General features: G+C 37.1%; 1 protein-coding gene and 2 long non-coding RNA genes across 11 annotated transcripts; 1 reads left to right on the top strand and 2 right to left on the bottom strand.

The window, feature by feature from the left end:
- Nucleotides 1-39894: 39894 nt before the first annotated feature.
- On the bottom strand, nt 39895-84029 carry LOC105465746 (uncharacterized). Its single transcript, XR_977771.3, has 6 exons — nt 83804-84029; nt 79730-79827; nt 78742-78859; nt 69850-70038; nt 49517-49710; nt 39895-43171 (listed from the first exon to the last, which is right to left on the bottom strand). It is a non-coding gene; the product is annotated as an uncharacterized lncRNA (long non-coding RNA).
- Nucleotides 84019-219555, top strand: LOC105465745 (adhesion G protein-coupled receptor G6). 9 transcript variants are annotated; one of them, XM_011714320.3, is made up of 26 exons: nt 84020-84505; nt 91912-92012; nt 144026-144370; nt 146971-147594; nt 156818-156886; nt 158614-158697; nt 165096-165181; nt 167755-167807; nt 168695-168757; nt 172749-172891; nt 175680-175791; nt 177182-177246; nt 177799-178006; nt 178970-179141; nt 180854-180994; nt 183621-183740; nt 185299-185344; nt 186730-186836; nt 190414-190541; nt 191238-191506; nt 192706-192802; nt 195254-195537; nt 210627-210728; nt 211393-211545; nt 214231-214276; nt 216648-216812. In XM_011714320.3, coding segments are annotated over exons 1-26 (3666 nt in total). In that variant the 5' UTR covers nt 84020-84503; the 3' UTR covers nt 216694-216812. The 9 variants fall into 9 exon arrangements, with proteins under 9 accessions (XP_011712615.2, XP_011712622.2, XP_011712616.2 ...); XM_011714322.3 differs by having other exon boundaries at nt 84023-84505; nt 144029-144370; XM_011714313.3 differs by lacking the exon at nt 214231-214276 and having other exon boundaries at nt 84019-84505; nt 216648-219555.
- LOC105465744 (uncharacterized) lies at nt 191278-193188 on the bottom strand. Its single transcript, XR_977768.2, has 3 exons — nt 193103-193188; nt 191950-192096; nt 191278-191415 (listed from the first exon to the last, which is right to left on the bottom strand). It is a non-coding gene; the product is annotated as an uncharacterized lncRNA (long non-coding RNA).
- Nucleotides 219556-288358: the final 68803 nt, after the last annotated feature.

The raw sequence follows: 288358 nt of genomic DNA on the forward strand, positions 1-288358 counted from the left end.
CGGAGCTGGCTCATTCTGTACGTGTACAGAGAAGAGGCCATGTGAGGACATGGAGAGGCTCGAATATGCTCTTAATCCTATCAGTTTCCTGCTTTAATTCATCCCGTGGAATTGTTTTGTCTTTTCGACCCCTCAGCTATATTATTTATATTGTGATATAGGGGATAATCAGAGTCCCCTGAGAAGGAACGAGGACATTGGCTTGTCTATTGTGCTATGCTTATATACTTTCTGTATATAACGCTTTCTGTAGAAAACCAGTAATACCCCAGAAACAACAGTAACTTGGCAAAATTACTATTTACCACTTCACTTTTTATATCACGTAAGTTAAACTTTATTTATTTACATGTGTCTCCCTCATTAGATGCCAAGTTCCTTGATATTTTATACATTTGTGAATTCCTGGTAATTCACATGTAGCCTGATGCATTATAAGTATTCTAAACTGGTGAAATAAATATATGAATGGGCAAAAAATACATATGCTAAAATGATCAAATAAAGGTTATGTTCAGAAACCTCTGTTCTGTTATATGGTAGTGTGATTTAAGATTATAATAATTGCATCAAAATGTTCTGAAATCACTTGTTAATCTTACTTATTCAAAACATCCAGTCCGAGCCACCCAGCAAGTCTCGATTCTTAATTCAAATGCGTGGTTCTTTTTCTTTTGACCCCATGAAGCATGACGTCAGGTATGCTCAGGACATTCTTAGAATCTACACTAATAACATCCTAGTCACAGACATACATGATATTTGTTAGCAGCTTATATGTTCTTGGTCTGTCTATACTCTGACAGAGATTAATATATTCAAGCTCAATGGAATGAAGAAGTAGCAAGGTGTATCTTAAAAACAAGGAAAAAATATTTAGACCACAGTGAAAATGGAAAATATTTACAATGTCTGAGGAAATTGTAAGTGGAAGGTTATTTCTCCAGATGAAGGGTAAGTGGAATTTTAAAATGAAAGCCACCGTTGACATATGAACATTTTGGGAAAGTCAGAACTCATTTGATTTTTTTTTCCTCAATATTTAATCTTTTCTTCTGTCTACTGGTTCAAAGATAAAAAACTGAAACAAAGGTGTGAAGATGATAAAACCATAGGCACAGGACGCTGCCATTCAGAGGGGTCTGTTCTGAATCAGGAAGCTGGTGTTCTGGTATACTCATTGTGGCAATCTGTTATTTCTACCAGAAAATCGGCCCTTCTGAACCTCCTGTGAGCTTTAGTTTTCCCACAAAAACCATGAGCAGGCAAAACTAGATTTCTATCTTGTTTTGAAGATCTGAAATTCAAGTCTCTGAATAATACTTAGACTTCTGCAAGCAAAATTTGGGATTAGGTCTGTGGCCCTTGAAACGCCCTCATTTTAACTAGACATAACATGTTTTTAAAACTTAAATCTTGACATTCATCCTATTCTGTGAGTAAATATCCCCTGAACATCTTCTGTTAATATACCAAGAATTCAGTAAACAAATCCCTTTGAACTAAGTTAAATGAAAGACCATAGTAGCAAAAGAACTGCTGTTCCTTTGGGCAGGGAATATTCTTCTGCCAGTGTAAAGACTGTCAATGAGCACAAACCTGAAGAAGGTTTAAGAGCAAAGAGCATTACCAAAGATAAACAGTCATTTCATAATGATAAAGTGGCTCAGTCAAGAGGATATAACAATCTTAAAGGTTTATGTGCCTACCCACAGAGGTTTATAATAGGTGAAGCAAAAGCTAATACAACTTCAAGGAGAAAAATAGATTTTGACACCCTCTCAATAATTGCTGGAACCATTAAAAAATATGACTAGTGCCTTGGATCCAAAATAAATTGGCCCTTATGACCCTGAATGACACGGTGTTTTTTTTTTCTCTTCAGTGAACTCTTTTTGGGGGTGACTCCTATATAGAATGGTATGAAAATGATTCACTGATGTTTTTCTCCTGAATGGAGATTTTATTTCTACGCTGATGAAGATTGCAAACAACATGTTTGCCTTTTTTGGTCCTGAATTTAAAAGGAAACACAAGATGTGTTTAGTTATTTACAAACGAGTATATATTCTTGTTGATCCGTTTTTCAATACTGTGTTGAGATACTGTTTGTAAGTATCCCCCTATAAGTATTTCCAAATGTATGCCAACCAAGCAGCTTAGAAGAATTTATTCCAAGTTCCTATAGCAAAAACTCTGAGATGAATTTATTATTTTCTGGTACCGTTTATGAGAAAAGTCTCAACTTTGAAGGTACAATAGCATACAGAATCCTGTTAAATAGTACATTCGTATATGTCTCTGTATGATATATATCAGATATACACATATGCATCACTAACCCCTCTGAAAATATTGTTTTAATTGTGTGGAACAAAAAGCAAAGTAAATCAGAAAATAACTTATTTTCTAATCTCATCTGCCAATGTTGGAGATGGCTTTTTGTTCCTGTCATACGAGGTAGTTATGTCTCCACAAAATCACTGCAAATGATTGAACCATTTCTGATGAATGATCTTTGACCTACTGCATAGACACAGTAGATATTCAATTAATATCAATTCAACACACTTTGGTTAAGTGCAAAGCACTGAGAACATAAAGTTTTCATTGGAGCTGTCTGCCACTCAGGAGCTTAATGTCTATTTAGGGACACAGATGTGCACAAACATAATTGAAGGCATAGTTTAAATGCCAAAAAGAAGACACATTAATGCATTGCTATTGAAACTTAATTTTTTTTTTCAGACTGTGGTAACTGCATCACTACATTTCACTGGGATGACAGCATTTGAGTTGCACGTTACAGAATGAGTAGAATTTCAATAGGTAAAGTGAGATAAGTAATTAAGGTAAGACGAGGCATAAGAGGAAAAATGTGATTGTGGGAAAGTAAGTAACTTGTGTCAATAGCAGCGAAATGGCCATGTTAGTCCTAAGGAGAGGCTGTTTAGTTTATATATCTATTCAATATATCAATGAATATATTTTTGAAACAAATTACTCCTTGTTTGCATGTTTTACTAATTTGAATTTTAAAGTTTAGCCTACTGCCTTGTCTTAGTCCATTCAGGCTACAACAAAATACCTTAGACTGGGTAATTTATAAACAATACAAATGTACTGCTTACAGTTCTGGAGACTGGGAAGTACAAAATCAAGGCACCAGCAGATTCGGTATCTGGTGAGCGCTCTCTGCTTTATAGACGGTGCCTTCTTGCTGTGTCCCCACATGGCAGAAGGAGTAAACAAGCTCACTCCGGCCTCTTTTATAAGGGCACTAATCCATTCACAAAGGCTCTGCCCTCATGACTTAAGCACTTCCCAGAAGTCCCTGCCTCTTTTTTTTCTTCTTCAACTGTTACTTTAAGTTCAGGGGTACATGAACAAGATGTTCAGATTTGTTACATAGGTGAAAATGTGCCATGGTGGTTTGCTGCCCAGATCATCCCATCACGTAGATATTAAGCCCAGCATCCGTTAGCTATTCTTCCTGATGCTCTCTCTATCCCCAGCCTTCCACCATCAGCAGGCCCTAGTGTGTGTTGTCCCCTGCCCCCAATATGTCCATGTGTTCTCATCATTTGGTTCCCACTTATAAGTGAGAACATGTGGTGTTTGGTTTTCTGTTCCTGCATTAGTTTGCTCAGGATAACAGCTTCCAGCTCCATCCTTGTCCCTACAAAGGACATGATAGTGTTCTTTTTATGGCTGCATAGTATTCCATGGTGTATATGTACTATGCTTTCTTTATCCAGTCTATCATTGATGGGCATTTGAGTTGATTCCATGTATTTGCTGTTGTGAATAGTGCTGCAGTGAACATATGCATCCATGTATCTTTATAATAGAATGATTTATATTACTTTTGATATAGACCCAGTAATGGCATTCCTGGGTCAAATGGTATTTCTGGTTCTAGGTCTTTGAGGAATCAACATACTGTCTTCCACAATGGTTGAACTAATTTACACTCCCACTAACAGTGTAAAAGTGTTCCTTTTTCTCCACAGCCTTGTCAGAATCTGTTATTTGTTGACTTTATAATAATTGCCATTCTGACTGGCATTAGATGGTATCTCATTGTGGCTTTGCTTTGCATTTCTCTAATGATCAGTGGTGGTGACCTTTTTTTCATATGTTTGTTGGCCACATGTATGTCTTATTTTGAGAAGTATCCTGTTCATGTCCTTTGCCCACTTTTAAAGGAGGTTGTCTGGTTTTTCTTGGAAATCTGTTTAAGTTCCTTGTAAACTCTGGATATTAGACCTTTGTCCAATAGGTAGAGTGCAAAAATTTTCTCCTATTCTGTAGGTTGTCTGTTCACTCTTTTACTGTGCAGAAACTCTTTAGTTTAATTAGATACCCTTTGTCAATTTTTCCTTTTGTTGTAATTGCTTTTGGTGTTTTTGTCATGAAATCTTTGCCTGCACTTATGTCCTGAATGGTATTTCCTGGGTTTTCTTCTAGGGTTTTTATAGTTTTGGGTTTTACCTTTAAGTCTTTAATCCAACTTGAGTTGATTTTTGTATGGTGTTACAAAGGAGTCCAGTTTCAATTTTCTGCATGTGACTAGCCAGCACTTCCAGCATCATTTAGTAAAAAGGGAATCCTCTCTCCATTGCTTGTTTTTGTCAACTTTATTGAAGATCAGATGGTTGTAGGAGTGCGGTCTTATTTCTCAGTTCTCTATCCCATTCCATTGGTCTCTGTGTCTGTTCTTGTACCAGTACCATGCTGTTTTGGTCACTGTAGCCTTGTAGTAGAGTTTGAAGTCATGTACTATGATGCCTCCAGCTTTGTTCTTTTCGCTTAGGATTGTCTTGGCTATTCAGACTCTTTTTTTGCTTCCATATAATTTTAAAATAGTTTTTTCTAATTCTGCGAAGAATGTCAATGGCAGCTTAATGTGAATAGCATTGAATCTATAAATTACTTTGGGCAGTATGGCCATTTTCACCATATTGATTCTTCCTATGCATGAGCAAAAAACATTTCTCCATTTGTTTTTGTCCTTGCTGATTTCTTTGAGCAGCGGTTTGTAGTTCACTCTAAAGAGGTCCTTTATGTCCCTTGTTGGCTGTACTCCTAGGTATTTTATTCTTTTTGTAGCAATTGTGAATGGGAGTTCATTCATGATTTGGTCTCTGCTTGCCTGTTTTTGGTGTATAGGAATGCTACTAATTTTTGCACATTGATTTTTTTTTTATAATACTTTAAGTTCTAAGGTACATGTGCACAACGTGCAGGTTTGTTACATAGGTATACACCTGCCATGTAGATTTGCTGCACGCATCAACTCATCACTTACATTAGGTATTTCTCCCAATGCTATCCTGCCCCCTACTCCTGCCCTCTGATAGGCCCCAGTGTGTGATGTTCCCTGCCCTGTGTCCATATGTTCTTGTTGTTCAACTCCCACCTATGAGTGAGAACATATGGTGTTTGGTTTTCTGTCCTTGTGATACTTTGCTTAGAATGATGGTTTCCAGCTTCATCCATGTCCCTGCAAAGGACATGAACTCATAGTTTTTTAAGGTTGCATAGTATTCCACAGTGTATATGTACCACATTTTCTTAATCCAGTCTATCATTGATGTACATTTGGTTGGTTCCAAGTCTTTTGCTATTGTGAATAGTGCTGCAATAAACATACGTGTGCATGTGTCTTTATAGTAGCATGATTTATAATTCTTTGGGTAAATACCCAGTAATGGGATTGCTGGGTCAAATGGTATTTCTAGTTCTAGATCCCTGAGGAATCATCACGCTGTCTTCCACAACGGTTGAATTAATTTACAATCCCACCAACAGTGTAAAAGCATTCCTATTTCTCCACTTTCTTTCCAGCATCTGATATTTCCTGACTTTTTAAATAATCGCCATTGTAAATGGCATGAGATGGTATCTCATTGTGGTTTTTATTGGCATTTCTCTGATGACAAGTGATGATGAGCATTTTTTCATGTGTCTGTTGGCTGGATAAATGTCTTCTTTTGCAAAGTGTCTGTTTATATCCTTTGCCCACTTTTTGATGGGGTTATATGTTTTTTTCTTGTGAATTTAAGTTATTTGTAGATTCTGGATATTAGCCCTTTGTCAGATGGGTAGATTGCAAAGATTTTCTCCCATTCTGTAGGTTGCCTGTTCACTCTGATGATAGTTTCTTTTGCTGTGCAGAAGCTCTTTAGTTTAGTTAGATCCCATTTGTCTATTTGGGTTTTTGTTGCCATTGCTTTTGGTGTTTTAGTCATGAAGTCTTTGCCCATGCCTATGTCCTGAATGGTATTGCCTAGGTTTTCTTCTAGGGTTTTTCTGGTGTTAGGTCTTACGTTTAAGTCTTTAATCCATCTTGAGTTAATTTTTGTATATGGTGTAAGGAAGGGATCCAGTTTCAGCTTTCTCCATATGGCTAGCCAGTTTTCCTAGCACCATTTATTAAACAGGGAATCCTTTCCCCATTGTTTGTTTTTATCAGGATGGTCAAAGATCAGGTGGTTATAGATTTGTGGTGTTATTTCTGAGGCCTCTGTTCTGTTCCATTGGTCTATATACCTGTTTTGGTATCAGTATCATCCTGTTTTGGCTATTGTAGGCTTGTAGTATAGTTTGAAGTCAGGTAGTGTGATGCCTCCAGCTTTGTTCTTTTTGCTTATAATTGTCTTGGCTATGCGGGCTCTTTTTTGGTTCCCTATGAACTTTAAAGTCGTTTTTTCCAATTTTGTGAAGGAAGTCAGTGATAGCTTGATGGGGATAGCATTGAATGTATAAATTACCTTGGGCAGTATGGCCATTTTCATGATGTTGATTCTTCCTATCCATGAGCATGAAATGTTCTTCCATTTGTCTGTGTCCTCATTTATTTCATTGAGCAGTGGTTTGTAGTTCTCTTTGATGAGGTCCTTCACATCCCTTATAAGTTGGATTCCTAGGTATTTTATTCTCTTTGTAGTAATTGTGAATGGGAGCTCACTCATGATTTGGCTCTCTGTTTGTCTATTATTGGTGTATAGGAATGCTTGTAATTTTTGCACATTGATTTTGTATCCTGAGACTTTGCTGAAGTTTCTTATCAGCTTAAGGAGATTTTGGGCTGAGACGATGTGGTTTTCTAAATATACAATCGTGTCATCTGCCAACAGAGACAATTTGACTTATTTTCCTAATTGAATACCTTTAATCTCGTGCCTGATTGCCCTAGCCAGAACTTCCAACACTATGTTGAATAGGAGTGGTGAGAGAGGGCATCCTTGTCTTGTGCTGGTTTTCGTAGAGATGGTTTTTTTTTTTTTTTTTTTTTTTTTTTGAGACGGAGTCTCGCTCTGTCACCCAGGCTGGAGTGCAGTGGCCGGACCTCAGCTCACTGCAAGCTCTGCCTCCCGGATTTACGCCATTCTCCTGCCTCAGCCTCTCGAGTAGCTGGGACTACAGGTGTCCGCCACCGCACCCGGCTAGTTTTTTTGTATTTTTTTTAGTAGAGACGAGGTTTCACCATGTTAGCCAGGATGGTCTCCATCTCCTGACCTCGTGATCCGCCCATCTCGGCCTCCCAAAGTGCTGGGATTACAGGCCTGACAAAAACAAGCAATGGGGAAAGGATTCCCTATTTAATAAATGGTGCTGGGAAAACTGGCTAGCCATATGTAGAAAGCTGAAACTGTATCCCTTCCTTACACCATATACAAAAATTAACTCAAGATGGATTAAAGACTTAAATGTAAGACCTAACACCAGAAAAACCCTAGAAGAAATCCTAGGCAATACCATTCAGGACATAGGCATGGGCAAAGACTTCATGACTAAAACACCAAAAGCAATGGCAACAAAAGCTGAAATAGACAAATGGGATCTAATTAAACTAAAGAGCTTCTGCACAGCAAAAGAAACTACCATCAGAGTGAACAGGCAACCTATAGAATGGGAGAAAATCTTTGCAATCTACCCATCTGACAAAGGGCTAATATCCAGACTCTACAAAGAACTGAAACAAATTTACAAGAAAAAAAACCAAATAACCCCATCAAAAAGTGGGCAAAGGACATAAACAGACACTTCTCAAAAGAAGACATCTGTACAACCAACAGACATATGAAAAAATACTCATTATCACTGGTCATCAGAGAAATGCCAATAAAAACCACAATGAGATACCATCTCACACCAGTTAGAATGGTGATCATTAAAAAGTCAGGAAACATCATATGCTGGAGAGGATGTGGAGAAATAGGAATGCTTTTACACTGTTGGTGGGAGTATAAGTTAGTTCAACCATTGTGGAAGACAGTGTGGCGATTCCTCAAGGATATAGAACTAGAAATACCATTTGACCCAGCAATCCCATTACTGGGTATATACCCAAAGGATTATAAATCATGCTACTATAGAGACATGTGCACACGTATGTTTATTGCGGCACTATTCACAATAGCAAAAGACTTGGAACTAACCCAAATGTCCATCAATGATAGACTGGATTAAGTGTGTATGTGGCACATATACACCATGGAACACTATGCAGCTATTTAAAGTATGAGTTCATGTCCTTTGTAGGGAGATGAAGCTGGAAACCATCATTCTAAGCAAAGTATCACAAGGACAGAAAAACAACCACCATATGTTCTCACTCATAGGTGGGAGGTGAACGAGAACACACGGACACAGGGTGGGGAACATCACACACTGGGGCCTGTCAGGGGGTTGGGGAGTGGGGGAAGGATATCATTAGGAGCAATACTTAATGTAAGTGATGAGTTGATGGGTGCAGCAAACCAACGTGGCACATGTATACCTATGTAACAAACCTGCACGTTGTGCACATGTACCGTAGAACTTAAAGTAAAAAAAAAAAGAAGAAGAAGAAGCTTTTGGGCTAAGACAGTGGGGTTTTCTAGATATAGGACCATGTCATCTGCAAACAAAGATAATTTGACTTCCTCACTTTCTATTTGAATATGCTTTATTTCTTTCTCTTGCCTAATTGTCCTGACCAGAACTTTCATTACTTTGTTGAATAGGAGTGGTGACAGAGGACATCCTTGTCTTAAGCCAGTTTTCAAGGGGAATAGTTTCAGCTTTTTCCCATTCAGTATGATATTGGCTGTGGGTTTGTCATATATAGCTCTTATTATTTTGATGTGTTTTCCTTCAATACCTACTTTATTGAGAGTTTTAACATGAAGGGATGCTGGATTTTATTGAAGGCTCTTTCTGCATCTATCAAGATCATCATATAGTTTTTGTCTTCACTTCTGTTTATGTGATGAATTACATTTATTGGTTTGTGTACATTGAACCAACCTTGCGTCCCAGGGATAAAGCCAACTTGATTGTGGTGAACAAACTTTTAGATGTGCTGCTAGATTCAGTTTGCCAGTATTTGGATAAGGATTTTTGCATTGATGTTCATCAAAGATATTGGCCTGAAGTTTTCTTTTTTTGTCATATTTCTGCCAGGTTTTGGTACCAGGATGAGGCTGGCATCATAGAATGAGTTATGGAAAAGTCCCTCCTTTTCAATTTTTTGCTCAGAGGATCACTGGTGATTATTGCTGCCATGGTCTGTGCTGTGAATATTTAGGGTAAATCATGAAAATACTACAGTGCTTGTTAGAAAGCTGTGGAAAAGTTCACAATATGCTTTCATTTAAAAAGTTTCCAAGGCCTTCACCACCTAATCCTGCTTTGATCTAGATGTAAAACTGTTTAACTAGGACTGGAGACAGAGTATCACTTCAAATGAGTCTTGACAAGAAGGAGCACATATTATTAGAGGCGTGTTTAATTTAGTCACAATTTACCTTCTCAGGAAAGTCTTAGTGTTTAGGCATTTAAATTCCTATACTACTTTGGGAATGTATTAGTCAGGGTTCTCTAGAGGGACAGAACTAATAGGATAGATAGATAGATATAAAGGGGAGTTCATTAAGTATTAACTCACATGATCACAAGGTTCCACAATAGGCCATCTGCAAGCTTAAGGAGCAAGGAGAGCCAGTCCGAGTCTCAAAAGTGAAGAACTTGGAGTCCCATGTTCAAGGGCAGGAAGCATCCAGCATGGGAGAAAGATGTAGGCTGGGAGGCTAGGCCAGTCTCTCCTTTTCCCTTTTTTCTGCCTACTTTATATTCACTGGCAGCAGATTAGATGGTGCCCACCCAATTAAGGGTGGGTCTGCCTTTCCCAGACCACTGACTCAAATGTTAATCTCCTTTGGCAATGCCCTCACAGACACCCCCAGGACCAATACTTTGTATCCTTCAATCCAATCAAATTGACACTCAGTATTAACCATCACAGGGAAGATGAATAATCCTGGAAACTTGAATTCAGTACTAATGAAGTATAAAAAGCTTCAGTAATACTGATGAAGGTGATCTGAACTCTTTGATTCACAAACTCTTAAAGACGGAAGGGACCTCAAAGATGATATTATCCAGTCCTTCCATTTTACAAAGGATGGACTTGAGACCCAGGAGAGATGCAGTTATTTACTCAGGATCATACAGCTGGTTAGTGAAAGAGAAAAAAACAAAACACCTCTGACTCTTTTCTTATATCATGTTCCGAAGACTATTTCAAAGTGACTCAGCTAGCTAAGCACATTTTGAAATTTGACATTTTCCCCAAAATATACGTGTAAGTTTAGTGGGAATAATTGATTAGTCAATTCCTTCATAAATATTCACTAATTATTACTCTAAAATGCCCTCAAAACTCCACAAAAGTACAAAGACGTATATCACTTCTGCTTACAGAGCTTCCAATCTCCCTAGAGCAGTAAGAAACATACAGTAAAATGATACCTAATGTCCCAAGATAAAATGTCAAATTGAGATGTTGTAAAATAACATGTTAAATTGAGACATTGTGTAATAACATGTCAAATCGTAGGATAAAATGTCAAATTGAGGGAGAAAACAACAAGAGTGTAGGCTATCATTGTGTCCTTAAAAATGTCCAAGAAGGCTTTGTAGAGTAAGCAGAGCTTGAAGATATTTGGATTTTCCTTGCATTATGGAAACTCTCACCCTTGCTGTTCAAGATAATTTGCATGACTTGTAGAACAGGGTCTGTACTCTTTTTGCCATTCCCAGGGCAACATCAGTGTTTTAACTCTTGATGTCTCCTTAGAACAAGAAGTTCTTAACTTGGAAAAGGGTCGATGATCTTGGATAGGATAGGAGAAAAAACCGTATCTTTACTTTTTTATATCTAGCTGAAATTTAGCATTATCTTTCTCTTTTTTTCTCTCCCTTCCCTTCCCTCCCTTCCCCTCCCTTCCCCTTCCTTCCCCTCCCCTCCCCTTCCCTTCCCCCCCTTCCCTTCTTTTGAGTTTCACTCTTGTCGCCCAGGCTGGAGTGCAATGGCACGATCTCCGATCTCCGCTCACCACAACTTCCGTCTACCAGGTTCAAGCGATTCTCCCACTTCAGCCTCCGGAGTGACTGGGATTACAGGCATGCATCACCACGCCCACCTAATTTTGTATTTTTAGTAGAGACGGGGTTGCTCCATGTTAGTCAGGCTGGTCTCGAACTCAAACTCCTGATCTCAGGTGATCCGCCCGCCTAGGCCTCCCAAAGTGCTGGGATTATAGGCATGAGCCACCGCGCCTGGCCAAAATTTAGCATTTTCTACAATTATGAATATAAACAACAAACCACAGTAGTATTAGCAATTTCTGTGACCATCACCAATAGAAATTAATTACAGATATTTTCAAACCTCATTACAGTCATTGCAGAAAAATAATTTATGTTCATCACTGTTTTGAACATATGGACATTGTTAGATCTGTTCTAGATCTTGTTATTTAACGTGATAATAAAGACGAACATTTATTATTATATCAAAAATTTGGCTTTTAATATAGTTTTATTACTGATTTCCACATAATTATTTTATCTATAGTTCTACTAGGTAAAACAATGGCCACCAAAGAAATCTAAACCCTAATCCCCAGTACCTGTGAATATGATCTTATAAATGGCAAAAAGAGACTGTACAAATATAATTAAGGTTAAGGAAACCGCTGGGGAGATTCCACCAGGTGGGGAGATTATACTGAATCGCCCAGATGGGCTCATCTAATGTGTTTATAGAAGCAAAGAACCTTTCCCAGCTGTGATCAAAGACGGCTATGGAAATGACTTGATCGCCTTTGCAGCCTTTGAAGATGAAAAAGGGAACCATGAACCAAGGAATGTTGGTGGCCTCGAGAAGCTTGGACAGGCAAGGAAACACAGCCTCCCTTAGATCTTCCAAAAAGGAATGCAGCCTTCTCAACACCTTAATTTTAGTCCAGTGCGACCACTATCAGACTTCTGACCTCTAGAACTGTAAAATAAATTTGTATTCATTCCCCAAATTCGTGGTATTTTGGTACAGCAGCAGTAGAAAATGAATACTCATTTTTACTTTATTTTACTTTATCCATTTCAAAATATTATTCTGAGAAACTTCACCAGACAAAGCTGCTCAGGCACAAAATATATATATATAGTTAAAAAAAAAAAAAAAAAGAAAAGAAAACCCTGCCTAAGTAATGTATGCAGCTGCCCTTACAAGGAAAACCTTATGTAATTCGACACTGACACCAGTCAATGTCTAGTGGGACCTAAAAGGAAAAACTCTATTTGTTTTCACAATTATCCAGATGCTCCAGTAAAAATTTTTGTAGCAAAATCACAAGTTAAGTTCTCACTCAAGCTTGGCTTTTCCCTTGACTTTCTTTTTCAGTGGTTCTTATTTTTTCTGGCTTCCACCATTTCCAAATTTGGATTACATTCATACAGGCAATTCATTCATGCAGGAATGACAGCCAAGGGAAGAGTGTTTTTAATCCTTTTGATTGACATTATTACTTTATGAGCCTTCGAATGAACCCAGCAGTTACTAAAATACCATGCTAGGGAATTGTAGGAAAATGATAACCCAATAAAGAGGGCAAATGGGAAAGGAACCGTGTTTCTCCTTCCCAAGGGTGATTGGGTCTCTGGAGATTTCTTGATTGGAATTCTCAGGATAAATTACTAATCCTGTTATAAAATGTTAATGCCAAAACAATTTTTACAATAGTTTTAATTTTCTATCTGTTAAATGTAAATAACACTTTTTGAAGTATCTGACTGACTAAAATTGCTAGTGATATTTAAGTTTTGTCAAGTTCTGGGGAAAGGCCTTATATAATTTAAAAGTACATTCTTAACTATTATTTTAGAGTCTGTCAGTCAGCTAAAAAAAAACAAAACAAATTATTTGTAATCCAAAAGAATTGTTTCTTTCCTTGTGAACAACCACAACCATGAAATAACCAAACCTGAGTCTGTCTAAGAATTGTTTCTTTCCTTATGAACAACCACAACCATGAAATAACCAAACCCAAGTCTGTCTTTGTCAACAGCAGCCCAGTCTGTTTGCTATTAGGCATAATTTGCAGTGTACTTCCCAGCAAAACATCCACATCTTCCGGTAGCAAGCAGTTTTGTTTAAAGCACGCACTCAGATCTTAAGAGAATAAAAAATTAAAACTGTCGATGCAAACAATGTAAAATTCCAAATTTTTGATCAATTTGCTTTTGAAAATATGCATGAAGGAATATATTCATTCTTTCCCAGGACTAGCTCCTTTGAGTAATGAAAGACAGATGTGCTAAAGATGTCTGTCTCTAGTCTAGGTAGAGAGTTACATATAGTGTATAATAAAGTATGATATCTGGATCTTAGACAAAACACAATGCCAAAACTAGAATGTTGCCAGCTTTCCACTGTGCAAGGTCTAATTTAGTTGATAAATCTGCTTTCTATCCTTCATGGATCTCAATGTGTTTTCAGGAATTCAAAAGTAATATTTCTCAGTATTTAGGATATGTCATCATTGTGGCCTCAAGTACATGAAGTTGTATTAAATGACAACTATTTTAACCTTGGAGATTTTAGAATATCTTACAGAGAGTTTTCTCATATGTGAAAAAAAAGTTGTGACGTTAAAATTCAGTTGAAAAATTCTAAAAATTTAAATTGTGCATCGTAGAGTTTTCAATTACTTTTTCATTGAAGCAATTGCATTTCCCCACACATGAAAAACATACCTCTAACAGTAACCCTCAGCTAAGACCAGCATTTTTTTTAAGACCAGCATTTTATTGGTGTTTTCATATACTAAACAAATCATAAATGCCTGTGCATTGTAGTGACAATTTTTTTTTTTTTTGAAACAGGGTCTTGCTCTGTCACCGAGACTGGAGTGCAGTGGTGCAATCTCTGCTCACTGCAACCTCCATCTCCCGGGTTCAAGCAATTCTCCTGCCTCAGCCTCCCAAGTAGCTGAGATTACAGCCACCCACCACCATGCCTGGATAATTTTTGTATTTATAGTAGAGACGGGGTTTCACCATGTTGGCCAATCTGTTCTCAAACTCCTGACCTCAGATGATCCTCCCACCTCGGCTTCCCAAAGTGTTGGGATTACAGGTGTGACCCATTGCGCCTGGCTGACAAATAGTTTTTTAAAAAGGCAGAAAATATTTGCTGGTGATGCAAATGGTTTGCAGTTAGTAGATCTGATTTTTTAAAATTAATTTTAATCTAATAGAGAATGTCTACTATTTCATGCTACTAAAGAAAACCTGTAGGGGTTCACAATACCCAAAGTGGATTATACTACTATAACATATGTACTCCAAAATGCATAATAGCAAAAACACAATATAAGTTTGTTTTTCACTATTATGAAAGTCCAAGGAAGGTATATCTGGTCAGAGGGTGGCTCTCTTGCAGGTGGTGATCAATGAAGCCGGGTTCCTTCTCTCTTGTGGCTCCATCATCACCCAAAGTTGTTTCATCATCCACATCCAGTGGGAGGAATGGGAAAGAGCCCTTGGAGGTGGTATGCCATCTCCTTAAGACCTTTCCCCAGAGATTGTACTCATCACTTCTACTTCAATTTCATTGGAAAGACAGTCATATGGCTACATCTGGCAGCAGAGGAGGTTGAGAAATAGAGCACAGCCATCTGCCCAGAAATAAAGGGGAGCGGATTTTGTGAGAAGATTTGCTTGGGGTAATTTCTAATATTCAAATCATTCTAGGTTAATTTTCATGGATATGAATGAGATACATAGCTTCTTAGAAAAACAATTCATTCTCAGGGGAAAAAATCCAAAAACCATAGGAAAAAAAGCAAAAAAGTAAAAAATCCCCTCAAGCCCAGAGACAATCACTGTAAACACTTTGTATTGTGTATAGAAAACATGGGTATATTTGGATCTATGCAAAACAGTCAAACTATGCATACCCATTAACCTATGTTTACATTCTCAGGAAGATAATCTTCCCTCTTTTAATTATGAGATGCAATTAAAATCAAACAGAAAACAAGTAAATTTTGATGGGACATATCTCAAAATAATAAGAGCTATTTATGACAAACCCACAGCCAATATCATACTGAATGGGCAGAAACCGGAAGCATTCCCTTTGAAAACTGGCACAAGACAGGGATGCCCTCTCTCACCACTCCTATTCAACATAGTGTTGGAAGTTCTGGCTAGGGCAATCAGGCAGGAGAAAGAAATAAAGGGTATTCAATCAGGAAAAGAGGAAGTCAAATTGGCCCTGTTTGCAGATGACATGATTGTATATTTAGAAAACCCCATCGTCTCAGCCCAAAATCTCTTAAGCTGATAAGCAACGTCAGCAAAGTCTCAGGATACAAAATCAATGTGCAAAAATCACAAGCATTCTTATACACCAATAACAGACAAACAGAGCCAAATCATGAGTGAACTCCCATTCACAATTGCTTCAAAGAGAATAAAACACCTAGGAATCCAGCTTATAACAGATGTGCAGGACCTCTTCAAGGAGAACTACAAACCACTGTTCAATGAAATAAAAGAGGACACAAACAAATGGAAGAACATTCCATGCTCATGGATAGGAAAAATCAATATCGTGAAAATGGCCATACTGTCCAAGGTAATTTATAGTTTCAATGAAATCCGCATCAAGCTACCAATGACTTTCTTCACAGAACTGGAAAAAACTACTTTAAAGTTCACATGGAACGAAAAAAGAGCCCGCATTGCCAAGACAGTCCTAAGCCAAAAGAACAAAACTGGAGGCATCACGCTACCTGACTTCAAACTATACTACAAGGCTACAGTAACCAAAATACCATGGTACTGGTACCAAAACAGATATATAGACCAGTGGAACGGAACAGAGCCCTCAGAAATAATGCCATACATCTACAACCATCTGATCTTTGACAAACCTGACAAAAACAAGAAATGGGGAAAGGATTCCCTATTTAATAAATGGTGCTAGGAAAACTGGCTAGCCATATGGAGAAAGCTGAAACTGGATCCCTTCCTTACACCTTATACGAAAACTAATTCAAGATGGACTAAAGACTTAAATGTTAGACCTAAAACCATAAAAACCCTAGAAGAAAACCTAGGCAATACCACTCTGGACATGGGCATGGGCAAGGACTTCATGTCTAAAACATCAAAAGTCATGACAACAAAAACCAAAATTGACAAATGGGATCTAATTAAACTAAAGATCTTCTGCACAGCAAAAGAAACTACCATCAGAGTGAACAGGAAACCTACAGAATGGGAGAAAATTTTTGCAAGCTACTTATCTGACAAAGGGCTAATATCTAGAATCTACAAAGAACTGAATCAAATTTACAAGAAAAAAACAACCCCATCAAAAAGTGTGCAAAAGATATGAACAGACACTTCTCAAAAGGAGACATTTATGCAGCCAACAGACACATGAAAAAATGCTCATCATCACTCACCATCAAAGAAATGCAAATCAAAACCACAATGAGATACCATCTCATACCAGTTAGAATGGTGATCATTAAAAAGTCAGGAAACAACAGATGCTGGAAAGGATATGGAGAAATAGAAACACTTTTACAGCGTTGGTGGGACTGTAAACTAGTTCAACCATTGTGGAAGACAGTGTGGCGATTCCTCAGGGATCTAGAACTAGAAATACCATTTGACCCAGCAATCCCATTACTGGGTATATACCCAAAGGATTATAAATCATGCTGCTATAAAGACACGTGCACACGTATGTTTATTGCGGCACCATTCACAATAACAAGGACTTGGAACCAACCCAAATGTCCATCAATGATAGACTGGATTAAGAAAATGTGGCACATATACACCAAGGAATACTATGCAGCCATTAAAAAGGATGAGTTCGTGTCATTTGTAGGGACATGGATGAAGCTGGAAACCATCATTCTTAGCAAACTATCAAAGGAACAGAAAACCAAACACCGCATGTTCTCACTCATAGGTGGGAATTGAACAATTAGAACACTTAGACACCAGAAGGGGAACATCACGCACTGGGGCCTGTTGTGGGGTGGGGGGCTGCGGGAGGTATAGCATTAGGAGATGTACCTAATGTAAATGACAAGTTAATGGGTACAGCACACCAACACGGCACATGTATACATATGTAACAAACCTGCACGTTGTGCACAGGTACCCTAGGACTTAAAGTGTAGTAATTAAAAAAAAAAAAAAAAAAAAAAACACATATTTTAAAAAGGACATCTTTGTTAAAATAGTATCCATGATGGTATTATTTGGCTAATTCTAACTGACTATTCTGGACTTTAATGGCTAAAATAATTCAAAGAGTTGTAGGAATCTTGCTCTCTGAATATACTAAATAAAAATAAGGTGTCACCTTGCCACCAAAGGCGTTGGCCTAAAGGGCACTGGGCTTCATGATCAAGGCTCTGTCATCATGAGTCACATGACATTAGCCTCCTGTCTTTCGGTTTTCTTGAGGCCCACAACATCCAGTTAGATCTGTTGTTTTTCTAAAACATTACAACATATTTGTGAAATAAGTCTTCCTCTCTCCCTCTTTTCAGCTTTCAGTACTAAGTATCCCAGAACAAAGAACTACAGGATGATAACGTTGCTTTCAGCCGTATCTATTACATGTGACGGCCTGATTCTGGGACAGGCCCTCTACAAAATGCATGATGTGTTCTTTCATAATCTTGCAATAACTCTGGAAGGTAACTGGTTTCTGTTTCCATCAAAGGACATAAAGCCAAAGAAAGTGGTTAACTTACCAAGCCCATACACCTAACAAGGATGTGATGTAGGATTTAAATCATATCGCTGTGACTGCAAAGCCTGATCTTCACTGTTAGGCATCCCCATGTTCTTGTCACTTGGTGCCATCGATATTTCCTGGGCAGTAAGAGTGTGTCATAGTCGCAGGAACAACTCTGGTTTTTCTAAGATGTAAGATTAAAATTTCTCTAAAAGGTTGCTGTAGCTTAACTATTTAGTTGTTTTGATATGTATGTGTGATGTGCCTTGGGTGAATTTTTTCGAAAAGTTTTTTTTCTGATTATAAAAATACATTTTTTCATTTTAGAAAGTTAAGAAAGGAGTCGGGTGCAGTGGCTTATGCCTGTAATCCCAGCACTTTGGGAGGCCGAGGTAGGTGGATCCCCTGAGGTCAGGAGTTCGAGACCAGCCTGGCCAACATGGCAAAACCTTGTCTCTACTAAAAATACAAAAATTAGCCAGACCTGGTGGCAGGTGCCTGTAATCCCAGCTACTTGGGAAGCTGAGACAGGAGAGTCGCTTGAATCCGGGAGGCGGAGGTTGTGGTGAAGCAAGATTATGTCATTGCATGCCAGCTTGGGTGACTAGAGCAAAACTCCGTCTCAAAAAAAAAAAAAAAAAAAAAAGTGAAGAAAGTTAACGAAGGGTAGAAAAAGCTATATAATAAACAGTAAGGATCACCCATAATCTCACTACTCAGAGAGATTCCTTGATGACATCAATGTCCACTCCTCAGACCTAGGGAGGAAGGGCAGGTTAGCCTAACTAATACAGTTCCTGCCTGGTCCTCTACAGAAAATGATTTGTGACATGTATCATAAAACATTACGGCAAATATTTTAGCCCAGAGAGTTCAATACTGGGTAGTACTAGTAATCTGAGAGATGTTCAATATCTCTCACTCATATATTCACAATTCTTTAGAATATCTGGTTTAAACTGCACTCTAGTCTGATGGACCTGCGAAGAGTTAGCTGCAAAATTTACCAAACTAGCAGAATCAATTGATTTATCTGAAGAGTGACTTGGAATTGTACTTTCGAACATTAGAAAATATCTACCAAATTTGTGTGTGTGTGTGTGTTTATAGAAGTTAATGTTATGACGTTGAGCTGTTCTTTCAGCAAGTAATTAGTAATCAGGCCCTATTCTTAAGAACATCATGGTTTATGATAGAAAAATTGCATCGCCATTGAAGAACATAATGCTTTTTTATTGCATTGACAAGTTGGCATGTGTCCGACTTATCTAAAAATGGAATCATTTAGATATGTTAGAGGAGAGGTACGCAGGGCTTGTCCAACCTCTTTTCTATGCTTAACATTGAATTTTGATCTGCCAAAGGACTATTTCTTTAATTTCCAGGGACAGCAGTAGCATTTTGATACTTTCTGTGAAACATGGTTGTTAAAAGTATGTCTTCTTCCTCTCTCCCAGTGTTAAGTATAACCAGTAATTGCATGCTTGTGTGCATAAACCAACTTCTAATTATGTATTTTAGAGGTTTGGCAAATGTTAGTAATGATTCTTTGTGGGGAAAAATAAACAAATAATAAAAATATAGTTCCTGATATTCCATCACTATAATAAAATCGGGCTCTACAACTTGCTAACCATGTTGCCATTGACAAGTTACTTGGAACCCACACAACTTCCTTGTCCTTATCCACAAAATGGGGGAAATAAGATTACTTGAATAACAAACTGAATACTTGTGAAGCACTTATATGATGTCTAGTGTGGAGTAAAACATAAATGGAAGTGTTTCCGCCTACACTTACGATGATTGATGCAGGTGTCCTTATAAGCCTTTTCCATCTCTGGACATTAAAGTTGGTGATAGATCAATAAATGGTGCAAAGTGTCTTAATCAATGATTGGGGAAAAAAGTACTGCATCTTCTGAATTTCCTCCACGAGAAGAAAAAGCACAGCAATAATCACTTGTGGAAAAGTGACACCTAAAGTCTGCTTCCTCCTTATTCAAGGTCCCCAGAACTGTAGCATCTTAAGAAAAGGAAGTTAAAATATGAACGAATGTCTAAAGTGGAAGCATAATTTGTAAAACACAGAAGATTACTTTTTTTGAAAATAGGGAAGGCAAATGCTTCAAACATGTTCCTCTCAAGAAGTCAAAAGAGAATGAATGGATGCCTGCCAAGTGTTCTGAAATAAAGGAGATACACAGGCCACGTCTCTGAAATCATGAGATGTATCTTATGATTCATGCTAATGTTATATTCTCTATCTTATTTTTATGTTTGTTACCTTCAAATGTTCTTAAAAATCTCAATGACAAGATGCACTGTGTGTGTTTGAAGGCTTTTTGCCACACTACTGTTTATCAGATGGGAAGTACAAGGGCACAGGAGTTTGTTTACAGTCTACAGACATTATCGCTAAGGAATACATTAACATAGGAGAGAAAAGAACCTGTCACCTTGAACAGCAATCAAACAGTCATAATGATAATTTATGGAGTTAATGTGATATTGACAAGTCACTATTAAAATAATCCTTTGGGAAAATTGTTAGATATCTGCTGTAAGGTTTTATTTCAAGGGAACCAGTGACAACCTTCATCTTAGGAAACTAGTTATGTAATGAAAAGAATGAGGATTTTGCAGTTAATGTATTCTAAACCTAGGTCTGCCATTTACTAGTTGAAGGAAAGTTATATAACTTCTCTGAGTCTCTTCATCTACAAATGGGAGTACCAATAAAGAGTTATTTAAAGGATCAGAAATAATGAGTATAAAATGCTTAGCTTGAAGTGGGGTGTGGTGACTCACACCTATAATCCAAGCACTTTGGGAGACTGAGGCGGGTGTATCACTTGAGGTCAAGAGTTCCAGACCAGCCTGGCCAACATGGTGAAACCCCGTCTCTACTAAGAACACAAAAGTTAGCTGGGCGTGGTGGCACACACCTGTAGTCCTGGCTACTCGGGAGGCCAAGGCAACAGCATTGCTTGAACCTAGGAGGTGGAGGTTGCAGTGAGCTGAGATCGTGCCACTGCACTCCAGTCTGGGCAACAGAGCTAGACTCCGTATCCAAAAAAAAAAAAAAAAAAAATGTAAAAGAAATGCCTAGCTTGGTTACTGTGTATACTGGATGCTCAATATAATATAATTATACTTTATAAGGTTTTAATCATTCATTCATATATTCACTTACTCATTTTGGCAGAATTGTGTGTTCCTGAGACAACGTGAAAAATATAGTCTGAATTCCATTCTTGACACATATTTTATTGATATCTACACACAGAAGTTTCTTCAGATGATCAGTATAGATCATAGTGTTCACTGACCACTAAATAACCCAGAGCAGTTTGAGGAATTTATTTTCTATAAAGCAATGAGGTTAGAATTCCAGTAGGTTGTGTGTGCATATAGGTCTATCTCAAACTGGTTATTGAGCTTTCAGTATGCAAAAAAAAAAAAAAAAAAAAAAAAAAAGCATCATACTAGCTTACAGAATGAACAGGGCTGGCATAAAATGGAATAAAATTGCTGCTTCTAGTGTATAAGGGGCTCACCTCTAAAGGGGATAAAACAGTAAGTATGCAGGAATGCTAGTGTATTTGTTTTTGAAAAATAGAATGAATGTAGGCTCTAGGAATAGATATTCTCAAAGCTTATGAATAAAAAGTCAACATAAATGGAACACTTGCTAGAAACATGAAGCCTCCAAATAAAACTCTGCAGTGTCAGCTCCAAAATTGCCATGTGGGAGGAGTCTAAGACCATCTGGGAGGAAGGAGGGCCAAACAGACTTCCCTTGAAGCTTTGTTTACCTGTACACAGATTTTACTTGCGGTGGTTGTGGTGGTGAAGGAGATTTGGAGAATGTTTAACCACAAACACTATCCACCACTCCCACCCAATGTCTCCTTAAAATGTGGATTTTAGAATTGGTTTTATCCTTATATTTGGAAGCTGAAGTTTATTATTTTAATATATGTTGAGCACCTTATAAGTAAGGTGCCAGCTGAAGACACAATATCTTTTCCCGGGACGCACGAGTTCCAGTCTATGGGATAGAGACCTGAAAACAAGTAAGTACAGCATGTCATAAGCGTCTGTCTGGACTTGTTTCTTTCTAACACCCGATAAACTGGGTAGAAATCAAGTTTCTATCCAGAACAGGCAAGGTAGTTTTCACAGAATTGGGGTTGTTGAAATCAACTTTGAAGGAAATCTTTCTCCACAGTACAATATCTGTAAAAGAAAGCTAAATTTCAAAGCACATGTTCCCTATAAATATTATCTTCACTAGTAAATTTAAAAAATCACCCCAAATTACAAAAACTTGTACATAGCTCTCCTGAAAACCCACAGATTGAAAAAAAATCACTGGTGCCTTAACATTCCACTGAAAGAAAAAGAAAAATACTTTGGCTGATCATAGCTAATTTAATTAATAAGGGCCCAATGAAAGCTAAACCTTATTTTGTTAAATGCTGAGAATACTGAGTGATTACCATAAGCCAAGATAGCAGTGGGTGATTTACACACATTACATTTATCAGAATTCTACAGAATGCTTCTTATACAAATGTATATGTTAAAGGCCTAAATTATTCTTCCCAATGACAGTTTTCATTTCCAGGATTGCCCTTCCCTTCAGCTACCAACTGTCAATCCAAGAGCAGGCCTTAGAAAACAAGGCCCTAAAACATTTAATTTCCTTTTGGTTTTGGTTTTATGTGTGATCACAAATATTTGGCTTAGAATTCATAGCTTCTACTGTGCCTTAAAAGAGTCAAATTCTAATGTGAGTCTCTGTGAAATGTTTTCCAAAGACTTGAGCCTCTCAGTATAATATTGACTAGATAAAGAAAGAAACTTTACAGAAGTATAAATGTGCTTTTCTCCTTTTGCTAAAAAGTAGTTAGTTCAATGGTATTGGGCTGCTAGTAAATAAAAATCAAATAAAAGGAAAATAAGGAAGAAGTATTTAGTTCAAGAAGAAAATGCTTAATGATATATTGAATAGAACATTTACATCTCAGGTTTAACCAATACCAAATCAAATACATTTCAGATTTCAAGAGATCAAGATCATCCTGGCCAACATGGTGAAAACCCCACTCTACTAAAAATATAAAAATTAGCTGGGTGCGGTGGTGGGCGCCAGTAGTCCCAGCTACTGGGGAGGCTGAGGCAGGAGAATCGCTTGAACCCGGGAGGTGGAGCTTGCAGTGAGCCAAGATTGCGCCACTGCACTCCGGCCTGGCGACAGAGCGAGACTCTGTCTCAAAAACAAACAAACAAAACAACAACAACAACAGCAGCAAAATAAACACCTCAGATCATGTACTGTAATGAACAGAACTATAGGGACAGGGTATCCCAGTCTGCTCACTTTATGGATGAGGCAGCAAATCCAAAGAAGGGAAGAGTCTCCACAGACTGTGCAGCGTGAAGACAAATGCGGGTAGGGCTAGAGTACATTCCACACTCCATTCCATTGCCTTTTCCACTGCACTTGTTTTTCTTTCTGCTGGTGTATGTGGTATTTGTATGCAGAGTTCCCAAGGACCACTCTCAAAATGTATGATGCTGGCTATACCTCTGCATTTTCCTCATTCTATTGTTTTTCTCAAGTATCTCTAAACTTCAATAAAGGTCACTCAAGATTGCAAAAACATGCTGTCATTTCTCTACAGCAGGAATGCCCTTATTCCATTGGATACCAGAAAGTTCCGATTTGTAATGACAATAACAAATAATTCATTGTAAAGCCAGGATAAAACATGACCAGAGTTTAGTGGGGGGATGGGCATGCCAACCTTGGGAATAGCTAAGAGTTGATAATGGCATAAGCTCAAAAGAGTATGCTCCCGTTTTTATTAATTGATAGGGGCACACAACTAATAAATAATAAAAGACAATGATTAACCTATTAGTTACCAAATGCATAAATTTATTTAGTTTTCTGGGTTTTATTTTTTTATTTATAACATTTTGTATAACTAGCTGTCCTCCCCTTTTGAGTTTGTTTTCCCTTGGCTTCCTGGATACTTCATTACCAGTTGTCCCATTTTCCCCACAGATTTCTCCCTTCACCTCTCTCCTTCAGGTGCCTCATCTAGGTACTGCTGAATATTATATTTCTCGGATGCTCTTGTTTTCTACTCTCTCTCTCTCCTTCCCTGTCCTGATTTCTCTGTGGAACAATAATTTTGCATATTAAACACCCACAGAGAGCTTCCACTATGTATTTCCAAGACTTCTCAAACTTTGTGTGTCAAAAATGAACTCATTTTATGTACAAACGTCACCCCCAAGGAAGTGGTGCATAATTCCCCATTTCTTAAGTGCAGGCTGTGCATAGAGACTTCCTTCCAAAGAGCACAGTAGAATAAAGTTGGGGGGAGTGTAACTTTATGTGGAGAATCCTGACAAACCCTGCCACAGCCTGGTGACCAAGATCAACACCAACAGTGATAAGTCATGATAAGTCATATTGACACATATACCCTTACTATTCTGTGATGAACATGGTACCCTTACTGCCCTGTGATCTCCAGAAACCCTTACCCAGACTAATCATGAGAAAAATGTGAGACAAATTCCAGTTGAAGGATTTTCTACAAAATACCTGACCAGTACTCCTCAACACTGACAAGGTCTTTGAAAACAAGGAGAGTCTGAAAAACTGTCACAGCTGAGAGGAAACTAAGAAGACATGACAATTAAACATAACCCACTATCTTAGGTGGGATTCTGGAGCAGAAAAAAGGGATGCTAAATGAAAATTAAGACAATATGAGTAAAGTATGAACTTCAGCTAATTACAATGTATTAATATTGGTTCATTAATTTTGTAAGAAATGTACCACACTAATATAAGACTTTAATAACAAAGGAACTGGGTGTAGGGTATAAGAAAGCTTTCTGTACTACCATTACTATTTTTCTGTAACTCAAAAACTATTCTAAAATAAAAATTTTATTTTTAAAAAATTTATCAGGTTGCCTTCCCAGCCTTTTTTCTCATTTTATATTCCCTATTTCTGCCCATGTAATTATGATGGAGCAAGTGGAGCTTTGCCCCAAGGATCCACATTTATAAAGCACACAGGTGTTAGTGAATGAAGTTTTATTAATTTTGGAACTTAACATCTAAGTTAAATTCCACATCAATTAAAAAAACAGTTAAAATAGGAAACTTCCAGATAGTCCCTATTGTTAACAACAAAAATCTGGGTACCACACCATGAAATACAGAGTTGATTTGAGGCAATCTAGAGTGGAGAGGTCAAAGTGGACCACTGTGATTCTGATTCAGAAAACTGTAAATTTATTTCTCTGTAACTTAACTGGACTGACTCATTAGGACCACCTCACAGGGCCTTCTGCCTCTTTTGCTTGCCATTTTACATTTATTAGTTTTTCCAATTAAATTCTATACTCATTTCCCTGGTTAAATAAGTGCCTATTGAATACATACAGTCTTCACCTTTTTCTTCTTTCTACTTGTCTTCTCAGATTTAATGTCTCAAGCAGGCTCAGTGACCAGTTGCATGAAGTAGCACCTGGTCTGCCACCCTCCCCTGTCCTGGTGGCCCCTGCTGTGGTCTGGTTGCACCCATTTGGTCACAAACATGCTGAGCCTGTGTTCATACCACAAGGCACTGCTGAGTTCATCTATTCTCTCAGGTTCTATACTTCTCCCCTGCTGAGCTCTCAGCTGTGGCCTCTAGTGCTGGTGTTCTGCTCACTCTTCAGCCTCTGCTTCCTGATCTCTGGTCTCTTCCAGTTCTCTTACCACATCCACATTACTTCCAGGGCATGCAGAAACTTCAAGAACTCTTGCACTCCAAATATAGGCCCTGGAAATCAAGAATAGTATCTCAGGCCCATATACTTAAACCCCTTCTTTAACATTGGCTTAATGTTTAATCATCCACTGCTATATTTCCAGGTTGCCGTGTTGCTCTAGAATGATGCTAAATGCAAGTATTCCTGAAGGGGCCATGCCATAGGAAAGAAGGAGCAAATCCTCTGGCTTTGGGGTTATTCCAAAGCGATTGGGGTTCTTCTACCACTGTGACTATCATCAATAAGTCCCTCTTCACCTTTGTAAGACAGCAGTAGAGCATGGACTAGACTCCCCAAATTGGTCAGCTTTTGTTCTTGTCTTCACGCTTCATCATGCTCACATGCTCTCTCTGTCCTTCTTCTCATTCTCCTCTCCCACCAGACTCAACTCCTCCCCTTAGATATAGAAAGGACTTTTATTTCCTTTACCTCCCTCATAGGAATTGCTCTCACTTATGTCATAGCCGTATCCTTCCCTAATGTGTAGTTATATTAAATCTTCATGCCTTTGGGGAGGCCTAGGAGGGAGAACCAAGGAATTCGAGACCAGCCTGGGCATCATGGTGAAACCCCACCTTTACAAGAAATACAAAACTTAGCCAGTTGTGGTGACAGGCACCTATAAGTGCCAGCTACTTGGGAGGCTAAGGTGGGAAGACTGCTTGAGCAATCTCCACAACTGCAACCTCTGTTGTGGAGGTTGTGCTTTAGTCCTCTGTATATGACTTAATATTCAAAGCCTAGATTTGGAAATTCTGGAAAAACCACATTAAGCCAGGATCTTACAAATAATAATAATAAAAAAGACTTCTTTTGAGATTATCATCTCACCATAGACTTCAAAAATACCTATGTTGAAATTCAAAGCCGACCATTGCTTTCTTTGGTCTCGGCAGTGTCTGCCCTCTGCTCCCTTAGAAATAAGATCAGGCTTAGATCTGAATATTCATGGCAGAAGGGCTGCCAGGGACAAACCTCCATTACTCAGAGGAATAATGCCATAGGTTATACTTAAGCTATTATTTCAAAATAAATGTCTGTATTCTCCTTGGCTCAGATTCCAGCAATGAAGGTGATGGCTTTGGACAGAACTCCCATTGTCCTAGTTACCAAGGCAACTAACAATGGCGTTTCGTTTAACTGCTTTCTCTGATTTCATATTCAACTAAATATCAAGTATTGTCAATTCCATCACTATACTTTTTCTACCACTTTTCCCTCCTCCCAATTTCCATTAATTCTCCCCTTACTTCTCACCTAGAAGTCTTTACACCTTCAGTTTATTTCAGAGATTCTTTCTTTAGGTTTGGAACATGCAACTTGGGGTTCTGTAAACCTTAGATCCAATTCTACTTCTACATTTGCTAGTTTGTGAATTTGAGCAAGTTTTTAAACCTATATTTCCTCGCCCTTATAAGGCTATCAGGAGGACAAAATAAGATAATGCATCGTGGTGTCTAGTGCAGAGCAAGGCAAATGGTTGCCATTGTTATTGTTAACTATTATTCTGCTCAAATGTCAAAATGTTTCATACAATCCAAGAAAGAGATCGATGTTAAAGGCAAGGTAGGCTTCAGAAGAGTGTAGCAGTGGGGAAAGATCATGCACATGGGTGTCACCGGAAGTACAGAGTGGTAAAAAAACAATTAAATGGAAGCAGACAGGGTCAGGGAGGAAGGGAGAGAAATGTTGAAGAGGTGGACTCAGAATTGGTATTTTATTTCACAGGCATTGAAGAGATGTTTCCTTTATACAACAAAGTTGTGCATGTGTAGTGTAAGTGTGTGTGTGTGTGACTCTAAAATTAAAAATAAAAGCCAGAGGTTCGAAAGATAGCAAAAATGAATGGTTCTAACAATTAAACATGCTTATATTTTCTAAATCTGAAGCAAACTTCAGATTTTCTAAAAAGAGATAAATCTTTACAGGTGAAAGTTAACTATCAAAATCTCCCCACCCCATTCTATCAACAAAATATTTCATTTAGTTTGTACTTAATGTCTGTTAAATATTTTAATTTTTTAACCTTAATTTTAGCTTTGCAATTAGGCCCTCCTGCCTTCAAATATGTTTACTGTTAACAACAAAAAGGGAGAAAGAGAGACATATGTCAAAACCCAAGAGAAAGGGAGAAAGAAATTACCAGCAGAATGAGATTTGGAAAAAGCCAAGGATAAAATCTTAAGGATGAGAGGCATGAAAAGAAAGTATGCTTACGTAGAATGGCAATAAATGAATGCACATACTTAGAATAAACATTCGATAACTGCCCCACCCCCAGACAACAAATAACCCAAAAAGAGGAATAAGACATACAATTAGTCAAGTAAGAAACTGCATCTATTTCACATTCAGAAGCGAAAGGCTCCAAGTGAACATGGTTCATTGACAGTCACGTTGGGAAGAATTCAAGACTCAGCTCATCAGGTGATCAACTGCCAAGCTCTTAGCAGAAAGGAACTGTATCTTATTTACTGTATCAGCTCTGGTTATCAACACATAATTGGCCTTCAGTAAATTTATTGAACTAAACGAAACACCTGAGGGTTATAGAATATGAACTCTAACCATGGGACTGAGCTGGCTTTTCACCAACCTTTGAAAACAGGTCTATATTATCCTCCCTCAGCTAAATGATACCGTAGAACTGGTTGAGGCGAGTCTTGCATCACTTTACATTCTGTCTGAGGAAAGTTTATGGGCTTGTTTTTTCTTTTGTTGACCCTCCATTGTAAAGAGAATTTATCACAACTTTATTTATTTATTTATTTTTTATTATACTTTAAGTTCTAGGGTACATGTGCACAACGTGCAGGTTTGTGACACGTGTATACATGTGCCATGTTGGTGTGCTGCACCCATTAACTCATGGGTTCCAGTTGTTTCCTTCTGCTCAGGTTATCAGGAGTTGCACAAAATGGGCTGGTACCTGGGACACTTTGCTGTCCCAAAAGGGTGCTATTCAAAGTCTGGTTCTACTAACTCCACTCTCCTTCCTGTAAGACCCTTCCTAAGAGACTGTCAGCTGTTCCGCAAGGAGTTCAGAATTACTAATTATGAGTGACTGAAGAAAATGAGAAAGGTTGAGAATGCTAGGATGGGCAGAGTAATAAAAATTAAAAATTTCAAATAATGTTTTGTATCTTTTACCTCATGTCCTCCAGGCTATTAATTAATTACCTGTTTCAGTGTATAAGAAAAATAGGACCTAACTCCCAGTGGATGAGCATCCTTGAAACCTTTGTGATGCACTTGAATTATAGCTATTAATAGCAAGCTCATGGAACAATGAGTAAGACATTCCTACTCATTAAAGTTCTCCCAAGTGATATATTCAAAATTTTAAGTTCCTTAAGTGGCTGTAACTTTCCATTAATAGTGAAGAAAGTTTCCTTTTTAAAAAATTTATAGGAAATGGGGTCATCTTCTCTAAAAAAAATGGTCAATTCCTTTGTGACTAATTGTCTAAGGTATTTTTTTCTTTTCTTTTCTTCTCTCCCATTATTGGAGTGGAAGAAGGAGTGTGAGTAGCGTCCTATCCTTTATTTCTAGGCTTCTTCAGGAGTTTATGTGGATCGGTGAAGACTAGTAAGGATTCAAAAAATGTGAAGACATAACAAGTGTTGAAACCATTCTTATTTATATCTTTTTTGCTACTGCTGTTACCTTGCTAATTTCCATTTCACATGTTAACTTTCCATTTTCAGTCAGTGATTTTCACCTGCTCAAAAGTCTTTCTATCAATGCTCACTGTTAAATATCAGATAAATAACAAAAGTTCTTACATTTGCATGGAGGTAAAAATAAAATAGTAAAGAAGGGCCAGGTGCCGTGGCTCACGCCTGTTATCTCAGCACTTTGGGAGGCCAAGGCAGGCAGATTGCTTGAGGCCAGGAGTTTGAGACCAGCCTGGCCAACATGGTGAAACCTCGTCTCTACTAAAATTATAAAAATTAGCTGGTCATGGTGGTGCATGCCTGTAGTCCCAGCTACGTCAGGAGGCTGAGGCACAAGAATTGTTTGAACCCAGGAGGCAGAGGTTGCAATGAGCCAGGATCGCAGCACTGTACTCCAGCCTGGGCAACAGAGTAATGCTCTGTCTCAAAAAATATAATGTAATGTAATATAATATAGTATAATATAATATAATATAGAAGGAGGGGGAGAGATAAGCTCCTTGAAGAACTATCAAACACATTTTGGGGATGTCTTCATCCAAGGACAACTCTGATTACCTGAATCTTTCACCAGAAAGATCTAAAGAGAAAACCAAAAATTTATTATTTATTTTTTGCAAATTCTATTTTGGATTCAGGTTTGTGCAGGTTTGTTACATGAGTGTATTGCATGATGCAGAGATTTGGGGTGCAAATGATCCTGTGATTCAGGTAGTGAGCATAATGCCCAATAGTTCTTCAGCCCATGTCCTCCCCCGAGTAATCCTTAGTATCTGTTGTTCCCATCTTTATGTCCATGTGTAATCAATGTTTAGCTCCCACTCATAGTATTTGCCTTTCTGTTTTTGCATTAATTTGCTTAGGATAATGGGCTCCAGCTGCATCTATGTCAATGCAAAGGACATAATTTCTTTCTTTTTATGGCTGTTTAGTATTCCATGGTGTATATATACCACGTTTTCTTTACCCAGTCCACTGTTATTGGGCACCTAGGTTGATTCCATGTCTTTCCTATTGTGAATAGTGCTGTGATGAACATGTGAGTGCATGTGTCTTTTGATAGAACTGTTTATTTTACTTTGGGTATATACTCAATAATGGGATTGCTGGGGCAAACAGTAGCTCAATTTTAGGGTCTGCAAACCTAGTTTTCTTAGTTTGAAAAGCAGTCATATAATTTTATTATTATTCAGTTTGTAAATCTGGAATCATTTCTCAATAGGCTGATAGTGTGTTAAAAAAAAAAAAGACAAAGAAAATCAGAACATTTAAATTCTAATCTTCTGGGCTCTTAAAAGAGCCCAGTTCAATTTGTTTTGTTTTGCTTTCTCACACAACTGAGATACCACAGCTTTGTAGCATCTACAAAAGATTATTAAGGTAAACTGTGGAAGTTGTTGATTGGAAAGGAGGACTTTCCAGTTTTATTTTTATTCAGATTCCTGATTGATTAGGCTGCAGCACAACCTGGTTGGTCACTGTGTAGGTTGAAGGAATCCTGCAGAGAAAATGAGTAAAAATCAGAGCCCAAACCAAATCCACATGTTTTCTATACACTAATCCCCAGGAGCTTTAAATACATAAAACATGTGGAAAAACATAATCAAGTAGCTACAAATTCCATCATAAAAGTTTTCCAGTGGAACTGGGCAATAAGTCCATTCAAAATAAACCACAACAGGGATTCTTGATGGTGGAAAACATTACGAGTAACTTGCAAACTGGCAAGAAATTACAGCCAATAAGTGTGCTCTAAGAATAGTAGATACCTATAATAAATGATTTCCAAAGGAAATTCCAGCTATTAGAAGAAGGCCAGCAAAAGATGTGGAGATGACTTTAGTTCCAGCATGCTCTGTTTCTCTCCACTGGCTTGTGTTAAAGGGAAGAACTGTTTTTTAATTCCCCATTTCAAGTAGTTGCCATGCTTTAATATAGTCAGAAACTGGACATGTTTTCCCCATAATGTAAAAGACAGCCTCATTCTTTAAGAAAAGAATGGGAATTGCAAACAATTATTACCATTAGCATGTCTAGAGAGGATCATATTGATATATCTTGAAAGACGCATCCACAGAGTTTATAGATGAAGCCAGGTGGTAGAAATAAGGACTAGTCCTTTAAGAAATATAGGCATTTGGCCGGGTGTGTTGGCTCATGCCTGTAATCCCAGTACTTTGGGAGGCTGAGCAGATGGATCAGCTGGGGTCAGGAGTTTGAGAGCAGCGTGACTAACATGGCAAAACCTCATCTCTACTAAAAATACAAAAAATTAGCCAGGTGTGGTGGCGGGCACCTGTAATTCCAGCTACTTGTGAGGCTGAGGCAGGAAAATCGCTTGAACCCGGGAGGTGGGGGTTGTAGGGAGCTAAGATCTCACCACTGCACTCCAGCCTGGGCAACAAGAGTGAAATTCCATCTCAAAAAAAAAAAATAAATAAAAAAAAAAAAAAAAAAAAGAAAGAAAAGAAAAGAAAAAAAGAAATATAGGCATATAAGGCATAAACTTGCTTTGATTGCCCACTAACAGGCCCTAGGGATTTGAAGTCAGACAAGACCCTGGCCTTTCCATCAGTGATTATGCCTGAGTGGAGGATGGGGATAAATACATACATTATCATGTTACCATATCATTTGTACAATAAAAGAGGTAAGCAAAAAAGCTCCAAGGAGAGAAATCTAAAACATACTGGGAGGCAAATTGCTTAAAATCCTGTGACCTGGATTTTCTCATCTGAAAAACAGAAACAAGGATAACCAAACTGTGGAAATATTGAAAGGATCAGATGAATCACATTATAATGAAGAATGCGATACAAATGTGATCTATTGTTAATATACTTCTAAAACAGGGGTGTCCAATCTTTTGGCTTCTCTGGTCCACATTGGAAGAAGAATTGTCTTGAACCACACATGAAATACACCAACACTAACAACAGCTGATGAGCTATTAAAAAAAAATTCACAAAAAAACTCATAATTTAAGAATGTTTACAAATTTGGCCAGGCATGGTGGCTCACGCCTGGTGGCTTGAGCTCACGCTAATCCCAGCATTTTGGAAGGCTGACATGGGAGGATCACGAGGTCAGGAGATCGAGACCATCCTGGCTAACACGGTGAAACCCCTTCTCTACTAAAAATACAAAAAATTAGCCAGGCGTGGTGGCAGGCATCTGTAGTCCCAGCTACTAGGCAGGCTGAGGCAGGAGAATGGTGTGAACCCGGGAGGCGGAGCTTGCAGTGAGCCTAGATAGCGCCACTGCACTCCAGCCTAGGTGACAGAGTGAGACTCAGTCTCAAAAAAATAAAAAAAGGTTTACAAATTTATGTTGGGCCGCATTCAAATCCATCCTGGACTGCATGCAGCCTTTGAGATGTGAGTTGGAGAAGCTTGTTCTAAAATAAAAAGCCTTTAATATGTGCTAAGCACTGTTATTGCTATTTGCATATATAAATCAATCCTCTCAACCACCCTATGAGGTAGATACTATTGTTAGTACTTCACAAATGAGGAAACTGAGGCCCAGAAAGATTAGGTAACTTCTGTACAGTTACACAGCTAAGTTTCAAACCCAGGCATCTGGCTCCAAGCAGAGGATTTACATCGAAGCTATTGATGCTTAAGCTTTGGGACTTCTCCTTTACATGTGTCACATCAAGACTCTAGGTGGGGTCCCAGTAGTGTCTTCATGTGGCCATATGTACTTGTAAAATTTGCAAAAGTAAGACATTTTATCCAATTAGTTCAGAATATTCTCCTTTTTGATTCCAACTTCAGATGCCTCATGTTTCCCCCCTTGCCAGGTAGAGTTAGAGTAAACATGTCATTTTTGAAATACAGCTAAGGGCTAGTTGAGTTGATGTTGATGACACATTCACTTGCGTTTAGTGAGGTCTCTTTAGGCGGCTTGCAGTCACTCCCATTACTGGTTGTTGGGGAGGCCTCACATGCCAGTCAGGGTAGAGACGGAATCCAGAGGTTTGTCTGACTCTATTGAAAATTCTCCTGATCCTACACTCCTTTCATGTGTTCAGTAATCCATAAACAGTTTTCTTAATTCTTTAACTGAGACATGATAGTCTATCCTCAGCCACCAACAGCATTTGGTACTACAACTCATGTCCAACCTGGCTTTAACACACCTTTTTAGTTTATGTCCCCTCTAGATCTCCCTTTACACCATGCTCCAGCCAAAGGGCACTTCTTCCTTTGCTGGGCCATACTCTTCGCTCTTGCTTAGGCTTTTATTAATTTCTTGCTGACATGGCATGAAATCTGATATCAGCGAAGATAATATACACTCCTAATTCACCATAAAAAAACATCAGTGTCACATTGGTTAGTGGGCATTAACATTTAAAATAAGTCACTACACAAGAAAACTTGAAATGGCAGAAAAATTACAGCTTATATATAAAAAAGGAACTACAGTGTTTTTAGATTTGATGAGAATTCTAAAAATATATATGTCATTACCAATAATGGAGTTTGAAGCTGAAAGTTTTCTAAACTATCAGTAACTATAAATATTGGCTAATAATATTTCCCTTACAATGGTGGAAAGACTGAATTTGCACACTATTCTTGCCAAAATAGTGATATGAAAGTTGTTAAAGGTCAGGCACAGTAACTCACACCTGTAATTCCTTTGAGAGGCTGAGGTAAGAAGATTGCTTGAGGTCAGGAGTTCAAGACCAGCCTGGGCAACATAGTGAGACCCCCATCTCTACAAAAAAAGAATGTTGTCATGTGCAGCAAAAATTACAGTAGAAGTAGTATAAGGTGTATCAGAGGTTAATAAATGAAATATTTTTTCTGGATTTTCTGATTTGCAGAAAGTCTTTGAAAACTGTTCTTTTGTAACCTTTAATAAATATTTGTTTCATACCTAATTTTTTTCTATCCTTAAAGAGAGTTCCACAAAATGTGTAAGATTTAGGCCTGACCAGGCATGGTGGCTCACACCTGTAATCCCAGCACCTTGGGAAGCTAAGTCATGAGGATTGCTTGAACCCAGCATTCAAGTCCAACCTGGACAGCATAGCAAGACCCCATCTCTACAAAAAATAATTTTAAAAACGAGCTGGGTGTGGTGAACATGTGCCTGTAGTCCCGGTTATTCAGGAGGCTGAGGTTGAGGATCACTTGAGCCCAGGAAGTCAAAGCTGCAGTGAACCATGACTGCACCACTGCAACACAGCAAGACCCTGTCTCAAAAAAAAAAAAAAAAAATTAGGGCCCAAAAACTTGGGTTTGTCTCTCATGTTTTTTTCCCTAACCCGTTTCCCCAATCCATTTTCTGTAACCCATTTTTTTCTAACCCAATAGCTTTTGGTTTAAGCTGTTCTGTTAGTTACATACTGCTTTGAATGAACATATTGCTTTGTTATATGAATTTTGAGTGGTTACATTAATGCTTTAAATGAACCAGAGGGTGACAGGAGCACAGACTGGATAGAGTTCTGCTGGGAGTGACCAGGTTTGTATTCCTACCTCTAGCTGTGTGTGTCTTGAATCCTAGTGCCTCTTTCCACTAGGTAAGTAAAGTAGTGCCTTCCACTACATGGTGTGCAGTGATTGTTCTGTGGCTCTGGGTTCTGTGGGCCTCTGATAACTATATGAAAAATATTCTTTCTCTTTACTCTGTTATTTTTAGTTTGGCTAATAGGAAATGAATGTGGTTATTGGAACAGCAGAAAGCAAATAACCAATGACTTCTTGCCTTACTGCTTAAATTTGCTTATCACTCTATTACCTGCATCATTGAGGCTTCCTTATCAGTATTGTTAAGTATTAAATATATTAATAGAAACTCTAACAAATCAATTGCTGTGAGTTAAAGAAAAGCAAAGGAAGTTTCTGGGGCCAAAGGAGCCCAAGCAAAAATCAGAATGCAATAGTAAATGTGGCTCTGGGAAGTAACAAGCCAGGTTGATGGATTACATTACACCTAAAGCAAAATTATCATCGTCAGAGACCTAGCCATCCCAAGTAACAGCTTAGGTCTGTGGTTCTCAATGCCAACTGAATATTAGAATCACCTGGACTTTAAAAATTAAGTGTCCTGCCCTGCTCCCTTCTGAGAGTCTGATTGCGTTTCCCAGGTGATCCTATGTGCAATTAGATCTGAGCACCTCTGATCTAGGTGTTATGCTTTCAGGGGCAGTGGAGAGGCTGGATGCTTATAAAGCTTCTCTTAAACAAAGGCTAATATCAGAGCTGGATCCATTTAGTAAAAGAATTCAGTTAAATATAGCTCTCCCAGAAGGAAAAGTATTTTAAGCTATTATTAGTCATTTATACTTCAGTGCAACTCTGTTCAATAAATAGAAGTTTCTGTGATGATGGAAATGTTCTATATTTGTGCTGTCTACTTTCTTAGTCCACTAGCCTCACGTGTCCATTGAACACTTGAAATGGGGCTAGAACAACCGAGTGACTGAATTTTAAAATTTGTTTTAATTCATTTAAATTTAAATTGTTGCATGTGGCTAGTGGCTACCATGTTGGTCAGTGCAGTTCCCGTGTGAATGGGTAATGAGTAAAGCGATAAAGTAGGGGTTACTGCATGCCTGGGGAGAGGAGTCAGAAGGACACCAGAGGATGGAAAAAAAAAAAGGGAGTAAATGAGGTCAGGTTCACTGTGAAAACTCCATAGGGAGAGCAGAGGAGAAGCTATAGCAAAATGTGGCTTCGAGAATGCCTATCACTCTTGGTGCCACCCCAAAATAATGTTGAAGAGGAATTTCTGAGCTGGGGACTTTGGCTCTGATCTGCCCCACCTCTCTTCTACAGACCAGTGACTGACCAAATAGTAAAGCTCACAGAAGCCTTTGCTGCTGGGAACTGTTACTAGGAAAGCAGCAAAGAGAAGTGGAAAGAGTAAGGCACTGGTGCTTACAAGCCAATAAAAAGTCACCTAGTATCTCGGAATCACTGTTGTTTCATAGCACAAGTGGTAAGATATAAGTGTCTACTCAGTGCCATTCAACACATATTATGTTGCCAGATCGTATCAGGCTATAGATGGAAGCCCCTTGGACCCTAAGAGAACCACTGAAATTATTGATTATTCCTGTGGAAAGAGCTGATCCCACTTAAATACTACCCCTTCCAGAGGTATTGTGAAATAACTTCCATAGGTGCATGGTGGTTCAGTGGTAGCATTTTTACCTGCCATGCGGGAGGTCCAGGTTTGTTTCCTGGCCCATCCAACATGTCATCCCATTTTGGCTGGGTGCGGTGGCTCACGCCTGTAATCCCAGCACTTTGGGAGGTCAAGGCAGGCAGATCACTTGAGGCCAGGTGTCCGAGATCAGCCTGGCCAACATGGTGAAACCCTCTGTCTACTAAAAATTAGGCAGGCCTGGTGGTGCACTCATGTAGTCCCAGCTACTCAGGAGGCTGAGGCATGAGAATTGCTTGAACCTGGGAGGCAGAGGTTGCAGTGAGCCGAGATTGCACCACTGCACTCCAGCCTGGAGGACAGAGTAAGGCTCTGTCTCCAAAAAACAGAGGAAAAAAAGGAACTTCCAGGCCGGGCGTAGTGGCTCACGCCTGTAATCCCAGCACTTTGGGAGGTCAAGGCAGGCAGATCACTTGAGGCCAGGTGTCCGAGATCAGCCTGGCCAACATGGTGAAACCCTCTACTAAAAATTAGGCAGGCCTGGTGGTGCACTCATGTAGTCCCAGCTACTCAGGAGGCTGAGGCATGAGAATTGCTTGAACCTGGGAGGCAGAGGTTGCAGTGAGCCGAGATTGCACCACTGCACTCCAGCCTGGAGGACAGAGTAAGGCTCTGTCTCCAAAAAACAGAGGAAAAAAAGGAACTTCCAGGCCGGGCGTAGTGGCTCACGCCTGTAATCCTAGCACTTTGGGAGGCCAAGGCGGGTGGATCACGAGGTCAGGAGATCTAGACCATCCTGGCTAACACGGTGAAACCCATTTCTACTAAAAATACAAAAAATTAGCCAGGCGTGGGGGCGGGCCCCTGTAGTCCCAGCTATTCGGGAGGCTGAGGCAGGAGAATGGCGTGAACCCGGAAGGTGGAGCTTGCAGTGAGCAGAGATAGCACCACTGCACTCCAGCCTGGGTGACAGCAGGAGAGTCTGTCTCAAAAAAACAAAACAAAACAAAACAAAAACCAAAGAATTTCCAGAGATATGAAGAACATGATGTCTGTAGATGTCAAGACTGGAAGGAATTTTCTAAGCATAAATCTTGGTCCTATGATGTTACAGGCCAAAAGAATGAGGCTCATGATCAACTCAGTATACCACTGGAGGCTATATGAGTAAGCAACAAAACTGTTTGTCATAAATGCAGAATGTTGGCAAACTGACAAAACTGCGTCTGCCACCCAGAAGGAATGCTGAGGGCAGTCACGCCCCAAGTGCAGTGTTTCTTGTGATTAGGTATATCTGAAGCCTGTTAGTAACAATACGAACCTGTGATCAATTAAGCAGCTGACCAGTCCTTACCTCCTCCTCCTTGCTCTTGTTACCCAATAAATAGGAGCGGCTGTGGAAGCTCAGGGACTGCCTTTGCTCACTAGAAGTGGGGAGCTCTCTTTTTCTTCCCTGGCTCCCCTTCCTTCAAAAGTTTCTTTTGTTTTTTGTTATAATTTCTACGTTTGTCCCTTGGTTCAGTTTGTAATGACAATCTCAGGCAGTAACAACAGTAACTGCTATAATCACGGTCTCAAGTAGTAACCATGGCAGTCGGCTACACTATGACAGAGCCTATGGCAGGCCAGTCGGTAACACTTTGTAGATGGCTACCTACGCTATTAATTCTCATGAACTGTTCTTTGACTCTAGTCTTTACCCTATTCCATAACTAGGGAGTTGATTGCATCAGTCTCTGCAAAACATTTTTTAAAACTTGACAATATGCATTGACAATGAGTTTATCTAGTTAAATCATTCCTATTTAAATACCTGGTTAATGATATTTGGGTCTTATATCTACCCTCAAATCAATTTTATATTTTTAATGACACTACAGGTCAATTCCTTTTAAGAAAAATTGGCAAAGAAAATATTTTCATGTTTTATTTGGATAATGGTCCCAGAGCGCCCTGGCACACATTTTGACAGAGTGAAAAAAGTTCAGGAAAAAACCCACAAGCATAATTAAAACAGAGGGAAAGGTAAAATAAACAATAAGTCTTGGATAGAAGCGAAAGTGTGACCATTTGCAATAGCAAAGAGTATACCTGGCCGTCTTTCACAATTCACCTAAGGAGTTGCTAACAGATCTTGCACGGTGGCTTGAACTCTAGCATATTCCTTCTGATCTTGACCATGAAGCAGTCCTCATCAGTCTCAACAGCCTCACATTACATGTGTGAGGCCCAGTCCCAAACCAACGATCTAAAGTCCTTAGGTGCAGCACCCTTCCTACTTACTCTTTCTGATTCCAGAACTCTGACCTCTTCTTCCTCAGCTGAGTAGGGCCACAGTTTTCTTTCTGGTTTCATTCTACCTCTTTGTGCTCTGCTCAGAAAATTTTCTCCAGGCACAGAGCTAGCATGAAGTGGGAGTCATCTCATGAGATTCTCTTCTGTTAGGGATTGAAGGCTTGCACTGTCAATGTCCAAAGTCCACTGTTTGGAAATCATTGCTTCACATATTTTGTCCAGTCTTTTAGCTTTATGTTTCGTATGGGTAAAAGTGAAAGTCATTACTGTTTGATAAGATTTTTAACAAACCATTGCAATGTTTATAAGAGACATCAAAATACAGTGAATACAATAAAGAGATAGAAAATGATAGATTAAAAAAAAGACTACCAAGCAAAGCTATTGAAGCCTTATTAATAAAATATACATTCCAGCAGCATAATGATAAGCAAAAGGATTACTTATATATTGCTAACGGGAAAAGTTTATAGGAAAATATAACAAAGATGAACTTGTATGAGCTTAAAAACATAGCCCCGCACAAAAAACAAAATATTTAAACACATAGAGAAATTCCATCAGAGTTGGACATTTTAGCCCACCTCTTCCCATAATTAATTGATAAAGTAGATGAATAATTAATTGATATGAACATATATTTGAAAAATATGATTTATAAACTTTATCTAATGAACAGATGCACAACTCTGCACCCAGAAATTGAAGGTACACATTCTTTAAAAACACACATGGAATATATATAAATGTTGAACACTTAATAATTAATAGTAAGTTTTATCAAACAATATAATCATTTATATTTATTAATATATATCAGAATGAAAACCCTCTTCTAGATTATTTTGACTCTAAGAAAAAATTATAATGTACATTAGAAACTAGAGCAAAACAATGATGACCATATTATATTAAAAAATGTAACCTGCAGCTATAAAAGTGTCCATAGAAAAATGTATAATGTTAAATACTAGCATGAAAAGAAAGGCTGAAAACCATGGGTAATCAACAACTCATAGTTTAGAAACAAAACAACCCCAAATGTAGGAGAAAGAAAATATTGACAAGAGAAAAAGAAAGTAAATAAAACAAAATAGATAGGACCAATCAACAAATACAAACCCCAAACATTGTCTACGAAGATGAACAAACCTCTGTTCATTCACATCAAAAGTGATTGATGAAAAGGGCACATTATATTTAAAATAGAGATTTTTTTAAACACAGAAGACTACATGAATAATTTTATCTTTGATAAATTTTAATACTTAGATAACACTTAGATAAACAATTTCTTGGAAAAATATTAATTTAACTTTAAAAAACTAAACTTGTATTTTTAAATCCACTTATCATTAACAAAAGAGAAAGAAAAAGTCCTGAAAAACACCACACAACAATGTTTTTCTTGGCAAATTATATGTAATCTTCAGGTAACATATAATACCTGTCTGAAAAAACTGTTACAGAGGATAAAAATAAGGCATAACTCCCTAATTTATATCAAGAAGTTAGGGTGGAGTGGACAAAGAGAATATGAAGTAAAACATTCTAAAGTTCTCATAGGGGTAGGAAGAAAAGTTATAGGAAAAAGATGGTGAAAGTTTTCTAACATTGTTATGATATTGGGATGGCAGAAAAATAAGGAAAAATGAGCATATTAAATGGTAAACTGAAATTTAGGGGGACATGTTTGGGTTATTTTTGATTGATAATGTGAGCAAAGAAAGGTCAGCCATTGATGAAATGTAAAATTACATCAGAAATTCTAAAACAAGGTAATTAAAAAATATTTAAAAAATACAAATACAAATTTGATCAACCCACAGCAATAATAAGCAATAAAGATATGAGAAAATAATACAAGTAATAAACCTGAAGAAAGAAGGAATACATTAAGAATAATCCAAATCTCATGTTGAAATGTAATCCCCAGTGTTGGAGATGGGGCCCGGTGGGAGGTGTTTGGGTCAAGAGAGTGGATTCTTCATGAATGGCTTGGTGCCATCCGCACAGTAATGAGTTCACCCAAGAGCCAGTTGTTGCTCTTGCTCCCTCTCTCACTCCCACTCTTGCCATGTGAATGTGTCTGCTCCTCCTTTGCCTTCTGTCATGAGTAAAAGCTCCCTGAGGCCCTTACCAGAAGCAGATGCTGGTGCCACACTTCTTGTACAGCCTGCAGACCTGAGAGCCAATTCAACCTTTTTTCTTTATAAATTACCCCATCTTGAGTATTCTTTTATAGCAATGCTAGAATGGCCTAACACAACCATGTATAAAACATGCATGTCATGTATAAAATGTAATTATAAACAAAAGGATTACTTATATACTGCTAACAAAAAATTCATAGGAAAATATAACAAAGCTGAACTTGTGTGTGTTTAAAAACACAGCCCCCAAATGCAAAAAACAAAATATTTAATTAAACACATAGAGAAATTTATAAATAGTGCATTCCATCAGAGTTTATCACATGAACAGACATTTCTCAAGAGAAGACATACAAGTGGACAAAAAACATAAAATCAACATCACTAATCATCAGAGAAGTGCAAATTAAAACCACAATGAGATATCATCTCACACTGGTCAGAATGGCTATTACTAAAAAGTCAAAAAATAATAGATACTGGTAAGGCTGTGTAGAAAAGGTAATACTCATACACTGCTGGTGGGAAAGCAAACCAGTTCAGCCACTGAGGAAAGCAGTTCAGAGATTTCTCAAAAAACTGTAACTATTAGGTTGGTGCAAAAGTAATTGAGGCTTTTGCTATGATTTGCAATGGTAAAACATGCAATTACTTTTGCACCAATTTATACTATTCAACCCAGCAATCCCATTACTGAGCGTATATCCAAAATAAAAGGAATTGTTCTACTAAAAAGACACATGCACTCACATTTTCATCACAGCACTATTCACAATAGCAAAGACATGGAATCAACCTACATGCCCATCAGAGGTGGACTGGGTAAAGAAAATGTGCTGTATCTACATCACAGAATACTACACAGCAATAAAAAAGAATAAAATCATATTCTTTGCAACAACATTGATGCAGCTGGAGACCAACATCCTAAGCAAATTAACTCAGGAACAGAAAACTAAATACCATATGTTCTTACTTACAAGTGGGTGTTAAACATTGGGTACTCATGGACAAAGAAGGCAACAATAGATTCTGGGGAATATTGGAGGTGGGAGAAGGAGGCAGACAAGGGTTGAAAAACTTCTGGGTACTCTAGTCACTTCCTGGGTGATGAGATCAATTGTACTCCAAACCTCAGCATCACACACTATCCATGTAGCAAACCGGCATATATATCCCCTGAATCTAAAATAAAGGTTGAAATTACAAAAACCAACAAACAAAAAACCAACACACAAAAAACAGGAATACCTGTCATCACACTAAAATTAAATGGACCATATTCAATTCTTCTGTTAGAGAGAGTATTTCAGGTTACATCTTACAAGAAGTCCGCAGAGTTAGGAAACACAGAATCAGCTTATTTTTAAGCAGTATATTAGTTGTATTGTTTTAAGCAGTATATTAGTAAGTTTTTTTTTTAACTTAAAAAAAAACCCTTCCAGCACATTTTCAAGTGATGCATGTCTGGATTAAAAGCGCTGGCTTTAATTTTGAATATGACCTGTTCAGAAGTTTAGAAACACAACAAAAGTAATGTATTTATTTTACCTTTTTCAGATTAACAATTAAAATTTGGATGTAAAATTTTAATGAGAAAACTTTTGTAAGAAAATCTAGGAGCAGAGAAAATTTTCTTAACCAACACTGAAAATTCAGAATTATATAACAATTTCAAAATTAAAAGCTTCTGCTAGGCACAGTGGCTCAGTGCCTGTAATGCGACTCTTTGAGAGACCAAAGCAGGTGCATCACTTGAGCCCTGAAGTTTCAGACCAGGTTGGGCAATATGGCAAAACCCTGTTTTTACAAAAAATTAGCTGGGCATGGTGGCACACACCTGTGGTCACAGCTACTCAGGAGGCTGAGATGGGGGGATCAGTTGAACCTGGGAGGTTGAGGCGGCAGTGAACCGAGATCATGCCACTGTACTCTTGCCTGGGTGACATAGCCAGATCCTGTCTCAAAAAAAAAATAAAATAAAATAAAAAATAAAAGCTTTTATATAACAAAACTGTTACAAATAAAATCAAGAGGTGATTATAATGATGGAGAATGTAATGTGGATGTTAAAGCATTAATGTATACTCATACAAAGAGCTATTAAAATTGACAAGAAAATGACAGCTCAATAGAATATCCAATAGCATAACCTAGGAGTGCATCATAAACCACAGAGGAGTTAACCTAAATAGGCAAGAAACACTTAAAAGAAATGCTTATTTGAAAAAACAAAACAAAACAAAAACCTAAAAAAAACCAAAAAAACAGAAAGAACACTTTGTACCCATCAGGCTAGTAAAATTTAACAATGAGCTACAACATCCCATTGTTGTCAAAATGAATCTAAAGATTACTTTCATACTTTCAATGTTAATATGATGTGTTACAACTTCTTGGAAAGCAATCTGGCAAGATACACTAAAATTAAAAATAAGTATATTCTTGACCTAGCCATCTCTCTTGTGGGACTCTCTCCTAATGAAATATAAGCACTAACATGTAGGAACAGATGTATAAAACTATTTATTGCAACCGTGTTTTAGTGGCAAGAAAACAAGCAAAATGTTAATATCCCCTAACAGGGGAGTGAATGAAGAAATTATAGAACACTTACTCTTGTAAACCCTTGTTTATAAAATATTATTCAACCATTAAAAATTATTGCTATACTAGTTTACTTGGAAGTATTTTCATGACCTACTATTGAGTAGAAAAAACGTTGCAGAAAATATGTATAACAATATGATCTCATTTTTGTAAAACAATGATGTTTTTAAAAAAATCTTTCTGCACATGTGTTTATACTATATATAGAGAGAAAAAGAAAGGTTAGTGTCTCAGCTCATGCTTCTAGTCCAAGAGTCTAGTATAGTGACAGCTTGATGTATTACAGATCAGAAGGGCATTACAGCAAAGCATTACAGATCAGTAGAGAAACGATGAATGTTTAAGAAATTGTTCTGAACTTACACACACAGACACACAGAGGAGAGAGAAATAGAGAGAGAGAGAGAAAGTTTGAGACCAACTTGTCACTGGAGTGATAGTTTTTGTTACATTGCTTCTTCTGAAAGCCTGGAGCTGGAGCAAAGAAGAAGGAAGCCTGAATGATGTCACCGCGTGTGTAAGTTTAGAATTTCTGATTTTTGTTATGGGATAGAGGTTATGAGCACATTTATTTATTGAGTTTTAGTATTCAGTAGCTACCTGAGTTCATGACAGGCACTGTTGGTCTTTTATCCAATATCTATTCTCCTCTTATTAACAGAATTTAAGTTTTGTTTGGGGCAACAGTGTACTAGGTTTAAAATATTCTAATCTTCATACTTTTTTGTAGCTGGAGTCACTTATTAACCTGTTCTAGTCAACTGGATGTAAACAGAACTCTACTGGAAAAGCTATCATTTTCCTGATTAAAAGAAATGAATTAAAAAAAAAAGAAATTGTTCTGGAATAATTAACTGCGGGAGGTGGAAAAATGAAACTAGATGTGTAGTGCACATCAAATAGACATAAAAATTCTGGAAAAAAAATCAAGACCAAAACTTTAAAACTAAAAGGTGTGGTTTTTTTGCATGAACATGGAAAAATTGTTATGCTATTAGGCAAAATATTTGCTTTTAAAAAACAATGACAAAAAGCACAATCCATAAAGGAAAATATTAATTAAAATGGCAGTTTTAATTAAAAACTATGCTTCACAGTGGGGGAAAGGTGCTCCAGATTTGGAGAAGGTATTTGAAACTTTATACATCCACATTTTTTTTTAAAAAAGCTACTAAACATTAATACAAAAATAATTCAACAGAATAATAGGTAAAGGATTTGTATTAGCTAAGGCAATGCTGCCAGCTTCTGTAATAAACAAATCTCCAAATTTGATAATTTAAAATACAGGAACATGAATAAAAATTAATGAAATAACTATTGCCATATATTAATAAAATGATTCATATGTATACTTATATTTTCCTCTCTAAATGTATTTGACAAAACCTATAGTTTTAGCCTTAGTGCGAGGTAGCAGTTCTTATTCTGTCAATGAAATATTTACATCATTAACTAAAGGACTTAAGTAACAACTAAGAAATGGTAAATTTGATATCTGAATCCCAGTTTATCTTGTTTCCATTTCTTATTATTAAACACTAAGTAATACTCTCTTAATTTCCTTATCTTTAACACACAAAGGATTAAATGAGAAAGTCACTGACCGATACATTGCAGTTTCTCAAAGTGGTTGATTGTCTTTGTTCTCAGTGGCCAATTTATAGCGATTGTTCTTGCCCAAGGTCTTGATAAAAATGTATAGTGATGGGCTCACTTCTATCTAATATTGTGCTGCTAAACAGGAATGACAAGTATGTATATTCAAAGACACCAATGTATTATCAAAAATTGTGCTGAAGCTATTTTGTGTGTGTGTCGAGTTCTCAAGTTAATTTTCCTTCCTGAATACTAATAAAAACGTAATATGTGTTTAGAAAGAATTATCATAACATACTAGATGAAAACACTTTCTCATGTGACTTTAAATGATGGCTGTAAACGCTCCTGTTTAATTGACTGAGAAGACCCATCCCCCATCTTGGTATTCTTCTAACACAAATTTAATCTTGCAAATAATACCCTGTTCTTTTACAAAACACATCTGTAAGTGAGAATAGTTAATAGGGACAAATTAAGATTTTTTAAAAACTATGATCAATAAAATATGACAGAGCAGTCAGAGTCTGATCATTATGAGAAATTTGAAGATTAATAGCGCTATTGTCTGTATAAAAGCCATTTTATTCCTGAAAATTACCATATCATAAAAGAGACCACCACTCACTACCTCCTTATAAATTCATAGTTCCATGTAAATAGGAATACAGTAAACTTTGCAAAATTTCAGACTAAGTGAATTTAAATTTTTTAATACAGGACTTCTCAGAGCCTTTATTTTGTTATTCTGATTTATGATCCTTCAAGAGAGGGGTTTACTGTACATGACTATGTGACTCCCCCATTTTATTCAGATTCTCTTACTAGATAAATGTTTCTAGGAATATTGAGGACTTCTGCCCCTGAAAGCTATGTATTTTAATGTCCTGTATTGCCTTCAATTTAGTATATATTTGTTTCTTTATTGAGTTTCTGCTGTGTACCTTGTACTATGTTGAAGGCTGGAGAGGTAGTGAAGTTCAAAGTCTGGTTGGAAAAGCAGATATGCAAACAAAGTGTTATAAGATAGGCTTAGTTCAAGGTTGGCTCTGGGTTAGGACAGTGGAAGATGAGAAGGAAGAACAAACTATTGTCTCTATAGTGGAGAGTAAAGTTCTTCAATTGCAGGTAGTCAGAGGAGAAGTAATATTCAGAACTGGTTCCACACCAGACTGAGAAGTAGCGAGTTTACTTTTAGTGTCTACAATGAGACTGAAACTCTACCTGAGACAACTTTGATTTCTTTTTCTTTTCTGCAACATCTCTCAAGTGCCTCCCACCTTAGGCTCAAATCCCTACCAGGAACTCATCTAGAACACTCTTCTTTGGAACTCATAAGTCTAACTCTTTGTTTTCAAACTCACTCCTTCAGGGCTGGACATCTCCTGAAACTCTATTCTTACTCATAGTTGAAGATCTCTTTCCTGAACCCATTAAAAGACGACTTCCTTTAGCTTCTCCAGCAATTTGTTTTCTTATCCTATCTCTCAAAGTCAGAATTTTTCTATCGCCTAAGAAAACTGTTACTATATCTGATATTCTGATTCTTACTAATGTGTTGATGGGGGTGTGTCAGTTTTAGACCTCAGAGAAACAGATGCCAAAACAGGATTAGAAGTGCAAGAGAGATATTGGGGGAAATGCTTACGAAGGGTTAAGGGAAGAGAATAGAAGAGGAGGGGAGTTGGGTCTGCAGCGCAGTTCTGATGCCTGTGGAGGAAAAGGACTGTGTAGGAAGATGTGCAGTCAGCAGCACAGCTCTAAGAAGACATCCTCTCATGACAAGTATTAGGTGGTGGTTGTTATTTTCAAAATTACTAGAACTCATGAATATGAGCATAAATGATATGCTTTCATCTATTGTATTTTTTTTTTTTTATAGATGTCGCATCTTTGGTTGGTAGGACCATGTTAGATTGGATCCTGATTCATTCTGATGCAATTATAGTCTTTGATAAATTCATTGCCATCTGATATCATAACAGATTCCAAACTCATTTCATACAATTCCTACTCCAGACCTCAGAATTATACATATCTAAGATATGTTTCTTTTAGTGGGAAATATGATTTAGGAACTGGAATCCATTCCTTAAGGATATTGTGGTTATTCCTGATCATTTCTAGGCCTTTTCCGTGGACAGAGCTATAAAATATACATTAATTTTGATACATTCAATGCAAATTCAGAACTGTGTTGTTTCTGCTTACCCTAAACTGTCTTACGATTACAGAATTTTTTCTTTTATCCAATGCCAAGTGTCCTGGTTTTCAAAGACAATGGTGACACTAAAATTTGAGTATTACATAACTGTTCATTTGATTTAGTACACTTGAGTCACAGAACACTCTAGAATAACATTAGTACCACTAATAACATAATTGCTGAAATAACTAAATATTTAGTAGCTCTTTTGTTCTCTGTATACCCCACTGAAACTATACAAATTTCTGTGTTTTAAAATCATAGGAAATAATTCTACTTAGTGTGGTTGTGCCACCAATTGGTACAAAATTGGTTCACTAAAAAATTTATTTTTAATATTTAGAAATTTTTAAAATTTTAAACTTTTTAAATAATTATGTTAAATAACATGTATGTTTCAAAAAACAAATCTACAAGTAGAAGATATACTCAAAGAACTGTAGCTCCCGTCCCTGTCCCTTCTACCTGAGTTCCCCTCTTCACGTATTGCTAACTAAAATAAGTAAGATTTATCCTTCGTTTGTTCTTTTAGTAATATAATATATTACAAAATATAATAAGATATTATATTACAAAATATACATATTTTATATTACCAAAAGAACAAAGGAAGGATAAACCTTACTTGGTTTACATGCATTTTCTTTTTGATAAATAATAGCATTCTAAACACATTTTATCTTGCTTTTTGGACTTAAATCTTGGAGACCATCCCGTAGTAGTATATATAGATATTCCCCATTCCTTTTTTACATCTCCATAATATTCTATTGTGGTTTATATTTTATTCAACCAGTCTCTTGATGACAATTTGAGGTGTTTTCAGTCTTTTGCTGTAACAATGGCCCAACCATCTAGATTGTTATACCTGTATAATTTTTCCCAGGGTAATAGGTGAGAAATTGTATTCAGTAGAGTTTTAATGTGCATGTCTCTTGTGAGAGAGTTCGTGTGTCTTTTTTATATAAGTAAGAACCATATCCCTTTCTTTTTGTGTGAGCTGTTCATTTTGCTAGCCTATTTTCCTATAGTATCAGTCTTCTCTGTTGCATAAATGAAGCAGGAAAGGGATTGAGAGATACGGACAAATAAAAAATAAATTGTAATTTGGCTGCTGATGATGAATGAATCCCAGAACAGCTTTCTTACTGTGGCTGTAGACATCTATTAGACCACAATTCAAACTTTCAACCACCACAAAAACACTGAATTGTTAGCATGGGTAATTCTCTGAGTCCTAGTGAGGCCTCCAATGCTTCACTTAAGTGATCTAAGACACAGAGTACCTAAGATTTTGTTCTTACACATATTCCTCTTATTATCTGCTGGCTAAAAGTAGTACTCTATAAGGAATTACTTCCCATCCTTTTTCAAATAATGGCAAAATAGACAATTAATAGTGTTTACATAGTACACCAAGATAAGCTACTAGTAGTTTGGGGATGTTTATATGAGACTTTCTGAAATTATCTTTACATTACTTAACTATCATAAAAACCCAAATTATTACAGATGATATTAAAAGTTGAATTTGTATATAACCTCAAAATTACATTTTTTGAATTGGTTAATGAGAAACTTAAGCTTGATTTTGTGAATACATCTTTTTAAAGTTAGTCTGAAATAGCCACATGAAATTCTTAATTTTCCACGAAGAGATACTTTGTTAACAAAATGAAGTGACGAAAATATTGCAATCTCATGTTTTAATCATTCCCAAATTTATAACTTTTGAAATTTTATTCATAAAACGAATGCTTCTCACTCTTCTTTCAATAGTAAATGTCATATGAAAATTTCCTAAGATCTGTGAAAACTTACGTTTGGAGCTACCCCCTGGTGCTGCTACTGCCAGTGCACCTGGCCAAGCTTCCTTAGACCAGCTCACCTCGGTCTATGGGCATTTTCCTCGGCCACGAACTCTTCCTGTGGCTCCCCTAGTGTAGAAACATGATGGGTAAAGTGGCATTCTCTGAGACGAGTTGCTCAAGAAGTTGTCCAGTTGGTGGATCATCAATTTGGCTTCCCCAGTCATTTCACTGAGGAGAGGTGGTGTTAGATGTGGCTCACCATGCTTGTCACCTGCAGCGGTAGCAAGACACACCATTAGACCTTGTGCCACCAGTTACTACCGAGGAGCTCCAAACATGCCTTCTTTGGTAAGAAATGACCATCCCTAGGGCTCCATCTACCTGACAACTGAAGGGTCAGTATCTCCTGGCACACAGGTGACCCACACAAATTGAGAAGAGCTGCTACCATGCAGTATGAATAAAACGCATTGGTTAGAAATAACCATTTCTAAATTCTTTCCTTACCACTCCTTAGTGGGTGATATAAGGGAAATAAAAGTTTCAAAGGGTTGTTTTTAAATGGAATGTTTGCTAAATTAAAAACAAATCGAGAAGCGACTCTGCTGAAGATTTTATCTTACTCGTTTGTGTGGAAATGAGAGTTTTAGGTAGAAAAAAATTATATATGTGTAAGAACTGTGTTTCCTGGCTTACTTCTCACATTGTCAGAAAACTGTACTTAAGTGACAGGCTATCCCAAGGCACCCTCAGATTCCAAAACTCACCATGGCTTTGCCTAACATTCAATTCAGTTAGACAAGTGTACAAGTTAGAGGAAGAACAAGAAACATCATTGATATGGGTTGGCTGTGTCCTCACCTAAATCTCATCTTGAATTCTAGCTCCATAATTCCCATGTGTTGTGGGAGGGACCCGGTGGGAGATAAATGAATCATGGGGGTGGTTTCCCCCATACTGTTCTCATGGTAGTGAATAAGACTCACAAGATCTGATGGTTTTATAAAGTTTTTGCTTGGCTCTCATTCTCTCTTGTCTGCTGCCATGCAAGACTTGTCTTTCGCCTTCCACCATGATTGTGAGACCTCCCCAGCCATGGGGAACTGTGAGTCCACTAAACTTTTTTTCTTTATAAATTACCCAGTCTCAGGCATGTCTTTATCGGCAGCATGAAAATGAACTAATATAATCATCTTACCAAACTTGACTTTCTCTGGCTTATAATAGATATGTTTGCCCATAATGTTATACTCTTTGAAGAAGATATTCTAAATCAACTGGCCTATAGACATCCAAATTCTGTGGTTAAGGACAGCATGACTTACATTTCTTATGTGTTCAGCAGATGTAAAGAATATTGTCAAGATCTCTCTCTCTCTCTCTCTTTATGTGTGTGTGTGTGTGTGTGTGTGTGTGTGATGAGGAGTCCAGTAACATGAGAGAATGATGGGAAGAGAGAAAAAGTAAAGACAGGGAAGAAGCACGGAGAGGGAAAGGATTGGATGACCAGGATAGAGGAATAAATAGAGATAGGTGGTTAAAGATAGAGATTGTTATAGCACAGAAGCACCCAAGTTATAAATTATTACCTACTTAATTCCACGAAAATTTAAGTGCCTACTGTATCAGGAGCTGGGATACAACAGTGGACAAAACCAGATAAAACTCCTACCATTCATAGTTTACATTCTGGCTGATTCTGTGCAGCTGCCAAGACTTAGTAAATAACTTTCTTAAAATACATTCAGTAAACATCTCTATTCATAGATAGTACATCTTGAGGGTTTGAAAAGGAACATTCAATCTTTTTTTTTTGTCTTTTTAAAATCTTATTTTCAATTGACAGATCATAATTGCATATATTTGTGGAGTACAATGTAATATTTTGATATAGGTGTATATTGTAGATAATAACATCTAGCTAATTAACAAATGCGTTACCTCACCTAGTTTATCATTTTTTGAGATGCAAACATGTAAAATCTACTCTCTTAGCAATTTTCAATATAATACATTATTATTAACTATATCCATTATGCTGTGCAATAGGCCTCGAAAACGTGTTCCTTTTATCTAACTGCAGCCGTCCCCTGTGACCAACATCTTCCCCTTCCCCCCTCCAGCACCACATCACTTCAGTCTCTGCCATTCTACTCCACTTCTCTGAGCTGAACATTTCTAGATTCTATATATAAATAAGATAAGGTAGTATTTGTCTTTCCGTATCTGGCTTATTTCACTTAGCATAATGTCAGCCAGGTTTATTCCTGTTGTTGGAAATGACAGAATTTCCTTTTTAAGGTTGAATAGTGTTACATTGTGCACATATAACACATTTATCCATTGATGGACATCTACACTGATTCCATACCTCAGCTACTGTGAAAAACACTTCAATAAACATGGGAGTGCTGATACCTCTTCAACATACTGATTTTAATTCCGTTGGATATATATCTAGGAGTAGGACTGCTGGATTATATGGCAGTTCTATTTTTAGTTTTCTGAGGAACTTCCATACTGTTTTCCATAATGGCTGTACTAATTTACATTCCCACCAACAATGTACTAGGGTTCCCTTCACTCCACATCCTCACCAACATTTATCTTTGTTTTTAACAACAGTCATTCAAACTGGTGTGTGGCAATACTCACTGTGGTTTTAACTTGCATTTATCTGATGATTAGTCAAAGATATATACAATTTTTATTTTCAATTTTGAGAAATGTAGCAGATAACCAAGTAGTATACAACTGTCTTAATTTCATGATATATAATGATTTTTTTTAAAATGCATAAAACAGCACAAGTGGTTTAAGGAAAAGTTATAAAAACAAAGCTGTACATTTTATTACCACTATCTATTTCCATTTCTCTATTTTCAATAGGAATTGTGTGAGGTCTGTGTTTTCAGGGAATTCATTTTCAGATTGTAAAATTCCTTCATAGACTATAAAATTATACACAAATGAGTGGTGACAAATTGTATTTTCTATTCCTCATATTTCAGAGAGTTTCTCTACCCTCTTCCTGAGGTCCTGACCCACATCAAGCCAGGTCAAACAAAGATGACCATCTTGTCACTCTTTAATAAGTGGCATAATAGACCTGGGGGTCTTGTTGACATAATGAAGTATCAGGGATGTTATGATGGGCAAACTGTGTCTTGAAGCTGTTTAATGCAGAAGATTCCAGGAAGAACCGGTTTCTGCCACTACTGGATACACATAGGACCTGAAGCATCTGTGACCATCCACTTCATCATCAAAAGAAAAACCACATGGAACAATTCAATTGTTAGCTAAAACCTAGAAGAAGCAGCACACCACTGGGAAGCAGAAAGAAAAGGGAGTAGGGCCAGGTACGGTGGTTCATGCCTATAATCCCAACACTTTGGAAGGCCGAGGCAGGTGGATCACGAGGCTGGGAGATCAAGACCATCCTGGCCAACATGGTGAAATCCTGTCTCTACTAAAAATACAAAACTTAGCTGGGTATGGTGGCACGTGCCTGTAGTCCCAACTACTCAGGAGGCTTAGGCACAATAATTGCTTGAACCCAGGAGGCGAAGGTTGCAGTGAGTCAAGATTGCACCACTGCACTCCAGCCTGGCAACAGAGCGAGACTCCATCTTAAATTAAAAAAAAAAAAAAAAGAAAAGAAAAGAAAAGGGAGTGGAGTCAGAAAAAGATGAGGAGGACACTGTGATGCCTACACAAATGTACTGATTTGCCCCATGCTCTAAACTACAAAAATAAGATTTCTTTCCTGTCCTGGAAGCCATTAAGCACATGCGTGAGGGGCTTCACAAAGATTTATTATTAACTATTATTATTATTATTATTGCTGCTGCTGTTGTTGTCGATATGGTGACAGACTATAAACATGCCTGTCTTTCACACACCTCCAATGCTATTAATGCCTGCCATTAGGATTGAGAGCTACTGATTTCATGTTTCATTATAAAATCACAGTGGGGCCAGCATGGATATCGTATGCAAGTCCACTTTCCCATGCTCATGGCAAGCAGGAGGCAGCAAACCTGTGCCTGTCCAAGGACCATATCCTGGTCTTTTTCTTTCTCCATGGATTCCCAGCAGGTCCCTCGGCTTCCCACTTTCCGATTAGAATAAAACTGTAAGCTGCTGTCTGTTTTAAAATAAGAACTACTCAAGGGCAGTGAACAAAACCACTGAGTAAGTGCTATATCCAGAAGTTTTACTACTCTCATTTAATCCTACCCACAAAACTGCATGTTGTTGTTGTTATTATTGAGACAGGGTCTCTCTCGGTCTCCTAGACTGCAGCAATCACGGCCCACTGCAATCTCCGCCTCCCAGGCTCAGGCAAGCCTCCCACCTCAGCCTCCCAAGTAGCTGGGACTATAGGCACGAGCCACCACTCCTGGGTAACTTTTTGTATTTTTAGTAGAGACAGGGTTTCGCCATATTACCCAGGCTGTTCTCAAACTCCAGGATTCTGGCAATCTGCCCCCTAGGCCTCCCAAAGTGCTGGGATTATAGGCATGAGCCACTGTGCCCAGCTCGTTATTTTTAAATTATCATTAGTTTACAGATGTGCAAACAGAGGCTTGGGAAAGTTAAGTAGATTGTACCATATCACATTTGCTAACAAGTAGTAAAAACAGAATCCAGATCTAAATCTATCTAATGTCAGACTATATATTTTGCACTGTATATCATTTCTAGAGCCTGCTGTTATTTCTGTTGGGTGTGGTAGCAAGGCATATGGATTAAAATGCTCCCTTATGAGTCAGACAAGATTTAGGTTTAAAAGCTAGTTTCATCACTTTCCATTAGCATGATTTTAGCCTACTCATCTGTACAATGGGGATAAGAGCAATATCTACTCGTGGAGTAACTCTGAGGATTAAATAATGTCCCTAAAAACATGGCTCAGTGTGTTATGTAGTAAGCACGATAGCTGAATGAGTCTACTTGGAACAGCATATAACAGCATTTAACTTTCACTGCCAACAGCACTCATTCTGACTTATTTTAAAAAAGCTCTTTTTTGCTCCTCTCTCTGTTTATAATGTCATAATTTCCCTTGGATGACTCTTTCTCTTCTGGAAAAGATAATTTCCTCATGAATAATAGTCCTGCAAGAACTTGGTGTCTTTCTAATTTTAGCTATAGGGAAAGGGCATATTTATAGACAGTGATGATAACTCTCCATCTTAATTTTCCATGGTGAAATCGTACAATCCTTTTCTTCAGCCAGACCACCAAAAACATAAAGGCTGTTAGCTATAGGTGTTAATCAAATATGTGTCAGACATCTTTAAAATGTCTATTTCTCTAAAAAACATGGCTCCATCCTGAAAGCAAGGCATGGAAAGAACTCAATTTTTAAATTAGGAACATGCTTTGGGTGATACCTTTAATTGGCCAAATTCTTCTTTTCTAAATAATTTGGTAATCTTGAATGGATTTGTATGTAATTTCACCTAATCCAGAGATTTTCAATTAGAAATTTCAAAGTTCAGCCCCAAAAATGCCTTGTGGGGGAACTGATACCCAGACATCATTATTCCCAGTGATACGTGGAGATCTGGGGAAGGGAGAAGGTGGCTGCTGATGTTCAGATGATGGGAGGCAAATAGGTCAAAAGGCTGCCTGCAATTCTTTTACTCTAAAGAGCCGGGACATCTCATTTAAGAAGCTTCTGAGACTTGTATGTTATATTCTAAAGAGCATGTCCTTCCTCCCCCCTGTAAGTGGCAGATCTAAGTCCATAATGTGTATGCTGAACAGATGTTTTATTTGTGTCCCACGTGTTCCTGGTAGGCTGCTGGGTGAGCCAGAGGCGAGGAAGAAAGATAAGTGAAAGGCATAAACTCTGCCTTTGGAATTTATACTCCCGTTGAATTGAATTAGAATGACCTATCCTTATGCTGAGCTTGTAAGAATTATCCCTCAAGAACAAAAAGTTGGTAGCACTTACTATAAAGTCAAATGCATTTAGACTCTTGGATGATGATGTGTGGCCATGAGAAATGAATGGGAAATTCTCATATGGATTTGAAGTCAGTTACCCGGACTTTTAGTGCCAGTTTGTCTCTAATTTTGTAGGTCTTATATTCAATCACTATTAAATCTAACTTTTAATTTCTTTGTTGATAAAGCCTAGATTAAATCACCTTTAAGTCTCTTTCAGAAATATGTTTCTACAATTTTAAGCGGAGGTTATAAGAATCAAGGCAACAAAACTGTCTTCAGGAACCACTAAGTGCTCTGCACTATGTCCGCTGGTGTGGAGGAGTGAATGAGGAGTGAGTCATGGATCCTAAGGACAAGGGATTATTTTCTATGGAGGAAACTAGATATGCATCCAGCATGGATATGTGACTATGCAACAAATGAGTTAATGCTCAAACAGGTCCAAGAAAGGTAAGATAAACGTGCCTGGGTATATTTATTAATTTTACTCTCTAAGGCACTGGAAAAAAGGCAAAAGACCTGCCAGACCAGACTGACAACTTCTTCTCCCTGATCTGAACCCCTATTTGTTATTATTTTAATCTGTATATAGGTATCTCACATACACACACATTGTGTTGTGTGTAATGCGCTTAGTTTGTTACATTAATTTACATTCTAGATGCACTAGGAGAACTAATGCATTCATCAAGGTTCTTCAGTTTCAAGCAATGTAAACAGACTCTAGATAATGTAAGTGAAAAGGGAGTTTGCTGCGAGTTGCTGAGTGAGATCACAGAGTGAAGGGAAAGCACTAGAACCAGCATAAGAAAGTTCAGGAAGCAGCTAGCTCCAAGGGTTTCAGTGGCAACAGAACTCTGTTGCTTTTATCAGTCAGTGAGCCATCAGAAGTAGAAGACATTCATTCCAACCATCTTTTCTAACTTTGGGCTCAAGATTCAAAATCCTGGGAGAGAAAATATCTGATTCGCTTAGCTTTGGCTTTATGCTTACCTTTAAACCAGTTGAGGGAAGATTCCCTCTAAGACTGCACACAACCGGAGGCAGTAGGAAACTGGGAGATGTAAATTAGATGCTCAAAAGGAAAGACAGCATGGATGCTGAATAGTCAACACTAAAAACACCCATTATAGCTAGCTATTGTCAAAAAGCCTGAATTTCTCTTAAAGAGCAATTAATTATCATTGAAATCTTCTTAAAGGCTGGGTTTGGGTTAATTTCTAATTTATTTTTAAAATTAATATTTTAAAAATATATCTGTGATTTTTAAAAGATTATTTTGGGGGATAAAATAGATGTTCTAGGAATATATAGCATGTTTATCTTTGGCTATAAGTAACCTCTGACACATCCTTTGAAACTCCAGGAAACAATTATAGCTGTCTAGAGGAAGGCAAAGTTGGAAAGAGCTGTTGATAGTGTCAGGGAGACCAGATTTGTATCTTCATTACGTACTATATGCACAATTTTAGACAAACCCTTTGACTTCTCAGTATCTCAAATTCCTAAAGCATAAAGTGGAAATAATCTGTGACGAGTGCACAGTGAGTGGAAAACAACTTAGAACAGTGCCTGGAACACAGAGAATGTTAATTGTGGTGTTGCTGTGATTGAATAGATATGCTATGCAGGTCACAGGACATCTGTAAAATAGAATGTTTTACTTTCTAAGGGACTCAAAAAGACTTCTGAGACCAGATGAATAACTTACCTGTTTTAAAATGCTCCATAAAAATCAGGTATTATCATTATTTCCTATTCTTCTTAGGTTGATTTTGCCACTTGAGCCAGGAAATTGTCTCATGATTCCTAATTATTTCTGCTAAAAATAAAACTTTCATAATGATAGTACCTTTGCCTGTAAATTTATATTTCCTTCCCCCTTTTTTATATGTATTCAATTCCTGTCTTCAATTAATGCCCATCTCATTCCCCTTCTTCTCCATGATGCTTTTCTCAGCCCTAAATAAGGGTTTCTCTTTTCTCAGAATTCCTGCATTATCTTTGCACAGGTCACTCATTTTGTCACCTACTTATCCATAATTTTGAAATGTTATTGTTACTTGTTGCTTTATGCATCTGGTACTTGGCTGTAAAATTCAACCAATATTTGGTACCTAACATGTGCCCGGCCCAGTGCCAGATCCTTCAGAGATTTCAAGGATGAGTAACATGGGTCCAGACCTCAAGACATTTGTAGTCAGGTAGGAAAATGAAGATGAGCACTGTAGAAAGAAGAGAAGGCTTTTGAATGTCTGAATCAGTTTGGGTTGCTCTGACAAAGTGCAATAGACGGTGGCTTATAAAAAACAGAATTCGTTTCTCAGAGTTCTGGAGACTGGAATCCAAAATGAGGGTGCCTGCACGGTTGGGTTCTGGTGAGGATCCTCTTCCAAGCTGCAGATGGCTGTCTTCTGGTTGTATCCTCACATGGCAGAAAGAGGGTGACAGAGCTCTCTGGGTTCTGTTTTATAAGGGCACTAATCTCATTCACCAGCTCTGCACGCTTATGAACTAATTATCTCCCAAAGGCCCAACCTCATAATACCATCACGTTGAGGGTTAAGATTTCAACTTATGAATTTGGGGACAGGACACAAACATTCATTCATCCAGTGGAGAAATTAGGATTTAAGAATTATTTTCCTCATCAAGAATTAATGGTGAAGGCTAGGTAAGGACCAGGTAGCAGGAAGGACTTTCCAGTCAGAAGGAAGAAAGCACACGAGAATCACATCATTCATCTCTTTCTAGCCTTCTACAGAACGTGGCCTGTGCTAAGTACATTGGTGGAACTTTAGTAACTAGCAGTTACATTTCACAGAAAAAAAGAAAGAAATTGAGAAAGAACTATGCTTAAGGAGTCTGAAAACTCAATATTGTTCTGAGCCTTTTTTTTTGGGAAAGCAAATCAAGCTTGAATTTGTCTCCAACTGTTTTAGCCAGAGTGTTCATGGAACAGAGATGAGAGTGACCATGGAGATGGTCATTACTTATAATTTATGTCCTGCTTCAGAAACCTGGGGGCCTCCCTGAGCTAGTCGTGTAACTTACCAATATGCTATCAACAGCTCTGATGAAAGGCTGTGTTAGTCTCTTCTCATGCTGTTAATGAAGACATACCTGAGACTGGTAATTTATAAAGGCAAGAGGTTTAATGGATTCACTCACAGTTCCACATGACTGGGGAGGCCTCAGAATCATGGCAGAAGATGAAGGAAGGGTAAAGGGATATCTCACATGGTGGCAGGCAAGACAGCACATGCAGAGAAACTCCCCTTTATAGAACCATCAGATCTGATGAGACTTATTCACTATCAAGAGAACAGAATGGGACCCCCCACCCACCATGATTCAACTACCTGCCATGCGGTCTCTCCCACGACACGTGGGAATTATGGGAGCTACAATTCAAGATGACATGTGGGTGGGGATCCAGCCAAAGCGTATCAGAGGTTGTATCTTCAGTAGCTCTGGAGTAATTCACAACTTTGATTTCTCTCAGGAACTTCAGAGGTAAGGGGAATCAGAGCTGAGATTTCTTTAACTCAGCAGTGAACACAAGAGACTCAATCCCAGAGAAACAACCACGTCAACAGGGGGCTGTGGATTTCATGTCTTTGAATTTGGGTAGAATTATGCTTGGATGATTATCTTTACCCACGTCATCATTCTTGTTTTTAAAAACAAGTACATTATTCTACTTCCTCTCCTGATTTACAAATTTAGCTCAATGACAATTTATGCTTTCTTCTTCCAATTTTTGTTGCTGTTGCTTACATTTCAAGCCAAAGCACTAAAAACTTGTTCTGAGCTTACCTTAAGTTTACTTATTTTCGACATAGAAGCTCACTGCCCCAAAGGAGTCTTTACATATTTTTTCCTCTACACATACACAAAGTGTTTTCCACAAGGATCTTTTCAAGTTGTTCTGGTTTCCATTGTGACTACTACATTGTACTGTCCACCCAAGAGTTCCTTGTTTTTCATGCATAATAATATTTAAAACCACATATTTCAGCCAATATTTCTGGTAGAAACTCCTACCTCAACAGGAGGAAATTAGGTATTCTTTTTGATTTATTAATTGACCATTAGGCATAGGCATTTACATGCATGCAGAGAAACAAGGGCTGCAATGAAGTCCAAGTGTTCAAAGAATAAAGTTTCCTGTAAACAAAACGAAGTGAAATAAAATGCTATTCCAAGAGAAACCCTATTCAGGGAGATTCCAGAGGGCATATCTTTTCAGCCTCAGGCAGAGAAACAGTACAAACATTTCTAGAGAAATTCTGGGCACTTATCAAAATATTCCCCTCACTAAAGCAAGAGGGCATTTCAAGGAAAAATTGAGTAATGATTTGGCAATGGCATGTGTACTGCAGGGCTTCCAATTTAATATTCAGGTTTCTCAACAGTCCAAATATCAAGTATTCCTGACTCAAATTTCTATATACCTCTAAGGTATGTAAGTGATATTTTTCTTTGACCAGCATTCACTCAAGACACAATAAGGAAAGCTCTTTCTAGTCATTTTTTTCACATCCTCTTAAAAATTCTTTGGATTCTGTCCTGACATTGGCATGTTGCACAATAATAAAGTGCTACTCTCTTCTGCTCTTTTTAAAGATGAACAAAAAAGGGGTCATGTTTCAGTTGCCATTCTGTTACTTTTCTGATTCATACTTTTGGAATGTAGTCATAGATTATGGGTCATTTAAAATCGATAGGCAGGGCTGATTTCCCAGCTGCTGACACGGGCCTTATCCTGAAAATTACCTTTACTACTATTGTAAATTTCTAAAATTCTACCCCTGGGTATGTATTAATGTGTTCCCTACATGTTAAACTACAAATATCCAGGAAAGAAGGTAACTATAATAGCTCTAGTTCTAATGTTTATTTACAACTTTCTCAACTTTTTAGTTGGCAGCCCATTTTGATGAGGGTTAGAGAGAGAACAGAAAGCCCATAAGGGAGCCTGTACCTGAGGGAACAGAAAGCCCATGAGATGCCGTAAACGAAAGGAGAGAAAAAAAGGAGGGTACTTTCAAGGGAGGTTAAGCATGAAGGGTCACATGTTTAAGAGCCAACTTAATGTCACTTTCACCCTAAAGTCTTCCCTGTGTGCTCCAGTAGAAAGCAAGAATGTTTCCTCGTTCCTATTAACCGTGGTAGGATTCAGCACTAATATCAGGATATCCTCACATACTACCTTGCATTGTGGTAGTTTTTACAAATGCTTAATCTCCTGTTTTGTGTAAAAATATATTTTATAAACTTCTCTAATTTTTTCCCCTACTTACTCTTAAGCTGGTTTGCCTAAACCTGAAGCAAGTTATTTTATACGGCAGCTAAATCTGGAGTGAAAGGTGAGAGAGGAAAACAAGGACTGACTAGGACTGACTTCCTTCCTGGGACAAATGATGCTCTCCTGAACTATGACCTCAGAGCACCTTTAGACACACAGAGCCTGCCTTTGGTTACAGGAAAAACATGCTCTAAAAAAAGATAGCAGTATAGCTTAAGCAAATATTCTATGTGGATAGAGTATGTGTTATTTGAATAATAACAGAGCTATTTATATTTGCATAGGTGAGGTCTTTATCCTTACTGCAATATAGCAACATTGTGATAATGTTATGATGTCAGGCTTTTGGTTAATTTCACACACACACACACACACACACACACACACACACACACACACACACACACTCTTTTTCTTTCTCAAATATAAATGTCATCTAAAGCTAATAGAAGTTAAATGATTTCCCTAAAGAACAGAAAGTCCCCTGTGAGAGGCCAAGGTGAGTGGATCACGAGGTCAGGCGTTCAAGACCAGTCTGGCCAACGTAGTGAAACCTCGTCTCTACTGAAAATACAAAAAATTAGCCAGGTGTGGTGGTGGGCACCTGTAATCCCAGCTACTCAGGAGGCTGAGGCAGGAGAATCTCTTGAACCCAGAAGGCGGATGTTGCCGTGAGCCAAGATCATGCCCTGCACTTCAGCTTGGGTGACAGTAAGACTCAGTCTCAAAAACAAAACAACAACAACAACAACAACAAAAGAACAGAAAGTCTCAGTGGGTGCTGAGAATACTGTATCAAGAAAGGAAGAGTTCGGTCACTACACTTTAGTATCATAAATGCCTTACTGATCCTCTTCTAGAAAAGAATGCCTACACTTTGTTCCCAATCTCATTTTGGATTATTATCCTTCTGTTCATTCAGATACAAACCCCAGAACCACTTAATAGCCTCCTTTATCCCCAGAATCCAAATACCCTCAATTCTACTTTGGTAATGTTAAAAACATTCATTTTCACTGAAAATACCTTACTTTCAGTTTTCTATTCTACACACAAATATTTTAAACATCCAACCATTTCTACAATGTCAGAATTATTTCTCCTTTCAGTTTTGTCAGTTTTGGGAGGTTTTCTATTAGGTGCATATACATTTACAACTGCTGTATCTTCTTGTTGTATTGACCCTTTTAATTTTATGATATGTTTGATGTCTCCTGTAGAAATATTCCTTTGCTGGATGCCCTCTCTCACCACTCCTATTCAAAATAGTGTTGGAAGTTCTGGCTAGCGCAATCAGGAAAGAGAAAGAAATAAAGGGTATTCAATTAGGAAAAGAGGAACTCAAATTGTCTCTGTTTGCAGATGATGATTGTATATTTAGAAAACCCCATCGTCTCAGCCCAAAATCTCCTTAAGCTGATAAGCAATTTCAGAAAAGTCTCAGGATACAAAATCAATGTGCAAAAATCAGAAGCATTCCTATACACCAATAATAGAGAGTCAAATCATGAGTGAACTCCCATTCACAATTACTACAAAGAGAATAAAACACCTAGGAATCCAACTTACAAGGGATGTAAAGGACCTCTTCGAGGAGAACTACAAACCACTGCTCAACAAAATAAAAGAGGACACAAACAAATGGAAGGACATTCTATGCTCATGGATAGGAAGAATCAATATCATGAAAATGGCCACAGTGCCCAAGGTAACTTATACATTCAAGGCCTCCCCATCAAGCTACCATGGACTTTCTTCACAGAATTGGAAAAAACGACTTTAAAGTTCATATGGAACCAAAAAAGAGCGTGCATAACCAATACAATTCTAAGCAAAAAGAACAAAGCTAGAGGCATCATGCTACCTGACTTCAAACTATACTACAAGTCTACAGTACCAACCAAATCTGTTTTGGTACTGATACCAAAACAGATATATACACCAATGGAACAGAATATTGGCATCAGAAATAACACCACACATCTACAACCATCTGATCTTTGACCATCCTGACAAAAACAAGCAATGGGGAAAGGATTCCCTATTTAATAAATGGTGCTGGGAAAACTGGCTAGCCATATGGAGAAAGCTGAAACTGGATCCCTTCCTTACACCATATACAAAAATTAACTCAAAATGGATTAAAGACTTAAATGTAAGACCTAACACCATAAAAATCCTAGAAGAAAACCTAGGCAATACCATTCAGGACACAGGCATTGGCAAAGACTTCATGACTAAAACACCAAAAGCAATGGCAACAAAAACCCAAATACACAAATGGGATCTAACTTAACTAAAGAGCTTCTGCACAGCCAAAGAAACCACCATCAGAGTGAACAGGCAACCTACAGAATGGGAGAAGATCTTTGTAATCTACCCATCTGACAAAGGGCTAATATCCAGAATCTACAAAGAACTTAAATTTACAAGTAAAAAACTAACAATTCCATCAACAAGTGGGCAAAAGATATGAACAGACACTTCTCAAGAGAAGACATTTATGCAGCCAACAGTCATATGAAAGAATGCTCATCATCACTCATCATCAGAGAAATGCAAGTCAAAACCACAATGAGATAGCATTTCATGCCAGTTAGAATGGCAATCATTAAAAAGTCAGGAAACAACAGATGGCTGGCGAGGATGTGGAGAAATAGGAACGCTTTTACGATGTTGGTGGGTGTGTAAATTAGTTCAACCATTGTGGAAGACAATGTGGCGATTTCTCAAGGATCTAGAACTAGAAATACCATTTGATCCAGCAATCTCATTACTGGAATATACCCAAAGGATTAGAAATCATGCTACTATAAAGACACATGCACACGTATGTTTATTGTGGCACTATTCACAATAGCAAAGACTTGGAACTAACCCAAATGTCCATCAATGATAGACTGGATTAAGAAAATATGGCACATATACACCATGGAATACTATGTAGCCATAAAAAAGGGTGAGTTGATGTGTTTATGTCCTTTGCAGGGGCATGGATGAAACTGGAAACCATCATTCTAAGCAAACTGTCACAAGGTCAGAAAACCAAACACCACTTGTTCTCACTTATAGGTGGGAGTTGAACAATGAGAACACATGGACACAGGTCAGGGAACATCACACACCAGGGCCTGTCGGGGGTGGGGGGTTGGGGGAGGGATAGCATTAGGAGAAATACCTAATGTAAATGACAAGTTGATGGGCACAGCAAACCAACATGGCACATGTATACCTATGTAACAAACCTGCACGTTGTGCACATGTACCCTAGAACTTAAAGTATAATAAAAAAAGAGAAATATTCCTTTGCTAAAAATTCGGTCATATGTTAACATAACAACTCTAGCTTTCTTACGCTTACTTCTAAATTTACACTGTTTTCTATCCTTTTTCTTTCAACTTGTTAGTGTTTCTGTATTTCATTTGTGTCTCTTTTAGACAGCAGTAGAGTTCTGCTTTTAAATCCAGTTTGGCATTTTTTTGACTTTTATTTTGTGTGTTTAGTCAATTCACATTTAATAAAATTATTTATAGTGTGGGTTTCAAGTCTGTCATTTTGCTGTGTTTTTAAATTTGTTTCATTTCTGTTTTGTTCTTCTTCCCTTTCTTTTGTGCTTTCTTTTGTGCTAACCAAATATTCTGCATTATACCATTACAAATCTTGTATTGACATTCTAACATGTTTTTTTGTTTCACTAGTGGTTGCTCTGGGTATTAAACATGCAACTTTAACTTACCAAAATCTACATAATTACTATTTAACTGCTTCCAGTTCAATATGGAAAATTTTCAGCAGTCTAGTTCTGTTTCTCCCTCCTTTCTTTGGAATGTTTTCATCTATATACAATATAATCCCAAGAGTATAGTAGTATAAATTTCACTTTAAATATGCATATATTTTGTAAGAAGTCAATAAAAAAAGTATGTGTCTGTACATGTAAAATAACTCATATATCACACATATCCTTTCTGTTGTTCTTATTTCCTGTATGTCTGAATTACCATATGATGCAGTTTTCCTTAGTTGGAAGAACTTTCTATAGCATTTTACATAGTGCAATTCTACACTATTTAATAGCAATTATTTTAATCAAAAATAATTTTAGCTTTAGCTAAGTATTTTAGCTTTAGTTTAGAATAATTTCTCTGACTATAGGTATCTTGAATTATAGGCTTTTTTCTTTCAGCATTTTAAATATATCATTCCAATATCTTCTATCCTGATGCTAATCATATTGTTATTTGTCATATGTCATATATGCCATATGTAATATGTCATTTTCTTTTGCTGCTTTCTAATTTTCTGATTATTTCTGGTTTTCATTAGTTTGAATTTGATGTGCCTGAGTATGATTTTCTCTGTTTTCCTTCTACCTGAGTTTCACAAAGATTCTTGCATTTGTAAGTTTATGTTTGTCAACAAATTTAGAAACTTCTATTCAATTATTTATTTAAATTTTTTTTCTCTCATTTATTTCAGTCCTCTCCTTCTTGGACTCTAAGTACATGTGTGCCGTACCAGTTGATATTGTTGCAAAACATTTTTATTTTCTTCTATATTTGCTTCCTTTCTATGTATCAGAGGGAATAATTTTTATAGAAAATTATTGGCAATTTGCAAGCACACTAATTATTTATATGCCACTTAAAATCTGCAGTTGAATTTATCATCAGGTTTTTCTTTTAGTTATAATTTCTAGATATAGAATTTTCAGTTTTTTATTTTCATTTTTTGATATCACTATATATTTACTCATTAATATGATGTTTATTGTTTAATTATTTGAACAAGGTTTAATTTTTTGAAAATATTTGTAGTACTATGTTGAATTTTATAACTGTTATATTTAACTCCCAGTCCCACTTCAAATGAATTTCTCTTGACAGCTTTAATCTTTTTGTAAATTTTTTTGTATGACTTACAAACTTTAGTTGAATATTAGACACTGTAACCACGCTGCAATGTGTTTTCCTCTTCTGAGAATTGTTGAATTTTTGCTAATAGTCTCTAACTTGCCTGAACTCAAACTGTGACACCTATCTCCATGTAGTACATGGCACATATATCTCTGCTCAGTGTTTTGGGTTTTAGTAGCTGGGATTTTATTTCAACTGGCATCTTGGAAGTCTCCATAGCTCACGCGAAAAAAAAATCAATATGACAAAAGGTGTGTGTGTGTGTGTGTGCTCGCACATGTACATGCACATATATCTTTATTTTGCTGGATGAAAATGGACAATTTTAGAACCATCATACACTGAGAGTTCCTCCACCACACTGACAGGCCAAAGGATTATTTCTGGAAAAGATGCCACGTTGTTACATTTCCTCATTCAGTCTTGCCTCCCCTTCTAAAACACGATGAAATGGAAGCTCAGGAGCTTCAGATATCACCCAGCCTATCCATTCTATTTGATTTAAGCAGTAGGTTATTGATTTTGACTTTGGAAGTTTATATTTACTTTCAAGAACTCTGTGTCCTGCCAACTCTGCCTGAGATTTTCTCTTTGTCTTCTCTCTTATAGTCATCAGGATTTTACCATACTTGGGGGTCCTTTTAAAATTATAGCTTAACACTTCAACGTTGTATTTCGTGCTGTCATCAAAGATAGATGACTTAAAAAAAAAAAACCCAGAAATCTGAAAACAATTTAAATTACATGGAAGAGGTTCAAATAATGACCAACATTCGCCCAACATTTTGCAATTTTTAAGGCATTGCCCATCTATTATCTAATGTGATCCACACAATAAGTAGAATAGGTGTCACTATAATTGTAATTTTACCAAAATTAAGCTAAATGTTCAAAGTCTCTTAGCAGTTATAACGTTTCTTTACAGGATGCGTAAAACAATTCTGCTTTTATGTCCCCAGGGCCCATGTCATACTCCACTCAGCTTAGATTCTTTGGAAATATGGCAAGGGTCCATACTCACTTTGACTTCAAAACCAATGTTTCTTTCATTTATGCTATGCTTCCACAGCTGTACTACTGTAGGACTAATAGGGATTATGTCAAAAATGTTAGTTTTAGAAATATATTTAACAATTCCATCTGAAAGTCCAATCATGAAAATAATGTTTATACTTTAATTTTAGATTAAATTCAAATCAGATACAGTTACATATAATTAAATGCCCATAACTCACATTTATATTTATATAGTGTATAGTTCACCAATTTAAGCAAAAATATTAATTTTAGCATATCAGTATTTGGCATATGAACAACAAGGAAAATATATAGTGTTAATATTTGAACTTCATAATATAGGGCCAAACAAGAAAAAATGCTGTGACTATATTAATACATTGTCTATAAGGTTAGGCAGAAATTCAGGGTTAAGTCTGTTTTGTAGGAAACAAGCTTACCTTATTAGGAACAAATGTAGACACATAAAAGAAAAAGAAATTTGTGGAAACATCATAGTCAAATCTTTATTTTAGTTATAGGCACTAATAACTGTTTTGAAGACAAAAGAATATGACAAAATTAGCTGTAATACTTTTGTTAATATTAATAATTACTATAATTTATTTTATTCCTATTTTTGTCAGGTTGCATAATGCTGGGTGTTTTATGTATAGTGCCCTTTACTGCTAAATCTAAAAAGGAGACTTTATTACACTGTTAAAAAACTGCTTAATACATTGAATATTGTCTTTAAATATGAGCACACACAACAAAAACTGGATTTTCATTTAGGGATTACCATTTTACTTTCTACGAAATATTAGATAATACCTCTAATTGAGCTCTCTATGTATTAGAACTCAATAAATGTTGAATTGCTAATAATTAAAGAAATTCTAAATTTCTTTATTAATCTAGCTCTGAGTATTTAAAACAAAGAAGTACAGCAAATAATTTTCTATTTTCTTCCAATTTTTACAATGATTTGCTGAAAGGGAAATGTCTCTTTTAAGAGGCAGTAGCCATTTCAAGTATGTTTCATGAATAAATCTACTGTTTATAGAACACAACTTTGTATTATGTTAACTGTGTCAGCATGATGAAGAACCCTGAAGACCAGTGTCCAGAAAGAATAGAATAATAGTTCTCTTAAACTGCGCTGAAATCAGTTCTCACCCAAAGCGATGGCCTAGGCCTTGAAAACAAGAGGAAAAGTTTATTGTGACTAGCTAATCTGGAAAAGTAAGATATTGATTCTGGGGAAACCATAAAAATGATCACGTGCCCACGGACAGGAGTCTTGTTAAATTCGGCAGAGATTTTCATTTAAATCAATGATCATATATAAAAATAGAAATATGTAAACTAAGAGTGCAACTCCATAGTGGCATTTGGCTTTTAAACATTAAGCAATATTAAACTTAACATACTCATGTAGATTGTGATAAAGTAAAACAAAAATCAATTTGTGACATGACAGATGATTTCTTTGATATTGACCATTATTTCTATAATGGGTAATGAGAAACTGATTATAAAATGTATTAATATAGTACAGAAATAATTAAGCAAAAATATTACAGATAACTTTAAAATACTGATTTAAAAATCTTTTAAATGATATTGTTTTAAAAAATATTTCACTGGTTGAATCAGTTTGGATTCTAGGCATAGTTGCCCATGCCGAAAGCACTGCCATTTTCCATGTCAAAATATTTTTTTTCCTGAAACTACCTAACTATTAGCAGCTGTCTGTGTGAGAATAGAGGGAGGATTGTTTTACTTCACTCAAAGATTAATGATATTTTATAACTTCAAAAGAAGTTTTCAATTCTGGCTTTCATGGCAGGCACCTCCTTCTTGTCTCTTTTTATTTTATTGCCACGTTTTAAACATAATTATTCACGCTGTGGCACATTAAAATCATCTACAAAGGATTTTTTGTTTGTTTGTTTGTTAAAAACAAGATTTTGCTTGCTATTAACTCTGCAGAATTTCACTATTTTCTCATTCATTTACCAGGTAAGCATTATAATCATTCCAATCATTTTTTTGCTCAAATATTTAATGCTGGCTAATGGAGATAAGAAAAAGGGTGGGATGGGGAGGTTTAATTTGTTCTTATTTTTCTTCAGCTTGTATTTTTTAGGTTCTCAAAAGAAGATGTAGCAACATTTCAATGATATAAATTAAGTCAGGAAGTAGTAAAATTATTATCCACATCCACAATTCCCTGACTTGCTACCAGAGTTGTAACTAGGCAACAGAACAGTCATAAGCCTACACTGGAAATAAGCAAGGCTTCCACCAGCCTGTCCTCTTCCTGATCGCCCCCTTTCACTTCATGTCAAAAGCCTTAGGCTTACTGGTCGCTTTTTAATCTTGTGTGTGATTCTTCCAGCAGGACACCCTCCAAATTATGAGAATTAAACTTTTTTTTTTTGAGACGGAGTTGCCCAGGCTGGAATGCAATCGCGCGATCTTGGCTCTCTGCAACCTCCACCCCCGGGGTTCAAGCAATTCTCCGGCCTCAGTCTCCTGAGTAGTTGGGATTACAGGTACCCGCCATCATGCCTGACTACTTTTTGTATTTCTGTAAAGACGAGGTTTCACCATGTTGACCAGGCTGGTCTTGAACTCCTGACCTCAGGTAATCCACCCCACTTGGCCTCCCAAAGTGCTGGTATTACAGGCATGAGCCAACGCGCCCAGCCGAATTAAACTTATCAAGGATTTCCAACGAACTGTGTAACCACCCATCCATCCTGCCATGAGGTCACTTTCTTGCTTTATGATTGTATTAGTCCATTTTCACACTGCTATAAAGATACTACCTGAGACTGGGTAATTAATAAAGAAAAAAGGTTTAATTGACTCAAAGTTCCACATGGCTGGGGAGGCATCAGGAAACTTACAGTCATGGCAGAAGGCGAAGGAGAAACAAGCATCATCTTCACAAAGTGGCAGGAGAGAAAAAGCATGCAGGAGAAACTGCCACTTTTAAACCATCAAGGTCTCATGAGAACTGCCCCACCATCACAAGAACAGCATGGGGGAGACCACCCTATGATATAATCACCTCACACCAGCTTCCTCCCTCCAAATGTGGGGATTACGATTCAAGATTGGATTTGGGCAGGGACACAGAGCCAAACCATATCAATGATAGATAATCACCATCTTGCAAAGGCCATTCTAGAATAGTATAGTGGGACGCACCTACTCAGGAGATTGAGGCAGCAGAATCACTTGAACCTGGGAAGCAGAGGTCGCCGTGAGCCGAGAGAGTGCCACTGCACTGCACTGCACAGGCTGAGGTAGGAGGATCCCTTGAGCCCTGGAGGTTGAGGCTGCATTGAGCCATGATGACGCCACTGTACTCCAGCCTCTGAGGAGACAGAGTGAGACCTGTCTCAAAATAAATAAAATAAAATAAAATAAAATAAAATAAAATTCCTTAATAGCATATCATATCACTGAAAATAAAATTCTTTTCTGCACCTTGACTTATAAGACTCTGCATTATCTGATTGTTTGTATGTCTGCTTTCCTATTTTCTCCCCTTTACCCATTATATTTTACCCATAGCTACCTTCGTTTCTGCCTCTCAAGCTTATTCTATGTTTTTCTGCCTTAGATTTTTGTAGTAAGTAGATCCCTCTGCCTTGAATGTTTTTTCTCCTAAATTTAGGCATAGCTGGCTCCATTTCATCAACCAGATCTCATCTTAAGATTTTAAGTGTCACCTTCTTGGAGGTACTTTCTATGGGTACTCAACCTAAATTAGCACATTCCATTCTCAGTTATTTTTTCCATTATTTTAAATACTTGCTGCTTAGTTTAGATAATAGCTTCACAAATTGCCATTGTATTTCCTTTACAAGAAAATCAAAATGTGCTCTAATACCTCTAAAATCTAAAGTCTACTATCTCTTCATCTCTATAAATAAATTATTGGCTGCATAGTTCTAAATAAAATAGTGTGCCTATCCTTTTAAATAAATCAATCTTTTCTCCAATTGTAAAAAAAATCTCTGATATTAAATTCTGCATCAAGAGCCCTCATATAAAGGATAATTGATTTGGTTTCACAACATGTTTACTTCTATTCCAGTTTATCATTCTCCCATGGGGAATTTGATTTTGCTTTCTGTCATGCACACATACACACGCACATACAATTTCCATTTACTGCCAAATCCCTGGAAAACTACTTCACTTTGATATTTTAAAAACAGATCACAGAAAACTTGTACGGAATCAACTCAATAAAGCAAAACTATTACTTTCTGTTTGTGCTTGTCTCTTTCTGGCCAGACTTTTCATTGTACATCAACAGTATGTCTGTTGCTCAGTAGTTTTGAAATAATGAAAAGATAAAGTTTCCCACATAAAGTAGATCCTTTTAATTATTTAACTATATTTGACAACTGATTATATATTGCTTTATTTATTCCTTAGATAATAAATATTGTATCAATCAGGATCAGCTAGATTACAGTTAGTAATGACCACATATCTTAGTGGCTTATAGCACTGAAAGCTTATTTGGGGCTCACGCTATATTTCCCCTGTGGTTGGCTGGAGCAGCCACTCCACATCCTCCTCACTCTGGAATCCAGGCTGGTGAAATCTCCACCACTTAGAATATGGCAGGTGGCTGTGTCAGGAGGAAGAAAAGATGACCAATTGTGCACTACCTCCTAACAACTCCTGCCTCAAAATGACACACATCATTTATACTCATATCTCATTTGCCAGACCAACTCATTACCATGCCTAACATTCAAAGGAAAGAGAAGAACAATCCTACATGTCCTGAGAAGAAGAATCACACCAGTGGCAAGCAGTCCCAATAATTCTCACAGTTATATCATGTAGAAATACCAAAAAAAAATCATGTATAATTGTATAAATTAACAAGAATCCAGCCAATCGTACTTTGCACAATGCCAGTCATCAAACAGTCTAGATATCTGTTATGAAAGAATGGACTAGATAGAATTAGGTCTCTTCGACTTCATATTTCCACCTCATCATATTTCCATTCTCCTTGAATTAATATTTTTATTGATGCTGCAGTATTCATTATCTCACCCAGTGCTACTGCAATGACTTCCTAACTTCTCTCCTTGCAGAAGTCTTCTTTATTATAGGTTCATTCTGATTAGTTTTCTATAACATCGTTTTAATTCTGTGGCTTCCTTGCCAACAAGATAAACAAAAACAAAAGACAAACAGCAAAAACTAAGCTTAACTGGTTCTGCATATCCTGTAGGATCAAGACAAGTACTTTAGCCTGACTCTCCAAACCTTCCACAATTTACCATCAATCAGTCATTCTCTCCTCATTGGCCTCTAGAATTCTACCACTGTAGCCAGGCTATTTGTTCACATTACCACATTTAAAAATTTTTTTTCTTGTAGTATAGTTTGAAGTCAGGTAGCGTGATGCCTCCAGCTTTGTTCTTTTGACTTAAGATTGTCTTGGAGATGCAGGCTCTTTTTTGGTTCCATATGAACTTTAAAGCAGTTTTTTCCAATTCTGTGAAGAAACTCATTGGTAGCTTGATGGGGATGGCATTAAATCTATAAATTACCTTAGGCAGTATGGCCATTTTCACGATATTGATTCTTCCTATCCATGAGCATGGTATGTTCTTCCATTTGTTTGTGTCCTCTTTTATTTCACTGAGCAATGGTTTGTAGTTCTCCTTGAAGAGGTCCTTTACATCCCTTGTAAGTTGGATTCCTAGGTATTTTATTCTCTTTGAAGCAATTGTGAATGGAAGTTCATTCCTGATTTGGCTCTCTGTTTGTCTGTTACTGGTGTATAAGAATGCTTGTGATTTTTGCACATTTATTTTGTATCCTGAGACTTTGCTGAAGTTTCTTATCAGTTTAAGGAGATTTTGGGCTGAGACGATGGGGTTTTCTAAGTATACAACCATGTCATCTGCAAAGAGGGACAATTTGACGACTTCTTTTCCTAACTGAATACCCTTGATTTCTTTCTCTTGCCTGATTGCCCTAGCCAGAACTTCCAATAATATGTTGAATAGGAGTGGTGAGAGAGGGCATCCCTGTCTTGTGCCAGTTTTCAAAGGGAATTTTTCCAGTTTTTGGCCATTCAGTATGATATTGGCTGTGGGTTTGTCATAAATAGCTCTTATTATTTTGAGATACGTTCCATGAATACCGAATTTATTGAGAGTTTTTAGCATGAAGGGCTGTTGAATTTTATCAAAGGCCTTTTCTGCATCTATTGAGATAATCATGTGGTTTTTGTCTTTGGTTCTGTTTACATGCTGGATTACGTTTATTGATTTGCGTATGTTGAACCAGCCTTGCATCCCAGGGATGAAGCACACTTGACCATGGTGGATAAGCTTTTTGATGTGCTGCTGGATCCGGTTTGCCAGTATTTTATTGAGGATTTTTGCATCGACGTTTATCAGGGATATTGGTCTAAAATTCTCTTTTTTGTTGTGTCTCTGCCAGGCTTTGGTATCAGGATGATGTTGGCCTCATAAAATGAGTTAGGGAGGATTCCTTCTTTTTCTATTGATTGGAATAGTTTCAGAAGGAATGGTACCAGCTCCTCCTTGCACCTCTGGTAGAATTCAGCTGTGAATCCATCTGGTCCTGGACATTTTTTGGTTGGTAGGCTATTAATTATTGCCTCAATTTGAGAGCCTACTATTGGTCTATTCAGGGATTCAGCTTCTTCCTGGTTTAGTCTTGGGAGAGTGTAAGTGTCCAGGAAATTATCCATTTCTTCTAGATTTTCTAGTTTATTTGCATAGAGGTGTTTATAGTATTCTCTGATGGTAGTTTGTATTTCTGTGGGGTCAGTGGTGATATCCCTTTTATCATTTTTTATTGCATCTATTTGATTCTTCTCTCTTTTCTTCGTTATTAGTCTTGCTAGCAGTCTATCAATTTTGTTGATCTTTTCAAAAAACCAACTCCTGGATTCATTGATTTTTTTGGAGGGTTTTTTGTGTCTCTATCTCCTTCAGTTCTGCTCTGATCTTAGTTATTTCTTGCCTTCTGCTAGCTTTTGAATGTGTTTGCTCTTGCTTCTCTAGTTCTTTTAATTGTAATATTAGAGTGTCAATTTTAGATCTTTCCAGCTTTCTCTTGTGGGCATTTAGTGCTATAAATTTCCCTCTACACACTGCTTTAAATGTGTCCCAGAGATTCTGGTATGTTGTATCTTTGTTCTCATTGGTTTCAAAGAACATCTTTATTTCTGCCTTCATTTCGTTATGTACCCAGTAGTCATTCAGGAGCAGGTTATTCAGTTTCCATGTAGTTGAGTGGTTTTGATTCAGTTTCTTAGTCCTAAGTTCTAGTTTGATTGCACTGTGGTCTGAGAGACAGTTTGTTATAATTTCTGTTCTTGTACATTTGCTGAGAAGTGCTTTACTTCCAATTATGTGGTCAATTTTGGAATAAGTGTGATGTGGTGCTGAGAAGAACGTATATTCTGTTGATTTGGGGTGGAGAGTTCTGTAGATGTCTATTAGGTCTGCTTGCTGCAGAGATGAGTTCAATTCCTGGATATCCTTGTTAACTTTCTGTCTCGTTGATCTGTCTAATGTCGACAGTGGGGTGTTGAAGTCTCCCATTATTATTGTATGGGAGTCTAAGTCTCTTTGTAAGTCTCTAAGGACTTGCTTTATGAATCTGGGTCCTCCTGTATTGGGTGCATATATATTTATGATAGTTAGCTCTTCCTGTTGAATTGATCCCTTTACCATTATGTAATGGCCTTCTTTGTCTCTTTTGATCTTTGATGGTTTAAAGTCTGTTTTATCAGAGACTAGGATTGCAACCCCTGCTTTTTTTTGTTCTCCATTTGCTTGGTAGATCTTCCTGCATCCCTTTATTTTGAGCCTATGTATGTCTCTGCATGTGAGATGGGTCTCCTGAATAGAGCAAACTGATGGGTCTTGACTCTTTATCCAGTTTGCCAGTCTGTGTCTTTTAATTGGAGCATTTAGTCCATTTACATTTAAGGTTAAGATTGTTATGTGTGAACTTGATCCTGCCATTATGATATTAACTGGTTATTTTGCTCATTAGTTGATGCAGTTTCTTCGTAGCCTCGATGGTCTTTACATTTTGGCATGTTTTGCAATATCTGGTACCAGTTGTTCCTTTCCATGTTTAGTGCTTCCTTCAGGGTCTCTTGTAAGGCAGGCCTGGTGACAAAATCTCTAAGCATTTGCTTATCTGTAAAGGATTTTATTTCTCCTTCACTTATGAAACTTGGTTTGGCTGGATATGAAATTCTGCATTGAAAATTCTTTTCTTTAAGAATGTTGAATATTGTCCCCCACTCTCTTCTGGCTTGTAGAGTTTCTGCTGAGAGATCTGCTGTTAGTCTGATGGGCTTCCCCTTGTGGGTAACCTGACCTTTCTCTCTTGCTGCCCTTAAGATTTTTCCTTCATTTCAACTTTGGTGAATCTGGCAATTATGTGTCTTGGGGTTGCTCTTCTCAAGGAGTATCTTTGTGGCGTTCTCTGTATTTCCTGAATTTGAATGTTGGCCTGCCCTACCAGGTTGGGGAAGTTCTCCTGGATGATATCCTGAAGAGTGTTTCCCAACTTGGTTCCATTTCCCCCCTCACTTTCAGGCACCCCAATCAGACGTAGATTTGGTCTTTTTACATAATCCCATACTTCTTGCAGGCTTTGTTCATTTCTTTTTCTTCTTTTTTCTTTAGGTGTCTCTTCTCGCTTCATTTCATTCATTTGATTCTCAATCGCTGATATTCTTTCTTCCAGTTGATCGAGTCGGTTACTGAAGCTTGTGCATTTGTCACGTATTTCTTGTGTCATGGTTTTCATCTCTGTCAGTTCGTTTATGGCCTTCTCTGCATTAATGATTCTAGTTATCAATTCTTCCACTCTTTTTTCAAGATTTTTACTTTCTTTGCGCTGGGTACGTAATTCCTCCTTTAGCTCTGAGAAGTTTGATGGACTGAAGCCTTCTTCTCTCATCTCGTCAAAGTCATTCTCCGTCCAGCTTTGATCCGTTGCTGGCGATGAGCTGCGTTCCTTTGCAGGGGGAGATGCACTCTTATTTTTTGAATTTCCAGCTTTTCTGCACTGCTTTATCCCCATCTTTGTGGTTTTATCTGCCTCTGGTCTTTGATGATGGTGATGTACTGACGGGCTTTTGGTGTGGGTATCCTCCCTGTTTGTTAGTTTTCCTTCTAACAGTCAGGACCCTCAGCTGTAGGTCTGTTGGAGATTGCTTGAGGTCCACTCCAGACCCTGTTTGCCTGGGTATCAGCAGCAGAGGCTACAAGTGTACTTGTCTGATTCTTGCTTTGGAAGCTTCCTCTCAGGGGTATACTCCACCGTGTGAGGTGTGGGGTGTTGGTCTGCCCCTATTGGGGGATGTCTCCCAGTTAGACTACTCAGGGGTCAGGGACCCACTTGAGCAGGCAGTCTGTCCGTTCTCAGATCTCAACCTCCGTGTTGGGAGATCCACTGCTCTCTTCAAAGCTATCAGACAGAGTCCTTTGCGTCTGCGGAGGCTTCTGCTGCTTTTTAATTTGTTTTTGTTGTTGTTGTTGTTGTTTAGTTGTGCCCTGTCCCTAGAGGTGGAGTCTACAGAGACAGACAGGCCTCCTTGAGCTGTTGTGAGCTCCACCCAATTCGAGCTTCCCAGTGGCTTTGTTTACCTACTTAAGCCTCAGCAATGGTGGGCGCCCCTCCCCCAGCCTTGCTGCTGCCTTGCTGTTAGATAGCAGACTGCTGTGCTAGCAATGAGGGAGGCTCCGTGGGCGTGGGACCCTCCCAGCCAGGTGTGGGATACAATCTCCTGGTGTGCCCGTTTGCTAAGACTCTTGGTAAAGCGCAGTACTGGGGTGGGAGTTACCCGATTTTCCAGGTGTTGTGTGTCTCAGTTCCCGTGTCTAGGAAAAGGGATTCCCTTCCCCCTTGTGCTTTCCAGGTGAGGCGATGCCTCGCCCTGCTTCAGCTCTCCCTGATCGGGGGCTGCAGCAGCTGACCAGTGCAGCAGCTGACCAGTCCGGCACTCCCTAGTGGATGAACCCAGTACCTCAGTTGAAAATGCAGAAATCACCTGTCTTCTGTGTTGCTCGCGCTGGGAGCTGGAGACTGGAGCTGTTCCTATTCAGCCATCTTGCTCCGCTGTCCTGCTACAGTAACCAAAACAGCATGGTACTGGTACCAAAACAGAGATATAGACCAATGGAACAGAACAGAGTCCTCAGAAATAATACCACACATCTACAGCCATCTGATCTTTGACAAACCGGAGAGAAACAAGAAATGGGGAAAGGATTCCCTATTTAATAAATGGTGCTGGGAAAATTGGTTAGCCATAAGTAGAAAGCTGAAACTGGATCCTTTCCTTACTCCTTATACGAAAATTAATTCAAGATGGATTAGAGACTTAAATGTTAGACCTAATACTATAAAAACCCTAGAAGAAAACCTAGGTAATACCATTCAGGACATAGGCATGGGCAAGGACTTCATGTCTAAAACACCAAAAGCAATGGCAACAAAAGCCAAAATAGACAAATGGGATCTAAGTAAACTAAAGAGCTTCTGCACAGCAAAAGAAACTACCATCAGAGTGAACAGGCAACCTACAGAATGGGAGAAAATTGTTGCAATCTACTCATCTGACAAAGGGCTAATATCCAGAACCTACAAAGAACTCAAACAAATTTACAAGAAAAAAAACAAACAACCCCATCAAAAAGTGGGCAAAGGATATGAACAGACATTTCTCAAAAGAAGACATTCATACAGCCAACAGACACATGAAAAAATGCTCATCATCACTGGCCATTAGAGAAATGCAAATCAAAACCACAATGAGATACCATCTCACACCAGTTAGAATGGCAATCATTAAAAAGTCAGGAAACAACAGGTGCTGGAGAGGATGTGGAGAAATAGAAACACTTTTACACTGTTGGTGGGACTGTAAATTAGTTGAACCATTGTGGAAGACAGTGTGGCGATTCCTCAAGGATCTAGAACTAGAAATACCATTTGACCCAGCCATCCCATTACTGGGTATATACTCAAAGGATTATAAATCATGCTGCTGTAAAGACACATGCACACGTATGTTTATTGCTGCACTATTCACAATAGCAAAGACTTGGAATCAACCCAAATGACCATCAGTGACAGACTGAATTAAGAAAATGTGGCACATATACACCATGGAATACTATGCAGCCATAAAAAAGGATGAGTTTGTGTCCTTTGTAGGGACATGGATGCAGCTGGAAACCATCATTCTCAGTAAACTATTGCAAGAACAGAAAACCAAACACCGCATGTTCTCACTCTTAGGTGGGAACTGAACAATGAGATCACTTGCACTCGGGAAGGGGACCTTCACACACTGGGGCCTATCATAGGGAGGGGGGAAGGGGGAGGGATTGCAATGGGAGTTATATGTGATGTAAATGACGAGTTGATGGGTGCTGACGAGTTGATGGGTGTAGCACACCAACATGGCACAGGTATACATATGTAACAAACCTGCATGTTATACACATGTACCCTAGAACTTAAAGTATAATAATAATAAAAAAATAAATAAATTAAAAAAAATTTTTTTTCATATTTTCCTACATTGTTGCTAAAATAGTTCCACTGGTTCAAACTGTCAGTGTAAGTCCAACCTATTCTTCAGAATTAATTAGAATTTCATTTTACCACGAAAGTTCATTCTGCAATCACCAGGAAGTTTGACATTGACTTCAGACAAAATCTTAGAATGTAATGCTTAATTAACAATTTGTACTGTTATATTGTGAGTTAGCTGCATGTGTTAGAATATCTCAGACTTACCAAGTCCAAAACTGAACTCTTGAGTTTTCTCCCCGAAACTGTTTCCTTCCCCGTCTTCTCCAACTCTGTGATTAAAAACTCCACTCAGTTGCCTAAGTGAAATATTTCAGGGTATTCTTTGTTTCTGCTTTCTCTTATACTCAATATCTAATTATAAGCAAATCACCTTCAAAATATCCCATATTCAATTACTTCTCATCACTTCCTTTTTCACCACCATAGTTGATATGATACATTATTCTCTCTTACCTGGATTATGCAACAGCCATCTAAATAGTCTCCTTGTTCTTACTGTTAAACTCCCTAGAGTCTATCTTCCATATATGTCAGATCATGGTCTCATCTACTCAGAAACTTCCAGTGACTTCTGTAGGGAGAGAGATTAAAACTTCTTTTTTTTTAACCTTCTTAGGTTCAGTGGCTTGGGCCTGTGAATTACACTTCAAAAAGACAGATCAACAGGAAAAAAGAACCCCAGAATTTGTTTATGCATGCAATGTACATATATATAGAAGAACTTAATGATGGGTAACTCAAAGGTGTGATTAGAATTTGGAACTTATATATCTTAACAAAGAAAGATAAGTTTGTGGAGAACTGACAAAACAAAGGAAAAGGAAACTAGGCTTCCAGGGACAGTCAATTGAGGGAAGGTAAATATATAAAGGGAAACTAATGGAAGATAAGGGTTATTTTAGTAAGGTTTGTTCGTGCAGACCAATGTTGGTGCTGACATTCCAACTCCAGTAACAATGGTTGTTTTCCTCTTCATGGTATGAGAGAAGGAAGGACATTCATGTCCTGCTTTTAGGCAAATCAGGGGAGGACAAAGAGCTCTTTCTGTTTGCTGCTTCATAATTGCCTTCAGCTCAAAATAATCATTATGCCAATGTAGCATATCATGGGGTGGCATATTTTGATCCCCTTCACTAGTTTATCTTACAAAGCCTGTTCTAGTCACAAGGTACATAACTTGGTCTACTACATTCTCTTAGAAAGAGAAATGAGAAGCTATCTCCTATCATGTTAGAAAAGAGGTTGGGTGGGGGAGGGGCAGTTTGTGAGATCAGGGAGTTGAGTGGTTTCCAAGAGAAGCTTTGTACCCTGCCCCTCAGATAGAGGCCCAGGAAGCAGGCAAGGCCACAAAGAGAGAAGGGCTGCTTGGAGGGGGCCAGGCTGATGAAGACTGATAGGCCATTAAGGGAATGAAGAAAGAGCCTGAAAGAGACTTACTTACCAGACTGACATCCTATGTGGACCAATGGCCAGCGACCAGAAAGGTTGATATCTACTGATACAAGTAAGTCAAAGACCACATTTCTTCTACCCTCTCTGCTGAAGAAAGCAAGAAACTTGATGAATCAGAAGGACATGGACTGATTAAGGCAGAATGAAACAAACACAGAAATTTCCAATTGGGTTGAATTATTTACAAATATATATTTATTAATCTACTTGATTTGTGGAATAAAATTTATATACTCCCTGGCACATAGAAGGTCAATTTATTATAGTTACTATTCCTGCTATATTTTATTTTATGTGTATGTCCATCTCTTTTTGGTTAATCTGATGCTTAATTGTATGTGTCAACTTGGCTTGGCCATGGTGTTCAGATATTTGGTCAAACATTATTTTGCATATGTCTGTGAAGGTGTTTCTTGGATGAGATTAACATCTGAATCACTGGACTTTGCATAATGTCCTCTAGGTGCATTCATGTTGTCATAAATGACAGAATTTGTGTTGCTGAAACAATTTTTTGCTGCTCAAAAAGTCAACACCAACTTTTATTTACATAAGAGTAATATCCAGTTCAAGAATGGTAAGGATCTCACTGTCATCAGGGCTGAGGTTTGAAATCCACTTTGAGTACACTGCAAAGAGGGCTGATGTTGACTAATATGCAGATAGGAAAGGGCAAGTCACATGTGTGGTGAGGAGCCAGACACTGAATGGTTAAAATAACTAGGGCTGTCAAAACTGAATGAAGGAAGGCTCAACAGAGAGATGATAGCTGTTTTCAGATATTTGAAAGGCTTATTGTGGATGACAGAATGTGCTTGTTCTGAATGGGAGTTGAAAGCATGAATGTTTGATTCAATCCACAGAAAGAGGAAGCTTCTCACAGTTGAGTGTGCATCAATGTTAAGGGATTCAAACAGATGTTCAATATTCATTTTGTCTGGAATGTTGTCAGAGGATTCCTGTGTGTAGAGGAATGTGGTCTTGGCACTTTTCAGTTTAGGATAATCATAAGAGGGTGGGCAGAGACAACTAATATTAGCAAACTTCAGGAAATATGCTGAATGCTTCATGTCATTAGAATGTCTAATGACATCAGAATGTCTCACTGAATCTGCCTAACAGCTCTATGAGTTAAACATTACAAGCATTATTATTCTTATTTCACAAATCAAGCTTAGTTTACATAGCAAACTGCCAGAGTTCACAATGCTGAGAAATTGTAGGGGCAAGTTGAGAATCCAGGTCTATTGCATTAAAAGACTATATACTTTCCACCATACACTCCATTTCCCTAACATGCTTTTTCAAAAGAAAAGAACAAATTCTTAGTTTGAGGACAAAACTGCCAAAATATACAGATTTTATTAACAAACTGACCGATGACAGGCACCGATTCATTGAAATATTTTAGCTATGATTCTGATCATGTATTAATTTCAATGCTTAAAATTATGAACATTTTAACATATAGTAATAGCACATGTGAAAACTACTGTCTTCTTGATATATGTCCATCTTTTTTTGGTTAATGTGATGGTTAATTTTTTTATGTGTTAACTTGGCTTGGCCATGGTGTCCAGATTTGGCCAAGCGTTATTCTGTATGTGTCTGTGATGGTGTTTCTTGGATGAGATTAACGTTTGAATCAGTGGGCCTTGCATAAAGTCCTCTAGGTCCATCCATGTGTCACAAACGACAGAATTTCTATCTTAAAGGTCGAACGGCATTCTATTGTGTATATATTCCATGTTTTCTTTATTCATTCATCCACTGATGGACAGAGAGAGAAAAAGCAAATGATCCCACTTACATGTGGAATTTGAAACAAACTAATAAGAGTAGAGAGTACAATGGCGGTTACCAGAGGCTAGAGGGTGAGGTGGGGTGGAATGGTGAAATGTTGGTCAAAGGATACAAAGTTTTTCAGTTAGAAGGAATAAGTTTTTGAAATCTATTTCACAGCATTGTGAATATAGATAATAATGCCTTGCATATTTCAAAATTGCTAAATTTCAAATGTTCTTATCACAAAAATGATAGACATGTTAATTAGCTTGATATAATCATTCCACATGGAATGTCAAAATATAAAAATATCACATTGTATCCCACAAATATATACAATTATAATATGTTAAAGACAAAAATAAATGTCAAAAAGAAAATCAGAATAAAAACTATTAAAAAAAATCGAGGGACTATGTACAAAGAAGATTATCCTCCTTTCCGTAGGTAAGCCTCATCCAAGTGGTTGAAGGCCTTAACAGACCAAAGACTGATCTACCCTAAGCAAGAAGGAATTCTGCCAGACTGCATTTGGATTTGGACTATAACTCTTCCCTGAATCTCCAGGCTGCCTGACTGTAAATTTTGCACTTGTACCTCCACAATACCTTAAAACTAAAATATATCAATCTATGTACATACACACATCTAACTGGCTCTGTTCTTCTGGAGAACACCGAATAATGCAGTTATTTATATTTCTTTTCTTTTTTTGAGACAGAGTCTAGCTCTTTTGCCCAGGCTGGAGTTCAGTGGTGCAACCTCAGCTCACTGCAACCTCCACCTTCCAGGCTCAAGTGATTCTCCTGCCTCAGCAAAAGTAACTGGGATTACAGGTGTGTGCCACCATGGCTATTTTTTTTTTTTTTCCCAGTAGAGATGAGGTTGCACCATGTTGGCCAAACTGGTCTTAAACTCCTGACCTCAACTGATCCACCTCAGCTTCCCAAAGTGCTGGGATTACAGGCATGAGTCACCATGCCTGGCAGTTATTTATATTTATTTGCTCTTATATTTCCAGGTTTCTTCTAGCTTTAAAATTCTATGACTGGAATAAATACATATGTGAACTTGGAAGTAGATCTTTCCCCTGTCAAGCCTTCAGATCGGACCACAGCCTTAGTCACCACTCTAATTGTAGCCTCCTGAGAGACATTGAGCTAAGGCACATCCACGTTCTTGACCCACAAAACTGTGAAATACATGTTGCTTTTAAAAAATTCCATGAGTGGCACTTAAATTTCTTTGGGACTATATCATTTAATAGAGACTGACTCAAAAGGGGAGTCTGGGAACCTGATCTTAGCCCCTGGTCACCTCTAGCTGGTGTGCACAGACCTCAGATCTTGTCAGTCTTATTTCCCTATCTGTTAATGTGAGAGAGTTGGGCAGAAGAACTTAACTTCCCTTAAATGCTACAACTCAATGTCTCTATTAATCATACTGTTTATTCATCAAAATGAATACTGATAAAAATGACAAGTAGAACACACCCTAGATGTTCAGGCCTCTGGAATTGGTGGCAGCGTCCCAGCTTCCTTTCTGCCTGTAACTGTGAGTAAGTCCTGCTTTACCTCTTCCCCACCCCCGCACCCACCAACAGTTCTCTATCACAAGCTAATCAGCGTTAAATAATTGTTAGGGCACTTCTGTGCGTGGCCTGTGCATCTGCCAGTGTGTACCCCGTGCAAGCTGGGCTGTTAGGGTTCTGGATGTGCATACAGTCCTGGCACCGGAAGGTTTGCCTCTAGCATTTTGTGGACTAACTCTGGCAGTACACAATGGGAAGAAAACCTTTTTCCAAGTGTAAGCCCTTCTCTCTTCTCATTCCCAAGGAGGTGTGTCCAGATCCTTTGCCAGGCAGCTACTTTACAGGAGCATTGGAGAGCAGGAAGCTAACCTTCCCCAACGAGCAGCTAGATTTACATTGGCAAATCAATCCCTCTCAATAAAATGTTGTGACCATCTTCCCAGCCCCCTGTTAACATCCCTTCATTTTTTCGAGCAAGCGAAACAGTGAGAGAAGACAGAAAAGTAAAGTGGCAGAAAAGTTAAGCAAAGCAACGACCCGGGAGCGTGGCGGGGAGACCCGGCGGGGACTCGGGTGGGCTGCAAACGCTGGGGAGATGCCACAGGAGCGCCTGCCTTCCCAGCTTCTCCTTTCTCTCGTTGAGGGTCGCCCCGGTTCAGCGCTCCCAGCATTCTGGCGACCTCCAGGTCCGCCCTGTCCCCTCCCCGCTCAGCCCGGCTCTGCGCCCATCGCCCACCCCACGCCTACCCGCCGCCACTCTCCCTTCGCCGCTCGCTCCGAGAGCGCCTGTCCCGCCCCGCGGGGCGACTTCTCCCTTTCGGCCCTGAGGTTCAGGATCCTGGGTGGGGCAGCTGCGCCTCCGGGACAGCCCTAGCCGCAGAGCGCCCAGACCTGGGCCGCCGGAGTCCGTTCAGAAGTCCACGCAGCCGGCGCCGCCGCACCTGAGCCCCGGCGCCGGTCACGCCGCTGCGCCGGAAGCGCGGGCGGAGCGCACGGGCCGGGGGAGAGTAGCCTGCGCCCACGAGGGGGACCCAAGTCCCCAGGGTGGTGGCCGAGTCCCGCCTCCCGCCAGCAGGGGCGAGGACCTGCGACGCGCACCCCTCTGCCCACGCACCCTGCCCGGCCGGGTCTCCTCAGCACCAGCGCCACGCACACCCGACTTCCTCAGCTTCTAGCCCTCACCCTGCCAACTTCCCTGCCAGGAGGAACCTGCCGCCAGCCTGCTTTCTCGCCCGCAGGCCCTGCGCTGAACGCGCCGCGCCCAGGGTTCACCTTACGCCGTCGGGAAAGCCCATGAACTCTGCAGAAACAGCGTAAAGGAGGGTCCCGCCGCAACGCACGACTGGGGCCCCTGGGTTCCCCCTGGGTGGAGCAGCTGCAGCAGAGCCTGGAAAGTGGTGGAGGATGATCTTGCGGCCGAAGGGGACCTCGACGCAGTAATGTCAACATGTAAGTCCCACCTTTCAGCTCGGAATTCCTTCACTCTTTTATCTGTGTTCACCCTCTGACGCCCCCTCCCCGACCACCCCACCCGCAAGAGAAATGATTTTGTAAGGACTTCAACTGCACGGAGGGAATAAACTAGTTTGTCTTCAGTTTGTCCCTCGAGGCACTGAGGAGTAGGACTATTGCCAAGTGGAGTTGTGACACGTGTGTGTGGCTTCCCCCTCCCAGCGAGGTAAACCTCACATTTGGGCGGTGTAAAGCCTAATAAAAAAGGGCAGGGCTTCAAGAATGGGGAAAACGTGTTTTCAATTCAAATTAAACAAGGAGTAACAGGCACCGCTCCTCCGGTCCAGGGGCCTGGCCCTGCCAAGAAGGCGCTCTCCGGGATCAACACCTGGGGTCTTGGAAGGTACTGGTATGCCGAGAGAATGTTGACTTTACACATTGTCACCATTGACTGTAGAAGTTATTCTTGGATCTTTGGGGTGTTTGAATTTTTTTTAAGGTGCGCAGAAAATGTTTTCAGTGTGCTTTGGAGATTAAGAAGTAATTAAGGGTTATGCCACGTTACATGATAGGATCTGAGGGGACTTCCATAGACTTATGGGGGCGGGGAGAATTGGGGCATTGAAACAGAAACTTGAAAGATTTTGCTTCCATAGAATTGTCATCCTAATGGTGAGGTGGCTCAGAGCGACCCCATGAAAGGGTCGCCACGCACCGTCTGGCCTTCCAGAATGGGAAAAGGAAGATTGTACTCAAAAGGGCCAAGCTTATATTTGTGTCCAAACAAGAAGTTTCTTTTTCTTGTAATAGGTAATTTTCCTTCTGGTGTTTTACTTAATCTTGGGCGGACACCGTGACAGACGTTTTATCCCCTTCCACTAACTCACGTACAACAATTTCTAGAACTTGGTAGTTAACCCTCCTTCCCCCAACTCCTGGATCCTACATGAATTTACTCTTTCAGTTCAGTACATAGGGAAAGACCTGCCCCCTAGGTCCTGTTTTTCCAGACTTTCCTGCACTTTCCATTCCCTACTTCCCCACTCCCCAAACACACATTTTTAAAATAGGAGAAAGGATAGTGCCCACAAGTGTAGCACTCTGTAACTCTGTTCCTAGTACTGTGAGATGTAATCAGATATGAACCACTTATTTTTACTAAAACAGCATGTGAAATAATTCCACACCTGGGAGTTTTAAAGTTTCCTTTATGCCGGTGGAATCGGCAAGGTATAACTTGAAAAAAATTATTTTGGGATACAGCCAGCATTTTCATATAAGACTTGTTCTCATATACAGGCTACACATTTTGAAGTAATATGAGCTTGTTTTCAGCTTCAGTTTTTCTTGAAAATATACCTGGGATTTTAACATCAGGTATTTGCCCAGGTTTTTTCAGCTTTCCTAAGTATTTAGATCTTATTTGAAAAAAAGCATATTACACATAAAAGTATAAATACCTATTTTTAAAATAAAAGATGTTAAGCTTATCAACAGGTTATGTAAAAATTTCCTGATCATGAAATTAAGTTATATAGTCCACTTGAATTCTTCGTGATTAAAAAATCATGTCATTATTGGCCCCATTTGTTTAATCATTCCCGTTCCTCCTTGCCTGCCTCCCCACCAGCCCCTCCTGTACACACACAAACACACACACAATTTTTTTCTGAACCATTTGAGTACAAGTTGTATACATAAGGGCTTAAGAGTTTAATTTTTCAATTGAAATTTTAAAAGTGTTTCTAACTTCAAATATAGTTGCCAAAAAGTACGGAGATCCAGTATACCTTTGACCCAGTTCCTCCAGGGTCATTATAGGGTAAAAGCGTGAATATGAAATCATGTAGAAAATAGGGCTTGATACCTGGATTTGAGATTCTTTATTGAGCTATTTTGACTGAAAGTTTCCATTTTTTACCAGATGGTAAGTATGTTTTTTTCCATTTTGCTGTTTACGATTCATATGGAGTGGTTTAGGATGGTCTGATTCTTTTTAGGTATTGGTTTGTTAGAATATATGGAAAGAATTACCAATCTTTCCAAGATTAATATTCTTATTATCTTGTTGAAAAATGTTAAAATGGGGAACATAAGCTATATTATGCTTTAAATTTTAATAGATTCAAGTACAGAAACTACTTATGTGTGTTTTATGCCTCCTCCTTGTGGAGAAAGTGTATTTGTATATTGTTATAGTCAAGTTCTGAAATTATAGACTTTACGAATATATTTGGGAGTTGTAGTGACTGCATATTTTTCATACCCTAAGAAATTTAGTAGATGTAGCAAGACTTGCGTTAATTCGTCTCAAGCTGCATGAAGCTACTGTTCCATTTATGGCTTATATAAATTACATGACATTGTGCTTTTTCAATATGAATGGTGAATAAGGCTATTGTCTCTTGATTTATGGGAAATATTAGAAGCCTGTAGTTTTGTAGCCTAACTGGACACATGACTCTGATGTCTGGAAATAATGATTTGAAAGAGAATTAGTTTACATATTAAAAATAAACTAATGACCGCTTTTTAAAATGTGACCATTTTTCTAACGGCCTATATATCTTACAGAGTTTACATTTCTGATGGGATGATTAAAAGTTTCTACAGTCTATTTAGAATTTAGACTAAATAGAAAACACTTTGTTCAATGTTTGTGGTATGCATGGGCAAAAACTGTTATCTTTCAATTTTCATTTCTAATTGGATGAGATTATCTACATTGGAGGATGTTAAGAAGCAATATAGTTGACTGGGGTGGTACTGTATAAAGGATATATTGATAAAAATAAGTGGCTACGTGAGTGTCATCTTACTTTCCTTTATAAGCATTACTTGAAATGGAATTATCTGGAATGCCTTAAAAAAAGGTTCAAGATTAATTTATTTAAAGCAGAGCAAATATGACAAAAGTTTAACGTATTTAAAATAAGAGTGGTCAAAAAATCACAAATCAATGAGGAAAATATTTATATTTGTAATAGAAAACTATACAAATGACTTGAACATGACAATCCAAACAAAGGAAATTCAAATGAGACACAACGTCTTCTATCAAAGTGACAATGATTAAAGCAATAATACTCAATAGTGAAGAGAGAGCCGTGACATGAAAACAGTGATATGTTTCAATGTAAATGTGTATGTATTTAACTGTTGTAGAAATCATTTTAAATCTACAGGAAGTTTTCAAGAATAAAAATAATGCGAAGAAAGAACACACCTCTATACCTTTCACCCACAATTACCTATTTTAATTATTGGCCCCATTTGTTTAATCATTCCTGTTCCTCCTTACCTGCCTCCGCACCAGCCCCTCCTGTACACACACACACACACACACACACACACAATTTTTTTCTGAACCATCTGAGAACAAGTTGTATACATAAGGGCTTAAGAGTTTAATTTTTCAATTGAAATTTTAAAGGTATTTCTAACTTCAAATATAGTTGCCAAAAAGTATGGAGATCCAGTATACCTTTGACCCAGTTCCCCCAGTGGTAGCATTTGGAAAACCTATAGTACAATGTTAAAACCAGTATATTGATACAATTTACTTCTCTTTTTCTTGTGTACCTATGTGTGTAATTCTTAAGGCTGAGTTTTACTCTCACCTCTGGTATAAGCCAGTTATACATGTTACTGTTCAAATAAAGTTTAAGATTTGTGCAGGGTTGAAGAATAAATCAGCCTTTTTGAAGTGGAGGTACACCCAACTTAATAAAGGGACTTAAATCGAGTTAATAGAATAGCACTTAAAAAAAAATACATTGCTTTGGCTCAGGAACATGATCTTTAACCAAAAAAAGAAATACGATTATGAGCAGACTTGAATAAACCAAATTACTGTTCTTTTCACTCTGGAAGAATTAAGGTATTTTCTCTGCCACTCCCCAGTCCCTTTTATGAAAAGATTTGCCATAGAAACAGGGATGGGATGTGACGAAAGCAGTTAATTCTGACAGTTGCTGTTATTGGTTGCATTAGTGTCATATCAATTTCTCCACTAATATCACAATTTCTTCACTAATTTCTCTTTAAATTGTGACTTTTGGGGAAACCAGTAGGAGTAGAGAGATGGAAAATGGTAGGTTTTTAAGATTATTTCGGTGATCCATTTGGATAAAATAATGCGTACAAGGAATCATATCCACATTTAAAGCAATTCTGTAGAAGGGTTACATTCTAAAGCTTCCTGAAACAGGACTCAAGCAAATTGTATTTTGTAGCTTACGTAGATTGAAAAGGGGAACAAGTTTGCAACAGAGGTAGCGTGGTTCTCAAAAAGGACCCTAGGTTGGAAGCCAAGTGACAAAAATGATGTTTTGGCTCTGACACCACTGATCATATAATCTTGGGCAAGTAGTTTAGTATCTTAGTTTTTCACCTGTAAGATGATAGATTTTTTTGCATAATCTTTAGATTCCTTCCAGATATAGGAGTCTATGACTGTCTTTTACTTAAAAAATGTTCCTGCTGTCTTCAATAGAACTTTAAGACCACAATCAAAATAAGAGTGTACGTGTGTGTGTGTGTGTGTGTGTTTTTTTTTTCCTCGTAGTTCCTATTTAGAACCTTAGTAACCCTGTTCAGGATTTTCCATTCTTGGGAGATAGTTATTTAAATCTCAGGGGTGTATCTTTGCTAAGTGATCCCCTGAGAAAACACATAGTACTTTCCTTCCTGTGTTCTATTCTTAATTTGTTTGTTTATCTTCTTCAGTAAACTGTAAAGTGGTTGAAAGTTGGCCTGTCCTATGGTTTGTTTAGTTACAAGTGCTTGCCTTGTTGGGTTTCTTTTCTGTCGAAGTGATAGGATCTGGACACATGGAATGCCTTAAGCCGTGGTCATCATTTGCAACTGATGGGATTGCAGGCAGCTTTGATAAGACAGCCTCAGAATTGAATATGGAATCCCTAAATGCTGAAACCGTTTATAGCGAAGAAGTTGCCTGAGCGCATAAATAGTGTTTTATGGCGAAACTAATGAGCAGGAGTCTATGAGTATTATTTAGAGATTATATGAATCTAAGAGCCATTATTCACATGTTGATAAAAGATAATTGTCATATATCAAAAAGTGTAAGAAGCTGGGAATTCTTTTGAGCTGATACATCCTTCTGTTAATATCGGTAAGGGTGACAGCCAGGTTTGACTGGTCTGTCTCTTTATTTTTCTGGACCCAAGTTTCCTTTTTTTTGTGAAATGAGAAGATTCAATTAGACTTCAGCATTGGTCCTTCTAGCTCTAAATTTCTTTGAATATGTAATTGTGCTTTTGTTTTAAAAGCATACTCATTCATCCAGCATCAGTAGGAAACAGGCCTATTCTTCCAAATAAGTGAACTTTCTATGGGACGGAAGTTTGTCACCTACTGTTTTAAAAGCCCTTACAGATTACCCTGTACTGTTATTTCAAGTTCTTTTTGGTGGGTAATATCCTATTTACAGAAGAAAAGACTAAGGGTTTAAGTACTTGCTCTACAAACCACACAATTTATAGAGGCACCAGGAGGTAAGTTGGTGCTGTTCGAGAGTCCACATCCATTATTATAATTACTAATTTCTTACTTACTAAAATATACGTCTTATTAGCAGTACTTCTTTTAATCTCAGATATTTTGGATGGATGGATTTGAAAACATACTTGCAAACAACAGATACTCTTCAAATCTTAATCTTTTCCTAGTTTCAAATTTTCCTAGTTTAGAATTTCCATCAGGAGAGCTGCATGGTTCTAGAACTTCTAGTTTGGTGAATAATAAAACGTGGCATGAGTTTCAGACACTACTTAACATTTCTGTATTCATTAGCAGACATGAATAACCAATTTCATTTCGGTCCCCAGGTGATCTCAGAAGTGACCATAAAGTCAATTGATTGGTGTTGGCATATGAGATTAATCTTGTTTACTCTTGATTTAGTCTTTTCCTTTGATTTCACTATGGACAGAATGACACCACTTGAATGAGAATGTCTGGAATGATAGTAATAATAATAATAGCTAATATTTATTGAGTACTTGCTGAGTGTCACGAACTGTGCTTGCAAGGCGTCGTCTTATGTAATCATCTCAGCAACACTGTGGACTAGGTTTATTGCTGTTCCTTATTTTACAGGTGAGAAATAGGAGGCACAAGGCATCAAGCAATTTCCCAAGGGTTACAGCATAGTTCATAAGTAGCAAACCAGATCTGTCTCACTCTAAGCTTGTTCTCTTGGCTATGAGATGGAGATGGCCTCTTAAAGATTAAAAATGCAGGCTTGAGGCAAGTGCAGGAGTCCTTCCATGTCTAATTTTGCTCATTTGAGTATTTCTCTTTCTGCTTTTCTGTTTAGTATTACACATTTCACCCAGGTAAGCAAACTTTAGGCTTTAGGGTAGATATTACTGTAACCCTAAAGTATCTTATTAGTTGCTCCTCGATAAAATGAGTCTCAGTTATTACTTATAGGCAAAGTAACTCTCCCTGAGGGGATTTTCAGGTCTCCTGGAGATTTCTAACTACTGCTTGCTTACCTTTCTGCCTCCCAACTCTTCTGCTCGCCAGTCCGCTTATGGTCCCTTTTGATGACTAACATTTTTTTAAATTTCTTCCTTCTTTGCTGGTTTGCCTTTTTTTTGATGGTGCTGATTCAATGAACTGTATTATAACATTTTTTTGAGACAATATAATGTGAATGTTCCTTTCTAAATCATTATTAAATATAATTTTCGGAATTAAATGAGTCTGTCGTGCAGAAGGATTGTTGAGTTTTCAAAGCATCACCTCTCCATCTAATGTCATTTACTACTTTCTATAATACCTGGTGTTTAATAGCCATTTAAAAACATTGATAGCTATTTTATATATAAAGACTTTACCTTTTTTGGAATATTAATGCTTCAATGTATCACTTTAGGGGATAGAACAGAGCTTGGGCAATTTGATTTTATGTTAAATATTTCCATTTGTAAAGCAGCAGACATTAAGGAATACACATCCTTACAGTCTAAATTTCTGGGAGATTATAAGGAAGGTTGATAGAAACATCCTTCTTCTACCCAGATGAACATGAGTCTGCTGAGGCTGAAACTAAAATTGCTTTATTTTTTAATAAGTAATTTTTTTGAATTGTCTGACTACCCATCCTTATGCAGAAATCACCTATTATGTATATTTTGATAAGGAAAGTGCTGCCATGTGGCAAATAAAATGCATGGATTTATTTTCTTTTGCTAATTAGCTTGAAGGAAATCATTAGGTCGTCGTCATCTTTTAAGTTGCTCCACTATTTGGAAGCAAGGCTGAAAAAAGTTTATTTTCCAGTCCCTACTGGAAACCTATACTTTTACTTTATTTGTCATAATGCTTTACTGAATGTTGAATGTCCTAATTGCCATTTTCTTTCTTTGCAGGATGTTTCGCTCAGATCGAATGTGGAGCTGCCATTGGAAATGGAAGCCCAGTCCTCTCCTGTTCTTATTTGCTTTATATATCATGTGTGTTCCTCACTCAGGTAAGACTCTTTCTCTTTCACACCTCGAGTTTAATCATGATGACATTGTCTGCAGCATAAGCATGCTACTTATTTACATTGCCTTACCTTTACTTACTGCCTTTCTTTTTTTTTTTTTTTTTTCCTGTTTCTATCCTTATAGGGCAGTTTTTTTTTCTGTTTATGATTTGTCTATCCTCTTTGAAATTTGTGTGAATACTATTTCTTTGATCATTGTTTTATTTTCTAATGAGTTTATTTCTTTAATCTTTGCTGTCTTTTATTTATTTACTTAGCCCGTATTGAGTGATGAGATAACTACATAAATGGCATTTAAAAAGTGCTAGCTGTTTCTTCTACTGTTGAGTAAATATACTGTACTTCTCTTTTCAAGTTTTCATATAGTTATTTATGGAAAGTACAGACTTTGCTAGTTTCATTCATCCTCATTTTATTAGCATGTTGCAATATGAATTAGGAATTGGAACTTAAGTTTTTAGACTATGCAGTTTAATTTACTTGATATGAAAAAGTTAATTTTAATTACAGCATTTTTGGAATTAAAGTGTCTATTTTTTCTAATTACGTTTTTTTGAACTTTGAAATAAGATCTTGTTGACTGCTGAAAAAACTAAATTTTCTGTAAACAGCACATTTTATGAATAAGCCAATTAGAAGCTGAGGAATGTGAATGATGTTTAAAAGTAAACTGTTTCTTCATTTTCTGGTTTTGTCACTGAACTGAGCAAATTTATTTAAGTCCATTCTATTTTACTCTTTGTATTCTCCTGGTGTATGTATTAGGCTTATTATGTTTTCCTTTAGAATAAAGCTAAAATGTCAATTAAGAAAATCATAATTCTTGAAGTCTTATGTATTTACTTGGAATTTAATCAAGATTTATTAATTTCATATTTATAATGTATCTATATTATCATAAATAATACATTTTAAACATTATGGAAATAGATTATCTGCTAAAATTGCTTATTCATGGATCAACAAATTAAACTTGTATTGAGATGTGAAAACTTTTTTTCCCAAGCCTCCAAGTGTTTTAAGAGTTTCAGTTACTTACTTGGAAAATTCCTGGCACTTACTTAATGGCTTCAAAACAGAACAGATCTTTCAGTGAATTTTGTGTGTATTTGTTAGAATTTTATTGTAAAGCCATCCTTTTCCTTATTACCGTCATTATTAGAGGAAACACACTTGTAAACAGATTGAAAAATTAAAGATATATTAGATGTTATGATGTACAGTGTTGAACTACTTTCAAAAGTGATTAAGAATAAATTACATGATATGAGATAAATTATGAGATTAACATTATTAGTTGAAGTCTGTTTACTTTCATTTTTGTTAGGTCATGTATTTGTATAATTTTAAGGCTTCTTGAGACCATAGCACCTCCAATTTGTACTTTTAGATGTCAACATTTTAATTAATATATACACATTCTTGAATTTTAATCATTTGAATAAATGAAGCATGTCTCTTTAGGGTAAAGAAAGGGAATCAACTTGTCTGGGACCAGGCTGAGGGAGGAGAATCACCTGGGTACAAAATTTAAGGAGACACTCATTCCCAAGGTCACCAGAATCAAAGTACTTACACTTGTTAAGTTACTCTCTCACACAAGCTTTTCTTATTTATTTGTTATTTCCTGCATTATTAAACTTTTTTTGTGTATCAGATAAGGTTTTGTGACAGATAGTTTTCTGTGTTCACTTTTGAGGCCAGAACATTTTGTGTTAATACCTGCATCCTCTAATAATGACTCACTTAAAATGCTGGCACCTCGTAAGTGTCTGAATTCACAAACACTCTTTGGAGGTTATTATTGGCATTTTAATAGAAAATTTTTGCATCATAAGATGACTGAGCATGGTGCCTTATAATGAATTCTCAAGCCATTTAAAATAATGCATATTACAACCTTGGATATATCTGATATTTAAAATCTTTTTTTGCATAAATCAAAGTGTAATACTGCTATGTTTTTGAAGACTAGTGCTCAACTGATGTTATATCCTTGTTTACACCTTCGTTGACTAATTTTTGCTTCTTTGGATAACCCCTAGATGATCTCAAGTGGCTTTAAGTGGCATCTTGACGCCAGCGTCCGTAAATCTGTATTGTCCATCCTGGCCCCTTCCTGGCCCCTAGAGCCATCTCTTGAGGTGCTGATCCTCATCTACCCTTGGATTTATAATAGGCCTTAAACTTCAAATGTGCAAACAGGACCCCTAGTTCCTATCTCCTATCCTCAAATCTACTTCTCTTTTAATCTTTAAAATTCCTCCTTCTATCCTCCTATTCTCTACCACTCTATTTTGTAGACACACTGGCCTTTCTATTCCTTGTCTATGCCTTCCTAGTCTCCTCTTCTCCCTCACCTTGTTCTTTTTGACACTCAAATCTCAGTTTAATTATTACCACCTCACATAATCCTTCCCTATCCCTCAATTCAAAGGAGCTCCACTGGATCATATATTATTCTTAGTGATAATCTGCATAGATTTTGGTTGTTGTCTTGTTTGTTAATTTTTTGTTAATTTGACTGTGATAGCTAGGTTAGGAGATTGGCAGATCTCTTTTGGTTGTTACGATTGACACTTAGATCAGATGATTAAAATTAGAATCTTATGGTTTGATTCCAATAACACCCATAGTTTAATTCTTATAATAGAATTGCAGTATTAAGTTTGCTAGTAGGTAAGTTAACATTTGTATTTCATGGGACACTTAAAAAAGAAATATGTGAATTTTGTGCACTTCTGGATTTTCAAAAGTAGTGTGGAAAAATAGCTCACTGTGTCTTGACAAGTGATGATTATAACCTTTAATAAGAACTACAATAAAATAACAATTTAGAATATTTACACTCGTGCCATAGAAGTATGCCTTAAAACAATAAAATACGATTTATTTTTACCCACTATCTTGACACCATTTAAAAAAGCTGACAACATCCCATATAATCAAAATTGTTGGGAAAAGAGTGTACACTGACACTGTTGACTCTTTTGGGAGAGTAATTAGGTAACACATAAAAAAATTAAGAATGTGTACATTGGTATATCACTCTCACATGTAGGCATATACCCTATAAAATAAAAAACATAAATAGATAGAGAAATCTGTATCACTATGTTAACTAGCATTGTAATAGCAAACCGGAAAAGACATTGTTCACCAAAAGGGGGATGTTTATGTGCATTATTTTACATTTGTTCCGTCAAATACTGTGCAGTGCCTCAAAACAATGTGGTCAAACTGCCTATTGGCTTGGAAGGCTATTCATGATAATAATGTTAAGTTTAAAAGCTGATTATAATCAGGCACTGTGGCTCACACCTGTAATCCTAGTACTTAAGGAGGCAGAAGTGGGAAGATGGCTTGAGCCCAGAAGTTTATGTTATAGAACAATATAAAATTATTTTAGATTTGTAATAGCTTGCATTACAAACCTGGATGTATTATGTATCTATGTTTATATTAGACTTTGTAAACATGTTAACAAAACTTGGAATGATACTCATCAGGCTTCAAAAATGGGTTATCTCAGAGGCACAGTTTGGAGAAACAGGAGAGATGACGATGGAACTTCGTACACCTCTGAATTTTTTTGCATTCTTACAATGATCAGGTATTTAGTAATCTGAAAAAAAATGATGAATTTCTTTTTTTTTTTTTTTAAAGCCACATAAAAATGATCAGAGAGGCGTAGAAGTGTATGAATATTTAAATTTTGTTAGTTACTTAACTGTTTCTCTGGCTCTTTCTTCACGTAATAGGAATCTCTAAAAGGAGTTTCAGATAATAACTTGTTTTTTGTGACCTAACACTCCATGACTCTGAAGATAAATGATGATATTTCAAGCAGACAGAGGGTTATGGATTCAAGTAGAGTGGGAAACAGCCAAGAGCCAATACATTTCGAAGCAACCAGGAACCTGTTTCCACACAGATCGTCTTAGTCATGAGCAGTGTGGGAGGAGCCTCCCTTCTCTCCTGAAAATCAATGATATCAGCAGATTATTTCAGAGCACAGTGTTATTCTGATATCTATGAGACATCAACAGCTGCAAGGGGAAATGTTTCTGAAAGTAAAATCTGGCCTGAATTGTGTATGTTCTAGCCCAGGGCACAACATAGTTCTGGAAGGCAGGTGATTGTGTAAAAAGAATCTTGTGCTTTTTTGTTTGTTTATGTGTTAATTTTTCTTATGATCATAAATGAACAATTATTATTTAGTATCAATTATATTGCAGTCTATATTTAAGAGTTAAACCAAAGTTTGGTCAAAGGACTTTCAAATGTCTAGAAAAATAATCCTTTTATGAATGTGCATGTTTTTTAAAAAAAATTTAGTATTGTCTGTTGAAAATTACTAAGTAATTACTAAGTGTATCTTAAAGGTCAAAAATAAGGCTCTAATTGTACAGACCATTTTGCATATAATGATAAATGTGTGTATGTGTGTTTCACTCAGAATCAAAAATGCTCCAAATTACTGTCTGAAGCTTTCAGCTAAAAGATTGCTTTTCCATTTCAGACCTCAGATTAGAGTCAATGTGAGTGAATAAATAAAGTCTAAAAAGTTTTATACAGATATTTCCTTAAGGCAACTTTCTAGATAATTTTCTTCATACACCTTTGGATGGCCTGAATTCGATGTTGTTAGATAGGAAATCATACATTGAGGGGTCATAAAGCCAATTACATAAACATAGAATGGGAATGACCTGCCTTGTCACCACAGTGACAATTTCAAGTGACCCTGCAGTGTGATGGGACCACTAATGAAACTGATGCCACTTAAATGATATTAGGAAGAGGGAATGTCAAGAGTCCTACTTTTTATTGGTCAGATCATGCTTGTTTCCAGGCATGGTTGTCATAATGTAGAGAGGGTTGATGAACAGAGAATATTTAGACCAGGCATACCAGCGTACTGATGAGTCTCAAGCTATCTGAGGAATTTTTGGAGCAGTCCCTGTCAATACTGAGTGAGTGAAACCTCTTTAGAGGTGGGCTGGGACTGTGGACTCCCTTTGTGTCAGCAACAATATTCTTGCTTTCATGTATCAATTTGTTTGCTTTTTAAGTACAAATTTTGTTGCATTATTGCATTAAAAATGGATGTAGAGAAATGGCACATTTACTTTAATAAAGTCAGTAGGAATAAGATACCAGCCTTTAGATATCTGGAGACTGGTCATCTGGAAGCTATAACAGACTTCTACGTATCTCAAAGAGGAACTAGGACCAGTGTGTTAATGCTGTAAGAACCAAATGACTCTCTTAGTAATTAATTGTCCAAAGATAAACCTAGCTGTCCTTCAGATTCCCCTATCACTAGTAATCAGGACATGAAGGAATCTCAGGATTGAGGAATTTGTACCAGAAACCTTGAAGACCTCATTAGCCTATAGTCCAGTCATGGAGTGTGTGTGTGTGTGTGTGTGTGTGTGTGTGTGTGTATGTGTGTATGTGTGTGGTGTGTGTTATACAGTCTGTTTTGTTCTGTGCACATAGTTGTAATTGTTTTACCTGTAAAGTTTCTTCTGTGTGCTTCCAATTTTAGCAGGTACTTTTAATAATGAACTAGACCTAGAGTTTGGGCGGGTAACTTTCTTGGACAAGATAAACCTGGGGAGCTCTAGACTTTAATAGGGACATACAAACTCTGAGACTTTGGCAGGCACAAAATTGTCTACCACTTTTAAATTCTTTTTAATTCTCTAAGGAGTTTTCTTTTTATTTTCAGCAAGTAGAATATGTGCTTTTTGGCACTGTTCTGACTATTCTTTCTTCTTTGGCATTGTTCGTACTTGCAATATCATAGTATTCAGTAAGTAAAGAAGATGGAAAAAAAAAACCAGAATGGAGGAGAACCACAGACAAACCCCAATATATTCCAAATATAATGAGCAAAAATACTTTATAGGGTGGGGCAGCATGGGGAAGAAGGTTTTGAGGTTAGATGAGAAAAATGTATTAATCCCACAATGAGGATCAAGTCACATAAACATCCTTTCCCCTCCATTGAACTAAGATAATTAAACACCTGAAAAGAAAGCAGGGTTCCTTTGGGAGGCTGAGGCAGTCGGCGGATCACGAGGTCAGAAGTTCAAAACCAGCCTGGCCAACATAGTGAAACCTCGACTCTACTAAAAACATGAAAATTAGCCTGGTGTGGTGGTGTGCGCCTGTAATCCCAGCTACTTGGGAGGCTGAAGCAGGAGAATCACCTGAACCTGGGAGGTGGAGGTTGCAGTGAGCCGAGATCATGCCCTGGGCAACTACGTCAATAAATAAATAAATAAATAAATAAATAAAGCAAGCAAGATTCTTGGGCAGCACATGGATAGTGGCTATCACCAGTTCAGGTTAACCTTCTTAACCATCTCCTACAGAAAAAACTCTCAGAGAGGAATAGAGTATCCCAGTGGGGAATATGTGGCCATCATATTTCTACAGTTAAGACTATTATCTTGATTTCTTAAAATCATTAAATATATTAGTAATCTTTTGAATGAGATTTTTCTCCGGAAAATGGTTTGAATTATTAGGTATTTCGTGTCAGCGTACCTTGGTTTTTAGTCATTCCTAAACTAGTTTCATCTTAAACTTGTGGTTTAGAAATGATATGCTTTTGTAAAACAATTACATAATTTTCTGCAATAAATTATTATGAGTCAAAAAAGATGCCTTCCTCTACTACATTCTCCTCCAAGTTTGGTGCTGCTAGTTTAGATAAAAGAGAAAATGTTTTTGTACTAGAGCTCAGAAGATGGATTGTGTCAACCCATTTAAAAATCAGGATCTTTCTTATAATAACTGCAGAATTATACTAGTCACTATTATTGGTTTGGTCAAAACTACAAGAATGAGAAAATGCCTATAATTTTGCAAAGAGAAGGATCTTTTTAGAAGAATCCTTACCTGGCCAAAACTTTATTAAACAGTATTATTGAAGTAAAATATAGATCTGGAGAAAAGAATACTCTGGCAATATTAATCATTGCTTTTATACACATTCACAGTTCCTTTCTTCTGTCCTTCATTTATTTGTTTTATGCCTTAAATACATGTCCAGAAATATGACATTATATACAATTGATACTGTCCCCTATGAGTATAAGGAATAGTTTAGCTGTATCACTGGCCTTAATAAGAATAGAGTTTTAAGGCAGTTTCTGATCACAGTGATTTCAGTGGCTGCAGTAACAGTGCTATGAGGAGGAAAAGCTAGACTTTTAGAGATAATTTACCTCACTTTGTTTTTAATTTTAGAGAAAATGAGCTCCAAGTATGCACTGAGGTTGTGGAAATGTAGCCTCGCACCTTTTCCAGAATTCTCCTAATCAGATTGTGTACACCAGTTGTCTCCTGGTTGGCTCATCAGAGGTCAATATTAGTATTTTATTTGGACTGCTAATCTCATCTCTCTTTAGAATGGTAACCTCAAAATCTATTACTTGTAGGCAGCTCAAGACCACAAACATTTTTGTTTCAATACTGCTGATAACCTAATGTTTCACCAACAATAGGGTTTGTGGTTTTTCTCAGAGACTTTGCTAAGTTGACACAGGACGTTTTCCTTCCAGTTTGGTAAGCATCCTTGATGCTTTAGTTGGTGTTTGGTTAGGACTGTTATTACTTCTCATCATCTGACTGGCTTCCATGTCCCACACACATGAGTTAGAGAGGTCTGCCTCTTTTATTGACCTTTTGGAAGAAAGTTCTCTTCGAATTTTAAGCCATTTCTGATATTTAAGGTAGTGTCTACTTGCAAACATGATACTACTGATTGTGACACCATGGAAGATGGATTCAGTAAATGTGTAGCAAATAAATTGAATTGCTTTCCAAGCTCTCTTGCCAGAGCTTGGATTTCCCTTAGCAGGTTGTGTCTAACTTATCAGAGAGTTAGGTATTCTTAATCAGAGTCCCCTCATTTCTCCACCGTTATTAAAGTATGTTCAACATTTGTGAGAGCATTATAGTACTTAAAGAAGTTACAGAGAACATAGAGTTAATATTGCTGTTCTTAGACTCATTTAAACACTAAAGGCTATGTCATAGTACTATATATGAGCAGTGTGTGTGTATTTGGGGGTGTGTGTGTATATATATACACACATATATGTACATATGTATATCAGGCTCATTTCAAAGTCCTAGTTATGCAAAGCGAAATCAGTGCCTTTAATGTTAAAGAGTTTTAGTGTTATTGGGGAGACTAACGTGAGAAAAAAATAGGATGCAGTGTGATGTGCGATTTAGTAGAATTATAGGCATAATATCAAGAGATAACAGAAGAGGTCTCAGAAAAGTTCTCATGGATAGATAATGTTAAAACTGTATCTTCTGATAACAACAGAAAGGGAGAAGATGGAGAATGGGTCTGAAAATGGAGAAGGGGGATCTAGGCAGAGAAAGGAACAGGGACAAGGACAAATGCACAGATGCATTATAAATGACTTTGTAGAAGCACACATATTTCTTATTACTAGAATAAAGGGTCTCTGCAGAAGAAGATAGGGAATGAGGCTAGATGGGAAAGTGGGAGACCAGACGAGGATGTCAAGTGAGGGCCGATGCTGACAAAGCTGAATGAGGACTTCCAGCCCAGCAGGGGAGATAGACATGTCCCCACTAGCTACAGTTCTGTAAGTAAAATTTGTGCATTTGCAGATGAAGATGAATGCTGAAGGGCACAGAGGTTGAGAGCTTCCCTAGGGTGGTAGTTAGGGTACTCAATGAAAAAATTGTTTTTTGTTTGTTGAATCTGCAGTTTTATGATTTTTCTCAGTCATACTGTTGTGCCTTAGAAATGGCAGCCTTAGTTTCCTCATTGGTGAACAGCCCTGACACACATGTTGAAAACCTGGAAATGGTAATAGTACACCCTGGATGCCTTCTGCTTCTTGCACAAATGCATATTTAGTTGTGACCGAGGGTTGGTGAATCTAGATCAGAAATACCTTCTTTGTCTTCATAACTATTGCCTTTGAGGCTTTCATCTCCACTGGGTATGTTGTAAGAGCTCCTAAGTAAACTCCCTGGGTCCAAAGTAAATTGGACAAAAATCTCCTTTTTCATAGTAAGTCTGGCTTAGGGTGAAATTGTATGACAGAATGAGATGACTAATGATTTAAAATTTAGTCTAATGACATTCAACTTTTGAGAGCCCATCTTTTTTACATGAAGCTTTTCATATTCTTCAAATTGTTCCTTTAGGTGCCTCTGACTTCTGAGCAACTAATATGACTTTTTTGGTCATTTAAAACAGATTTTCCACCTGATCTGCCTAGTTCATTTCCCATTCCTATTTCTTCCTTTTGAATACGTTTCAATTTTCCCATCATAACTTAAATTTTTCCATAAGATAGTTATTAGGATATTTCTTTAAAGCGGTTGGTTCAAGTGAAACAGAGAGAAAGACTTATCTTTATTCTCTGCCCACTATGTGTGCCTGACATTACTTTACCACAGCCTTTATCTTTATCATAATTATGTTTGAAAGCATCTTGAATTGGGAACTTTGGGCTAATTTAAGTTTAAAACTCCCATCTGTGGGAAGTAGAGATTTTGTATAAAATATAAACATTTAGTGCTGTAAGTAACAACTTATTTTTTTTGGTCAGAAAAAGATATAGTTCGTTAGACTTTGTTAAAATAGGTTAAAAGTATATTTTACCTTTTAGGGCAGAATACATAAACTAAACCAGTTTGTTTATGTGGAAGTAAAAAAAGTAGGTTTGAAATCTAATAATAAAAATGAACATATGTAATTTTGTTTTCCCCATACTTAAAGGAGAGCTTTTCATATTTTAAAAGTAAGACTACAGTCTTACTTTTTAAGACTATGCCTTAGAAGCATCAGTAGTACTTTCCACATGGTACCTTAGAAGTATTTTAATTTTTAGTAATCTTAGAAATAAAATCAGAAAATATATTGTGGGTTATTTCAGGTTAAAAATAAAGTATTATTTGAGAGAAAAATGTGTCTTTGAGAAAATACATTACAAATTTATGTTGGATTTGATTTAAACTTGAGCAGCACACACCAAGCATTAAAGCCCTTTTTGATGCAACTAATGATGGGAGTGAAAATAGTTGCTTTTGCTATCAATAGCACTGCTAACTTGACTCTGAGTAACTTAATCAGTAACATGAATTAAAATGCTGACTCTGAAATGAAATTTTGCAAAAATGTTCCTTTACAGTCAGAGATACCTTTCAATGTGTAGTGAGGCTTTGTTCCTTGTGAGCTGTAGTAGGAAGATACAGTTAGTACACATGGTGAAAACTGCATGCCTGAACTTTTAGCTTGTGTTTCTATTAATAGCAAAATCAGGCAGAGGATGGTTAACAGACATTAAATTGGATGGTTGATTTCCATTTTTCTGGTTTCATAGCCCAGATATAACTTGATCAAAAATTAGCTTCAGTACTTGCATATTCAACGCAAGTGCAGTGTGAGTACACTGTATTCACAGCTGTGTGGTACAGCTTTATTTGAAATATACCGTGAAGTTGAAAAACGATCCTGTGAATTAATTTCTTATTTTGTAGTCATCCCTTTCTATAAATATATATTAGAGCAGTAAGACATTTCCAAAGGCTGATAAATTCTGTATCTATCACACTTTTTAAACCATTTGACCAGTAGGTGCCTATGTGTAACAACACATATAGATTCTCATCACAAAAATAGTTATAATAATTAAATATTAAAGACAAATATCCACCAAGAAAGAATTAGATAATTATGGAATATTTACATTATGAAAGATCTGCATAACCATAACTTAATTTTTTGAAATGTTTAGTGAAATGGGATAAAGATAAAAATGTAATTGAGAAAAGCAGGGCATAAAACTGAGTAGTGTTTTTCAAACAATAGTCTGAACTAAATTAAAAAAATGGCAAGATAGCAATCTCTATGCTTTTAAGATTCACATATTTCCTTTTTCATTATATCCTTATGTTTCCAAAAATAAGCATGCATATATATATATACACACACACACACATATATATACTATGATTTAATAATTGTATTATTGGATATTTATCCAAAAGAAATGAAAATATCCACAGGATATTTTATAACAGGAATTTTATACAGGAATTTTATAACACTATTATTCATAATAGCCATAAAGTGGAAAAGAAAAATCCAAATGTCTATCAACATGTAAATACATAAACAGATTTTGGTATATTCTTAATATAGAATATTACTCAGCAAAAAAAGAATGAACTACTGATGTATGCAAAAATATTAATAGGGATCTCTAAAACATGCTGAACAAAGAGGGACATAGAGTACGTACTCTATGATTTTGTTTATGTGGAATTATGGAATAGGCACAACTAAGCTATAATGATAAAAACCAGAACACTGGTGGCCTCTAGGGAGCAGCAGACTGGAAGGAGATATGGTAAGATTCTCTGTGTTGATGGAAATGTTTCATATTTTGATTTGAATATAATTACACAGTAATTGTAGCAATGTAGTAGTTGTAGCAAATGTAGTAATTGTGTAGCAATGAATTGAATTGCTTTCAATTCAATATATACAAACGTATACAAACGTATACAGGGGTATACGTTTATCAAAACTCATTGAACAGCTTAGTTAAATCTGTGCATTTTTTTTCTACGTAAATTATACCTCTATTAGAACAGTCTCATCCAATTAAAATATACAGGCAATAGTTTTAGGATAGAATTAACATAATTCCACTGTCCCCAAAACTATCAAGATTTTACTATCTGTATCGAGAATTAAGTGCCAGCTTTCTAAAACACAACTTTTAGTGATTTGTCCTCTTTTCACAAATGCCTGCTCTTGGTGAAAACTCCACAAATCTTTATAAATTTCATTTCTCAGCAAATATAAAGCATGAACCAGAAAGTACATTTTAATCAAACACTTGAAAATACTGACCTAGAGTAGCTCAGCACCTGGTGAATGGCCTCTGAGGGGGTTATTTGTTCTGCCCTGGTTACTGACTTGAGAGGTTACATGAGTGAGTAGTGAGTTGAAAGCATCAGTCAAGACAGTCTCATTTCTGAAGAAGCACCTGCTATATCTGTACCCTTGGATAAATGTCATTTTTTTTTCCCTGTGAAGAGTGTAATGAGAATGGGGCTATTGATGGAAGCAAAATAATAGGACCCATAATCATCAACTGTTAATATTAAGATCCCAGATGACTTGTGGGTTATACAAACACATCTCATGAAAGTGAGAATATATCCTTATTAGATGGGATAATTTGAAGAAGTATGATATATAATTCAGTAAATCCAAAGGGTGAAAAGTGGTATAATTTTGAACTTCAGTACGCATTACAGAAAGGTGAGGCTCAATCTTTATGTCTTAAAATCTGTTCTCATTCCTTAGTTTATACGTTTAAATTAGAGCCGATTTAGCAGATATTTTGCTATGCAGGACCTGCGTTAACAGTTACACAGACCTGTGCCACAAAACAATTGAGGTCGATGACAGTCCTCATATATGACAGTGGTCTCATAAGATTAGTTATGCATTGCTTAGCGACAAAGGTATGTTCTGAGAAAGCATCATTAGGTGATTTCATCACTGTGCAAACATCATAGAGTGTACTTACACAGACCTAAATGTTATGGCCTCCTACACAGATGGTATAGCCTGTTGCTTCTAGGCTATAAACCTGTTTAACAGGTACTGAATACTGTAGGGAATTGTAACATAATAGTATTTGTGTATCTGAATGTGCCTGGGAAAGGTGCAATAAAAATGCAGAATTATAATATTATGGGCCCACCATCATATATATGGTCTGTCGTTGACTGAAATGTTGTTATGTGGTACATGGCTGTATAATGGAGCAGCCCTATACAGGTGTACCATATTTTATCTTTTATATTTTTTATTGTTGGCTGATTATGAGAGCTTCTCATGGACCTCTATGTAGCGATCTGAGATCTTCTTCAACCTAACTGCTTTTTCCTGTCTTCAGGGTGTTAATATCACTACTTGTCTTCCTCCAGACTTCTTTGAGATCTAATTCATTGCTAAATATGAGAGCATCTCTTGTCTAACTGTATTTTTTTAATGTCCTTTATTCTAATGCAGACCTTATTGCCTCTTGCCTCAGCTTCTGTAAAACAGAAAAACTGATTTTGTTGCCTTCTGTCTTCCTCTGCAATCTAGCAATAAATCACTTTCCTATAAACATTTCTTTAAGTGTAATTTGCACAGGGACTTAGGAGAGCTTTCAGTTGCTGATGTCAGCATTGCCTTTGTTGATTGGCATTGAAGTTCCTTCACCATGTATCCTCAACCAATATTTTCTAAACTATTTCCACTACTTCCTTACACATAATCTAAGAAATAAACAAGCTGAAAACATTTTTTCCTCTGACATTCCACAAACTTCCCTGCCTCCACACCATTTATTCAACACAAATCTCCATTCTCCTTCATTGCTACCTAATAAAGTGCTTTGCCATCTCATGACTTGTCTCAAATGCCTCTTCATGTAGGCAGCATTTAAAATAAGGATAGAAAGATAGGTAGTTTTGTGGTCTTCATTATCATGTGTGTGTATACCCAGGTGACCACCTGTTGGATAGCATTTTAATGGTGGAAATGGAGCAGCAAAGTATTTTCTAAATCTCCAAGTTTCCTCCATCTCTCATTTGGAATTCTGTAACCATTCATACTTATTCTATGTCTTGTTGCCATATTGTATTTTATGATTATTAATATGTTTCTATTTTTCCGTTATTAGTGCCTACAGGTAGGGAGTATTTCTTCTTTATTTTTGTATTCTGCACAAAACTAAGAGAGTATAGGTACTGCAATAGGAATGAAGTAAAGCCCATTATTTGAAGGAAGACATTTGTAATTAAGGCAGTACGTCCACTCTACAGTTTGATGTGAAGGGCAGAGAAACTCTGTTGTAAACAAACAGAACGAGGCACAACCATGCATTTTAGTTACATTGGGAGCATATTTACTTGGATTATTTACAGTGCTAGAAATACTCGTAGCTCATTCTGCATTCCAGTCATTTTGTCTCTTGCTGTTTACCTAAAAAGTACAGGAATTAAGAAAACCTTCCCAAGCAGTTGGTAACATAAGAACTTTGGACTTACAGACAATATGTCTAAAAGACCATGAAGTTTACTTCTTCCTGTCTTTTCTTGACCCAATAATCCCTGTGGTAGATTTGTGCTCCCGCATAGCCCTCCACTGTAATCACCTTCCTCGTGGTTCCCATAGGAGAGAAGTGCTAGAGCTTCCACCCAGCTCCACCTTCCTATTCTTTACATCTCCCACGAGGCTTGTAGCTTAGCAGAATCTTGGGCTGAGGCGCCACGGTATTAACTGGATTTAGGGTTAATTTTGTTTTAGCTATGTTATAAGTTGGCCTGGGATTTTAACTGAATTTGATAATGTTATTTCCATGGGAAAAAGAATTCTAAAATCCAGACAACCAATTTGGAGTTTATTTTTTGCAACATAATGAATTGTATGTTTTGGATTTTTGACATTTGGAAGACCAAATATTTCTACATTTATTGTATCTGTGCCCTGTTCTTTAAAATCAAAATACCTGTAACCATAGCTGTATTCAATGAATTATTTAGAAACATGATATAGTTTCAGACTTTTACTAATTTATCTGATATGCTTCTCATTTAAGTGAGTATTTGTAGACTTTTTTAAAAAAGGAGTTATCTTATAATTAGTGGATTTATTATACTAAAATTAAATGTAGGTGTTTAATTTTTAAAAATAGTCCCTGCTGTAATCATCCAAGAAGGTAATGTACTTTTGATTAATTACTAAGAAGTTTACCTAAGAATATAATTTAGTAGCAAATGCTTGACACATGAAGATATTCATTTAAAATTAAGGTAGAAAAAAACAAAAACCCTAAAATCTCAATAATACAGAATAATTTTATGAATTATGGCAAAATGACTATAATTATAATGTAAATACACATAAGTTTAGCATAATAAAATATTAATACTAAATACTATGCAAAATATGCATGCATATAAAAAACTAGTAGATAGTATGCAGATATTAACATAGGGATAAGAGAGTTAATAATAGTTTTATTTTTTTCAAAATATGTCTTCAAAATAATTCTACTTGACTTTAAACAGGTTGTTTCTAGAATAATTCATGTACACAGATTTAAAGTGGGATACATCAAAACAAATTCAAAACTTTATTGTTTCTCTGCATGTCCTCCCAGCAAAAAAAAAAAAAAAGAGATTTTTCTTAATAAGTGATTTCCAGTTGTGTTTCCCTTTCCTTTCTGCAAAATTGTGAATTTTCAAAACTCCCATACAAAAAGAAATGGTAACAAAAAATTAACTAGAACTTTAGAAAGATAATTGGCATATCTTGTTGGACCTAATTATTTACAATATACAATGTGATCATGAGTTTTCAGATCCGCTTGACTTTTTTTTTGTTTCTGTTTTTGGTCTTGAATATAGTTCAATATGAGTGTCACACTGAATACCAACTCCCTGTACAGAACAGAGTTTTGTTCTTATCTACCCCTTGACTATTCACTGTTCTTTTAAATTACAAGTGTGAGAACAAACTCATTCTATGAGACTGAGATCATCTGTTATCAAAACTCCGTTATTAGGTGGAGACAGATAAATCATGGCTGAGGAGATCACAGAAGCATCTGTGGAAAGAGTCATGCAGTCATGTTAAGTGAAGGTTAAGGGTGTGTATATGTGTGTGTAGGGGCATGAGTGATTAGTTGGCTATGAACCCTTTGTGTAGACTTGTGGGATTTATATTTGCATACATTTGCTTTTTATTTGAAAATCTTTTCTCTTTAAGAATCCTTTTTAGATTAATTGACGCAGATCATTCTTTCAGAAACTGATGACATCCAGAAAAAGTTTAGTACATTATTTAATGATTTAGTACCAAACCATGGGTATTGTGAAAGTACCCAAGATAATTTATCATCTTGGTCTGATTATAGAAGACTAGTATCCCATCTTACTCCAGTACTTTGTTTGGTATGTATGCTTTATTAATTAAGTTGTTTTTAAACGTAATGCAGTTGTCAATGGGGTAATATGACTTTTCTAAAAATATTTCAATTTTTAAAGCCTCATAAAATAAAGAATGAGGCAAATGAACCATAGATTTAACTTAATGATAGGCAAAAAGATAAAAAGAGGAATTCATTAAAAAAAATAAGTCTTTGGGGACTAGGAGGAACTGGAAGTACCATAGCAGCAACTTTCTGTGTAAAATGGAAAATCCTCTCATTCAAATTTAACACATGGAGTTCACCGTTTATATTAGGAAATGTTTCAGAACACAGTGTGAAAATCAGCTGTAGCAAGAGACAGATCTTAATTAACATAGACACAGAGTAAACCTCTGAGGCTGTTATTCAATTCAGTTGGAGGATAAGCTACTAGATATTTATAGGAAATGTGTATTTTCATTTCCACAATTGTGTAGCACCAGAACTCTTCTGCCTGCACCTGTTGACTTCTTACCCATCATCATTCCATTTCCCTTTCTCTGCAGGAGTATTATGTAACCAATCTTTATTCATCCTATTTGGGAATTCAGTTATTTCTATAAAGGGTAAGCTCTTTATCAGTTTTTTTCACTGAATTTCCTTCCATTTACTCCTCTACATTTTTTCAAATCTTTTGAGTTAGAATATGCCTCCATGACTCATTGTAATGATCAGTAATCATAAACTAGTGTTAACGCTTAATTTTCTTGAAAGAAAACAATCCTACATTTTGAGATTAAATCAAATTTGATCAAAATCTCAATAATGTTACTTTATTTTGCATATTATTTCTTTGTGTATAATTTTTTTTCAGTTACTTCATTAGATTCTTACAATTTCTCAAAAGGCAAAAGAATTATTTTTCCTGTGTTACAGATAAGGAGACAAAAGTTAGGAATGCTTAAGTGCCAGCCCAAAGGAAAACAGAAAACAAAACAAAACAGAATGCAGTTCTTCAGACTCTTAGTCCTTAGTCATAGTTTTTTCCATTATGTTCGAGGTAAACCTCCAAAGGACCCACCAATATCAAGCAAAGGCTATGGAGGTTTACACCTCCTTACGTGCTTATCCTTTTGTTTTGTTTTGTTTTGGTTTTTTGAGACAAGGTCTTGCTATGTTATCCAGGCTGAAATGCAGTGGTATGATTTCAGCTCACTGCAACCTCTGCCCACTGGGCTTAAGCCCTCCTCACACCCTCAGCCTCCTGAGTAGCTGGGACTATAGGCACACATCTCCGTGCCCAGCTAATTTTTGTGTATTTTGTAGAGGTGATGTTTCACCATGTTGCTCAGGCTGGTCTCGATCTCCTGAGCTAAAGTGATCCTCCCACATTGGCCCCCCAAAGTGCTGGAATTACAGGCATGAGCCCCTGGACTGACCTGCTTATCCTTTTCTGATTACATTTTTTTCATCTTGATAGCCAGGAGTGAGGTTGTGCTTTTTAAATCTAATTACAGTTCAGTAATTGTACTCAACAAAATTTCTTCTGTTATGTTTCAATTATAAGTATTGCCAGAGAGTTTTATACCAGTGGTTTTTCAAGTGAAGTCTGGTCTTGGGACCAACAGTAGAGTATCACCGGGAAATGCCATAGAAATGCAAATTCTTGGGCATCATTACAGACCTACTGAATCAGAAAGTCTGGGGTAGCACTCCTTGACTTTTGTTTGCCCAAGCGCTCCAGGTGATTTTGATGTTAGCTAAAATTGGAGAACCACTGTTTTCAACTCTTAATTGATGAAATTGACATTGAGGTTAATTGTAGTTTAATTTTTGTCCTGAGCTACCTAAAAAGCCTGTCCAGCATTTATAATACTTTTCTTACTTATGTCCACATCCCCACATTTGCTCCCTGAGATGGTAGCAGAGTATAATGGTTCAGTGTGTGGGCTCTGAAGATGAACTGTAAGTTGGAATACTGGTGTTATTACTTACACTTCATATGGGCCCTGGAAAAGTTACTTCTTTGTGAAATGCAGTCATGGCACTTCCTACCTCCTAAGGTCTTTGTGATAATTAAATAAGTAAAATGTTAGCTGTAGTTGTTATTATTTAGCACAGTTATTTGCACAGTGAATCATGAATTATTGTTTTGAAAAATAATATTTTAAGTTTCAACCAAGGACTTTAAAAATGAACTTTTGGGGAGACAACCAATTTGGAAGAGTTTCCAGGGTAATATATAATCTTCATGGCTCATTAGCCATATTTTTTCCTTTCTGAGTGTTGTTTGCAATTTCATTTTAATAATTTATTAATAACTAAAAGTAGCTATAAAGAAGACATTTATGCCAAAATATTTGAAGGTTTTTTTTTTCATTTTTTTCTAATATTTTCACTTTTGAAAGGGAAGAAAATAATTGCATAAACATCAGCCATCTTCTGCAGGCTTTTGCATTTACTTTACTTTATGAGATCATCACAGTCTGTACTAAAACAAAAATTGTCACAACGTGAATTTAATATAAACTAACATTTCCTCCTTCCCTTAATGAATAATCATTGATTGTAGAAAAAGCTCCCATCATTGAATCATGTTTGTGATCAACACAAAGGATAAATGAAAGGACCTTAGAGTGGTGAATAGGTGTTCCTGCCCTGAGGGTTTCTTTTTCATTTAAACATTGATGTACAAATACTTCAGTAGCTAATTCATTCTTGGTTACTCCTTAAGATATCTTATTCCTCTCTAAGTTTTTCTAATTGCAGTGCAATGACAACAGTCACATATCTGCCACTTATCATAGGAAGGGATTAGAAAAGGAGGAGCCTGGGAAAAGACAGCTGTGTAAAGGTGAGATACGTGAGCACTGATGAACTTCCCTCTCCACTGCGGCCCATACATAGCCTGCAGCTGTGTACTTCTTTATTTTAGTCTCTACTAGGCTCCGGCAAGGAAAATAACATGTTCTGCTGGAAGAAATTTTTCATTTGCCACTGCAAATTTTTGTAAAGGGGGAAGTTAAGAATTAGGTGGTATTTGGTTTTCTGTTCCTGTGTTAGTTTACTAAGGATAATGTCCTCCAGTTTCATCCATGTCCCTCCAAAGGACATGATCTCATTCTTTTTAATGGCCGCATCAGATCAGGAAAAATAACTAATGGGCTTAATACCTGGGTGATGAAATAATATGTACAACAAACCCCCATGACCCAAATTTACCTGTGTAACAAACCTGCACATGTACTCCTGAACTTAAAATAATAAAATGTGGAAAAAAAATTAGGTGGTGAAAACAGTTTTTTCTTGATGATATTCTCAGCCAAACAGGATTATGCAAGCCGGAAAGATGTGGGAGTAAATATGGCAATGACATTCATTAATCATGAAAACCATATTAAGGAAAGGGCTTCCCCTAACCCTCAATGTAATATACTAGGTCACCAAATCCATTTTTAGATTCAGAGATTTCTGTTCTCTGTTCAGAATCAAGAAACAGATGATGTATTACAGTTCTGATACTTTGCCTTTCCCTTCAGGAAAAGGAATAAAATATGCTTGAAAAGAAGATGGATTTGATTTACTATAACCTTGTAGTATGGAATGCATTTAGTGGGCTGAAAGTTGCAAATACTTTATATACCTTTTCCCCTGCTTGTCATTAATTTGGGGTTTTGAGGAGGAGGAATTTACAACTTACTCTTTCCATTTTCAAAAGCAGAGTATAAAAACATGCTCTTTCTACCTTGAAAAACCAATTTTCAATTTATTATCCATCAGAGGAACTATAGCCAATATTTTTAGCATATATAATTCTTGCCCATGTAAAAAAATTCAGAATTGTTTCTTTAAAAAAAAAGCTTTTTAAGCTTCATTTATATAACTAGACTTGATGAACAGTTTTTCTGTGGGAGCTTAGAAGCAAAACTTGCCTTTGCCTGAAGTCACCGATGGGGCCCAGGGTAGCCAAAACTCCTTTGGAGTTGAGGTCAGACATGGCTGTATGTGACAGGGACAGTCTATAGAATACAGCAGGGTATTTAGTGGAAAAGAGTTAAAAAAAAAAAAAAAACAACTATCAAACTAGTGTTTTTCAGTTGTCCTGGACTTTTTAGTGTTTCCCCACTAAGATCTAACCTTTCCCATCTGTATGCTTTTAGTTCTGAGAAGATATACTGCCTCTTTTTCTTCACTGCCCCTCCCCACTGAATCTTATGGCTCCTTTAAAGTGTGTAGTTCAAAGAAAAGCCACAGTAAAAAGAGCTGTGTCTTTTTAGGCCTAGTGAGACATGTCCTGCAGCCTATGGGCTTTGTGTGAGGCTTTCTGTGATCTCATCTTGCAGAGTCAGAAATGAAAAGAGATTCTTCTGTTCTGTGTCTGTCGGTATAATCATCATGCTGTATGACGAAAATGCAGTGGGAATCCAGCAATGACATGACCCTCTGAAAAAGATGCTTTAGAAAACTTTTTAGAAATGTTGTTAACTTGATCTCATTTTGCTTTCCTTGATGAAAATAGTCCTGAAATGCAGTGTTTTTACAGAATGTAGATCTAGATTGTTACATTTTTTTAAAGCAAAAATATTGATTACTATTGGCAGGGTTAATGGAATAGAATAGTTAATGAAAACTATTGCCTTCTGTGTTTTCTTCTTCTTTTTTTTTGGTAAATGGTCTTTTTTTTTTTTTTTTTTTTTTTTTAGTGTACTTGTGACTAAGTAGGAAAATATGTGTCACTGCTTAGCAGCACCCCCTTACTCCCCTCATTAACTAATCATTTTCATTCACAGCTTGTGGAATTTGGCATGTTTTCATGTTAACTTTTTTATCTAGTCATTAGGCCATCTTTTACTGAGATGCAAATAAATGTTATCTCAGAAAAGTTAACTGTATTTTTATTAATTTGGTACCATATTGGTATTTTGCAGTAGTAATAGCTTTATAATGGGACAATTAAAGATCTTTAGGTTTTTAGTGTAATACACTGTTACATCTAAAATACATATCATTGATACTTCAGAAAAAGAGAAACCATATATAAATGTAGGAATGGCTCACAATTCTTCTTAAAGTAGATGGAATGGGATTTAAGATCACAATATGGGTGGCCGCCCCTTGTCGATTACTGTAAAACAACTATACATATGTAATATATAATAGGTTCTCTTTGTTGTGAAGTATTTGGATACTGAATGTTTGCAGCAGAGAGGCTGACTTACCACATAGTGATGAGTAGGTAGAAAGTCCTAGCATATTAGTGATACCTCTTCTAATTTAATTCACAAAGAAACTTAAGCATATTTATGTATTAGGTGTCTTTGCATAGACATTGTAATTTTTATTTTTAATAAAGTAAATTTTGTAAATTTCTGGCTTGAGACCTCAATTGACTCTCTGTTCTCCACTAAATTAGAATTTTTTAACTAGCATGTTTTTTGCTTGTTTTTGAGTGTGTGAAGGAAGTCTGGGTTAAGCAGAGTTGACGTTCTGCTGGCTTAGATAATGAGCCACCTCATCCCAAGGCAGTTTCTCTAGGAAATGATTTCCTTTTCATGTGGACATAAAACATTATTACTTACCATGTCAAAAATGATAGCTTTTGCAAGAGAGACAAAATGTAGTAGATTGTGTTGATCTTTTAGACATCTGTTGTTTATCTTTGGGATTTTAAGTTAGTGAGAATAGCCTTCAGCCTTCATCCTCCCAAGCAACAAGTAAAGGACCATAATATGGGCTGAAGGATCGTGGCAGTAATAATGAGCCAATAGGAGTTCTTGAATCTTACAGGTAAGGGCTTCTGTCAGATGCCTGGAAAGTTAAGCACATGGAAGTGCTAGTGTGCAGTTTAGTTATCATCCTAGCCTAAGTACGCTAGGAAATATACTGCGCATAAAAATAGCTTGACAATTACTGACTGAGAATTATTTGAACTGTTGCAAAAGCTAGAGTGGAGATGGTCACAGGTTTCCATTATTCAAATGGTAATAAGCGTGAAAAAGTATAATCCTGTCATGTGCCTTACATTTCAGAGCAAAGAGAATATATGATGCAAGTCTTGACTGAGACAGTGTTAAATTATTTTCTTGCTTGAATTTGTCAGTCAGTAACTCAGTTTGATTTGTCAGTCAAACTACCCTAGAATACAGAATAGTGGACCCAGATGGTTAGAAAAAGAGCACTGTCTGTATGATGACTCCTTTGTTTTAACTCATCACCAAGCATATTTATTGGTTTTTCAGGGTTATATCCCCTCTGACCCATTGTACTATTTCCCTAAGAGTTTACACATACCATTAGGATCACAAGGTATGGAAGACCTGGACTATCAGCTTGTTTGTCTTCTTGATATTAGTGTGTGGTGTAGTGAAGACTGAATGTTGCAGTCAGGCAGACTGGAGATGTAATCTCACCTTCATCAGTTAAAAAAGTTTTATTATTTTTTTAGCAGATATGAGGTCTCACTGTGTTGTCCATGCTAGGCTGCAACTCCTGGGCTCGAGCAGTCCTTCTGCCTTGGCCACCCAAAATGGTGAGATTACAGGCATGAGTCACCATGCCCGGCCACCTTCATCACTTTTGAGCTTCAAGCTCTGGGAATTTGGAAATATTACTTAGTGTTCTTATCTTTTCAAGATGGGATCAATAATACATATGTCACACTTTGCTGAGGCTGAAACAATACAATAGATATCCATGTCCCTGGTACATTGTAGCTTATTATTATTGAGAGATGAGGAAATTGAATCACAGAGAAGTTAATGGATTTGTCCATCATCACATTAGCACTAAGTGGCAGGGAAGGACTTCAATTCCGGCCTTCTGTCTCTAATTCTATGGCTTGTCCACACTGTCATTACTCTTAATTCAAATATATTTTGACGAATAAAATATTTTACCAGAGTTGGTATGTGGTGTAAATTACCACTAATAAATGGTATCAGATTTTTGTCTGAAGGAAGAAAGTGGGTTTTCCAACAAATGAATGGATATGGCATCTGTTCTATGATAGTTTCAAGATGTTTCCAAGGTTTACCCCAAGATATGAATGTTCAACTTGAAATTCTAGAAATATGATCATTAAAGGAAATACAAAGGTCTTAGACAAAAGATGGAAGAAATAATTCAGGAGGGAAGCTAAAAAGAATAACATTTCACATAAAAGGGAATCAAAACAGTGTTTGGCTAAAGGAAAAGGTGGTAAGGAGAAGAGAAGGAAAAACAAAACTACTCCACATTGCCAGATATATTACACTTGTTAACACTAAGGAATCCAGTCTGTCTATACCATTCTGTACCCCCTAAAACCATGAAGTAGATTTGCAAACATTAACAAATTGTAGAAGTGCAGTTACCTAACTCTCCACAAATAGCAGAAGCCCAAGTGCCTGTAGAGTTAGAGCTAGGAGTTATGCGTAAAAGCTACAGGAAGTATGTCTTGGCCCAGAATAAGGAAGAACTTTCTGACAATAAGAGTTGCCAACAATGGAATGGCCTATTCCCCAAAGTAATGAGCTTCCTCTCACTGGAGAGTCAGGTAGCTGCTAGAAGATTGGCAGGGGTGCAATCAAAGGACTCTAGCATGAGGTCAGAGTTTGAATCAGGTGAACCTGAAGGTCCCTTACCAAGATTTTGTGATTCTATGACTGTTTTGGTTACACCTTTTTTTTCTTTCATACTCAGTTTTACTATGTTTCGTAAGTGTCTTTTAATAAACAGAGGACAGAACTTAGGCTTATTAAATAAGATGAACTGTGACAATCCTTTTAAAACAGTAATCAAATGAAATTGAATTATAGTTAACATCATTTGATTTATAATTTTATAATCCTATAATAATCTAAAAGAAGTATAATTCCTACTTTCATCTGATATGTAACTGAAACATTTTAATTATTTTTTCTGAGTCAAATAGTAATGCTGTATGTCTTCTAGTCATTCATTTACCACCATCAAGCCCCTCATCTGCCCCACACACATACTTGGAAACAACCAAAATGTAAATTGACTTTTCTTTCAATAGCTAACTCATTATTCTAAAAATTTATCAAACACATTCCACATTTTTCTGGATGCGATTATGCTGTATTAATTATCTAAATTAATGTAAGAATTTTTAAATCTTTATACTCTTAAAACTTCATATCCAGGATAGTTATCAATTTTTAACCTGTCTTTCACAGTAGTTGTACAGATCTCAGGTGTTAAATATTTATATACATTAATAGTCATCTTTAATTTTTGAGTCAGGGATCCTATAGAGAATCTGATGTTAGCTATGCACAAGAATTCATAATCACTTCTCACGGGTCAATATATTGCTTAGAGCAGTTGCAAGAACAAGCCAGGAGGAGAACCTCTTCTTTACTGTCAAATATCTACTGGGGCATAACAAAAATATGAATGCCTTCAGAAAAGCTGCAGACCAGCAAATAGTAGAAATTAGCATGTAGCACTGGAATTAAAGATTTGATTTGGGAAATATCAAACGTGCTTCCATCAGGGCTAATGTCAGAGCTTTCTGGAAACCACACTAAAATTTGAACCCTTCTTCCCCTCCCAAATGTCAAGAATGAGTACTGATGCAAACTTTGGCCATTTCTTTTTCATTCCTTCTGCTTTGCTTGAGTATCTGGATTTGACATTATATGTTGTTACTAGCATTGTCTTATTTTAAAAAGCATGATCCTTTTGTGGTATCAAAGACTGGGTTCATGCAGTGCTCTGTTACATTTGACGATGAGCAGGACTTCTTCAAGACTAGCCATACTCATAGGATGTTTTGACCTCAAGGATTATTATATGCTTTACTAGAAGTACAGAATAAAAAGGACTCTGAAATTACCTTTTAAGGCTTTTCATTGCAACTCTTTATACTTAATGACAGATAATTGGTTTTGGATTGCCTTACATCATGGAAACTTCAAAAACCAGGTGATTTTTTTCTTTTATTCTAGTGTTTTGCTCTTTAACGTTATAGAATAAGTATTTTTTTCTGTGTTCCATTATCATACATGTGTATTGCAGGTGTAGTTGGCATTGGAAATTTTGGCTGCTGATAGGCAAAAAAGGTTTCAAATATTAGATGCAGAAATTAGACAGTGCTAAGCTACCCCCTGTTTAATAAAGTTAACTTCTCTTTTGTCATACTACTGACAAATGTTGCACATTAACAGTAGCTTATATGCACAGTGCAGCCAGACTCTCTCTCCTGAGAGTAATTCTATATCTGTGGAAAGGGGAGCATTAGAAGTGGCAGTTAGTTATACAAGTGTTTCTATGCTGACTTAACAACTGCTGCAAGTTATTTTGCAAGAAAGACAAGGTGAAATGCAGATGTATTAAGAATAAATGTCCATTTATAGCAATTTTTACATTACCAAATATTTATCATTTATCTAATATGTAAAAGTCTTGAATAACATTATTCAAGACTTGTTATTCAAGGTTATTTGTGGTCATGAATAAACTTACTCAATTCCCAGTGTGTGAACTTAGCTCACTATATAAGGTTGTAATGGTAATAAGGTTACTTGTAAGAATTTAGAAGGGCTCATATGTACACATAGCTATATAAGGGTACACTGCATGTAATCATAAGTATATACATATACATTGTTGTAAATCTATGTAGCAAAAACTTGGCTGTGCTAAGAAAAAAGTTCAAAGGAATAGGTCCTTTTACTTTAAGAATCAAATGAAGAGATAAAGGGATTTCCATTCTCTGCCTATTCTGAAGCCTTTGAATAGTACATTTTTCTGAGAGAGACATTCTTGTCCCCCCACATCATTCCAAGTATAAGCAGAGAAATCTTTAAGTCTTAATCACTGAAGTTGCCAAGCCTCAATAAGGGGGCAGCTTTTACAAGCTTAGAAAATGTACTTGAAGTCTGTATAGTATATGTTTTTGTTGTTAAGATGTTTGAGGATACTCTCATAGTTAAATGTGTAGAGTACTGCCCTGTTACATTATTTTCTCTGGTTGTGTTGGACTTAAAATTACAGGATTTCTTAGGTTGTGGCATTTTTCATATGTATAGAAAATAATAGTCTCAAAATGCAGGAGTAGGAATTGGTTCAGGAAGCCATGTGGGAAGATGTCTTTTTTTTTTTTTTTTTTAATTAAAAGGATTGTCATATGAGAGTAAGCATCTTGTTAGTGGATATTTATGAATGAAAGTCATCTTCAAAATGGAAAATTACATAGCCTAGAGTTGATTTCTGAATTTCAGAGTAATTAGTGATGTCTCTAGGGTGTGATGGGTATCAGTAAATGAAGTTGTTAAGAGAAGAGGTTCTGGAGCTGGACTCCTTCAGTTTGAATCCTGTTCTACCACCTCTAAGCTTTGTGACTTTTGGCAGTTACTTAATTCTCTTTAAGCCTCGGCTTTATTAATTGTTCACTTGGGTTATTAGTAACTTCTGCCTCACTGGGATTCCTAGCATATTATAAGTATATATATATATATGAATGGAAACCTCATTGGAGAGCAAGATTCTAATGATAGTTGTGCCTTTGAGTCACTAACTATGCAGACTTGGACGGATTGTACCCCATTTTTACCTCTCCTTCTAAATTGTAAAATTAGACAGTCTATATGCTCTCTAATTCTGTACCAATTAAAATTCCATAATTCTATGAGTATTTTACCAATGAGTACCAATTTTGTTTTTTAAAAAAACTTGAATCATTCTGAAACTTGAGTGATTGAAATGCCTCCCAAACTGTTTTATTTTCTGAATGTAAAAAGCAGACCCTTGAGTCAGTCTCATGCCTAGAAGGCTTGCCACTTAGGGTTAATCTAGAAAACAGTTTTTTGGTGAAGTTTACCTCTTAAGATGCCCATCATTTCAGCATTAGCAACTGAACTGGTTAGAAGAGCCTGCTGCTACAGGATCTGTATGCACAGAGGGAATAAAATGGAGTGGACAGCAAACAAGGGAATGGGATTATTGGAGAGATACAGCAAATGGAAAGAGGCAAGTGTAACTGAGTGGAAAAAAAAAATTATACAGAGAGAGTGGAGAAAATTATTGAAAGGAAAACATAGGAAACTTTATCTCAGAGATTTATTCCAAGAATTAAATTCCAGAGAAGGTGCATTTCCACATTGCTTTCTCAGTCCATACTTAGGCTGTGCTGCGGTGATGATGATTATTCAAAATGAGAAAATTGTAATATCCTGAAGAATCAAACAAAAGTTAAATGGTTTTTATTGTTCCATGGAATACAGTATATTCTTTGAAATGAATTTTAGGAGATAAGATTCCTACCATTAACTTAAAGAAAAGATTATGAAACCCCTAATTTCCTGAGCATTCTTATTGATACTTTACTGTCTAAATAAAACGTGTGGAAGTTTTCATAGTTAACCGATTGCTTCAGTTGTGTTTTACCCAGATCAAAATTTGTAAGCCACGAGGCTGACAGTAGCGTTCCAATGCTCTCTTGTGACCTTTTTAAAACTTTGCTAACCTTATAAGACATTTAAAAAATTATCAAAAGTACATAACAAAGCCAATCACACAGTTGAAAAATGACTGAAATCTGTTTCATTTGTAATAATCTGGCACAAATTATTACTTCTGTAGGTAGATATGTATTTAGCTACTTAGAGGAGGAAAACTGATGGAAAATATTTTATTTTATTTATTTTTAAATATATTTTAATAAGTAAAATGCTAAGAATAGAGATGAAATTTTGACCTCTGATTTACTCATGTTATTATTACTTTTGTATATATTTCAACATGACTTGCAGATATACACGAATGGATTCTTAATATAAAACTGGGTAAAAGTTTTATAAAACTTTTATATAGGGTAAAAATTTTTAATAAAATTTTATGAAACTATATGAGGTATATAAATATAAGCTTATAAAAATATATTCTCTGCATTCTCTGCAAAATCAGATATGTGCTTTTGACAATACATAAAATACATTTCCTGCTTTTCCTGTTTTTTTATTTAATAATTTTCACGTTACCTAAGTAAGTGCCTATGCATTTTTCATATTCATGACAAACATAAACAGTATTTACTTGGTTAGGACAAAGAGACTACTTGGAAATAAGAAAATAACGTATCTTAAAAAAATTCAATAACCAAAGATGACAAAGCATCAGTAGGCAAATAAATAATAAATTCTACTCTTTACAGTAACATTCAGAAAAAAATTATATATATTTTTAATAATAATGAGCAGGGATATTAACATCTTCCACTAAAGACCTATATTTACTCTTTTAAAAAAACATGTATTTTTCTCAGATCTCATTTAGTGAAATTGTTCTAAGAAACATAAAACGATAAACAGTATTTAGGGATACATCTTTTTATTAAATCTACATTCAGGTTTTTCTTGAGATAAAATATAGTTTTACAGTTATACATTTTAAATTATATATTTTAACATTAGGACAATATATAGGTAATAGTAATATTTTAATTACCATCACAAAAAAGAGCAAGAGTCAAATTGAAAAATAGATTTAGTTTCCAAGAATAACACTAAATCGTCCATGATTTTAGATTAACCAAATTCAAAGCCAATTCAATCACTTATTTCAACATGGTACAAAAAAGTCAAGTGTGTGAATTATCTGGCAAATGAAAAAAATTCAAAAGTGGGAATTCCTCAATTTATATTCTCCTGGATTGAAACATTAAGACTTAGAATACTCCATAGTATCTCATTTGGTGTACTTCACTAGTGCTTGAAGTTCACAACACTGAATTCCTGTTTCTTAAGCTTATCTTAATGCTAAATGAAATGTATGAAATATCTTTCTGTTAAACAATAGTTACAGTTCCTACTGGATTTTCTTTTGGTTGGAAGACTGAAATATAGTGCCCAGAGAGAAGTCAGAAAGATCCAGTTCACGTGCTAATACATGACTTATTATTCCTGATTTATTACTCTGTGAAATGTGAAAAAAATCCTGCCCTAGATGGTGTCACTGATTCTTTTGTTTCCAAAATATTAGCGATAAGAAAAATATTACGTGAGCTCAAAATTGTAAAACAAATACTTACTTGAGAAAACAATGTCTAACAATGTGATGTTCAATATAAACAAGCTTTTCTTTATGCTATAATTTTGTAGTAAAAAGGTTTTTGAAATGGTTTGTTAATACAATCTGAGTATTTGACATGAGTCATAGCACATCACACAGAGCTGTTCTAGATCATGTCTACTTTGTTGTAAATGTTCATAAGAAAATGTCTAGCCTTAAAGAGTGTGCAAATTAACTTGGCATTTCCTTGCAAACGTATTTTAAAGAAAAGAATGTGGATGAACATTTAAAGGCTTTTGATTTCTAGGATTTAAGGAAGGGAAATTCCTAAGACCAGGCAATATAACTTTTATAATTATCTCATTAAATGATGTTTTTTCCTTAAGAAATCTGATATCAGGTGATACAATAATATGTACTTCTTCCTCCAAAAATTTTTCATAAAATAGCAGGCTTGCTTAAAACTGTAGGGAGAAAGCTTCTGCTTCTATTCTATTTGAGGCAATAATTGGTAGGTAAGAGTTTATGGAAAGGATATGCACAGGAGATACAAGACACAGCTTTTAACATTTCTAACATACTCATATTCAGTATGAGTCTACAATTGTGGCTATCAAGTTGTTTTGTGATAAAGTAGATGACCACAGGGAAGTTTGAAAAATCTCCTCAGATGTTGGGAATATTAGGAAATAAACTGAGTCTACTGCCACTTCAAATACAGAGTAATTCCAAATACCTGAGGCTACAACATAGGATGAGAGGAATGGAACATAAGGGAATTGAGATTCCAACCAGCCCAATAAAGGTCAGAATTGTGGGTCATTCAATAATTGGATTGTAAAATATTGCTGCCTGTGAAAGTCAAAAGAGATATGAGGAATATTTATTTTGTATTTTCAAGTTTTAATGACTAAAACATTTTCTACAGAGTGGTAAAAGGGTAAAGAAATATGTGCTACAGATTCATTGATGAATTAATAACATTTTTGATACAAACATGTAATTATCTCTAATCTTTTTTAGTTTTCAATTAGGAAATAGCCTAGGGGAAAAGTATAAGTGACTTGAAAACATATCGTAGTATCTTTAGCAGTCGTAGTCAAGGCTCTTCTGCTTATGCTTGTTGGCTGAACACTATAAACATTGTCTACATGATGAAAATACTAACCCAAAGTTTGTAAATGTAAAATTAAACACTATATTAAACCTCTTATTTTTTTGTTCAGAAGTTCTTTTCACATCATGATCAACTGTGTTTGAATTCAAAATAGTCTTTCTGGTTTACATGTCAGTGAAACACATGAATTTTTAGTGGGTGTTCCTGACATCCAAAAGGGAAAGGAACAGAATATCATAAATATTAGGTTCCTCCTCCCCCTAACAGCATGTAATGAATATACCCTGCAGAATGTTTTTTATGATTCATGTAAATTTATGATCAAATAATTCAGTCTACTAAAAATATATTTTCCAGTGACAGCATGGCTGTTTGTCTGAGGCAAAAGTATAACCAGTTGAAAAGGAAAGTTTTATTTCCCTTATTACATGGTTAAATTTGACTATTTCAGTAATCAAACTTTTAACCACTAGCTAGACTTTAATTTGTGGCAAAATTGGTTTCTAGTAATCTATTAAATTAGTTTGTTGTTATACTTTAGATTTGTATTAACACAAAGAATGTAAAGTTATTTTAAGGAAAAGACGTTAGTAGATGACTTTGATTTGAGAGTTTGCATTTTTAAGGGTTGTTTGAGGTCTCTTCCTTATGTTCACTTTAGTAATCTCACTTTAATTCCTGTGAAGGAAAATCCCTGCTGTGTCTTTAGGGATGGGTTAGGATAGTGGGCTGCCTTTAGGAAGGCTGATAAAACCTTCCTGAGACACCTTACTAAAGGTATTCCTAACCTCCTGAATTGATCTAAGCATCAGTGTTGGAAGCTCAGAAGCTTGACTTTGAACCCACTGCAAGATTAGATCTATCTCTTAAAAATAGATTCATCCATAATGGTTGAACTAATTTACACTCACACCAACAGTGTAAAAGCATTCCTATTTCTCCACATCCTCTCCAGCATCTGTCATTTCCTAACTTTTTAATGATTGCCATTCTAACTGGCATGAGATGGTATCTCATTGTGGTTTTGATTTGTGTTCTCTAATGACCAGTCACGATGAGCTTTTTTTCATATGTTTTTTGGCAGCATAAATGTCTTCTTTTGAGAAGTATCTGTTCATATCTTTTGCCCACTTTTTGATGAAGTTTTTTGTTTTTTTCTTGTAAATTTTTCTGGGTATATACCTGAAAGATTATAAATCATTCTACTCTAAAGACACATGCACATGTATATTTATTGCAGTACTATTCACTATAGCAAAGACATGGAACCAACCCAAATGCCCATCAATGATAGAATGGATAAAGGAAACTTGGCACATGTACACCATGGAATACTATGCAATCATATAAAAGAGCGAGTCCATGTCCTTTGCAGGGACATGGATGAAGCTGGAAACCGTCATTCTCAGCAAACTAACACAGGAACAGAAAACCAAACATCCCATGCTCTCACTCATAAGTGGGACTTGAACAATGAGAACACATGGACATAGGGGAACATCACACACTGGGGCCTGTTGGGGATGGGAGGCTAGGGGAGGGATACTATTAGGAGAAATACCTAATGTGGTTAATGGGTGCAGCAAACAACCATGGCACATGTATACCTATGTGACAAACCTGCACCTTCTGCACATGTATCCCAAAACTTAAAGTATATATTTTTTAAAAAGCCATTTTTTAGTCAAGTAAAAAAAAAAGATTCATCTAAATTAATGTAATGTATTTGTTTGTTTATATATGTATGGATGTATTTATGAATTCTTAGGGCCAGGGACAGGCACTATACTAGGCTTGAAGATACAGTAGTAAATAAGTCATTGTCACTGTCCAAGAGGGAACAGAGATGTTGAACAAGTGAAAGTTTACTTACAGTCAGAGCTGATATTCAGTTGTTTTTAGTTGTTTGTCATCCACATCAGCATCTACTCTGATCGATCAGAGCCCTAAATATTACCATAGTTTTTATATCACTGTATTGGGACTATCTCTCTACTTGGGAAACCAAATTTTAATGTCAATTTGTTGATATATAATGAGTAATATTTCAGGGGAACCAGAAGAGTAGATAGTCCACCTATGTAGAAAACCAAACAATGATCTGAGTGTGAATTAGAAGACTGAGATGTATCCAGTGTTTAATCTTATCAAACCAAATGAGGTTTATGTATCCATCTGATGAGAGGCTTGATCTTATCAGGGGCACAAGGATTCTGAGTCATTTGCTGGGATTTTTCTAGTTGGCCTAGTACGGTACTTGGGTGGATATTACTATTGAGCTCTTCTTAGACTTCCCTTTTACTATACTTGGTGTATGTCTCTACATTCAGTCTGATAACAGTCAAGTCTTACTCTTCTCAGATTGTTTGTCTAAGATAACTATGTCTTTTGGTCTCAATGCAAAAGAGTTAACATTTAACACTTTAAAGAACAATTTAATTTCTAAGTTCTTAAGAAATAATTCATCATAGCTCCCCAAGACTGACAAGAGTTTCTATTTGAATAAAGTAACTAAATATTCTTTGGATTTCTATGTTAGTTATTTTTTATATTCTGGACGAAACTACTATGTTTATTCTGGCCAACAGATTTAAAATCTAAACATAAAGGTTTATTTTTCATAAATATGTTTTGAATTTGACCTTCACAGGGAACATTTTAAATATCGTAATCAATGAGGTTTCAGGTACCTCTTTACAGAGAGCTACTGTGATTATGTTTTTGTGGTTGGATTTTTCTGAACCCATTAGCTGCATGGTAATGGGGTGGTGGAATTAAGGTTTTGAGAATCATCATACCACCCGTTTACCAGAAGTCAATAAAAAACAAACATGAGTGATAGGTTTATGTTCCAGTACAGTATATTTCTAAAATGGTATTTGTTAATCCCTCCAGAGAATACATCAAAGGGAATATGAAACTCCAACTTTGATCAACTGAGCCTTCTTAAAATTAGACTCAGCATCAAATGTTAAAAGATCAGATGGAAGAGTCAAAATTTAGATATAAACATGAGATAGGTCATTTATCCAGAGGGAATAATGTGTATATTTATATTGGTAAAAATAGGATATCAGAAAAATGTTGTTTTCTAATTTCCTACATTATTTAAAAGTACCCCTCCTCTGTTTATTCCTGACGTCATTTGTAAATATCTGCTGCTTCAGTGTGAATACAGAGTGGACTTCAGTAACCAACTTCTTCCATGTGCTTCAAAAATATTCATGGATCATGAGCAAAGCAATATTTGAACATGAGGAGTGGTTTTTAAAATATATTTAGACTTCATAGAAAAGAAAAATCTGGTTTACTAAAATTTATGTTAAGTCTTAATGAGAATGTAGGACATTTCATTTATCAGCAATCTACTTTGATTTGTATTCTACAATGAATTAATGAATTTCTACTTGATTAGGTTTATCTGGAAAGTTCTGCATTCCAAATATGTTAAGAAAACATGGTGATCTTTAGTCATCTTCGGCTTTTTGAATTGATTGGGATTTGATAAAAGTGTAATTATTAATTTCTTTCAATACAAACTTTTTTTATTGGTCTTATGGGAATATGAGCACAGTTGGGCCTGAAGCGGGTTCTAAAATGAGGGAAGCTATACCTTGTTTCGAAGTTACAATGCCATCACATTTTAAAGCATTAATACTGAGATATTAAGTAAGTGATCCGATCTAGTTAGGTGGTGAGTGGAACCAGAACTTACATCTTTTTCTCACTTCAGTGCTGTTTTCACCATATCACTGCAGTTTGAATAGACATTTCTTTATGAGCATCCTCAATGCCTCTTGTTTCAATCAAACATAAGACAATGAAATAACCAGATGTTGCAGATCAGGTTCGTGGAACACCAGATTCTGAGATAGAGATTAGAATGCAGGGGGTTGATCAGCGACTAATCTTGGACCAACACCTCTGTGGAAAGTGAAGGAAGAATGGGGCAGAGGAAGAAGTTGGCCTGTGGCACAGTCCCAACAGCAACCTCAGCAGATAGTGCAGGCCCCCAGGTAGCTGGAATGTCCCACATAGTTGCTTAGACTGGCACAAGGAGACTAGGCCTTATCCCTTACTTTGAGCAATCACTGGATGGAAGCTACCTGGGAAGGAGTCATAACTAGGTGAGGTATCTCTCTTCAGTCTTCCAGTAGTCTGAGGGAAACTCAGCAGAGTGCTGTCACTGGCTGTCAGTCTCAGCAGCCGAGAGAATGAGTACAGTCTCTGAGAGGGACCTGGCCAGAGCTCGACAGCGTCTACTACAACACCTTTACTGAATGACTACATGATGTTGGCTATTGCAGAAGTCATTCTATATAGAGTTTCACTAATCCATACAGTAACCACACACACACACAAAAGGTGTAGGATATCTAAGAATAAATGATTTAGAGAGGTTGAATAACTTGTCCAAGATTACATAAAAATGGCAAGTCTGTCTGACTAAGAAGCTCATGTTTTTTTCATAAAGCTGTCCTTTAGGTAGCATAAATGATGGAGGGTGGATTATCTGAACTCTGTGGTTCCTCAAAATCCTTTGATTCTAGAGAAAATTTAAACATTGTATTAATAAATACTGTTACCACCAGTACTACCAGCACTAGGGATAGATTTACCATTAAATGATGATTAGACCAAGTTAGATAGGATCCCTGACTTTTGAGAAGCTTACAGACTAGATTGCCTAAGCAAGGTCATTTTTAAAAATGATACACAGAAATCTGAGTTTTTTCATCAATAACGTAATACCACCTACTTTGTGAGGTGGTTATAAGAATTTATATGTGGAACGGTAATAGCACATGGTTTGAGACATCTTCAGCACTTGAAAACTTACTTTCTATGTTTATATTCAGTACAAGCATAGAGATATTAAAGAATATTTGTATTTATCATAGTTGGAAAAAAATAATTTTCATTTTGATTTTAATTAGCGGTGTCCTCTTGGGCAAGTCAATTGGTATCTCTGGCCCTTGGCTTTTACATTTTAAAAATGAAGTGCACAAGGTGGATGAATTATAAGGTGTATACCAGCAGTAATATTCTACTAAATGCTATTGACAATAGAGATCCAGGTGGTTCAAGATGAAACAACTCACAAACTCAGCAACTGGTCTTAGTACATGATGCACCTGTGTGAGGAAGTTTATAGCACTCTGCTGTGGCTTCCTGTCTTTCCTAAAGAAATCCATTTCCTCTTTAATATTTATAATGTGTGCCTTATGCAAAGTATGTGCTGAATAAATATAAAGTGACTAAAGTGAGACAAGGGTATATATGAAATAAAATATATTCTCATCCTCAAATGGAATTCAGTTTAACTTTTATCATGATCAATGGGAAGAGGGAGAAAGCAAATTGATCAGTTCTTCCACCATAGAAAAATCTTGATTTTTAAAAAACAATTATCTCTTATGGTTATACTGACCAAAAGCAATTTATAGATTCAAAGCTATTCCTATCAAATTACCCACATCATTTTTTCACAAAATTTTTAAAAACTAAAATCCATACAGAACCAAATAAGAACCTGAATCACTAAAGCAATCCTAAGCAAAAAGAACAAAGTGGGGGGATCACCCTACCAGACTTCAAACTATACTATAAGGCTACAGTAACCAAACCAGCATGGTACTGCACTAATAGAATAGAACAGGACAGAGAACCCTGAAATAAAGCCACACACCTACAACCACCTGATCTTCGACAAAGTTGACAATAATAAGCAATGGAGAAAGGACTCCCCATTCAATAAATGGTGCTGGGATAACTGGCTGACCATATGCAGTAGATTGAAACTGAACCTCTTCATTACACCATATACAAAAATCAACATAAGATAGATTAAAGATTAAATGTGAAACCCAAAATTATAAAAACCCTGCAAGACAACCTAGGACATTCCATTCTGGTCATTGGCCTTTGCAAAGCCTTTATGACCAAGTCCCAAAAACAACTGTAGTGAAAACAAAAGTTCAGAAGTAGGACCTGATTAGTGAGCTTCTGCACAGCAAATGAAACTATCAGCAGAATAAACAGTCTACAGAAAGAAGAAAATATCCACTGTGCATCCAATAAAGGTCAAATATCCAGGATCTCTAAGGAACTTGAACAGATTGGCAAGCAAAAAACAACCCCATTAATACTCATCACTAATCATTAGAGAAATGCAAATCAAAACTACAGTGAAATACCTTCTCACACCAGTCATAATGGCCATTATTAAAAAGTCAAAAAACAACAGATGCTAGTGAGTTTGCAGAGAAAGGTGAACACTTGTACGCTGCTGTCAGAAATGTAAATTAGGTTAGCCACTGTGGAAAACAGTGTGGAGATTTTTTAGTGAACTTAAAACAGAACTACCATTCGACCCACCAATCCCACTATTGGGTATATACCCAAAGGAAAATAAATCATTCTACCAAAAAGACACTTGCATGTGTATGTTCATTGCAGCACTATTCACGATAGCAAAGACATGGCGTCAACCATGATGCCCATCAGTGGTGGACTAGATAAAGAAAATGTGGTCCATGTACACTATGCAATACTACGCAGCCTTAGAAAGAATAAAATCATTTCCTTTGCAGCAACATGATTGTAGCTGGAGGCCATTATCCTAAGTGAACTAATGTAGATACAGAAAACCAAAAATAACACATGTTCTCACTTATAAGTGGGAGCTTGAATCGAATATACATGGACCTAAAGATGGCAACAGTGGACACTGGGAACTGCTTGAGTGGAAGATGGAAGGAGGACGTGGGTCCAAAGGCTGCCTCTTGGGTACTATGCTCCCTATGTTGGTGACTATTTGTACCCCAAGCCTTAGCAGCACACAATTTTTCACTGTAACAAACCATGGGTACCCTCTGAACTTAAAATAAAAGTGGAAAAAATTATCTTGTAACATTAACACATATATTTGTATAAGTATATATGTTGGATATTGTATGTATTTTGAAATATACATGTCAAATAGACATGCTGCCTGACCCCAGGGAAATTGTGTGAACATATATGTGCATCCAAAAAGCATATACATTATGTATATACATGTAATAGTTCTCCCCTTTTTTCACTTTTTAAAAAACTTATCTCTTATGAATTCGTAGTGCTTAAGAAAAAAAATACCTGACAAGGAAAACAAGCAATAAAATTAGATGAAGAGTGCCAAGGAAAGCAGTCCTAAATTTCAGAGGGCGTGCCACAAGGTATTCAGATCTCCTCCCTCTCCTTTCTCTCTCTCCACCAAAAACAAACCCAAGCCTTTCCCTGATGTGAGATGAAAGAAATCTATAACTTTGTGTATTGGCATTACACAGTGTCACTGTATGAACTCAAGATAAGTGGGTCGTCTTGGAGATACACACTTGCTATTTTTTCTTGTCTCTCTACTTCCATTTTTATTGGATAATCCCCAAAGAATCAAAGAGGAAACAGATAGCTAAAGGCTCCCACCCAAGTTGTGGGCCCCCACCCAAGCTAAAGGCTCCCACCCAACCTATTTATTTTATTTAAAATAAAATAAATTTTATTTTACTTCAAATAAAATAAATTTTATTTTACTTCTTTGGGTTCTTTATCACCAATTGCTACAGGACATCTAGAGGAAAAGGTGACAGTTTAATCTCCCATGATGTTATTCTAATTGTGTTTAACAAGATGCCAATCATCTTGCAATGGTTTAATCATGATTTATATCAAACATTCTTAGTGTAGGATGTCTCCCTCCCAGTCTTTCCCTAAAATCTTGCATCAAATCAATTGAGACTTGACATTATCTTTTCTTTTTTAAAAAGTTTCTTTTTTGTTTTTTTAAAATCCAACAAAGACAGCAAAAGGATTACTATATTAATATTATTTGGATGTTGTATCAAGTGGGTTAGAATTTGATGTACTTTTTAAATTAAAATTTGCCATTAAAATTTACCTCAATTAATGGTTTTGTTTAAAAAGTTGATCTAACTTAATGAGATTTTATGTTTATTTTTATATTTCTGAAAACAGTGTGCCCCAAGAGGAGGATTTCCACATCTTCTTACATAGCTTTTACATCACTAAAAGCTGTATAAAAGCATCAAACTTTGAATTGAAAGGCTGTACCTAAAAATGATGTCATGAAGCAAATGGGTAGAACTAGATAGGATATAGTGCTGTCTTTGTCTTTTGCTTCAGCAGCCCAAGTCTAATTGTTGAATAATGTGCTTTAGAGGACAGTAGTCTCTTTCAAACTGAAACATTACAGAAAGTTCCACCCAGGCAATGTGCTATTTCTAGTCAAGTATATGGAGACTTTACATGCAGAGAACAGCTATAAAGATGTTGGGATAGGAGCAACTTAGAAACCAGTTCAAATAGCAACTTAGACTTGTGTCCAAAATAGCTTTATATGAATTATAGATGTTTAATGTTCAGCCCTCCTCTAAGCAGATATTTAAATATAATAAACATAAATGATTTTTAGATTTTGCTCTTCTCATTTTCTTCTATTAAAAAAACCTTGGTGAAACTCCATCTCTACTAAAAATATAAAATTAGCTGGGCATGGTGGCGCGTGCCTGTAATCTCGGCTACTCAGGAGGCTGAGGCAGGAGAATCTCTTGAATGAACTTGGGAGGCAGAGGTTGCAGTGAGCCGAGATTGTGCCATTTTGCTCTAGCCTGGGTGACAGGGTGAGTCTCCGTCTCAAAACAAAACAAAACACACAAAAAAACTTTACTTTGTCTGAGCTGTTAATGGCCAAATATAATCCTCAGTTTGTCAGTTATACATTAATAAGTCTTACATGAAATCACTTCATACATTCTCTTTTGTGTTTTGGCCAGGAGTTTAGCCTGAATTTTAAATTCAGTGTGATACCTATATTTCTTATTGATTATTTGTATAAAACAAATAGTAATCAAGGAAGTCCATCTGCATTGTTTGGTTTTGAATTATGACTTAGCTTTATAGAAAAGAAATCTGTAAAACGTCGTAAAATGATATCCCTAAAAGGGCCGTATTAGAGAAAAAATGTTTTTGACAATTTAAAAGCTATTCTTTTCAGATAAAGTTGCATGTATGTAAACTATTAACATTAATTTACAAGCAAATATTAAGTTTTATTAAAATTTTTTGGCTCATTTTGCATAGTGGAACTAACAGTTCATCTACTTAGAAGCTGTACCACATTGGCTGGATGGCCCTTCAGTAAAATGCCTGATGCCTTGTTCACCCTAAAACCTAAAAGTGTGGTGATTATATTATAGGGAGAAGACAGTCATTTTGATTTCTTGAATAGAGATTCAACTCGAATTATCTTAGTGAATAACTTGGACAATGATCTATTATCCAAACATCTCCTATTTATTTTAATTATTAACCAAAAACCTGGGGTTTCTCATCTTTTCCTGGTTAAGATTTGATGACAAAATGGCACATAGTCTTCCCATTAGATACTCTTCTCTGCAGGAGCAATATATTTGTATCTAAAACTTTGTATTTATATTGAATTTCTAAAGCGGCTTTTTTTTTTTTTATTTCCCTTTCAATTTTTCTGCAAGATGGACCTCCCTATGTAATTTCAGTAATCACCAGGACTCAGTCTTCCCAGCCATCAGTGTTATTTTCATGGAGAATGGGGATATTATACTGTGTTATAGTTTAGGGTTATAATAATAATATACCTATTATTCTTTCAAAATGACTTTCCATGGAACATCACTACTTGATATTCTAAATGGAATCATGGAAGGAATCTATGTGTTAAAATAATGTTTCTCTTTCTGTCAAATACCACTACAAAGCTAAATGGTAATCAAGATCATAGAAGCAATTTTGCAGAGATTTTGAATGATCATTCAACTCCCCCACGATAGTGAGTGGAACAAACGAATGCAGCTGAGCATGCCTCTGCTCTCCAGCAACAGGGAGTGAGGTTTGCCACCATGCAAATCTCTGGGGGCACTGACAAGCTTCTATTTTTAGGTCTGTGCCTCCTATTGGAAATATGCTGCACTGTGTGCCCTGTAGACCACCCAGCCCACCCACTTTTTGTGGTTTGGCCTTCTGTAAGGCTTGCCTGCAGGTGTGACCTTACTCACCCACCTAGAACAAGCTACTCTGCCATTTTTCTGAAGTTTAAAAATATGACTGGCTAAAAGAAGACAGTAAGCAAGTCGATTTTTATACTGTCCTGGAAAGTTATAATTATAAAGTTTGGTGAACTTCGTGAACTTTTTGAAGCATGTTTTTGCTGCAAACTTGTGATTGATGTGGAGGCCCCTTGGGGCATAGGTAAAGCAGTTAAAATATAGGAAGTTGAGTGAGCTGTCTCTTGTACATAACCTACCAGAGGCTTTATGAGGTTAGTGTGTACATTGCCTCACCCCCAGCCCAGTGCAATTTGAAATTAGATAAACATTTTGGCAATGGTGTGGCAAACCGAAATTCAACCTTGCTTTTCAATAATTCTATTAACTTTATAAAAGTAATAAGCTATTTTTTGTAAAGTAAGCTGTTAGGCATCAAGAGCACACTAAAGCAGCTATATTAAGTAGAAAGGAGGTGGTTTTTTTGCCTAATGTAACCACACTCTAAATCTTCACAATCTGTCAAAACTTGCTCTATAATTCTAAGCCAGCAATATTCAAAATAGCACAATAAGTACTGTTAGCAAGATGTGGAAATTTTCTTGAGCAGTAGGAATGTACCCCAGAAGTCAGGATGTTTGCTGACCATTAGCTCTACTTGCATGCAACCTGTATTGGCTGTCCCTTAGGGACTCAGACTTATGGCTCCAAAGTGGACAAATGAACACAAAGTCTCATGAACACTCAAAAAGAGCTTCTTGCTTCATAACCCTGTTAACTATACAAGGTACTCCTTTCCTTAGTGAAGCATCATATGTCTTCATAACTTCCTTGGAAACTTCTTTGTAGTAAAGGGAAAAATTGAGGCTCTGTTATGTGTCAGAACCTGAATCCGCCACCCATAGTAGAACTTTAGAGCCAAAAGAGATTTTTTTTTTTTTTTCCAGATGATGTGGAAATTAGAACCTCAGGGGCTAGTGACTAGCTCAAGGTCACATGGTTTGTTAATGGAGGAGCCAAGACCAGAAGCCACTGTGATCTCACTTCTAACATAGCCAAATAACCACATAAGCATGAATTACTTCAAGAGGAAGGTGATTTAGTCTCTCTTCTCTTATCTGGCACAAAGTAATCACTACCTAGATGTTAGTTGTTGTTAGAGTTATTTTAATTATTTTTATTTCCCTCCCTCTCCAGATGTTACTGTGTTTCACAACAATATGTTTTAAGGATTTATGTGGCTTGTATTCAAATTTTAAAGTAAAGATCTTGTGTAAGTTTAGGTCTGGGGAAGATATCGAGAGAGCTTCTAGTTTAGCTTCATAATAATATTGTCCTTCCCACAATGATTTTTTCCACAATAATAAAAAATCTTTTTTTAGCTACGTCTTGCGATTTTAGCTAGAAGATAGTTTGAATAGAAGAAAACTTTTTAAAGTTCATTTTCAGAGTTTGCTGAAAAAATTATCTGCTTCTCTTTCCCTCTCTCTCTCATTCAGGCATACATAATGCCCTGGCACATTATACTTGAGATCTATATAAAAAGTTAACATTTTATAAATACTTTGAAAACTAATTCCAGTGATGAATGACTTTAAAGCCTTAGATGGATAGCATATTTAAACAAGCTGTTCATGTAAAAATGGAAAGCTTTTTTGAAAAAAAATTATTTAAAAAAATCTGTATTATGGAATTTTTACATCAGCTCTTATTACTAAGATGTTTACATAAAAAGTGTTCCATAAAGGGGGAAAATTATGCCGGTTGCACCTATAATTTGCTTTGCTCCAAACCTTGGCTGTTTAAACTGCTTCCATTTATGTGCACAAACCTGAATGAGTTTTTTTTATGCCCTCAAATTAAAGGCCCATTTGGAAAACTTGAGCTAACAAGCACACTTATCCTGCCACTACCATCTTTTTCCCAATATATTCTTCCAACTTATTGGGAAGGTAAGTTCGTAAACCCAAAATGTGCTCTAGCTACTAATTTCAGGTCCTTCACCTGCACCACATAACATGGAATAAATAGGAAGCAATAACCCTCTGGTGACCATATGTAAAGACATCTAAAAGAAAACTGAACATGAAAGGAAGTAAGGGCTCAGTAAGTTAGACTAATGAATGAACAAATCAAAATATGGCTAACATGCTTTGCCATTAAATAACGACCACAGTCACAACAACACTGAAAACTAATATTATTTGAGCATCTTACTGTGAGTCATGTATGGTCCCAGTACTTTATATAGATATCTCATTGGCTACATTCATGTGCTCAGGAAGTTAATTATGTGCTGTTTAGCCAGTAATGACATCATTGCCTTCATGGGTATTAGAACTATAATTAGCTTTTATGAGGCTAAGACAATCTCTACTTATGTTGGTAGTATTTAGCAATATTTTTCTGATTAATGCCAACATAAACCTGTTCCACCCTGCAATACTGCCTAGGTAATCCATATGGAAAGATTTTCTGTAACAGTCTCAAGTGAGATGAACATTGAGTGTGTGTCTTTTAAGTTTCCCTAGTCTTTCTTTAGGTGTAATAGGTAAGATCAAAATGAGACAAATCTTTGATGAACATTAGAATAGTCACTTCGCTGCTTTTCTGTCTTATCATCAGCAGTTAGGCTCACTTCAATGAATTCCGTCCTTGTAGAATAAATCTGCCTTGCCACTGTGACTGCTATGTTCTTTCCACAAACCGTCAGTGTAGCTTGTTAGCTTTTGTCTTTCTTCTTGTCATTTGTAGGTTCTTGGAATTGGGCTACAGTGATTCTTACAAGGATCTTTGTTCACTGGTAGTTTTGTGTTGTTTATGTATAAAGGAGCAAGGCTTTAAAAAGTATCTGTGACTGGACCTGGTGGCTCACGCCTGTAGTCCCAGCACTTTGTGAGGCCAAGGAGGGTGGATCATGAGGTCAGGAGTTTGAGACCAGCCTGACCAACATGGTGAAAACCCGTCTCTGCTAAAAATACAAAAATTAGCCAGGTGTGGTGGCACATGCCTGTAGTCCTAACTACTCGGGAGGCTGAGGCAGGAGAATCGTTTGAACCCAGAAGGCAGAGATTGCAGCAGTGAGCCGAGATCACACAAGCCTGGGTAACAGAGTGAAAAAAAAAAAAAAAGTATCTGTGCTGACCTGGTGCAGTGGCTCATGCCTGCATACCTGTAATCTCAGCACTTTGGGAGGCTGAGGTGGGAGCATCACTTGAATCCAAGAGTTTGAGAGCAACCTGGGCAACATTATGAGATCCCATCTGTACAATTAAAAAAAAAAAATAGCTGGACATGGTGGTACATGCATGGTGGTCCTAGCTACTTAGGAGACTGAGGTGGGAGGACTGCTTGAGCCCAGGAGGTTGAGGCTTCAGTGAGCCATGATTGCACCAGTGCACTCCAGCCTGGGAGACAGAGCAAGACCATATATATATATATATATGTGCTAAACACAAATCCAGTTATTTTACTTTTGCCACATTAAAACCTTTTTAGTTTTCCTATTGCTGTTAGTATAATTTTTCATTTTCTCTAACATGACTTGCAAAATCCTGCTAAATCTTACCTCTGCCTTCTTTGTCTTTATCTGTTATTTCTCTCCACTTTACACATGATGCTCTAGCTGAACTAAATCTTAAGTTACTTGAACCATCTATGCTGTCTTGTACCTGATGACCTCACTGCCCAGAACACTCTTTTCTATTTTGTCTCTATCTTCCCCCTTTACTTGGCTCACTCCCAAGCTGCATATTTATGTCTCAGTTTCTTGCTGATTTGGTTAGAAATGGTACTGTTTCCATGAAGCCTAAACCCAGACTATAGTATGGCACTCGTCTGTTCTATCAGAGCACCTGTTCTATCAAGAACACCTGTTCTATCAGAGCAGTTATCACATTGTATTATCACGATCTACTTATTTATCTGCATTTCCAATAATCCATAAATTCTGTAAAGTCAGAGATTATATCTTGTGCATGACTGTATTCCCAGAACCTGGCACAGTGCCAGGCACATAAATGTTTAATAAGTATTAAGTGCAGGGATGTGGGGAGATGAGAAGAAATAAGTTAGGAAGAGTGAACAGGGCTAATAAGGAGTGCTGTGTATGTCAGTCAAGGAGCTTGTCTTGTTGGATCCCAGAGAAGATTTGGAGTTAGAGAAAACTTATCTTCATACTTGGATATTGATAGATCTTTCTTTCTGGTAGTGATGTGAAGGATGAGTTAATTGCAGGTGACGAGAGTATTGACAAGGAGACCAAACTTTTATCCAAGAGAGAAAGGATGAGAACCTTAAATGACAGGACCTTAAACTATTGGAATAGGATGAGGAGATTTAACAACTGTGAATAAAACAAATGTCATAGCCTTTGGCAAATTATTTGAGACAGTGTGGGAGAAGGAAGAGAGAAGGGATGTTCAGAGCCCTAGTTTGGATGATGTTCATGCTGCTAACAGTTATGAGGAAGATACAAACATTATTTGAGGAATGATGTTTGGACTGATGGCTCTGTGGGATATCCAAGTGGAGATATTGAGTAGGTATTTGCAAAGCTAGGATATGGTGCTCAGTAGCACATGTATGGGATCAACATTTAGGTATAATAAGGCTTTTGTTCAGATGAGATTAGCCAGAGAGAATGGGCATATATAAAGAAAAGCTGAACATAGAGGAGAGCTCTATTAGAGTACTGGCTTGAGGCACACTTGGTTGCAATGAACAGAAATCGATTAAAATCAAGTAAAGTAGTAGGGCAGTAGGTGTAATAAGAATTATTGTCATATAAGTCAAGGACAGGCCACAAGAAACAGCTCCTACCCTTCATTACTGGATGTGGAATGGCTGGAATTAAAGCCTCTCTGTTTCTCAAAGGTCTGGTTTTCTCTCATCTCTCTGCTCTACATTTTCATTTATTTATTTATTTATTTATTTAATTTTTATTGAGAGACAGTGTGATCTCAGCTCACTGAAACCTCCACCTCTTGGGTTCAAGCAATTCTTCTGCTTCAGCCTCCTGAGTAGTTGGGGTTATAGGCGTGTGCCACCAGGCCTGGCTAATTTTTGTATTTTTAGTAGAGATGGAGTTTCACCATGTTAGCCAGGCTGGTCTTGAACTCCTGATCTCGTGATTCACCTCAGCCTCCCAAAGTGTCGGGCTTACAGGCGTGAGTCACCACGCCCAGCGTCTACATTTTCTCTCTTACCCTTTCCTCTGTCAGCCCCTCAGCTTCCTATATTTCCAAGTGGTCAAGGCAGCTGCTGCCTTTGAATTTCTATAATGTCTTCATTCTTCTTTTTGTCATTCTCTGGATAAATTGTGTGTGTCTCTAACTTGAAATTCTCAGAGAAAGACAGCATTTGGGTGATTAGCAAAGCCCGTAGTTTGGTTCCCTTCAGGTCAGGGGTTTACTCCTTGGACCAAGTAGTGTGAAGATGACAGCAAGAACTGTGAGAGGAGACAGATTCTCTTGGGAGAAGGTGTACCTATGAAGATTGAGTAGCTCCTGTAGTAAACTGTTATTTAAAGCAGTACTTCTCAGAGTTTAACATGCTTATTAATTATCTGAGAATTTTGTTTAAATGCATTTTTTTTTTTAGTAGGTCTGGGTGATTCTGCATGTCAGCAAGCTCTCAGGTGATGCTGATGCTGCTTGTCTGAGGTCCTCTGGCCAAACAGAAAGGATTGTAAAGCCAAGAGTAGCAGAGGCGGTGCTTGGAGAGGGCTGAGAGGGCAGGAGAGAAATGAGGAGAATGGAGAATTTGTGGGTAAGACTGTCCAGAAGCAGCCTGTGCTCGGAGGCATCCAATGCTGGAGAGGGTGAGCAAAATAAAAATGGAAGCTGCTTTAGTATAAACACTGTGTGAAATTTTGTAAGTTATCAGCTGAGTCCAAAGGCCTATGAATTCGTGAGCAAGAAGGTCCACAGCTGGATTAATCCAAAGTTGGGGGTTTGCAGGAAGAGAATAAGGAACTTGAATGGATATGTTAACCAGGAGGTAGATTTGGTGATAGACATGCAGTTTATGTTGTTTCAAATTATTCAGTGCCTTTAGATTTTTTTTTTTTTTAAAGCTGGAAAAGACTCAACCATTGCTTGAGAGAGAATAGTTTCCCATGAAAATATGTGTGGGTGTGTGTACATATGCATACCCATGTGCTTATGTGTCTAATCCTCTTGCAAGTGATGTATATCTACATAACAGGCTGACTCTGGAATGATTTACAACAGTTCACTTGTTTGGATCTTCAGAAAGTATTATCTCTTGCAGTCAGACATGGAATGTTCTCTTGCCAACGTGATTATGGAAAGACAGAACTCAAAGTTTAAACATTAACAGGATTACAGAAGAAAGAGATGTGTTTGAGGGTGTGGTGCATGTGGGTATCTTCGGAAATTCAAAAAATTGCCAGTCTTAATGATGCCTCATCAAGGAAACTTCAGTTCAACATCTTGTTAATTTTCTAGTAATGTCAAACTTAATTGAACTGATTCAAGTAAGCCGATACCCTTTGGAACTCATGCTTAAAGTCGTTGAAGTAGCTTCTTATTCAGGGTGTTTCCAAAGAACGTTTTGGGGTTGACCCATTACAGAGGGAAATGGAACAATTATCTGGTTGACTCAGGAAACCATTGTTTTAGGAGGAGTGGGTGAATGAACTGGTATTCTGGCATGGCTGTCAGAAGTTCTGGTAGGGGACTGGAATGACCAATGTAACCGTGCTTTACGAAAGACCCTCCTCAATAGTGGAAATGCTATTTTTGAATGCAGAGCTTGAGGAGGAGTGGTGAGGGTGGTGGGGATGCTTGCCAAGTCTGTCACATTAACAGAATCACAGATGTCACAGCCAGATTGCCTTGGATTCCATGCCATCTTGAAAAATATGGATAGTGGTCTGAAATCACTTAAAATAGCTTACTTTGATGAAGTCATCCATTTCTGCATATTATCAATCATTTAATACATGCCAGAATCTAAAATGTTGCTGATATTTTACATTTCAGTGATGTTACATCTGATAGCAATTTACTTAGATCTGGAGAAATGGTATGTGGCTATCCTGGCTCTTTACTGACTTAGGTATTAGAACTTGTTCTAGAATTGTTAGTTGCTGGCCCTTAGGTTTAATCTTTAGAAGCCATCAAGACTGCTAAATATTTTAAATGTTTTTAATCAACAAATGAGCTTTTCATGTGTTAGAACTTAGTATATCCTCATGGATAATTCAAATCATGACTGAATAAATGCAGAACAAGCAGGCGACTTAAGCTAAATTTTCTGGAGATAATTTTCACTGGTCAGGTTTTTCTACAGGCTCATTAGCTGCAGTTTTATGTATGTTCAAATAAAGATCAAGGTTTACTTAAATGAATTAATTTTGTTCACCATTTAACACAATCTAGAAAAAGCAATTATTCAGTACCATCTACATATTTGTGTTGAAAGAAGCTAAAGTTAATCTCCATTTTGATTTATCTCTTGGGATCTAAAATTCTTGTTTTAAAGAGATTTTAAAGAATAGGCATTTGGATTTTATAAAGAAGTACTTGTGGCAAAGGTAGTGTAAGAATCCAAATCTGAGATATTAAAAAAACCTCACAAGGTAATGGTTATTAAATCTGTATCGAAGTGTTACATATCAATTGAATTATGCTTTGGCATGACTGGAAGATTTTTCATTATAGATTAGAGTTTCATTGAAAAATAAACTTTTGTAAAAATACGCACAAGTAAATTACTGCTAAATACTTGTAAGCATAGGCAAGAACTGAGGGTGGAATTTGGTTTGTCGTTTGTTTGGATTACTTGAAAACCTTGCTTTTATAAATTATCTGTAAGAATATGTTACCATATCTGTCTTTGAGAACATATTGAGCCAGATGCTTTGAATTGGGTAGCTTTTAGCATATGTGTTAATCCTGATTTTACCAATACCTCATTCAGTGGCTACTTCAGTAACCATCTAATTAGGTAGCCCTGACTCTTACGAGAGAACAAAGTAATTACTTACTAGGCTAGCTCATAGTGTAGGAATCAGTTAGCAGTGATATTTGACTACTCCAAATTGGAAAATTCAAAGCACTATATTTCATACTTCCTAATACTCTTTATTAAAATGTTTCCAAATGAGTTTCTTAAAATATGTTTATTTTAGGGCTATGGAACTATTAAGAAATTGTCCATTTAAAAAATGTCTTTTAAAGAAGTACTTGAGCTCACCATTTTGGTCTGTGTTTTTTGTTTAAGTGTAGCAACTTTTTCTTTCCTAGAAAGACACTAGGCTTACATTCAGAAGGGCTGGTTTGAATTTTGGTGCTGCTATCAATTAGATATGTGACTTTGTGCAAGTTATCCAATCTATATTAGCCTCATTTGTTTCCTCTAAAGATAGAGGTGGTAATAATTCTCAGGGTTATTATAATATTAAATGAGTTATATGTGAAAGCTTGTTATTGTGAATTGCTCTATGAGTATAATGAAGAGGATGATATTGTGTCTAATTTACTTGATATTTCATCTATTTAAGACTATTATTATTTAGTAGCACTATCTCTAAATGCTGTCTAGCCACTGAAGGTAAGAATCATATGGAAGAATGTATCAAATGTTCTTTTGAATTCATGTTATGAGTGTCATCTTTATCTTGTTTCTATCCCTCTGAGTGCCTAAGGAAAAAAGAGATTCTACTAAGGTGGTGTCCTATTTTACCTCTCTTAAATTTTTAATGCACTGATTTTGTGTTATAGTAATTATTAATAATAGCCAACACTTAACTAGTGCTAACTATGTCCCAGGTACAACTTCCAGGACTTTCTAATATTAATCCATGTTATCCTCCTGGTAACTCTGGGTAGTGGTTGCTGTTATTATCACCAGTGTAAAGGTGGAGAAACTGAGGCACAGATAAATTAACTTGTGAAAGATTACACAGTGTTATCGGTCAAATTTAACTTTCTTATACCCTTGGGCAGGCGTGGTGGCTCAGGCCTATAATTTCAGTACTTCCAGAAGTCGAGGTGGGAGGACTGCTTGAGCCCAGTAGTTTGAGGCTGCAGCGAGGGCCACTACACTCCAGCCTGGCTGACAGAGAGATACCCCGTCTCTAAAAAATAATAATTATAATAAATTTTCTTAAACCCTTTCTTCAGCTTTTAGGGAAGAATTTCACAAAGATAATATACAGGATAAAGGAAGTCATGCACATTACTTGGGTCTTGGATATAAAGGATGGCATCTTATCTTGGAAAAATGATGCTGCCTATCTGCATGTTGAGATGACAGAGATTGTTGCTTATTTTCCTTTATATTTTTATTTTTAATCTCCAATGTCTATAACTGGATAAATTATTATTAATTTACTAGGATTACTTCTCTCTCCTGAGCCTAAGGCAAAGTAACAGTCCTAGCCATCTCAGTCCTGTGCTGTGAGTGATGTAATTGGAAGAAACAGCCCAACACCCCACCCGAAGAGATGTTCCAGAGCACATGTACTCTATCTTCTTTTCAGACTTAGAATTTGACTTGGTTATACTGCATGGAGTCTTTCTTTAATTTAGGCATGGTTCCCTTCATTTAAGCTACTCATTTGTTCATAAATTTAGCAAATTTTATCGAAGATCTCCTATGCGCCAGGGGTGCTGTGCAGTGCTGGAGAGTAGAATGGCAAATATGACAGTCACACACCCTCTGCTTGTTGAGTTTACAAAGTAGTGGAAGAAGATTGACAATAAGAAAATCATATCACAAATGGAAGTAACACAAGTCCTCTGAATAGCGCTACAAAGCAGAGGAACATGGTGCTCCAGGGATGGATAAGAGAAGGCATTTGGCAGACACTTGAGGATCATCGTTTGTTTTCCATAGTCTGTCTTTGGTCTCGTACAAGACGTCAGAGACTTAAGGAGGACTAGCAGGAGGAGGGCAAGTTAAAAAGAATGGATGGGGATAGAGTTGGCATATTGAAACATTGAGTAATACAAAGTGGCCGCAGAGAAAAGAAAAACCTCACTTGAGCTGTGTAAAACATCGAATTAGTCCTTGAACGTATCACTGTATCATAGAGGAATAGTTGTATTTGTAGTAACTACCATGTTTCAAGAAATGTTACTGCATATGCATTCTAGTCAACTCAGTAAAAGAGGGAGGGAGATAATAAATTTAGTTATTTTCATTAGTATGTTGAAAGTATTTTATTGTTTGAAAGTTTATGTGTCCATTTAATGGCAGTTTATCCAGTATTTTGGATAAATGAGATCACTGCCTTCATTTATATAAATATGTCAAAGCAATGTGCATATTAGTTGCAAAAGCATCTCTGGACAGGAAGATGATAGACCTTGGTTTCTGATTCCAACTGGTGGATAAATAATAATTGAGAACAACCTAACTGTTCTCATTGGTGAAAATGGGAAAGTAGCATTTCCCCTGTCTACCTCAGAAGGGTTTTTCTTTACATATTTCATTCAATTAATATTTTTTGTGAACCTTATACTGAGAACAAATAGTGATGGGCAAAGGAGACATCATCTTAGATCTTATAGGACTTACATTCCATGGGAAAAAACAATATTTATTTACAATGGGTCTTAATTTTTCCATTCCTGTGACCTGCAGTGCTGTTCTCTAGTGTGCTCATGGCATGCTCGCTCACTTCATTCCGTTGGGTCTCTTCTCAAGTATCACCTATTTGGAGAACCACCATCTCTAATATTCATTTCAGTCTCTCTTTATCCTTTGCTTTACTTTTCTTCCTCACCTTTATCTGTCATTATACTTGTAGTTGCCTTTAGGTCCAACACTGAAGTATAATAATCCTTTATCCAACCAGGCGTAGTGGTGCACATCTGTAGTCTCAGCTACTCAGGAGGCTGAGGCACTAGAATTGCTTGAACCTGGGAGACAGAGGTTGCAGTGAGCCAGAGTCATGCAACTTCCCTCCAGTCTGGGCAACAGAGCAAGACTGTCTCAAAAACAAACAAACAAAAAGATTCCTTTATAGAGAGACTGTCTTTCCTGCTCATTGATATTGATATATATTATTTAGAATAGTGCATGGCACATAATAGACTCACAATAAATATTTACCGAATGAATGAGTAAATGAGATGAGCCCACAAGCATATAATTACCAACTGTGACAAACAAATGGGTAAGTGAATGTATTTTCAAAACTATAAGTAATCCATGTTTGCAAGGTGATGCTATTTATTTGAATTTCAGAAAAAAAATACAGTCTGCCAGAAGATAGCTTATTATTTTTTTGTATTTGTAGCTTTCTATTAAATTATTTATTTTCTAAGAGTTTCTCTTCCTTTATATCCATGATTTGTAATACTGAACACTATCTTTATGGTTCTGTAACCCCCGCCATCCCAGTTCAATTACTGTCTGGAGTAGAGATTCTTAATCTGGGTCAGTGAACCTTTGTGAAATTCACTGTTGCCTTCTGAGGCCTCATTGTACTCCTTGAAATTGTGTGTAACGTGTGTGGCCCCTGCTCATTTTACTGGAGAGAGTTCCTATAACTGTCAGATTCTCAGACTGTATAACCTCCCAAGTTTAAGAATCATTGCATTAAAATTTTTTATTTCCCTTTTACTTTTTGTTGCTCTATTGATGGTTCTTTTCCTCCTCAAGAAGGTTTCATTTTCCATTTATATTTTATGATTGTATGTTGGTATTTTTAAATATTTACTGCTCGATTGTCCCCAGTGTGTGGTATTCTCGGTTTATTGTATGCATCTGAACCCAGACCTTCTCTCTGTCTCTCTTTTGTCTGGCCAGCAGTGTGGGGATGTGCCAACTGCCGAGTGGTTTTGTCCAACCCTTCTGGGACCTTTACTTCTCCATGCTACCCTAACGACTACCCGAACAGCCAGGCTTGCATGTGGACGCTCCGAGCCCCCACTGGTTATATCATTCAGATAACATTTAACGACTTCGACATTGAAGAAGCTCCCAATTGCATTTATGACTCATTATCCCTTGATAATGGAGAGAGCCAGACTAAATTTTGTGGAGCAACTGCCAAAGGCCTATCATTTAACTCAAGTGCGAATGAGATGCATGTGTCCTTTTCAAGTGACTTTAGCATCCAGAAGAAAGGTTTCAATGCCAGCTACATCAGAGGTATGTAAACCAAAGGCAGTGCCAACCTTCTGCTTTTGTTTAACATGTTCTGCAGTAAACACAAGGACCAGAAGACAGAGTTATGCTCTTTTATGTGAATGTGAATGATTAGGATTGGGATTTAAGGGCAAGAAGCTGTTAATATTCTCTGAGCATTCTTTTTAGCAAAATATAATTACCACATCCAAAATCTGGTTACAGTAGAGTTGAATTCTTTTATGTTGTTTATATACAGAACATTTAAAGGCTGCTTGGAAGACACTGTAGATATTCCACTGCTAATAATTAAAATCTGTAATTCTAACATCTCTCCACTGAAAATTTAAAACATCCCTTTTAGAAATCATTTCATTTTGGGTTTTATGATGTTGTCCTTTTAAGGAACTATGGTACGGAAAAAATACAGAAAATGAACAGTAAATTTTTAACAAGCTATTAACAGTTTAAGCTAATAAATAACACAGCTTGAGGAAAGCCCCCTGTAAATGGCTAACTGAAGGAAATAAGGCATATTTTTATTAAATGTTTTCTATATTCTGGCACAACATAACATTTAAATAATCTTTCTCTCTCAAACCTGTGTTTCCCTAAAGAAACTCAAGCTTCGATATGATGAGACTTAGTTATACTGTTTCTTCTGTACTTTCTAAGTAAAAACAAGCAGAAAGGTACAACTATAAAAATGACTATTATTTAGTTATACTTTTTTTTTCTTCTGAACTTTCTAAGTAAAAACAGAAAGGTACAACTATGAAAATGACTGACTGTCACTATTATAAATTGTGTTTTTTGATTGTGGAGTTATTTATTTATGTTTGCCATGGTTAAAACACACATGCTTAAATTTTTCAAATTGTTTTAAATTTTTCAAAATAATGTTTTAAAAATGATAAAATATAGGACATTGGAAAACAAAAAAAGAAGCAAAGTAGAATTATCTGTACAAATGCCACCCAGCTGTAACCACTAATAAAATATTGATGGAGACATTTATTTCTAGGCTTCTAATTTTAACAATGCATGTAGAATACTGGTTCATATTGTTTAAGTGTCTCTTTGCATAAGTGGACCTATAAACTTCTTTATATTTAAAAAGTAGACTAAAGTCCATGATTCCTTTAAATTCTATCATAGATTTTTACTAGAATAGTTATACTAAAATGATGTTTTATTACAGAACTATTCTTGATGTACTGAATATTAAAATATATTCAAACTGTTATTCATATGAAACCAGCATTAAAAAGTATTTTCGGCCGGGCGCGGTGGCTCAAGCCTGTAATCCCAGCACTTTGGGAGGCCGAGGCGGGCGGATCACGAGGTCAGGAGATCGAGACCATCCTGGCTAACACGGTGAAACCCCGTCTCTACTAAAAATACAAAAAGAAATTAGCCGGGCGTGGTGGCGGGCGCCTGTAGTCCCAGCTACTCCGGAGGCTGAGGCAGGAGAATGGCATGAACCCGGGAGGCGGAGCTTGCAGTGAGCCGAGATCGCGCCACTGCACTCCAGTCTGGGCGACAGAGCTAGACTCCGTCTCAAAAAAAAAAAAAAAAAAAAAAAAAAAAAAAAGTATTTTCGAGGAGAAATACTTCTTTCTTAAATTAGTCTCACAATGGCTATGATATTAGCATAGGGCTAAATCTATTGGTATTATTTAATAATTTTGCATGTATCATAGAAGGATTAGGTGAATACATTTTTATTTTGAATTTATTGCACATCTATTATAATAATAGTACTTGCCTCTTATTGCTGTGGTACTGGCACTGCTCTATGCTTTGGACATACTAACTTATTTAATTCTTATTGACCGTATATGCAATAGGTGCCATTGTTGCCCATTTTACAAATAAGACAAAGGTAGAGAGAGATGAAGTAACATACCCAGGGTCACATGGCCAGTACTCAGAAGAGCTGGAGTAGGAAACTCCATGGTCTGCCCTTTACTACTCAAAAACTAGCTTATATGTCTGGATACCTTAAATTTCCACTTTGTTTGACTTTTCACTAGACTCCCTTTCCTCCCTCTCCTTAATAGAATTATTTTTGTATTTTTTCCTAAAACATCCTGATGATGGCAGAAAAAAATAGGAGGACATAGGGTATCTGAAAGGGAGATGGCAGTACAGGAATGTTTGGGAAGAGTGAAAAGTAATCATTAATGAAAATAAGAACTATTATTTGTGTTTAGAAATCATTTGAAAAGTAGTTTTTTTGAAAATCTTAATGTATAAACAAAGCCTTCCTGAAACCAGTTATTTCCTTAATTAGGTAGTTGGGGTTTTTAAATTGTTAATGTCTCAGTTTCAGGATTTAAAAATGCTTATCCACTTTGCTGGCTGTAACTCAAAAGTTTAGGTGTGAGAGATCCAATCATGACTAGAGATGAAATGAGTAGAATTTCTTACTACTGTTGCTGATATCAGACAACTGGTAATGGGCTGCTGACAGAAGATGGATGAGTAAGAGGGGAGGGATGGGGCAAATGGTAGGTAAAAAGCTAACTAGTAGGAAGCGGTGGAGGGCTTGATGTTTTGCATCACATTAGTCTGTGTTCTGAAGTTAACAGGTTTATCTTTCCTGTTATGTTTTGTCCTAGTTGCTGTGTCCTTAAGGAATCAAAAGGTCATTTTACCCCAGACATCAGATGCTTACCAGGTATCTGTTGCAAAAAGCGTCTCCATTCCAGAGCTCAGTGCTTTCACACTCTGCTTTGAGGCAACCAAAGTTGGCCATGAAGACAATGATTGGACAGCTTTCTCCTACTCAAATGCATCCTTCACACAATTGCTCAGTTTTGGAAAGGCCAAGAGTGGCTACTTTCTATCCATTTCTGATTCAAAATGTTTGCTGAACAATGCATTACCTGTCAAGGAAAAAGAAGACATTTTTGCAGAAAGCTTTGAGCAGCTCTGCCTTGTTTGGAATAATTCTTTGGGCTCTATTGGTGTAAATTTCAAAAGAAACTATGAAACAGTTCCATGTGATTCTACCATTAGTAAAGTTATTCCTGGGAATGGGAAATTGTTGTTGGGCTCCAATCAAAATGAAATTGTCTCTCTAAAAGGAGACATTTATAACTTTCGACTTTGGAATTTTACCATGAATGCCAAAATCCTCTCCAATCTCAGCTGTAACATGAAAGGGAATGTAGTCGACTGGCAAAATGACTTCTGGAATATCCCAAACCTTGCTCTGAAAGCTGAAAGCAACCTAAGCTGTGGTGAGTTTGTACCTTATTCCTTTTTATTTTCTTTTTTTAGCATTATTCTATGAATATGATTGTCAATAAGGAATTGTACATACACACAAATGTACGTGTATGTATATTCCCACATATAGATATAGATATCTATGTTATCGTTAAAAAACTCTTTTAAGTTTTAAAATGTCGTCTGCTCAGCTCTTATAGCACACATTTGATTATAAACTATGCATGATCCATCAAGACATTTGGTTTAACCACTTTTAAGTTTTCCCCATGTCATAAAATATCACAGAGTTTATCACTAATATAACAACAGTTATAATTGTAGACTCTTAAATAGAAATGTTAACACTAGGCTTGAAATAAAATAAATTAATAAGTAAGTTATTGTTATTTTTTTTGAGACAGCATCTCACTGTGTTGCCCAGGCTGGAGTGCGGTGGGGCGATCTTGGCTCACTGCAAACTCTACCTCCTGGGTTCAAGCAATTCTCATGCCTCAGCCTCCCAAGTCTCTGGGACCACAGGTGTGCGCCACCATGCCCAGCTAATTTTTGTATTTTTTTTTTAATAGAGATGGGGTTTCATCATGTTGGCTCGACTGGTCTTGAACTCCTGACCTCAAGTGGTCCACCCACCTCAGTCTCCCAGAATGCTGGGATTACAGGCGTGAGCCACCCTGCCTGGCCAGTTACTGTTTTTTGTTTGTTTGTTTGTTTATTTTGTTTTGTTTGAGACAGAGTCTTACTCTGCTGCCCAGACTGGAGTGCAGTGGTGTGAGATCTCAGCTCATTGCAAGCTCCACCTCCCAGGTTCACACCATTCTCCTGCCTCAGCCTCCTGAGTAGCTGGGACTACAGATGCCCACCACCATGCCTGGCTAAGTTTTTGTATTTTTAGTAGAGACCAGATTTCACTATGTTAGCCAGGATGGTCTCGAATCTCCTGACCTCATTATCCACCCGCCTCGGCCTCCCAAAGTGTTGGGATTACAGGCGTGAGCCACCAAGTCTGGTCACAAAGGTGATACAGTAATAAACTGATCTTTATCATCCTGGAATTAAATTTCAATTGGATGACTTAAATAAACAACCATCACCTAAGAAAAGTATTTACTCAGCCAGTATTAAATATCAAAACTGTCCATTTTATAGAAAATCTTAATCAGAAATTATCCATTTTTTCTTTGAACATATTTCTCCATTTTTTAAAAATGAGGATTTATAGTTTGTTGCAAATACTGTGTTGTCTCTAGTTCTTCATGAGACTGTAAATGTGCTATTATTAGAAGTAGCTAAATGCAGAATATTTTGAGAAATAATTCTGTGTGATAAAAATTGTATTAAAATAGATCTCCACCTAATATTCTCCATTTACACAAGCTAATTCTGGAAGCTCTTATTTTATTATAGGACTGATTCAAACACAAAAAGTAGAAGTTTCATTATCTACTTTAAATGTCATATGACTAAATCTAAGACAGTGATAATGTATACATTTTAGTCACAGACATAACTCTCAATTAAAAAGGAGAAGAAGGAGCCTAGTATTCAAAAGTAATTTGTGTGTGACTTTGTTCTTGTAAAAAAATTTCATTGGAACACAGCCATGCTCATTAGTTTATATATTGTCTTTGTCTGCCTCTGTGCTACAATGGCTGTGTTAATTGATTGTGATCAATACAGTATAGCCTGCCATCCTAAAATGTTTACAATCTAGCCCTTTAGGAGAACATTTGCCGACCACTGAAACTAGTCTAAAGAACTATGATAGTCCACTTGGCTGAACCACAAACTTTGGACAGCACTAGAAAAGACCTGCTAGATCTCCTCAGCCAGGGAAAACAAACCAATCACCCACAGGCTAGTTTAGCCCTAAGACATGGGTGATGGTGGTAGCATTTATTTGTTCCTGTTCATTTACATTTGTTTCACACAGTGCTTTTAATTGATGAATTATTCCCAATATTAAAAAATTAGATTTCACATAAAAATGAAGTTTTGGATTTTTCTGGTAAATATAATACACTAGGCTACTATATCTGCATGACCAACACAGCTGGAGCTAAATGGTGGCTGCTGCTTTCAAAGGGGCTTCCCAGTTTACTTCAGCCCTTAGCAACCCCTTATTCTTCCCACTCCAGCCCCCTTTTTGTCTTTAGATTGCCTTCTGGCCCTGATAGGCATTTAAGTGGGAATGGTGATTTATGCCACTCCCTTTATATGGGCCAGGAAACTGAAGCAAGAAAATAAGTGGCAGAGGCAGTTGGTGGGCTCCAACACGTGTCTTCTGTCTCCATGTCTAGTATTTATGTCTGGGAATACTCATTTAAAAAATTATTTTAAATTATTTTAATTGATAAAAACTATATGTGTTTATGGTGTACAACATATTTTAATATAGGTATACATTGTGGAATGGCTAATTTGAGCTAATTAACTTTCATTATTATCTCATGTACTTATTTTATTTGTAGACAGAACACTTAAAATCTCTCAGCAATTTTCAAATATACAATCATTGTTATTAACAATAGTCATCATGTTGTACAATAGATTTCTTGAATGTATTTCTCCAGTCTAACTGAAATTTTCCATCCTTTGACCCATACATTTTCAACTCCTGTGCCCTGTCCACCCCTGTGCCCCTGGAAACCACTCTTCTATTATTTGCTTTTATGAGTTCAACCTTTTTAGATTCCACATTTAAGTAAGATCATTCATTTCTCATAATTTCTTAAACTCTGTCTTCTAGACTCCTTTCCCAAGCCTTAAGATTATCAGAGTGCATCAAGTACATACTCATGTACCTTAGTCATCTATAAGTTTTCAAACTAATTTTGTCAAAAGGGTAGCGTGAACTTACACAGTCAATATATTTGTGTCTTTTTAACTTTTATAGTGATCTTCTTGCCATTCCAAGATGACGTTAAGCACTCACATTCCAGACATTCAGATGTCCTGGACTGTGTTTCAGGAGAAATGATGGGAGAGGGAATTTCCTGCTGCTTAATCATCAGCTTTAGGAGTTGAAGAACCCAAGTCACTCATTAACTGACAGGAAATACCTGTAACAGAGATTATATCAAGGCTTGTTAGCTAAGCAAATCTTTCATAAGTGTACCCTGTTAACATTTTAACCTTTCATTTTTTTTCCAGAAAATGAAAGCATCTTGCTGTTTATGGTTATAATTTCCAACAAACTAATGATCAGTACAGTAACCAATGGGAGAATAGAAATTTATTTCTAGCATTCTATTGAATAGACAATGTCTGCTAAATATGAGGTTTTATTTCAGGATTAATTTGTGATGGAAAAATAAATAGATTTTGCAAAGGTATATTGCTAAATAAATTTTAATTTGAAAGTAACATAGTAGAACTGAACTGACTCAATTCAACATTAAAATGTCCTGTCATTTGTTTCACATGTTAAACATCCTAGCCTTAATAAAATTGATATATTATTAGTAAATATTCTAACAATTTTAGAATATGACTTTGTTTTCCTATACTTTTCTAAAAAATATTTGGGAAATGTACCTTAATTAGGAAATTTTCAGCAGATTTTTAAAAACATGGTTAAACCTGTCAATCCTTTTAAAAACAAAATGCTTTATTTTGCAATAAATCTTCTTTTTATAGCATCTTCATTTTTCTTAGAACAATTTTATTAAACACATTCAGTTTTATGACTCTCATGGATAGACAAATTTTTAGTGGACTCTTTAATTATAGGTGCAATTATTTATTTACCTGTGTGATGATTCAAGTTTAGATACTGGCTAATGTCCGTCAATTTCACAAAGAACAGACAGTGCCTTCTCTACTAGTTTTATTTATTTTACTGATTACTACTCTTTCCTGAGGGAGTGGTACGATATAATGCAATGAATAGTCTAAGTTCAAACAAATTACATTTATTTTAACAAGCATTTATTAGGCACTTCCATGGATTAGCTACTGTGGATGTAGAGATAAGACACACTTTATAAGTACTTTATTGTTATTCTTTTCTGAAATTTCTGGATTCGTACTTACTTTTGTTTCCCTCTTTGGATTTTTTACCAAGTTTGCTAAGGTTTCATCAACTCTTGGATTTTTACCCTTTCATAATCATTACAGTTCTGTTCTTCATAGCCTTAAATTCATAGCCTTCACAGCCTTCAATTCATTATTGGTTCTTCCCTTGCACTTCTAACAAATGATTGAATGCAATATTTTTAGATAACTAAATCATTTTTAAATAATAAAATTAAGATAAATCACTTTATCTTTACAAAGGACTTTATACTTTGAGGATGCCCAAACTCTTTATGAACATAGATGACTAAATTTCACTTTAAATATATTTATTCATGAAAAGTTGAAAAATTCATCTTAGTAACAACTGCAAAGAAAAAATGAAAGGAATTACTGTTTTTCTTTTTCTGTTATTGCAACTTATTGTGAGGGTTTGCTCTTCAGTTATTTGGAGTATTATTAAGTAGGTGTGAGAGGAGCAGTGGACTATACATCAGTCTTTTTTACCACAACTTGTGTAAATATTAATATATAGTGACTTCTTTCAGTAGCATAATTTGGAAAGAACAACAGATAGAGAAGGATTAACAGCTTTAGAGCTTTTCCTCAACTACCTGTTTTCAGTGATTACATTTTTTTTCAAAAAAATTTGGCTCTAAATTTTGCTGTTAATGTTATAGAACTTTGCTGCTTAGCTCAGCTAAAACCCAGGTTCTTGTCACACAACCAGGAAAATTTAGGCACGCGTACACATTGAGGGGTGAGTAGAGCAGGACTTCACTGGGCAAAAAGAAAAAAACAAAACAAAAAACCACAACAACAAAAAGCTCAGCAAAGTGAGATGCAGGCCTACTAATAGGCCCTCCACCTCACTAATTGATTGCCAGATCCTTACAGGAGCTGGAGAGAGCAGGCTCCTCCCCTGCATAAGGCACAAATTCTCCGTGGCTCCACCTACCTCCCACAGTGCGCAAGTCAGGCCCTAATCCGCTGTGGGCAGGCTCAGGCAAGGCCTGGGCAGGTTTCCTCATCTGCACAAAAGCATCTGATGTAAACACTTGTGGAGTGGGTGGGAGATTCTCCAGGGACCCCTTTTTATCTGCCTAGGCATTTGGCTGTCTCATTAATATTAAGTAAATATCTGAAAACACCTTTCTGGTAGCCTCAAAAATCAGTAAACACATACAGATCATATTCTAAAACCAATTTGTTGATGATAAACATAACACTATCCAGGAGAGTGAATTGTTTGTTCTTCCTTAACAACCTCCTGATGCATAAATCCATCAGCCAAAGAAAACTGATTGTGATACTGACTTTTTATGCAGATGTGTTGAAAATAGGACTGGGTAGAAATAAAGTTTGTGCATACTTTTTGATATTTCATGTATTTATTTTGGTGTGTTTGTAATGCAAGTTTTCATTTATCAATTTAATTTCCTTTTAATTAAATTAGTCACATGTATTTATACCATTTTTACTTAAAAACATTCCAGTTTGATTTTTATTGTCATTTTGGGTCATATTAAAATAGCGTTTATTGAGTATTTAAAGCAGTGTCAATTTGCTAAACTAGAAGTTCCCCAGAAGGAACAGCTAACTAAAATATTGAGAAGTAAATGTTGGAGTTTCCCATAAAAGAATGCTGCATATTGAAATTTATACGTGTTACTGTGCAATGAAACTGATGAAATGTTCAAGAAAATTGTTAAATATCTTGCTCTAAATCATAGCTCTTCTGATTTTCTTTTCTTATTTTTACCTCTAAGCTCTTTAACCTACTAGTGGGAATGCAGTTTCCCTAAAAACTGCTTTCCCACAACACTGAGCCCTTATCTCCCTTTGTCTTCCAGAGATATTGTATCAGTGCCAGAAGTGGCCTAAGGAGCCCTTGACTGCCAACATTGTGTGTAATATGAGAACCACAGGAACTCCCTCCAGGGTCTCCTCTGTTGCATGCTACAGAGGCTGAGATTTCATTAGGCTCTGAACTTTAAAGGCTTTTTAGTTTACGGAAGTCCCTTACAAAATATAAGTACCTACAAAAGGGAGGTCCTACAAAAATTGGGCTTATAGTAAATGTGATGCAAGGGAATAATGGGCAAAAAGCATTCAAGACAAAATTCCACCTCAGTCCTGCCTTAACTTCTGCCTCCTCGAATATTCTTTTTCCATGGTGCATTTGCTTAAGTTTTCAATCTTTAAAACACCCCCTTCCTCTCTCTGCTTCCTTTCACAGCCAAGCTTCCTCTTCTTGCATTCACTCGTCAGATCTTGGCAGTCTAGATTTCATCATTCCCACACAACTCAAACTATTTTCTATAGAGGTACTACCAAAATCCCAATGCAAAGTTAAAGTTCTTCTCATTCTTTATCACTCTTGGCCTTTCTGGTATTCTCGATATTGCCATACCCTGCATTAAACTTTCTTCTCTTAAATTCTGTAAAACCACTCCTGTAAAAGTTTTACCTTTTTAAGTCTATAGCTCTTTTTCTTATATGTGATGCTTAAATATAGAAATATCTGTGGTTCCATCCTGTTTCCTTCTCCAATCTACAATCTATCTACAGTGATCCCAAACACTCTATAGCTTTTGATGAATATTTCCTGGCTACACCTCTTACAAAACACGTTTGCATCTAGGTGTCACACAGGCACCTCAGTTTCCGTTTCTGTACTTGATGTTTACCCCACCTAAGTCTGCTCTTCTTCTATTATTTCCCATCTCCTTTTATTAGATCGATATGTACCAGTTTCTTAAGCTGGAAATTAGCAAAACGTCCTCTATTCTTCCTTTTTTCCCCATCTTTAATTAGTTGCTAAATGTTATGCATTCTGTCTTTAAATTTCTTGTATCTGTATCTATCTCTGTCGATCCTTTTTACTCATGATATCAAGGCTGAATTATTAGTAGTATTCCTGCTTCTGTTTCCCTTCTTTTGGTTGTAGAACCTAAATGACTGTTTTCAAATGAAATATAGTTTTCTTGCCTACCTCCTTCTCATTTTCCCTCACTGCCTTTAAGAAAGAGTTCACAATGTTAGCAGTTCACCTGGTGAACCCAAAATATCTGAGACAGGTTTCAATTAGTTTAGAAAGTTTATTTTTCTGAAGTTAAGGACACACCCGTGACACAGCCTCAGGGGGTCCTGATGACATGTGCCCAAGATGGTCAGGGGACAGCTTGCTTTTCTATGTTTTAGGGACACAATACATCAACCAATCCATGTAAGATTTACATTGATTCAATCTGGAGAAGGGCGGGACAACTCCAAGTAGTGGGGAGGGGGCTTCCAGGTTATAGGTAGATTTAAAATTTTTCTGACTGACAATTGATTGAAGGAGTTATTATCAGTAGAAAGGAATGTCTGGGTTAAATAAAGGGTTGTGGAGATCAAGATTTTATCATGCAGATGAAGCCTTCAGGTAGCAGACTTCACAGAGGATAGATTGTAAATGTTTCTTATCGGACTTAGGGTTTGTGTTGATGTTAATGCTGGAGGGGTGTAATGAGGCATGTACAACCCTCTCTTCCATCATGGCCTCAACTCAATTTTCAGATTAACTCTGGAAGGATGTTGGCCAAGAGGAGGAGTCCATTCAGATGGTTGTGTGGGCGCCCTAGAAGTTCATTTTTGGTTTACAGCCTTGAGTGCCCACCACTCAAGGTTCCAGTGTGTGGGATTAACCACTGGAAGAAAGACGGAGGGCTCTAGTGTTCATGGTATTGATATTTTCCAAAGCCTTACAGCAGCTGTCCATTGTTTATATATCTGATCATCCTTATCAGTTTTTACTTTACTTTAGCAATGCCCAGTGACTTGGTGCACAGACCATTTCAGTGCCTCCTTGGTATTTGTTTTAGAAATTCTGTCTGCCAGTAAAATACCCATCTCTACTCTCCTACCCCTGGCTCTCTCACAGCCTCCTGTGCCTTATGGGCCGCCTTCTTTGAAATTGATTTCTGTTCACTTTTCTTACCAAGCTGCTGTCACATCCTCCTTTGGGTCACTGCCACCTTTGGAGCACTTCCCTGATAGCACTTAGAACTGTGACGCCATCTTCCTTTCATGCCTCCCTGAGAGCAGCAACTTAAATTAAAGCATCATTCTGGTCTCTGTTCCTCACATAATGTAGGCAATAAGTAAATGTTTGTTGAAGGAATGTGTAAAGGTCTGTGACAAGAGCTGCTTGCCAGTCAGTGTCATGTCATAGCCTGCCTGTAAGATCAGGCCTTTCTGAAGTATCAGGATTCCTTCCTTGGGCCAAGTGCCGCAAGGTATCAAGGATGAAGAAACCATGCCTCTGGAGATACTGTTAAACTGTTAGGTTATTTTCTGCTTATGCATACGGTTTACCTAGTTACTTTTGTAGGCTGGTGCAGGAGCTGTGCCCTCACATTCCCACAGGAAAGTTTTGAAATGTTTATTAGAATAAAATCACTATTATATAAATGTCCCTTAAAATTAAATATGTTGTGCATATTATATATGTGTATATATATGTGTGTGTATACACATACATACATATATATTTGTATTTTTTGTGTGTTTTTGATACAGTATACTTTGTTGTAAGTGTAGCCAATGTTTCTCAAGACTCAAGCTGTTGGAAAAAGTCTGTTAATTGTCAGAGGGACATTTAGTGCAACAGTGAAAATCTACACAAAAAAAAATCAGCTCAAAACTTGTCCTGCTGAGAATAAGTTAGTAAAAGCTTGAAGTAAAAAGACACAGAGACTGAATTGAAGTCACAAAAATGTATTTCTGGAATTACAAATAGCATATGCTAGGATGTATGAACCAAAACTGTGCATGTTATGGGTAATTCATAATATGTAACTTCACTTTTGAAACTTATTCTTGATGTTTGTATTATTTTATTTGTATGAATTCCCACCCAAACTCTTAAAATGTTTTACACAAAAAAGTCCTGAACTTTTTATACAAACTTTAAGGGGCAATGGCACTGCTTTTCTTTTGATGTGTGATGACTGATAAATTGAGTTAAAGATTTCGAGGACAATTTCAATACTTTGGTTTTACATTTGAGAAAATTAAGGCACAGTGACCTTAAGATACTTTCTTGACATCAAAGAATTACTGGTGGACTCTTCTAGGGCTGCTTCTATTAACCGTATGATTCATGATATTTTTTTCTGGATAATATCACTAAATCATAAATCAAACTTACATATTCTCTTTGTGTTGATCAAGGTTCCTACCTGATCCCGCTCCCGGCAGCAGAACTGGCCAGCTGTGCAGACCTGGGGACCCTCTGTCAAGGTAGGGAGCCCACACTGTGCTCCAGAATCTCTTTGCTTTCTACTTGCAATTTTGGATAATGTAGTTGTCATTGTTTTGATTTTTATCGATTTTTCACTTGGAAAGCCAGAAAACAGCAAAACAGAAGAATTTCTGCATGTGTTTTAGTTGTGTGGGTGCACAGTACGTACGGCGTGGAGAAAGAATGCTTTCACACCATGGGTAACCACAATTCCACAAAGCTCTGAGTTTAAAAATGTGAATTTATATCCTATTAAATGTGGATTGGTTTCATTTTTCCCCCATGTCTTCTCAAGAATATACTGGACTTGCAAAAAGTCCAGTGTAAATACAGTGTACAATACTTTGAAGAAGTATTCATGTCTATAAAACAAAGAGGGAAATTTATTTGAATATTCAGTTAACTTTAAGATAAGGCCGTAAGGCAATTTATGATGACAAGATAACTTAAATCTTAAGATTAAAATGGTTAAAGTAAACTAATGTTAATGTAACTGTGTTAATTGTTATGATGCTTACTATATTGTGGTCAGTATTTCAGTTACATATTATGTACTAAATAGTTGCATGCTAAATAATATGTAAAGTTATACAAGTTTTAAAATAATAATATAAATATTTTGCTTTATTTTATCATTTCTCTTCCTAATTACCCATGACTCTTTTCATCTATTCTATTAAATACTTCTATAATGAAGTAGCATGTTCTATGTACCACATTAAGAATCACAGCCATGCCTTTTGTAAAAGCTGGATCTCTTATTAAGAAGATCATAGCACAAAGGTGACAGTGGTTAGAAGTGAGATTGAAGAAGTAGAAACCTAAGCTCTCTTCTGTGGTTCCAGTGTGAGAGTAGGGCAGGCAGGAGATGGGGTGGGGTGTAACTTATTATTATCTTTGTTTTCCTTTTGGAGACATTATTTCTTTGATATTATTATTAATCAACACCCTATGAAAATTAAGTCATCAAATAGTTTTTTCCCCGTAATCTCTGCGTAGTTTTCAAATTGTTATATGAAATTTTAAAAATCTGTAATTCTGTTTAGTTCAAGATCTAAAGTTTTAAAAAAGTTATTTTTATTCTTAAAATTATTCTCACCTGAGATATCTGACATAATACTTTGAAAATGTCTCCCTTGTAAAGCTTGCCCTATGAAATACTTTTTATTCATCAGTGTTTAGTAAACTTGTTGGAATCTTTAAATGATTAACTTAGTCTATGCATTTCATTTGTCTTTTTCTTTACATTCATCTTAAGAAGAAGTACATTTTTCTTCTGAGATTTTATTTCTCTAGTCTCAATGTTATTAGGCAAACTTAGTTTAGAGAACTTTCAAGCTGCAGATCTGTACAGGCTGCTTTCTATAACTTCTGACAGACTCAGGAAACTGAGTTCTAGAAGGGTTTAGTGTTTCACTGTGTGATTGCCAGCTTGTTAATGGAGATCTAGGTCTAGAATCTAGAATCTAAATGTCCTTTCTCTCGTCACTTTGTGCTTGCTCCAAACCCTTGTGTATTATAGCATCAAAGGCCATGTGTACTGATTCTTAATGTGCCATAGGAAGCATTGCTTCATCTTACACATTACAACCTTGGAGTCTGTTGTATTTCAAAATGGTTTCCATTCTTGCCCTGTATATTTTAATGCATTAATTATAAATTGCTTATCCAAATTAACTGTCATGTGCTCTTTGCAAAATTACATCTTTCTCATCTTTATTACCAGCTACTGTAAACTCTCCTAGTACTACACCACCCACTGTCACCACTAACATGCCTGTTACTAACAGAATCGATAAACAAAGGAATGGTAAGAAATCGTTACCTTTTATATTTTTAGTATGTCTAACATAAAAAATTGTATTCTAAGGAGGGAAATATGTATTATTCCAACAAAGTTGCTGTTATTGGAGTCAATTGGTACATTTGTAGGACTAGTAAAATTAATAAAGATCACTTAACTCTGTTGAGTTCCTCATTCTTATGACCAGTGGAATGAGTACATTTCCAGTACTCCTCTTTTGCGCTTTTAGCCAAAATTTTTTTCAAAGGAAGTTTTAGGGGAAAAAGCATTTAATTAGAAGGCATTAATGTGCATCATAATAGAGATCAGATAAAAACATATTTCCGTGGTATTTTGTCAGATTATTTTCTGCAGAAAACAAGTTTTAAAGGATTTTACAAATTTCAAAAAACTAAGTAATTTTAATAATTTGATTTCTCACTTAAGTGAACTTTATGTTCATGTATTTGTGACATTTAAATCAATTTTCATAGTAATACTTTGCTTTCGGTTTTTATTTGCTGAAGAATAATAGATTGTGATTATATATCAACTAAATCAAATCAATTTTTGAATGACAACAATTAAAGTCACTTCAAATACTTCTTGCTTTTTTCCTCCAAATATACTTTTCTATTATTTATAATTTGCAAATACAGCAGTGTATGGTAAGAAATAAACAGAGGAAAAGTCAGGTGAATAGAGTTCTTTAAGCTGTTCCTAGATGAACCACATGCATGGCCTTTTGGTAATTCACAGTGAGCGATTTCAGTTTCTTCTAATAAAAGAGAAATTCCAATCAGGTGACCATACCATTGCTTTGAATACAGTAATATTCTCAAATATGAAGCATTAGAAACAAAGAAATTTTCTAAACTCCAGTCATTTAGCTTATGAGGCCAAGACATCTGTAATATATCACCAGGGACCCAAAACCCTGAGAAAGGAAACCCACATAGTTCATTTTTTCTTGGCTTCAGAGGTTACATTAATTTCCTCTGTAAGACATTTAAATTGGAACTATGGAATATTTTACATGAAACGTAGATATAAATTTCATTAGGGTTATAAAGGCGTCGATTCAGGGAGTGTTTATGGTTATTCTGGTAGTTACACCAAGGAGATTTATGATGGAGCAAAAATTCCAGCATCCCCCAAGAAAGCAACAGCAGCTGAAATTTCCAGTGCATATTTCACATGGACTCTAGCCAGTAGATGGGAATATTATAATTCTAACTAAGTATTTCACTCTTTGTATGAACATACAAAGAGCCTCTGTGGTATTCTCCCTCCAGGACTGACACATCCTCTACTGCCCAAGAACTTTTATACCGTGCTTCAGAGTCCTTGACTTGGTGGAGTGGAGCTGTATTCACTCAATCATATCATTTCTGACATTCTTGAAGAAAGCCTTGTTTAGGCCATCTCTCTGCGTCATAACCTTCATTGGAGTTTCAACAAAGCAAGCAAATGTTAGAATCAGTTAAAATGTTCTGCTTAACCATATTAATGAAAAAAAATCTAATTCAGATAATTCTTAATCAAAATGTCATCTTAGCGTTTAAAAATATTTGGGTCATTATATGACGGAAAAATTCTCAAAATTGTGTGTCAAATTTGTGTACCATCTTAACAATTTTTTTACCATTTCTCTGAATCACATATACTATTTAATATGGTTTTTTTCCTAAATTGACTCACTTTTTAACTTAAACATTTGTGTTTACTTGGGAAAATCTATTTCACGACTGTAAAGTGAAACCAGTCCTACTTGTTATAATACAGATATAAAAAGTGAATATAAATATAATGTAAACAATGTTTTAATGTTCTCCCTGTATCCTATTACCTTCTCACATCTTAGAGCGTGAAGCCTTCATTATCTTTTTAAAAAGGAAGACTAACAAAGTATTAGAGACAGACTGTAATTAAGATTTTTTCTTTGATGTAATCAAATTTGAAATTGAAGAGAATTACTTTTTCACCTATGAATAAATGCTATTTAATGTCATGTCCTGGATTATCATCACTGATATAATATTAACAATTTCTTATTCTTTGGGAAACAGAGAATAAACATTCTCAGGCTTGCTTTCTGATATATTAGAGAATTCTATTTTATTTACTGTAAGAAAGATTGGCACAACTGTCAATTATCTAATTTGTCCAGTCCTTTTAACTCTTGGCTATCAGAATTTTACTGAGTCAATCAATAACAATATTGCATTGTTGGGAGAGGAGAGGGATTGAGTTTGTTTGATAATCAGATATATTTATCATAGTGTATCAATAGAATTTGTTTTCCTGGTTTTTGTGAAATGTTCCTATTTTTCTGTGTAAAGTTATTTTTGTTGTTTGCCATAGGACTTTTATCTGATACCTCAAATTACACTAAGTCCTCATTAATGTCATTGATAGGTTCTTAGAAACTGTGACTTTGAGCAAAATAACATGTAATGAAACCAATCTTACCATAGGCTGATTGATATAAACAAGAGTTAAGTTCCTACAGCATATTTCTGGTCACAGAAACATCACCAAACTTCCAAGTAAAGACTGAAAGCCTTCTAATATTTAACATTGTAGTTAATATGAGCTGTACATACATTTAAGAAAGATTAATGAAAACAAGTAAGATAATTGATTGCCCAAATTTGGGTGAGCCAGTGAGTGACTGCAGACTTAGTGGCGGTGATGGGTTAAATCAAGAAACAAATGTTTGCGCAATGAAAATTGCGAGGAGCACCACCTGCAACCAAGCAGTTCCAAAACAATCACCAATATGGGGGTTCACCGAGTGCTTTCATACTATATCATTTATTGTTGTGCTTTTATATGATTATCTTATACTTTTTGAATTTTTGTTTTACACTAATTTGTAGCCATTCATTAATTGACTTTCCAACCTGCTTATTCTATCCAGTTCAGGGTGGCGGGTGGCTAGAGCCATCTGGGCAGCTCAGGGCTGCAGGCAGGAACTAGCCCTGGCCAGGACGCCATCCCATGGCAGGGCACACACACACACCTACACCTACTCACACTGGAACCGTGTAGACAGGCCAGTGAATCCAAGGTACGCAGCTTTGGGATGTGGGAAGACACTGGAGGACCTGGAGAAACCCCATGCAGACAAGGGGAGAACATGGAGACCCTGCACAGACGGGGGACCTGGCCAGGAATTGACTCTTCTCCTCATCAACTTTGTAATGAAACTCCATTGAATGAAATGATGTTACTCAGGGATCTGCTGTGTACACTAAGAAAGTATTTAAAGCTATTTTTCACAAACAGGTATTTCAGGATGTGGATGATCTGGGGATTCCCACAAATAATGACCTTTTATATGTTTTCCATTACATTCCCAAGAAAAGCTCTTGGACTAATTATTATTCCACTCCAAATCGTATCTTCTCTGCTTCAAACATCACTCTAGTGCTATTGAATAGTAAACTTTTGTGAGGTTGTCACAAGCAACCCAAGTAAGGAATTCACTCCATTAGTCTGTATTATTGTTCTAAAAACCTGGTTTACAAGTAAGTACAGATTGTAACACTGCTTCCAGTTTCTCACATATGTTTAGCTATTTAAATAACGAATTCCTTCTAAGATCGTTTGAATGGATCCATTACTCTGCTTTTTATGCCGTATATCTTAAAGAAACTGTGTGTTTAGGAGCTGCAGGATGCCAGTCGTATTGTAAATGCCACTGTCATAATAGAATTCCCTCATCACTAGTTCAAAGAAATAACCAGGTATCTAGATTAGCATTTGGTTTATATTTTAACGTCTGTTTTTTCAAATATGTATTTAGGCCTATCATTTCAAACCTGTACTTTACATCCTTGAATATCGCATAGATTAGAGCAATGTCATTTCTATATTCTCCAAGAAACTCTGAAAAAAAGTGTAAGAAGCTAAAAAAGGGAAAGATTAATTGGAGAAGAGACCTACAAAAAATAATGTTGTTTTGATAACCACATTGGTAATCACAGGCAGTGATTTCTGCTTGAAGTTCTGCATGCTGAAAGAAGTATCTAAATGGAAAATGGATATATTCTTAAATCATTTTCCCCATTAATGTCTATAATAAAATCTTTGGGCCTAGATGTCATTATTAGGATAGTACATACATATTTTGAAGTCTCTGGAACACAAGAAGATTTGTGAATAGCTTTTAAAACACCATGAGTAGTGTTAACATTTGTAAGAGAAGACAACTTTACTGCTATGGTAACATGGAAAATCCTGCATGTGTGTCTTAATTATGCATTTCCTCCAATTGCAATGTTGAAGCCAATTATTTTGCTCTAGTCCAAACCCTTCTCACCAGCCCTTCAGTGAACATATTTTTTTATGTTGCTTTGACAGTTCACTCTTGAACTTTTCTCATGGTTACTTATTGACTGCATTATTCAAAAATTTTAAATAAATGTAACAAGTGGACTGGGGCAGGAAACAATGTTTAAAGAAAACATCTTAAATATTTGGATGCTTTCTAAAAAATGCAGAAATGTCAATGATTTTTAGAATTTTGACGTATTTTCCTAAGAGGGAACAAATACTACTCTTATAACAAAAGCATGCTTTAGGTTTCCATCTAGTGGTGGCTTTTCAGATACTCTGCTAGCATTGATAATACAGATGCTCCTCCACTTGCAGTGGAGTTTGCATTCCTATAAACCCATTGTAAGCTGAAAATACTGGAAAATATCAAAAGTCAAAAATGCATTTAATACACCCAACTTGCTAAACATCATAGCTTGCTGAACCCACCTTAAACACGTTCAGAACACTTACCTTAGCCTACAACTGGGCAAAATCATGTAACACAGTCTATTTTATAATAAAGTGTTGAATATCTCATGTACTTTATTTAATGCTAAACTCGAAAAATGAAATGGACATATGGGTACTAGAAGTACAGTTTCTACTGAATGCCTTTTGTTTTCCTACCATCATAAAGTTGAATGCTGATGAACTATAAGTAGGGAACCTTCTGTATAGTCACAGAATATTACCAGGATCCTGAAATAACTGTTTGACCCTCACAATTTGAATTTTCTCCCAATCATTCAGAACATCTGTGATTTGATACGATGAGATCTACAGTGTAAAAGTTATCTTTATATGTATTATTATGTTTTACATGTTCCTCCAAATATTTTTCATTCAGAACATTTTTTTTAAAGGAATATAAAAGTCAAGATCATTAAAATACCCAAAGAATTTTAGAAGTCGAAATAAATAGTCTGCATAAATTAAATTCGCCTGTGCTTGGACTTGTGCCAGTTTTATATATTTATATTACTACATCCAGGGGCAGCAATCTATATTATTTAGCACAAGACTCTGACACTTGCTGGAAAGACATTCCTTTGTTAGTGGGACTGGAATTTGCATTTTGGTAGATTTGGAAATTCCCAGAGGCTAACTTTTACATTTTTTTTTCTACTGCCTCCCCACAAGTTTTACTGTTTTCTTCAACATTGCTATAATTATGTATTTCTATATTTGTGTGCCTATTTTACTTAAGACTTACCTAAACCTATAAGCATGAAGAAAGATAATCGACAATGGAGATTCAAAAATTGTTCTTCTCTCTATAACCTACCATATTTTAAAAGGGTATTTTTCTCACTAGCTGCTTTGACTAAAGCACCCATTTACAGCTATTCAGCAAACCCTTGCTGGTGAGTTTGATTTTTATTTTAAAAAATCAGTTTAAAGATTTTCCCCCACCCAAAAAGCAGAATCTTCTTTACAGTAAGGTTTTCTTTTTAAAATGAGTTAGTTCAATGAAAATTCTGCTTGCAAATATTATTTATTTTTTTCCTCTACTTTGCTATAAATTAGCATATTTAAGAAATTTTGATGAAAAGTCTGGTGAAATGCCACCTAATAGTTTAATAGAAGTGCTTTATTAAGCAGGGGAAAGAGAGGAAAAGGAGAGGAATTAGAGCAGTAAGTATGTGTATGCCTGTTCTACTTTTTCAAGTTAATTCCTCCACATGATCTCATTCAAGTTTTCAAATCCCAAACTCTTTATCATTCCTTATAATGCACAGAAAGCATAATGCCTTGTTATCAGAAGTCAAATTGTACATGAAAACAGTTAACACATTACAGACAGTAGATATCAGAAATCTATAGAATTAAAAAATATGAAGAAGCATATACAAGTAATAAGAGTAAGCTAATTGATAATTATTTCTAAGAAGTTGGAAGGTCAAAAAGCTTAACAGCAAAATATTTCGTATTTGTTTTGCCTATGTAGAAGGTGTTTCTTTTAACTTATATTGTAAATTATGTGATTATGAATAAAACTATATGATTGTATGACTTACGTGATCATAACTTTAAATTGTTTGATAATTATATAACTACAAAAATACAGTTAATGGACTAATCCTATTTCCAATGGGCAGATGGAATTATCTATAGAATATCCGTAGTGATTCAAAACATCCTTCGTCACCCTGAAGTAAAAGTACAGAGCAAGGTGGCAGAATGGGTAAGTGAGCTTGTAACTTTTCTTTTTTAAAAAAATTCTTTAACTTCTGGGAATCTGGAAAAGACTAGTTAACTGAATCCACAAATTATACTGAAACACAGATGATATTCATTAGAAATACATAAGTAGATACGTAAGTTGTTGTCCTTATGCATAGGAAGAGAAGTACATTTGAATAAAGGATAAGAACTGAGCCTAGTAGACTATCAGTGTCTTAAATAAGAATAGTATCGCACAAATGGAAATAGATTTTGGTGGCAACAGTTATCTTTATTTCCTATTAGATCCATATATTTTCTACTATATTTTTAAACAGATTCTTTTAAAAAATTGTTTGAATGTTTGGTCAAAACCAACAAGTATGAAAAAACGCATTATGAAAGTCTTCCACCCATCCTTGCTGCTCATCTGCGTGGAACCAACCCAATAACCAACAGCAAATAGGAAATCACTGTTAGTTTTCTCTGCTTTTTTCAGATATCTTGGTGCACCTGAAAGAAAATTAAACTATAGATTCTTACTTTCTTTTTTACACTAAAAGTAGTATACTTTACATACCATTCTATACCGTACTTATTGTTGCCAGATTTGCAACATTAGAGAACTTTATGGGTTTTTTTTGTTTTGAAAAAACAATGCATACTATTTCATTATGTGGCTGTTCAATCATTTATTTAGCAGATCTTCTGTTGATGGACAGTTAGACTGTAATTTAACCAGTATCCTATTGATAAACATTTTGTAGCTTTCAATTTAAAAAATTTAACATTTTATTTTCTTCTTTTTCTTACAAATACAACACATGGATTTTTTCATTTTCTTCTTCACAATAACAATCTCAAAAATTTTATTTTCCATAGGTTTCTATTCTATTATTTCATTTCCTACCTACGGCATACTATGAGACTTCGTACTTCTTTTTATATATAATGCTGTTACGGTTCAAACATTTTTTTTAATTGAGTCACTATACATTCTGAAATAAGAAAAATGGGTTTTCATATATATTTGGTGTTCGATAAATGTGTCTTTGGTAGCAAAAGAAATTTTACACATTGAGAGGAAGTGGTAGCTACACACACACACACACACACACACACACACACACACACCTATATATATATGAAAAATAACTGATAGAAAACAGTCTTCATTTTAAAGACAGTACTCTTTAAAAAAAAGTTGCCCATAGGTAACAATAGTAGGTAATTAACTCTGTTACAAAATTGGTGAGAAAGGTGAAATTCTCTATTGAAATAAAAGAAAAATACTACTGTTGATTTGGGGGAATGCCACATTGAGATTAGTAACTCATTCAAACAGTAGGAGATATGTTTAACCTCTCAATGGAGAGAGCAGGCTGCAGAAAGAGTATATTCTTTCTGTGTATCCCATTTTCTTTCCAGCATTGTTCTTTTTGTTTAAAGTCAGAATGATTTCAGAAGATAAAATTCTTTATTTTCATTCTCAAGTAAGCTACTGTTAGCTTATTTGTGCAAATAACGGGTAATGTTATTAATCTGAAATTAGCATTCATTAGAAAGTTTGTGCTAGATAAGGTATAAGCTTACATTTATATTTACTTCATGCATGGTTTTCGACATAGCTTTATTTTCATCTGCAGCTAAACTTTACTAGACGTTTTTGTTTAAAATGCAAGATACCAAAGCAGATACTTGATAACAGAGAAAATATAAATGGTGTACCTGTTTCAAATTACTACTATTTACAATTTTAAAATAATTTAACACTTTTTTTGCTACGATTCCCTAAAATTTACATTCAGTTTTGGAAATGCTTAAAAGAAAGGCTATATGAAACAAATGTGTATATGAAAGAAGGCCTAAATCACCCTTCGGAGATGACATGTAAATAGGAGGCTCTCATGTCAGTGAGGGAATCCTGTTTTGCAATTGTATGGGAAACTGCATCATGGAAGCTTCTTTATATTGGAGGAATCCATTGCTTCATTAAAAATTCTTATGCTGAAACCATAAAGACTGCTAAATAACCACATAATAAATACATAGTTCCAATAGTATTGAACTTATTTTATTTTTACATTTATATTGTTAATTTATAATTTTTCTTATTACTAATATTGTGAGATGGTAATTACTAGAAAAATGTTTTAGTGTACCTCAGTGTTTGTTGAATCAAGAATAGAGAAGATATTTATTGTGCAAATCTTCTTTAATACGAGGGCTAGAGAGGAAATGATAGTTTTCCAAACAGACTTGGGCTCCAATCTGGCATCTGCTACTGCTTACTTGGATGCTCTTGGGCAAACCATTTCTTCTCTGAAAGCTCAGTTTCTTTATATATAAGACTGTGGGGTATGTGGGGATAATACCTATTGCATTGGTTGTCGTGAGGATTGAAAGGAATAACATTTATCAAATTCTTGGTACACAATGATCCATTAACTGTCACCTTTACCTTTCACTCCTCCAACTCTTCAGGATTTTCCCAGAGTCTTATCTCAGTAACAACTTATGTTTTAGGTAGAAACTTGATTTAGATATATTTTTAAGGTATTATCAAAACTCATCCTTTTCCATTGTGTTTTCCAGCTCAATTCAACCTTCGAAAATTGGAACTACACGGTTTATGTCATTAATATCAGGTAAGACAGAATAAATAATTTGATAAATTAAAAGTAGTGTCTAATTTTATGCTTCTATTTGTCTCTCTGATTGTACCAAAATATACATACAAATACACACAGCTACCATATGCATAATCTTTCTAAAACAACTGTATTAGTTCATTGCACAAAAAAACCTCAATGCTGCAGTGATGGTTTTAAAATGTTTTGATCATGCATTCCAGTTGATTTGTATTTGTTTTAAATGAAAAGTGTGTTGTGTGTTTGTGTAACTGAATCAATATATGTTATAATGTGTCAAAAATTAAAATTGGATAATTAACTATAAATAGAAGTTATTAGTCTCTTCTCACACCCTGGTGGATCACCTAGAGCACTTTTTTTTCCAGATCTAATCTCATATATCGACAGTCTGATTGCAACCTAACTTTTCGAAATTATCCTTCACTGTATTTATATTTAGTTCCTCCACTAATCTTCAGCAATTCGCATTGTCCATATATCCTCCTGTGTACCTTGTTTTCACAGTTCTATACCTGAACGAGTTTTCTAAAGTGTATGTCATGACCCCTAAACATATATTCTGTGAAGATAAGAGATTTAATAACACAGAAAAGGGGTCAAATCGTCATATAAGTTCAGGAAGTATGTTATACAAACTGAAGCATATTTTTTATCAGAATGTCTCAATTTCTTTAGTGTGATAATATGAATTGTGAATCTTCAAAACAGAGCAAAGCCCACAGTTGCCTAGCTTTATGAAAGAAGTTAGAACCTCAGGACACACATTTGGAAATATTGGCTTAGAATTCCCATTCTGTCTCTTTATTTCAGGTCCCCAAATTTTATTGTTGATGATGCAGTTGGTGAGGTGGATTAATGGTTATATGTATTTGTGTTTTTAGTTTTCACCTGAGTGGTGGAGAGGACAAGATTAAAGTCAAGAGAAGCATTGAGAATGAGCCAAGGTAACAGGACAAAGTCTTATAAAGAGTGTAACATTCTTTCTCTTGCTCACTACTTTATCTGGTAGAGAAATGAAAACAATTGGATGGAAAAGAAAATCTTAATCACATAGCACAGTTATTTCTTTAGCACTACTGTACACTACTTTTTTCTTGTAGTTAAAACTGTAATAGAACAGACTGGGTAGTAATGTATATCCGATGAAAAATAATTGAGAAATAGGGCATTTAAAATGGATGGATTATTATTTTTAGTATTTCCAGTTTATTTATGATAACCCATTGCCTCTTACTTGAAATTCCAAAGGTACCTTCAAAGAAAATAGCTTTAAATAAAGTGTTTATATATGATAACATCTAATAATATGGATAATAGATGCCAAAATGTTTTCAGCATTTAAAGGTATTAGCTAATTTTCTGAAGTCTCCATTTTAAAATTTATATCAGGATCATGCTTTAATCATGCAGGTAATTTAATTGATATGTCCAGCATATATGACCAGTTGGTATGTAAGGACCAACTGTTTAGAGTACTGTAAAACAAAAGAAAACCCCTAAACTTCCAAATGGAATAAATTTAGTTGTATTTAGGTTATTCAGGTCATGTATTGCATCTCTGTAGATTTTTTTTTCTTGGGACAGAGTCTCACTTTGTCACCCAGGCTGGAGTGCAGTGGTATGACTATCACTCACTACAGCCTTGAACTCCTGGGCTCAAATGATCCTCCTGCCTCAGCCACCTGAGTAGCTGGGACTACATACATGTGCTACCATGCCTGGCTAATTTTTAAAATACTATTTTTGTAGAGACTGGGTCTTACTGTGTTGCTCAGGCTCGTCACAAACTCCTGGCCTCAAGTTATCCTCCTGTCTCAGCCCCCCTGAGTGCTGGGATTGCATGTACAGGCATGAGATGTTATATCTGGCCTCCATAGAATTTTTTAAAAATTTGTTGTAAAGGAAAAGTTTCTATAAGTCTTACTGGATCTCAATAGACTGAATTGATATTAGTGGATATACAGCCCTGATTATGGAGCCTGCTTCTTTTCAGGTGATATCTTCTTACTATGAGAAGATAAAATTTCATATGAGGATTGACCAGAGAGCTTTTTTTTTCTTTTCAATTCAACACTAGAGAAACAAGTGTTTTGAAAGTTATATTGAAAGATGTCATTTTCGTATACATATTAAATGGATTGGATTGAGTCATCTGATTAGGGAAACTTGTTTCTATTTTCTGGTATTTTTTCTTTATGATATGAACACAGTTGTATATTTCAGTACTGTATTCTTGAAGGTGACAAAACTCTTCTCCACTATTTAACCAAATAGTTTTTTTCAATCCTTTCTGTTAGGTCATATTGCATCTTCAGTAATGGATCCAGCAGCAATCAGGATCCCTTTGCTGGACACTTTGTGTAGCAACTGGGACAGCCCTGGATTTGGTAGATATAGCCAGTGGTATACCTTCTTCAGGCAGTCAGCATTCGCTGTTTAGTTTACTTACTGTGGTTCTTCTGCTACCTGGTGATACTAAAGTCAGCCATCGTTAGTACATGTCAGCACCTCAGAAACTCTTCTTGAAGGACATTTAAATTCATGGGGTTTCAGTTTCCTGGTCTGTCAAAGCAATGAGTAATTTTACAGAAAATTATAGGGAGAATGAACTGAAACAGTGTATATAACAAAATCCACATATTTAGGGTTTTTTTTGGTATGAACTCTTGTCATTATTTAATATTTATGTTCATAGCCTTTCTTGCCTCTCTTTTTTCTATTCTCTATGGCTCTTACCCACATTGATGAGGCTTCATAGTCTCAGTTTTTCTCAAAACCACAATCTACTACTTTTACACACATTCTTTTTTAAAAAAAAACCTTTTCTTTTCAATTTGATTGTATCACTTAACACAGACCGTAGCTTCAGATAATGCTATCATACTCTATTGCCTAGACAGACAGGAAACCAAAGCCACAGAGAGGTTTTTTTTTTTCAAATAAAGAATGGCTGATAGTAACAACAGATAGAATGTGACTTTGTAGAACCATAAAATAGTTTCAGTTTTCAGGATGAGAGAGGAAAACACACAGATAAGACCTGTGAAAATGTATGGCTCTTCCTGACTTCTTGGGTTTGGGTATTCAATATCACCCACAATGCTTTGGGCTAATTATGTTCTCAGTATTCAAGACAAGTAAAAGGTCACTTTCCCAGCCGTAAGTTCTCACCAGCTGGAGTGGTGAAGCTTGTCTTCAAACAATGATTTAATCAAGGGATACTTTTTCAAGAGCCATTTTAAAAATTGTTAAGCTATCATAGTCACATCTCTATTCACAGCTATCTTTATAGTCATTATGTTTGCCTTATCCTGAAATATGGCTTACATGTGAATGGTAAGCAGTAGATCATTTTAGAGAGAGCTTTTCAGAGTTAATTATGAGAAGAGTAGAGCACCTTTTCCTTGAGATTAGCACAGATATTTAGGAAAGAAAACCGGAGCTATTCTTTAATTTCACCTAGTCTTGAATAACAAATATTTCATATATTCCTTCTTATTTTTTAACACCACAAATAAATTACTACTGCAACAAATACTTATTAATATTCATAGTTTTGTAAATAAATATGCCACTGCCTCTCCACTGGACATTCCATAACTAGTTTAACAACAATATTACCACTTTGTGTTTGGTATGTGGACAGTAACTGATCTCAATAATACAACATCTTATATTATTCATTTCTCCTCTGAATATGAAGAAGAAACAAAATTTTTTGTGAATCTAGAGCCTTCACATATAAGCAAAAGAAATTCTCCTCTACCTGACAAAATAAGGTTCTTACTTTTACCTCAGTGTTAAATTAATAGTTTTGTTTTCTGCTTTTGACTATAGCTGTGATTGTAGTTGAACAGAAAATTATATTACTTTAAATTATAGAACCAAAAGTTTTTAACAGGGCTTTGGAGATGCATTTCTTTGCTTCCCATAGAGGTATTTCCTTTTTAAAGACCTTCAAGGTCAACCATTCTATAACCTTCTTAAGTAATATGCTGGGCAATCACAGAGTCGATTTTGATTATTTATTTTGTGAAACTTTTTACCATACAAAGTACTTGCAAATGCTTCATGGAGACAGAAAATCATTTCTTGCTATTCTGGAGAAATTGTACCACATTCATAAATAGTAACACCCTTTATCGTGTTAGTAATTAGAAATAGTTAATTTCTTTGTTTTTTTTTTTTTTTTTTTTTCTTTTTGAGACGGAGTCTCGCTCTGTCGCCGAGGCTGGAGTGCAATGGCACGATCTCGGCTCACTGCAAGCTCTGCCTCCTAGGTTCATGCCTTTCTCCTGCCTCAGCCTCCCGAGTAGCTGGGACTACGGGCTCCCACCACCACGCCTGGCTATTTTTTTTTTTTTTTTTTTGTAGTTTTAGTAGAGACGGGGCTTCACCATGTTAGCCAGGATGGTCTCGATCTCCTGACCTCGTGATCCGCCCACCTCGGCCTCCCAAAGTGCTGGGATTACAGGCATGAGCCACCACACCTGGCCAAAATAGTTAATTTCTAATAGTTAGAAATAGTAATTTCAAAAGACAAATGGTCAATTGAAATCATAGTTTTTTTAAAAAAATGTTAATTTGGGGCCACAAAGAAAAAAATATAGAATTAACCACAGGAATGCTGTTTTCTTGTGTTTATGCTTTAACTAGTGACTAATATATTACTATCAATATTAAAATCTTTCTGAAAAGAAATGGAGTTATATGATAGAATTATACATGCAATAGCCTATAGAATCTATTAATATTGGAATATTTTTAACATTATAATTCACACAGCAGCAGAGAAAGTCTGTGAGCACCTTGGCTAATCTCTTCAGTCTCAACAGGTGATGGTCATCCCTCTATATCCAACTATTCTGTTTCTACTACCAAATGACAACCAACCAATCAACAACAACAATAGTTCTATCTGAAATGTTTCCCTAGGTTGGTGCTTTGGGCCCTTCTAGTTTACAATGCTACCAATAATACTAATTTAGAAGGAAAAATCATTCAGCAGAAGCTCCTAAAAAATAATGAGTCCTTGGATGAAGGCTTAAGGCTACATACAGTGAACGTGAGACAACTGGGTAAGTGACTAATTTTTTATAATATGCATTTTATACAACTTATATATTCAGGTTTACTTGAAACAACGTAAATTTTCTTTATATGCTATTTATTTACGTACATTTTTTTCTGATGATGAAGTTCATCACAAATGAGTGACATAGCAGAAAAAAAATTCAGCTCAGTATCTGTGAATCCAAGGGAATGAAGGAGGTAGATGAAAGTTCATATTTTACTTTAGGGACATATTTTGAAAATACTAACAATACGAACAAAATGCCAGAATGATCTTGATCATCATTGTTGTCAACTTTAGGAATAAAAAGAGTGTGTAAATGTGGATGTGGGAACTCTAATGAGATACATCTTGTAGAAGGAGATTTCCTGTTATAAAACATCTCCTGCTGGGCATGGTGGCTCATGCCTATAATCCCAGCACTTTGGGAGGCCAAGGTGGGAGAATCACTTGAGCCCACGAATTCAAGACTAGCCTGGGCTACGTAGGGAGACTGTCTCTATGAAAGATTAAAAAATTAGTTGGGTGTTGTGCTGTGCACCTGTAATCTCTGCTACTAGGTGGGTCTGAGACAGGAGGACTACTTGAGCTTGGGAGGTCAAGGCTGCAGTGAGCCATGTTCTTGGCACTACACTCCAGCCTGGGCAACAGAATGAGACCCTATCTCAAAAAAAAAAAAAAAAAAAAAAAAAAAAAACAGAAAATATCTCCTTCTCTCATGTTCCCTGTCTCTATTAGTGATACCACTGTCTTCACAGGACTAGGTCAGGAATCTGGAGGTCTGTTGGACCTAGAATCAAGTCTCTCCTAGAAATCGTTCACATCCTAAGCTCTAACCACACATGGCATGGCTTGTACTTCCACAAAGAGGCTGTGCTCCTTTATATGCCCTTTCTCTATCTTTGCACACTGTTCTCCACTCCCACCGTCAATCTCATTATCACCTATGTATTTTTAAAGACAGCTCCTAAGTCACCTATTCTATGGAAACTTTTCTGAAATCAAGTATAGACATCACTGCCTTCGAGCCTCTACTTCATGCTGTCCAGGTGCCTAGAGCATCATACAGACTAGATATATTTATGTTCATATATATGTATTTCATATATAATGTTCATATATATAGTTCATATGTATATGGTTCATATATATAGTTCATATATATGTATTGTTCATATATATATATATATTTTGTAGACAATAATCGCTTACTTAAGATCATGTTTTCTTTTTTCTTTAACTCTTACTTCCCACATATTCCCAGAACCCAGCACATCCCCTGGAACTTGAACACTTATTGAATAAATGAATGAATGAGTCTGCATGAGAATATTTTAGGAAATCAAATATTCAAAAATATGGATAACAAAAAGCAGTTGTTTTAATGTTATTCTATGATTACAATTATATTGTGATTAGATACATTAGTAGAGATCAAAAGAAAAGAAAACTTTGACCCTTTGCCTTCTCTACACTCAGGAGGTTGAATTGAGGGAGGCGTGTTCCTCAGCCTTGAAGAGCGCGATTGCGACCAAGGCCAGAATCACAGTGTAGTAAAGAGGCAGGCATCTCCACTTCTGTGAGGAGCTACCCATTTCTATTGGGTGGATGTAACAGTTACAAAGAACTCATAGAGATGGGTGAATGCAAATAATACTAATAATACTAATCATGACAGTAAACCATTTGTGAGTCTCTTTGGGAAAATACTTACTTCTTAACAAATGGGGCTTTTTGGAGGGAGGGAGAATGCAACCTGCTACCCTTTCACGTATAGGAGTCTTCACAAAGAAGCAGCCTGACAAATGGTAGTTTATCTATGACTGGAGAACACTAGGAGGACCAGCACCATCTGTGTCCTCATAGGCTGGCAAAGCCCAGCACCACTCTCTCCATATACCTAGACATCTAATTTATACCATTTAAATTTAAATTATCCATTTTATTGTTTTTCTGCAAGTGAGTCTGTGGATAAGTGCTTCTACCAATGGAAAAATAAAAGGCTAAAACCTAACAGTTTTAAAGCTCACAGTATACATGGGAAAGTTATTTGAATTTTCAGTTGGTGATGACAGTACTTGTTCCCAGAAAACTGATATTACTTGCTAATGTTCGCTTCTGAAATACAAGAGTTTATTGTTGCTGTTGATGTATTGCTGTTACTTTGATATTCTTTAAAATATAAAATCTGAATCATTGATGTATGAGGCTTACTTAGAGAGTTGTCAAACCAAAAGTCAGATGATTTGAGGATACAGAAATCCGAGGGTTTGTTGGTTTGCAGGTGACTTCCTGTGGCCCCCTTAGCTTCCAGACAGGAGAGGCTATCAGAGCAGCTGGAACATTTTCTATAAAATAGCCACACAACTCAAAGGTGACACTATCGAGTCATCATTTATAGGCTTTCCCCTTTGAAAAAAATCAAATTACATTTTGAATTTTTCAAGATTGTTTTCCTTCTCTATAGGGCTTATTCCTTTGAATAAAACTAGTATCTGCAAATGATTAGAATGATAATGTATGTTTCATGTATATACTTACATAAATGTGTTTTTTACTAATGGTTTTGTCCGATGTAATGGTTTTTGTATTTGAAGTGTATTAAGTGCTAATGTTTTTTCTAACTTTTAATTTTTTTTTACAAATTCTGAACATAAACAGTAATATTTTGGTATTACATTAAAGGAATACCTAATTACCAGCATTGTCATTTTGCTTTCATCTTGCATCTCTAACCTCTAACTTTAAAAAATAAGTGAATATTTCTCATGCTGGTTCTTATGTTCATATAGGTTACTGTCTTGCTGTGGAGGAACCCAAAGGCTACTACTGGCCATCTATCCAACCTTCTGAATACGTTCTTCCTTGTCCAGACAAACCTGACTTTTCTGCTTCGCGGATATGGTAATATTTTCACTGACTCTTACAGCAAAGCTCAACGTTATCAGCCTTCCCAGGGTTATACGTGCAGCACGGTAGTTCTCAGGCATTATATTGATTGCAAAGAAGGGCAGGAATCTCTGTGTATGCCTATATCATTCACTCCTGGGGAATAAAGATAACATAAGTGGATGACTCAGAAAGGGAGTGTTTTCCAGCCGCATGCTAATCAAGCCCTCTCACAGAAAAACTGAAGAATTTAGAAGCCAGCGGGTAGCACCAGAGCAAAGTACCTTGTTTGTGGAGGAACCTAGCCTAGCCTTGGAATATGCATCTGGAAATCCGAAACTTTTTAGCTATTTGGACTGATTATTGTTGGAATGGGGAGAGGAGGCAAAGAGGAAATGAAGACAAGATCCAGATTGGGATAGTCTACTGATGGAAACTGTCAGGGTATAGATTTTCTCTAAATGTTTAACAGAAACCTCAGGGACAAGATAATTGCAGGGATTCATGGAACAGCAAGTTAAATCCATTTCTCCACCCACCTCACTCCCAATTAGAGTTTTCTGGGGGAAATTCAGAAATGGAAACTGCCTAAGCATACATACTTTGCATACTGTAAATACTGCTGGGTTTGACACTTTGTAGGGAGAAAAGAAGGGGACTTTAGAGATGTATGGACTTGAGTGAAATGTGGCTCCATCTCTTCCTGGCTGTTAGAACTTGGAAAATTCATTGATTTATTAAATTCCGTTTAATCTTCTGTAAGATGTGGATTATAATCTGCTTTGCAGAGTTATGTGAACTCAAAATCAGATTTTACCTGTAAAGTTCTTAAAGCAGTACTTGGCCAGTGTATCCTAGGTTAGGATAATGCTGGTATATTGTTTCTATGTTGTGTGCTACTGATTTTTTCCCCATAAGAATTTTTAGCATGAAATTTATTTCAATGCATTACAGTTTTATTTTCAAAGGAAACTTACCTAGAAATCAAGGCGAATCCCAGAAGTTATTAACTAATTTTTTCAGTTCTAATATAATTTATAGGAAAACAGGAAAAGAAAACTTGTAGAAGGAAATAGTACAAATAGAGAAACAAACTGGGGTGAGAGAGGAGAGAATAAGGAAGGGTGAGAAGAATGAGGTGGAGAAATGGAAAGAATTTGGGAACATTGTATAGGTAGGGTGGTAAACAGAAATAGGCTAGAGAGATAGAACGTAGACATGTAAACAGGTCCAGAGGTAGACAAAGAATTAAAATGAAAACAGAGTGAGAAACTCAGTGTCTTAAAGGGAAGCTTAGCCATTGATCATGTTATAATAAATGTATACATCATGTAAAAATCCCTTTAAACAGTACAAAATAATATCAGTTATATCAAATATTTAAAATATCTATTTTGTTTCATAGTTATGACAATGCTACCAACCCATCGGTAGCATACTGGGGACCTCCTGATATCTCCAGCTGTTCAAGTAAGTGAGCAATTTTCCTTTATTTCTCAAGGACAAAATGACATGACTTCAGGCTTCATGGTTTACATTGTCTTCGGGAATATTCTTGTGCTATATGATACTGTTTTCATATTAAAAGGCAAATGATTATTTCACTTAAGACAGAAAATACTTTTTGCTCTCATTTTAACTTTCTGTTCTGTAGGGGATTAAAAATAGGAAAATCTAGAGAAGACAAAACTAATATATAAATTGATATTTGTATCAATGTTTTGTAGTTTGCATTAATTTTAAATAGCAAATTATGCTTATTCAGTGATTCTGGGGATGTTTCTCTTAGAACTTTGTGTGTTCATCCCTCCAAGTTATTTGTATCTTACTAAAGAGAGAAGTTAGTCTCTGCATAGAAAGAAATATTATTGCCTTGTGAATATGGGGATGAGGTATACACAGGAAAATCTCACTTCCTTGCTTCAACTGTAAAGTGAAATGTTACACTCTACTTTGGATTCCTGGAAATGCTCAAAATATGCAGGTAAAACTTAGTGTTGTTTTCTTCTGCCTTTGTTTTAGAAGCAAACGAAGTTGCTAACCAGATTTTAGATTTAACTGCTGATGGGCAGAACTTAACCTCAGCCAATATTACCAACATTGTGGAACAGGTCAAAAGAATTGTGAATAAAGAAGAAAACATTGATATAACACTTGGCTCAACTCTAATGAATATATTTTCTAATATCTTAAGCAGTTCTGACAGTGACTTGCTTGAGTCTTCTTCTGAGTAAGTATTTTTTTTTCTGGAGAGTATATTTTATTGGATAATGATGTTATATGATTTCTCACCTATCTGAATACTTTGTGCCCAGATTTTAGAATTCAAATCTCTGCAAAATGTATTGATAGTCATTCATAGTTAAACAAAGTCATTCACAATGTGAACTTAAAAGTTCTGTGTGGTCTTTTTTTGAGAAATACAATTTACAATATACATAGCCCTAGAAAGCACAAGCAGTCTTTCATTTTTTATTTGAAAATTCTAAATTTAGTTTAAAAATTCTAAAATTCTAAATTTAGTTGACCAGTAGAGTTATGCATAACTGGTCATTGTAAGTCCACTATACTGTGAACTATGCCACTGACAGCCACAGCCACATGATTGTTGGACTTCTGAAATGAACACACTGGGGCAGATGAAAATGTACCTGTATTTATATGATTCAATTTGTATTTAATTGCTTCACTTAATGTATAATATTAAAATATTTAATGTTTTTCTCTTTCTTCCCTTCTACATTTCTCTGAAGAAAATTTTATATTTGTTAAAAATGTATTTTCTAACAATCTACATAACAATATAAACATTTTTCTAGCGTCTTGCAGTTCACAAAACACTTTTATCGCATTATTTCCTTTGATTGTTGATAAGCCATTAAGGTAGGGAGGATGCTTTTTTATGTGAGAAAAGAGAGACCAAAACAAATGAAAAACAGTATCTGTTCAGGATTATTTAATTGTTGATTTTCTTTAAAGCAGATATTTCTCTTGAGGATTTATCCATCCCTGTGATTCCATGTTTTAACAGATATCACTATGGATTGGGGTAATTTTATGGGTGTTCATGTTAAGATCAGAATATCTGAACACAACTTTATTTTGTTTGCATTTTGCCATGCAGCAAAACTTGTATGTTTAAGAATCTAAAATATCATATTACTTAATAGTGGTATTTTTGTCATTTCTTTAGAGCTTTAAAAACAATTGATGAATTGGCCTTCAAGATAGACCTAAATAGCACATCACATGTGAATATTACAACTCGGAACTTGGCTCTTGGCGTATCATCCCTGTTACCAGGGACAAATGCAATTTCAAATTTTAGCATTGGTCTTCCAAGCAATAATGAATCATATTTCCAGGTAATGAGCCAGTGGTTTCTTCCATTTTAATTAATTACTTAGACATATAAAAACTTGCCGATCGCTTAGCGGTTGCTGCTTCCAAGAGGTCTTGGTCCATGAAGTGGCAAGCAGGTCTGAATGTTGGTTAAGTTTAACTAGAGCAGTAGCCATAAGGTATTGTGGGAGCTCAGAGTGAGTATACTTTCATAATCTGGGTGACAGGGGAGGTCAGCTTACCTTCTACAAGAGGGGTTACTGGAGCTAAGCATGAGTAGGGACCACCATACTTGGGGTGAGCATCAGTTCAGTTAGAGGAAAGAGCTTTAAGGGCCCCAAGGTTAAAAGAAGCATGGTGCATTATCTTTGCCAGTGGTTCTGAAACTGAATATTAGGATCTTCTGGAGAATGCTGGGTGTGGTCTCTTATGCCTGTAATCCCAGCATTTTGGGAGGCCTAGGTGGGTGGATCACTTGAGGCCAGGGGTTCGAGACCAGTCTGGCCAACATGATAAACCCTGTTTCTACTAAAAATACAAAAAAAAAGTCAGCCAGGCGTGGTGGTGCATGCCTGTAATCCCAGCTATTTGGGAGACTGAGGCACGAGAATCACTTGAACCTGGGAGATGGAGGTTGCAGTGAGTCGAAATCATGCCACTTCCCACCAGCTTGGGTGACAGAGCAGGACTCTGTCTCAATAGAAAAAAAAAAAGAATCTTCTGGAGGACTGGAGGACTTGTTAAAGCAGATTTCTGGGACCTACTCCAGGAGTTTCTGATTTAGTAGGTTCTGGTTAGGCCCACCAAATTTGCACTTTTAGCAAGTTCCTTAGACATTGCTGGTCTAAGTATCACACTTTGAGAACACGTGATGTAGAAGTCTGAGATAGCAGGTGACAGTACGGCTGGACACATATGCTGGGGCTAGATTGTGGAGAACCTTTTCAACATGTTCAAGCCATGCGTAAGCAAAGAATTTTCAAGTTCCTACTACATACCAGACACTGTTAGCCACCAGAGCAAACAAAATCAATGAAGCATTGTCCTTGACCTGGTAGAGTACAGTATGTGAAGCGCAATCTATCTTTTAACTGTGGAGATAGAACAAACTGAAAATATAAAAAGCCTGAAATCAGGATACAGGCAAGACCTTTTTTCTCCATTAGACTGCAGGCTGTTTTGGGTAATTCTCTTTCATATTTTAAGAGTAAAACTCAGTCAACCTCAGTCTTATTCCAAGACAATTTGCAAGAAAGCTTTCTTTGGCCTTGAGCTATGGTTTCAGGAAAAATGATATCTGAGAGTGTTCATAAAATTTTAATGCAGTTTGAAATAAACAAGTTAACTTCAGTCTCTTTCTCTTTCTCTCTCCCTCGCCCCTTCCTCCCATAGTTATTATCTTTCACTACGTGTTTTGAGAAAACCTCAAAATCTGCTGCTGGTAAATCTAATTCTTATACTTGAAAATGTTGACTGATTTGTAGATTTCTTCCTATGTCTTAATTAAAATCAATGCATTTTCTCCTTTGACACACATGTAAAACCCAAATGAGATCTACAGCTCTGTCTGTAGGGGTTTATCCAGGAGTTGCAGTGACTACTGTAGATACAAAGGGAAGTCCTGGTACTGGCTAATTTGAACTTGCAATTGTTCACTCTCCTGACTATGCATGTGGAATAAAGTTATTGCCATTTAATTATGATTACTTGACCAATATATCTCTGTGTGTGACAGATGGATTTTGAGAGTGGACAAGTAGATCCACTGGCGTCTGTAATTTTGCCTCCAAACTTACTTGAGAATTTAAGTCAAGAAGATTCTGTATTAGTCAGAAGAGCACAGTTTACTTTCTTCAACAAAACTGGACTTTTCCAGGTAAGCACATTCATTAAATTAGTATTTTTCAATTGCTAACGAAGTTTCTTTGCTCAAAGGAAAAAAACAAAAATTTAGATTCCTTTGAAATATATCAGAAGGTTTAGAAAAATTTACTGCATTTTCAAAAATGAAAATTTTTAATATAATTGTTTAAATATTTTATTTCAGATAATATGCTTATTAACAAGTTGTATATACTTCAGTTTTTAAAATAATTCAAGTATTAGGCTAAGGATTGCATTAAACAATTAGAAATTGAATTAGTGAAGAAATGACTGTTAATTATTACTTTCGTTAAATATTTTATGCTCTCCAATCATTTAGGCCTTTAGAGTTAAAGAAATTGCACACCAAAGGAAAGGGTTTTTTTTTTTCTCTAATTCAGCAGGAAGCACTGTTTACATAATGAGCAGCATTCTTGGCTTTAATCAGTTTTCCCATTAGTATTTCAAGTGACCTTTGGTCTTTACACATCCGCAGAGTAGGATGGCATTGTGCTAAGCACATATTATCATTTTTATTGGCATCATTTCTAGATTCTAGAAGGCCCACTGCCAGCAAACACTGGTGACCTCTGTTTGCCTTTACAAGTACAACCTGATGGAGAGCAGTTTTGCTGGACCCTTTTTAAAAAATAAAACTTACCTGTTAAATTCAAGATATCATTGCATATTGAACAATGTGACTTATATGAAAGAAAATAGCAAGTCTCAAGGCCAGAGAATTGTTTGTAGTAGATCTGCCTTTATATGTCATGTGTAGAGGAACAGCCAAGTAGAGATATATTCAAGGAAAAGAATACCATGGAATCCTTGACAGTAATTAATTCCAAAATTTAAAAGTTTTATCAACAAATGTTTTAGGAACCAGCTGTGTACAAATTTTGTGATTTATATGAATGCAATTTATATATTTTATATAAAAACATGTGTAATTTATCCTGAAGGATTTAATAGCTATAAACATATACAACTGCAGTTTTAAAAATTATGGAATATAAAATGTATGACAATGTTACCTTAAAACTAGTATAAAAGGCCGGGCGCGGTGGCTCACGCCTGTAATCCCAGCACTTTGGGAGGCCGAGGCGGGCGGATCACAAGGTCAGGAGGTCGAGACCATGGTGAAACCCCGTCTCTACTAAAACAATAGAAAAAATTAGCCAGGCGCAGTGGCGGGCGCCTATAGTCCCAGCTACTCGGGAGGCTGAGACCGGAGAATGGCGTGAACCCGGGAGGTGGAGCTTGCAGTGAGCCGAGATTGCGCCACTGCACTCCAGCCTGGGCGACAGAGCGAGACTCCGTCTCAGAAAAAAAAAAAAAAAAAAACTAGTATAAAAATGCAGTAGGTGTCACAAAGTGATATGGTACAGAAAGGGGGTCCAGTGCAGGGGGAAGGTTTAGTCCTGCACTCTTAAATTTGCAACTCTTAGATTTGCAAGGATCTGTCATTGTTTTGAGTCATCTCCACATCATTGTTTCCTTCTCCTTTGGTATTTCCCTACCAAAGTTGTTACTAGGAAGCATATCTGGCCAGGTGCAGTGGCTCATGCCTGTAATCCTAGCGCTTTGGGAGGCTGAGGAGGGAGGATTGCCTGAGACCAAGAGTTCAAGACCAATCAAGCCAACATAGACCCGTCTCTAAGAAAAAAAAAAAAAAAAAAAAAAAAAGGAAGCATATGTTCAGTTTCTAAAGTTAGTTTACTGGAGAATGAAAAAACTTTAAAGATTCTGTGGTGCTCCTCTATCATAGAGGGCAAGGTACGATGGTGTTGTTTTGTGTTTTACTGAAAGGCTGAGTATCACTATTTAATAGCTGAATTTAATAGTGACCACCACACAAAATTAGTTAAAAGCTATATTCTGGATGCTGAATTTTATTTAGAATTTATCTTGTGATTATTCCAAAACAACTGATTTGTAAGCTATGATATAAAGAGAAATTCAGGAGATTTGACAAGAAATACAAGGGAAAGAAAAAAATAGAGATTAACTTGCTGAATAGAATGCTTATTGGTCCAAACCATTTTATGGGACAGATTTGATTTCCTGACAGCCTTATTCCTTAGTGAAACCCGCAGATGCTGGCAAGGAAACAATCAGAGAAGAAGGTAGATGTCCTGGATGGGACTTGAATCCAGTATTACTTTTAGGTATAAGTTAGTAAACATGTCAAGCTGTTGGCATGGATGTGAAAGATGTATTGCTTTTTATTTTTCACACCATATTTTCTTTATACTTCTCTGAAAGAAAACAGCATCTATTTTCTGGAGTAGGGAAATGATCTAATTGTTTCACAGCTTTTTATGAGTTTATATTATTTATGAGTCTGCATTGTTTCAGATGTTAACTGGCTGACATCAGTCACCACAATCGAGAATGTAGTTTTATGAACTCAGTCTTACAATATTGGCTCCCAGCGTTCCCTCAATGTATTTATTATAATAAGGGAAGTAGCAAACCTCCTTCAGGAAAGCCACCAACTTGATGTGATAAACAGGATGTTCTAGAACTGAAGATCTTAAGTGTAAAAATTACTGACAGTTTGCTTATTTTGGAGCACCAAACTAAAATAAAAGTGTGTACTTCTGACTGATACACGCGATTTTTTTTTTCTTTAAAAGGATGTAGGACCCCAAAGAAAAACCTTAGTGAGTTATGTGATGGCGTGCAGTATTGGAAACATTACTATCCAGAATCTGAAGGACCCTGTTCAAATAAAAATCAAACATACAAGAACTCAGGTAAGAAAATGCTCCCAATAGCATTTGGACAGAGGTGGACTATTTAAGATACTAATGGGGCCTTTTTTTCTACATGTTAAAAAGTAACTGACCCTTTTTTGTGGAGTAGGACCCAGTTTTCCATAAAGAGAGAACAACTGGTCAGGTAGTGCTTTAAAGTCACAGTAAATTGAAGCAGCTGGAGAAGTTAGTTTTATCTAGGACTCAATAATCAGAAAGAGAAGGGAAGTGAAGAGAAGGACTTCTTTTTTTAAGATACAACATATATTGCTTCAAATAAATTAGATGCAGATGTAGTTGCACAATTCTGCCAATAGAGGTATTGTTGTTTCTTTGTTTTTCTGTGTATGAAAGAAACAGGGGAGGGTGGACTTATTTTTTGAGAGATTAGCAGTTGTTTAGTCTTTGCAAGTGTTGCTTTTCTTGTTGCTTCATTACCCTTGTCATCTATTTGTTTCATAAAATTAGATGGAAGTTCTTTATTGTCCCAGATGGCCCAAGAACAGGTTTTTCTCACTTTTCTAAAGGGCCGTCATCATGATTCTGCCATGTATTAGATAGGCAGGAAGGTAAGCCGGAAACGAGTGTGCTGAGGATTGAAAGCCAAGTCACCTAAGATCTAGCCTCCTATGTCACGAACCATCTTAGACTTCTGTGTTCAACACTTTGGCCTCCTTTGTTTCAGCCCTTTCATTCATGAAGGAAGATTTTTAAAAATTGTGCAACATGCATAATATAAAATGTATCATCTTAATCATTTTTAAGTGTACAGTTCGAAGGCATTGTGTTCACATTGTTATGCAACCGTGACCACTATCCATCTCCCCAGCTGAAACTGTTCTCCCATTAAATACCCATTGCCTCTTCTCTCCTTTCAATAGCAACTGGCAATCATCATCCTACTTTCTGTCTCTTAATTTCACTACTCTAAATACCTCATATAAGTGGAGACATATAGTGTTTGTCCTTTGTGACTAGCTTATTTCATGGCACAATGTCTTCAAGGTTTATCCATGTTGTAGCATCTGTCAGAATTGACTTCCTTTTTAAGGCTGAAGAGTATTTCATTGTATGTATATACCAGATTTTGTTTATTCCTCCATCGATAGACACTTGGGTTGCTTCTACTTTTTGGCTCTTGTGAATAATGCTACTGTGAGCATGAGTCTACAGGTGTCTCATCGAGTCCTTGTTTTCAATTTGTTTATGTAAATACCCAGACATAAAGGAGAATTTTGAAGATGATGTGAAATTTTAGTGTCAAGAGCTTTTCTAAATGCTAAGAATGAGAGTAGAATCAATATATTTAGTGATGGGACATTTGTAGTAACCTACAGATAAATGAGTAGTTAGTGTGATTCCTCATGAGGTTAGAGTTGATTTTTGCTTGAATTCTCTATGGGAGAGAAGAAGATCCTGCCTGACATTTTTAGGTTGAATTGGCATGTTAATACTAATCTATTTCTTTGTGAAACCCTTTGTGTTTTTATTTTTTTGCCATATTTAAATCATGGCATTTTAAACACAATTTCACATGTTTATTCTTGTGTTAATATAGGAAGTGCATCATCCCATCTGTGCCTTCTGGGATCTGAACAAAAACAGTAAGTTTTAAAATACTGGTTGCCTTAATATAGATAACAACTGAATTTAAAACATTGTTAGACACCCCCATTTCCTTTAATTCCACCCCAAACCAGAGTGAGTCACAATGTAAGTGTAAATGGCAAATGAGTTACAAAGTTAGTTTAGGTAGCTTGGAAAGTCAGTTCTAATTTCTGTAACTTTTTAGTCATTTCAAGAAGAAATAGGCAGACTTCACTGTGTTTTCTTTCATTTTTTCAATTGAACAGCCTCTTTAACATCAGTTATTTGTAAAATACAGCATACAATTTTATTGCTACTTTTGACGAAAGTAGACGCGCACTTAATCTCATTCTTCTAAGACACATTTGAGGAGATTATTTGATATATGTAAGGCAGACAATTTAAAATCCAGCTTCCAGACCCCTAGTTATGAGGGAGGTGAGAAGCACACTAAAGGAATGTAAATATAGAAATGGTTATAATGGACATGTATTACTTGAAAGAGATGAACAGCCTGCAGCATTAGATTTGACTATCAAGAAAGGAAGGCAAAATTAAGAGATGAATCAATCAGTAGGCATAAGGTGTTGAAATCTCTTTGAAAGGAAGTACAAATAAAGAAGCCTCTTCTGTTTGTCCCCTTGTGAGGATTACTGTGGTCAGATTCATTCTGATATCAATGCAGGCTGCTTTGCTGATGAAAACAGCCTGAAAAGGGTGAAAAATTTTTTTGATAGTCCTTGTCACAGCAAGACAGGTATTTTTTGGTGGAGGGGTTTAGTTGCATAATTTTGAGAAGATCTTTACTCATTTGCATAGTTAAAAGTATCGCTTTATATCTTAAAATCTTTTTTAAATAAAAGGATTCAGTACATTGACAATATGTGTTACTCATATTCCGTTTTATACCATAAAAGTCAGATAAGGTGGGTTCAAGCCATTTACTATCAGTTACCACCAGTAATGATTGCTGTGTACATAAATAGCACATTCCAAGAAAGCAAACTTTCTTTGTTATTATGTCTTCATGAAAATGTAGATTAACCCTCAGAAAAAAAATGTTGGTTCATTAGTGTGTAATGTATTTGAAGAGGAGTATTCTTTATATGGAAGTTCATTTTAAAATATGTTAAAAATTAAACTTGAATCAAGCATTTGTGGAACTCTCGAGTTTGAACCCACTGATTAGATCACCTCTAACTGCCCACCCAGAACTAAGATTTGACGATTGTAGGAATCCAAATTATTCTAAGCATCGAAAGCTTTCATAATGGTATCCATTTTATAGATAAATTCTATATGGCAGAAGAGACTGAGGCAAATTTCTCTATAGAAGGTCTCATCCATTATAGAGAAGACACTGACCTGTTGTTTTCACACCATTTGTTGATTCCTTCAACAGAAAGTTTTGGAGGGTGGAACACGTCAGGATGTGTTGCACACAGAGATTCAGATGCAAGTGAGACGGTCTGTCTGTGTAACCACTTCACACATTTTGGAGTTCTGATGGTAAGGGGGGGATTTCTAAGCTCGTTTTGACATGCTATAACTGTGGATGGCATACTCCTTTTTGTATGTATTTTTAGATTATGTATTTTGGGAATTATTTCCTGATTAGTTTTCATCTGTACCATGAATCTTAATTCTTAATAAAGAATCTAATTAGCAAAGATCACATATTAAAAATACGTGAAAGTAATTATAGAAAAGAACTTTCTCCCTTTTTTTTATCCTGTAGCATTAACAGTGATGATAAATAATCTCAGAAACATGAAAATCCCCATGAAACTTTTTAATTAAGAGAGAAACAGTATCAAGGAGATGGACAGGGAGACAAGTGGGGGAGGGAGAGAAAGTTAAAGAAGAAAATACTGGGTGTTCCTAACATGGAAGGGAATTGTTAATAGTGTGATCAAAAAAAAATTTTCTTATGTTATCACTCACTCAATGTATTTGAACGTTACTTTGTACCTGGTACTGCACCACGTGATCTCCCTCCTAGAGATTGCAGTTTGTTAGGACAGACTAGTGTCTAGGGTTAGAGTGGATACTTCAGAGCTGCAAGAGAGATGATGGTTATGATGTTTCTGTCATTCTTAGGCCTCTATATCATTCTTTCCTTCCTTCTTCCACGCTCCTGTTTTATCTTATTAGCCAGCTTGCCATACAGTTTTAAACAAAAATTAGATTGCATCATTGTATTTTTCTTATCTCACCAAATTTTAAGATGCACCACACATCCAGCGACTTGTTTGAACTCATCCATAGATTTATACCTTTACCTTTTATCCGGTATACTTGTGATTTTGCAGACACTTTTCTGGTCTTTAAGGTACACTCTGGGTTGTAGCATAGCCTTTATTTCTGTATGGTTTTCATAAAGGGACCAAACTACATTTGTTTTTTAATAGGAGATAGGAGTAATGTAAGCTGAGGCAACAAAGCTTTTCAAATTAGAATCACAGACGTCAGGTTTTGTTTATTCCCGCCTTTAAATCTTGCACCCTTCTTCCTGTGGGGACTGGGAGGAAGCCGTGAGGATCTGTGGGATGTAGTATTTGGCTCATGAATCTAGTCAGCCTATGTAAATGGCCATTGTCATGGCAACCTTGCAAGTTGTAATTTTCCTGACAATCAAGTACATAAATGCTCTGTGGAATAAGAACAAGTCATTTAAAAAGGTGACGAATCATAAAAGATACCTTTTTAACTATCTAAATACAAGTATTTTGCTTTTGCTGCCAAAGCGTGAAAATGAACAATTAACTGTTGCATGTTTTCCTTAAGTAATTATAAAAGAAAGTTCCGCTTCCTTCCATGTTCTCTTTTCTGCAAAAGTGATAGCAGACATTCTTTCAAAGACCACTTATTTTTCATGATCACTCATTCAGCTATGTAAGCTTTAGCTTAATTCATTTAAATATTTCAACTGTGTGCATGCTGTAAGTCTAATATTAAATAGATAACCGTAACAAAATTTAGTCTTCAGAGATGATTTATATGCAGCCAGAGTTTGCCTGCCCATGACTTCACATGGCCAGTTCCTTCATATATTGTCTAAATTGTATTATGAGTTTGTAATTACGTATTTTTTTTCTGCTGCCATCTGATTGAATGGTTAATTTTATGTATATGTATGTATATGAAGATAAGCATCGTTCATGCTATCTTTCCATTTTCCACCTTGTCTGTTTTTGTAATATTAAAAATTGCTGGTAGAAAATCTTTTCAGAATGTATCCTTTTTGGTGTTGTTCTCTTATCTTTTCAGTTTTTCCAGACCAGCAAGATTTTGTTAAGAGTTTTTCTTGACTTAGAAACTCTTTATTCACTTGTATAAGATACTCTCAGAGTCTGCATTGTCCCATGACACATTCACCAATTCACCATATGAGATGCTAAAACAGTGCACCTCATACCTATAATTATATCTTCTGATCTACAAATATTTTCAGAATTTAATGTCTTCTGCTACAGTTCTTTGTACTAAAACTGGCTTTCATGAAGATTAGTACATTTTCATATTGGCTATATCATAAAAGTTTTCGTATTTTCATTCTCTAAAAGAACAAAACAACATGAAATTGTGTATAAATCTGTATCAATAAATAGCCTTATTTAGTTTCTATTTGAAATTCTGGATTTAATTGTGATTTGCAAGTCATAGGTTTTTCAAGGATTTGTGACACATCACCTAGCAATCTCTCAAAACCATGATTCATCTCTCTGGGCTGATGAATCATTGGTTGAGGTAGCCTATCTGTGAGTCAAGTGGCACCGACTCAAACCCCATCCCATGTACCTTGGGTGTCCTGTGTTCTCCCAGTGTTTTAAGGGATTCCTGGGATAAGAAGATAGGGGAAGCCCCCTCAGACTCTGAGCCTTTGCTTCTGCTGAATTCCATCACTTTGTACGTTGCTTGATGTCGCAGAGATACTGTACCTGTTCTTTACTGCATCAGTGAAACCTGAGACTAACCCACATTTCTTTCTCTCTCTCTCTCTCTCTCTCTCTCTCTCTCACACACACACACACACACACACACACACACACACAAACACACAAATTAAGGCCTGTGTGTGAGTAGCAGATTTTATTGGCATTTCGATGAAAATTAAAGACAATTCACATATAGAAGGAAAAATAATAAACATTTTCTCCATAATTTAAAACGTAAAAGTTTACACTAGATATTCCATACATCCCTTCTCTAAGAACACTCCATTTTTGAACATCTATATAATGGAGGTACCTTTCTCCTCCAACCAGGATTGAGTGATTGGTCTTACCTCAAGATTTATTCCTATCCCAATCCCCCATTTAAGGAGAAAGATTTTCCTACCAAGTCCAGACTTTGTAAGTCTCCCTTAGCACATTGAAATTAATACTTTATATTAATACACTGGAAAGTATTTACTTCTTTCCACTCCACAAGAGCTCCGAACAATTTAAATTATATTCTTTCAGTACTGTAGGAATAAAAAAGTCTATGACCCCCAAAACTCTTAGTGGCATCTCATTTATGAAAATAAAGACTGTCCCACCTCATACATACCAAGCATTGGAATGACCAGGATTAGGAGCCTCCGCACCACCCGTAGAGCATGGCAGTCACCGCACCAGCACAGCCTCTGGCTGAGCTACTCGCTAACTGGCAAGGAACCTAAAGGCTTGAGGGTTTGACCGTATAGACTACCAGGGTCTCCATTTGAACTGGTGCCCCAAGCCCTGCAATTGTTAGGAATAGGCCTGATGGTTTATTATGCAAGGCAACCATCTCCTCTCCAGTTTCTGTTGACGGTCCTGGTGGTTTTGATCTTCAGGTTATACCGGTGTGCAAAAAGCTTGGGAAAGAAGGTAATGATGAAAAACAATGTATAACCGCTTACAGAAGTGATGTTTCTTTTTTTTCTTTTATTTATTGATTGAAAATAATATAATAAATGGAAATTTTAATATTGATTTACACTGTTGGTTTTAGTCCCTGAGAGTAAGCTGCTCTAATGTTAACAGTGAACTTTCTGGTGAAACAGAACCATTCTCATGAGAAGAGAGATTCTTACAGCTGCTTCCCATGTTTTATGTAGGACCTTCCAAGAAGTGCCTCACAGTTAGATGCAAGAAACACTAAAGTCCTCACTTTCATCAGCTATATTGGGTGTGGAATATCTGCTATTTTTTCAGCAGCAACTCTCCTGACATATGTTGCTTTTGAGTAAGTATTTTTTTAATCTGCCAAACCCTTTGCTAACTGTTCCAAATGTGAATAAGAAAATTGCCTCGGCTTTGAAAAACATTTATACACTGTAGGGTGGTTCAATGCTAATGTTCATGTTTCTCATAAAATATATTATGCAACATGAATTTTCTAGCTATAGAATTTTAATTTATAATTACTGTATTTCTATTTAAAAAATGCATTTGAATCTGTTAGAAATGATTAACATTCAAGTAAGTAAAAATTATATAAGGTGCTTTCTGTATTGCAAAACATGAAAACATTTGTTTTATAATCTTATAAAATTAGTCCTGAAACAATTTTTTTAAGATCCTTAACTCATTAGAAATCAAGAAGGTTCAAATAATTTAGGGAAATTATATTTTAATAAAAATGTCATCCTTATAACTCTAGAATTTTTCCTGGATTAAAAAAAATTCTGTTGAAACCCAACTGGGAATTGTATAAACAATTGGAAATAATTTTGAAGTAAATTAATATTTTTAAAGTCTTTATAACTTGCCAAATACTCATAAATATCCTTAGCCCCTCCTTTTAGCAGAACCACATCAGAATGGTTGTGCTACCTATCTTATTGCAGGGTTGTGTAAGATATGAATTTATACAGGTCTGTGCTTAAAAGATTGATATACAGTATTAGTTCTGTCATAGATTCCTTTTTTCATTTTTTAGGAAATTGCGAAGGGATTATCCCTCCAAAATCTTGATGAACCTGAGTGCAGCCCTGCTGTTCCTGAATCTCCTCTTCCTCCTAGATGGCTGGATCACCTCCTTCAATGTGGATGGACTTTGCATTGCTGTTGCAGTCCTGTTGCATTTCTTCCTTCTGGCAACCTTTACCTGGATGGGGCTAGAAGCAATTCACATGTACATTGCTCTAGTTAAAGTATTTAACACTTACATTCGCCGATACATTCTAAAATTCTGCATCATTGGCTGGGGTAAGCCTCTTCAATTTTTTTTTTTGGCTTTGTTTTTCCCTCATGAAAATTACCAGATTCTCATAGGAAAAATTCTTATTTAAAAAAAAATAGCACCATTAAGAGGAACCTCAAAATTGTGAATGCCATGGACTAGCTATACATAGCCTAAGGAAGGGACATCTTCACAACTTTATTTTTTAAAACTCATCAACAGCACTCACTATATACACGAGTAAAGGAAAAGCCCTCACTCCTGAGTCACCACAAACTTATTTCCTGAGCCCAGAGCCAGCCCACCCAAGTCTGAAGAAGCAGCTGGCAGACAGTGGTGTCTTTCCCATGATGCTTTAAAATACAAAGGCCAGCTCAGACGGCTAGTTACACTCATCCCCAGACACATGCCTATGTCTTGGAAACCAGAGAAAGAATGTTGTTCTTGCGTGTGCAACCAGAATACTTACAGGATTATTGCCTTGAACTTTTTGTAATAACATGAGTCCTCAGTCAGACATAGGTGGTTGAATTAACCTGTCTGAGATCTTCTGTTGTGTTCCTTTGTTTTTGCAAGTTTCATATTGAGTCAGGCATTTTAGAGCGTTCTCACAGGTCTGTTTCAGATGGAAATATAAAAGTGAGAGATATTTTCAAGACCTTCAAAACCACCTCAGGAGGCAATAAGCGCACTCTTTGGAGACCTGGCACACCTGCCATAGAATTTCCCCACTGAAATATACATGGAAATACTTAATCTCTGGAGAGAGAAGGCTACAAAGACTTTATAACCCCCTTGCTTTTCCTCCCCTTTTTCTAAAGAGTTTTCTTTACATAGAAGGAGGCAGAATAGGCTATAATGACCTTGTCTGCCTAAACTCTGCCACTCTTAATTAATGAAACCACATTCACTAGTGCTAGATTTGATACAAATCAGGTTCTGGTTTTCTAGTGAGTCCCACTAAGCAAACAGAATTTTATTTAAATATCTGTCATTTAAGAGTAGGTTTGGATTGTTGCCAGTTAGAGTTGGACATTGAACCCCAAGGAGGGGATTATGTTGTTAACCAAGTTGCCATTTCTAAGAAGTTTGAATCTGGGATATGGAATGTTGACTTGCTTGCATTTCTCTTCTTTTTATCTCTCTTCTTTACATTTCATTAGCTGTCTTATGAAGCAGTTTCAGATGCTTCAAAAGAGTTTGTGTCATGGTGTTTTTCTAACAGGTTTGCCTGCCTTAGTGGTGTCAATTGTTCTAGCGAGCAGAAACAAAAATGAAGTCTATGGAAAAGAAAGTTACGGGAAAGAAAAAGGTGATGAATTGTAAGTAATAAAAACTTTTTGTGATGAGTAGATATCCTTTGTTTCCTGAAATTTAGCATTAGTTAATTTCCATGCCAATAACAGGGCTTTCATTTTAAAAGGTTAATGTTTATTCGCATGACTGCCAAAGTCTCTGCTACACCACAGATTAATTCAGTTGAATGCCCTGAAATGTTTGAGACACTTTTTCATATTAACATTGTACTCTGTCATATGGAAGAATTGAGAAAATGCCTAAGAGTCTGTTTTTTTAGCCTCGGAAGACCCATTCTATTTCAGAAGATTTCATAACACTCTCACCTCCTCAGACTCACCCACATCTTCAAGAGAGTTAAATAGCAGTATCAGACAGAGAGTGAATGATTCAATGCCAATGGGAATGTTATGTCGAAATTTAGAGAATGGAGAGATCAGCAAGTTCTTAAACAATTTTGAAAGTTCTTTTCAGATTGTGAGATCATTGAGATTAAGGTTTTTGTATTGTTCAGTTTGGGCAGTTACTGCTCTCATATTTTATTAATCCACCATGGGTATTCAATTAAATATATGTTGATTGAAAAAATTACTGAATAAAGAGCCTATTTCTGAAATGGGACCCACAATGCCACGTATCTGTGCACATTTCATGGATGGATAACATTTACAACAGCTGGACGCAGTGGCTCACCCCTATAATCCCAGCACTTTAGGAGGCCAACCTGGGTGGATCACCTGAGGTCAGAAGTTCAAGACCAGCCTGGCCAACATGGCAAAATCCCATCTTTACTAAAAATACAAAAATTAACTGGACATGGTGGTACACGCCTGTAATCCCAGCTACTGCTCGGGAGGCTAAAGCAGGAGAATCATTTGAATCTGGGAGGCAGAAGTTGCAGTGAATTGAGACCGTGCCATGCACTCCAGCCTGGGCGACAGAGTGAGACTCCATCTTAAAAACAAACAAACCCGCTTACATCACTTATCCAATCTCTGTCCCATTCCTTCACAGTCTTCCCTTCTCATATATTTGTAAAGTGGCACTCGAAAGAACCCACAAGAACTAGGGAAAAATAATGGGGTTAGGTCAGGAATTCCAGAATTTTAGAAGAACTTCTATGTGTAACAGAAACGTTAGCTCTAGGGACAATCTGTATTGTTTCAGGGACATTTATAACGACATACATTAAAAGTAGAAATCAATAAATAATTTCTAAATAAAAGAATTTAGAAGTATGTTCATCAACTCATTCAGAACTTTAAAGTACTATTTAGTAAACTACTATACCATTAGGAAATTTCATTCGTTGATAATTTACTATATGCAAGAATCATGTTAGTTTCTAGAATTCAAAGATGTGCAGGACAGCTTTTGCCTTTGTGGAGATTTTGTTCCAACGTGGAAGACATGGCCCAGAATAATAACCATTTGTGCTAGAATTTCAAGATGAATTACTAGAATTTCAAGATGAATGTAATTGCTTTAAATCATTTATCCAATTTTCGAGGTGTCTTAAGAATTTCCATAGAATTGATTAGGCACTAGGACATCTGCAAATTGTATTATTTGACAACTTTGCATATCATACAGTTTTAAAATTTCTTTCATCTACTATCCAGTCTATATATTCTAAGTATCAAGTATCTTCTTCTCCATATCACTGGGATGTTTTGTAATCATTGTAAGCTATGTAATTGTGCATGACAAGCATCTGTGTATTAATCTCAATTATAATAAGGTCTTGCCTCATCTACAGCAATGATATTAGTAGCAATTATTTTACCACAGTAACAAACTCACAACTAGTTGTGACTTAAGTGAGTAGGAGTTTACTCTGCACATGACAAGAAACACGGTAGTGGCAATCACTGGTATTGATTTTGTGGCTAAAAATGTCAGGGCCAACAACTCTGCAGGTGGCTTGACCACTGTGTCATTGGACAGAAGATGCTGGCTGCAGCTCCATAGCTCACTTGCACGTTTGAAGCTGGAAGAAGGAATAAGGGCTTTGCCAGTTGAGTCTACCAGTAATAGCTCTCCCAGAAATCCTTTGGCAGACTTCTACTTTCATATCACTTTATAAAACGATGTCATACGGCCACTCCTTAAATACAAAGGAGACCAAAAATGAGTTTTTAAATTTCCCATTCTTAGTGTACAGGCACCCAAGAGAAAAGGAAGTTAGACATGGCTTGGAGCAAGTCAACCAAAGTGTTTTCATATCAACTCAGAATTCAGGAAGCCACCTTGTCTTCTTTGTCTACCTAGATAGTAAGACAATGGCCATCCAAAAACAAATGAACAAAAGACCTATGAAGAGATTGAATAAGAAACTGAGGTCCAAGAAAGTAAAGTGACTTTCTAAAGGCATTTGAGAGGAAAATCTGCAGTAGCCCAAACTAAGCTGAGAAGAGTCTTAGGTAAACAGGACATGGTAATACATCTTTTTTCTTTCTCATTTCTTTTTTCTTAAGCTGCTGGATTCAGGATCCAGTCATATTTTATGTGACCTGTGCTGGATATTTTGGAGTCATGTTTTTTCTAAACATTGCCATGTTCATTGTGGTAATGGTGCAGATCTGTGGGAGGAATGGCAAGAGAAGCAACCGGACCCTGAGAGAAGAAGTGTTAAGGAACCTGCGCAGTGTGGTTAGCTTGACCTTTCTGTTGGGCATGACGTGGGGTTTTGCATTCTTTGCCTGGGGCCCCTTAAATATCGCCTTCATGTACCTCTTCTCCATCTTCAATTCATTACAAGGTAAGATAAATTGTACATGAATAGTCTCTGCTTTCTAATTTTGTCATATTAGCAAGCAGCTTCACTTTTGGACAGATGCCATGTTAAGTTTCTGCGTCACTATTTCAAGTGCTGAATATAGTTCCAGGTGCACTGTGGTCACTTGTTAAAAGGGTCTTGAATAGATAAATGAGGTAGAATGTTAATTCTGCCTTTTTATCAGTGATATATCCCAAGCACCTAGAACACTGTACCTGGCAGACAGTAAGTACTCCATAAATGCATATTATTTCATGAATGAATATGGAGCAAGGGAAGTATCTAGCTGAGAACTGAACAGGGAGTTTAAAGGGATACACAGACAAGTTACCTTCCTCACAGTTTTGCTGAATGTTGGTGCTCTTTATAGATCCTTGTCCCCTGTAGATTTACCATTGATGGCCAGAAGAATTTTTAGAGTCTATGTAAGAACAGTAGCAGTTCACCTTGATTTTCGGTTCCTTTGATTTCAGAATAAATACCAACACTGTAGTTTAGAAACTTTTATCTTTTTATGAGATATATTGAACTTTTCACAGTTCAACAATTCAACAAACATTTGTCAATGATCTGCTTTGCATAAAAATACTGGGCTTCCTTCAAAGAGCTTGCAGTCATACGTCTTATTCCATAATACATACCATAGTGTACTCTATAATAAATTTAGCTTTTAAGCTTAAGTGAATATAAATTGTCTTTTTAGATCATTAAATGGCATTCTTTAAGATTTTGTGAATATACCCTGTAGTGTTGATGAAACGCCTTAATGTGCAGAAGCACCATGAGGCCAACACTTCAAAAGAAATTAGAATGCTTGGAATGTTTCTGAGTAGAGCAGTGCAAATGGCTTGACTGAAGCTATTGGTCTTGCAGTTGTAGATGTCTGGGGAAGAAATTGCTGAATATATCTGAGCTGGGGTGGAAAGCAGATTTGTATTACGCACCAAATGAGGTGCCAAGGTGGGTACTCCCTGCAGGTGTGTTTTAAGAAAGTCTGTACTTACCTGCAGGGGACAGTTGGTTACTGCCTATCTCCCATGCTCTTCCACTAGCTTGTGAAGTGCAAAAAATAATTGTCACATGGTAGGTGCTTAATGATTGGTGAATTAATGGATTGCTAGATGGAGAAAGAGGCTTTGGGGATGGCCTAATCCAATCTGAGATGCCTCTGGCATAAATATGTATTAACTACTTCAGCAAATTTTATTCAGGTTCATTGTCTTATAACAAAGGAAATATGCAGATTCGCTATCTTTAGTCAATAGAATAATAAGCCTTAAGTGCACCTCCAAAAATTGGAAAATGAGTATGTAGCATATAAATACATCTTTATTGGGATCTAGCTCTATAAAGTGAGTATTCCTCTATTTACTCTCTTCTATAATATACAACATAAAAGTGCCTGAATAAATATTGACAAAAGTATCCATTAACATTAGAAATTCCATGGTTTTATATTTCAGGATTGTACATAAAAGGCACATTGATCTGCCAGCCCAACCTTGGTTTTGCTTTTAGAATTTCCTGGCAGTTTCAGTAACCTTCAACAGCTATAGTTGTCTGTTCAGCTCTGTTTCCATTAATGAGAATTGGGATGTTTTATTTTTCCCAGCATGGGTCCCCTGTCAGGAGGGAAAAATGTTGTAAACCATCATCAACTCAGTGTTCTTCATAAATCATTGACTTTTAAGACTAATTTTAAATCATATAAATGCAGAACAGATTTCAGCACATTTAGTTATATTAAAAAACCTCCCAGAAAGAAAATTTAAATTAAAAAGCAGTGATGCAGAGCACAGGAGTCTACCAACAATTGCTTGCTGCCCAGACTTGTGCCGAAACTTCTTAGGATGCTATGGAAATGTACTTAATGGTTTTTATCATTGAGTCATTTTCAGAACCTTCCAAGAGAGCCTTTGTTGTTAGAAGTATATGCTTTGTTAAAAGAAGCCTGTAGAATTCAGACAGCTTAAAGAAATGATTCAGTGAATGCAAAATGAACTCAGGTAGTAAGGAGGCAAACTACATTTTATCTAATTTTTTCTTTTTGATATTCGTCATTCCAGCAAAAATCATGATGTGGTCCCTCTGCCTCATGGAATTTATATTCTAGTAGGGGAGACAGGTTAATTAAATATATTGCTCTATAAAAATTACCATGTGACACTGAGAACATTTTACAAAAAAACATGATATCTAAGCTGCAATCAGGAGGATCGATAGGAATTAACTAGGAGAAAGATGGGAGTAAGAGTAGGAAGAAGAATATTTGAGATACTGGGCATTTCATGTGCAAAAAATTTGCTGTAGTTGGTGATTACAATGTATATTCAAGGTATTAAAAGGAAACTCATATATCCTGAGAACACCAAAGGGGCAAGATAGTGACAAAGCAGAGAGGCACAACAGAGAGGCAAGGACTAGACCAGAAGGCTCTGTATTTCAATCTTTACAAACATAATAGGAAGTCTTTGAAAGGTGGAGTGACATGGGGGGGTGACATGATTCAATGTGCACTTTGTAAAGATAAAGCTGGACATAATGTAGTGAATGGATTAGAGTTGCCCAGTAGTATCTGTAGGCAGAGCAGGTAGGAGGAGACTCTCACAGTGTTTGGGGAAGAGGTGGTCCAGTATTTTAGACTGTGGTGGGGATGGGAGAGCTAGAGAGATGTGCACAGAGCCAAGGGAAATTTAGGAAGCATGCTGCTACAAAATACTCATCATTGATTTGCTCATTAAACTCTTACTTTTCTAGAATGATTAGAGTAAGGAGTCTTCTTGTTAATACAATATTATAGTTAATGGATGCCTGTCATTATAATATTTAACAATGGCTAAAGCTTTAGAATGCAGAGCAACATCCTGAAAGCTAAAACTATGCTAAACATATTTTAGTCCTTCTTAGATTTAGCTTGCAGGGGAGCACCTTAAAGTCAGCAGGGTCACCATGTAATGTTATGGAGGTGGGATGTGTGGGAGCAAGTGTTTGAGCTGGGTCTGTTGTGGTGTCAGGGCATGTATTAATTCGTTTTCACACTGCTGATAAACACATACCCGAGACTGGGCAATTTACAAAAGAAAGAGCTTTAATTGGACTTACAGTTCCACATGGCTGGGGAAGCCTCACAATCATGGCGGGAAGCAAGGAGGTGCAAATCTCATCTTATATAGATGGCAGTAGGCAAAGAGAGAGTTTGTGCAGAAAAACTCCAATTTTTAAACACATTAGATCTTGTGAGACTCATTTACTATCAGGAGAACAGCCCAGGAAAGACTTGCCCCCATAATTCAATCACCTCCCACTGGGTTCCTCCCATGATGCTTGGGAATTGTGGGAGTTACAATTCAAGATGAGATTTTGGTGGGGACACAGCCAAACCATATTATTCCACCTCTGGCCCCTCCCAGATCTCGTGGCTTCACATTTCAAAACCAATCATGCCTTCCCAACAGTCCACCAAAGTCTTAACTCATTTCAGCATTAACTCTGAGTTCACGGTCCTATGTCTCATCTGAGACAAGGCAAGTCCCTTCCACCGGTGAGCCCGTAAAATCAAAAGCAAGTTAATTACTTCCTAGATACAATGGGGGTACAGGCATTGAGTAAATACTGCCATTCCAATGGGAGAAATTGGCCAAAAGAAAGGAGCTACAGGTGCACTGGCAAGTCCAAAATCCAGCAGGGCAGTCAAATCTTAAGGTTCTAAAACGATCTCCTTCAACTCCATATCTCACATCTGGGTCACACTGATGCAAGAGGTGGGTTCCCATGGTCTTGGGCAGCTCCATCCTCGTGGCTTTGCAGGGTATAGCCTCCCTCACAGCTGCTTTCACAAGCTGACATTGAGTGTCTGCAGCTTTTTCACACACACAGTGCAAGCTGTCAGTGGATCTACCGTTCTGGGATCTGGAAGATGGTGGCCCTCTTCTCACAGCTCCACTAGGTGGCACCCCAGTAGGGACTCTGTGTGGGGCTCTGACCCCACATTTCCCTCTGTACTGCCCTAGCAGAGGTTCTCCATGAGGGCCTCACCCCTGCAGCAAACTTTTGCATGGGCATCCAGGCGTTTCATCTTCTGAAATCTAGGCAGAGGTTCTCAAACCTCAATTCTTGACTTCTGTGCACCCACAGGCTCAACACCACATGGAAGCTGCCAAGGCTTGGGGTTTCTACCCTCTGAAGCAACAGCCCGAGCTGTACCTTGGACTCTCTTAGTGGCGGCTGGATCAGCTGAGACACAGGGCACCAAGTCCCTAGACTGTACACAGCATGGGGACCCTGAGCCTGGCCCACGAAACCACTTTTTCCTCCTAGGCCTCCAGGCCTGTGATGGGAAGGGCTGCTGCAAAGATCTCTGACATGATCTGGAGACATTTTCACCATAATCTTGATATTTAACATTTGGCTACTCATTACTTATGCAAATTTCTGCAGCTGGCTTGAATTTCACCTCAGAAAATGGCATTATCTTTTCTATAGCATTGTCAGGCTGCAAATTTTCCACTTATTTTCTCTGTTTCCCTTTTGAAACTGAATAGTTTTAACAGCACTCAGGTCACCTGTTGAATGTTTTGCTACTTAGAAATTTCTTCTGCAAGATACCCTACATCATCTCTCTCAAGTTCAAAGTCCCACAAATCTCTAGGGCAGGAGCAAAATGCCACCAGACTCTTTGCTAAAACATAGCAAGAGTCACCTTTGCCCCAGTTCTCAACCAGTTCCTCATCTCCGTCTGAGACCACCTCAGCCTTGACCTTATTGTCCATACCACTATCAACATTTTTGTCAAAGCCATTAAAGTAAGTCTCTAGGAAGTTTCAAACTTTCCCACATTTTCCTGTCTTCTTCTGAGCCCTCCAAATGGTTCCAACCTCTGCCTGTTACCTAGTTCCCAAGTTGCTTCCACATTTTTGGGTGTCTTTTCAGCAGCACCATACTTCTGGTACCAATTTACTGGATTAGTCTGTTTTCACACTGCTGATAAACATGTACCCAAAACTGGGCCATTTACAAAAGAAAGAGGTTTAATTGCTCTTACAGTTCCATGTGGCTGGGGAAGCTTCACAATCATGGCAGAGGGCAAGAAGGAGCAAGTCACATCTTATGTGGATGGCAGCAGGCAAAGAGAGAGCTTGTAAAGAAAAACTCCCATTTTTAAAATCATCAGATCTTATGAGACTCATTCCCTATCACAAGAATAGCCCGGGAAAAACCTGCCTCTATAATTCAGTCACCTCCTACTGTGTTCCTCCTGTGATGTGTGAGAATTGTGGGAGTTACAGTTCCAGATGAGATTTGGGTGGGGACACAGCCAAACCATATCAGGGCATATACATTACTTTTGATAGATTTCTTGTCATATTTGTTTATGTCTTCAAAACTTTGACTCAAGCATATTAAAAAATCCATTTAATCTTTCAGGATTCTTGGAAATATATGAAGGGGTATGTATAAACACATATACATGTGTAATTATATGGGTACTCACATAAATTGGAAGAGTCTATATATAAAATTTTATATATGCTTTATTTTCATTTTTATGTTTTATATTTTTATTTCTAGCATGTATTTTTATTTTTATGTATAATTATAATTGTATAATTTAATTGCCAAAAATTATGTTAAATGGGTATCAGAAAATTGTTACTATCTGTTTGATTATAAAAATTTTACCTACTTAAATAAGCAAATGACATCATAAATTGAATTACGGCTGAAACCAAATTTATTATTTTCTAATTATCCACAGGATAATGCTTTGGTCTTTTAATTTTACCAACAGTATTAGTCAGTTTTCACATTGCTATAAAGAACTTCCTTGAGACTGGGTAATTTATAAAGGAAAGAGGTTTAATTGACTCACAGTTCCACATGGCTGGGGAGGCCTCAGGAAACTTACAATCATGGCAGAAGGGGGAGCAGGCACATCTTACATGGCAGCAGGCAAGAGAAAGCGTGTGAAGGAGGAACTGCCAAACACTTATAAAACCATTAAATTTCATGAGAACTCACTCATTATCACAAGAACAGCATGGGGGAACCATCCCCACGATCCAGTCATCTCCCATCAGGTCCCTCCATTGACATTTGGGTATTATGGGAATTACAATTCAAGATGAGATTTGGATGGGAACACAGAGCCAAAGCATATCACCTACTTAATTTGATTAAGTTACAGAGTAAGCATTTTGTTGATTTTTTTCCTGCAAAAATTAAAAGATAAATGTACCTTCTCTTAACATACTTGAATTACACATCTGTCTGCTTTTGCTATTTTTGCTGTTTTCCAAGGTAAAACAGGCATATCACTGTATTAAAATTTTTAATTTTTTCTAAAGAATACAAGCAGAAAATTTTGTGGTATACAAATTGCTATGCAGCAGAGAGTATTCTATTTCCATTCAAAAAAGAGCTATTACTAACTATATATTAAATGAGTAGAGGATAATATAATCTCTTACCCTTATTCAGCATAAGTAATTTAGAGAAATGCATATTATTATTATTGTATTGGTAAACTAAGAAAATTAAGTCAAAGTATGAGATGAAATATGCTAAATATCAATGAAGTGTCACTTGCCACTGGAGGCTGAGGTTAGGGGCCTCACGAAAGTCGAGCTGTTACATAATCACATGTATAATACACATATTGAATTGGTGCCAAGGTAAAGAGATGACCCACCAATTCAATCCCTCACAAGTGAAACATCAGGTTGGCTGAGACATTACACGCTGCAAGGAAATAAATTACTCACCCTTTGGCAGGGCATTTTGTGCCACAGAGAAATAATTTTCTAAAGGGCACCTTGGTAGTATGAAAGGAGGATTTAAGAAGTTTCCAGAGAGAGCCATAAACCCTTCAAGATCCCCAGCCACATAGCTAGCTGACTGTGTCTGTGTGACAAATGAAAACAGAAGCTGTTTAAAGATTTGGACACAGGCTACTCAGGAGCTCAGAGGTCACCTAGACTAATATGGTCAAAAATCAGTGGTACCTAGAGTATGTGGCTACTTCCCAAATATCTGCTATAACTCGTTTTTAACCAATTTTTCCCATCAAAACTCCAGAACTGATCAGGTACAGTGGCTCACGCATGTAATGCCAGTGCTTTGGGAGGCCAAGGCAGGAGGGTTTCTTGAGACCAAGAGTTCAAGACCCACCTGGGCAATTTGGTGATACCCTATCTTTACAAAAATAAAAATAGAAAAACTAGGTGCAGTGGTGTGCCTGTATTCCTAGCTACTCAGGAGACTGAGGCAAATCAATTGCTTGAGCCCAGAAGTTCAAGGTTACAGTGAGCTATTATCATGTTACTGTACTCCAGCCTGGGCGACAGAGTGAGGCCTTGTCTCGGCAGGGGGGGGGAAAACAAAAACAAAAACAAAAACAAAAAACCTGCCAGAGTATTTTATGCTCGTGACCTGATTAAAACACCAGTCATTACTACCCACTGTAATGCATCTCACATCCCTGAAGTTATCTATATCTGCAGTCTTCTCTTTAATTGTATTTCTGGATATTTATTATCCAAGGGAAGAAAAAAAGTCAACTTAGAATATTTATCCAGTTTGTTGATGATAATTCTGCTGAAAGTGTCAGTGGTCTTTAGTTGCTGAAGAACTCTAAGAGATGAGGACCCAAGGTTGTCTGTTTCCCCCCTCTCTACCTAGATGCTTCAAAGGGACTTTTTAGAACACCAAGTACATTATAATATGCATTGCCTTGAATTTTACTGTATAGTAGTATCCAAGGAAACTGTTTCTAGAAATTCTTTAACTTTTGATAACCAGAAAGATATGAGAACATCCCTTTGGCTACTCATTTTACATTTGCCCAGAAAGCCATGGATCGTTGTTTAAAACAAGCGAAAGGAATGAGTTCTATGTGGGAGCCAAATTTCTAGCCTAAATATCTAAGTGTATCTTTTCCCCCCTGAATCGTTAAATAGCTCTAATAAGACCAAGGTTGAACACAACCCCATACAATCTACGGTAAACATAATATCAATACTTAGAAATGGGTGTATTATTATTTTTCAAACATGCTACTTGAATGTGTTCTCTGGTAGATGAAAGGATTAGATATCAAAAGTTAAATTCACTACTTGAGATTTTTCAGAATGTTTCTCACTCCAAGTTTTGAAAACCTTCTTGGCTACTTATTCACCACCTTCCTTCACTATATTTGCTGAACCAGCCTTGGCCCATAAGAGTCTTTCTCTTAGGAGTATTAGACAAGTTGGCATTCGATACATTTTCTGTCCTAACAACCCCCGTAGGCCCACTTTCAGCACTTGTGTGTTACTTGCAACACCCTTTCTCCATTACAATTAAAATGTTATTTATTTTAAATGAGGAAATTGCAAATTTTACTGAGAATTAAAACATTTTCAATTCATAATTACAGTTTTTTTTTTTTTTTAAAGGTAAGCATATACCTCTGGTTAGTGAAAGATGGAAGTGAAAGGAAGGCAGGGCTAAGGATGGGATGAAAGTTTACAGAGCTGATTAGGAATCTGCTCATCTAACAAGAGTGAAGGTTTTTTTCCTTATTGTACTAGCATAGAATGGATTCTTAAAGAATCAGGGCAGTTATCAAGCTGAAAATTCTAAGGAATTTTGGCTTGGATTATCCAGAGTGATAGTTTTCCAGGCTAAAATGCACCAGAAGAGGTCTATCATGAACTCCCTTTTGTGATATATGAAGATTTCTTGAACTGGCACTAGCTTTTCAGGATGACGTAAAAGCTTTAATTCTGTGTTCAATCTTTTGGGCCATTTTAGCTTCTACCTTTCATGGACAATGTTAAACAAAGCTTCAAGTACCATGAAAAGTAAAACCTGATTGTCCTGGTTCTGGTCACATCTTAATGCTCTTTCCAGAAAGCTAGAAGAGCATATATTTCCTAGGTGATATGAAGATTAGCAAAGGGGAAAAAAATGATAGAAAGCAAAGGGCAGGCGTGGTGGCTCATGCGTGTAATCCTAGCACTTTGGGAGGTTGAGGTGTGCGGATCACGAGCTTAGGAGTTTGAGACCAGCCTGGCAAATATGGTGAAGCCCGCCTCTACTAAAAGTACAAAAATTAACCAGGCATGGTGGCACGTGCCTGTAATCCCAGCTACTCAGGAGGTTGAGGCAGGAGAATTGCTTGAACCCAGGAGGCAGAGGTTGCAGTGAGCTGAGATCGCACCATTGCACTCCAGCTTGGGCGATAGAGCCAGACTCCATCTTGAAACGAAAGAAACAGAGATTGAAATGAGAAATCAGACAGATTTTCTTGGTTGTCAACGTAGAACTCCATTAAAGTTTGTGATTTTAGTCCTGCTTCTAACACCGAAATCTATAAGTAGATGGAGGAAACAAAACAAAACAAAAAACAAAAGCCTCAACCTCAGAATTTAAGAGGGAATAGCCATGTTTTCTCACATTAGCCTCCAGGTGCATTTGACTCTCTGTCTTCATTTTCTACTGCTCCTTCCTGAAGTGTTCAGAATTTCTTTCCATATTGCTTGTGTGTGCTGTTACAGATCCAGGTGCCTGCCACACTGCCCGCTACTAAACTCTAAAAGGGATATTTTGTCCTGGAGGAATTTTGGTATAATGTTTATTGCTAGACTAACTTAAATTCATGGGAAAAAAAAAAGGGCTAGTTACTACAAATAGTAAAATAATCTGTTATGAGAATCCTATTCTTATTTAAAATAGAAATGTATCTCAAGATTATAGGATTGACCATATATATATTATAAATACAATACCTTAAAATTTAAAGTATATTCATTCCTAAGAATTCTAATTTGTTACTCTTATTATCTAATTTTGTTCCATAGCATCACAATTCATAGTGGAAGGTAGAACATTTAAATGACTTCTCCTCTCCAGTGTTTCCAAAAATTATTAAGTACCTGTATATTTACAGACCACAATGGTTACTTAAAAATAGACAATGTCATTTAGTGTTATATAATTATGATACAGGACAGCACTATACAATCTAAAAAACTGTTTTATTAAGTCAGTCTTATCTTAAACATTATCCTCTCTGACTGTGGTTAGCATCTGATTCTCAAAATAATTCACATTTTAGTACCCAACAAGGCTAAGAAACTGAGTCTGTGACCTGATTCTTTTCTGATATCCTCAGAACACCAGACTCAACCTCTGACTTTTTTTTCCGGGATATATAGCATGCAGAAAAACTACTAGGTGTTACAAAAGAATAATAGAGTATTAAGGGAAGCAACATTCAGCAATTTTTCCTTCTACCCAGAACTAAAAATCATTTGCTAAATGTGAGGACCTCTAATAAATAATACCTGGATTAATGCCTAGGAACGAAAGACCTTCATTGAAGTTTATATTCCCCTCCAGCTCTAAAATGTGTCTCTGTTAAACAATTGTTTAAGAATACACAGTTACCTATATTTCTAGCTGTGTGACAGAAATACCTCCAAGAACAAATTCTGGAAATTCTGACCCCGTTAAAGGAAAATAGAGTAAGCTGAGACAATGCGGACTTCCTTCTCTAGAGCTGCAGCCTCCATCATCTGTAGCCTCTATTTACCTTACCTCAGGCTTCCTTCAGTCCACTCTACTGTGTAACTGCCACACTCTCTTCAAAACTTAAAATAATCTAGTAACCAATTCAAATTATTTACACACTTTTGCCTATTCAAAGTGCTGGTGGTACAAAGTATATTTGCTTATTGAAAGGATTTACTATATTGGCAACCTGACTAGGGAATGTAGTAAGTATGGAAAGGCTTTGAAAAGCAATGAGATTTAGTCATGTAGAGTGTGAGAATGAAATCCTAACTGAGTGATATCTATTCCTTAATTCCTGTGAAGGAGGATCAGCCTGCAAAGCCTGCTCTGAGGGATTCTGAGTATAGAAGAAAATCTTCCCTTACTCTGAGACTTGTAATGCCCTAGCATAGGCCAGGAGAGTGTGCAGCCGGTGCCCTCTCCAACTCTTCCTCCCCAACCTGGAGCACAGAGACCTTCACGAGATGCTTGTTTGCATTCTAAATAATTGAAATTGATTTATATTTATTAGAACTTTTCTTTTGTTAAATTAGAACTTCCCAGCCAGTCACGATGGCTCATGCCTGTAATCCCAGTGCTTTGGGAGGCTGAGGCAGGAGAATCATTTGAGGCCAGGAGTTCTAGAACAGCTAGGGCAACATAGCGAAATCCTCATCTCCACAAAACATTATTTAGATGTGGTGGCACATGCCTGTTGTCCTAGCTACGTAAGAAGTTGAGGCAGGAGGATTGCTTGAGCCCAGTAGTTCAAGGCTGCAGTGAGCTACAGTTGCACCACTGTACTCAAGCCTGGGCAACAGAGTAAGACCCTGTCTCTTAAAAAAAAAAAAAAAACTTCTCTACCCTATCTAACATTTCAAAGAAATAGATCATTAGGATTCATTTCCTTTACAAATTACTTAATTACCAATAAAGTATTAGTAATAAATTATATAGTAATAAAATCATATTTATGTAAATATGTATATAACCATATATTAATATCAAATGACAATAGTAATAACTGCAATGCACTATTACTTAGGTCGTTATATGCCTTATTCATACCTCTCAGAGATCAACGTATTTGAATTTCCCAAGAATTTTTTTTTTTTTTTTTTTTTTTGAGACGGAGTTTCATACTGTCACCCAGGGTGGAGTACAATGGCGCTATTTTGGCTCACAGCAACTTCTGCCTTCTGAGTTCAAGCAATTCTCCTGCCATAGCCTCCTAAGTTGCTGGGATTACAAGTGCCAACCACCACATCTGGCTAATTTTTTGTGTTTTTAGTAGAGACGGGGTTTCGCTATGTTGGCCAGGCTGGTCTTGAACTCCTGACCTTGTGATCCACCTGCCTCGGCCTCCCAAAGTGTTGGGATTGTAGGTGTGAGCCACCACGCCTGGCCCCCAGGAATTTTTTTATGGGCTGGTCATCTACTTGAAATCAATGACCAAATGTAGTCAGTACTTTTATAGTGGCTTTTTTCTGCAAGTCAAAATATGTAATGCTTCTTCAGTAATTTAAATAGGAATTTATAGACAGCACCTATTAAGTATCAGGGCTTGTGCTCAGAGCTTGTTAATCACCAAACAACAAGCTAAACCCAGAGGAAAATCAGCCTAGTCATTTTACTGTGATCAGGACCCATCATGTAGAAATTAAGCTCCTTTAGGCCGGGCGCGGTGGCTCAAGCCTGTAATCCCAGCACTTTGGGAGGCCGAGACGGGCGGATCACGAGGTCAGGAGATCGAGACCATCCTGGCTAACACGGTGAAACCCCGTCTCTACTAAAAAATACAAAAAACTAGCCGGGCGAGGTGGCGGGCGCCTGTAGTCCCAGCTATTCGGGAGGCTGAGGCAGGAGAATGGCGTAAACCCGGGAGGCAGAGCTTGCAGTGAGCTAAGATCCGGCCACTGCACTCCAGTCTGGGCGACAGAGCCAGACTCCATCTCAAAAAAAAAAAAAAAAAAAAAAAAAAAAAAGAAATTAAGCTCCTTTTCTATAATAATATTTGCTAATAATATAATTTATTCTGAAAACTAAGGGCTACTTTGAATCTTTGTATTAAGACATAAAACATAACCTTAGACATATTTTGCAAATTTATGCACATCTAAAGAGAGTACTGTTAAGACTTTTCCCCACTTTTTCCATTGTACAAGCTATAATGTAGTTTTCTTGATGAATACTCCATATTCAAAAGGAACGTATAAGTTTTAATGATCCCTTAAAAGGAGTGTCATAAGTTTTACATTTATGCCGTTCCATAATAGACTCTTTGTTCTATGAATACAAGGATGGTCTACCTTGTTCGCCGTTGAATCTCCAACTCCTAAAACACAGTGCCTCCTGCTTAGCAGTGCTTAATAAATTATCACTGAATTAATTACCCTTCCTGAAAACTTCCCTCACTTCCCTACTGAACTTAAGGTTCAGTTCAAGCCCCAGATCCCCTAAAAAGCCCTCCCTTATGTAGATATACTGCTTAATATTTTACTGGGACACAACTTCAGCAACTTATTTGCATGCTTTTCAGAAACTTTTCCATTAAATGTGTTTTCATTTCATTCCTATTACCTCTTAATTTGACTGCTCACTCCTATTTTAATCTCCCCATCTCCAAACACATTTAACACATTAGAGTATACATGTAAGCATTCAATTAACTCATGTAGACTACATGGTTGATTGATCTTGATTACCATTCATTCCATCAATAAACATTCATCAAGTTCCTGCATAATTCTTGAAATAGTCAGCACAGCATTGAATACACAAATATCCCTGTTCTCTTGGAGCTTATTATCTGCTAGTAAGAGACCATCAAGCAAAGGAATAAATGAATAAATGAGGAATACAAGAATGTCAGATACTGAAGAGTGCTGTGAAAAAAAGTACATATGTGAAAGGGAGTGACTAAAGGTTAAAATTTAAAAAAATAAATAACGGTTGCTGAGGGCCTCTCTGAGGAGTTAACAGTTGGTCTGAGACCAGAATGATAGGTAGGAAGGTGTTATGGAAAGATCTGGGAGAAGAGCATTCAGCATGGTATTGGGCTGGAATGAGCTGGACACATTGAGAATTAAAGGGGTGTGTGTGTATTTGAGGGTCATGATTGTGAGAACTTCTGTTCAGAACATCTGGGATGTGAAATGCTGCCGAGTGAAGATACAGCCCAATGAAGATGTCCTATGAGCAATATATGTTGCAATCCTGGTGGGGGTTAGGGGAGAGAAAGGGCAGAACCAAATATAAAAATCACTATGTAGTGCTTATATTTTAGAAGTGTTAGTACCCCAAGTGGCAGTGTAACCATAGAAGAGATAGAAACCCAGGACCTAGTCAGGACATGTAAACCTTTTTTAGAGTAAAGCAGAAGAATCTACTAGAGAGACCAAGAAGGAATCCCCAGCAAACTAGGAAGAAAACTGGGAGAAAATGACCTCGAGAATGAAGGGCTGTTTGATTGTGTTGAGTGCTGCTGAGAGGTCTAGTAAAGTGGTCATGGGAAACTCAGCAATATTGGAGTCGCCATCATTCTTACAAGAGTTGTCATAGTGGGGTCACTGATGTGGATAGCAATCTGTTTGGACTGGGTGGAGATGAGAAGGTGTCAGAAAAAGTGGAGGCAGTGAAAGTTAACCATTTCAAGAAGTTTTATTGGGAAAAGGAATAAAGAGATTGAAGCTGGAAGAAAATTGGAGGTTAAGGGAAGAATTTTTTTGTTTGTTCTTTAAAAAAGTGTTTTAACAGTATGCTTGTAAGTTAATGGCAATAACCAAGTATAGAGGAATAGAGAGAAAGATTGATGGCACCTCAAGGAGAGAGTTAAAATGCAGAAGCAAATGCCATGAAAAGTTAAAAGGTATTGACTTCTATGATACAAATGACAGATTTTGATAAGCACAAGAAGTGACTATAAATATGAAGACTCTCTCTCATTATGGAAATATTTCTGTATTAAAATCTTGAAAGGCTAAAGTAGGCCAGGTGGAGCCACATGATTTTGCTGATTTGGTGCCATGTTTCACCTGCAAAAATACCACTTTTCTATGGCCCAAGCTAATATACTATGAATATAACTGTAATATACATATGTAAAATAGCTCAGAATACACAAATTGAAACAGATGATGAGCTTATGTGTGTTTTCCATTTTCTATTTTGTTAAAATATGTATGGAAAGTTTTAACATAATTTTAGGACAAATATATGGGAAATACTAAATACTTCTAGAATTGAATGTTGCTTATTTCAGCTTGGCTTTTAGGTTAAGTCATAATGAATGCTGAACAGAACAGGCAAAGACAGAATCAGATCCCTGTGGTTATTTTAGTTTTATCAGAGCCTTTATGTTATCTTCTAAAGGATTAAAGTGTCTGCTACATACTGTAAGATTCATTTCTTTAAGATCTTTGTTTCTTAGTGACTTTGATGTAAAAAAATTAAAATTAAAATGAATCCATGTATTTTATAAGATTTCTCTTTAAAGATGTGTCAGTTGGCTTAAATATTTATATTTTCTTTTGTCACAGGCTTATTTATATTCATCTTCCACTGTGCTATGAAGGAGAATGTTCAGAAACAGTGGCGGCGGCATCTCTGCTGTGGTAGATTTCGGTTAGCAGATAACTCAGGTAAAGGATTGTTGATTAAATTATACATCTTAAAGTAGATGGGAAAGTTTGTCATTCAGTCTTCCATTGTCAAAGCAACCCAGTCCCAGTGGTAGCAAGCTGTTGAAGTGGAGCATGTGAAGATGCCTATTTGGAATCACAGAATATCAGGGCTGGAAGAGATCTGAGAATTTTGGGCCCAACCCTTCTATTCTGCAGAGGGGAAGCATGAGTTAAATGAGTTCCCCGAGGTTTGATGTCTAATTTAACAACCCATATACCCAGAGCTTCCACTATGCAAGACTCACCTTTCCACATTTTTAAGACCCCTGATTACATTATTAGGCAAATAGATTTTTTCTCAGTATTAAAAAAAAAAAGAAAAGAAAAAACTGAAAAAAACCTACTTTGTCTTTTTTCTTTATCTTTCTTTTTCTTTTTACTGTTAGTGGTTACTTCTCATCCTTGGTATATTGAAAGTGAGATTTTAAATAGTACATATACAAGATCAAAGTAAGAAATTATCAATTTCCTCTTATTGTTTACATGTCAGTCTCCTCTCTGAGCCATTGCCAGCATATCAGAAAATCAGATGCTCCAGATAAATAATGCAGTGATGATTTTTTCAGAGCAGTTCATATTCCCTGTAAAGCAGATTGATACAGTGGTGTCATTTTTCTTTCAGATTGGAGTAAGACAGCTACCAATATCATCAAGAAAAGTTCTGATAATCTAGGAAAATCTTTGTCTTCGAGCTCCATTGGTTCCAACTCAACCTATCTTACATCCAAATCTAAATCCAGCTCTACCACCTATTTCAAAAGGAATAGCCACACAGGTGAGTCTAAAGATGTCCTCAAGTTTAGTTCTCATCACATTTTTCATTGCAAAAACTGGCATATCATGAAGATTGATGAATCACAGTGCCTGAGAGGGTACATCTTTTAGATTTATGAAAATAAAAATGTTTGAAGATGTCACCAAACACCTTTATGAATATTTTGTCCTTTTAAAAATTTTGTAACCCAAACTCTAGCTATATAACCATAATAATTCACTCTGTATATTATTGTAACTTCATCATTTAATTCAAAAACTTGATTATCTTTAAAAATTATGGTATTTTATTTTAAAAGTTATATATTTTTAAAATTAAAAATTGAATTACAGGTTATTTCAGCATGGTATGATAGTTATTGGAAAAGTTGTCATGGGAACAGGAAGAAACAATATCTAGGATGTACATTTTATTTAAGAGTTAATTCCTTAACCATTACAAATGTTATTGATGACTGCCCTTTAAATTGCTGATTACATATGAAAAGAACATAATATTTGGACGGTGATACAGGGCTATAAGAATCACTGTCTTTCATAATATCCTGTTTTTTCACGATATTTGCAATTACTGCACATTCTGACACTGAACATGTATGTGAAAAATCCTGAAGACACCATGGAAATAAAGAAGAATTTAAGCCAGGTGCTGTGACACATGCCTGGAGTCCCAGCTGCTCTGGAGGCTAAGATGGGGGGATTGCTTGTGCCCTGGAGTTCAGGCTGCAGTGAGATATGATTGAGCCACTGCACCACAGCCTGGGCAACATAGCAAGACCCCATCTCAAAAAAATAGTAATATTTTGCAGCACTTGATAGTGAATGATGTGAAAATGTGTAACCTTTTCATATTTTCAAAGGGAAATAATAGAATTGCTGCTTTTAAATTAAACCCCTGGCAGACAGCTGTCAACATTTAAAACAGAGCACTTTCCTAATTAAAGATAATTCTAAAAGGATAATGGAAATAACTTTTTAATTTTTAATTTGTTTAGCTATTAAACATGAGCAGAGGTGAATGGCACAAAGAAGATTAATACTTGGCTTTTTGCAAATAGGGAGTAAGGTGTGTGATGCATCTGTAATTATTCATATTGCAAATACTTGAATTGCAGATGACCCTGGTGTACATTTGAATGCTTATACATGTCCCTGTTTGCACCATCTTCTACGTCTTGCCACTGGAGTGGCCACTGCCTGGGATTCATGATAGTACTATGGAAAAAGTGTTGAGTGTTTAGAGAGTTCGTTAATTCCAAAATTAATTAAAAATCCAAGAACTTGGAGCAACTTAGGACAGCAGTTCTTAAAGTTTCTTGGAGTCTAGGACATTTTGACATTTTGGGGGGAACTGAATGAAGGCTATTCTCTTCCAGAAAAAAAGGTACATATTTTGAATCATCTTCACAATTTTGCATAAAATTAAAGAAGTTTGTGTACCTCTGCTTAAGAATACCTGTGTAAAGAAATTGATGGCAGGTGTATAGTCTAAGATAGATTATTCTACTCATTTGGTGGTTCCTTGGCACAAAATATCTTTTGCTTATAATGAATTTTTTTCACTTTATTTAACCATACTTAAAATTTGATACTGATTTTGCCTCCCCTTCTGAAATACAAATACTTAATGCCTTATCAGTTATGAATAAATAGGAATTAAACCAATCGAATTGCTTTCCTCTTAAACAGCTGAAAATAGCTGGCCTGAAGAAATGCCAGTCTTAAAAGAGGAAAGAAGATAACAAGGCAGTTAGTTTGGAACATGAGGCATTTTGAAAATATTAAGGAAAGAAAGGGCTATAGGATTCGGGGAAAAACAGACTAGAAGATAAAAGAGGAAATGCAGAGATGGAGGTCCAAAGGCAGACTTTACTATTTTAAAATATTGTGTGTTCTTCTTTTTATTTCATCTGTTGTTTTTATTTTATTTTATTTTATTTTATTTTATTTTATTTTATTTTATTTTATTTTTTTTATTTTTTGAGACAGGGTCTCACTCTGTTTACCAGGCTGGAGTGCAATGGCACACTCACGGTAGAGGCTTACTGCAGCCTCTGCCTCCTGGGTTCAAGCAATCCTCCTACCTCAGCCTCCCGAGTAGCTAGAACTACAGGTGTGCACCACCACACCTGTCTAATTTTTGTATTTTTGTAGAGATGAGATTTCATCATCTTGCCCAGGCTAGTCTCAAACTCCTGGGCTCAAGGAATTTTCCTGCCTCAGCCTCCCAGAGTCCTGGGATTACAGATGTGAGCCACCACACTCAGCCTTTTATTATTATTATTATTATACTTTAAGTTCTAGGGTACATGTGCACAATGTGCAGGTTTGTTACATATGTATACATGAGCCATGTTGGTGTGCTGCACCCATTATCTCATCATTTACATTAGAATGCATTAATGTTCTTGTTTCCCTTAACAAAAAACCCTTGGGGCTAAATGGGTTCTTGACAACTAGGATGAGAATATAGTTAGTTATATGGCATTACTTCAATAGTATAATAAATCCTGGTTTACAGTCAACTGACTTCACATAGGCTTTGGCCACCCAGCCAGTTCTCAGTGGGACAGTTAGCATCCTGGGGATCACTCAGGGTATGGAAAACATCACTGCATATCATCATGGATATCTAGTTGGTTCATTTCTTGGAATTGATCTAGATATTCATATGTTTATGGTGTAGATAATGTCTCCTATGAGCATTCCTTCAACAAAAGTGGATCATTCAGGTAAACTTTCATTACTTTTTTGAATGCATGAATTTTTTGCAAGGTAATAAGAGAATATTTGCATGGATTAAGCTAAGATTCTTGCTGCATCAGCAAAATGGCTTGTTCTTTTCAGCTAGCACAATGACATTCCTGCACTGAACTGGAATTTCTGAAATCTTGAATGATAGTATGTGCTGTGCTGGTTCTTCTCTGCATGGGGTATCTGCAAGCCGCTCCTTCTAGGAAATGTACCATGGTCTGTAGTGAGTGGATCACACATTATGTAAAATAATGACAAAAAGCAGTACTTGAGAAAAGATTTGTTGTAGAAGGCATGAAATGCTTTATTTTTCCACTGCTCATATGGATTTCTGGATATGTCATGGTACATTCATAGAAGTCATCATATAAGTGAAATTGTCAATTCCAAGCCTGCTTTGTGAGAATTGTTATCTGCTTGAAATTTCAGCATAGGTCAAATAATAGTTCATACCCCTAGCCCCTGGTTTTCAGATTTGCGACTATAATCAAAGTCTTTATTACCCATAATGTACTATCTAACCAGAAGACTGGGAATAGCATATATAAAAATACAGCCCTCATTCAGAATTTTGCTTTATTAAACTGTGAAGACCCACTAAATTGGATCACATTGTTGAAATGAGGCTGTTCAAAATCTCTAAAAGTACATGCCACTAGAAGTTACAAAGGAAGCAGAGTGACTATATCCTTGTTATCTCTGAGGATATGTGGTTTTCTAAAAACACCGAACACTAATTATTCATTATTGATATATAAGTCAATAGAAAAATCCCCACCAGAAAACCAATGGCTAGTGAATATATGAACTGAAAGGAAGCTCAGAATCAATCAGCTTGCTGAGAGCCTAATGGGGAGGGGCCTTTTGTCATGACTTCTTGAGCCTTTTCCTCACCAATATTGGAAAATGCTTCAGTTGTTCCACCATGCTTCAGTTTGTCCGTTCTTTCCATGAACCATCTATTCTTTTCTCTGGCATCCTTTAGTGTAGGTTGAATATCCCATTTCCCTTTTTAGCCCTCATCGTATTTAGTGTCTGCTTCAACACAAGATAATAGTTAAGCAATTTGAATAGTTTCCAGAGACAACAGATATCATGATGATAATGGCTTTTACCAATTATTGATGGATTTTAAATGTTTTGTCACATACTGAGTCCAGCATACTCAAAATGTAAAAAGCCTTGGAGTGAAGATTCCAATTTCGGAGCCATGATTTCTAAAAGTTTTTCAGGATAGAGTTTTTGCCTCTTCCACAATGTATGAAGAAGGTACATAGGAAACTGAATACTTTATAAAAGTTCATATCTTCTTTATCAGTGTAAAGTTTCTATAATTTGGTTAATTTGAGGGTAGAATTTTTCCCTAAAGTGTATTTGGAGAGGGAGGAACTTAAAAGATATTTGTAGGATACATGAAGACAACCATATGTGTTTATAGATAATAGAGTGTAAATGAGTTTCAGAGCATTCTGAGTCAATTTTAGAAAGCTTTTCTGTATAAGGAAATAACATTTAAATATATGATGCTGAAAATTTTAGAAAAAATTATTTAGCAGTCTTTTACTACTATCAGTTGCTATAATAGTGCTGTTAGCAATAACATCGTTCTGAAACTATAAGATAATTAATACAAATAAATCATTTTCTATTAAAATATTTCTGGTAATAACTTTGATTGCTATAATTAAAAAATAATTCATAAGAAGTACCCTTTTTGCTATATTCCAATCATTTATCCAACTAAAAACCTTGGGAAAATACGTTCAAAGTAGCTTTTCATATTTACTTTCATTTGCTTTTATTCTCCAAAATCCTATAAATTTAATTTTGTAAAATTTTTTATTATGAAAAGTGTCAAACATATATAAAAAGTAGAGAGGATCCTATTATAAATCCCCTTGTACCCATCAATTTATAGCCAGTTATACACCCCTACCCATTTTTCCCTTCCTATATTTTTGAAAACATATCTTAGATATAATTTCTTCCACAAACATTTCAGCACATTCCAATTCCTTGGAATTTTGTACATCTTTCAAGCCATAGTGCATATATTTTTGAAGTGGTTTTCCAAATATTTTTTCATTGGCTCTGCTACATGCAAGAATATTTCTTACAGCTAGCCACAGTACAAATTACTAGAAGGCAAGTTGACACTCAGTGACTATCAGGAGTATTCTTAGAAGAAGAAAAACATGGAAGTTTAGTGTTGCCTATTACCTAATCTAAGAAAGAATTGGAGCTTTATTTTCTTTTGTTCTTCTTTAATGTGCAAAACGGAGTATACAGTATGGTGTAGGCATGCCACCAGCTCATCTTGAACCTAATTTCTTGTATCGTTTCTTGCAGACAATGCTTCCATGGACAAGTCCTTGTCAAAACTGGCCCATGCTGATGGAGATCAAACATCAATCATCCCTGTCCATCAGGTCATTGATAAGGTCAAGGGTTATTGCAATGCTCATTCAGACAACTTCTACAAAAACATTATCATGTCAGACACCTTCAGCCACAGCACAAAGTTTTAATGTCTTTAATGTAACAAAAAGAAATCAATCTGCAGAAATGTGAAGATTTCCAAGCAGTGAAAACTGCAACTAGCGATGTAAATGTGCTATTACCTAGGTAACTGCATATATATAAGGAATGTATTTTGTTAAGAAGGCTTTTGTGAAATTCATAATTTTTCTTTTTAATATATTTCTTCCATGGAAGAGTTGTCATCATCACTAAAACTTCAGTACTGAGAGCAACATGACTCAGTAGCCACAGAAGCTATGATTTTTAAAATGTATAATTGAATCAGAGTAATCATAATTCAGGGGAGACATTCAAATTAGAGACAAGGGAGAAGCAACGCTGAGGAAGACCCTAGATAGAGCTCATTTTAGTCCACCTAGTCATTATATCTGGCTGTACCCATTTTCTGCGTCTTCTTTCTCAACAATAAAAAATGTAACTATTTTGAATGCCCACAAATCCCATTCCAGTGTTACTTTCCGTGGATGCAGTACCATGTTCTCATTTTCAATGACATTTCAACCACAGGCAGAAAAGATTGTTTAGTGCTTGACCCAAAGGATTTTTTTATTATTTTAAATATTACTCCTTCAGAACCATAACATGCTTAAGAAAGTTTTCCCAAAATGTTGACCTAGTTAAATGAGGCTATATGAATTTCTAATATTTTACTTATTCTATTCAAGGCATAGGGCCAAAGCATTAAGTATAATTTAATCCCATACATTCGAGTTAAGTTTAGTGTTGATGTTCCATCAATGTGGACCTCCCAGGAGTTGTTTAAGAATGATCTTACACCTCTACTTTTGCCCCTCTACTGTATATTAAGCCCATAGGCTTGGGGGAGGAAGGAGAATTTCCATTAGGCAAGCTGTATGCAGTGGAATTTTCCTTTTAGGAGACACATAGTTGAGACTCTCTGGTTCTGTCCTTGCTTTGGAGACTTTAAGACATTTCCTAACACACAAATGAAAGCCTCGTATTTCCCCATTGAGAGTTTTGTTCCAAGGAATATGAAGTGAGACATATGGGTGAGTCATAATAATCAAAATAATTTATAAACAGCTGTGTCTGCAATAGCTAGTCTAAAAACTCCTTGTGTGTCAGTCCTCTGGTTATAGTATATAAGAGCCTAAGGAGGTCTGGCAAGATAGATGGTGTATTATTTATGGATCGGCTGCTGCATAGGAGCCTTGCATACTGTTATGCAGCTTACCTAACTCTCAGATTATTCTGAGTAATGCTTGCTTGCTAATGAATGTATAGGAGACCACACTGTAATTGTTCTTAGATGATGGAATCCATGTAGTTTCTTAGAAATCGGTCTCAGTGCATGCTGTACTTTTTCACATTTGCTCTGGGTTATCTGGGAAGTATCAGGTTCTGGGAGGCAACACCGTTAAGTGATAAGAAAAGGAGACGTTCTGGTAAAGCCAGTCTGATTAAACGCAAAGTTCAGAACCTGGAACCTAGAGGCCTTCCTCTCTGCCCCCCAAAAAAACAGGCAGTTTGCAGTCTGAGACATGGGAGAGCTTTCAGGCTACACAGCAACCCTAGGGACCTCTCACCTTTTGCTGAGCTTCAATCAGGAAGCTATTTGCCCGGCTCCAGCAGATGATGAGATAATGAGGTAGTGGGTTTTTTATTACTGTTCCATTTTGCAACATCCTGCAACACCATCCTGGGAGACAAGAGCATTACCCAGCGTGGCTTTCACAGGGGAAGGTTATATTCAGTAGAAAAGAATAGTAAATCTAAGGTCACTGAGATTCACTACAGCAAAGCCAAATCCTTTTCAATAGGCATATATTAACAGGCTGCTTATTTTGGCAGAGGTTACAACATATAGATGAAAATGAATCTTAGTCACTGAATATTCATATACATTTCCCTCAATACCTTAGACATTCATGGTAGATTTTAATTAGTTAGCTTTCTAACTAGTCAGATTTCTGCCCAAAGTTCTTAGTCAATAGTAATTAAGATATAGCTTCAAAAATGGCTTTGCTTTTGATTTCTACTCATATTCATATGGCTCCAGAAAAATATTTTTTTCATATTTGACAATGTCAGCTCCACTTTAGAAATTTTCAATAACCAGATGAGAAAAAATTAAGAAATTGCTCAACAGAAACATTTGTAAATGGATTTGAAAGATTGAGCCAAATTCTGTTGTCAGTTCTAAGCATGCAGTTCTCACCTCCATTTAGGCCCCCATCAGATGAGGGTCAGGAATTTAGCTGGGGAGCCTAAATTTAGTTCAGCCTACCTTTGCGAATAGCATCAATTCAGACTCTCTTTTCATTATGTTTTCTTTTCTTTTTCCCTGTTATTAAACTACATTGTGTTAGAGTTGTAGTCTAGGATCCTGAGATATTTTCCATTCTTGTCACCATTTACCGCATTGTAAAGATTTTTGTCTATTGTTGGCATAGATTCTTTTGTACATATTTATTTATTTGTGTTTATACATGTCAATTGGTTTCCTATCTTAGCTTGATATTGCCTAGCTTTGTTGTTTTAATTAACTTTCTATTAGAGAGACTGTATATATTTTTTCTAAATACTTTGTGAAATCATTTTTGGTAGCAATATCTTTGAATATGATGAATAAAAGTGACTGTGAGTGCAAATAGAATTAGCAGTGAGAAGCTACTCTAGCTAATTTGCCATTTTACTTAAATGGAAAGTGTTTTTCAAATAAATACTTATGTTGTTCACGTTCCAAGTTATTCAATTCCTTTATGAGTGAATGTTTTTACTTCTGACTCCTAAATAGGAAAAGATTATTTGACAGCTGGAAAATAATCTGCCACCAATTAAGCTAGTGACATAGGGCTACTTTGCCAAAACACTTGGAATGAGTATATTACACAGATCCAGTTCACTAAGGATTAATGCATTTTGAAGTTCTTAGAATTTCTTGGGATGACTGATGCAAAGCCAAGTTCTATAGCAGATTAAAAGTAATGCAGGTTTCCTTTGGGGAATATCTTCAGTATCCTCAAAAGGGACTGAGTCAGTAACCTGTAGAAGATAGAACCTGGGATATTTTTCTCACATTTATAGTTGCTATTTTCATTGTGAGAGGCTTGATACGTTTTAGTGAACTTCACTTACTTGATGAGAACAGAACCTCCCCACTTCCTTTTACTGTGGATATTTAGGATAACATTTTTTCTGCAGTGAGCCAAAGCCCAATTTTACTTACTGCCCTACTCAGCAAAGTGTGTGCCCAGTGCAAAGTTGTGAGGTGTTTTGACGGTCACTGCTAAACCAGGTCTTCCAAGCCAATGTTCACAACTCCTGGCCAAGCATGTTAAGAAAATAGACAAGCAGTTGCTTAAGGCTCATCTACAGTGATTTTCATGCAGGTTACTTCAGAAAGCTGGAGGGATAGAATTGGGGAACAAATGAAAAATACATATTTGATTTGCAGGCTGACCTGTGTTGGTAATATTTTTGAAATCTGGAGGAATTGGTCTTTATAAGTTCAGTGTTTTGGAAGCACTTCTCTGTTTCCAGATGAATAACATTCCATTTCTCTCATATAAAAACATTAAATAAACTCTCTCCCTCCTCCACACCAAAATCCTTCTCCCCTTTCTTCCGTTCTCTCTCCCTTTTTCCTTCTGTCTTCATTTCAAGGAAGAATAGTTCTTTTTTTGCTTCCCTAGAGAGAAATGAGAATAAATGTGAAATTTTCAAGTGTTTGCATTTATATTCTATATAGCCTGTTCTGCCAAAAAAAAAAAAAAAAAAAAGTAAGAAAAAAGGATGCTTTGTTACCATAGGCAGCTCCAACCTAAATTGAGTAATCTGAATTATACAGTGGGGGGGGGGGGGGGGAAAGCAGACACAGTGGCTAATGACTGTAATCCCAGCACTTTGGTTGGCCAAGGCAGGCAGAGGTCAGGAGTTCAAGACCAGCCTGGGCAACATGGTGAAACCCCATCTCTACTAAAAATACAAACACTAGCCAGGCATGTTGGTGCATGCCTGTAGTCCTAGCTACTTGGGAGGTTGAGGCAGTCGAATTGTTTGAACCTGGGAGGTGGAGGTTGCAGTAAGCTAAGATCGTGCCACTGCACTCCAACCTGGGCGATAGAGTGGGACTCCATCTCAAAAAAACCGAAAAGTTGTAAGTGTGTTTGGATGCCAGATGTTTATTTCCTATCTCATGGAATTTCCACCACAGTTCTATGACAAATTGTTAGTTCACTCTTCCATTTGGGGAAACAGGTGATTAAGAACAGTAAGTAACCTGCCTGTGGCCACAGAGACAGTAAGAGCGCGACTCGCATCTAAGTCCATCTGACTCTGTTCATTCTTCTACATCAGCTTTTCTAGCCACCTCCTTCAAAGAACCTACAGCCTGGTGAAGGAAGAGAATCCAGGGCCAGGATAACTGCCCTGATATCCATTTGTCAGCAGCTTCTGGAGCTTCAGGCAAAAGCTCTGGACTAGCAAACCAGTAGCAATAATTTGGGCTTTCAAGTTCTGGTAGATTCTGATTGGCCTCTCCTGAAGGTAAGGAAAGATTCTAGACAAGGAGGTTGGAAAGCCCAAATAAATGGGTGGAAAAGAGTTGAGGCAGCCTTGATTGCAGGGTGTGGAAAGGAGTTGCAGAGGGATGACAGTCATTGTGTGAATAACCCAAGTGGCTGGCTAGGGAGGTTTTAACTTGTCAGCAGGCATAAAAGAGGCATAAAGGGGGGGCGGAGCAAGATGGCTGAATAGGAACAGCTCCAGTCTCCAACTCCCAGCGCGAGGGACACAGAAGACCGGTGATTTCTGCATTTTCAACTGAGGTACTGGGTTCATCTCACTGGGGAGTGCCGGACGATCGGTGCTGGTCAGCTGCTGCAGCCCGACCAGCGAGAGCTGAAGCAGGGCGAGGCATTGCCTCACCTGGGAAGCGCAAGGGGGAAGGGAATCCCTTTTCCTAGCCAGGGGAACTGAGACACACAACACCTGGAAAATCAGCTAACTCCCACCCCAATACTGCGCTTTAAGCAAACAGGCACACCAGGAGATCATATCCCACACCTGGCCGGGAGGGTCCCACACCCACGGAGCCTCCCTCATTGCTAGCACAGCAGTCTGTGATCTACCGGCAAGGCAGCAGCGAGGCTGGGGGAGGGGCGCCCGCCATTGCTGAGGCTTAAGTAGATAAACAAAGCTGCTGGGAAGCTCGAACTGGGTGGAGCTCACAGCAGCTCAAGGAAACCTGCCTGTCTCTGTAGACTCCACCTCTGGGGACAGGGCAATAACAAACACAGCCGAAACCTCTGCAGACGCAAACGACTCTGTCTGACAGCTTTGAAGAGAGCAGTGGATCTCCCAACACGGAGGTTGAGATCTGAGAAGGGACAGACTCCCTGCTCAAGTGGGTCCCTGACCCCTGAGTAGCCTAACTGGGAGACATCCCCCACTAGGGGCAGTCTGACACCCCACACCTCACAGGGTGGAGTACACCCCTGAGAGGAAGCTTCCAAAGCAAGAATCAGACAGGTACACTCGCTGTTCAGAAATATTCTATCTTCTGCAGCCTCTGCTGCTGATACCCAGGCAAACAGGGTCTGGAGTGGACCTCAAGCAATCTCCAACAGACCTACAGCTGAGGGTCCTGACTGTTAGAAGGAAAACTATCAAACAGGAAGGACACCTACACCAAAACCCCATCAGTACATCACCATCATCAAAGACCAGAGGCAGATAAAACCACAAAGATGGGGAAAAAGCAGGGCAGAAAAGCTGGAAATTCAAAAAATAAGAGCGCATCTGCCCCGGCAAAGGAGCGCAGCTCATCGCCAGCAACGGATCAAAGCTGGACGGAGAATGACTTTGACGAGATGAGAGAAGAAGGCTTCAGTCCATCAAATTTCTCAGAGCTAAAGGAGGAATTACGTACCCAGCGCAAAGAAACTAAAAATCTTGAAAAAAAAAGTGGAAGAATTGATGGCTAGAGTAATTAATGCAGAGGAGGTCATAAACGAAATGAAAGAGATGAAAACCATGACACGAGAAATATGTGACAAATGCACAAGCTTCAGTAACCGACTCGATCAACTGGAAGAAAGAGTATCTGCGATTGAGGATCAAATGAATGAAATGAAGCGAGAAGAGAAACCAAAAGAAAAAAGAAGAAAAAGAAATGAACAAAGCCTGCAAGAAGTATGGGATTATGTAAAAAGACCAAATCTACGTCTTATTGGGGTGCCTGAAAGTGAGGGGGAAAATGGAACCAAGTTGGAAAACACTCTTCAGGATATCATCCAGGAGAACTTCCCCAACCTAGTAGGGCAGGCCAACATTCAAATCCAGGAAATACAGAGAACGCCACAAAGATACTCCTCGAGAAGAGCAACTCCAAGACACATAATTGCCAGATTCACCAAAGTGGAAATGAAGGAAAAAATCTTAAGGGCAGCCAGAGAGAAAGGTCGGGTTACCCACAAAGGGAAGCCCATCAGACTAACAGCAGATCTCTCGGCAGAAACTCTCCAAGCCAGAAGAGAGTGGGGGCCAATATTCAACATTCTTAAAGAAAAGAATTTTAAACCCAGAATTTCATATCCAGCCAAACTAAGTTTCATAAGTGAAGGAGAAATAAAATCCTTTACAGATAAGCAAATGCTTAGAGATTTTGTCACCACTAGGCCTGCCTTACAAGAGACCCTGAAGGAAGCACTAAACATGGAAAGGAACAACCGGTACCAGCCATTGCAAAAACATGCCAAAATGTAAAGACCATCGAGGCTAGGAAGAAACTGCATCAACTAACGAGCAAAATAACCAGTTAATATCATAATGGCAGGATCAAGTTCACACATAACAATCTTAACCTTAAATGTAAATGGACTAAATGCTCCAATTAAAAGACACAGACTGGCAAACTGGATAAAGAGTCAAGACCCATCAGTCTGCTGTATTCAGGAGACCCATCTCACATGCAGAGACATACATAGGCTCAAAATAAAGGGATGGAGGAAGATTTACCAAGCAAATGGAGAACAAAAAAAAGCGGGGGTTGCAATACTAGTCTCTGATAAAACAGACTTTAAACCATCAAAGATCAAAAGAGACAAAGAAGGCCATTACATAATGGTAAAGGGATCAATTCAACAGGAAGAGCTAACTATCCTAAATATATATGCACCCAATACAGGAGCACCCAGATTCATAAAGCAAGTCCTTAGAGACTTACAAAGAGACTTAGACTCCCATACAATAATAATGGGAGACTTCAACACTTCACTGTCAACATTAGACAGATCAACGAGACAGAAAGTTAACAAGGATATCCAGGAATTGAACTCATCTCTGCAGCAAGCAGACCTAATAGACATCTATAGAACTCTCCACCCCAAATCAACAGAATATACATTCTTCTCAGCACCACATCGTACTTACTCCAAAATCGACCACGTAATTGGAAGTAAGCACTCCTCAGCAAATGTACAAGAACAGAAATTATAACAAACTGTCTCTCAGACCACAGGGCAATCAAACTAGAACTCAGGACTAAGAAACTCAATCAAAACTGCTCAACTACATGGAAACTGAACAACCTGCGCCTGAATGACTACTGGGTACATAACGAAATGAAGGCAGAAATAAAGATGTTCTTTGAAACCAATGAGAACAAAGATACAACATACCAGAATCTCTGGGACACATTTAAAGCAGTGTGTAGAGGGAAATTTATAGCACTAAATGCCCACAAGAGAAAGCAGGAAAGATCTAAAATTGACACTCTAACATCACAATTAAAAGAACTAGAGAAGCAAGAGCAAACACATTCGAAAGCTCGCAGAAGGCTAGAAATAACTAACATCAGAGCAGAACTGAAGGAGATAGAGACACAAAAAACTCTCCAAAAAATCAATGAATCCAGGAGTTGGTTTTTTGAAAAGATCAACAAAATTGACAGACCACTAGCAAGACTAATAAAGAAGAAAAGAGAGAAGAATCAAATCGATGCAATTAAAAATGATAAAGGGGATATCACCACCGACCCCACAGAAATACAAACTACCATCAGAGAATACTATAAACACCTCTATGCAAATAAACTGGAAAATCTAGGAGAAATGGATAATTTCCTGGACACTTACACTCTTCCAAGACTAAACCAGGAAGAAGTTGAATCCCTGAATAGACCAATAGCAGGCTCTGAAATTGAGGCAATAATTAATAGCCTACCAACCAAAAAAAGTCCAGGACCAGATGGATTCACAGCTGAATTCTACCAGAGGTATAAGGAGGAGTTGGTACCATTCCTTCTGAAACTATTCCAATCAATAGAAAAAGAGGGAATCCTCCCTAACTCATTTTATGAGGCCAACATCATCCTGATACCAAAGCCTGGCAGAGACACAACAAAAAAAGAGAATTTTAGACCAATATCCCTGATGAACATCGATGCAAAAATCCTCAATAAAATACTGGCAAACCGGATTCAGCAACACATCAAAAAGCTTATCCACCATGATCAAGTGGGCTTCATCCCTGGGATGCAAGGCTGGTTCAACATTCGCAAATCAATAAACATAATCCAGCATATAAACAGAACCAAAGACAAGAACCACATGATTATCTCAATAGATGCAGAAAAGGCCTTTGACAAAATTCAACAGCCCTTCATGCTAAAAACGCTCAATAAATTCGGTATTGATGGAACGTACCTCAAAATAATAAGAGCTATTTATGACAAACCCACAGCCAATATCATACTGAATGGGCAAAAACTGGAAAAATTCCCTTTGAAAACTGGCACAAGACAGGGATGCCCTCTCTCACCACTCCTATTCAACATAGTGTTGGAAGTTCTGGCTAGGGCAATTAGGCAAGAGAAAGAAATCAAGGGTATTCAGTTAGGAAAAGAAGAAGTCAAACTGTCCCTGTTTGCAGATGACATGATTGTATATTTAGAAAACCCCATTGTCTCAGCCCAAAATCTCCTTAAGCTGATAAGCAACTTCAGCAAAGTCTCAGGATACAAAATTAATGTGCAAAAATCACAAGCATTCTTATACACCAGTAACAGACAAACAGAGAGCCAAATCATGAATGAACTTCCATTCACAATTGCTTCAAAGAGAATAAAATACCTAGGAATCCAACTTACAAGGGATGTAAAGGACCTCTTCAAGGAGAACTACAAACCACTGCTCAGTGAAATAAAAGAGGACACAAACAAATGGAAGAACATACCATGCTCATGGATAGGAAGAATCAATATCGTGAAAATGGCCATACTGCCCAAGGTAATTTATAGATTCAATGCCATCCCCATCAAGCTACCAATGAGTTTCTTCACAGAATTGGAAAAAACTGCTTTAAAGTTCATATGGAACCAAAAAAGAGCCCGCATCTCCAAGACAATCCTAAGTCAAAAGAACAAAGCTGGAGGCATCACGCTACCTGACTTCAAACTATACTACAAGGCTACAGTAACCAAAACAGCATGGTACTGGTACCAAAACAGAGATATAGACCAATGGAACAGAACAGTGTCCTCAGAAATAATACCACACATCTACAGCCATCTGATCTTTGACAAACCTGAGAGAAACAAGAAATGGGGAAAGGATTCCCTATTTAAGAAATGGTGCTGGGAAAATTGGCTAGCCATAAGTAGAAAGCTGAAACTGGATCCTTTCCTTACTCCTTATACGAAAATTAATTCAAGATGGATTAGAGACTTAAATGTTAGACCTAATACCATAAAAATCCTAGAGGAAAACCTAGGTAGTACCATTCAGGACACAGGCATGGGCAAAGACTTCATGTCTAAAACACCAAAAGCAACGGCAGCAAAAGCCAAAATTGACAAATGGGATCTCATTAAATTAAAGAGCTTCTGCACAGCAAAAGAAACTACCATCAGAGTGAACAGGCAACCTACAGAATGGGAGAAAATTTTTGCAATCTACTCATCTGACAAAGGGCTAATATCCAGAACCTACAAAGAACTCAAACAAATTTACAAGAAAAAAACAAACAACCCCATCAAAAAGTGGGCAAAGGATATGAACAGACATTTCTCAAAAGAAGACATTCATACAGCCAACAGACACATGAAAAAATGCTCATCATCACTGGCCATCAGAGAAATGCAAATCAAAAGCACAATGAGATACCATCTCACACCAGTTAGAATGGCGATCATTAAAAAGTCAGGAAACAACAGGTGCTGGAGAGGATGTGGAGAAATGGGAACACTTTTACACTGTTGGTGGGATTGTAAACTAGTTCAACCATTATGGAAAACAGTATGGCGATTCCTCAAGGATCTAGAACTAGATGTACCATATGACCCAGCCATCCCATTACTGGGTATATACCCAAAGGATTATAAATTATGCTGCTATATCACACATATGTTTATTGCAGCACTATTCACAATAGCAAAGACTTGGAATCAACCCAAATGTCCATCAGTGACAGATTGGATTAAGAAAATGTGGCACATATACACCATGGAATACTATGCAGCCATCAAAAAGGATGAGTTTGCGTCCTGTAGGGACATGGATGCAGCTGGAATCCATCATTCTTAGCAAACTATCACAAGAACAGAAAACCAAACACCGCATGTTCTCACTCATAGGTGGGAACTGAACAATAATAAGATCACTTGGACTCGGGAAGGGGAACATCACACACAGGGGCCTATCATGGGGAGGGGGGAGGGGGGAGGGATTGCATTGGGAGTTATACCTGATGTAAATGATGAGTTGATGGGTGCAGCACACCAACATGGCACAAGTATACATATGTAACAAACCTGCACGTTATGCACATGTACCCTACAACTTAAAGTATAATAATAATAAATAAATTAAAAAAAAAAAAGAGGCATAAAGGCTTCTAGGCAATGAAGGAACCCAATCCCAGTTGGGTTTTAGGGCCATGACTGTGCTGGGATCATCGGAATGAAGAGGGGCTGAACTTGGAGAGAACAGTGAGGAGCCTTTTGGAAAAGTCAACAGAGCAACAAGGCAATTTGAGGAGTAGTGTCTGGGGATCACAGGTCTCAGAAGTGACAACGCTGACAGAAGGCTTTCAAAGCAGCAGCCAGCCCATGCGTTGGTACATCTACCTTGCCACATTCAGAACAGCAGGGAACATCTTGGTTGTATCCAGTTGGCATGGGTTTAGAAGGGCCTGTGAAAGAAGCAAGCCTTCAAGAGACAAAGAAGCTGCTTATGTCAAAAAATGTGAGAAGGTAGAGAAGAGAGGGTAAGTTGTTTAAAAGAGTATAAACTTAAAGGACAGTGTCTTATGAAGTTTAATTTGTTCACTTGTTTTATGGAATACAATATTCGAAGGCAAAAGGAAAGGCATCAGAAGACAGTGAGGTGGTTGGTACAGCAGGCTCCTAGAGGTGAGGGGAGAATGGATGAGAAACAGAAGAGGCCTATCTTCTTCTGAGATTGAAAGACAGGCTATTAGATAAGACAAAGGTGCAGATATTGGGGAAAGCTTGTTGAGTTTCCTGATTTTTGTCAGCAAAATAATTAGAGGCTCATTTCATCTGCTGGGTATTGCAAGATAGAAAGTATTAGGATGGGGACCTGAGTAAAATTTAAAGGATTTGGAACAACCTCCCAGGGAATGCAAATCCTTGGCAAAATTTGATTAAATAAATAATGTTTGCCCTTAGGGTGGCTTTTACAAGGATAATCCCCAAATCATTTTATTAAAATATTTTTATTTGCTGTGTTTTGAAAAACCAATTTGTTTCAAGGTCCTAACTAAACACTTAATATTCTAAAGTCTCAAACCTTATTGGTCAAGGATACATTTTAATCACTTGTAAATAAATGGACAATGAATAATTTCAGATACACTGTAAATCTTTTGAATCTTTTAACTTACATATTCTGTTTGACTTGACTTTTTTCATTCTGAATGAAAATGATTTTTATAAATTCAGATGTCAATTAGAATAAAATATTTGATTTTTTTTTTGCTTTTGTTTTTTGTTGTTTTGTTTTGTTTTTTGAGACAGTCTCACTCTGTCACCCAAGTTAGAGTGAGGTGGCACAATATGACTCACTGTAGCCTTGACCTCCCAGACTCATGTAATCCTCCCGCCTCAGCCCCACAAAATTCTGGGATTACAGGTGTGAGCCACTTCACTGGGCCTGATACATAAACATATTTTAACATTGATACTTGTAGTATCCAGTTCACACTGCATGTGAAAATGACAAAATCAAAAGTTTAAATACCCTAGGAGCAAAAGAAAGACCTGTAGAACACAGGAACACTTTTCTGTTTCATTGTCCTAAACCTCAATCAATCATGTATATTAAGTAACTTCAGCCCATTTTTGGTTCTCAGGGGTTGCAAAATAAAGCACATAACCTTCCTAGGAAGGTGACAGTTCTTACACATTCAAAAGTATTTAAACTCAAAGAATAATTGGTTTATAAAGATCTGAAATGTAATCAGTGATACTCAACTAGAGCAAAAGCATTGTCTGCCATGGCATTTAACTGCAATAAATATTGCCTTAAATTTGACACCTTATATATATATATATATTGTGTGTGTGTTTAAATTTCATGTGCATGTGACTTTTCTACTGAATGATATTATTAAACTTCTGTGCATTGGGTTATGTTTATAGTCATCATTTTGATAAGCAGTAGCATATCGCTTAGCCACATAACAGGTGCTTAGTTAATGTTTATTGAATTAAATTGAAATGTGTAGTTGACCTGGTCCACTTGCATTGTATATTTTAGAAAAGTAGATGTCAAAGTACCTTGGATTTTAGTGGTTTGCAAGAACATGGATTAGAAATAAAATGCAAAGAAAAGCAGTATTAGCCTTATGCTCTTCAAGCCCCTTTACCCCAGTTGCTCTATATCACCCTATATGATGCAAGCAAATGGTTAAGAACAAAAAGACAGCAGTTTGATAGTAACTGTCAATCTTAATGGTATTGTGTCCAGAATTTATTCCTTACGGTGGGTTCTTGGTCTCGCTGACTCCAAAAATGAAGCCGCAGACCCTCGCAGTGAGTGTTAACAGCTCTTAAAGATGGTGTGTCCAGAGGTTGTTCCTTCAGATGTTCAGATGTGTCCAGAGTTTCTTCCTTCTAGTGGGTTCGTGGTCTGGCTGGCTCAGGAGTGAAGCCCCAGACCTTCACAGTGAGTGTTACAGTTCTTAAAGGTAGCACATCTGCAGTTGTTTGTTCCTCCCGGTGGGTTCATGGTCTCACTGACTTCAGGAGTGAAGCCACAGACCCTCATGGTGTTGCAGCTCATAAAGGTAGTGTGGACCCAAAGAGTAAGCAGCAGCAAGATTTATTGTGAAAAGTGAAAGAACAAATCTCCCACAGCACGGAAGAGGACCCGAGCAGGTTGCTGCTGCTGGCTGGGGTGGCCAGCTTTTATTCCCTCTTTTGGCTGTGCCCACATCCTGCCGATTGGTCCATTTTACAGAGTGCTGATTAGTCAATTTTACAGATTGCTGATTGGTCCATTTTACAGAGTACTGATTGGTGCATTTACAATCCTTTAGCTAGACACAGAGTGCTGATTGGTGCATTTACAAAAGTCTCCAAGTCCCCACCCAACCCAGAAGCTCAGCTGGCTTCACCTTTCAGTATCAGGAAAGGAACTGGCTCAACTCAAGTCTGAGATGAATATGCAGAAAATCCTGCTTTTGAGCAATTGTCTTGGAAACTGTTTTATGGTTCAAACTGGCTTTAATATTAGAAATTTAATGTAAGAGCACAGAGGGACCTCACAGAGCCCAGCATCTAGGTGTGCAGCCAGACTTTGGGAGATCTAGGACCAAGGGATGACGGCTTTGGTCATCAAGCAATCATTTTCTTTGTGTTGCTGTTGTTGTTGTTGTTGTTTTAAAGGATGTTTTTAGTGCAGTTTTGGTACACAGCAAAATTGGGAAAGCAGCACAGAGATTTCCCATATATATGCTTCCACAACACATGCATACTCTTCATTATCAACATCCCCCACCAGAGTAGAACATTTGTTATAATTGATGAACCTGCATTGATGCTTCATTATGACCTAGAGTCCATAGTTTACATTAGGGTTCACTCTTGGTGCTGTACATTCTATGGGTTTGGACAAATATATAATGACATGTATCTACCATTAAAATATCATACAGAAAATTTTCAGAGCCCTAAAAACTTCTGTGCTATGTGTTCATTCATTCCTCCCCACTACCCCTTCCCCAGCAACCAGTGATCTTTTTATTATCTTTATAGTTTTACCTTTTCCAGAATGTCTCATAATTGGATTCATACGGTAGGTAGAATTTTCAGATTGACTTCTTTCACTTAGTAATATGCATTTACATTTCCACCATGCCTTTTTATGACCTAATAGCTCATTTCTTTTTAGCGCTGAGTAATCTGTTGTCTGGATGTACCACAGTTTAGTTTCCACTCACCCACTGAAGGATGTGTCAGTTGCTCCAAGTTTTGGCAATTATGAATAAAGCCATCATAAACATTGATGTGAAGGTTTTTGTATAGATGTAAGTTTTCAGTTCCTTTGGATAAATATCAAAGAGCATGATTGCTGGCTTGTATGATGAGTATGTCTCGTTTGGAAATAAACTGTCAAAACGCCTTCCAAAGTGGTGATGCTATCATTTTCATCTTTGCTCTTTTTTCCATATCTGCAGCAGACTGGCTTCCTTTCTACAGTATCATGCCGAGTATTTTCACTGCCCTAAAAACTCTGTGCTCTGCCTGTTCATCCCTCTCTCCTCCAGTCCCCAGGCAACCACTGATCTTTAGTTTCTGTTTCTTCAGAGCTACATATTATATGAGGTTTGATGTTACCATGGTATCATTTCTGGCCTCAATCCTAAACATAAACGTACAGCTCTGGTTCTCAATACCAAATAACCATTGTTTCAGTATCTCTTCATTTAAATTCTTGAGAAAGATCCATGATTAACTCAGCTTTAATCAGGTGTCTACACCTGGTCCAAGGACACTTGGTATGAATATGGCTGCTAGACCCACCCATTCAAAAGAAGCTGTGGAGGCAGGAAGGGGCAAAGTTGCTCATTCAGACAGGATATATAGACTGTGTTCAATTATGATAAATGATGCAAAAAACAGTGATTTATTAAAGAGTGTCAGTTAACTCACTGTGTCAGCTTGGGTCACCCAGGAAGTGGATGCCAAGGTGGACTTAGGAATTCCAGCTGTTTCTTAGGGATAGTGCCTGTGAAAGATAGCAGAAAAGGGAGCAGGAGTAGTCAAGGAAAGCCTATAAAAGGAGAGTAGGAAGGAGGAAGACAGGGTAGAAATAGCCTCAGACTGCAGTATAATTCTGAGGAAGTCCTGGCCAGTCCATCAAGGAGATGTAGCACAAAGATTTCTCATTGAGGAGTCCCATTCTGGTTGGAAATGACCTCCAGTTATTGACTGGAGGCTGCGTCGGAATAGGATGTCCCCAGATCTAAGCCTCCAGCAGACCTCAAAAGCACTGTATCTGGAAGCAGTAGCCTGACTCCACTCATTACGGCAAGTTCTCTGAAAGGTCCAAGTGGGATACCCCTGTGGCCACCCCCCATATTCAGGAAAATCCAGGATGGCTAGAGCCTGGCGTTTGAAGGCTGTGTAATCAGGAGCAATGCTAAGATTAACCTACTGGATGGCTTTGATCACCCTGGTGGATTGGCTACCGAGTGCTTCCAGATACAGGCATGGAAAACACAATTCTAGTGAGTAATATCTTCAGCCAGCGATTTACAAAGAAAATGAGTTTTAAGAATAAAAAGTGAAGTTTGGAGATTAACTGTGAATTTTGATTATCCATATTTTCCTCTATCAGTTTTACTATGTAAAATCAAGAGATGGTTTAGAAACTATGCTGAATTGTGTAATTAACATGACCTTGAAGAAGGCATTTAAAAATTATTTTTCATCCTCATTTGATAATCAGTTTCCTCTAATGGTTGTTAGCTTGTTGAGAGAATAATTGTAATTTGGCTAACAAAAATCCAATATTTGTTAGAATCGCTCTGTGTGAACCTCTGTTAAATATGTTTTTTTTTTTTTCTTTCTGGTTAATTTGTTGCAATTGAAGAAAAGTCTGAAGTCCCAGTCAGCTGTTAGCCTGGGTTCTATTACTGTCTAGCAGTTTCTGACATGAGAAAACCATGTTACATCATGCCATTTTATTAAGTTGTGATAGTGTTAACTAGTAAGGAAAAGAAGAACTAACAGAGACCTCAAAAATAACATCACATATCTACAACCATCTGATCTTCGACAAACCTAACAAAAACAAGCAATGGGGAAAGGACTGCCTATTTAATAAATGGTGCTGGGAAAACTGGCTAGCCTATGCAGAAAACAGAACCTGAACCACTTCCTTACACCTTATACAAAAATTGACTCAAGATGAATTAAAGACTTAAATGTAAAACCCCAAACCATAAAAACCCTAGAAGAAAACCCAGGCAATATAATTCAGGACATAGGCATGGGCAAAGACTTCATGACTAAAACACCAAAAGCAATTGCAACAAAAGCCAAAATTGACAAATGGGATCTAATCAAACTAAAGAGCTTCTGCACAACAAAAGAAACTATCATCAGAGTGAACAGACAACCTACAGAATGGAAGAAAATTTCCACAACCTACCCGTTGGACAAAGGTCTGATATCCAGAATCTACAAGGAACTTAAACAAATTTACAAGAAAAAAAACCAATCCCATCAAAAAGTGGATGCAGGATATAAACAAACACTTCTCCAAAGAAAGTGTGCGGCCAAGAAACATGAAAAAAACCTCATAATCACTGGTCATTAATGAAAATGAAAACCACACTGAGATACCATCTCAGCCAGTTAGAATGGTAATCATTAAAAAGTTAGGAAACAGTAGATGCTGGAGAGGATGTGGAGAAATAGGAATGCTTTTACACTGTTTGTGGGAGTCCAAATTAGTTCAACCATTGTAGAAGACAGTGTGGTGATTCCTCAAGAATCTAGAACAAGGAATACCATTTGACCCAGCAATCCCATTACTGGGTATATAAACAAAGAATTATAAACTATTCTATAAAGACACATGCACATGTATGTTTATTGCAGCACTATTTACAATAGCAAAGACTTGGAACCAACCCAAATCCCCATCAGTGATAGAATAGATAAAGAAAATGTGGCACATATATACCATGGAATACTATGGAACCATAAAAAAGAATGAGTTCACGTCCTTTGCAGGGACATGGATAAAGCTGGAAGCCATCATTTTCAGCAAACTAACACAGGGACAGAAAACCAAACACCGCATGTTCTCACTCATAAGTGGAAGCTGAACAATGAGAACACATGGACACAGGGAGGGGAACATCACATACCAGGGCCTATCGGGGATAGGGAGAAAGGGGAGACAGAGCATTAGGACAAATATCTAATGCATGTGGGGCTTAAAACTTAGATGATGGGTTGATAGATGCAGCAAACCACCATGGCACATGTATACCTATGTAACAAACCTGCACATTCTGCACATGCATCCCAGAACTTAAAATTTAAAAAAAATAACAGGAAGGGCATTAAAGAAAAAGGAGTTGTATAGAATTACCACTGTTAAGGTTTCAAAAGGTAGATTGATCCCATTCTGCTAAAGCCAACAGTTCCTTCACTCTTAAAAATTATATACTGCTGACGAAGGGTCACAGGCCTAATTTTTAGGAAATATTTATTCTGCCAGTAATAGTCTGTACCATATGACTTTACTATGTCACTTACTGGCTCTAGGCCTTAGTTTACTTCTCTGTAAAATAAAGGAGGCTGATTATTATAGCTAAAATATATATAAAATATACAGCTAAAACATGTTCAGCACTTGAATGCTATGATTCCCTTTAACTTCGTTAAATATAAAAATGCTAGTAATTTCCATATAAACACAAAGTCCAAAGATCTAAAAGCTAAATGTCAACCTAGATGTTGATCTTATTCAATCTAAATTTTTCAAGGGAATACATGTATTCTATTAGGTTGCTGCAGAAGTATTGGCGGCTTTTGCCATTAAAATACTTTTACACCAACCTAAATATATCTTTTAATTTCCAAAGTAAATTACTTTCCTGTACATACAATTTAGTACTTTCAAGACTCTTATTAAGTCTTCTAGGGATAAAATTAGTAGGAAGATTCACTCTCAAATACAAAAGAGAAGATGGCCCAGCAGTAAGGCAATATCATTGTGAAAAGCAGAGATAAAACCCTATCTTTCAGCAACTTTGTCAAATTAGTGATCCCCCCAACACGGATACCAAAATCCCATTTCTCTTCCCCAGCTGTGTGTTACCACACTGTGCAAAGTTCACTGGGGAAAAGTAGAAAACAGATCAGCAGGAAATACAAAGACAGCAAGCAAAGCAGATTTGACAGTTGCCAAGAAGTGGCCTCAGATGTACAATCCATGATCTCTTGCTGGGCAAATGAGAAAGGCAAAACCAACAGGCTCTGTTCACTAAACGCACAAGGATGTGCCCCACTGCACAGAACCCTATCTGTACCTTTACTCATGGGTGCCTAGAGCAGGTTTGCATTCAAATTAGAGGAAGCTGTGTGCATATAAACTATGGTGGGGTGTTTGTGAGCAGGGGTGCAATTCTTAGCGTAGAATCCGTTGCCACAGATCCAAGAAGCACTTTAAAGAGATTATACTTTATGTGATTGCCTTTCACGGGCCCTGAGAATCTCCTTGTAAATTACATCAAACATGAGTTTACAGACATCATGACAATGGGAACTCACTGATGGCAATGAAAATACGGGAAGTGGAACAGGAGCAGCAGTGCTTGAATGACAGAAATCAGTACAGCTGCTAGAATAGTAACCACACATTTTTAAAAACTAACATATATTGTGAAAATAAATCGTCACTATCTTGATTAATCCATTTCTATTTAGTAGTTAACATTTTAACTGAAGATAATAAAGACTAATTTCTTCAAATTTTTGGTAGATAACATATATATATATATATGACTTTTTAAATAAAATACTCAGAATTGTAAAGAGGATATTTTCTTCTCAGGAATTATTCCAGACAAGTACTGTAAACATAAAAGTTAGAAAATGTTTTACTAGGCCTTTTCCACAGTAACAGAAAAATCAGTTTGTAGTTATGAGTGTTGGGCTTTCTGTTTTCGTTATCCACAAAAGCTATAAGGAATTGCTAACATAGTTGTGGCTTTCATTCTTCCAAGTAATCCCCAGTTCACTTGGAAATTTTTTTTATTCCAAAAGATCTTTTTCCTATCATTTGCTTTGCTATTTTATACAGTCAGTGTTTACTCAATAAAAGTGTTTGAAGTTTAAAAAAGCATTCTCTCCTCTAATCCTTGACTTAGATTTTTCCCATATCTCCCTTGGCATGTGTTGGGATGAAAGTGGCCAGGACTCAAACTAGAGAACACATATTTCATACCCTCTCCTTGTTTTCACTTGCCTCATTTATGTTCACCAATCCAATCAGTGTGAGAGTGAACCCCAGCACCCTCTGAGTTCTTCCTGAAATAATTATAATATCCAAAGCCTTGCTTACTTCATAGTCACAAGAAAATGGCAGGACAAATCCACTGTTCCCTAATCCCTCCCTCCTTCAAAATTCTTTTTGCACAGACCTCTATCAGTCCAGGGCGGGTGTAGGCAGGATCCAGAATTTAATGTTTCTTGAGTGATAATAGTGTTATTTTATTTTCTAAAATGCATCAAAATGAGCTGTTAGGTTTCATGAAACATTCCTTCACTTTAAAATTGCTCCATATGTTTAAGCAAATGAAAAGGATCTCCTAAAATGCCTAGAAGACAAATTTAGTCCCTATTTGTTTCTGACACAGAGATGAAGGCAATTCTAGAGTCCAACTGAGATTATTGCTTACTTTCTTGAACCCTCATCTTCAATTTAGAGACAACCAGGATGCAGCTGGCATCTTCTGGAAGGGACTATTTATTCACTTGTTAGCAGGCTAGTTTTAATTTCATATGAAGGCAGAAAGACTTTTGTTTCCTTGCTGCATTGAATAGGTGTGTGTGTGTGTCTATATGTGTGTGTATACAGCAGGTCTTTGAATAAAGTTGTTTCATTCAAAGTCGTTTAATTATAACATTGGTGAGAAAAAACATTGATTCCAGACTGGGGCCCCTGCCTGTGTGGAGTCTTCATGCTCTCCCCATTGTCCGTGTGCGTTCTCTCTGGCACTTCTGCTTTCCTCCCACATCCTAAAGCTGTGCCTGTGGGTTTCATCTGTGTGAGGTTCACATGGTCCCACTATGAGTGAGTGTGGGAGTGGGTGTGTGTGTGAGTGGGTGTGTGTGTGAGTGTGCCCTGCCATGGGATGGCATCCTGTCCCAGATGAGTTCCCACCCAGATAAGCTCTGGCCACCCATGACTCCGAACTGGAATAAGCAGATTGAAAAAAGAGTGAATGAATGAATGAAGACAAATGATTGTAAACATCTGTCAAGTCTAGGATAATCATCCAAATGCATGGCAATACATGCTGCAGTACAATAGCACTCAGTGAGCCGCCATATCCGTGGGATTGTGAGCTGTATGAGGGGAAGAGGTGCTCCTTACAATTTTTCCTTTGCAGACTTTTATTTCTTGATTTAACCCACTGCCATTACAACTGCCATCACTGATTCACCAAAAATTGGGTAAATAATTGTGTTGTGTTCATTAATCTTTCTTAAATATATATATAAAACTCACACTTAGTTCAATATTTAATAGTAGAAATATTTTGTCTTTATTTAGAAGTTCGGGAATGTTTTGTGACCATAAATATTGCCGTAGAAACTAACTCTTCGTTATATCCATTAGCCTATGGTAAAATTGGTTTTGTTATATGTCATTTTGCTTAAAGTTACAATTTCCAGAAACCTATCCATGATGTTAAGTGAAGACTTACTACATATATGTATACACATATATATTATTACTTGTAAATATTACGTATGTATAACATTACATATATATACACATACACACAGATATATACACACTTACTACTTATATTACCTAACATTATTGTATTAGGGTTTTCCAGAGAAATAGAACCAGCAGGCTGTGTGTGTGTACACATAGAAAGATTATTTTAGGGAATTGTCTCATGTGATTGCATAGGCTTGGCAAATCCAAAATGTATGGGGTAGGCCAGCAGGCTGGAGACTCGGGGAGAATTGCATTTCAATTCCAAAGGCAGTCTGCTGGCAGAATTCCTTCTTGCTTGGGGAGGGCAGTCTTTTCTATTCAGGCCATCGGCGACTGGATGAAGCCCACCCACATTATGGAGGGTAATCTGCTTTACTCAGAGGCCACACATGTAAATTTAATCTCATCCAAAAAGCTCCTTCACACAAACATCCAGAATAATGTTTGACTGAATATCTGGCCACTATGGCTCAGCCAGTTGCCATATAACATTCACTATCACAATTATATAACATTAATAGACACTATGTGCAAGACGCTTTATGCAGGATGGAGTGACATTAACCACTTCATCTGTATCTTTCCATTCTTGGCCCCACATAAAGAGAGAATACTTTGGAAAGCAAATACTTTAGTACCTCTGTGGTTTAAAAGGGGTAGTGCTGACTCACTTCTTCAGAAACTGTCTCTAAAAAGGCTAAAAGTTTGGAGAGTATCTTGTAGCTAGCATAGTGGAAACAGAAGGAGATCACATGGCTTTGTCATCAACTCAGCTCCCAACTTCTCTGGGCTATTTTCTTTCTAGTACCTTTCCATTATTTTAGCTACAAGATACTCTCCAAACTTTTAGGAAAATTATGCTAAAATGTCATTAATTTTAAATAAATACATTAATAATATTGCTGGTTCTGTCTCCTAGTGCAATTTCCTTACATCAATGAATGACAGTATGATGTGGAAATAGCAAAGGATTTTAAGAAAAATGTCTGGACTGGCAACTGTCACTCACTAGGAAGTATCTTAATCTCTCCAAATCTCAGTTTTCTCAACTGTAAAATGGGAATACTGTTGGTAATGTCCATAAGTACCTCACTTGAGGTAAAGAACAACTGAGATAAATATGTGGCAGTATTTGAAAAATGATAAAGCGTCATGGCCCTGCTTGTTATTCTCACTTTCTATTAAACTAAATTAAGTTATAGAACCTTGGGTCCCACTCAAGGGCCCAGTTTTCTTAGCGTGGGTGTGGAAATTGTGACTACTAAAAAACAGGCAACTCTCGTATCTACAGGAGATTACTAACTTATTATATAGGAATTTGACCTTAATCTTGGTAGAGGGGATTTCATCCTAGGGTATCTGCAGCTCTACCTGGAATATGCTGAGCTTCATAATGTCTACTTCAGGCAAATGCTTTTCTCCTCCAGTACAGCCAGTCTTCTCTGCATTCATTGGAACACTCAGAACATTATTAAATGTACCTTCTGTCTTATCTGGATGAAACTAAAAACAGAAATGGGTAGTTTTATAGTTTTATAATAATATTTTATAATAATTATATAATAATAGGCTTTGTTGCTTTTGGCAAAAAGAACTATCTGTGTTGAAGCCCATGTCCTCAAATACCCAAGTAAATCTAAAATCTTAGCAGTGTTCCTTAGGTGTTGCAAAGTGTTAGTAGGAAATATCCTAAGTGTGCAATGTCTCCAAAGTTTGTGGAGCTTTTTCCTTTAAGGATATTGTTTCTAGCTCAGCTGAAGTTCTCCATCTCTATGGGGATTTCCTTTCACCCACTAATGGTCTTTAAGAACATTTCAATTTTACTAATATCAATGACAATTTCATACTTTGTTAAGATTCCTTACCCTACTCTATCCTGACCTCTTTTCAAAATATTAATCAACTAGACTATAAAAATAATCAAAATAATAGCAGAAAATCTCTCTGTTTATCCTTCACATATGTTTCTATTAGTTTGTAAAATCACCCACATCCCCACTAGGCCCTGTGGCAAGCATAAATATCACATAGCATAACAAGTACTAAGAATTTGTGAATCTTAATGTTACTGTTTTATCAACCTCAATGGAAAACTATTTTGCATTCTTTTTTTTCTTTTCTTTTTGTACTTCTGAATTTGTGAAGTCATATCTTCAACAATTCATTTGACCAAATTTTATTGAGAATACCATATGGTATGTGCCTCAAATCATACACAGAGCAACTTGATGAGTTTTCCTAAATCTAAGCTCTCGCTGATCAACCCAAAGCCTCACCATTGCCTATTGAATTAAGTCAGATTCCTTTCCCTAGAATCTAAGGGCCTCCATAATGCATTGATACCATGATCCAACTGAGCTGTTTTCCCACATATGTCCTGTCATTTTCTCTGTCTTGGAACGTTCTCTCTCTTGGTATCTTTTTTTTCCAATGGTCTCCATTTGAAATGCCTCCTTTTCCATGAAGTCTGTCCTGTCACCAAATAAATGTCATTTCCCCATTTATAATACATCCACAGTCTGTTTTTATTCCACCTGTACCATAGTCATCTTTGAGCTTTCCTAGTCTACTCTGTAAAAACTGTAAGCTTCTATAAAGCAGGAGCTCTGTCTCAACCATAGCATTCATTCAGGCACATTTCAGAAGCATATAGTATTTCTTAGAGGATGACAGCAGGGAATCCAGAAATATTTTTTAAATTCCTTTGTGTCCTTGTATTTTCAAGGTTAACACAATTCCATTTTAGTAAAAAGCCTCTGTAACCTGTAATCTCAATCTCTATATATATACACACACATATATAGAGATTGTTTTTTCTGGTAGGGATAGAGGGAAATAATGCAAGGTCAGTGTGACACTAAGTAACAGATTAATTATAAGCAAATGGTTCTCTGATACAAATCTACTGCATGAAAGCTACAGTGGGAGCTGTAAAGAGACAGGTCATTTCTAGGTTGGGGAATTGTCAGGATGGGTGTATTAGTCCATTATCATGCTGCTAATAAAGACAGACCTGAGAAATAATGGCAGAAGGGGAAGCAAACATGTTCTTCTTCACATGGCAGTAGGAGAGAGAAGAATGAGAGCCAAGTGAAGGTTGAAGCCCCTTATAAAACCATCAGGTTTCATAAGAGCTTACTCTCCATCACAACAATAACATAGGAGAAACTGCCCCTATGATTCAATTACCTGCCAGTGGGTTCCTCCCACGATACATGTGGATTATGGGAACTACAGTTCAAGATGAGATTCGAGTACGCACACAGCCAAACCATATCATTCCACCACTGGCCCCTCCCAAATCTCATGTCCTCACATTTAAAAACACAATTATGCCTTTCCAACAGTCCCCCAAAGTCTCAATTCATTAAAGCATTTACCCAGAAGGCCAAGTCCAAGGTCTCATCTGAGACAAGGCAAGTCCCTTCCACCTATGAGCCTGTAAGATCAAAAGCAAGTTAATTATTTGTTAATACAATGGGGGTACAGGCATTGGGTAAACACACCCAATGGGAGAAATTGGCCAAAACAAAGGGCCACAGGCCCTATGTGAGTCCAAAATCCACTAGGGCAGTCATTAAACCTTAAAGTTCCAAAATGATCTCCTTTGACTCCATGTCTCACATCCAGTGCACACTGATGCAAGAGTTTGGCTCCCACAGCCTTGGAAAGCTCTGGCCCTGTGGCTTTGCAGGGTATAGCCCCCCTCCTGGTTGCTTTCATGGGCTGGCATTGAGTTTCTACAGCTTTTCTGGGCAAATGGTGTGAGCTGTCAGTGGATCTACCATACTGGGATCTGGAGGACAGTGGCTCTCTTCTCAAAGCTCTGCCAGACAGTGTCACACTAGGGACTCTGTGTGGGGGCTCCAACCCCACATTTCCATTCTGCACTGCCCTAGCAGAGGCCCTCCATGAGGACTACTCCACCCCTGCAGTAAACTCCTGCTTAGACATCCAAGTGTTTCCATACATCCTCTGAAATATAGGTGGAGATTCCCAAGCCTCAATTCTTGACTTCTGTGCACCCACAAGCTCAACACAACATGTAAGCCACCAAGGCTTGGGGTTTGAACCTTCTGAAACAATGGCCTGAGCTGTACATTGGCCCCTTTTAGCCACAGTTGGAGCTGAAGCAGCTGGGAAGCAGGGCACCAGGTTCCTGAGCAGCATAGAGCTGGGGGACCCCAGGCCTGGGCCACAAAACCATTTTTTCCTCCTAAGCCTCCAGGCCTGTGATGGCAGAGGTTGCCATGAAGGTGTGTGACATGCCATGGAGACATTTTCCCCATTGTCTTGGCTATTAACATTTGGCTGCTTGTTCCTTATGCAAATTTCTGCAGCCAGCTTGAATTTCTTCCCAGAAAATGGATTTTTCTTTTCTATTGCATCATCAGGCTACAAATTTTCCAAACTTTCATACTCTGCTTCCTCTTGAATGCTTTGCTGCTTAGAAATTTCTTCCACCAAATATCCTAAATCATCTCTCTCAAGTTCAAAGTTCCACAGATCTCTAGGGCTGCAAAAAATGCTGCCAATCTCTTTGCATAGCAAGAGTGACCTCTACTCCAGTTCCCAACAAGTTCCTCATCTCCATCTGAGACAATCTCAACCTGGACTTCATTGTTCATATTACTATCAGCATTTTGGTCAAAGCCATTCAACAAGTCTCTAGGAAGTTCCAAACTTTCCCACATCTTCCTGTCTCCTGAGCCCTCTATGTTTCTAGGAAGTTCCAAACTTTCCCACATTTTCCTGTCTTCTTCTGAGTCCTCCAAACTGTTCCAGCCTCTGCCAATGACCCAGTTCCAAAGTCACTTCCACATTTTCTTTATTTTTATAATAGCACCCCACACCTGGTACCAATTTACTGTATTAGCCTGTTCTCATGCTGCTATAAGGCCATACCTGAGACTGGGTAATTTATAAAGGAAAGAGGTTTAATTGACTCACAGTTCTGCAGGGCTGGAGAGGCATCGGGAAACTTACAATCATGGTGGAAGGGAAGGCAAACACGTCCTTCTTCACATGGCATCAGGAGAGAGAAGAATGAGAGCCAAGTGAAGCAGGGAACCCCTTATAAAACCATCAGATTTTATGAGAACTCACTATCACAAGAACAGCCTGGGGGAAGCTGTCTCTATTATTCAATTACCTCCCACTGGGTTCTCCCCTCAACACATGGGGATTACCGGATCTACAGTTCAAGATAAGATTTGAGTGGGTCCACAGCCAAGCCATAGCAAAGGTCTTGGGTAGGACTTAATTCATTGAAGTGATCTTAAAATGTTACCTTCAGCTACTAGGTTTGTCAAGCAGAGGGATGTTCACAAGCAAGGACATAAGGAAATTAAACTGTGAGATTGTTGAGGGCCTTCAATGATTTGGGGATGGCTGGTTTATGGGGTGCAAGAGAATAACATTTAACTAAATGAAAGAGCCAATTACAGTACAAGTTCTAAAGCCCTGAGTATCATTATTATTGCTTATCTCTATATCCCAAGCAGTAACTAACACAATGCCTTATACATAGTTTGTGTTCAATTAATGTGTATTACATTTATTCATTAATTTTGATTAGTCTAGGACTTTTATAATGATAGAGAGTTTAGTTTCACCATTTTTTTTGAGTAGTCTAAAAAAAAATCTCTCTCTGTACCTTCTTCAACCAATCTATGACTAGGTTTTTTTGTAGGAATTTTATTAATAGATACCAAACATTGTAATATCTTTACATTCAGATTCCAAAGATACCCTAGAAGAGCAGAGAGTTGCACTTCCTCTCACTCACTTTGCATTCCTCCTAAGAAGTACTTGCCCCTAACTCAAAGGAGAGAAGGAGTCAGGGCTCTTTCAGCATTAAAATTCTCTAGAATTTTCTGGGAGAGGCACATGTTCTGAGTCTGAGGAGAAATGTTCTGGTTGTTGTTTATAAACTATTTTCATCTTCTATTTCTTAGATTATACGTCTATATTTTATAATACTTCATACTATTATGAGGATTCATTGACAAATTATCTTACAATAATCACCCATATATTCATGCATGGCCCAGTTCACCTTCCTTTGCTTTCATATGTAGAATTTCCTTAATGATGCTTTCTAAAGAGAGGTAAGATCCCCCGCCTGTGTAAGTAGGTCAAGCACATTTGCTCCAAATAAATGAAGATATTTCACATTTCGTTTTTCACACCCACCCACAATTCTTCTTCCAGAGGTACTCCACTAAACTGTTTCTTACTTTGGGACAATACTATTATGGTTCCTTGCAATCTTTCTCTTCTAATATATGCTAATATAAAAGCAAAGTTAAATATATTCATATATCCAGAGTTGCTTATTCTTCCGATTTCAAATATGTCAGAAAGCTCTTAACACATTTAGTTACTAATCCTCAAAACCAACAAAATAGATATTCAGAGATTACAGCATGATCTAATGGAGAAAATGTGAAATCAATAAGCTAAAAGTTTTATATGATAAATGGATTCATTAAAATCATGGATTTGAAAAAAAAAAAAAAAAGTTTTGGTGTTTTCTGTTTTTGTTCCAGACCATATTGTCCCTGAATCATTTTAACAAATGAGAAAGTACAAACATAAGGGTCAAAATATGGTTAGATTCCATGCACCTTTTAATTCCTATTAAATACAAAGAGCAAACTATTCTTAGACATTACTTGCATTGCTCTCAGTCTGCCTCCCAAAGCTGGGAAAAAACCAATGTCCAGTTAAATCCTACAACCTGAGCTGGTGTTACCTGCTCCTGTTGGAGGCAAATGACAAAACATGTATCTACTGTGTCATTGAATGTGCTGCAGCAGCTGAAGGAAGTTCCAGTCCTCCCAACCCCATTCTACTTTTTCCTGGGTCTATGAAGGTAAATGAAAGGTACCCAAGTTTCCATAATTCTTTGCTGAGTAAAGGCCCTTGTCCAGGCACTTGTCTAATCCTCAAATAAAAGAATGAATCCTTCCAAATATATTCAGAATCAGCAGAGTAAATCAGCAGGGTCCTTAAACAGTTCAGGTAGAAGAACTTGCAATTTTAAGCAAATAAGGAACTATTTTACCAAAAAAAAAAAAAATGCATCTACTGATCACTGGCAGAACATAAATGGAAAAAAATGGTCATAAAAGTTATCAATATTGCTTTTTCTTATAAAAAGCATAAATGAAAACATGAAACTAGGCAATATGAAGTTCAGGCCTCTGTCGTCAATTTTCCAATGCCATAGTGGACTTCACTATTTTTACCCTGGATTTCTAAATTAGCTTTCTAACTGATTTATCATTCTCTCTATTCTCCTTGCAATCTATCTTCTATAATTCTGGAATGATTTATTTTTCTAAAACATAAACCTGATCAAGTCACACTGCTGATCAGTCCATTCAAGTTATTTCTGCCTGTGTTTCTATCATTTCCTATTGTGCCTTCCATTGTAGGCTTTACTTTCTCCACACTGACATGTACATAGTGCCTAAAATTACTATGATTTTTCACTTAACTATATGCACTCACTATCTCATATTTCATAGATCCTATAAGATTTGCTATACTTTTCTTAAAAGATTTCCTGACCAACAGACCAAACAAGGGTAGAAACAATCCCTGCTCAAAACAAATGAAGGATGCATGCTAATTATATCTGTTTTAATGTTGCCCTTGATTTTACAGCCTCACATTTGCTTTTGACTGTGCATTTGCTGAGGATGAGAACTGTGTCTTGGCAATCATGTATCCTCAGTGCCCAGTACAGGGCTTGACACAAAGCAGGCAACAGAAATGTTTTCTTTTGTTGTGTTTTTAATAAATCCTTTAAAGAGTGGAAGATACAGAAAATGAAATGAATGGTATACAATATCAATTGCAATTTTGATGACATCTCTATACCTGTAGTGAATATGATCGTGATATTTATACTGAAGATTTAAATCATAAGAGAAACCTTAAGAAATGAGGGGCAGTGTTGGAAAAAGTGTGATGATAAGGTGGGTGGCAGTCTCAACCTGCACACTGCTGGATATATTCAGAAGGACTAATTCATGCAGGCTGGACAGACATTTCAAATGTCAACCCTTCCAGACCAATACTGGCAAAAGCAATTGAAATCATAGCAGAGAAATACACCTAAAAGTGAATATGTAAGAGCACTCTACTAGAAAACCATTTTAAAATAAGTAACTCAAAGCTGAGGATTATGGAGACTAAACATACAGTTACGTTTCCTGGCACAAAACAGTAAGATGACCAGACTACATTTAACTTATAGACTGTACTTCCTTTAAAATGTCATGAGCAATCAAAAGAAGAAATAGCCTTTAGTTCTTCCTCCAAGAGATATCTTTCTATTTGGCTAAGCAGAATTTGAAAAGTTGCCACAAGGAATTCAAATAAAAATTTAAGTAAATATTGAAAACTGGTCCTGTTTGGACAATTACCCACCATCCAGGATCATTTGTGACAGTTTCCATTATGTTTTCTGTTATGCAGAAAATGAAAGTCCACATGTTTAAGAAAAAAATAACACTATTCCACTTGTCTGAAAGTAATCAGGGCACCTTCCTGACCCATATTTGCCAACATCTCTTATAAAAGTAATTCTTATCATGAAAAAAACTAAATATTACAAAAAAATTTACTAAAGGGAGGTATACAATATATGATACAGTAGTAAGGACTCACTTTATACGACCTTGGAACTCATATAACCAGTAATGAACATTTCCCATGGAAAGGTAAATCTGTCTCCTTTTTATGTCCTGTTGTAGACTGGTTCTAAAAGCCACTTGCTTACATAAAGGGTTGAAAAATGGTGGGGTGAGCAAAGAAAGCAGTCTGTTATTCCATAATCACAGACTCTCCCACTGGGTGGACAGGACTCTCTAGGACACTGTTTAAAAATCGTGTTTCATGGGTGGGTTGTAAGGGGGCTGATGATTCCCAAAATCTATTTCCAGTTGTTTTCGTGTGTTCATTTGTCAGGAGTGGGAGGCTATAAATTTTATCTGACTTTCATAGTATAGGTGATTTCCTCCCCAAATTAAGAAAGAATGAACTCATCCCACCACCTCTTTGGCCTCTAGTAATGCATGTTATAGCCCAATGCCTTGTATTTAGAATGCTGTCCTGGAATACCCCAATATAAAATTTGGAGACAATGGGTGTTATTTTCCAAAGAACCTGCTGGGTCTCAAGAGATGCAGCTGCTTGTTTTTGTATTTTAATGTTATGTGGTTTGCTATGTGCTACTGTAATGGATGGAATTGGGGGAGCCTGGTTCACCTGAGCTTGTTTTGAAATGAAGATATGCCTTTTTGTCTGCAGGAAGACAGCTGCAGGGTTTGCTCCGTTAATCAAAACTCCAGCGCTGGCTGACTTCTAAGGAGATCCATTGTCTTAATCCATTCAGACAACTATAATAAAATATCATGAACAAGGTGGCTGATAAACATCATTTATTTATCACAGTTCTGAAGACTGGAAGTCCAACATCAAGGCTTGCCAGCAGATTCAGTGTCTAGTGAAGGCCCTCTTCCTGGTTTGTAGGTGGTACCTTCTCATTGTATCCTCGCATGGCAGAAGGGGCCAATGAGCTCCCTTGGGGCATATGTTTTAATGGCACTAATCCTATTCACGAGGGCTCCACCCTCATGACCGAATCACCTCCCCAAAGGCCCCACCTCCTGATATTGTCACCTTGGGAGTTGGGATTTCAATACATGACTTTGGGGGCACATAAATATTGAGACCATAGCACCCAAGAGAATCCAAGAGAAATATTCCAAGAGAATCCTTCTGAAATACAGCTCTGATGGAAAACAATTCAGTTAGTGAGTGATTGCAGAATCCCAAGAACATGATCAAAACCCTGTTATAAAGCCTCAGGAAAGCTACAGTCATCGTGGGAAAACTCCCATGATGAGAACTAGCACTTTTCATAATCACACTTCCAATTTTGGATTCATATGCCTGTGCTCTTTATATCAATTTGTTTTTCCTGAATCAGCTGGTATTGTCTGTGCCCATTTTAGGTGCAATGTTCAATGAGACTTGACAAAAGTGTAAATCCATGTAACTACCAGCACAATCAAGATACAGAACATTGCCATCATTCTAAAAGTTGACTCATGCTCTTTGCAAACAGTCACTCCCACTAACCGCAGGGAAAACACATTCCTATCACTATAGATTAGTTTTCTCTAGTCTGAAAGTTTATGCAAATGTAATCATACAGTACTTATTGTATATTTACTACATACTTACTTTGCTCAACATGTTTTTGAAAGCCATTCACAGTGTTGCTTGTATTAGGAGCTTCTTGATACACACACACACACACACACACGTACGTTGTGATTTTTATTACAGGTGTGTCCTGTGGAGGCTCTAGAGAACAAACCATTTCCTTGCCTTGTTCAGCTTCTAGAGCCTCAGTCCTTGCATTCCTTGGCTCATGAACCCTTACTTTATCTCCAAAGCCAACAATGTACCGTCTTCAAATCTCTCTCCACCTTGGTCTCATTGCCCTCTCCTATGTGTTGTTATCTCCCTCTCCCTCCCTCTTCTAAGGAAGATTTGTGATCATGCTTAGGACCCACAAAGATAAGCCAGAATAACCTCCCATCTCAAGATCCTTAATTACATCACATCTGCAAAGTCCATTTGGCCCCGTAAGGTAATATTTATAGGTTCCAGTGATGAGGACCTGGAAATTTGGGGGAGGAATAATTTAGCCTACTACAATGACCAAGTTAGAGAGTGAAGAATCCAGTTAACATCCAGGAAATATATCATACCATGGCATTTTAAGGGTTGTATTTTGCTTTTATTGCAACTGATATTTTGTGCACAAATGACATTCATTCTTACTCCATGTCAACTCAGGAACTAAATTATATTTTACATTAAATGTTAATAATCACAATCAAATTTGCCTGACTCTCAGGTTGCATTTCTTCCAGTCTATTATTCCTTACACCTGCAGTTCTGCATGTGAATTCTATCAAGAAGTTATCTTGCCTAAGCATTTATGATCTTTTCCCCATTCTATATTTTGTGACAAACTTCAACTCTCCAAGCAGCAGCTATTCCTAAAGTTCATTGGGTGGGTTCACAGTAGATGTTCCCAGGGTTTGAATCTTATCTCTGCTAATCACCTGTTGGGCGAAGTTTAAGTTACTCTACATTTCAGTTTGACATTTCAGTTTGACCAAATATTTGATAAAATAATACAGAGTGGCAAACCAATAAATAGTGACTACCTATGTGTGTATATTTGTTTTATATAAATATATACATACATTTAATTGCAATAAGAACACTTAACAAGAGATCTACCCTCAACAAATTTTTAGATGTACAATACATAATTGTTGACTATAGGTACTGTGTTGTACAACAGATCTTTAGAGCTTATGCATCTTGCCGACTGAAGCTTTACTAACTCCCCATTTCCCTCTTCCTACATCCTCCAGCAAACATCATTTGATTCTATGAATTTTACAAATTTAGATAATTCAGATAAGTAGAATCACGTACTATTTGTCTTTCTGTGACTGACTTATTTCACTTAGCATAATGTTCTCAAGGTTCCTCCATGTTGTCTCATATTGCAGAATTTCCTTTTTTTAGAGGTTGACTAGTATTGCATTGCATGAACATGCATTTTCTTTATACATTCATATGCCAATGAATATTTACAGTTTCCACGTTTTTGCTATTGTGAATAATGTTGCAATGAATATGGAAGTGCAAACATCTCCTCAAGATCCTGATTTCAATTCTTTTGGATAGATACTACTGTTTCCCATAGTGACTGCACCATTATGCATTCCCACCAACAGTGTGCAAGGGTTTCAATTTCTCCACATCCTCACCAACACTTATTGTCTTTTGGTTTTTGGGTTGTTATAATAGCCATCTTCACAAGTCTGAGCTGATACCATATTGTAGTTTTGATTTGCATTTCCCTGATGATTAGAGATGGTGAGCATTTTTTTTCATATAACTGTTGGCCATATTTATGTCTTTTGTGGCGAAATACCTATTCGAGCCTTTAGCTCATTTTTAATTGGGTTATTAGTTTTTTCACTCAAGTTATAGAAGTTCCTTATGTATTTTAGAGATTAATCCCTTATCAGATATACGGTTTACAAATATTTTATCCCATTCTGTAGGTTGCCTTTTCAATCTGTTGATTGCTTCCTTTGCTGGGTAGGAGCTTTTTAGTTTAATGTAGTTCCACTTATTAATTTTTGCTTTTGTTGCCTGTAGTTTTGGTGTCATAGCCACGAAATCATTGCCAAGATGAAAGTCCTAGCCAGAGCAATTAGGCAAGGAAAAAAAAAAAAAAAAAAGGCATCGACATCAGCAACAAACAAGTAAAAGTGTCCTGGTTTGCAAATGACATGATCTTATATAGAGAAAACCTTGAGGACTCCATAAAAAAACTGTTTAATAAACGAATTCAGAAAGTTGCAGCATACAAAATCAACATACAAATATCTGACTATGTGCAGCAGCTCATGCCTATGATCCCAGCACTTTGGAAGGCTGAGGCAGGAGGATCCCTTGAGGCCAGTAGCTCAAGACCAGCCTGGGCAACAAAGCAAAACCCTTTCTCTACAAAAAATAAAAATAAAAAAAATTAGCCAGGCATGGTGACACAGGCCTGTAGTCCCAGCTACTCAGGAGGCTGAGGCAGGAGGATTGATGGAGCTTAGGAGTTTAAGGCTGCAGTGAGCTTTGATTGTGCCACTGCTCTGAAGCCTGGGCAACAGGGTGAGACTCTGTCTCTAAAAAAAAATTAAAATTAAAATTAAAAAGTTATCCTTTCAGTAAGAAATAGCTTATGGTAGAAGAAAAAAATCAGTTGCTTTTCTGTACATTAGCAATGAACCATCTGAAAAGGAAATTAGAAAAACAATCCATTTTCATTAGCACCAAAAAGAATAAATATCTAGGAAAAAACTTAACTGAGGAGGCGAAATGCATGTATACTAAAAACTAAAACATGAATGAAAGAAGTTAAGACACAAACAAATGGTAAGACAGCCTCCATTAGAAGAGCTAATATTGTTAAAATGTCCATACTACCCAAAGCAATCTACTAACTCAGTGTAATCGCTATCAAAATCTAAATGACATTTTTTACAGAAATAGAAAATACAATTTTAAAATTCATATAGGGCCACAAAAGACCATGAATAGCCAAATCAATCTTGAGAAAGGACAAAACTGGAGGCATCACATTTCCTGATTTCAAAATGCAAATCTAGAGTAATCAAAACATTATGGTACTGACATAAAGACGGACATACAGATGAACAAAACAGAATAGAGAATCCAGAAATAAACCCACACACCATGATCAGCTGATCTTCACAAGCATGCCAAGAATATACAATAGGAGAAGGATAGTCTCTTCAACAAATGGAAACTGGAAAACTGGATATGCACATGCAATCAACTGAAATTAAACCCTTATCTTAAACCATACATAAAAATTAACTAAAAATAGATTAAAGACTTACAACATAAGACATGAATTTTTAAAACTCCTAGAAGAAAACATAAAGGAAAAGCTTCAAGACTTTTTCGTTATATTGTGATGTCTTTCTGACTTAACATATATAGTCATAATAGTGAAGCTGAATTTTCAGAAACTTCACGCCAAAGCTATCATTGATGCGATTCATTTCAATTTAACCTGTTTTTATAGCATCTACTATAAGCAAGGATCCGGGCACTGCAGGGGATCCACTGCGGAATAGAATCAACCCCACACCTTAATAAGGTCATGGTCTAGTGGTGAAAGCAGGTAATGACAATACAAGGTGATTAGAACCATAAAATCAAGGAGCTTTAAATATGATATTTGATGGTATTAAGGAATTATTAATTTTGTGATGTGTGATAATAGCATGATGATTATGTTAAAACAACCTTTATTGATTAAAGACTCAATTCATTTTCTATTGCCACCATAACAAATTACCACAAAACTGACGGCTTAGAAGAGCACAAATCTGTTCTCCTAACGTTCTGGAAGTCAGAAGTTTGAAAGAAGTCTCATAGTTCTAAAATCCAGGCATCCACATGACTGGTCCTTCTATAGGTTCCCGGGTGTGAATCCATCCTTGGCCTCTTCTAGCTCCTGGAGGCTGTGGCCAAGATTCCTTGACTGGTGACCACATCACTCCAGTCTGTTTCCATTGTAACTGTCACATTGCAGGTCTCTGATTTTAGTCTGTCTGCCCTCTTCTTCTAAGGATCCTTGTGATTACATGTGTCTCTCCTAAATCACATCCAGGATGATCCCCCATCTCAAAGTCTTTAATTTAATCACATCTGCAGATCTGTTAATATAAAGTCTCCTCTTCACAGGTACTTTATCTTAGATGGGGGTGTTGGGAGGACACTTTGTTTTTTTTGATACGGAGTCTCATTTTGTTGCCAGGCTGGAGTGCAGAGGTGCAATCTCAGCTCACTGCAACCTCCGCCTCCCGGGTTCAAGCAATTCTCCTGCCTCCCGAGTAGCTGGGACTACAGGCGTGTGCCACCAAGCCCGGCTATAGAGACGGGGTTTCACCACGTTGGTCAGGATGGACTCGATCTCTTGACCTCATGATCCGCCAGCCTCGGCCTCCCAAAGTGCTGGGATTACAGGCGTGAGGCACCACGCCCAGCTGGGAGGACACTTTTTGCACAGGAAAGCAGAAATGCTTATCAGATGTAATGGTTTTCGAAGTTATTGCCTAAGAGTTTCTCTAGAACAATCCATATTTTGTAGGACACAATTGCAGCCCAGAGGAAAATCTCACTTTGTAGCAACGTATCTTGGCTTCTAGAAAAACAAACAAATAAAGAGGCCCACAGGGATTTATTTTAAAATATGGTGAGGGAAATGTAGGCAAGCCGAGGGAGATCTTGCTTTTGAAGAACTAGGCCTGATAGCCAGCGGACCTGGTATCTTCCCAGAGTTTCTGGACTCTCACAAGCCACAGTTCATGGTAAGTTCTCTGAGAAAGGATTTCCACCTCGGCATAGGCCCAGCCCTCTTCTCTTCCCTCTAGCTAAGGACCCGAGTGTCCGCAGGGCGGCGCCCCGCGCCAGGGTTTGGTTCCTTTTACCTCCGGGTGCCTCTGTTCTGCGCCTTCCAGCCTTTCTTCTCCCTGGCTTGCTTGGCTTTCTCAGGTGAGGGTACCTATTTCTTTTGTCATTTTGCACAGAAAATGTAAACTTTTCCTACTCTAAAAAGGTCATCTTTAAAATTTTCTTATAAAAACAATAAGATATTCCTACAATTTTTTTCTCTCTAAATGCTATTACTGCGGTATAAAAACAAAAAAGGAACAAGTTCCTCAAGGATTTCATTTTCACGGATGCAACTGTAATTATTCATGTTACCAGAAGATGGCAGTACACCATTAATAACAGTGGCGCATCCATTAGAACAAAATGGCTTGTTCAATTTTTTGGAGCTTGGTAGACCTAGGTACTAAACAAATGTTAGTGGATCTGTTGCTAAGTGCAAGGTTATTCTGGGTTGCGTTAGTTAATACAAGAGACAAAAGCTGCTGTGATGGAGAGTGCTAAACTAAACTTGCAAGCACAATTAAGAAGAGAGAATTGTCCCAGTCTTGTCTTTTAAAATTGCATCTCACCCCTCCTCATTCATTGAAAATCACATTTCTGAGAGAAAACATTATAGCAAAAGGAAGGAAGGAAAACAAAATACAACAAAATTCTCTTATAAATGAGGATACTTTAAAAAGGCAAAGTGATTTGCCCAAACACACTGGTAATGATTAGCTCCAAGTCTGTTGGCCAACATTTTCTCTATCCATGGTACCACACTGATTCTCGAAATGACAAATTCAGGGATTAAGAATTCCAGTCCTTGCCCCATCACTGACCATTTGTGAGCTCTTAAGCAAATTATTTAATTACTTTTATGTAAAAAGTAAGGCACTGGACTAGGTCAGTTCAAGCATTTTTACCAAGGGAATTTTTTTTTTCTTTTTTTCATTTTAAGACTCCTATTCAGAAGTTCAAAACCTAAAATAAAAGAAAATGCTAGAGTTGAAAGAGATGTTTTCCTCTTGAGTTTACTCCTTTCTCCCCCAGATTCTTAGGCTTCCTCAGAGCACAGTTTGTAAACTATCAGACTGGGTGATCTTGTAAATACCTTTCAGCTCTAAAGATTAATTATCCCTCAAGTTCATTGAATTAATTGTGAGATAGCAATAAAATACCCTCAAAAGTGATTACTGTTTGATAAAAAACAAAAGCAACAACAACAAAAAACTAAATCCTGAAGATGATGACAAACTGGTATTTGTTATCTGTTAAGAACAAAGAGAAACTGGCTTTTAAAGCACTTTCAATATTTTTCAACACGATGCCTCTGAATAATGACATTATCTTCATGTTTTGCAGGGTCCTTAAACACGCTCAGCCAGGTTTCCGCTGTGAACATCCTCTGGCACATGCTCTCAGAAATCAGAAGGTTGCCTGTGGAGAACACTGTGGCTCCCTTGCATTTAGGCAACAGACTTTTGGCTGTAGTAAGTGCCAAAAGCCAGAGGTGGTATGGCTTATGCTGCACCATGGTGTATTGGGCCAAAGAGCTCTGGAAACCATTCAACCACATGGCCATCAGCAGTGATGGGAAGGACAACTTAAGGTCAAAGGACTATGGGAGGGTGTCTAAGATGGGCCTTAGAATTAGTCTTCCTGGGTTTACAACCGAGCTCCAACACCTTTGACAAGTTACTTTGGTTTCTAAATTTTAATTTGGGATAATAACATTACTTCCTAGGAATGAAAAGACCTCACAGGGCAAATAATAGCAGTGTATGAACACCAAGTAAAAGTTTCTGTTTTCTTTCACAGGATTCCTGCAAATATCTCCAGGCTGGGCTCCTCATCGGTCCTCCACCTTTCAATCCATCCTCCACACAACGGACTGAATGACCTTTAAAATACACGTCAGATCACATTGCTGCATGTTTAAACCTTTCAATGACTCTTTCTTGCACTTCCAAGAAAATTCACATTCCTCACACTGACCTACAGGCACTGCATGATATTCCTTATCCACTATCTGACTTTAATTGGCACTCGCTGACCATATTCCAGCTGCACAGGCCTTCGGACAGTTCTGGGAATAGCCCAAACCTTTTCTAGTCTTTAGAACTCTTGTGTGTACTTTTTTTCCCTTTCCCAGAACACAATGGCATTTCCTAAAGTCTCAGCTAAAATATTTCTCCTCAGAGGGGTCTTCTCTGGCCACCCTATTTAAAGTATCAACAATAAAGTACACCTTATTCTTTCGCACAGGGCTTGGAAATGTTTGACCTGTAGGCCAAACTGGCCCACCATGTTGTTTTTATAAATAAAATTTTATTGGAAAGCAGCCATTTTTATTCATTTAAGTATTAACCATGGCTGTTCTGGTGTCACAGTGGCCAGGTTGAATAGTTGCAAAGCCTTTTATCTGGCCCTTTATAGAAAAAGTTTATCAATCTCTGATCTATAAAGTAAGCATGCACTCCCATCAGCATCTCTTCATTTCTGTTTATTCTCCAGTACCTTCAGGTAGTTGCTTTTTAAATTATGTTTAAGTTTTATTGTCATTTTCTTCAGAGTAAGTCATCCTGTGGAATCTTTTTTCCCGTTATACCCAGAAGCCGATTCTAGTTATTTTAAAAATTCTGTTCAATAGTTTCAGTATCTGAAACATCTCTGAGTCTTGTTCTATGGTTGATTCATCTCTTGAAAGTGGGTCATTTTCCCCTATTTTTAACTTCATGTATCTTATATTTTGTATTGAATGTCTAATATTATGTGTAGAAGAATGATGAGAACTGAGGTAAATAGTATTTATATGTAGTAATAGGCACCAGTTAACATTACTGGTTGTTACTGTGGTAACAATGGTTACCACATTTCTGTCTGCACAATAGTATGGCAGGTTGTGTCACTGTAGTCAATAGTTATGCAGAGTTTGGTATTTTATGTTGCTTTTATAACCTGTATACCACAGTCTTCAAAATCCTTGACAGGATATTTCTGTTGCCTTGTGTTGTGTGAGCATCTCGTGGAGGCCTGTGGAAACAAGCCTGCACATAAGTGTGAGCTCACCTTGCATGGGCTTATGGTTATTTTAAGTTGATATGCTAGCTCACACTTGGCTTTTAGTATGTTTTCTCATTTTTAGCTGACTTTCTCTTAGTTTATTTAATGGCAACCGCCTTTCTCTCATGTTCTGTCAAAACTGAAATAGTCCTTGGACCCCATCTCTCCTCAAAGATTCTTGTCACCCTTTGGAATCAGTTTGTTTATTTGGCTTACAATGTCAGCTCTCTGATATGATCAAGAAAAGGTAGAGTTTTATAGATTATCTGCATTTTCTCATAGGTAGAGTGACATTCTTACGTAGCTTTCTAAACAAAATCAGAATGCCAGTACCCACATTCTAAAATTTGCCCTCCTTTCAAATGGACAGAGACAAAAACATAATTTATGCCAGTAAGGTTAAAAAAGAAGCATGACTCTCTTTGAAGCAATTGTGAATGGAAGTTCATTCCTGATTTGGCTCTCTGTTTGTCTGTTACTGGTGTATAAGAATGCTTGTGATTTTTGCACATTAATTTTGTATCCTGAGACTTTGCTGAAGTTGCTTATCAGCTTAAGGAGATTTTGGGCTGAGACAATGGGGTTTTCTAAATATACAATCATGTCATCTGCAAACAGGGACAATTTGACTTCTTGTTTTCCTAACTGAATACCCTTGATTTCTTTCTCTTGCCTGATTGCCCTAGCCAGAACTTCCAACACTATGTTGAATAGGAGTGGTGAGAGAGGGCATCCCTGTCTTGTGCCAGCTTTCAAAGGGAATTTTTCCAGTTTTTGCCCATTCAGTATGATATTGGCTGTGGGTTTGTCATAAATAGCTCTTATTATTTTGAGGTACGTTCCATCAATACCAAATTTATTGAGCGTTTTTAGCATGAAGGGCTGTTGAATTTTGTCAAAAGCCTTTTCTGCATCTATTGAGATAATCATGTGGTTCTTGTCTTTGGTTCTGTTTATATGCTGGATTATGTTTATTGATTTGCAAATGTTGAACCAGCCTTGCATCCCAGGGATGAAGCCCACTTGATCATGGTGGATAAGCTTTTTGATGTGTTGCTGAATCCGGTTTGCCAGTATTTTATTGAGGATTTTTGCATCGATGTTCATCAGGGATATTGGTCTAAAATTCTCTTTTTTTGTTGTGTCTCTGCCAGGCTTTGGTATCAGGATGATGTTGGCCTCATAAAATGAGTTAGGGAGGATTCCCTCTTTTTCTATTGATTGGAATAGTTTCAGAAGGAATGGTACCAACTCCTCCTTGTACCTCTGGTAGAATTCAGCTGTGAATCCATCTGGTCCTGGACTTTTTTTGGTTGGTAGGCTATTAATTATTGCCTCAATTTCAGAGCCTGCTATTGGTCTATTCAGGGATTCAACTTCTTCCTGGTTTAGTCTTGGAAGAGTGTAAGTGTGCAGGTAATTATCCATTTCTTCTAGATTTTCCAGTTTATTTGCGTAGAGGTGTTTATAGTATTCTCTGATGGTAGTTTGTATTTCTGTGGGGTCGGTGGTGATATCCCCTTTATCATTTTTAATTGCGTCGATTTGATTCTTCTCTCTTTTCTTCTTTATTAGTCTTGCTAGTGAGATGGATTAGAGACTTAAATGTTAGACCTAATACCATAAAAATCCTAGAGGAAAACCTAGGTAGTACCATTCAGGACATAGACATGGACAAAGACTTCATGTCTAAAACACCAAAAGCAACGGCAGCAAAAGCCAAAATTGACAAATGGGATCTAATTAAACTAAAGAGCTTCTGCACAGCAAAAGAAACTACCATCAGAGTGAACAGGCAACCTACAGAATGGGAGAAAATTGTTGCAATCTACTCATCTGACAAAGGGCTAATATCCAGAACCTACAAAGAACCTAAACAAATTTACAAGAAAAAAACAAACAACCCCATCAAAAAGTGGGCAAACGATATGAACAGACATTTCTCAAAAGAAGACATTCATACAGCCAACAGACACATGAAAAAATGCTCATCATCACTGGCCATCAGAGAAATGCAAATCAAAAGCACAATGAGATACCATCTCACACCAGTTAGAATGGCGATCATTAAAAAGTCAGGAAACAACAGGTGCTGGAGAGGATGTGGAGAAATAGGAACACTTTTACACTGTTGGTGGGATTGTAAACTAGTTCAACCATTATGGAAAACAGTATGGCGATTCCTCAAGGATCTAGAACTAGATGTACCATATGACCCAGCCATCCCATTACTGGGTATATACCCAAAGGATTATAAATTATGCTGCTATAAAGACACATGCACACATATGTTTATTGCGGCACTATTCACAATAGCAAAGACTTGGAATCAACCCAAATGTCCATCAGTGACAGATTGGATTAAGAAAATGTGGCACATATACACCATGGAATACTATGCAGCCATAAAAAAGGATGAGTTTGAGTCCTTTGTAGGGACTCGGATGCAGCTGGAATCCATCATTCTTAGCAAACTATCACAAGAACAGAAAACCAAACACTGCATGTTCTCACTCATAGGTGGGAACTGAACAATGAGATCACTCGGACTCAGGAAGGGGAACGTCACACACCGGGGCCTATCATGGGGAGGGGGGAGGGGGGAGGGATTGCATTGGGAGTTATACCTGATGTAAATGACGAGTTGATGGGTGCAGCACAGCAACATGGCACAAGTATACATATGTAACAAACCTGCACGTTATGCACATGTACCCTACAACTTAAAGTATAATAATAATAAATAAATTTAAAAAAAAAAAAAAAAAGAAGCATGACATTGTAAATTGACAGTTGGTGCTATAGACTGAATGTTCCCCACCCCCACCCCCCTTCTGCCCCAACCAAATTCATATGTTCAAACTTAATCCCCAGGGTGATGGTATTTGGAGGTGGGGCCTTTGGGAGGAGATTAGATCATCAGGGGAGAGCCCTCATGATGGCATTGGTGCTTTTATGTAAGAGGTCCCAGAGGGCTCCCTCCTCCCTCCTGCCATGTGATGACACAGCAAAAAGATGTGATTTATAAAACAGGAAGCAGGCCCTTACCACACACCGAATCTGCTGGTGTCTTGGTCTTGGACTTGCAGCCTCCAGAACTGGGACCATTAAATTTCTGTTCTTTATAAGCCAGCCAGTTTATGGTGTTTTTTCATAGCAGCTCCAATGGACTGAGACAGTTGGGTAGTAAATTTGTATAACCAGTCTAAGAAGGATTTTGAAAATATGTAGAAAGGGTCATACAGTCTGATCGTTTTGATGTAATATTTCTACTTCAAGTGATCTAATCAGAGATCCTGAGAAATATTCTTATAGAAGGATATTCACTACAATATTATTTATTTATTTTAATTGACAAAAATTATATATATTATTTATAGCATATTGTTTTGAAATATGTATACATTGTGAAATGGCTAAATCAAGCTAATTAATATAAACATTATCTCACATACTTACCTTTTTTGTGGTAAGGATAATTGATATCTATTCTTTTAGCAATATTTGAAAGTATAATACATTGTTATTAATGATAGCCACCATGTTGTACAATAGCTCTCTTTAACTTATTTCTCTGGTCTAACTGAAATGTTGTATATTATGAACAGTATCTCCTCACTCTCATCCGTAGCCCCTGGTAACTCTACTTCTATAAGTTCAAGTTTTTTAGATTCTGCATATAAGTGAGATCATGTAGTATTTGTCTCTCTGTGCCTGGCTTATTTCACTTACCTAAAGATCTCCAGGTTAGAATCTCCAGGTTCATCCATATTGTCTCAAGTGACAGAATGTCCTTATTTTTTCTTAGGCTGAATTGTATTTCATTGTACATATACCACATTTTCTTTATCCATTCATTTGTTGATGGACACTTAGCTTAGTTTATGTGAATAATGCTCCGGTGAATATGGTAGCACACGTATCTCTTCCATCTACTGATTTCATTTCCTTTGGATATACCCAGTGTTGGGTTTGCCAGATCACACGGTAGCTTGATTTTTAATGTTTTTAGGAACCTCCATACTGTTTTTCATAATGACCAAACTAATTTACATGCTCAACAACACACCACACTATTATCAAAAAATGGAGACAAACTAGATAACCAACAGTAGAAAAGTATTTTTAATAAATTGAGATCCAACCACATAAATAAATGTTATGCAAATATTAAAATACTTCAGTGAAGAATATTTACTGAGATAATGATCATAATATAATGTTAAATATCAAAGCCAAAACTATATATATAAATTTTATATATATATATGTACATACACACATTCAATTTTGTTGGGAGTTACTAACAAACTTTGAAATTAAGTTTTTTTGTGTGTGTGTGTATATATAAATATACACACACAAAAAAATATATATATACCCAACTTTAAAAAAACTTTAAAAAACTAAGATTTTTGGGGAAAATATATATATTTGTGTATATATATACACACACAAATATATATATATATGTATATATCTCATTGGTGCCTATAAGTTTTTTGTGGAGAGATATATATACACACACACACACAGACACATATATATATATCACTGGTGCCTGTAATTTTTTTTGTGGATGTATATATATATATTTTGTTTGCGTGTGTGTGCATGTATATATATACACACACATATATATACACATATACATACACATATATATACACACATATACATATTTACAAAGTTTATTAGTTACAACAGTTAAAACAGTATCTTTACAGTGAAGAAATCTGAAAGACAACACCTTAATCAAGCAATTATAGTTAATATCACCAGTAACGGGATAGAATTCTGTTATGTGCCTCCTAACACGATGCACTGAGAAAGATGCAATATTTTGTGGTGTTCCTGCCAGAAATGCAAAGCCTGAGTCTAATTATGAGGAAGTATTAGACTAACCTAAGTCGAAGGACATTTTACAAAATAGATGGTCTGTACTCTTCAAAAGTGTCATGGCCAAAAAAGTAAGTCTGAGGAAGTTTCTACATTAAAGGAGACTAAAGAAGCATAACAGTTAAATACAAAGTGCAATCCTGGATTGGATTCCAGGCCAGAAACATGAAATACATACATATGTACATACCAACATACTCATGTAAACATACATGCATATAATTTATTTTTGTTACAAATGGTATTATTGGGACAGTTGGCCATGTTTGAATAAGGTCTAGGGATTAGACCCTATTTCTGTGCCACTGTTAATTTGATTTTGATGTTATATTGTGGTTACATAAAATAATGCCCTTGTGTTTAGGAAATTAACTGAAGTACACTAAAGTATTTATGCATAATTGGTCATGATGTCTGCAACTTACAACTTATTCTCAAGTAGTTTAGAAAAAAATTGTCTATCTTTGTGATATTGCGATATAATAAGAAATGTGTATTTGGTCTTCATCCCAGGTTCCTGGTACAAAATTTCTAACACCCTTGTATCTTCCTGAATAATAGAACTGCTAGGAAAATCATTTGTTGTAATAGTCTATCTTAGTTCCTCCTTGGTTCCTGACAGAAGAGCTTCTAAGACTTTGGAACCTCTGGAGCGATAAGAGTATCTTTTTTTTTTTTTTTTTTTTTTTTTTTTTAGACAGAGTCTCACTGTGTTGCCCAGGCTGGAGTGCAATGGCACAATGTTGGCTCACTGCAACCTCCACCTCCCAGGTTCAAGCGATTCTCATGCTTCAGCCTCCCAAGTAGCTGGGATTACAGGTGCCCACCACTACATCCAGGTAATTTTTTGTATTTTTAGTAAACTGGCCAGGCTGGTCTCGAACTCCTGACCTCAGGTAATCCTCCTGCCTCAGCCTTCCAAAGTGCTGAGATTACAGGTGTGAGCCACCATGCCTGGCCAAGAGTATCTTTTTGTATGTTGATGAGATGAATGGTGGCCGAAAGCCCCTAGATAGCTCCACAATGAAGGCTGTTGCCAGAGGAACCAACCATGTGATTAGAGAATTGGGACTTTCAACCCCATTCCCACCCACAGCCTCTGGGGAGGACAGGGAGGCTGGAGATTGAGTTCAATCACCAATGGCCAGTGACTTAATTAATCATGCCTGCATGATGGAGTCTGCAGAAAAGTCCTAAATGAAGTGGTTTGGGGAGCTTCTGAGATAGTGAACATACAGAGGTGCTAGGAGGGTGGCCGGCCCAGAGAGGGCATGAAAACTTCATGCTCCTACCCCCGTACCTTGCCCTCCATACCTCTTCATCTGGCTGTTCATTTGTATCCTTTATAATAAACCAATCAATGTAAATGAAGTGTTTCCCTGGGTTCTGTAAGTCATTGTAGCAAATTATTGAACTGAGGAGGGGGTCATGGAACCCCTAGTTTACAACCAGCCAGTCAGAAGTACAGGTGGAAACCCGGGACTTGTGATTGGCATCTAATTTGGGAGCGGTCTTGTGAGACTGAGTTCTTTAACTTGCAGGATCTTAAACTAACTCCAGGTGGATAGTGTCAGAGTTGAAATGACCTGTAGGTCACTCAGCTGGTGTCCACAGAAAACTCAAGTGCTGAGTGTAGAAAATTCACATATTTGGTGTCAGAAGTATTGTGCATATCCAGGAAGACAAGTTTTCCCTTTTTAATCTCTATTTTTATCTACCGAGCTATTATCTATATAGAAGCAAGTAAGATTAAATGATAAAACAAATGTGGTAAGATGTTGATAGTTCTGAATTTGGGTTAAAAGTACACAAAAAGACTTTATACTATTTTTGCAACTTGTCTACAAGACTAAAATTGTTGTAAAATATCATGCTATAATATGTAGAACATAGGTTTTAGAGTGGCCAATGGAAAATATTATGATTCAGTGCTCACGCATCAATATTATTTCATGGTAAATTATATTTACCTTTGTAGGATGAAGCACAGTAAATTCATAGAAAGGCATAATAGTTTTGTGCCCCACTACCATATACACAAAGTAAAAAAGAGCTGCAAGTCTCTGTAGAAACATGTTAACCGTGTTTATCTATAAGCTACATATTTTCCGGTGTTACTCATTTTCTTCTTTAAACTTATTCATCTTTCTAAATTTTTATAATGAGAGCTTAATTTTTTTTTTTTTTTTTTTGAGACGGAGTCTCGCTCTGTCGCCCAGGCTGAAGTGCAGTGGCCTGATCTCAGCTCACTGCAAGCTCCGCCTCCCGGGTTCACGCCATTCTCCTGCCTCAGCCTCCCGAGTAGCTGGGACCACAGGCGCCCGCCAGCTCGCCCGGCTAGGTTTTTTTGTATTTTTTAGTAGAGACGGGGTTTCACTGTGTTAGCCAGGATGGTCTCGATCTCCTGACCTTGTGATCCACCCGTCTCGGCCTCCCAAAGTGCTGGGATTACAGGCTTGAGCCACCGCGCCCGGCCCAATATTTTTATTATTGAATTCCTGACTTTCTTCTTTTCTACAGTTTCAGAAAAGAAAGAAGCAAAGAGGGGAAAAAGAAGAGACAGAGAGAGAAAGAGAGATGAGCCCTAGTAGAGTTCATGGCTGTCTGTGAGCCATTGAATGCACCTGAATGGGGAAGTGCTTGAGGTTGCATAATATCAGCTGATGCTTACAAACTGTTACTTCATGGTCAATCATGATGTGGCTGCCTCCAAGGGAATACAGCTGTTCAATACTCCAGGCTTGCTAATTTGGGGATCATTGGATCTTGCCTGGTGGCTAAACCCTAGGTCTGTTCATACCACCGCAAAGAGAGAACCTCATCTCCAAAGGCATGAAGTGGTAAGACACCAAGACAGAATGATGCCACTGCCACCTGGAGCACAATACAGTGAAGCATGTGTGCAGAATTAATACTGGCACAATGCTGGACAAGTGACAGACAAATTTGTGCAAGCTTCCATAATGATAATGCTATTTAATTAGTGGATACCTGACCAGTGTTAAAATCTGGAAGAGTATCAAATACCACAAAGTTTACAATTCCCTTTTCTGGGAACATTTTCTCTATTAAATGGCATCAATGACAAGCTAAAATACAGTCCTTTATCTATTAGCTATTTCACTTCTCTTTTCCCGAAAGAGTTACTCAAAGGCACATAAAGAGGTTTCTTCCTCCATGCCTTGTCTCCAACTCCTGTAGATAGATTTATGCCCCACACCTGGTGCTGCTAATCACATTACAGTGCCTCATGTTCCCATTAACAAAACCATGTGTTAGGGTGGGAGTAAATGTGGGAGAGGGAATGTCACACAGTTTAATTATTTAGTAGGGGGGGAATAACTCAAAGTACAGTACTCTGGTGTAAAGGGATCTTCATGATGCATGGTTGAGAAATGTCTGGACTCATTAAGTGCTGAGCTTTCCAAGGCTTGTCATTCTGTAAGACACCTGTTCTGAATATGTTTATAGAGAGGGTATGGGGTGGGCATTACATCGTGGGTTCATGCTGCTTTCTCTTTCTACTTCCCTTCAAACTGCATTTCACTCATTCATTCTTTGGCCACTTGGGGCCATGGCTTCAGGAACAAATATATTATAGAGATACAAAGATTATTCTTCCCAGGATAACTCACAGAAAGACAAAAAATCAGCATGCAACACCTCCTTAGGTTGTTAAGCCAAATGCTTTAGGAGAAATAACCATTTTGTCTTGAGTTAAGTAGCCCAATCTACAAGCACTCTGTTTTAAACACCAAATCTACACCAAACCTGAATGGCTTCCAAGTCTCCAGGACGGGCTACGTGGTGGAGAGGAAGGGACATGTTTTTGCCTCCTTGTGCACCTCGCTTCCAATCCCAGCTCTAATATAAGGTGACTATTTAACCTGAGTAAGTTCCCCATTGCTGAGATTCTCATTCTCATTATCTGTGAAATGGGACTAATACCAACTACTTGTTGGACTATTTTTACTAAGATTAGAAACAGTGCACACAAAGTATCTTGTACCAACTAAGTGCCTACAAGAGGAGTTACTATAACTATTATTACATGAGAATGTGGCTTACCCTTTGACAATTCTGAGAAGAAAAATTTAAAATTTCTCCAACTGACTAAAAGAGAAGGAATGTTGAAAGATAACAAGGAAGAAAGAAAGAAAGAGAAAGAAATAACAAAATACAATGAATGAATGAATGAATGAATGAATGAATACATGAATACATGAAAGCAAAAGAAAAAGGAAAGAAGGAAGGAAGGAAGGGAAGGGGAAGGGAAAGGGGAAGGGAGAGGAAGGGAGGGGAAGCATTTATGAAATAGTCTATTAAGATTTTGGAGACATGAGGTTTGTTTCCAGTGAAAATTTAGACACAGACCCTCAAGTTCTCAATTTCCTTAGCTACAAATTGAGGGTATTGTCTAAGGATGAGTTTTGAGAAGCAGCCATTCCTAGCTTGAGGAAAAGAGAATGTTGGTTCTATGGGCTAAATGGTCAGCACCCCTCTCCTCTCTCCACTCCCAGTGGAAACTGTGCACATTTCACCTGAAGGCACATATTTCTCAGATTGACATTTCTGCTACAGCGTATTAGTCAGGGTTCTGCAGAGAAAAAGAACCAATAGGATATAAGATGGCATCTATATAAGATGACATGGTTTGGCTGTGTCCCCACCCAAATCTCATTTTGAATTGTAGCTCCCATAATTCCTGTGTGTTGCGGGAGGGACCCGGTAAGAGTTAACTGAATCATGGGGGAGGGTTTTTCCTGTGCTGCTCTCCTGATAGTGAATAATTCTCACAAAAGCTGATGGTTTTATGAAGGGCAGTTCCCCTGCACATGCTCTCTTGCCTGCCACAATGTTAAGATGTGACTTTGCTTCTCCTTTGCCTTCAGCCATGATTGTGAGGCCTCCCTAGCTATGTGAAACTGTGAATTTATTAAACCTTTTTTTCTTTATAAAGTACCCACTCTTGGGTTTTTCTTCATAGCACTATGAAATGGACTAATACAATAGCTATATAGACAGAGATGTATTATGATGGAATGGCTCATACAATTAGGGAGGTTGAGTCCCATGAGTTGCCATCTACAAGCTGAAGGCCAAGAAAAGCCAGTAGTGTAGTTCCAGTCCAAACCCAAAGGACTGAAAACCAGAGAAGCCAATAATGCAAATTCTCATGTCAGTCTGAAAACCCCGAAACCAGAAGTGTTGATCTCCAAAGGCAAGAGAAGATGGATGTCCCAGTTCAAGCAGAAAGAATAAGTTCACCCTTTCTTTGACTTTTTGTTCTATTCAGATCCTCTACTGATTGGATAATGCCCACCTGAATTGGTAAAGGCAGTCTTTTTTACTCAGTCTACCAATTCAATTTCTCGTCTCTTCTGGAAACCCTTACAAACACACTCAGAAATAATGTTTTACTAGCTATCTGGGCATCCCTTAGTCCAGTCAAGTTGACCTCTAAAATCAACCATCACACACAGAGAGATTCCAGCTGAGAACTTTATGTTCCAGAAGCCCTCACTTGCAACCTCCTCATAAGAGGCACCTCATGCATTGAGCCTGATTCAACTCAACATTATCTCTTTGCTTTTAGATGTTTTACAATTTTATTCAAAGCAACTTGTGGTTTGGTGCTGTTGTAATTTTGCTTTGGCTGTTGAAACTTTACTCATTTATTTCATCTTCCTTATTGGGAAATGTTTACATTACTTCATCACATATTTATTTTTAACTGGGGTCTAGGACATGGCTGTAGGGAGGGAACAATCTTGAGGACACTCTATGCTTCAGGATAGATACTTCTTCCTTCTAGTCTGCCCTGAACAGACCTCAGAGCTCAAAGAAGCACTGTGACACCCGCCGCTGTCTGCCCTTAGGAAAGATGCCAAGTTTAGAATTGGTTTTCAGGTGGTTTCAGCAGAACAGCCCACACTGCCTCCTAAGAAGAATGACTATGCCAACTCCAAAGAGCACTGGGCAAGAAAAGAACAATTATTTTCTGTTTCCGGTATTCAAAAACTCAGCAAATGACTGGGCAGAGTGGCTCATACCTGTAATCCCAGCACTTTGAGAGGCCAAGGAGGGTGGATCACTTGATGTCAGGAGTTCGAGACCAGCCTGGCCAACATGGTGAAACCTCGTCTCTACTAAAAATACAAAAATTACTCAGGGATGGTGGTGCACACCTGTAATCCGAGCTACTGAGGTGGCCGAGCCAGGTGAGTCACTTGAACCTGGGAGGCAGAGTATGCAGTGAGCCAAGATCAAGCCACTGCACTCCAAATGGCAGCATAGCAGGAAAGTTTAGAGTATGGATCCTGGGTCCAGGCTGCTATATTTAAATCCTAGCCCTGGCTGGGCACGGTGGCTTATGCTTGTAATTCCAGCACTTTGGGAGGCTGAGATGGATGGATCACAAGGTTAGGAGTTGGAGACCAGCCTGGGCAACACAGTGAAACCCTGTATGTACTAAAAATACAAAAATTATCTGGGCATAGTGGCAGGTACCTGTAATCCCAGCTACTCGGGAGGCTGAGGCAGGAGAATTGCTTGAACCCAGGAGGCAGAGGTTTGCAGTGAGCCAAGATCACACCACTGCACTCCAGCCTGGGCAACAGAGCAAGACTCCCTTTCAAGAATAGAATAGAATAGAATAGAATAGAATAGAATAGAATAGAATAGAATAGAATAGAATAGAATAGAATAGAATAGAATAGAAGTAGAGGAGAGTAGAATAGCCCAGCCCTGGCACTTACCAGCTGTGCAACCTGAGATATGTATGTGAGATACAAACTCTCTGTATTCAAAAAGTCCTCATCTTTGAAATTATCCTGCCCAATGTGTTGTTAGGAAGATGGATGAGTTGACATTTGTAAAACACTTAGAAGAGTATCTAGCACATAAAAGTTCTATATTTAAATATTGGGTAGGTAAAAGTCATGGACTCTAATACGTATAACCCCATTAGAGGGTAGTTATTTCTCATAAGTCTCCTGTGCCATGGAGGATAGTGGAAGTGAGTGAGGTTCTTTGTTATTCCTCTTCCTTATCTACGTGTACATGTGCGTGTGCATGTGTGTATTTTTATATCCACCATTTTAACAGTTGCTTTACAGCTCTTTGTTAATCCTCCTATCAACCATTCATGACCATATTGTTATCAGTTGATAGAGGAGTCTCATAGAGGTCACTCAGTGGCTCAGGTCACAACACTTTGGATTTAGAGTTGGAATTTACATCCCTATCACCAACATCCAAGACTCATGCTATCTCCACTTTTCCCAGCCCCCATAGATACACACATACACCTGGACTTGATCCTCAAATTCTGTTTTATTGGGAAGTTTCTGGGAGAGTAACCAGATGATTCTGAACAACAAAGTATCCATGACAGAAAACAGGTCAAAAGGCCCAAAGTGGTTTTGTTAGAATGGTGGGATTATTAATTTTTTTCCATTTCTCTTCAAAGCATTTAATTGTTAAATATTCAGAGAACCCTGTAGTTGACATGAGAAATCTAGGTGAGGATCTGAAGTGGTGCTGCTGGCATCTAATTTATGAATTTTTATCAACCAAAGGCAACTATAAAATTGATTTCCTCCTTCCTATTTTCTTTCCTTCCTCCACCTATCTCCCTTTGTAATATTTCTTTCTTTTTTCTTTCCTTCCTTTCTTCCTTTCTCCCTCTCCCTCTCTTTCTTTCCTTTTTTCTTCTTTCTTCTTTTTTTCTCTCTTTCTTTCATTTCTTTCTTCCTTCCTTCTTTCTCTTTCTTCTTTCAAAATTCTCCTTTATAAAATTGTATTGACTATATATAAAATCATATGTTTATTTTTTAAATCATCAGTAATTGGCAGAAGTATTTTTATGTTTTGTATTTGATCTAAGTCTGTGTACACTGTTTCTTGTTTAAGGAAGAGATTCAAATACTTCCCCCAAATGTGAAAACTCAAATCTTGGCTGTGGATGGAGGTGAAAGCACAGAGGAAACAATACTTACTCTTATAGGTGACTCTTTTTTTTCCAAATCAAAAACTCTATACTGTCTTCTCCTGTTCAAACCTGGGAAGCATTGTAGAGAATGTAAAGATCAAGGAAAGGGTTTTAATTCCCAAATAGATCAAATTTCAGTTCTGAGAGAACACAGAACTAACTAAGGGACTGCCGGGGAGAGGCCAGGTGCCTTCCAGAGCAAAATGACCACTAAGGGGCTCCAAGCTCTAGATTACTCATTGGGTCTGATGATTGACCTTCCGAATCTATGTTTTGAGCATGGATTCTGTAGCAGAATGATCCATACTGCTGCCTTTGGTACCTCATATATCTAACATTGATTCTGTTCTCTTATAGGGGACACACACTAATCAAAACTTTTTGTCTGGTCAGAATCTCCTTATCCTTCCTGTTCTTAGGGATCTTCCACCCATTGCATTATGGTAGGTGAAACTGACTTGCATTTACAAAGTGAAGAATTGTACTTGCACTGCTGGGCCATTTTACCAATAATATCCACCTATCCAGACTCCTGAATTTTGGAACCAATGATGCAACAAAGCAGACAGAATGAGAATTTATACAATCCTGGAACCGCAGCAACACCATCAGACACTTTCTACAGTTGGCAAAGGCAGGGGTTCCCAGGTTGTGGGTCTGGTGCCAGTGCTCAGTGGCATCACCAGGTGAGCTCTAGGCCATGATTTTAGATGCTTCAACCTAAAACCCTTGTGTCTCTGCCTATTATCAAGCCTGCATCTCTGTCAACTCCATGAGCTACACCAGTCAGAGTCTTTCCTGGTACTTGCCATGGATAATCTGACAAGTTCATATATCCAACTCCTAGTTTGGCCAGTTTAGTCTCAAATCCTTTCCAGTTATTTCTTTGACCTTTCTTTTACCTTCATTCAATCCATTTCCAATTTCATTAGTCAAGATATGTTATGACGCTTTACAATTGAGTGATTTTTCCATTAGAAGACTTAGAAGACTGGCTGGGAACCTTATCAATTCTTCCAACATGAGTAGCAGTGATGTATTAGTCAGGGTTCTCTAGAGGGACAGAACTAATAGGATATATTTATGAGTTTATTAAATAGTATTGACTCATGTGATCACAAGGTCCCACAATAGGCCATCTGCAATCTGAGGAGCAAGGAAGCCAATCCGAGTCCCAAGGCTGAAGACTTGGAGTCTGATGTTCGAGGGCAGGAAGCATCCAGCACAGGGGAAACATGCGGCCTGGGAGGCTAAGCAAGTCTAGCCTTTTCACGTTTTTTCTTCCTGCTTTATGTTCGCTGGCAGCTGATTAGATAGTGCCTGCCCAGATTAAGGGTGGGTCTTCCTTCTCCAGCCCACTGACTCAAATACTAAACTCCTTTGGCAAAACTTTCACAGACACACCCAGAATCAATACTTTGCATCTTTCAATCCAATCAAGTTGACACTCAGTATTAACCATCACAGGCAATAATAGCTAACACTTACAGTGAGTGTACCATTTTCTATGTACTTTCAGTTATTATATCACATATTCTTGAGGAAAATAAATATGGACTATTTACTATAGCTATACCAATTTTACTGATTAGGAGATGTGCCTGAAAGAATGACATAACTGTCCAGTGTGCACAAGCAAGTACGTGGCAGAGATAAAAACCAAATCCAACTCTGTCTGCCTTCAGTGAATGAATGCAAACCATTTCATGCACATCCCTTTTGGGGCCTTGACAAGCTGTTGTACTTCAGCCAGAGTTAACTGGGTCAGGTTATTAAATCAATCAATAGAGAAACATTTCATCTAAGTTTGAAAAGGCCAATAAGAAAAAATCACCTGAATCCAAGAGATTGTTAAATCATATTGTACAATGATTAAAATATTTTCTCTTTTCTTAAGAGACAGAAGAAAAGCTGGAATAATGAACATGTCTTTGTAGTTTCAAAATTCGAGAAATGAGCAATTTAGAGAAAAAAAAAGAATCTCTTGCTCAAGGTGTCAGGGTCTCTCTCAATATTTCCATTGGACAATGTGACTTTGCCAGACCCTGGGGCAGCCTGCTCGCACCAATTTCTGTCAATTCAAAATTGAAAGCGATTCTAATCAGTACATTTTTTGAGTGCCTAAAGAAGCATTATAGGTCAGCAAGTTTAATTCAAAAGATGATTTCTCATTTAAATGATCTGAATGGGAAAAATATATATTTTCCCCCTGTCCAGTGGGCTCCTGATGAGACAGACACAGAACTATCAGTGGAGAAATTCTTTCCAAGCAGCAAAGACATCTGTGGACCCTTAGTTGTTCCTTTAAAGCATTTAATTGTTAAATATTCAGAGAACCCTGTAGTTGACATGAGAAATCTAGGTGAGGATCTGAAGTGATGCTGCTGGCATCTAATTCATGAATTTTTATCAACTAAAGACAACTGTAAAATTGATTTCCTCCTTCCTATTTTCTTTCCTTCCTCCACCTCTCTCCCTTTGTAATATTTCTTTTTCTTTCCTTCCTTCCTTTCTCCCTCTCCCTCTCTTTCTTTCCTTCTTTTTTCTCTCTTTCTTTCATTTCTTCCTTCCTTCCTTCTTTCTCTTTCTTCTTTCTTTTTCTTTCTTTCTCTCAAAACATGTTATTTCTTGACTCTTTCTCTTCCTTCCTTCCTTCCTTCCTTTCTCTCTCTCTCTTTCTTTCATTTCTTTCTTCCTTCTTTCTTATTCTTTCTTCTTTTCTTTTCTTTCTCTCAAGACATGTTATTTCTTGACTCTTTTCCTTCCTTCCTTCTTTCCTTTCTTTTTTCTTTCTTTCTTTTCTTTTTCTTTTCTTTCTCTTTTCTTTCCTTTCTTTCTTTTTCTTTCTTTCTCTCCCTCTCTCTTTCTTCCTCCTATGTCTTCCCTTCCCTTTAACTTCCCTTCCTTTCCATTTATTTATTTATTTTTGAGATGGAGTCTCACTATGTCTGGAGTGCACTGGTGCATCTCGACTCACTGCAACCTCCACTTCCTGGGTTCCAGTGGTGCTCCTACCTCAGCCCACTCACCTCAGCCTTCCAAAGTGCTGGGATTACAGGCATGAGACACCATGCCTGGCCCTTTCTTTTCCTTTTAGTGTATCACCATTCCTCTTGTACTCTACCTACTTTGTGGTGATGGTGATAATTTAAAACAATGAGGGCATTTTACTCCAGAGCAGCCAAGCACGAAAAACCACAGTAATACTACATGGTCTTTTTTGGCAGCGGGAGATCATATTAAGTCCAACTAGTAACTTACATGCATGGGGTTGGGAGACCTGTGATTTCACCACAAATCCATGTAAGGCTTTGGCCAAATTATTTGGTTATGTTGTCTAAATTTTCCCAACCAAAAGCTAGAATAAGTTATAAGCTTTTCTATTATATTCCCTTTTGCTGTTCTATTAATTGTATTTCATAATCCTCTTCCTTGAAACATTTACTATGTCACTTTTGCTACCTTACTATAAAATGAGGACATATCAGCTATGGTGGAGAACAAGTTTTATAATATATTCTGCAAGGAGAACACCACCACTGACTTAAGTTGTAACCACTCTTTACAGAGGAAACTAACCTATATTCCATTAGAAGCCCAGAGGAGGGACTGAACCATACCATCGACCTCCAACCCTCATGCTCTTTGCATTCTACATTTTAAAAATTACCATAACTAGCTCCATTTTTAACGAGCCACTTTTCAACTGACTGCCCTCCTACTTTCCACTCAGCCACCGAGTTATGTACAGTCTCCAGGGCATTGGTGAAGAGCCCTCACAAGGTGCCTGCAGTCCGTTCTGCTCCAAAATTTGCTAGAGCTTCACTGAAAGTAACAAGAAGGGGAGAGATTAGCTGACTCTGCTCCCTTGTTAGGTTCAACATTTAATCAGAACCAAACCCTGATTTTTTTTCTTTTTTTTTTGGAGATGGAGTCTGGCCCTGTTACCCAGGATGGAGCACAGTGGCGCAATCTCGGCTCACTGCAACCTCCTCCTCCTGGGTTCAAGCAATTCTCCTGCCCCAGCCTCCTGAATAGCTGGGATTACAGGCACGTGCCATGAAACCTGGCTAATTTTTGTATTTTTAGTAGAGACGGGGTTTCACCATGTTGATCAGGCTGGTCTCGAATTCCTGACCTCGTGATCCGCCCACTTCTCCCTACCAAAGTGCTGGGATTACAGACAACCCTGATTCTTTAAAATGAGATTTGATCTCTCCTACCTCTGAGAATAGAAGGCTTCAAAATGGGAAGGGTGTTAAGACCATCAGAAAGCAGCAATTTTCCCAGGATATTAATCCTTTCTTAACCCCTATAACTCTAGTGTGAAACATTAACAGAGACAACTGAAATGGAGTGATACAGATTGTGCCATTTACAATGTGACAAATTCCTGAATTTCTCTGACATTCAATTTTCTTATCATTTCTCATAATGTCACTCACACTATGTAAAACACTGCTTCAAAGAAATCAGAGATTACATAAACACATGGAAAAATATTCCATGCTCATGGACAGGAAGAATCAATATCATTAAAATGGCCATAATGCTCATACTGCTCAGAGCAATTTATAAATTCAATGCTATTCCTATCAAACTACCAATAATATTTTTCACAGAACCAGGAAAAAAAAAATCTTAGGCTGGGCACAGTGGCTCATGCCTATAATACCAGCAGTTTGGGAGGCCAAGATCACTTGAGGTCAAGAGTTCAAGACCAGTCTGGCCAACATGGCGAAACACTATCTCTACCAAAAAACATACACACACACACACACACACACAAATTAGCCAAGCATGGTTGTGCTCACCTGTAGTCCTAGCTACTCAGGAGACTGAAGTGAGAGAATCACTTGAACCCGGGAGGCGGAGGTTGCAGTGAGCCAAGATCATACCACTGCACTCCAGCCTGGGCAAAAGAATGAGACTTTATCTCAAGTAATAATAATAATAAATAGAATAAAATAAAATGAGAAAGAAAAGAAAACAAGGAAAAAAAGCTATTTTAAAATTCATCTGGAACCAAAAAAGAGCCCAAATAGCCAAGGTAATTCTAAGTAAACAGAACAAACCTGGAGGCAACTTGTTATCTGACTTCAAAGTATTGTGCTGCAGGGCTACACTAACCAAGACAGCATGGTACTGGTACAAAAGCAGACACATAGACCAGTGGCACAGAGTGGAAAGCTCAGAAATAAGGTAGCACACCTACAATCATCTGATCTTCAATGAAGTTGTCAAAAACAAGCAATGGGAAAAGGATTCTCTAGTCAATAAATGGTGTTGGGATAACTGGCTAGCCATATGCAGAAGATTGAAACTGGACCCTTTCCTTACACCATATAAAAAATCAACTCAAGATGGATTAAAGACTTAAATGTAAAACTCAAAACTATAAAAACCCCGGAAGATAATCTAAGCAATACCATTCTGAACATAGGAACTGACAAGGATTTTATGATAAAGATACCAAAAGCAATTGCAACAAAAGCAAAAATTGACAAATGGGATTTAATTAAACTAAAGAGCTTCTGCACAGCAAAAAGAAACAATAGGGTGAACAGACAACATACAGAATGGGAGAAAATTTTTGCAAACTATGTACCTGACAAATATCCAACATATATAAGAAACTTAAACAAATTTGCAAGAAGAAAACAAGTGTATTAGAAAGCAGGCAGAGGACATGAACATCTTTCAGAAGCAGACATACATGTGGCCAAGACCAAGATGCATATGAAAAAAAAAAACTCAACATCACTGACTATTAGAGAAATACAAATCAAAACCACTATGTAATACCATCTCATACCATTCAGAATGGCTACTATCAAAAAGTAAAAAAGAAAAAAAAAAAAACACAGATGCTGGCAAGGTTGTGGAGAAAAGGGAATGCTTACATGCTGTTGCTGGGAGTGTACATTATTTCAACTATTATGGAAAGCAGTATGGTGATTCTACAAAGAGATGAAAACAGAATGACCATTTCATCCAGCAACCCCATTACTAGGTATATCCCCAAAAGAATATAAATTGGCTGGGTTCAATGTCTCATGCCTATCATCCCAGCATTTTGGGAGGCTGAGGCAGATGGATCGGTTGAGGTCAGGAGTTTGAGACCAGCTGGCCAACATGCTGAGACCCTGTCTCTACTAAAAATACAAAAAACTTAGCCAGGCCTAGTGTCATGTACCTGTAGTCCCAGCTACTTTGGAGGCTGAGGCATGAGAATCGCCTGCACCTGGGAGGCGAAGGTTTCAGAGAGCCGAGATCGCGCCACTGTACTCCAGCCTGGGTGAAAGGACAAGACTCTGTCTCAGACAAACAAACAAACAAACAAACAAACAAACAAACAAACAGAATATAAGTTGTTCTATCATAAAGACACATGCATGCATATGTTCACTGCAGCACTATTCACAATAGTGAAGACATGGAATCCACCTAAATGCCCATCAGTGATAGACTGGGTAAGAAAATGTGGTACATATACACCATGGAATACTATGCAGCCATAAAAAAATGAGATAATGGCCTTTGCAGGAACATGCATGAAGCTGGAGGCCGTTATCCTCAGCAAACTAATGCAGGAACAGAAAACCAAATACCATGTTCTTTACCATGTTCTTACTTACAAGTGAGAGCTAAATGATGAGAACATATTAACACAAATAGGGCAACAACAGACACTGGGGCCTCCCTGAGGAAGGAGGGTAGGAGGAGAGAGAAAAGCAGAAAACGTAACTATTTGGTACTAGGCTTATTACCTGGGTGATGAAATAATCTGTACAAAAAACCCCTGTGACATGAGTTTACCTATATAACAAACCTGCATATGTACCCCTGAACTTCAAATAGAAGTTAAATAAAAAGAAAAAAGAAAACAAAAATAAAACATCCAATGGGACCTACATTCCTGAAAGTTTGAATAAAGTTACCAGAATATATCAACCCTTATTCCCAGTTCAGCAAAAATTTTTAATGTTATATATTAAAAACTCTAATATAGGACCTCAAAAAAGTAGGCACTCACTATGTGTTGTATCTTTCCCTCAAAAATATTTTCAAGAATTGGATCTTTTAAAAATTAATACATCTCTATATTAACTAAAGAATACTTTTATAACAAGCACAAATTATACACACACACACACACATTTTCCATGCGCAAATCTATTATATGTAAAATACGAAAATGTTTAGTTACTCTGAATTTTTTTATAGTTTCTCTGGAATAGAGGTAGGTTGCTGTAATGCAACGCAAATGAGGAAAAGAGACAAGGATTTGGACTTCTAATGTTTTTATAGGGCAAATGTAAACACAGGCTGATGTTTTACAGAATAATGCCTTCAGGCCAAATTATATCAACAACTGCTCTCTGTGCCCTCCGTCCCTGCAATAGAATTAGTATCGTTTGGCTCATGAAGGAATAAATATTAATAATATGAGTCCCAATTGACTAATTAATAACATGCACAATACAACTATTAGACAAATATAAATCAAAGAAAGAGCATTTAGCTTTTTGGTAACGGGAAGACACACAATCAAATGCAGTGAGAAATTATTCAGGGAACTGCAGAAAAATCAGGCTGCATTATTCTTTTCCAAGGAAGCAGCATGCAAGATCATGTTATTCATACACAAAAGTACTGGAATGCAACCATCCCCTTTTCTTACTACAAACTGCAATTCTATTCAATTCTAGAAATAATTATTGAGTGCCTACTATGAGTACCTACTATTTGTCATGCACATTGGTTAGTATTTGTGGAAACCAGTACACTTGTATTAGTCCATTCTCATGCTGCTAATAAAGACATACTCAGGACTGGGTAATTTATAAAGGAAAGAGGTTTAACTGACTCACAGGGCATGGCTGTGGAAGCCTTGGGAAATTTACAATCATGGTGGAATGAAAAGCAAACATGTCCTTTTTCACATGGCGGCAGCAAGGAGAAGTGCCAAGCAAAACTGGGAAAAGCTCCTTATAAAACCATCAGATCTCATGAGAACTCACTCTCACGAGAACAGCTTGGAAATAACCACCCCCATGATTCAATTACCTCTCACAAGGCCCCTTCCACTACATGTGGGGATTATGGGAACTACAATTCGATATGAGATTTGTGTGGCACAGCCAAACCATATCAACACTAGATTGGTGACAAGCACATGCTTTAGTGTCAGACAATGAGTTTTTGAAAATCAATTCCATCACTTACTAGTTTTTTGTTTTTACCATGGGAAAGTTAAACAGTGTCTCTCGCTCTTGTTCCCTTTCCCTCCCTCCTTCCTCTCTTTTACATTGAGACATAATTTGCATATAATAAGATGTCCAAGTATTAAACAAGCTAAATGATATCTTACATTTTTATATATACCAGATCAATGTACAGAACCTTTGCATAATCTCAGAAAATATCCTTGTATTCCTTCCCAATGAAAAGTTTCCAGCCCCACTCCCGTTGGAAGAAAATACTACTCTGCTTCCTGTCAATACAGGTTAGTTTTGCTTATTGTTGAAATTCGTATAGATAGAATACTATATGTTTTTGTTTTTGTTTTTGTTTTGACAGGGTCTCACTATCACCCAGGCCAGAGAGCAGTGGCTCGATCTTGGCTCACTGCAACCTCTGCCTCCCAGGTTCAAGTAATTGTCGTGCCTCAGCCTCCCGAGTAGCTGGAATTACAGGCTTATGCCATTACACCCAACAAATTTTTGTATTTGTAGTAGAGACAGAATTTCACCATTTTGGCCAGGCCAATTTTGTAAGATGACTAGCTTCGAGCATTTAGAAAGATATTCACAGAAAGAATATTTTTCTGCTGTTCCTGCTTTCTCCTGTTCTTTCCCCACTCCAATGCCCAACAGTTGCTTTCTTTCAAATCACCCAATTTCTTTCATGGCATTTTTCATGTTTGAAATGATTGTGTCTATTCATCTGTTTACTTCTTGATTTCCTATCTCCCCAGATAAGAAACTCCTCGGGGATAGAGAACCTTCTGTTTTATTAACATTTGAATTTCTAATATCTAGGTTGGAGAAAAAAAATAGTTGTGACTTCATATTTCTCTTTCTTTTGCACTATGTTCTCATTTTAATTTCAAATATGAAATGAGGATGGACATTGTAACTGAAGCGTACTCATTTAGATATAGGCATCTTATGTTTAAGCCATCAGGTAAGATACCTAGGGTACTTGTGGATTCTTCAGAGCATTTCTCAGTTGTCCTTGTTTACAAATTGCTACCTTTGAAGGGAAACTGAGCTAAAGCATTGCTTAACATTTTTAAGCTCCTAGCACAGCAATTTCATATTCTCACATTGAAATGAAAGATGCTGTTAAAAATCCTTTAAAAGGTGATTAGATGACACTAAATACTCTTTAGAATTGTCAACGTATTTCTAAAGAATTTTTATACCTCTGTAGACAAAGGATGATGGCATTTTTTTGTTGTTCCTTTGCTCCTTATTCAATCAACCAATTTGAATGTCTTCCATGTTGTAGACATAAGACATACATCTTGCCCTTGTTAAGCTCAGATTCCAGAAGAAAGTTTATTCAAAGAGTGGGAAATGCCACACTAGAACCATGTGCAAGTTACTCTGGAAAGCCAGCAAACAGATGGGACTGAATGAGGCTGGGAAACCAGAAAAGCACCACCACAGAACAGGTAATGTTGAAGCTGAGGCACAGAGAAGATTCATATACTCATCAGAAGAGAATGTGAGTGAAGAGTAGTTCTGACTGACAGAACTTGGGAAAACAAAGAGGTGAGAAAGGAAAGTCAGTAGTTCTACCAATCATATCAAATACTGCGAATTAATAGGCTGATAGACATGACACAAGTCAGTAAATCTCCAAACAAAGATTAATGGCTACTAATTGAATAACTCCAGGCTAAGTGCTGGGCATGGGGAGAAGGTCTTGCCTAAACAGTTCTTGTCTTCTGGTCTATATTCTAATTGCTGATGGAAGACATGAATACTTTACATGCAAGCAATGATACAAGGCAATAATACACAGTGCAGTGTTGAGGAAAATGAAGACTTTATTGATTAGACCAGTTGGCTTCCAACCTCTTCATTACTCATTTCTACTTGTAAAAAGTGTTTGAGTATGCATGCCTTTATATTTATTTCCTTAGAAACAATGCATATATACTATTGTCTAGATACATTAAAATCAGTAAACATTAATTTTTCCTTGTAGGTAAAAATAAGTATAAATAGAAAACCTAATACTTTTTCCATACCTTAGTGGATCACCTTGTGTAATTCTTAGGATACTCACACCTGCATAAAAGATGACTAGCTGTGAGCATTTTGAAAAGTGTTCACAGAGAGAATATTTTTCTCCTGTTCACAGCATGGCCTAGATTTGTTCCAGAAATGAATGGCACTTTTAAGAAAGGATGAAAATGGGAGCAAAGTGTGTTCTAGAAACTGAAGGAAGAAAATACTCCCTAGACCTTTGATTAAAGGAGGACATTATATCAAGCTTAGTAAATCTAAATCAGGGTTTCTCAAGTTTGGTCTATGGACCACTTGCATCAGAATGACTTGGGGAGATTATAATGTAAACTGACTCCTGGGTCCCACCCAAGGCTCACTGAAGCAGAATATCTGGAAAAGGGGACAGGGAAACTGTAATAAGCTGAGTCTTTTTATCACTAAAGTTTAAAAACAAGCAATCTAAAAAATGGAGACTTCAAATAGCCAAACCAAAATTTTGTGTATTTTATGAAAAGCTAAGCTGTCACAGAGATGACAGATATGTTAGTACGTCTGGTTGCATTGGAGAATTCATCAGTCATAGACATTATAAAATCTATGAAAAATACTTACTTTCAATGTTTAGTTTTGCTAAGGAGAGGAAAATTTGCTATTTGGATCCTCACTCAAATATGGAATATTTTCTCTGAGACTAGTGAATACATTTACAATTAAGGTTATACTTCTTTTTTCTACAGACTATATGCCATATGATGCAGGAAAGTGGTTTTTGAGTCTTTGAGGACAACCTGCTCTCCAGGTAGATGAGTATAGACAAGAGTGATGCCCAATGAACAGTTCTCTGCAGCAATTGTTAATATGGCTTAATCTTTAGTTTACAGCCCTTGTCACAGTTTTGGATATTCTGGTTCAGTTATCTCATTCTTCTCTAAAACCAATCGTGCATGAGACAACTCAATTAGAACCAAAATTTCTGAATGATTCATTCTATCAGTGAGTTTTACTACATATTGAAACTTCCACTCAAAGGTACAAACTAATCTTTTACCATACATTGAATAGAAACCAGATATTGGTTTTTGCTACTGTGCATGACACAGTTCCAATTTGTATCCAAAAGTCCCCTGATTGAATTGGAACACAAGAGCTTGTTTGTGGCTTAGAGGCCCCGTCTAAAGATATAGTTATTGAGTTTTAAAAAACTGAATGAGGGAATTGTTTTTAAAATCACATTTCTGGCCGGGCGCGGTGGCTCAAGCCTGTAATCCCAGCACTTTGGGAGGCCGAGACGGGCGGATCACTAGGTCAGGAGATCGAGACCATCCTGGCGAACACGGTGAAACCCCGTCTCTACTAAAAAAAAAAATACAAAAAACTAGCCGGGCGAGGCGGCGGGCGCCTATAGTCCTAGCTACTCGGGAGGCTGAGGCAGGAGAATGGCGTAAACCCGGGGGGCGGAGCTTGCAGTGAGCTGAGATCCGGCCACTGCACTCTAGCCCAGAGCCAGACTCCGTCTCAAAAAAATAAATAAATAAATAAATAAAATCACATTTCTATTCCCCCCAAATGGAAACAATCTTCTTTTAAACTCTCATGATACTTTATCTATAACTCTCCTATAGTACATATCACTATCCCACTGGTATCAATATACACACATCCCTGGATAGATCTCCGTGATGATCCGTGCTTTACAGAGGAAACGCGTGGCTTAATTCATCATCCCTGCTGAATAGTGCCTTAAGAAAAAAGTCTCAGAGATAGATATTTAATATTAAATGAGCTCTAAACACCTTCTCAAGATTCAGAGAGAGGCAATTCATACCTGCAAATATAGTACCTGCTTTTAGTTCTCATTTTCAACCCTCCAGGTTCTTATCATAGGGCCACAACTCTGCACCACCTAAGGCAAGGACTTGAACCCAGTACCTTCCACCTCACTCACTGTTTTATGCCTTAATTACAAACAACTAGTTAATATTTGCTATGTTCATTTATATAGTTGAGGAAACTGATGCTAGTAGAATTTAAACAAGTTGTTCAGAGTGACACAACTTTAAACAGATGGAACCTGTCTTTCAGACCAGATCTGTTAGACCCAAGAGCCTAAGACAATGACTGTATTCCATCTGCCCTCCATTGTGGATTCTTGTCTAATTCTCCATTCTGATCTCTGTCAGTTCCTACACTTACATAAGTTCCTACACTTACATAACAAAAGCAAAGTACATTTACAGTATATTTATATATTTAAAATATTTAACAATAGGTCATAATGCTTGTTAAGAGAATATATTATTTATTAATTAAGCTATACATTACATTGATTTATTCATATAAAGAGTGAAGAATTTTGGCTAAAGTAGTCCATCATGGAGAGACATTACGTTGTACCGCAGTACTTGAGCGTTTCAAGAGAATTTCTATGTAAAGTTCAAATATTTTTGGAAATAATTATAATATTTGTTGAGCATCAATCATATGTCAGGCATTGTACTATCTAGTTTCAGACATAATAAGACTCCAAAGAGACAGGGGCTAACAATGCCTATTTTAAATCAAAGAAAGCAAAGACCCAGGATAAAGGATGGTAGGTTTCTCGCCCCACGTAGCACAGTTAGGAAGCAACTCTCAAATCTTTCTCCCTCCAAAGCCTTGTTCTTTCCATTAAACTACATTTCCTCATTCATATGTTCTCTGCTACCTTCCATCTAAATTCCTCCCTTTGAAAGGTGGAAAAAGATGCCATAACTGAACATTTATTACACATGAAGTCTCATAGCTCTCCTGTGCTCTCAATTTGCTATGTTGAAGAAGCTCAGTAAATCTTTTGCTTGCACCTACTTCCCTTTGACTAGGGCTGACATTTCTGAATTAGCTGGGCATCTAACACCTGAGTTAATCTAGTAATATTGTTCTACTCCATCTTTTTCTCTCTGACACATACTCCCAAATATTCATAATTCTGTGCTTCCCCATGAATGTGCAGCTACTTGTCTTTCTCTTGTTCTATTTTTAAAACTCATTTTTTCTGCTGATTCTTTCCTGATTGCATATCTTTATTTCACAAATATTGGCATTCTCCTCAGCACGAATACTGATGAAAACATACAGCATGAAACACATTGACAGCCTCTTTTCTATCACCTGGCCTAGAGAGGAGTCCACGCAGCTTAAGCAAAATCCATTCTAAGGCTGAAGGAACACTGGCCACATAACATATTAATAATTCAAACCCTGGCAACCACACAACTAGAATGAGTTGTTATTTTCCCAGAGGGATTCAAATTATGCTTAACATGCATCACATAGGGAAGAATTTTACTGAATTCTCTCCTCTCTGGCTGTGACCAAGAAAAAATAGAGGGGAAGAAAAGCTTGCTATTTTAGAGCTGGTGAAGGCTATATTTGGAGAGGAAGCTTGCGTTCTATTGGAGGCTAATTTTGGAGAAGATTACAGTGGAAATTAAGGATAACTACGATGGAGGGCATTAAGGACATAAAATTTAAAATGTTACTTTCACCTATCAATAGCCACACCAGGAAACACTAACACCAGCTATGTTAGGCTCCTTCAATGGCCTTTTGAAGATGTTATAGATTCTGTATTAAAGACACAAGGCATTCACCAGTTTAAACATTTCCTTCCCTCATTTGGAAAACTGAAGTCTACTTTTTAAATATCATGCTTGCTTTGGAGAAAATGAAATATCCTGAGATGATAAATGAACAACAATTTACCACCTGAAGAAACAAGCCACACTGCCCCCTGAGCATTTTTCAGGAGAGGCAGAACATCCATTGATCATGCATATTTACTCCTGACATACCCAGACCACCTGTAAATTTCCTGGTCTGGAATGGAAAATAAAAAATGTTTGCCACACCATTACACTTATTCCAGATGAATGCTAACACTGTATGAACAGCACTTTACTTCAGAACAGATTTAACACTGAGGTTAACTGTTTTTTGTCTATGAGAGGTGGAGGCAAGCATTTTCTGTTCAGGACTTTATTGATGGAGAACTATGGGCCATGCAGGTATGATGGTGACTGTAGGAGTTTTTGAAATACACAGTAGGTCCTTTTCCTCAATTAATAATAACATTTCTGAAATCAAAAGTTATATATTTTCACTGCAGAAAACTAGAAAATTTAGATAAGTGAAAAAAGAAAAAAAAAAAAAAGACCAAAATCCACCTACAATTCTAACACATAGAGGAAATTACATGATACTTTGATATATATCCTTCCAGGAAATTGTTCAATGCACAAATTTATATTTTTCCCAAAATAAATATTGAACATATGATTGGTAAACAATATTTTAACATAAATATGTCACATAATTAAATATGCATATTATTTTATTCATTAATTTCAATGTATGTGCAGTATTTAATAAATATTTTAATATAATTTCTTCTTTTTAAAAATTTTAAGATTGGGGTACATGTGCAGGTTTGTTATATAGGTAAACAGGTAAACGTGTGTCATGGGAGTTTTTTATACAGATTATTTCATCACCCCAGTACTAAGCCTAGTACCCAATAGTCATGTTGTCTACTTTTCTCCTTCCTCTCACCCTCCACCCTCATGTAGGCCCCCGTGTTTGTTGTTCCCTTCTATGTGGCAATGTGTTCTCATCGCTTAGCTCCCATTTATAAGTGAGAACATGCAGTATTGGGTTTTATGTTTCTGCATTAGTTTGCTAAGAATTACGGCCTCTACCTCCATCCATGTTTGTGCAAAGGACATGATCTTGTTCTTTTTTATGGCTGCATAGTATTCCTTGGTGTATATGTACCACATTTTCTTATCCAATCTACCACTGATGGGCATTTGGGTTGATTGCATTTCTTTGCTGTTGTGAATAGTGCTGCAATGAACATACGTGTACATGTGTCTTTATGATAAAACCATTTATATTCCTTTGGGTATATACCCACTAATGAAATTGCTGTGTTGAATGGTAGTTCTGTTTTCAGTTCTTGGAGGAATTGCCACACTGCTTTCCACAGTGGTTGAACCAATTTACACCCCCACCAACCACTAACAGAGTATAAGCATTCCCTTTTCTTCATAACCTCTCCAGCATCTGTTATCTTTTGAATTTTTGATAGTAGCCATTCTGACTGGTGTGAGATGGTATCTCATTGTGGTTTTGATTGGCATTTCACTAATAATCAGTGATGTTGGGCTTTTTTTTTATATGTTTGTTGACTGCATGTGTGTCTTTTTTTGAAAAGTGTCTGTTCGTGTCTTTTGCCCACTTTCTAATGGAGTTTGTTCTTTTGTTTTGTTTGGTAAACTTTCTTTATGTTCCTTAGAGATGTTGGATATTAGACCTTTGTCAGATGCCTAGTTTGCAAAAATTTTCTCCCATTCTGTAGGTTATCTGTTTACTCTGTTGATAGTTTCTTTTGCTGTACATAAGCTCTTTAGATCCCATTTGTCAATTTTTGCTTTTGTTGCAATTGCTTTTGAATGTTTTCATCATGAAGTCTTTGCCAGTTTACATGTCCAGAATGGTATTGCCTAGGTTGTCTTCCAGGGTTTTTACAGTTTAGGGTTTTAAATTTAAGTCTTTCATCCATCTTGAGTTGATTTTTGTATATGGTGTAAGGAAGGGATCCAGCTGCAATCTTCTGCATATGGCTACTCAGTTATCCCAGCACTATTTGTTGAATAGGGAGTTCTTTCATCATTGCTTGCTTTTGTCAGCTTTGTTGAAGATCAGATATTTGTAAGTGTGCAGCCTTATTTCTGAGCTCGCTATTCTGTTCCATTGGTCTATGCATCTGTTTTTGTACCAGTGCCATGCTGTTTTAGTTAGTGTAGCCCTGAAGTATAGTTTGAAGTCCCATAGCAAGACACCTTCAGTTTTGTTCTTTTTGGTTAGGATGGCTTTGGCAAATTTGGGCTCTTTTTTGTTTTCATATGAGTTTTAAAATCGTTTTTTTCTAGTTAGGTGAAGAATGTCATTGGTAGTTTGATAGGAATAACAAGAATAAACATGTTTATTCTTCCTGTCTATGAGCATGGAGTATTTTTCCATTTGCTTGTGTTGTCTCTGATCTCTTCGAGCAATGTTTCATAGTTCTTATTACAGTTCTGATTTCAAACTTCTATCACCTCTCTGGTTAGCTGTGTTCCTAGGTATTTTGCTCCTTTTGTGGTGAATGGGATTGTGTTCCTGATTTGGCTGTCAGCTTGACTGTTGTTGGTGTATAGAAATGCTAATGATTTTTGTACATTGATTTTGTATCCTGAGATGTTGCTGAAGTTAGTTGTCAGCTTCAGGAGCTTTTGGGCTGAGACTGTGGAGTTTTCTAGATATAGGATTATGCCATCTGCAAACAGGGATAGTTTGACCTCCTCTCTTCCTATTTGCATGTTATTTATTTCTTTCTCTTTTCTGATTGATCTGGCCAGGACTTTCAATAATATGTATGTTGAATAGGAGTGGTGACAGAGGGCATCCTTGTCTTGTGCTGGTTTTCGAGAGGAATGCTTCTAGATTTTGCCCACTCTGTACGATGCTGGCTGTGGGTTTGTCATAGGTGGTTCTTATTATTTTGAGGTATGTTTCTTTAATACTTATTTTATTGAGAGTTTTTAATGCAAGAGGTGTTGAATTTTATTGAAAGCGTTTTCATCATCTATTGAGATAATCATGTTTTTTTTTTCTCTTGTTCTGTTTATGTGACAAATCACATTTATTGATTTGTATATGTTAGACTGACCTTGCATCCCTACTTGATTGTGATGGGTAAGCTTTTTGATGTACTGCTGTATTCAGTTAGCCAGTATTTTGTTGAGGATTTTTGCATTGATGTTCATCAAAGATATTGGCCTGAAGTTTTTCTTTTTTGTGTGTCTCTGACAGGTTTTGGTAGCAGGATGATGCTGGCCACAGAATGAGTCAGGAAAGAATCCCTCCTTTTTAATTTTTTGGAATAGTTTCAGTAGGAATGGAATCCACTTTTTTGTATATCTGGTGGAATTTAGCTGTGAATCTATCTGGTCATGGGTTTTTTTGGTTGGTAAGCTATTTATTAGTGATTCAGTTTTGGAGCTCCTTATTGGTCTGTTCAGGGATACACTTTCTTCCTGGTTCAGTCTTGGGATTGTGTATGTGTCCAGAAATTTATCCATTTCTTCTAGGTTTTCCAGTTTGTGTGCACAGAAGTGTTCATAATATTCCCTGATGGTTATTTGTATTTCTGTGGGCTCAGTGGTAATATCCTTTTTGTCATTCGTAATTCTGTTTATTTAGATCTTCTCTTTTTTCTTTTTTTATTAGATCCCATTTGCTAGCAGTCTATCTATCTATCTATATATATTTTTTTTTTGAAAAAACCAACTCCTAGATTTGTTGATCTTTTGAGTGGTTTTTTGTGTCTCAGTCACCTTCAGTTCAGCTCTGATTTGGGATATTTCTTGTCTTGTGCCAGCTTTGGAATTGGTTTGCTCTTGGTTTCTCTAGTTATTTTAGTTGTGATATTAGGTTGGTAAATTGAGATCTTCTTAACTTTTTCATGTAGCATTTAGTGTTATAAATTAACACTGCCTTATCTGTGTCCTAGAGATTCTGGTACATTGTATTTTTGTTTTCACTAGTTTCAAAGAATGATTTCTGCCTTAATTTCATTACCTACCTAAAAAACCTGGCTGAACACTTTTTCTCTCATTTTGACCTTGGAGAATCTGACAATCATGTGTCTTGGTGATGATCTTCTTGTGTAAAATCTTGCAGGGGTTCCCTGTATTTCCTGAATTTGACTGTTGGTCTCATCTAGCAAGATGTTGGGAAATTTTCATGGATGACATCCTGAAATATGTTTTCCAAGTTGTTTGCTTTCTCTCTCTTTCTTTCAGGGATGCCAATGATTCGAAGATTTGGCCTCTTTACATAATCCCATATTTTTCAGAGGTTTTATTAATTCCTTTTTATTTTTTTTCTTTATTTTTGTCTGACTGTTTTATTTCAGAGAACTAGTCTTCAAGTTCCAAGATTCTTTCTTCAGATTGGTCTATTCTGTTGTTAAGACTTGCAATTGCATTTTAAAATTATTGCAGTGTGTTTTTCAGCTCTGTCATGTCAGTTAGGTTCTGTTTTATACTGGCTGTTTTGTCTGTCAGTGCCTGTATCATTTTATTGTGATTATTAGTTTCCTTAGATTGGATTTTGCCATTCTACTGAATCTCAGTGATCTTTGTTCCTATCTGAATTCTATTTCTGTCATTTCAGCCAGTTCAGCCTGGTGAAGAATCCTGGTTGGAGAACTAGTGTGTTTGTCTGGAGGACGTAGACTCTGGCCATTTGAGATGCCTGAGTTCTTGCATTCATGCTTTCTCATCTCTGCATGTGGGTGTGTTCCTTTAACTGCAGTGTAGATTGACTACAGTCAGTAGACTTCTTTTCTGGATGTTTTCACAGGGGTGAAGCTTTGTTCGTAGTCTTTATTTGTAGCTGACTTCTTGTCTTTTGTTTCACAGGGCAGTATGTTAGTGAGGTATTTTGGTGTTGAAGCTTTGGGGTGTAATCCAGTAGGTGGCACTTAGGTGTATTGGTCAGTTGGTAGGCTCTTTCTTGGTCGTGTGGCCTCCCTATATTTCCTCACAGTTGCAGCCATGGTGCCTCTCAATCCTCTGAAAGTGTGGGCTCCTCTCCCACTTGAGTGCTGGCTGTAGATTGTGGCTTGGCACTCTTGGACTGCCCACTGCACTCTGGAGCAATCTCGGGGTTTATATTTCCTCCTTAATTTGGAAGTAGTGGAGGAAGGAACCTTAGCAGTGATTGTGGCCAAGGGTCTTTTACTGGGGCTCTACCTCAGAGAGATGCAGGTCAGCAATTGCTCAGTGTGATCATCCCAGGATGTGGGGTCTGTACTGTAGGCCCAAGCCAGGGGTTCCTTGTCTGGTGATGAGCAGAGGAGTGGGTGAGACTTATGTAAAACAGACTGGCTTCCTCTCTTTGGGCCGACTGCAACCAGTTGGAGGGTGGATAAGGCCATTAGAGTCTTTGCTTCTTCATTAGTCTGAGGGTAGCAGATAGTACCACCACAGAGGCAGAGGCAGATGGGCTTTCAGTTGTTCCTGGGGCCTCCACTGCTGAGAAACGTGGAGCCACTGTTACTGGGAGAGTTCAGCCAGTGGGGTAGGGTAGCTGCTCTGCTGATGTGAGCTTTGAGCTCTGCTTGTAGGGGAGCAGGAGATTGAATGCTCAATGGGAGGAGAGACTGTTCTACTCTTCATATGACGACTGTGGCAT

The sequence above is a fragment of the Macaca nemestrina genome, chromosome 5 (assembly GCF_043159975.1).
Source record: "Macaca nemestrina isolate mMacNem1 chromosome 5, mMacNem.hap1, whole genome shotgun sequence".
NCBI lineage: Eukaryota > Metazoa > Chordata > Mammalia > Primates > Cercopithecidae > Macaca > Macaca nemestrina.

Bases quoted from the DNA above. Each gene is read 5' to 3' on its own strand.
- LOC105465745 (XM_011714313.3), top strand. The intron at 191,507-192,705 runs GTAAGCCTCTTC...TTTTTCTAACAG, and splicing joins ATTCTGCATCATTGGCTGGG to GTTTGCCTGCCTTAGTGGTG. The intron at 210,729-211,392 runs GTAAAGGATTGT...TTTTTCTTTCAG, and splicing joins TCGGTTAGCAGATAACTCAG to ATTGGAGTAAGACAGCTACC.